General features: G+C 38.5%; 2 protein-coding genes across 12 annotated transcripts; one reads left to right on the plus strand and one right to left on the minus strand.

The window, feature by feature from the left end:
- Positions 1–290: 290 nt before the first annotated feature.
- LOC131693514 (somatomedin-B and thrombospondin type-1 domain-containing protein) lies at positions 291–169,820 on the plus strand. 9 transcript variants are annotated; one of them, XM_058981398.1, is made up of 6 exons: positions 295–382; positions 992–1,098; positions 88,470–89,184; positions 161,181–161,375; positions 168,062–168,182; positions 168,635–169,820. In XM_058981398.1, exons 3-6 carry the CDS (start codon positions 88,923–88,925, stop codon positions 169,002–169,004), a joined length of 948 nt encoding a protein of 315 aa, XP_058837381.1. In that variant the 5' UTR covers positions 295–382; positions 992–1,098; positions 88,470–88,922; the 3' UTR covers positions 169,005–169,820. The 9 variants fall into 9 exon arrangements, with proteins under 9 accessions (XP_058837386.1, XP_058837381.1, XP_058837384.1 ...); XM_058981400.1 differs by having other exon boundaries at positions 302–1,098; positions 168,635–169,042; positions 169,099–169,820; XM_058981399.1 differs by having other exon boundaries at positions 302–1,098; positions 88,470–88,724; positions 88,851–89,184.
- Positions 169,821–260,133: 90,313 nt separating this feature from the next.
- LOC131688933 (zinc finger CCCH domain-containing protein 18) lies at positions 260,134–267,371 on the minus strand. Of its 3 annotated transcripts, XM_058973567.1 has the most exons (8): positions 267,183–267,371; positions 266,516–266,919; positions 264,662–265,585; positions 263,894–264,600; positions 263,322–263,835; positions 261,129–261,226; positions 260,849–261,050; positions 260,134–260,779 (listed from the first exon to the last, which is right to left on the minus strand). In XM_058973567.1, exons 3-8 carry the CDS (start codon positions 265,575–265,577, stop codon positions 260,589–260,591), a joined length of 2,628 nt encoding a protein of 875 aa, XP_058829550.1. In that variant the 5' UTR covers positions 265,578–265,585; positions 266,516–266,919; positions 267,183–267,371; the 3' UTR covers positions 260,134–260,588. The 3 variants fall into 3 exon arrangements, with proteins under 3 accessions (XP_058829550.1, XP_058829548.1, XP_058829549.1); XM_058973565.1 differs by lacking the exon at positions 266,516–266,919; XM_058973566.1 differs by having other exon boundaries at positions 266,516–267,371.
- Between the last annotated feature and the right edge of the window lie 5,741 nt (positions 267,372–273,112).

The following is a 273,112-nucleotide window of genomic DNA, read 5'->3' on the forward strand; positions in this document are numbered from 1 at the left end:
CTATGTGAAAAACGGTGTGATCGAATATGGTGTAACGTCCAAACTCCCTACTTGTAGGAGTATACTGCAGTTTCCGCGCGAATCAGCCAACATAAGAGAATTTATGAACGAGAGAAAACGAGAGAAGCTGTCGTTTTATGCTCCAACTCCAAGCAGACCGGTTACCAGACAGGAGTCGATTCTCAAAGGTGAGCAGGAAACTTTTTTACTTTTTGGATGCTTCTCGCGTGGAACCTGTGCCGCACGAGATTATGATTCCTGTGGACTGGAAGGCTCGCCTCATTGTTTGTCTGTGCGTGGTGGCGTGCGGTCGTGTCTTGTCCCGCGAATAAATCGGAAGGTTCTGCTTCCTTTACGTTACTTTCCACGCACTTGTTGAGAGGTAACATTCCTTTCGGTTCTCGAATCTGACATATTTTCACCAAGTGCGAACAGGAGGTGGTTTAGGTTTTCTCCGAAGGCCTCCGAACGTCGTCGCGTGTCTTCATCTCATAAAAATTCCACACTCTTTGCTCATTACTGGTCTAGTATTGTGTGCAGTGAGTAAATCGCGGAATTCCTTCGATGTTCCGTTGCTGGAGAAGGATATAAGTTGATTTGCACAGCGACAGAGCTAACTAAGGCGAAAGAAACTTTTGTCTGGATGAGTGAGCAGTAAGGATTAAATAGCAAATTATCCGCTTCCAACGACGAGTGCAGGATTTTTTGCGGTCCTTGGTTGCAATACGCGTGTGGAAAGCTCTATTCCGTGTTATGGGTGGTGAAGTGGCGCTTTCGAAGCCAACAAGCGAAAATAAATAGAGGAAGTTAGCGCGGCTGGAAAATTAATACGTACAGTGTGTGAAAACGGTGAAAACCTCTCTCTCCAGTTGGAACCACATCGTTTGTGAAACGTGTTCGCGGGTAAAGAAACGAGTTGAATCGCCGTGTTGTTTGCTCTTGGTGAAAATATAAACAAATATTATTTTTAATATTTCACGCCGCCACTCAGCGAAGTTTATTTGGTTTTGACTTTCGGTGTGCTTAAATTGGCTGCTGTCGCTGGCACTTCGTAAGATTAACAGACGCCCGCTTCACCTTCCGGTCTGTGTCAACTGGGTGAGTTGTGTTTATGCTTATGCTTTATGGGTTATTTACAATGGATGCCCTCAGGGATTAAACACGCCTAGAAAGAGAGTATTAACCGACCAGTGAAAGGTGTCCGTACCGACTGATGTGGGGATTATTGTGACGAACATAATTTGGATTTGTGTGCACTCCGGCAGCTGTCGGCGCAGATTGGGGTCATGATTGATTGAAGATTTCTGCAGTCTAATATTGTTGACGCGTGGCAACCACTTAACTAGTGCACAGTTGAATCTGGTATTGTTGCCATAAATGGTATTCCTCAGGGGCGCGATCCGATCACTAAACGATATGAATTCAGAGTATTTGTGAATGACATAATTTGGACGTACTGCGAAGCATGAAGGGGTGGATTATTTGGCAATCGAATCAACTTAGTATGCAATCGAGGGAATGACCTACACACCAAAAAATAATGAAATATTGACGACATGGAAATCGATACGAATGTAAACATACAAAGCTTGAATAAAAAGTTTGATTGAAAATTAAGTTGAATTCGATGCAATGGAAGCATCAAAAAGCATATGATTTTACACTTTCGTTCGTGTAATATTACATGTCATTTATTTTACAGCAATATTGGATTAAAAATACATTAAAGTGCATTGGTATCCCGTTCAATGAAACTGTAGACTTCAATTAACGTGTAAAATTAAAATAAAGTTCGTTGAAGAAAGCACGACAAGTTTTGTGTATTTATGGTGGAACTTAATTTTACACTTATATTGATGCTCCAAATATGTGTATAAAAATAAATTTAAAATTACAAAATATTTTTTTCTGTGTAGGTACCAGATCATTTTATTCGGTCGGGCAAAACTCGAAAATTCGACACGAGTTTTGTGATTTCCAATAAAAACAGACACCAAAAGCTCTATCATAAGCAATGTGATACTTTATGTAGATATGTAATTGAGTGTTACCGCCGTCCTAAATCTCTATTGTTCAAAGAAGTTTGCCTACTTCTGACAAAAAGCGATATAAAGTTTAATGAAAGCCATAGGTCTTTCAACCTTCTACCTCCGCATTTATAAATTGTCTTCTGTTTTATAGATATGGATAACTGACGCAGATATCTCGCCAACTTACCCTGGTATGGAGTGAGTTAGCAGCAACGATTTTCAATCGAGTTTAAATTTTTCGGACATTCCTGAATAGCAGTACAAAAAAAAGTTACGAATAAGGTGTGAGCGGGTCATATTGACCCCGATTTCGAACTCAATTGTAAGTAATAGACATGAGTATTAGATATAAAAAAACTCTTAGGACCTCGAACATCGTTATTCGTTTGATAAGGTTCATGGTGATGTCTGAATAGAAAACGAAAACAGCGCTGAGGATCCCAAATAGTGTGCGTGATATAATTCGCAGAACACGATATCGAGAATCAGTCACATTTTTATGATGTTCATATTGATTCCGAATAAGAAAACCGATAGTAACCAAAAATAATAGATCACAATTAGGCGCAGAAAATTTAAGAATACCATGATAAAACTGCTGATATCATGAACATTAGTCATATTACTATTCATGGCAAATTTGGAAGTAAGTTTAAATATTACAATAACATGAACAGAAATTACGAAAATCATGACTAAGAATCACTCTACTTTTTTATTCAGTTCGTTTGTTTAATAAGCACAAATGCGTTAGCTTGGCGGTGCCAAATTCTCTTTTTAACATTTTGGATATCTTAAAACTAGGAGGTTACAATGTTGAAGTATGTTATTTATATAAAGAGGAAAAAATTTACAGCTATCTTATAACTAGAAATACAATTCAATGTACAAGAGTGGGAACAATAGTGTTTATAGGCAAATTTTCAACAATCTTAAAACTAAGAATTCAGTTTGATACTCAGGAGGGAGAACATAAGTTTTTTTTATGAAAAATTTTACAGCTGTCTTAGAATTAAGAATACAATTTGATATACAAGAAGGGGAACAAGTGTGTATGAGAAATTTTACAGCTATCTTAAAACTAGGAATACAGAATACAAATTTGATTTATTTACAACATCCGTGTAGCAGCAATTGTGTCAGGAACAGGACATGATGACAGAGAAAGAAGAACAAACTTTCAGACAAACGGGAGATCAGCGACATGACTTAGAGCCTCAGGCTACCATGATGTCAAGAACTGGGTTGATGGGTGAAATTCATCGGACCCACGGGGAATCGGATCACTCTCGCTACAAGTTCTTTTTATGCAGTCACATAACGGCGCTCTGGTGCTGGTCAGCTCCACAAGGCAGGGCAGGGATTTTCTAAAAATGAGAAATAAAAGAGAGGGGCTAAATTGAGATATTTTTCGTTTTAATGAAATTGTAAATAAGTGACATATAGGGAAAATCGCGATTTGCTAGCATATCCCGGAGCGGGACATTGGGTGGTCTACCTCGGGCCCGAAGGGAATCCTTTAACAGAGACCTGGCGTCACAATACTCGGCACAAACCCAGCCGTGATAACCCTCGTCACAAGCGCACAGACTACTCTCCTTAAGCCAAATACGCCGCAAATGTGCATCCAACGTGTAGTGGTTAGACATGAGCCGGGACATTACACGAATGAAGTCCCGACCCACATCCATCCCCCTGAACCATGGCTTCGTTGATACCTTGGAGATAATCGAATGTAACCATCGTCCAAGTTCCCCATTGCCCCACAAGGTTTGCCAACTGTTTAGTGTCCTCTGACGACAGATGCTGAAAAATTCGATGAAGCAAATTGGTCTTTCATAGATATCACCTTCTAATGCTCCCACCTTTGCTAAAGCGTCGGCCTTTTCATTCCCCGAGAGCTTATTCGCGATTCTTGTGATTTCAATGAGGGGTACCCAAACAAAGGTAATCTGGTAAGATTTTTTAGATAACGTATACAAGGACTCCCGTATCTTCCTCAGAAAATACGGGAATTGTTTTTCGGCTTCATCGCACGAAGAGCCTTGATAGAGCTGAGGCTGCCCGAGATGATGGAGTAGTGATATGTGGGCAGAGTGTCGATGAAAGAATCACTCTACTTATAACTAAAATATTACGATAATGTTAATATAAATTACAAAAATCTAAAGATCCTAAAATCATGAATTTTAATCCCATCTGACAGAAAAATGCTATAGTAAACTCATGAATAAGATAGCGTAATATCGTGATAAGAAATCACAAGAATCGCGAATAAGCTCTTAAAATCATGAACAACATTTGACTGTCGGTTGTATATTCCCAAATCATGAAATAGAATCACAACAAAAACTAAGCATGTCCAGGGAACAACAACAGCACCATTTATATATTCGGGGCGAACTAGTTTTTTGAATACACAAATAGTTTCATGAATTTGAGGTTTATTCTTCACAATTTCAGGACCTTGATCATGGTTTTCGTAAATCGTTCAGTTCACGAAATCATGACCTTCATGAATTTATGAAGGAATTTTTTCCGTGTGCGTTTCCATGGCTGGTTATGTTCAATATAATGGTGGAAATGTCCATTAAATATTCAGTACGATTCATACATACATACAATGGATCGACAGCCACGAACTTGAGAAGCTATGTGTCGAAGCTGAAACACTTGAACCCAGCAGCGGATCGGTTCAGAGGATCCGGGCACCGCCAAAAAATTTCAACTTGTTAACACATTTTAAATTAGTTTAAATTTTGAAGTAGTTTTCAAAGTCAAAATCATTTCAAACAAAATTTTTCGCTGGTTTTACAGACCCACTAGAGAAGTTTATTTTGGAGGAACTAGGAAATTTCCTGGGGGGGGGGGGAATTGATGTGGGTTTAGGGAAGGGTTGTATGTGATGGGGGAGGGGGTGGTAGCCCCGCAGGATCCTAACTACGCCTTTGTTGAAATACAGAAAACCTATATTAGCCAAAAAATAGACCGGGATTAGGTTGACGATGTTCAGAGTGATTGCATAACCTTTCTGTATGAGAAAGGCAAAAAAGATCAAGGCCAAGCCTTACAAGTTCCAAAAGATCTATTATCTCGAACCTAAGCAGCAGCAAGTTAGATTTGAGAGAGCGAAGAAGTGGTCAAACATCGTGTTAGACTGACGAAAAAAATATATTGACCAATTCGTAAACGCTCAAAACAATATGGTTTACTTGACCCACCATTCACATGAGAATTTAGGTCACCGGTTGGCCATTCCGGGTCAGGTTCCGATGAAGCCGTGACCGACCGTTCCAAGCTCGATTCGTTAGATGGTCCGTAACATACCCATAATATCTAACTTTGCGGAAATCGATTTTTTCTAGACGTCTTATAATTCCAGATCCAAAATATTCAAAACATCTAGTATTCTCTAAATTGGATAGAAATTGACACATTCATAAACATTTCTATTTTCAATTTTTTGGCGGCCTATCAAAGGTGTATATTTTTGGGTAAATATCGGTTTAATAAAATACATCATTCTTAGCAAGGCCATAGCAGCTCCGAGAATAAGTATTATTTTTAAAGTAGAAGCCCGAATACTCCTGCTTCCATTACATGTTCAAGATCCGGATGAAGTAAGGTCGTACAAAAAATGTTACCCTTCTTCATAAAACAAAAACTTTTCCTTTCACAATATTATACATTTGAACAACAAACACGTGTTCCAACGTCTTTGATATTTCGCCACGGGAAAATAACAACCAAACAAACCTTCCTGAGAAAATCTTTGCAAACATATCGAGGCGAAAGGCGCGAAACGGACACCATATGAAATAAAGCAAGAACGCAACCTGATTAGACTAACACATATTTTTTTATAACTGTTATTGATTTTAACCCTTAAATTATACTGTTGCCATTTGGCAACATACCGAATTCTGTGATATAAAGCCTCAACAAGAGGTAAATATTGTATCCATACCGAAAAATGAGTACCAAAGAAAAATGAGTTTCATGCATTTAAGGTTTAAACAGTGTTTATTCATCCAACTAATCGTTACGTGGCGTGATCGTGATGATCGTGATCGAATATATTCTGGAATCATTCATTTGATTGTGACTATACATCCTTGCTATTATAATTAAATAGGAATGGATGATTTTATCTCTTAATTTGCATATTGATTGATTGTAATTGAACTCAATCTGTACCCTTGTAAATCGAATCGAAAACCGGTTATTCATAATTGTCCGTCATACCCCATTACCCCTGAATGCAATGGATTATATACACACAAGCTTCGAATGAAAGCATATGAGGATTATCCGGTCTAGGCACTACGTCGCTCTTCGTTCTCGTACCCAAGGCAATGTTTATCTCCGCTGTTTCGATTCCACCCAGACCGACTCTCCGTACGTAATGCGGAGGACCCAAGCAACTCTCCTACGGTGCCATCCTCGTTAGCCGCTAAAGGTAACAGCTCAACACATTGTTCTTCAGGAGCCTCCATTATCCTGTAGGCTATTGTTTGTGTTCAACGTGACCGGAATTCTTATGATGTTCCATCCTTTCTCGATTTCTTTTGCTGTGCACTGTGTAAACTGGCGCCATCGGTTCAATTCATTGTGGCACTTTTATACTTGGAAGTAAACATTCATATACCATTCAAGTATTCGATAAACAATTTAATTTTGAAAAGAGCTCGCATTTCTTCCCTAACCTTCAGAGGAGATTATGCGATAAATTTGATTATCTTCTCACTCTGATCCGATTTCCACGGTAGCAGAACGAATGTCAAAAAAGATGTCGAATTGAAAAATAAACAAATTTGACCAATTATCTTGATCTAGAATTCACTTTTTCAGTTGTCTATATCGACTTCTTACCAAGCAAACAATGCGGTGTGGGCTCGTTTTGCCTTTGAAATTAACAGGATATTTTTGATCATATCTCTGCCAATTATAAAATGAGAAAGAAAGTTGTCTCGGACAATTGTAGTAGGTAATTTGTTTTTAAACTAATAACAATTTTTTTTATAATAATCTTGTTGATCGATGTAATATTTCGCCCTTAACATTTCAAATTGTTTGTTCCTATTGTGTCCACAAATCAAATTAATCGTATGTTTGTTTGTGAAAATCTGTAAGAATTGCAATGGAATTTACAAAAAATTGAAAGGTAGAAATTTATAGTCGCAAACCAAAGATTCGCCCACGAGCTCCTTCGTCCTTTTCATCTCGGGGGACTTCATTACACATCTACATCTAAGAGCACAATGAATGATTCACCACGAGATCGACCAACCGAAAAACATGCATCCGTCGCCTCAAAGCCCAGGAAAGTTGTAGTGTACAAAGAACAGATATTAACCAACTCCAGCACCATCGCCGAGGTCGGTGGACAAAAAGACGGAAAGCCATCATCCGACAACGACAACGACGAATGGCTATATCTAAATCACTTTTAAAAAGGGACCCGTTAAAGATAAAGATAGCAGTTAAAAATCATTGCTCCCCAGCCGCAGAACGTGCCGAAATTAATTAAAGACAGTCTCCATCTCCATTTGGTTTGGTTTTATAACGCCGAAAAGATGCTGTCGTATCGAAGCGGGATGTGCTCAACAGGCGAAAATGCGTTGATTTTTTTCTTCTTTTAATCCCGATTAAGTGGTGCTACTTTTTGCCTAATGACTGTATTATGTGCAGGCTGTAGAAGCAACGCGAGTGCACGGCTGAACTGTGTTGCGTAAAACAAACGTTGATTAATGTGAGTCAGGGTGAATTATTTTTACACAATATGTGACAGATTTATGTGCATAACTCTTTCGGAGAGCGACGGAAATTTTCACCTTTTTTGTATTGGCGGATGAGATGTAGCAAAACATTACTAGGTAATGACAAAACAATGTAGATGTTTTTTGTCAACCATTTCGTGTTTTATGATATTTCATAAACCAAACCGAAATCTAATTGATGAGTATCTATTACTTTACGACAAGATTTAATCTTTTACAATTTCATATATGTAAAAGTCTTCTACACCAATCGAATCAGCTTGATAATTTGGAACAACGTATATGTGTGTGTTTTTAGTAAGGTTTAAAAAGCTTCAACAGCCTGACCTGTAGTGTATTGGCAATTACTCATCCTTCTACATGAAATAAATATTTCTATATGCAAACTCGATCTTAGCTTTTTTGTTTTTACGAAATTCACAAATCTATTTGGTCTACGTCAACATATAGGTACAAATACAAGATGCATGAAACAAAATACATTCAAACTTTGCTCAGCTTATCCTCTGGAACCGACATGTCGCTCCTACAACGCCTACAGTAACTTCGGAAAGACTCCAGTTGTCGAAAACACAACATGAATATTTCTCGGAACCTCATCCAACCTTCTTCAACTCAACGGCCAGTGCGCGATATATGGTAGTTTTTCCACCATGAGTATCTACCAGATTGTGGTCCAGCGGAACTGCGTCATCGATGATGGTGGCTTGACGTCGACCCTTATCATAGAACAGTATCTGGGTATCTGGGCGGTTGTGGTGTATGAATTGGTCCGAAAGAACACTTGCAAAGTCAGAGTTGTGTTCGACGAATCTTGCGATCATACTTCGTTGAATGACCTTTTGCTCACAGGCCCCACAGTGCAACCCACCCTGTTCCATGGTTCTCAATTTTCAACTTCAACATCGGTATGTGATGATAGCAAATATCGAAAAATGTACCGACGGATACTTGTACACCCACTTCAGCAAATCCTCTGGCGCCAACATGAGTGGAAGCAAATTGAAATGTATCTTCTGAATAACGCCACGTACGGCACCTCTTCTGCACATTCTTTGCTACCGGGACTCGGAACCAACTTGTAGAAGACGACGGAAAGGATTTTCCGCTCGCGGCACTTGTCGTTAAAGATGTTTATTGACGGGATCCGACAATATAGGAACTCCGGTAGAAACAGGACATCAGTTAGTCAATCTGCTCAATCGACGCGGTTTCTCCCTCAGAAAGTTGAGCGCAAACCATCCAACCATTCTGGAACGCATCTCAGAGAAAGATCGTGAAACACTGGAACTTCACCAATCTCCTTCAAATAAAACTCTTAATCTTCTTGCTTTCCAACGGAGGATCTGTTCGGATTCAAGGTTTCTTAGTTTGAAACCCCTTGAAGCAGTGACAAAACGCATTGCCCTTTCTGATTTGTGTCAGCTTTTTGATCGTTTGGGTCTCGTGGGATCAGTAGCAGCTAGCGCTAAAATATTTGGACAGCATGTATGGTAAGAGAATTTGCGTTGGGATGACAAGCTTCCAGAAAACTGCAGTTATGGTGGCTGTCCTTTCGAGCATCAATTGACGTCCTATGAATTTTTCGTGTACCAAGATGGTTTATGGGTTCAACAACCGCCAATTATGAAATGCATTGCTTAACTGATGCTTCTGAAAATTGTATTTATGTCGTGTCTACTGATGGTAAATCCAAGTCCAGCCACCTACTTATCGGCAAGTCTCGAGTCGCTCCGATTTTTCTGGAAGAGTGGCGTTCTGGATTGATTCTACTATTGTCATTCATTAGATCATCTCACCACCTTCGACATGGAAAATGTTCGTGTCAAACCGCATCGCAGAAATCCAATGACTCACTAAAGGCTCTCAGTGACGACACGTCCCTACCATTGACAATCCAGCGGATCGTTTATCACGTGGAGAAGAACTCCTCCAGTTACTTTAGATAATATTTGGTGGAATGGGCCACATTTCTTGTTGGTGGCACCGGAAGATTGGCCAAACTGAATTGTCATATTGCCACCATCCATGGTCAAAGAGCAAGCGAATGAACGCAAACCAACAGTCGCACTTCATGCGTTTGTTCCTGATTGTTCCTTTCTACAGCGATTCGCAACTAACTGCAGATTATCAAAATCGAAACGCAACATAGAATTGCCAACGGTACAGGAATATGATGATGAACTGAAAACTTTTGTTCGCCTTTCTCAGCAGACAGCATTTCAAGCGGGAATTCAATATATGCAGGGCAGAGGAAAAGGTTCGCTTGAGTGATTTCAGCAGGGCCGTATTTCCAGATCCCCAGGAACATACCACAGCCGTTTCACGATGATATTGCCGGGAACTCATCATTTCTCTAAATTAATCGCTGAATCGATACATCACCAAACGCTCTATTCGGGACTAACGCAGCTTCTCGCCATAATGAAGCAGCGCTGCTGGCCAGTTCGTGGTAGGGATCTTGCTCGAATAACAGTCCGCCATTGTGTGACATGCTTCTATTGCCGTCCGAAAACAAGCGACCTGTACATGGCACCACTACTTCTTTGACAGCTAACGAAGTTCTCACATTCCATATTCGATACCGTTTACAGCATATATACCATTACAAGGCCACAAGCAGACGGCTATTAACCTGCAGTATCGTGAACGTTATTGGTGCGAAATCCTAACAACGCTGTTGTAGCGCTCGGTTTAGACTGCGATAGCCTGCAGACGGCAGCCTGCCATAATGTGGTCAATGGTCTCGTGCGGCGATTAACACATCCGGCAAATATCCTCGACGTCTTGGTCCCAAACATACTTTTTGTAATTCCTCGTTGACATTACCCGGTCCTGGATGGATATAATGTCGGCCTCGATCACTGAAGAGAGTTCACCTCGCTCGAGCCATAGTTTCGATGCAACCTTGTCGATGCATGGCTGCTGCAACTGGTTGGGGTGGGCTGCGGACACAACTTTCTGCTTCCACTCTGCAATCTTTTCCTCCTCAGTCTGCAGATTACAGTCCACTTGAGCTATAGTCCGCTGCACAAACTGCTTGATACTCTCCATGTCGGTTGACACTCTTCACATAGTATTCTCGCATGTCGTCGCATGTGCGCTACGCATAGTACCTGAATATCGATTGTCCCCCCCCCCTACGCCACGTGGCACTGTGAATTTCTACAGCGCCGACTCAGGAATTCACAGTTCTGAGTGTTTAAACACCTTCCTCAATTTCTCAAGATTGTTGATTGCTCTGACCAGGGATGCCAACGGTACCGATAAACTACATTTTTTTCGATATATTTACATTTGCACAAGCCGTACAGCCCGCTACAGCGACGCATCACTACAGCTCTTGCCAGAACAGTAGTCAAACCGAGTACATTTTGCCGTACAGCAGTAGAATACATTTTTGTTTTGCTGCTGTACTCCGACTGCTCGGTGAGAGTGTGGCGTAGTAAAGTTTGTTCTCTCGCTTTGTACATTTTTCTCTGCATAGTCAAAGGGAGAGTCCCGCACACGAAAGCGTTGATGCCGGCCGTGGCGTAAATGAGCCGCATTAATTGTAGTCATTTTTGAATAAAAATATCAAAAAGATTGAAAATATTAAAAAATGTAAAATAAGGAAAGCGAAGCTGTACCGCTCGCGTCTGGTGGCTGTACTGAGGACAGTAGTTTTCTGTCATGTTACTGCTTTACACACAGGCAGCCGTACAGCGCTGGGCGTCCTGCACTAGCGAATGACAGCAGCATCGAGAGAGAAATGAGAATGTAGGCAGAAATATTACAGCCGTGGAAAAGGTAGGCATTTTGCATCCTTGGCTCTGACCTTATTCTCCGCACTCAAGAAACCCAGTCGTACCCTCGAGTAAACATAGATCTTGAGATGGTCCATGTAGAAGGTATGGGCTACCTTTTCCGGTGAGCTTTCTTTATACCTTATCAGACAGCCGTGCCCGTTTAGACTGAGTGCCTCACTTAGAGGGTTCATAGCCAAACGAAACCAAAGCTGGCTGAAAGATTCGCCTAGGAATATCCTCCTCATTATGCGGAGCGTTATCGACCGCAACACGTCTTTCTCACTTCTAAGCTGCAGTGTGGTCGTCCAACTCTCCATCGCCTGCCGCAGGAATCTCACGACTACAGAATCAACTTTATACATCTCTAATACCATGATGAGGAACGAGTGCGGTGTGGAATCGTATGCTTTCTTGTAATCAATTTAAGCGATACTAAATTTCTGTTGGTTCTATACTGCTTGTCCAACACTAACTGCCATCGATGATGCCTTGATCTTTTTTATTTTTATTAAGCAGTAGAGCCTTGAATTCCACTGCGACCATTTAAAGGAATATTGTGGTATGGCAGCCATGTGTGTTTTTCGTGCATCTCGTTTGCTCCTCTGTCAGGACGCTAATCTGCTCACAATGGACCCATACATATGTGGTGATGATGATGCTAAGGAGCTTATACAGACTTGCTAGACAGCAAATTGATATGTACATCGATTAGTTGGAGGTGTTGTTGTGCTTGGGGAGGAGAATTGTGGTACCATGAATGATCAAATCCGGCAATAAGCGTGATTTACGTTACGCCCTGGTGAAACATACAGCCATAGTAGAATTTACTACGCTCAAGAAACCCAGTCGTTCCGTCGAGTAAACATAGATCATGAGATGGTCCATGTAGAGGGTATGGGCTACCTTTTCCGGCTAGCTTTCTCCATAACTTAGCCGTGCCCGTTTCGACTGAGTGCAAAAGTTTTACCAAAGGTTTTAGGTCCAGGTGCCGCCCAATTTCTAAGGTGACGTAATACCTCACGTACATCATTGGTTCTGACGTTAACAGCTGACATCTCGCAATTTCTTCGCCTGCCCATTCCTCCTCGCGGTTTAACCACGGTTGCCTGTTGCCATGTTGTACGGCGGTCTCCCAAACACCGACTTCAAAGCTGATGACATCGCCGATATCCAATAGACCTTCGCTGTAATCGGGCTTCTCGTGGCTGATTTGGTCATATATTCATTGGTTATCACTGCACATCTGATTGTATTGTCGTCGCTTTGCAGGGTCATTGTAGCGCCTTAGCCCTTTTGACACTCAATTGCTGTAGTGGTGTGTCGAGTTTCTCCGTCAGCTGATAAGCTCCCACAATGCAAAGCTCAATAGGTGTAATGGGCGCAGTCACTTGACGACATAATTTTGCCGATCTTTTGCCGTTTCCGTATGCTGTCAGTCTTCCAATAGCGGCACGTTTGTTCGAGATCCGACATTCCAATCTTCGCTGCCAAAGAGGTACTCGCCTCTCCCGGTGATGTTGGGTTGCCACTGCAGCACAGAATAAAATTTGCTGCAGATCTTCAAGGTTCTGCACTCTGATTTCGCTTTGCTATGAACACTCAATCGAAACGGGCCTGGCTATTAGTAAAATATTTATGTTTATGTTTAGTATGGATGATAGAAGACCCATACCTTCTACATGGATCTCTTCATACTCGACAGAATGACTAGGTGTAGCTACCAACTTATAAAAGGAATGAATCAATGGTGACAGTTAGGCCTGGAGAAAAGTTTTTCAGCAACTATCAGGGCAATTGATCGACACTCGTAGCTAGAAGGTCGATGGTAGTGAGATGATTTGTAACATAGTTCGTTATAAATCGGTAAAATGCCTCGAATTCTAGAAGTTCTCTGGAATTCCCAATACCGACATCCAGCTTGAGCTCCGAGAGTAGTTCTTCAGTCGGCTGAACTCACATTTGAATATTTTCTTGAACGCGGAGCATAAGGTCTTAGCAATCCACATGTTTACTGTACCCGTGTTGACCTATAGTTTCGGCGTCATCTAATGGAGCCAAACTAACCTGGAGGATCTTGACGGGCGGATTACAACCTTTATTGCTATCTGCAGACTATGGATGAGAAGATTGCAGAACCGAAGTAGAAAGCTGAACATGGCTCCCATCCCGAGTTGAAGCCGCCGTATGTCGACAAGGCTGTGACCGAAGCGAGGTTAACTTTCTTTTGTGACTGAGGTCTATGTGATAGTCACCCAGGGAAGGATATTGTAGACGAGGAAATTCATTGACGCATATCATGCCAAGTATTCTTCATCATTCGCACCCAGACGAAAAAAAATCTCGAGCGGGAATGCTCGCGAGAAATCGAAGCTTATATCTAGTATGGAGCGAAATTCCAGGAACGGAGTGCTCGTGTACTGTGTTACCTCGCAAGTGAGAAATACTCTGAGGCGCACATGCTAGTACCAATGCACGAAGAGCATAGGTTACTAAAAGAGATCTCGCGGTTTCGAGAAAGGATTTTTACATGCCAACGAATGAGAAGGAAATTACTGATATTTCATATTATATCGTGACAGGTTGTCGCGTACTGCAATTTAGGTATCCTGGGTACACTAGCTTAGGGATCCTGGGGCTCGAAATTGAATTCGTGTAGCAATACTGTGCAACCGCTTCAGTCATATTGAAGTCCATATTGCATAGTAGCTGCAGATCAAGACGTGGGCCTTCTGGCATTGGTGAGACTTCAACTATAGGTGCCTTCACCAGCGCTACGTGACAGGCTGCCGTGTACTAGCTAACACGGCCTACGCCGAGCTTCAAGGCTGCGTATCTAATAGCTAAGCCGGTGAAGTTTAAAAAAATAAAATGATTACACCCAGCTTTGAGTGAGTGTGGCATCGACTCGATCGGTATTGTGTACAATCAAAAACAAAAATGCCATGAGATTGCTCATTAGCAGTTGGCACTGCAACGTGGATGTACTAATTTGCGTTTAAGGGCACAAAACTTAATTTGGAGAAGTTAGATTTGAATGTTTTGTGTTCCACTCGTCAGTAACTGACACCAACTTGTAGCCACTTAGACGATATATCTAAACTAACACCAAATTGGCGCCAGTTATATATTAAATCCAAACAGTTCATACAACATGTGTAAACGCCGAAAGCAACTGCGTGGGACCGAGTGATGTCTCGGTTAGCCACGCTTAGATGCCCTGGGTCGCTGACGAGTATAGGGAACCGGGCAAAGAATGCGGGAGAAGCAGGTTACAGAGCACCGTTCCTGTAATGCTTTCGACGACGGCTGAAATCGTCGGGGAAGTTGCTGAAGGCACTGATATCCAGAAGTTGGTGATACTCATCGCCTGCGCCATTGTTCAAGAGTTTTTGGGATAGACCAGTAGTTCCTAAATAGTAACTGAGCAGAGTTTCAACATTTTATCTTTTATTTATATCGACATGCTACAGTAGCCCAAAAAATCTTCTTGAATACCGTAGAAACACATTTTGAATTTTCAGGTGTACAATCCCACACACGAAAATTTTGCAGATGTGGAGTTTGTTATACTCCCAAAACAAAACTGGTCTGAAAATGGTAAACTAGGCATATTTGAGTGCAACTAACACTCTAATCCAGCGGTTCTCAACCTTATTCGTACCACGGACCCCTTGGAAAGCACCCTGGGTTGTTGCGAACCCCCACGGCTAAACATTGATTTTGTATGTTATCAATATATCATTTGCAGTCTGTTAGGAAACAAGACTTGAAATTTCTATATCCACTCGGAAAAAAATATTTTTCTTCTCGGACCCCCAGCAACGACTTCATGGCTCCCTAGGGGTCCGCGGACCTCAGGTTGAAAACCGCTGCTCTAATCAATTACCTAATCACCATCGTATCACTTAAATTAACTCGTTCGACAAAGATGGCAAACGCTGCTCTAACTAACGGTCCCAAATGAGAAAGTGATAATATCAACACTAGGGGAGAGAGGGTAACAGTGGATCAGCAGGAACTATGAAACATTCGCAATAAAATCACAATGCATGATCGGAGTCGTCTAATTCCCTCATATTTCACAATTTCTAATTCTTTACACGTGTTGCTATATTTTGGAAGAGATCTGATAACTCTATCTCTTTTAATGGATATTTGTTTGTTTTGTGATAGCCAGAGTAAATTTGCAATGATAAACATTATTCCATCTTTATGAATTACCATTCATTGAATAAATGTTTAGTCTATTGCTATTTATTGCAAATTTTATGCTCAACATTTGCCGCGAACAAAGTTTTTTGGTAACTACTCATGGTTCTGTGTGATTTCACAATTTTCATGAATAGACCCATTGGGTAACTGTGAAACGATGGCGTATGGGGAACAGTGATTTTTGTTTGTTTTTGTGGTCTGTCTCAAAATGTCAATGGGTTCCGATTTTCCACACTAAATACTACTCATATAGTGCAAAATTAGTAAATTTGGCCTAATTTTGTAGAAATTGTCTCTATTTCAGGATTGCAGCTAATATGCATATATGGTGGTTCGATGTTACGCGATGATATAGTGGATTCTTTCGTAAACAAACGATTTTCGCCTCAATATAACTTTAATTCAAAGCGTTAGGATCATTCTTCGTCAAAACAAAAGAATAAAATTTATAAGTAGAATATTTCACTATAGACGACATCGTGTTTCATAGTTCCTACCCATGGGACACACTGATACATTTTACCACCAACTGTTTATTATCCAAAAAATGTTATTTCCCGTGAATTTTACCAGCTGGAAAAAATATATGTATTAGTTAACAACATAGTGGCACTATGTATCACTTTTGATTACACAAATAACATGTATTATCATCAAAATTAAATTGTAGAAAAAATGTGTTTCATTGTTACCCTCTCTCCCCTACTCATCACTTTATACTAATAACTGTTAGTACTCAAATGAAAAGTAATAGGCAATATGTAAACCCTGGTAATTAACCACACTTATTATTGTGAGCAAATCTCGTCGAAACCAAAAGTTAAAGCACAGATATTGAGGCTAGAACAAAATTTGTTGGAAAACCTGTGTAAAATTTCAAATTGACAAAACGTTGGAAATCGGTGTTTCAGTATCTCCATCACTCTATCAATGCGACTGTTTGATATACCTACATGTTTGACAGTTGCACTCGAACAGCATTGCATCTATCACTGCGCCATTTGCATACGTTTCAGACGTAAGCTTCCGTCGAAATTTTAGTTGCAGGTGTTTACCATATTTCGTATTCTAAACCTAAGTGTCTGTTATCTGTGATAAAAGTATTTAAAAATGTTTTTTTAAACTACATATGCATGAAGGACTTGGGAATGACTTGAGGAATAAGAATGAGAATGTGGGGTAAATTTAACCTGAACGAATATTTTCGTAAAACACTTTAAAAATCAGCATGTTTATCATAGGCTGGTTCGCACTAGAATTTAATACTTATTGTTCAAGCCAAACATTGTCTTCTTCAAACTGTACCTCAACCAGATGGAACACACAGAATGCATCAAAGCAAATATAACATCGGCACTGCCTAGAATGCTCCAACCAAGTAGAAACCGTTTGCCATATGACGGCACAAATCGTTTCGTTTGCCTGCTAAATAATCCAATTTGATCAGGCGTTCAAAAGGTGAAACTCGTAATTTACACTACTTGAGCTGAACACAAACCAACGGAGTGCCAACAGAGAAGAATAACATCAAACAAGTTGAGAAATTCCTCTAACTCCGAAGTCGAAATTTTTAAGGGAAGGAGAAAAAACATCCAAGAATCTCAACAACGCCCATTTAAACCTTGGAAACTAATTTTGCATGCCTGTCAGCCTGTTTCTTTGATTCCGGGAAATAAAAATAACTTTAACGAATCGAGAGCGACAGAGAGGGAACAAAAAGTTCGAAAAAAACCGTATCTGTCTGACACATAGTAAATCCAGACGATTGGGAATGGGATGCGATCCTCAAATCCGAACGTATTACATATCTCACCGATTCCACATTATCCTTTCCAGGAACTTACTTTGGCACGGACGCTTATGGTAAATCAGTCGTATGAAATTGAGAAAAAAAATCGAGTTACTGGTCGGTTAAATCCAAAAAAATCGAACCGAATCGTAAGGTATCAAAATTACTGCACCGCTGTAAATTCGATTTAATCTGACTTTAAACGTTTATTTCCCATTCCATGTATTTACTTTGGCTCGTCGATTCAATTTTTCCTTTTCTGTTTTGTGGTTTGTTTTATTTTTTATGCAAGCTGTCTGTTCAACCATTAAATCTTTTGACCGATAAAAGAGCTTGCAATAGGTTTTTTTCGAGCTCGTAACACGACGATGATGATCGGTAGTTTTCTCTCTACGGCTATTCATGAGTCGCCCTCGCCCTTTCTCGAACTATTCGTCTGTTTTGGATATGATTTATGTTCATTCTACTCTGCTTTCTTCATCGTGCTCTGTTACCGGCGCTAATTTATAGTTTACCTTAAATATCCGCCCACTTGAAGATTGATTAAGTAAACAGGATGCTGGGTCAATGTATAGACCTGTTGGCTGTGTTGTGGATAATCTAGGGCTTACGTAGAGTTGTTAATTGGGAAGGTATTCTAATTGATTGTTGATAGCACTGGTGCGATTGAATTCTTGCAGATATTGGATCTAGCGTTGTTTGGGGTAATACCTTTGTCGGCGAATTACGGCACCGTTAACAGGAAATGGTTCTGATCTTACATCACAGTGAGATGCACGTCTTGATCTTTCGCAATAACAACGATATTACGAAGTAGCATATTGGACCAGATTACCGACGATCAGTGTTCTAGTTTTCCTTCGGGGTTTTATAATTGAAGTAATTAATTAGTATTTACTCATTGGTGGATCTGAGTTTGACACCACGATTCGAAGATTTTTTTTGTATTTTTCGAGACATTCCTCACGATTTCGTTGATCTATACAGATTGGTGTAATTTTTGACTATTAGCTTTAGCAGACTCTACTGATTCCTTTTATGGCCTTTAGTAATTGTGCAAATTTTAGTACCGATCGGTTGTGTCTAAGGGCCCTCCAAAAATTTCAAAGTTTTTTATGGAGATTTGTATGGAAAATCGGTTAACATTGAAAATAAATTCTTGAAAAAATCACCACATCAATCAATTAATGCGAACACTATAGGGGGAGAGTGAAGACACTTGATCCTTGGGGATATTTGATTCCCTGGTCATATCTGATAATCTATACATCAAAATTTACCACAATACAAAAAGAAAATGAAATATTTGGTCGTTTATGAGGTTTAAAAAACAAATCTAACGTATATCATTTGGTTTGGAAAAGTTGTGCAATATTTTAGAAAATATCCATGATATCCATCTCTCTCTTCTTACAATTTTTTTAAACGGTTGTTTGATATCGGCGAACTAATTATATATGAATATTTTCAAGTACGATTACTTTCTAAGGACTTTTGTCTATAAAAAAAAGTTTTTCGAATAAAAAGTTTCACAACACATACAAAAAAAAATTTGTTCACCTCATACAATAGGTATCTTTGATCCCTGTAACACTGGGTACACTTGATCACTATCATTAGCTCTCTCAAACACTTTCGAAATGTGTAGATATAGAAAAACATCATTTTCATAAAGGCACTATTAATTGATCTAAAATGTTTTTTCCGTGAACAAATTATGGTATAAGCTACTGAAGGTTGGACAAGCCAGTTAAACTGCACTGATTTACCGCAAATGCTTGTCTTGACTTTCTACTGTGATTAAAGTTTGTCGTGCATCTAAAAAGATAGTCTAATTAATTAATTTGTCAGGACAAATGATTAGCTGAACATTCATGTCTATTAGTCATAGTGTGGTTTGTTTCTTTAGCCCTAGTAGGCAGGGGATCAAGTTGCCACATGTTTTTACAAAAACCTCGTTTTGACATGATTTTCAAAATTGTTTACATTACTGACAGGGCATAGTATTCGGATTTACATATTAGTCATAGCTCTTACAATTTAAATTGACTACAAAATGGCGAGTCTTTCAATTTAAATTTTATTTCATTGAAAAGTTATGAGAAAAAAACAAAAGTGGGATCAAGTGTACCCACTCTCCCCTATATTTTAAAGGTATTTTTCTACTGAACACATTCGTTGAACATTGTAAGTTTGTGAAAATTCAATGAGAAAAGTTATTAACTAAAGAAGCAGCATGGCTTTACAACAAGTGGATTTGATTATGTATTAATCATAGCAGCCCTGTTTGAATAGCTGCATCTGACATACGCGAGCGGTGGGTGGTAAGTCTAGTTTACACTTGTATAACGATGGAGGGCATGTAGCGTGTTGAATGGTATTAATATTGCATTGCGAAGATGATAATACTGAAAGTACGAATGTTCCGTAAGCTTAAGCCACATTTTCATCTTCAGAATGTATTCCACTTTACAAAAGCTCGGTCGAATTGAACCAAATTGTAAAATCGCTGCGTTGGTCCGAGTAGGATGGGTGCTCCTATAGTTGAGGTGTACCTATAGTTGCAGTAATGGGTTATACAGTAATGTTTCGATTATATCACTATGCGTTTATATCAATACTCGTTTATATCACCCTCGATTATATCACGGTTTTATCTCGATTATATCACGCTTTTTGAAAAACAGACAAGGCACACTACGTTTTGATCCAATTAAGCCACATGCTGTGTCCTGGCACTTTTAGGATTTTTTTTTGATTTGTTTTGCTTATTTACATGTAGGGTAATGAGCCTAATATTTGGTTTCGGACTATTTTGTTAAGGGTTTATATATGATGAAATCGGTCAAAAAGTTGAACTTTTTTATTCTTTTATCTTAAAGTATAGATCCTTAAAAATGTGTCTGAAATCTGAAGTAGTAGAAGCAAAGTTATAGCGCTGTTCATGTTGTTCATTTAGGTAAACGGAGGGAGTGTTGCGAAACTTTAAACGTGAATAATCTCGAAATAATGCTTTACCAAGACGTTGTTGCAATGACTAAAATTGCCGAAATAGCTTTCGGCCGATTCCAACTTTAATTCTAAATTCTTCGTAGCTTATTTGCCGTGTCCTTAAGGGACCGTCTGTGGTAACAGGTAAACAAATCGATTTCTATTTTAAATTGATAGTTATCCGCAGGATAATCTAACAAAATAATGAGATAAATAGATACGGTAGATATATGCATTTTCTCTTAAATCGATGTGAATACTTTTCTTTTGAAAGGACAACATCGACAATTGGAGATGTGACTATTTCTATGGATGTTGAAACAACGAAAACTTTAACGTGCCAGTTTACTTGGAGTTTAGTTTGGGTGGTTTAACATTTTTTAAAAAAACGGTACGGGATACGTGAAGTGATGCCATACCGTTTTATCCAAAGCGTTGAACAAAAATGGCAGACGCTGCTCTAACCAACGGTTAATCATGTTATTATAGAAACATGGCAAAAATAGGCTCATTACCCTACTATGATTTATTATTTTGATTAATTTTAACTTTTTATTACTTTTTATTTATAGAAATACATTGGTTAATGCATGAATGTAATTTTTTGTTTTGCTTTGAATATATCACGCTTCAAATATATTACGCTAAAATACAGACCGACCGTGATATAATCGAAACATTACTGTATTGCGAATCTTTTCTTAAATCCACATTGCGACTTTTCAGACATGCGCCACCGGGCCGTGCGTTGAGTTACGCGCCCATCTAGTTTGCATCAGGGCGAGTGAGAAAACGTTTTGACGTTTGTTTTTGTTTCGATCGCACTCGTGTGTATCCCATATAGCAAGAACTCGACGAAATGCTAGATTATCTCGAGATAGACAATACGCCTAATTAAGGTACCAACCATCAACAAATATTTTTTTTACCGATTCATCACACTAAAATTATGCGAAAATAAAACTGTTATCCTTGAAATTTGCTCAAATAACTATTGAAAAAATTGATTTTCTACGGATTTGGAGCTCCCTTGCACCTATAGTTGATCTAATGTACCTATAGTTGCAAGTCCCATAATAAATCGATGGGATTTACAACAATAGGAACCGAAATTAGCGATTGCACCACTATTGGTACATGTGTTCCCATAGTGGTACAAGCGGTTTTGAATACATAAATTAGTTATTAAACCATCTTTATATTTTTCCTATGAAGTAGGGATTGGAAGCTTTTGTTTAATGTGTTAACATTGCTCATAGGTCTATTCATCGATTTTTTAGCAAAAGTTTTTTTTAAGTATGCGACTATTGGTACATTCACCCTAAGGCTTCTTCGTCAACTTTAGTCATGTTGACAAGAACAATCCACTGTTTCCTTTGTTCTCGAGGCAATGCACATTATATCGAGAGACCTGCTGCTCACTTGGCGCGATTGTAGGTCTGACTCTGGCAAAAGTAGAAAATAGACGTATACTCGAAGAGTTGTTGGCTTCCTCCTACACAAGTATTTCATAGACCAAGGGAATATGGAAAAGAGTTCAAGAGGTATGAATGAATTCATAAACAACATTCTGAATTAGCGACATAGTTCTCGAGAAAATATTATAACATTTGTTTGTGTAGCCATGGCACACCTTGTTATAAGCGTATTTTTTGTTTGGTCCACCTGAAGGCATTGGACCTATGCTGGCCGAGGATAGAGACTTCCGGACGTTACCGATTCATGATCGCGCGAACACGGGCGTTTGTGGGTTCACTCTTGAGACCGCGTTAGTGAATTTATAGGTGCTGAAACGTTCACTTAGTCACCGGGGTGTTATTCTGTTCGCAAGATCGCGAACGTAGGTGTGCGTAGATGATCACGAAGGAATCGAGCGTTTGTATGTTAACGTTTTTGTCGCGTTTGTAAGAGTGTATGTAACTTCACGTGTATAAATTTTTCTCTATAACCGTGTGGCCATTCGCATGTTCTTGAATGATCGCGCGACCGTGAATCTGATGTTTAATTTTTTATTATATGGTTCAGATGCTAGAAGAGAATGTGTTCCCCCATTTCACTAGAATTTCCGGTCATGTCGCCATGGAACGTATTGTTTAGTGAATATGAGCGTCATTTTTTGATTGGTTTAACTGAAGGCATGAGACTAGTCTGCTAGGACCTAGGGTGACTATTGCATTCTGTTCGAATTTTTTCATGCTATACTGACCGGGAATGGATAATTGACGTGCGTCGGTAAATTATTCGTACTTTAATTTATCCAATCCGATAGTCCCGAATGAATCGAATCGAATGCACGAATTGAAATCTGTAAAAAGTGATCAACAAATCGTAGGAATGATTACACACTATTCTATCAAATACGCTAGCTCTGCATCCATTGTCTGACACAGCTGTCACAAATACTCAGACGAACACATACACAGCCAGACATACGACTAGCACATAACAGTTGTACACTAGTACTAAAAACTACAATTATTGTAACATAACCACTAATAGGCTTCTACTTATACATTTTTTTAATTAATTAATAAATTAGCCTGTCGACCGATAAATTGATACACAATGACCCCACTGCGAACCGTGTCCACAAACACTGCCATTATGCTGTTGAACAATATTTGAAAACACAGCCCACAGAAAAAGGCAATCCACGGTGACCCAACAGTCGGCAAGGCCAGTGTGCACAGGTTAGTTTGGACAGAGTAATAAAAAACACAAAACATAAAAAAGGCCCGTCAGCCCTCTTGGTCTCCTCGATGCACCACTATCGTGGCGTAAAGCAGTTGTCTGTCAGAGGTTCTTTAAAACTGATGCACAAAATATGCTTACTGAAGTTTACAATACCGTCAAACCCGCCAACCTAGGGGAGGGAGCACTTGTTGAGACGCGAAATTCGCAAAAATAAACGGAAAATAAACATTGAGTCTTTTGGTCGGACAAAATTTAAGCCCGTCTTAATATGGATGTACAAATCTTGTGATATATGTGACTGTTATGCAATTAATCTGGTTCTACAGATCGTTAAAAAAAAGTGGTTTATAACAGACAGCAGCATGTAAGTGGATACGTAAAACGTTTTTTTTTTCAGTTTGCCTCGAGAACCGAGTACTTTAAGTTCTCTCGCACCTAACAAACCCCATCACCAGCGCACACTTCAAATCTGTTTATTCAGCTCCGAAAAAGAGCGTTCTGCTCTTTCTGTGGTGTGTGCTCATTATATGCGCTGTGTATGCATGAAACTGGCACGCAAGTGCATCATTCGAATGAATTACTGTCAGTGCTTGGTGGCAGTCTCGGAATGAATGTGAGATGACATGAATCGCAGCAGCTGCTGCGACGTCATAACGCAAACTGACGAATATGCTTATATGTCAATTTTATACGAGTGTCGTTGTTCATTGGATGACAGAAAAGCAGTCCTTGCAAATTTAGTCATTGTTACAAATTGTAGTAATTGTTAGACACAAAATTCCAGATAACGCCAAAAACCTATTTCTATACTTTACAACAGCAGATATTTGCGTTCAAAAATTCTAATAAAATTCCGGCCGAAATTTTTTAAAACAGGACCCCTATATTGAAACGTTAGAAGCGATTATTCCAGAATTCGTTGCAATTTATTCAAGAAATTGGGACAATTTTTTCTGTGCGTGAGCATGAGCATGATGACCATACAATTCATACAATTCGTAGTTGCTACTCCTTGACTGACCAGAGCAAGCGAAATTGCACAGAGAATCATCGAATGGGGCTTGAGAGTAGCTATCCATCCTCAATGTACACATTTCGAGAGTTCTACACTTTGAAATGACATTAACGGCGTCGGCCACATCTATACAGTCATCCGGGGAGGGGAGGAATGTTAGTGAAAGAAACGTTGGTATGGAGTCCGTGTATACTTCTACATCTCCACGTTTGTTAATAGTTTGGGGTAAACAGTTACACGAATCTGGATTCACCTTGATAAGTGATACGATCTATGCAACTCTCAGAAATGTTATCATACGTTTATTGCTCTGGACAGCCGTCTGACGAGAATTTATGATTGATTTATCGTTTGTTGAATTAATTTTGAAAAGCTCGTTTTGTAAAAAACCGACTTCAGCTCCACATAACCGACAGTTGGGAGTGTTGCTTATGATTAATCGAATCAAACGGCAGGTGAACGATTATTCCTTGTTTCGTCGTTCCGGTGAAACAGGACATTCCGAAAACAATACAATATAATAAAAAGCGATTACTTTTAGTGTCTCTAGACAATTGTCGATATACCTATGTTAAGGTTTCGTAATACAAACATCATTTATCGCGTATAAACTTTGGTATTATTATTAATGACAATTATATCTTCCTCCGAAGACGATTGATTCTTATGTTATAATCATTCGCGGGCATTTTTATGCTATCTGAGGCACATTCTAAACGGTATAAAATAAGCACTAGGGGAGACCGGTGCTAGTTGGCGGTGTTTTCAGTTTTCATTTTTTACCGCTTTGATTTTAGTAGATCTTGCAAAATAGAACACGTTGCATGAAAGGGTAGACTGTTGGCAACATCTCTGAATTTTATTAAATTGTTTGATACGTTGTCTTCATTTCTAGAGACAAAAATACGTGACGCGGAAGAGCCGCCAACTTACCCCAACCTCGGGGTAAGTTGGCGGTATGTATGGCGTAAGTTGGCGGAGTGCCAGAAAATAACCAATCCAATGGAAATACAATTACATAAGTGGTCCATATGCAATGTGCCGATTGTCTTTTCAATAAAACTGTATAGTATTCGACACTTTTCATTATATTTCAGTCTCAATACCCCGCCATTTTGTTTTCGACGCGTACTCCACATTCAAAAGCAAATTTTCGAAATTCTTCAGGCGATTGACTAAAATAATTGTCCTCTGCGTTGACGAGAGACACAAGAAAAAGTTTCTCTTACTTTGGAGTGAATTCCAGAAATAAAATATATGATGATTTTTTTTGCTATTTTATAAAAAAGGATTTAAAAAATTACTTTTGGGTATGAATAGGTATAACATCTATACGGATGCTGAAAGCTCTTTTCACGCACTATCGAAAAGTGTAATCGTTCGGGGAATAGATTGAAAACCACCTTAAATAACACAAAATGTTTAAAATTAAGAAAATTTACAGAGTTTGCTCAAAATCACAATATCGCCCACAGCTTCTGCAAAACACAATGTTTCACAACAAAAACACATTGGATAATGCAAATCACATTACTTGAGGTACACAATGAGAGACAGCGCTAATAGAAACGAAGAAAAGGGGGTTCCGCCAATTTACCCCAACTGCCAACTAGCCCCAGGCTTCCCTACCGAAATAGCTGAAACGATTAACTTTCTATGTCGAATATACGATTGAGGACAATAAAAACGAAAAGAATATAACTTGGCACTTTTTACGTCAACAATCAAGCTATTTTTTATACTCATTAAGAAATATGGTTAACATGACAATAACATAGTGCATATACTAATTCAAAGCATATGCAATGAGAACAATTAATAGAAGTGATTAACGATTTAATGAACTAAAAGTAAACCATTGCATATGACAAAAAACATTTGTTCTTCGTGCTGATATGATTGCCGCAGCTTGGTAATTGGATTTGAAATGTTCTCACGAAATATTAATTCGCAACCCCCATACATAACTCAAGAGTCATCATTCACTCAGACAGAACCATGCGTATTCCCCACGCGCATTAAATACCCAGTGGATTAGTTCCTAGTTGGTCACTAAACAAACAAATAAATTAGTTTGCTCAGTCTAAAAAAATGTCAGTTAGATTGTGATCAATTGGCGGATACGTGTTCTCTTACAATGCCATCAAATCAAAGAATGTTTAAAATTGCATAGAGTGATGAGCCTATTTTCACCATACTAAGCAAGGTGCCCCACTAATTCGGTAATTTCTTGCCTTACAATCAATGGAATGCGTAAAAATTGACATCAACCGCTTTGCTTCGTTGTTAAGAACCAATATAATAACACAAATGCGTCGAAAACAGTAAAATTCTCGTGTTTGAGCACAATGAAAACTCGAATCGAGTGCCCCTATTGTTGCGCTTCCATTTGACTCAATGCGTTGAACAAAGATGGCAGACACTACTCTAACCAACGGCTTCAAATGGGTAGAGTGATAATAGAAACATGGCGCAAATAGGCTCATCACCCTACGACAAAATATAAAAAAATTTAACTGCTTTATTATTTGCATTAAAATAAGATCGGAAACAATCAGTTACAATATCGAGGGGGTTAATTTTCACAGACAGCACTATTGATGAATCACTTAATAAAAATAGGTTGTAAGGAACGCGGAAGAAAATAGCGGACCACCCGCTTTAGGACAATTTTTTCCGTGCCACCAAATAAAAAAGAATCGATCAGTAACTATATGCGTAGCTCTTTCGTAACTGTTGTAACAACGCAAATTGGTATATCTTCTCTGTACAAGTTCGCTTTTACTCATAAATTCGCAATGAATTATATGCTTTGGAAAGTTTCAAAACAAGGTGCCATCGATAGTAGAGTAAATACACAGTAGAATGTTTGAAACATTTTCATATGCCAGCACAAGTCGAACTTTTTGCCCGATTTTTTTATATATCGAAACATATGTTACTAGTTGTAGTCAAACGAAAACTTAGTTGACAAGGCGGAGAGTTGCACAACGTTCAATAAATGCGTTCGAAGTTGAGCTAAAGTATAGGTAAAATTCCAGAAAATAATCTTTCTTTATCTATCCCATTCCGAGGGCTAACTATGAAAAATAGTTTTTAATCGTCGGCATCAGGGATAACGAGAAACGAAATAATGCAGATAAATGAGTTCGCAACTGATAATTGTCACGCATCACTACGACTCATTTCAGTGCATCGATCAACCGACCGGGATTTTGTGATTGGATTTGCGAAATGAGTTCTACCGCAGACGAATGCACACTGCTATAAAGTTTCCTAATGATTACTCTCGATGTAACCTAATCTTTGATCGATCCGGGTAAAACCAATATGTGACCTCGTTCGCTATGTCAGTCCATTAGGATGTGTTGCGTCCTAGCCTAAAGCCGCACGGGCACAGTTGATTGGATGTTGTGTGGTGGCCAGAAGAAACCAAAAGATACGCCAGTCAATAATTCGCTATTCATTCTGCTTTGCCAGCTGATATGTTCGAAAACGTCAAGTAAAATATGAAACCGTCTCGTGCATCGTGCATTTCAGTCTTTTTGAAACGAGATTGCATCGAAATGACCACTGGACTGAAAGGCAATGCATGTTAGTGAGTTCGTCCAAAGTATCTCCCGTATTCATGTGTACCGTCGTTTGTTTCGTCTTGGCCAGTCAGTGGTGCGTAGGAGGATGAATAGCTGGCAAAAGGAATTCATAAAAGATGAGCTTCAGAAATCGAAACGACGCCGGCCTCTTCTAGCTATAACTAACTATCCATGGCATGGCCCACATTATGTAGTTCGACCCATCTTTGGATGGTGTCCAAGCCTCCGCCTCCGCCCTTGACATGTGACTCCGCATGCGAACGGAATTAATGAACGAAAGCTTGATTTGCTTTACCTCTACCTGCAGAGAGCAGTGCACTTAATGTGCGGTGGATAGCAGAACATTAATCAAGCTACCATCCAACGCCGCCGTGTGGGCTGTGAGCTGAGCTCGCCCTGTGGTTGACGGACTGAATGCTTTCTTTTTCCCATCACCACCATCTAGAAGTCAGCGAGCGTCTGGTGCCACAGCATCCAAATTAGATAGTTCACGTGAGGATGCAGCGGTGGAGGTTTGTTGGCTTTTCCGAATGATGCACGCCAGCAGCGGGATGTGATATATGATCTGTTCAAAATTCGACCCATTCCAGTTGCATACTCATTAGACTAAAGTTTCATGGATTGTCTGCGTGCACCAGAATTTGTTGGTTGGAATGAGCAGCGTTTAACCTTTTCGTCTGGAGGAAAGGTGCCGCTGTGGTTCGTTTGAAATTAGTGAATGAATCCAAACATAATTAGGTATTGTGGGCTCGATTATAATTGGTAGCAGAAACATCGTGGAGATCAAAGTGAAAACATCGATGGAATTAGTTTTTTTTTTAAATTTATTGTGAAAATATCGTATTACTGTACATGTAACGGGGCCGTCGACAGCCCTGTTGGGAATATAACAAACTTCACACCAGATTTTTTTTTGTGTTATTCCACACCTCAAAGTTCGATGTATTCCTTTTTAGTTACTATAGAGAAAAATTGTGAAAACTTTCACGCTGTTGAAAACATAAATATACAGTGTATTTCTTTTGTGTAAATATTTAAAGTGACTTTTGTTGTACCATCTTTCTTGACCCCTCCTATGTGACCGCTGGAAATTAATGACCAACACAAATAGTTTCGATTTTAACGAGCGAATAATATCATGCCTGTTCAATCCCATGTAGAGGTTATGATTGAAACATAATTTATTTTGCAGTATTTATGTGAAAGAGGGTGGCTTCAAATCCCACAATGATGATTCAATCAATAGACATTTCATAATTGCGGACCATTTTGTCCGCAATTATGTATTAAAGAGCTATATTATTGCCGATTTCTGTTTAAAAATTTTTCCCAGTTAGTGAATGATTTGCCATCAATTCTGGTACAATCACGTTTTTACGTTACGAGAATAGGACCGGTAACCAAAATTATGTGTTTTGTAATTGTGTTCAATTTTTCTGCTGTAACACCTGCATATCATCAAACGGGGTAACTTGCAATGCAACACCTCAACATGCTTCTGTTTAGATGAATTTGGCAACGCTAATGATACTGTATACAATTTAGCATCAATGCTGTGAAATGTTGGCCTATGAAATACATACAACATGTAACTGCTAATCATGTACTGTATGTCATTACTTTCTGCTCAACAGAGTAATTTTTTGTATTTCGGGCTTTTATCTATAGAAAAAAAGCTAGAATGTCTTGCTATACTTTCATAGTAAGAGTATATCTTTTGTGACTCTTAACACAATTGCTCATAGTTGACTACTACACCAAAACGAAAAGATAAAAATGTATGTACTTAATCAAAAACCAAGGATGAAAAGCAAAGCTGTATTACTTGTTATGTAAATCGTCTAGAAATGTAAAACAATATTCATCATTAAAAATGCACCTGCTTAAACAAATGTATCTTTTTACGTGCATACAGGTATACAATGGCAAATTTTACTGTTTGATGCATGTTTGTTTACCATCTTAAGTACACGTAAGGAAACATATATTGCTTCCTTAACCGACCGAAAGAGACGCTCCCATACTCCTCCCATGTGAGGAACCAAAGGGGGTTGAACGTCCACTTCGTTCTCGCGTTAGTCAGCTGATGCGCACAATCTTTTCCTATTTCTCGGACAACTCCCACCAGTTTCTTACTATCCCCTAGGAAGTTCGTCCCGTTATCAGACAGAAACTCCATCGGCCAAATTCGCCGACCAATGAACCGGTGAATCGCCATCAAGCATCACTGCGTACGTGACCCACCTCCAGGTGTACTTTACGGGTTACCATCTTTTCTCCGTTCGGCGTCCTATACTAACATCAAATGAGCCCAAATAATTCACACCTGTGTAATTAATTTGGCGAAGATTCGGTGTTAACCACTGCACTGGTAGCGGAGCCATTCGTGGAACTCGGGGCCGACTTCGATGGACCTCACACAGTACGCAATACGACGAGACTTTCTGGACTACTTTATCAAGCTGCGAAATGTAGAACAACTGCTACAACTGCTCCACTCGCTACCGCCTGTGGATAGCCGTGACCGCTCTTATCGTGGTAAGCAACTCTGCTTTCTCAGCTCTGCCCTCTATTCGAATCAGTCCGTTTTCATCAATCAACAGAGTAAGTTTATATAGCGAACTGGACTTCTCGATCGCCAACCATTGGGTCACCGGCCCATCCTTATTCCTGACCAGTACCTTCAACTCATCGATAAAAAACTACGCCTGTGCCATCTTTATCAGCCACAGTTCTGCCTTCTCGTATTCACTTTGCTGTAGCGCCACACGTACTGACGTAGCTGCTGTCGGTTGTAGTACTCTGCTCTGTCTGCTCGTTGCTCTTAGCGTCTCAATCGGCAGCCTTTTGCTCTTCCGTCTACAGTTCGAGGCGTACCGGATTACGCACGCCATCATCGTACGCTTATAAAAGCGGTTGGTGTCCACGATAGCCTGTGCAACTTTCATATCGTGCAGCATCAAGTGAACCCAAAGATTCTCCGTAGTGTTAGCTGAGGTAATTCTCTCTTCGGCCACTTTTCCACACTGTCGTACAAAAATTGTTGCCCACGTACCCACGGGCGGTTGGGGTATAACTCCAGACCTTTCCCATTTGGTTACCAGATCCGCCACATTTAATCTCGTCGGAACCCTTCGTCAATCTGTCAGCTTAGTCAAACTAAGAATTTCACCAATGCTAATCCGACCAAATCCAAGACAGCACAACTTCTACGTCGATACAGAAAACTCAATTCTCCTCGATCGTTCGTGCCAGTCTTGCTGCAAGAACCGCTGCCAGGAGTTCTATGTGCGGAATTGACAGCTGATTCAACGGTGCTCGACTCAGCACTAGAGAACACCCCACCATACCCCGCACGATTGCACGGAAATATGACATGTACGCGGTCTCGCTGGCATCAGCAAAGATGTGAAGTTGAACTTTTTCGACCTCGTCTGATCTCGCATTTCCGAAATAACTTCGAGGTAGCTTAAACACCGGCACATCTGCGAGACTAGTCCACTGTAACCACTTCCTAAACGACAGGTAATCGATCGCATCATGCCAGTCGCAGCCCGTCCACCTTGCTGGATCGCTTCTTCGATAGTATCGACGCTGTCGTAGTAGTTATCCACGTAATGACGCCTCACGATGGCTTCTACTACCTAAGGGTACTTCTCCGCGAAATCTGATGCATTTAAATTCTTCACGAATTGAACTGAGCAGGGCGAACACTTGGAACCAAAGGTGGCAACATCCATAACGTACACTTGCGGAGCATCTTCAGTGTTCGTTCGGAATAAAAACCGTTGCGCTTGCTTATCCTCAGGTCTGATCCGGATCTGATGATACATTTCTTGAGTGTCACTACCAAATGCTACTAGCCGTTCCCGGAAATTGCAGATTACTCTGGTAAGTAGAGCTAGCTTATCCGGATCTTTGAGTTAAGAGAGATAGTATTTGACTTGATAGTCATCGATCTGCTGGAACACGTTTTTCTTCAAGTCCGAATTCCTATCCAGCTTACAGTCCAGAGCCTTCATCCAGCGTACAGCCTTCGGATAGCTGTCAGGGAATTGTCATGCGCAGGGCCGCAGAGAGAAAATACGGGCCCGGGGGGTCCAACGTACGGGCCCCCACCACTGTGTACAGTACAAAAAAGTTAATGTTTGAAATTCATTACTGTGGGAGTTTTTTTTAAATACCTTTTCGACAGTTTTGGTGGCTTTGAAAAGCGTCATTTTTGTCAATAGTATTTATAAAAGTACGGAAACGGAAAGATTAAAAATGTAGTTATTACAAAAATTAAAAATATCTAAACGGCGATCAACGGCAAAAGATAAAAAAAAACAATAAGAAAACTAAATATTAAAAAATGTAAAAAAGAGCTACAAACAACAAAATCAACCAAATAAACAAATTAATGTCAATTGTCAAAAAATGTTTAATCTAGAAAAACCAAAATAAAACCTATCAAAATTTGATAAAAGAAAACAGGAAACTAGAAAAAAACATATTCGAACATTATTGAACAAATGTTGAAAATAATGAAAAATCGATAAGAAAGTAGAAAAAAATTTATGAATAAATAAAAATGAAAGAAAAACTACTAAAAAGTATACAAACATTAATATAAAAAATGCATAAAACTGAAAAATCGGGATATCGTTGTCTAGAGAAATTTTATCGCCGATGATTATTCCGTTGGAGTGGCAGCGAAATTGATTGCGAAAATGGGCATCGGTATAGAGGAAATACCGCTGCCGAGAAGTTCTCAGCACCAGCTAGCAGATAAGTAGGAATGAAACCAAGAAAGAAAGAAAGATAAGAAGCCAGGTGAAGGTGGTTGTACAGAGATGAAAATCCTTATGGTCGACACCTCCGGATCGGTTCATGTCTCAACAGGTGACGATATTTGCAGCAGACCTGAGCAGGTCAGATATATCGCGAAGGTTGGACAGCAAGTAAGGAAAAGTAGCTATGGATAAAAACATGACGATTAACACAAAACAAAATGAACAAAAACACAATCCCTACTAAAGCAGTACTTAACGGTTGCCCCGGATGGATGCGGATTGCGAGATACAAGAGGTTTATGTTACTCGGTTGGCCTAACAACTACTACAAACCAATCCGAATCCACCACGAGTCAGCAGGCAGTTCACAGTGGTCGGAAATGCGAAAAACGTGAACTTAATTCACTAGAGGCCAAACCATCGAATATATTCACAGGATGTCTTTGGAGGAATTGTTCGTATGAATATACCCCACAATCTGATAAAAATTAAATTAAGGGCCTGGCACTATGATTGAACTAGAAAAATGACTTTTTATACTGACAAGGTAGAAAGTTGGTGTCTTCGACAAAGTTTTAGAAATGCTCATAGTGACGAATTTTGCTGAACAACTTGAACTTGTAGGACTTAAGGTTATCGATTTATAAAGCGTTTTCAAAGGCAACCCCCTCAAATTTAGTTTTTTAATATAACTTTTTTCACTGTGACTTTTCGTGCAAATGATGTTCCAGACAAATGTTGAGGTATTGAAACCACATAATATTGTTGAAAACTACATGTAAAAATTAAATTATTGTTGAAGACTGCGTGTAAAAATATTGTTGGAGACTGCATGTAAAAAAATTACCTGAAATCGGCGGTGAGGCGCTCTTGAAAAATACTCATTCGTTTTAGAGTTATTGAAGAATTTTAAATTTTTTACACCAACTTCAACTGCGTATAAGAGTGCAAATTAAAATGGACGAGCAGGCTATGTATCCTATCCTATCCTATCCGTTCAGGCTAGAGCCTTGTTGTCTCTTGCTGTATTCAGAAGCCGTCTCCACTCCACTCGGTCTATTGCTGCTTGTCGCCAGCCTCGCAATCTTCGAAGGGTCCGCAGGTCGTCCTCTATCTGGTCGATCCACCGTGCTCACAGTGCGCCCCGTCTACTTGTTCCTGTAGGGTCGCCCTAAAGAACCATCTTCACTGGGTCGTCGTCCGACCTTCTCACGACGTGTCCAGCCCCACCGCAAACGTCCTCCACGAGTATATTCCAGGTCTCGTGGTTGTAGAGGAACACTGGTCTAATCAGCGTCTTGTAGATAATCAATTGAGAGTCTTGCAGGCGGTGCTAAGTAGTGTAATCGCGCGGTAGTTGCAGCAATCCAACTTGTCACCCTTTTTGTAGATTGGGCAAACGACACCCTCCATCCACTCCTGCGGAAGAATCTCCTCCTCCCTAATTTTGGCGATTACCCAGTGCAGCGCTCTAGCCAGTGTTTCACCGCTATATTTTAATAGGTCGCTGGGTAGTTGATCTACACCAGCAGCTTTGTTGTTTTTCAGCCGACCGATCTCCTCCTTGACATCTTGGAGATCCGGGGCCGGCAGCTTATCGTCTTTTGCGCGTGCTCCAAGATCCGTTGCCATACCGCCTTCGTCCTCTGCTGCTTCACCGTTGAGGTGCTCGTCATAGTACTGCTTCCGCCTCTCAATCACCTCACACTCGTTCGTAAGAAGGTTGCCGTCTAAGTCCCTACACATATCGGCTTGCGGAACGTAGCCTTTGCGCGAACTGTTCAGCTTCTCGTAGAACTTCCGTGTGTCGTTTACGCGGTACAGTTGTTCCATCGCTTCGCGACCTCGTTGCCCCCGTTGGCACTTCTTTCTCCGGAGGACCGAGGGTTGCCTGTTCCGTGCTTGTTTGTATCGCTCCACATTCTGTCCCGTTCCGTGCTGCAGCATCCTCGCCCGTGCTGCATTCTTCTCCTCTATTAATTGCTTACATTCGTCATCGAACCAGTCGTTTCCTCGACTCGGAATCGCTGTAGCTAGTGCCGCTGTAGCAGTACTTCCTATGGCGGAACGGATCTCCCTCCAGCCGTCTTCAAGAGTAGCTGCGCTCAGCTGTTCTTCCGTGGGTAGTGCTGCTTCCAGCCGCTGTGCGGTAACCCCGGCGTCCCGAAGTTGTGCGATGTTGGGCCTTGGCGTCCGACTACGACGTTGTACACGGTCGAGAGTTTTGAGCGCATGCATACTGCAACTAGGTAATGGTCCGAATCTATATTCGCACTGCGGTAGGTACGAACGTTGGTGATATCAGAAAAGAATCGCCCGTCGATTAGAACGTGATCGTTTTGGTTTTCGGTGCGTTGGTCAGGTGATCTCCAGGTGGCTTTGTGGATATCTTTGCGGGGGAAGAAGGTACTTCGGACTACCATGCCACGGGAGGCTGCGAAGTTCACGCATCGTTGGCCGTTGTCAGTCGATACGGTGTGCAAGCTGTTTGGCCCGATTACCGGTCTAAACATTACCTCACGTCCTACCTGAGCGTTCATATCACCGATGACGATTTTCACGTCCCGTTGCAAACAGCCGTCGTACACCTCCTCCAGCTTCGCGTAGAACGCTTCCTTTTCGTCGTCGGGTCTCCCATTGTGTGGGCAGTGTACGTTGATGATGCTATAGTTGAAGAAACGGCCTTTGATCCTCAACTTACACATCCTTGCGTTGATCGGAGTCTATGCAATCACGCGTTGACGCATCCTACCCAGCACTACAAAGCCGGTTCCCAGCTCGTTGGTGGTGCCACATCTCTGGTAGAAAGTAGTGACCTGCAGTTCCGTGTTCCGAGTTTCCAATCGTAGTCCTTATTTCGTCGCGTAGGTCTTTGCCGATTGTTCCGATTCGTAACGGTTAGTTTGCCAGGGCGGCTTGTTGGGCCTTCCCCAACCCCCTGTCTCACCGGAGGACCATCGTGTCAGCTCTGTTTAGAGTCACACGCTGACACGTGGACGATACATCAGCCGCACCTAAAATGAAGAACAGACGCTGTTTTTAACCGCCCCTAACATGGGGAACAGACGCTCGGATGGACTCACCCTCCGAAAAGAGGAGACCCCCTTCCCTGTCAGCATACGACCGTGGTCTCACCGGGGTTGGTTACCCAATCTTTCCTATGGTTGCTCGTACCCCAGCTGGTACCGCGGAAAGCAGGCACTATTTTCAATGTCCAGACTACGCATAATAATGGTAAGAAGGGTCGATGCGTGGCACTCTAGAAACCTATGAATAGGGTAAGCTCACTTTGTTTTTTTACTTTTTTCCATATAAAAATCTTCGAAAAAAAAATTTCGGTTCTTTTTCGTAAAATTTTGTAATTTGGTCAAAAATGTTAAAATATTCAATAACCTTGAAACGAATGAGTATTTTTACTTACAGTTTTCAGCAATATTATGTGGTTTTGATGCCTTCACATTTATTTGGAACATGGTTTGCATGAAAAGTCACAGTAGAAAAAACGCTTTATAAATCGATAACTTTAAGTCCTACAAGTTCAAGTTGTTCAATAAAATTCTTCATTACGAGCATTTCTAAAACTTTGGCGAAGACACCAACTTTTTACCTGGTCAGCATAAAAAGTTAGTCAGGTTGTGGGGAATATTTTATCAGGTTGTGGGGAATATTCTTACAAACAATTCGTCCAAAGATATATTCGATGGTTTGGCCTCTAGTGAATTAAGTTCGCGTTTTTGGGGTTTCTGACCACTATGCAGCGGTGTCTTTTGTTGACTCCTTCTCGATAACAAACTTTGACCCAATTTGTTGAGCTGAGTCGTTTGGTTCACAAAAGACCAAGTCCAGGGCTCTGAAAAAATCTTCAAAGTTTGAAGGTTTCTGTACGTTTCTTTTAAAATAAACGTTATAAAATCAAAACCCTCCTTGAGAATTTTCTGCGCACGGGCCTGTACTATAGAATAGGGTCATACATGAGCACCAGAGTCACTAGGATGCTATGCTCGAATGCAGGGTACATTTTTCTACGGGTTTTATTCCCGTGTCTGAAAGAAAATGAGAAAAAAATATTTGACTATATATAAGCGAGATGTGATGAAACAAAGAGAATTTGTTTGTTTGTTTAACAAAGAGCATAAATAATTCAAACATACTAGTTCATGCTGTGCTAGCTGTTAGAAATTATGAAACATTTTACTCCTTCAGACTGTCCAATCCCTTTGTTCGTTACCCTTGATCATTAAACGCTACGAACAAAAATTAAAATGCTCATCAGATTACCATATGTAGACAATGTGTTGCTAACTGTCTAGTAAACCGCACCCTCGCGATCTTAAGCTCGTTCAAAGTTTTTACTGATCGATCGTTCACACGAAATTCCTAACAAGAGAACAAACTATCTACATTAAAATCACTGTCGGAAACAAAAATCGAACTTCCATTTGAAAAACTTTGGAAATGCACAACATAGTTAAATTTGCACCCGAAAAGAAAATAATTATTCATTATCTAATTAGAGCGATACTCATGCACTAATTACAATATTCGCATCGCTCATCTATTTACATTCGATTGTTGGGCTGCAAATCAATGGCTTCCTATGCAAATGGAAAACAATGATTCATGTCGGTTCTGATGAGATATTTCCATGATGATATTAGCAGAAGGGGGTGTAATTAAAATTAGGCGACCATACCTCTTCCCCTGTGAGTGTGGCTTTTTCGCGCTCCAACACGACTAAAATGTGGCACCAACAGCCGAACTTGTTAGCTGATAGTTCAGTAAAGGGATATTAACGAAAACGACATTGGGCATACGATAGCGTGTGTTCAAAATGGATCATCTAATTTGGTAGAGACACGGTACAGATAGATAATAGGGTGAAGTGAATATTTTCAAAGTATGTCGCAAATATTTACCCAGTCTACAATTGATGAAATGTGGCTAAATTAGAATGCCTCTGATTTGTTAATTAATACAGGTAAATCGTGAGATTGGGCTAATTTATTGAAAAAAGATGGCTAACGCTACCAAGGGTGCCAAAAGGAACAGGGTGAGAATGGACTCAATACCGTACCTACTTTTCCCTACACAGATGGATTTCGAATTCGGTAAACTCTTCCACCCTGCTGATTTATATTCAACATAATGCGGATCAGGGCTAGTAGATATACGGCATATTTTTAGTTATACTCGGTAGATATCGTGTACAGGCAACGGTCCGGAAACAATTTGATAGTGATGCGGAAACAGATATTCTTCAGTAAGTATTATTTGTACTGAAAATTCCACACGTGCAATTTGGAATATACGGCTCAGTTCACACACACGAATTCAAAAACGAAATTTTGTAACACGCTCTCCAATAATTAAACATTATCAGGAGTTTTCATGTATCGGACACTTTTTGTGAAGCAAGTTTTAGCAATACAATCCCTTGTGGAACTTGGTCTGGACATATAAAACACTCAGCTTATCTCGGTAATGCTAGATCAGAGACTAGAGGAACTTTATTAGTATGATTTTCTTAAAAAAGACCGCGCATCCGTTGATATAATGAGGAAAAATGAGTGAACCAAGAATACTTCTTTATGGGACCAATAAATGGACAGGAATCAGTTGAATGTTTCTAGTGCATTCATCGAACTGATAGGCAACGAAACAAGACTGAAACCATCCATGAATAATTTCGCAATGACCTTATTTCGTGCACCTGGCGACGCAATTCTTCTTAGACATATCCCCGCACGCTACAAATCACGAAATCATGAATTTAAAAACATAAGAACATTCAAATGACTTGTGTAATGTACTGTACACTTTTGAAGTAGAATATTTTAATACTGGGGTCCCGCTTCAAAGATTTGTGCTGCATTCAATTTCGCAAAATGTACGACTACTATAAATAAAGCAAAAACGGCTTCTCAGAAAATCTTTCAAAAACGACAAGGAAAAGGCAAAATTTGCAAGTCTATTTCAGGCAGTGGTCAAAAGGGAACATCTAAGGCTTTCGTCACATACGGGAAGGTTATGTTGACTGTATTGTCTGGACGGCACAATAAGCAGTTGGCATTTGCACACACTCGCAACTCAATCATAATACAAATACAGATAATTTATGAATGAGAGAATCGCGTGTCCGTTTCAATCATTCGTCGCTCGCATTTTAAAGAGCAACATCATGAATATATAGTCCGGATGGTACAACAAGCGGTATACGCTATGGAATTTCGGTGGTGGTGGCAATTACCCACGCCAACTTAAACCGTGCACGTAGATTTTGGGTACCAGACTGGACGTTATAGTCATCATGTCGATTTTGTCAACATGAGATCTTGAGGTTCCGATGTCTGTCTAGAGTCATACCGAGTTAGGCCAATTCGTCGGACCACTGGATATCAAATTTTATAATTAACAGGCGGGACAAGTCTGTGCGATTTCAAATAAGGAAATAGGTGTCTTCGGAACATTGAGGACAATTTTCCAGCTCGTGAAATATTCAGTTAGAGAATCCAGATTTCTCTGCAATTTGTTCTTCAGAGCGTTGATGATACAACCCCTGTCCAGGTCGTATCATCAACGTCCTGATAGAGGTGGGATGACGGAAGTGAAGATGTTGCACAGAAGGGGGGGCCTAAGGATTCTCAAAACACATTTTGCAGAGAGACCTAGAATACTCTATTTGAAAGATAATTTTTAATGATCTTAATCAGATACATCGCAAAATTATATCTCTCCAGCTTAAACACTATGCCATCATGCTACACACTGAAGGGAAGTAGCTAAGCTCCCAGCACTGGTTCGGTTCTCTGGGACCGAACTATCAGATTGATCAATCCCGAAATATCAGATTGATCAATCTCAGCCACGTTTTCAGCCTTTCATGTGGACTAACTAGGCCAATCCTCAAATTTTGAGATCACACAAACAGCCTTTTGGACAGGTCTCATAAGAAGAGACCCATTATATACGGGACCAGCGGAGATACAGATTTCGGTTTTTTTCTTAAGAACCTTCGTCAGGGACAAGAATGGGTTTGATTGAGGAAATATTTCGCGAAGTTTTTTTTTCTGAAAATCCCTCTTCCGAAGGTCGAGAATTCTCGCATGGATAACCCTAGATAGAGAAACTCACATTAAAAAATTAAGTTATCTGATATTATATCCTATAAATATTCCGGAGACGGATAAGATTTTTTCGTGATATTGCCAATTTGGAGAGAGTTGACACCGACCAAACGCTAGTCAAGTAACGATCTAACAACACGTTCCGGAGTGGTTAAGTTTTGGATTCATACTTTTGACAGTTCTATAACATAAAACTGAAAATTTTTTAAAACTAGAACTTTCTTTTCTCAGCACCAGCTTGAGCCGGTGTACTGTTTTAGTTTATAATTCATGCCAGGTCATATCTTAAATGTTACTGTAAAATTATTTTGCCCCTGTTTATCCAGTGTCTATGATAGATTATTTTTCACGAAGTCAGTAATTTTAATCGAATAATGCCAAGAGATAATTGAATAATTGAAATAATCGATTAGTTTAAAAGTATAGCAAAGAGCATGGTTTTATATATGGTCTTAATTTTTTTTAATTCGCATATTGTAACATATGGGAGTAAGGCAGTAAGCTATAACGTGAGGTACCATGTTTTACAGAAAACTTTTCAGGGTTTTGGTAGATAAAAATTAATTCACGAATTTGATCGCACGCTCTTGAACAACGCTCCATTTTAAATGTTACCGTGGTCGTGTCCTGTACATAACCCATTAATTTTTTACTAATTGTCAATCTAAATTCCACAACAAGATTATAAATCGACCATCGTTAATATCACAATAATATCGTCCTAGAGAAAATGTCCATAGTGCTTGCATATTCCAGAACACTAAACGCGATGATATTCTTTCCGAATTTGAAGAAACATAATCCCAAACGAGTTGCTTGGTGATTCCGATGACAATTGACGGCAGAAGTTAGAAGGGAAAACTTGTGTATGAAAATGTATTCTACTTCATTGCGGTTATGTATCTGACATTACCCACCCATCTCCAGTAGCGGACTAATGAAATTTTCTGACATAGTGGACTTAATTTTCACAGCTTTCAATGTTACTGATCCTCTTAAAAGCCTTCTGATACGTTTTCTCCCTATAGTGCAAACATTTTTGAAGCAGTTGACTACTAAATGGCCCCTCCTTGCAGCGATCGTATCCTTCGATGGCTAAGTCATCGAACAAGGTCACCGATTCGATCACTGTTCTACAGTGGAACAGCAGAAGTATCCTCCCGAAAATCGATTCCTTTAAATTTTTACTAAATAGTTTAAAATGTGATGCTTTCGCATTATGTGAAACTTGGTTAACTTCCGATATAAATCTCAACTTCCACGACTTTAATATAATTCGTCTGGATCGAGAAAACCCCTATGGAGGAGTACTTTTGGGGATCAAAAAGTGCTATTCTTTCAACCGAATTAACCTCCCTTCGACACCAGGCATTGAAATTGTCGCTTGTCAAGTTTTAATCAAAGGTAAAGACCTTTGCATTGCTTCCATCTACATTCCTCCTAGAGCCTCGGTAGGGCACCGAACGCTTTGTAATATCACGGAATCCTTACCGGCACCGCGGCTAGTTCTGGGAGACTTTAACTCGCACGGTACGGTATGGGGCTGTCTTCATGATGATAATAGATCAACATTAATCCAAGATCTTTGCGATAATTTCAACATGACCATCTTAAACACGGGAGAAATGACGCGGATTCCTACACCACCAGCACGCGCAAGCGCGTTGGATTTATCTCTATGCTCGACTTCGCTACAGTTAGATTGCATGTGGAAGGTGATCCCTGATCCCCATGGTAGCGACCATTTGCCTATCGTGATTTCAATTGCTAACGGTTCAAGACCATCGGAAACAATCAATGTCTCATATGACCTCACACGGAACATTGATTGGAAGAGTTACGCGACCGCGATATCCGTTAAAATCGAATCCACTCAAGAACTTCCTCCGGAGGAAGAGTACAGGTTTTTGGCTGGCTTGATTCTCGACAGTGCGAATCAAGCTCAGACTAAACCAGTACCCAGCGCGAATACCCATGGACGGTCTCCCACCCTGTGGTGGGATAAAGAGTGCTCAGAGCTGTACGCGGAAAAGTCCACTGCATATAAGGCCTTCCGGGAAGACGGGTTACCCGCTAGCTATCTACAGTACGCGTCGTTAGAAAGGCGAATGAAGAGTCTAATGAAAGCCAAAAAACGTAGTTATTGGCGCCGGTTCGTCGACGGGTTAACGAGAGAAACAGCGATGAGCACTCTTTGGGGTACGGCTCGACGTATGCGTAACCGTAATAGTACCAACGAGAACGTGGAATATTCAAACCGTTGGATATTTGCTTTCGCCAAGAAGATCTGTCCGGACTCTGTCCCGGTACAGAAAACGTACCGCGCCGCGTCTCCTCACGATACCGCGAACGAAACACCGTTTTCGATGGTGGAGTTCTCACTTGCTCTCTTATCATGCAACAATAACGCCCCAGGGTTAGACAGAATCAAATTCAACTTGCTGAAGAATCTACCTGACACTGCAAAAAGGCGCTTGTTGAATTTATTTAACAAGTTTCTTGAGGGTAACATTGTCCCTCATGACTGGAGGCAAGTGAAGGTCATCGCCATCCAAAAACCAGGAAAACCAGCCTCCGACCACAACTCATATCGGCCGATTGCAATGCTGTCCTGTATTCGGAAGTTGTTCGAGAAAATGATCTTGTTTCGCCTCGACAATTGGGTTGAAGCAAATGGCTTACTGTCAGATACACAATTTGGCTTCCGCAAAGGCAAAGGGACGAACGATTGCCTTGCGTTGCTTTCTACAGAAATCCAAATGGCCTATGCTAACAAAGAGCAGATGGCATCAGTCTTCTTGGATATTAAGGGGGCTTTTGACTCAGTTTCTATCAACATTCTGTCAGAGAAGCTGCACCTGCATGGTCTTTCGCCAATTTTAAATAACTTTTTGCTAAACCTGTTGTCTGAAAAGCACATGCACTTTTCGCATGGCGATTTAACAACATCGCGATTTAGCTACATGGGTCTTCCCCAGGGCTCATGTCTAAGTCCCCTGCTCTACAATTTCTACGTGAATGACATTGACGATTGTCTTGCCAATTCATGCACGCTAAGGCAACTTGCAGACGACGGGGTGGTCTCTGTTACAGGGCCCAAAGCTGCCGACTTGCAAGGACCATTACAAAATACCTTGGACAATTTGTCTGCTTGGGCTCTTCAGCTGGGTATTGAGTTCTCCACGGAGAAAACTGAGTTGGTTGTTTTTTCTAGGAAGCGTGAGCCGGCGCAACTCCAGCTTCTATTAATGGGTGCAACGATCAACCAGGTTTTCACATTTAAATATCTCGGGGTCTGGTTCGACTCTAAAGGTACCTGGGGATGTCACATTAGGTATCTGAAACAGAAATGCCAACAAAGGATCAATTTTCTCCGAACAATAACTGGAACATGGTGGGGTGCTCACCCAGGAGACCTGATCAGGTTATACCAAACAACGATATTGTCGGTGATGGAGTACGGGTGTTTCTGTTTCCGCTCCGCTGCGAACATACACTTCATCAAACTGGAGAGAATCCAGTATCGTTGCTTGCGCATTGCCTTGGGTTGCATGCACTCGACCCATACGATGAGTCTCGAAGTGCTGGCGGGCGTTCTTCCGCTAAAAAATCGATTTTGGGAACTCTCATATCGATTGCTCATCCGATGCGACATTCTGAACCCGTTGGTGATTGAAAACTTCGAGAGGCTCGTCGAGCTTAATTCTCAAACCCGATTTATGGCCTTGTACTTCGACTACATGGCACAGAGCATTAATCCTTCTTCATATACTCCCAGCCGTGTTCGTTTCCTAGATACTTCTGATTCTACTGTATTCTTCGACACATCCATGAAGGAAGAGATTCGTGGAATCCCGGACCATATACGCCCGCTAGTGATCCCCAATATATTTTATAATAAATTCCGAGAAGTCGACTGTGACAAAATGTTCTACACTGACGGATCAAATCTCGATGGGTCCACTGGCTTCGGTATCTTCAACAATACTATCACCGCTTCATTCAAGCTCAATGATCCCGCTTCAGTTTACGTCGCAGAGTTAGCTGCAATTCAGTACACCCTTGGGATCATCGACACTCTGCCCACAGATCACTACTTCATCATTTCGGACAGCCTCAGCTCCATCGAGGCTCTTCGTGCGATGAAGCCCAAAAAGCAATTCCCATATTTCCTGGGGAAGATACGGGAGTCCTTGTGTACGTTATCTGAAAAATCTTATCAAATTACCTTTGTTTGGGTCCCCTCTCATTGCTCTATCCCGGGCAATGAAAAGGCCGACTCATTAGCAAAGGTGGGCGCATTAAATGGTGACATATACGAAAGACCAATCTGCTTCAACGAATTTTTTAGTATTTGTCGTCAGAGGACACTCAACAGTTGGCAAACCTCGTGGAGCAATGGTGAACTTGGACGATGGCTACATTCCATTATCCCAAAGGTATCAACGAAGCCTTGGTTCAGGGGGATGGATGTGAGTCGGGATTTTATTCGTGTAATGTCCCGACTTATGTCCAACCACTACACCTTGGATGCGCATCTGCGGCGCATTGGGCTTGCGGAGAGTAGTCTGTGCGCTTGTGACGAGGGCTATCACGACATCGAGCACGTTGTCTGGGTATGCGCCGGGTGCTTGGACGCCAGGTCTCAGTTAAAGGATTCCCTTCGGGCCCGAGGTAGACCACCCAATGTCCCAGTCCGAGATATACTGGCAAATCGTGATTTCCCCTATATGTCCCTTATTTATACTTTCATAAAAACGACAAATATCCCAATTTAGCCCCTCTCTTTTTATTTCTCGTTTTAGAAGCTTTCTCTTGCCTTGTGGGACCGATCGACTCCAGACTGCAACTATGTAACCGCCGTCGCACTTACCACTACGGAAACTGAAGCGAGAGCGACTCAAGGTCCGATGACTTTTGAAGGATTCCCCGCGGGTCCGAAGAATACCATCCGCCAATCCGACCTACTAGACTGAGGCGGTAATATTTCGCTGATCTCCCGTTTGAGCGAAAGTTGCAAGTTTTGCTCTTCTCTCCCGGTCACCATCTACGCTTTCTCTCCCCTGTCCTTGATACAACTGCTTCTACAGCCCCCCTCTGAATATCTTGACCAAGCATAAGTCTCCGCTAAAAAAGTTCAAATTTGTATTCTGTATTCGTAGTTTTAAGATAGTTGTAATTTTACCTCTTTGTTAAAACTATTGTCCCCCATCTTGTAAATAGAATTGTATCCCTAGTCTTAAAACACCTGCGAATTTTCTCATAAATATTTGTTCCCCCTTTTGTGTACCAAACTATATTGTTAGTTTTAAGATAACTGTAAATATTTCCTAAAAATTATTACTATTGAATTCCTTGTTTTAAATTTTTTTCATAAAAAAAATCTTTCGCCCCCTCTCTTGTATATAGAATCTTATTTCTAGTCTTAAGGTAGCTGTAAAATTTTTCTTTTTTAAAAAAATATTTCAACATTGTAACCTCCTAGTTTTAAAATATACAAAATGTAAAAACAAAAGAATTTGGCACCGCCAAGCTAACGCATTTGTGCCTATCAAATAAACGAAATGAATAAAAAAAAAAAAAAAATTACCCACCCATCTTTTTTAAACTTGGAAGCTTAATTGTTAAGGGGGGCTAATGTATTTTCGGCAAAAAAATATCGCACTATTAGTCAATTTCCATACAATAATCTAACATTCTCCTAAATTTTCATTGCAATCTATTCAAAATTGGACGATTAACAATGAATCGTGAATAGGTACCTCGAGAAAATGCAGTGTACACCATAACTCAAAATCTCCTAGACAAATTGTTTTGAAATTTTGCACATCGTTGCCCAGTTAACTAAGGGTGTGCGAATGTTGCTTTTTTACCAAATTAACCTTACCTTCCCCTTAATGCAACATTTTAAACAAACTAATGCTAATAATTGCAACTGTACGAGATTCTCCTTAATCCAATTTCGTCTGTCGCCAATCAGTACATAATGCATGCAAAATGCGCGAAAGTCTCAACAAAAACGATGACTTCACAACGGAACAAGCAAATGAATTTAATTCCACAAACAACTCAAAAGATACCGCATACAGTATATATACCGAAAATCAAATTAATCATGATTGACAGCATTTTTGACACTTTGCAATTCGCTTGTGATTCTCTCATTTACTGCGAACAACGAAGCGTGTGCGTCCAATCAAATATATCGTGATGAAAACAGATGGGTAACGCTGACTTTCACTTAACAGCTAACACCTCTCAGTTATCAAACCCTGACGTACGAACAAAACGCTCCGTCATCGACGCAGCATCAAAGCTCAGCATTGGATAATCGATCTATCCACGGTTAAGCTTTCCATTTCAATGTTTACCTAAACTGATCAACCGCAATCAATCTCGTTTGTTCCTATAAGCAGCAAGAGCTTGAATCACCAAGTGTCTACTTGCATATCATTGTCTATTCCGAAAATACCAAAATGAGTATCCGATTAGCATTAGAGTCCCAGTTTCGAGATAGCGCTTCCGGTCGTAAGGGAATAATCTATTTTCAAATAGCTAGCGGCGGTTAAGAAATTCAACCACGTCCATTTGAATTATTCTGCCAATCTGCAAAAAAAGATAAACTCAATGAAGACGATGATTCAAAGAGCCATCTAACGAACTTTTGATGTGAACTGTTGGGAAAAAATTGGAAATGTACCTGCCGAACCACAGTACAAAGATTCGCAGAACCGATCATCCCGGCGGTGCTTTTAGATATTAAAATCCAATCTCGTGAATCTCATACCGGGAAAGATATAACTCCATTTAGTAGGAATCCGTGCAATTTTGGAAACGATTAGCTATTTGGAACGAACATAGATTGTCAAAAACATTGATAAATTGTTTTCAACTTTCTCTAAAGCAAAATCGCATGCTTTAGTCCGAATCCGCAACTGAACAGTAGATTGTAATCAGCGTACGGGTAGAGGAACTGTGGGTAAAATGGACAAAGGGGTAAAATGATCAAATGACCTAATAGAGTCAACATTTGTTAAATTCAGAACAAACCTTACGGAAACTTGACCTGTCCAGCATTTAAAGGATATTGAAGCTATTTTTTTTTTTGAAAAAATAACTATCGAGTGTGCAATAAATATTTTAAGAACCAAAATCGATGTTTTTGTCTGTGGCTGATGTTAAATCCGGCATGTAGAATGTATGGTTTTTTGGGGTGAAATTTTAATTTAATTCTGCAATGGGTGCTTTTATAGTAATCGAACTTATTGCAGATATTACACCGAATTAAGTAGGTATCGTGACAAAATGGCTCAATCGGCACGGCTGTTTAAACATTTTGCCGTGAATTATTTTACCCACAAAATATCCTGTGGGTATGCATTGCTCATGTTCCGCTGGAACATTAGTATTGCTCAAAAAATGCATTTCAACGCTACGCATTGCATACATACAGGACATTTGTAGGTGAAAAACATAGTATATCAATCACTGATTAGTTAGAGAATAAAGACTTTGGTTAATGTGTTCGTCTTACCACCAATTCCCCTATGACTTTCTTTATGTTTTGCTAATTCCATCTTTCCCTTTGTGTCAGCCCCTGGCATTTTTTTTTGTTTTTAAGGCGTCATCAAGTTAACCTATAAAATAGCCTGTAATTATGCAACTTACAATTTACGGAACGTTACTGTGCACTTTGTTACGAGGGTGAAGATTAAATATTGAAAGAGAAAATACCCACTTTTATTCAAAGTAACACTGCTTTTCGTTCAAAAGACACCATAGGATCACGATTATCGAAGATTAACCCTGGATCATTGAAGTCGAGCGAAATCCGCTCAAAGCTTCAGGTGGTTGCTTTATAATGTAGAAGAGAGGACTGAGTTGAGAACCGGGATGGATTGTGAACCAGCAGCACTTTTTCTTTGATTGGCTAGTATCACAATGTGTATGTATAAGTTTGTATTTTATCATGAGCTAGTTTTTGTACTAACACGGAAGCGTACAGTAGTATTGTATCTGCCAGCTGTAGACGTCGCATGGACAATTGAGGAATCCCCCGAAGATATAATTCTAAGTATCATTTTAAATAAACCAAACAAAAATTTTCCAATATGCGACAATTTTCGAGATATTTGGAATTTTGCTCCAACAAAAAAAATTAATTTGTGTAGCTATGCCCTTTTTAAAAATTATTCTCGTTACCCCATCATAAAATGTGAACAATCTAATGTTTATCGTTTTGTTGACGTAAAAGAAACTTTTTCAGCGTATTTGGATTATAGAGAAGCTTTCAAAAAAAAGTTTTCCTAACAACAGCTTTCAACGTATTTTTATAATTCATATTATTTATAGTCAAAAATACAATTTTATTCTTGAATATGTTTTTTATGTTTTAATGACATTTAATTAGCAAGGGACTTGTGTGAAATATTTTTTCAATATTAAGAGCAATAGTACTCAAGGGAGAGCAAGCAGTTGTCGAAAGAAAGTTTAGAAAAGCGTAAGGTAGGGCCATATGAGCAAGCTTAGAGCTTATTTACTTTACGCTTGTCCAGGACATGCCGCAGGCTCCTCCCAATCTCTTGCTAATTAAATGTCGTTAAAACATAAAAAAAGAAAATTGACTCACTCTTAGTCGTTGAAAAAAAGAAATTTTTTGATTCTAAACGCCATTTCAGACCAAATAAAATTTTTCGAAAATGTAATAGATCTAGAAATATTTTAAATTTTGTTTTAACAACACAAATATTTTGTTTTATTATGACCGTTTCATATGTTATTCGCGTTTCTCCATCAACAACAATATGTTTTTCAAAAGACCCATAATATTTCCTGTAACGTTCTTTTTGACATCAAACGTTATTATGATTCAACTATAAAGGTTAATCATCAGACCCTATAACTCATTAAAAGGTCATAATAAACCAAATTAATGTTTTGCTAAAACCGCATCCTGACGTCCATCTTCCGGATACAATTCCAGACCCTGGTGCTCAACTGCTTCGTATCCTTGGCCCGTCAATTATTTTTGTACACTAGGGTACTGAGAGAGCCGAAAAATCCTCAATGGGACGGTACCGGGGTAAGTTGGTCATGCTTAAACTTATACTTTACTTCGGGGGATGTGGCCGACTTGTCGCTGGAATAGTAGCTGTCATTTCGTGGAATGTGGGTCTTCGAGAACGGAAAGCAACTTTCGTCGACCAGCATGAACGACGTCCCGCGGTAGCTGCTCGTCCGTGTACTCGGGTGACCGGGTCTTCTTCCGACAGATGATGTCCTCCATCTTGAGGGTTCGGTGAATCAAGGTGATATTTTCTGCCGGCGTCACGCAAACTCGTTCCGTCTTTGTTGTCGAACAACTTTTTTCAAAGCTTCCTTCTTCTTCTTCTTCTTTATCTTCGCCGGACGGCCGCTACCGGCCTTCCGCTCAACGCTCAGGGATGTCAGAATCCGGTAAACTGTACTCATGACCACGTTTTCGTCTCAAAAGTAGTCTACCGTAAATTTTTTTCCACGATGGCCATGCGTTCCGAAAAACCGTACAACGCGCTCGCGGAGTGCTTGCTGTTTCGACACCATCTTCGATTGAGCAGTACCCGAGCGAAAAGAAACATTCCACCCATTTCTAGGGAGTGGAAATTACAGAAAGGTATTGAAATCATTCTCATTTTTTATTGAACACCTGTTATCCCTGAAACTTTTGACCTAAAGCTTGAAACTAGTTTTTTTCCATTTCTTATGACAATAGTAAAAAAACTGGAAAATATAAAATAATCTACACAGCATTGTTTACTAAAAAGAATTAAGTAACAAAAAATAAGATTCTACGTACGACACTGGAGAACTAAATTTTAAATATACTGTGAAAATTTCCAACGATTAAAAATGATTTGTTCCAGTAACGTCTCCGGCCAATTCAAAAATGTATTTCCAATTAAAACGCTGTTAAAATTTTGTGAACGTTCGGGGTATACATGCACATTTAGCTATTATTGGCGCCTTTAATTTTTGGTATATTATTTTCAAGACTCGAAAGCAGAATTTTCAAAATAATTTAATACAATGCTTCTTTCCGAGTCACAAGCCGACCGGAATGACATATCCTGCGTTATTTGTTTACTATTTCTGCTCAACTGTTTGCAGATTTTCTAAAGAACAACTGATCAACAATAGTAAAGAAATAGCGCAGCAGTACAGTATTCATATTCTCGAAGATTGCCTATGTTTAATTTAAGTTTATCTACGAAAAACCATTTCCGTTCGAAGACTCAACAATGCATGGGATTATCTACAGAGAACAAAATATGATGAAAAGGCGACGCGTGGTTCCACCGTCAACCTGTTCAATTAGAGGCGTCGCGTCATTGAACTGGTAGGAACAATCAGTCGACCCAATTTAGAGTTAACATTGACAGCAGTAGCACGCAAGCTATTTTTAATGAAAGTAAAAATCTCCTAACTTTGAAATTCGGCAATTTGATCTGAACGATAAATCAATCTAGCGTCTCCAGCGAGTAGAATTCAGAAATTTTCTGATTTCCTATGACCGGTTCAACATGAAACATGCACGCATCTCGTACTCTGACCGCAGGTTGACGGTGGAACCATACGTCGCCTCTGTAGTTCATTATACCACAAAGACCCTTAAAACGTCACAATCATCTCTAATGCGATTCCGTGAGACGTTTCCGTTCAGTTAATTTTTTCGTCGTTGATTTCATCCAACATCAAATGAATAGAACCAATGAAAAATGTTCGTTGACAGAAAACTGTTCGCTGGAGCTAACCAAAACAAATTTGATGTCAAAACCCACCAGTGAATTGTCCAACAAACGTCTTGTAGAATGCTTAATTTACCGTAGAAAAAAGAACAAAAAATATATCACAAATTCGAGAAGGCTACCACTTAATTAGAATTGAAAAAGATTTCTTAACTGAAACATAAGCAATACAGCCATGTATAAAGGGATTGTTGAATACTTATATATCGCTGTATGATTTGAATTAACTTGCAATGTAGGATCTTATTTACTGTACACCGAGAGTTATTCGTCCTTCTGTTTAAGATAGATTGAAATATTTGTCAACCGGTTTAAACTCATACCTTAATTCTTTCAATTTTGATAGAAATTTGAATGCTCCACATGCAATTCATTAAACCCAAAAAACTTATTTTCCTCGTAAATTATCGTAGGAAACGTATCCACGCGTTCATGATTAGAACAACCCTTGATTTGAGTTTGTCTGTTTTACACTTTCAGTAGACATATTTTTAGTATGTAAATACAAAGAACAAACGATTTCTTTGACACAAAAGTAGACAGTTCATTATTATCGTTGAACTAACCAAATACACACGCGTTTGTAACTAGTATATCCCAAGGGCAGAAACATCTTGTTAGGCTACCCAAGAAAAAAGGCGTTCAACCAACAGCTATGAACGTACGGCGCAAGATGTTCGAAAATTATAAAGCGCTCTCGTTTTGCACATAGCTATATGTACATCGCAGCAATGCACGCTGGTTCAATATTCGATTTGAACCGGTGCAAAAAATAATAGAAAGAGCCTCGCCCATGACACTCACGCTGCTTTTCCAGCCGTCGCTCATGCAGCTGCCCCATCCAAAGCATGTGGTCAGAGTACGAGATGCGTGCATGTTTCTGGTTGAACAGGTCATAGGAAAGCAGAAAATTTCTGAATTCTACTCTCTGGAAACGCTAGGATGATTTATCGGTCAGATCAAATTGTTGAACTTCAAAGTTTGGAGATTATTACTTTAATTAATAATAGTTTGCATGCCACTGCTGTTAATGTGTACTCAAAATTGGTTTTCAGTTGTCTGACTGTCAATGAACAGGTTGAACGTACCGACGCGTCGCCTCATGATGATATTCAGTATATCACTGATCGAAAATCTACAACCTTGTGATCATTAATAATCATTAATAATATATATATATATATATATATATATATATATATATATATATATATATATATATATATATATATATATATATATATATATATATATATATATATATATATATATATATATATATATATATATATATATATATATATATATATATATATATATATATATATATATATATATATATATATATATATATATATATATATATATATATATATATATATATATACGTTTTAACGACATTCAATTAGCTAGAGATTACTGGGTAGGGAAAGTTATGAAACTTAGAGCCATAGTACTCAAGTGAGAGCAAGGATGTGAAGTAAACAGATCGGAAAACTAGAAGTGGCAGGGTCATTAGAACAGGCTTAATATCGTGCGGGCTTAATTTTTGCCTTCTGATAATGAGGGTCGAGCTTAGGCAGAATAACTACGAATCACCCGAGTTCACTATCATGTGTCCTTGATAAAGGTAGACGTATCTATCTTTACCGTGACAACCGGCAACGGTTGTCACGGTAAAGATAGATACGTCTACCTTTATCAAGGACACATGATAGGGAACTCGGGTGATTCGTAGTTATTCTGCCTAAGCTCGACCCTCATTATCAGAAGGCAAAAATTAAGCCCGCACGATATTAAGCCTGTTCTAATGACCCTGCCACTTCTAGTTTTCCGATCTGTTTACTTCACATCCTTGCTCTCACTTGAGTACTATGGCTCTAAGTTTCATAACTTTCCCTACCCAGTAATCTCTAGCTAATTGAATGTCGTTAAAACGTAAAAAAAGAAAATGTGACTAACATAGTCGAAATAAAAAAGGAATATATATATATATATATATATATATATATATATATATATATATATATATATATATATATATATATATATATATATATATATATATATATATATATATATATATATATATATATATATATATATATATATATATATATATATATATATATATATATATATATATATATATATATATATATATATATATATATATATATATATATATATATATATATATATATATATATATATATATATATATATATATATATATATATATATATATATATATATATATATATATATATATATATATATATATATATATATATAAGCTAAGCCGTAATGCCGAGACTTTATATAAAAAAACTTTTATTCGAAAAACTAATCTAGATTCTACACTGTCACCTTGTAAACTAAATATAATAAACTCGTCAATCGCCTTTTATTGGTTGAACCCTCCGGGTGGCGTGATTCCGTCGTTCCCACGTCGGGTGAAACTTGCGTAGCTCATCGCTTATCCTCGCGCGTGCACTGGGCTTGGCCTGGATACCTGTTGTTGCTATGGGCTCTGGTGGATGTGTTGATGTTGGCAGGTGGCGGGAACCGTCGTAACGTCTCCCCCCTAAGTGTCAGGCGTCCTCGGTTGACTTTGTTGATCCGTCGATGAACGTGAATTTGGTTGGGAAAAATGATTTTGCCAAACTAGGTGATTTTTCCTTCTGCTCGTTAACTATTGTTTCCCTTAGATGCTCATCTGTTGGCTCCGGGTTACTTCTTGAGGTGTGTAGAGTGACTGTGTCCTCCTCCTTGGCTGGGTGAGGTTGTTTCTTGTTTTGGTTTTTGTATCTACGAATGCAGAAGATGATTAGTGGTAACGACACAAGAGAGGCCATAAATATTCCTCCAAGTGTCTGGGAGCTGGTCATGTGGATTTTAAGGTTTTTGATTTCCTCCAAATTGTTGATATTCATCTGGTGCAACTCTTCCGCGTCCGTCCTTTGCTTGGTTACTATTATCTCTTTGCCGAAGATTGGTGTAAGAATTTCGTACTGTTCGGTCTGTCTGGGGTTACTTTTAAATGTAAAGTTCTGCACTGTAATTGTGCAGTTACCTGTTTCGATTATTGTTGGTGTTGCTATGATGCGTGAGTCGCCGCATGAGTCCTCGATGTAAACTGTCTTGTCTGTGTCGACAAGTATGGTTCCGAGACTAATTTCCTTGATGATTGGTTGGTCTGGCTGATTGTACGTTGAACATCTGGCCTTCTGGTTGGTGAGTATGTTGAAGACGCATTCATCGTTCAGTGGATAGCTATTGTCACAGATAAAACACCTTTCCTTTTGCTCGTAAAACGTGTGTTGATGCTGGGCCACATAGCGAATATTCGTATCGATTCTAGTTCCGTTTGTGTTGATAGGTTCCAGCTGCATCAGTCTGTACTGCTTCTGCTCGATTATAGGAATTTTGATGATTATGATGATGTGGTTATTTTGCAAAGAGGCGATTGACTGAACGAATTTATAGATTTCATCCTCAAATTTAATATTAATTTGTTGATTTTCTAAAACTTTCCAAATATACTCTCTGTCATTTAGGCTCAAAATGTTTCTGTTTAAATGATTCGATTTCGAAAAAACTATCTGTTCTTCTAGGTCTTCTAATGTTTTAATCAATATATCTAGGTTCAAAATGAGGTTAATCTGTTCGAGATCTTTTGTAAGTTTTAAATTGTCTTGATCGATTTGTATTTTGATTGATCTCAATGTTTTCGAAACTTTGTTGACCGTGGATTGAAGTAAATTATTGATTTTGATCTGTTTTGACTGGTTTTCTATAATTTTATTGCTGGTATGTTCCAGTATTTCAAAATTTTGATTAATTAACTCTAGATCTTCCTGATCTGGGTTACCTGCTACAAATTTAATAGCTTTCCCTAAAGCATTTACGAGTCCTCTTTTAAGTCTTCTAGGATAGAAGCCGGTCAGCTTTTCGTGCGCTTTTCTAATTTTAAACTGAAGGGTTTGTTCTAAATGGTCTGTGATATTAAGTTTCGTTGCTAGGGTCTCTATGTAGTTGATGTTTTGCCTGATATCGTCGAGATCAATTTTATGGATAAGTCTCTCGTAACCTACTCTTATCCTAACTGTATCTAGTTTGATTGTAAGTAGCCCATTTTTTGTTGATACGTCATGATAAGTCGTTGCAGTAATCAGTCGTACAAGTCTGAAAAGAGGCCAAGAAAATTACTTCTTAATTCTTTTTTTGTGAATTTTTACTCCAAACGAATCTTTGAAAGTTAGCTCGTTATTTTCTTGTACTCTAGAGATTTTGTAAGGTTCTTTGTCTTTTGTAATTCGTTGAGTGACTTTAACGTATACGTCTTTGCCCTGGTCTAGCTGTTTTGGTAATGATTTCCTCTTGTTCTCCTCTTCTACTTGTTTTTTTTCTTTTCTCCATCATTACTAAAATAGCCGATTGGATCTTTTGATATTTTTGATATATGTCGTCAGCGTTCGTTTTGTTCTGGTAATTGAAGATTACCTGACGGGGTTTAAAACCTGTAGCAGAATGTATCGTGTTATTGTACAAGTCGACCAAAATGTTTATTCTGTCATTGAGTTCCAAGTCAGTGTGTTTGTGATTCATGGTCCTGAATAATTCGATTAGCGTCGAGTGGAAACGTTCCACTATTCCGTTAGAGTTACTAGAACTCGCGTGGTGTAATTCAATGTTTAGGTCCTGGAGAAAACCGATAAAATCTATTGAAGTGAAACCAGGCTCTTGATCGCAAACTATTACTTCCGGTCTGCCAAAAACTCGAATGTGCTCCGTGATTGTTCTTTTAAGATCAATGATTGTTCTTGTTTCAAGAGGTATCACGTTTGCAAATTTTGAAAACGCGTCGACTACCGTTAGCATTTTTCTGCCTTTGATGAAAAAAATGTCGATATGAATCTTTTGGAAAGGATGATTTGTGTCATTTGTTTTTTGTATTAAATTTGGAGGTTTCCTGTCGTATTTGCATTTCTTGCAGATAAGACAGTTGTTAATGAAAATTTTTAACTTTTTGTCAATTTCCGGGAAAAAATAATCCGAAAGGATTTGTTGTTTATTTTCTTTCGTTCCTCTGTGTGCGTACTCGTGCACCTTCCGCACGATTTCGTCTTGTTCCTCTGGTAACCTGACGTCCTGTAAGAGTTCCTGTGAAATAAAGATCTTGAAGATTTTAGCATGAGAAAAGTGTTTTCTGTACGTTTCTTGGATTAGTTGGGTTAGTGATATGGGGCAATAGATGCAATTAACGCCTTTTGGGTTGAGCTTTCCTTTAAGAATTTTGACAAGAGATTCTTCATTATAGTCCGGTTTACAGATGGTGAATCTGTGATATTTAGGGAAGACTTCTTCGTGAGCTTCGATGTCGCTTCGTGAAATTTTGAAAATTAGTTGGGTTTTGAACATGTTAATCGGTTTATCAGTTGTCCAGATATAATGGTTGTCGCTAGTGTCTGCTGAGTGCACTGTCTCTCCATCGCTCTCGTTTACATCTTCGTTCTCGTTGTCCTCCACGTTGTTTTGACTATTAGCATTTATATCGGTCGGTTTAAGTCTGGAGAGGGCATCTGCAACGACGTTCTCTCTGCCACCTCTGTGAAGTTGGCCGGAAAATTCGCGGAAATTCGATAAACTAAATTTTAATCGTTTGGTGGTCGTTTGGTGGTGATTGGTAGTCGGTTTTTAACGTTTGGTGGTGGGCGGGTAATTAATAAAAAAATATTAAAAAAATTAACGTGAAGTTGGCCGGAATAAAATGAAACATCATTATTTCACTACCAAATCTATTCAGATCGATAGGAAATCGTTTGGTGGTCACGAATATGCAATTTTTTTGGTTTGGTGGTGAATAGTTAGTTAGTTATTCGCAAAAACAACAAATCGAAACTAACAACCAAGCATCTCCATTAAAATTCTTATTGGAGGAAGCGCATGGTGTTTCGTATTTTCAAAGCTTTACAACACGTGCTTTCACAAACTGTTTGTAATGCTAAATTTTCTTTATATTCAAAAGCATATATACCACCGTTGTTTGCATATTCATCCCGTTCCAATATCACAGAATATGTGTCAATTATGCGTTTCGTAAATTGACTGTCTACGCGAGGGTCAAAGGACTGAGTCGTGTTATTGCATCCGCGGTTATAACGTCCGAATGGAGTGCGTCGCAACGTATGGGACATTATGACGCACAGGCATGTATTATAATATCCGAAAGTAAGAATGTGTCAAAAGATCCGAAATCGTTCTTGTTCCAAGTCCGAAACGATACTGCGTCAGTATGTCTGGGATCCTATAATGCATATAAATGTTATGATGTAAAGTTATTGTGTTGCAAGGTCTGGGAATAAATGGCAAACTCATAGTTTCGAATGTAATGTTACATAAGAACTGCGTAATAACACGGGGATGTTTCATAAAGTCTGTGACGTTATGAAAACGAATATGCGTCATGAAGTGCTGGACTGTATGGCACATATGATTTAAGGATCGTATTTCGTTATCAAAATCCTGGACACTGTATCGTACTTTTACACAGCAATAAATATGAATTTTATGTTAGACGTCATTCCAAACTTGATACAAATTACCAAACCATTATTCACAAAATGACGAGACTTGCATGCGCAGTTGCATAAAATTCCAATTATTTTCATTTAAAGTAAAACTGCGAGATTTTAGAAATAAAGCGATATGGTAAATCAAATCAATCGTTAAACTATATCATTTTTTATGATCGTATATATCAGGGTTACACTGAGCGACTATATTCGTAAATCTGGCACATATAGGTTTCGTTCAAACACAAATATAAGCAATTCTCCAGGTAAAGTTTCTATTTTAATTGCGAGTATTTTATAAATACCACGAAACGACTTTGGGAGGCTTAGTACGAATCGGGCTTATTAATCGAACGATTTTTTTGATGGAATATTTGAGAAAGTTTCTAATATTGTGCTAGAGAGCGCCATTTTGAAACAAATGTATTCCAAATAATTAGATTTTTGTTAGTAATAACACTTAATTAAAACAAGTAAATTATCATTTTTATGGATCCGCTGTATAGTATCTTTCATCATATATCTTTCTTTAAGTGAGACTATCAACGATGTTTGCTTAATCGGTGTCTGAATTGTAAAATATGCGTTGGTCAAATTCGGACCTGATACGAGATCGCAAAAAAACCGTTTGAGGGGATAGTGTGCGAAATCGGTCAAGCTTTCAAGAAAACATTAGTTATTGCAAATCGATTGACAGATTTCAATGTTACACTTCAAAAAATTATGAATCTTATCGTTCACGTAATTTCAAACATGACACAATTTAGCAAAACGTAATTCACGAAGTGACGAAATATAACCGTGTTCCATTTAATCTTACATGAAAGCTGTATTTTTCATGCGCAGTGCTATAAAATTAAACTTGTCAACATTTAAAACAATCACCGTATGTGGAGTAAGATTTCGTGATTTAGGAAAGTCATCATCATGTAAAATGAAAATCGAACATAAAACTATGTCATTTTTATTCTCGAATATGTCAGGGTCAGGTGATGAAAATACACACGATTTTTTTAGGTATGTAGCTCGTAACTCCATTTTTAGATGATTTGGGTCAGCTCCTACTTTTATTGTATATTTACTATAAAGTTTCACATATCGAAGAGAACTTTTCATTTCCGGACCAATTGATCAGACTTTCGCAAAAAAAACAAATATATTAAAATCTGTTGACATGGTCGAATCACTCAGTCCCCCTACAAATTGTTTGTATGTATTCAGATGAAATTGTTATTTAAATTAATTGATTGTTAATTCAAATCTACTTAATAAATAATTAGATTGTTTGATGAAATGCACGAAAAACTTCGTTATATCTATCGTTCGTAATATACACGAGAAATGTTTGGGTATTTTATCAAAGAATTCGTACAATTAACGAAATCGATTCATTATCGACCAACGAAATTTTTGTTGTACTATTTACGAGCTACTACTACTAAACTAACTTCAAAACTCAATTTTGATAAATTTTACGATAGAGTTTTCGTGAACATTACGAATAACATTCACACTATTAGCGCAAAAGATTCGGAGTCGACCCATTTTTTCTTCAAATGATCTTATTGCAAACCATGGAAATAGTTTTAACAATAATTATTAACTGTCCCATTCTAGTACCAAAAAAATAGTAAGCATTTTCCGATACAATCTATTTTTGCTATTCTCATATAGAAAGGCTATGCAATTGCATAATTTATTGAACTAAATTTTAATCGATTGCTGGTTGTTTGGTGGTGATTGGTAGTCTGTTTTTAACGTTTAGTAGTCAGCGGTTAATTAATAAAAAATATTAAAAAATTAACGTGAAGTTGGCCGGAATAAAATGAAACATCATTATTTCACTACCAAATCTATTCAGATCGATATGAAATCGTTTGGTGGTCACGAATATGCATTTTTTTTGGTTTGGTGGTGAATAGTTAGTTAGTTATTCGCAAAAACAACAAAGCGAAACTAACAACCAAGCATCTCCATTGAAATCCTTATCGGTGGAAGCGCATGGTGTTTCGTATTTTCAAAGTTTTACAACACGTGCTTTCACAAACTGTTTGTAATGTTAAATTTTCTTTATATTCAAAAGCATATATACCGGCGTTGTTTGTATATTCGTCCCATCCCAATATCACAGAATATGTGCCAATTATGCGTTCCGTAAATTGACTGTCTATGCGAGGGAAAGGACTGAGTCGTGTCATTTCATCCGCGGTCATAACGTCCGAATGGAGTGCGTCGCAACGTACGGGACATTATGACGCACAAGTATGTATTATAATATCCGAAAGTAAGAATGCGTCAAAAGATCCGAAATCGTTCTTGTTGCAAGTTCGATACGATACTGAGTCAGTATGTCCGGGACCCTTAATGCATATGAATAATTGGATGTTATGATGTAAAGTTATTGTGTTATAAGGTCTGGGAATAAATAACGCACTTACAGTTTCGAATTTTATGTTGCATAGGAACTGCGTAATAACATAAGAATGTTTCATAAAGTCTGTGACGAAACGATTTCTCATGACACAAATGTAATTGCTAAACGGTCGTCTATATGTCAAATAAGAATCAAACTCAATTTTTTCCATCAATTCCCCCAAAAAAATTACAGTGATTCTATTTTTTTTTGTATAAATGCCACCACTGATTGATTGTGAAATTTAATTATCGTGATATTTTCAATTCAATTTTATTACCCTCTGGAAGTCGCTGATGTTCGAAGACGATTTTGCTAGAGTTTCTGAACATGGTGTATTCAGTGAAATAGTATGTACGTATGGCTGCTGATGGGATAGTAAGGGAAAGTTAGTTCGATTTATTTTTTAACACTCTGCACTCATTAGCACCGAAACATCTGGTTGTTGAAAATTTACTTTATATTAGCTCTGTCATGGCTAAAAATAATGGTGTGGATATTAGAAAAAAATTAGCTATAATCAAACATTTGTGGCTGATCGGGAGTCTATCGTTGCATCTCTAGAGAAGATAACACTTGGGCTCGCGTAAATGCTGTTGCTTTTCACAAGCCATTTTTTCTCAATAACTAATGCGTACATTGTTTATTGCGTAAACATCCAACTCTGCGAATAAGACATTTTGTGTAGTATTATAAAGAGATGATCATTTTTACGAACAGTTTTGCAGTTTAATCCAATTTCAAATTGATTAATATACAATGTTTACAAACTGTCAAAAATATGCTGGATTTATAATTTTGTTTTAAGTTGGAGTGGACTCATAAATAACTTTAAGTAAACATTGTATTTCGATCATAGATTTGCATTTTATGTGAACTTTGTACAACAGAATATAATTTTTGCTTGCACTATTTGTAATTTTGATTTAGTCTGTCATTATTTGTAATTTATTTTTTTTACGGCGCCGGTGGTTGAGTGGTTAGAGTGACCGCCACTCATTCCAGTTGTCCTGGATTCAATTCCAGCCGCAGTCGTTGACATTTTTCTGAGGTGAAAAAATATGTGGTCACGACTTCCTTCGGAAGGTAAGTAAAGCCGTTGGTCCCCGGTCCATGAGTTGATGGATCGATATCTAGTCCAGATAGTGAAGTCACCTCTCTGGTGTCGGTGTAGAAGAACTAGAATCCAACTTCTATCCTTACTAACAGAGTATCCTCCTCCCGTGATACTTATGGAGTGCGCAGTAGTATATACGGCCTCTAGCAAAAGCAAGTATCGGACTAACCATTCCTTCCCTTTCCTTCTGCGATCTACGTTCGGGCCTGGCCGGCACCGGTATTGATCAATACCGCAAATGTTAGGATAACCAGGAGTTGCACATTGAAAGATGTTTTCGCTACTCCCAAACATAATTATCTACTGATTCTCTGTGCAACTTCAGCTAGTCCAGATCGATAACGGAGAAGCAGCCAGGGGTGATCGCACAAGCTCAAGCTTATTATTTGTAATTTATTTTAAGCAATATGAAATACGATTGCTGGTTTGCTGAGATATCGCGAATTATTTCTGGTTCATTCTAGTACTACAAACAAGGTCTTTTTTCTTTTTTTTTATTTCGACTATGTTAGTCACATTTTCTTTTTTACGTTTCAACGACATTCAATTAGCTAGAGATTACTGGGTAGGGAAAGTTATGAAACTTAGAGCCATAGTACTCAAGTGAGAGCAAGGATGTGAAGTGAACAGATCGGAAAACTAGAAGTGGCAGGGTCATTAGAACAGGCTTATTATCGTAAGAGCTTAATTTTTGCTTTCTGTTAATGAGGGTCGAGCTTAGGCAGAATAACTACGAATCACCCAAGTTCACTAACATGTGTCCTGATAAAGGTAGACTGTCTATCTTTACCGTGACAACCTTGCTCTCAATTGAGTACTATTGCTCTAAGTTTCATAACTTTCCCTACCCAGTAATCTCTAGCTAATTGAATGTCGTTAAAACGTAACAAACAAGGTCTGCATTTTTAAACAAAATCGATTTTTGTCATTCTCATATAGAAAGGTTATATAATTGCAAAATAAATTGAATTAAATTTTAATCGATTCATGGTCGATTGGTCGTGATTGGTAGTCGATTTTTAACGTTTGGTGGTCAGTGGGTAGTTAAAAAAAATATTTAAAAATTAACGTGAAGTTGGCCGGAATAAAAACGAAACATCATTTTCTTACTACAAAATCTATTTAGATCGACAGGAAATCGTTTGGTGGTCACGAATGTGACATTTTTTTGGTTTGGTGGCGAATAGGTAGTTAATTATTCGCGAAAACAACAACGCGAAACAAACAACCAAGCATCTCCATTGAAGTCCTCCTTGGAGGAGGCGCATGGTGTTCTATATTGTTCTAAGTTTCACAATACGCGCTTTCACATACTGTTTAGATTCGTTACACTTATATAAAATTTAGTCACTTATTCGTCGACACCTCCTCTATACTCAATACAGTTTGCCAATTTATTCTACATAGTCTAAGTTTAACTTCTTCAAAGTCGGTTTTATGGTATTCTGGCACTTCCTCATACTCGTCGTCCGGGGAAGAGTTTTGATGAAAGAAACTTGAACATTCGATTGTTGTATGAAATACTTTTTTTCCATAATGGAGTTAAAGATGTATTAACACAGAAGTGAGTAAGAGGCCTAAATATGAATTTTGTTTATTTTTTACATGGTTCATTTGGTGCAAGCAAAATTCTGATATTTTGTCAAATAAGTGAAGTGTTTCATTTTCGCCTACGACTGGGAGTATCATATATTCGTTTCAATGTCTACGATGAAGTTAATGTTAGGTTGATTAAAGTCGCTCTTAATATGCAGTTTTACTTCAGGTTTCATGTTTGACATGACAGTTTTTACAGTTTTACAAAACAGCTCGAATAATTTTTAGGTGGAAAATACACAGAGGCGAGTATGTGTACTTCTCCTGATATTACTGCTTTTGCCCATATATGTTCAAATTCTATGTGTTTCGTGGTTTCTATTTCTTTTGAAGAAAAATCTGCATTTATGGCTATGAGGACTCCTCCTCCAGACTTTTTCTGACAAAGAGACAAATTACGGTCATGCCGAAATACATTAAATTGATTTCCAAAATTTTCTTCGCTTCTTACGCTTTCATCCCAGCTATTTTCCGTTCCAAGAATTATATTAAAAGAGGAAGAAATTATTTTTTGATGGATTTCTTTAATTTTCGCTGGGTTTTTCATTCGATTAAAATTTCAGCAATAGACTAAAATTTTAATAGAAGTCTGTTGGGGATGCGAAGAAGTTTTGGGAATATATAAATTACTTACATTTATGTTTTCTTCCTCTATAGCAGGCGTCGTTACTTGCGAAAATCGACATTCTACATTTATGCGTAGCTTCGCGGAGTTGTTGAAGGCGGCGAGTTCTTTCGCTTGACAAAATTTTTCCATAGGAGTCATTGTCTGTTGCTGCTTCGTCTGAATTCAGCTCATATTCCTGATAGACTTCGATGAATATGCGCCGGAGATGGTCAGGAGCGGTCTGTAGTCCTTCGGACGCGAGCGTCATTTTGATACTGGTCGGCGTCATTCCTCCCACGCAAATACAGGCGTACAATGTTCATTATTTTTGGTTCGCAAAGTCTGGCCTTTAAGAAGCGTTTCCATATTTTTTTGGTTCCAATGAAGCGCCAGCCAGATGTAATTTCAGAGTCGATTTCCGCCACTGATTGTGGTTGTTGCGGTAAGGCGTCTAGCTCTTCAACGAGACTAGCATGGAATTCTGACATTTGTTTTCTTTCAATGAAGGTTTCGGTTGGCAAGGTCTTCATCCGCCTAAAAAGTCTTACGCTGCGATGCTACATGGTGATTTGCTATTTCGTATTTCTTCTATATGTGATTCCATGATGTCAATTTTGGACTCTATATAAGTAAAGGCCTTTTCGAAGCGTTGTTTGACGCTTTGTTGATGTCAGCCAGAAGAGAGTCATTGTCATGCTCATGTAGAAGTGATGACATACGATTGATAATTTTAGTAGCGGAATTGCAGGTCGTAATGTTGGAGTATTTTATGTCAGACAATCTACACGTTTAGTAATTGTTTCGCTTCCCGAGTAGCTGATCTTACAGGAGATTTCCAAATCAATATCAACACAATTCGTCTGCAGTCGTTTTTACCGTGTATCTATAGCGGAACGATTTTTTGGTTCTACTCTGGGCGAGATGAGAAGGTAGACTGACCTTAACTAACTGTTGAATAAAATGGTTAATTTTTATATTTTTGTATTGTTATAGCACGTACTAGTATTTTCCCTCTAAAAATGCATTGTGTTGAGATAGAACGGTGATTTTGGGTCTCACCAAAGATGCGTGTGATGTCTATAAGAACCCAATTATAATGTGCGAAATAAAGAAATCAAATCAGTTCAGCTCATGCGACAGCAGCAGTGCTCAATTGCCTACTGTACTCACAGTTATGTTATTTGCGTCTGATTACTGTGTTCTGTGTTTATATTGTTGTCACGTCCCACATATTCTCACAGTTTACTTATGTAAATAGAAAATCTTTTTGATTTGATAATTTTAAACGAGAATTTTGAGCTGCATCTGCTACCTTCTCATTTTGCTTACAACAAAAGCCAAAAACTGCTCCACCGCCACCAGCAAGTAAATCAATCCATGTGTTGCTTTGTCTGCACAGTAGAAGCAAAATATTATATTCCAAGCTACTGTGTCGAAAAAAAGAGTGACGATTACAAGCAGAAAGTGGCTTATTGCGGTCAAAATATATTCATATTTACTTTTTGAGACGTTCCTTAAGATCTATTGTTAAAAGTACAAATGGAGCTGAAGATGGCCAATGTTTACGCCATACAATTTCACCATGTTAGACATAGCGTGCTGATTATGTTCCAGATCATCAATGAAAGCGTTTGTTTCGCGAAACGAAATATATCCGCTCACTGTTTGAATACAAATTCTAAATCCCTCCGTGGGTTGGAAGCATTATTCCTGCTATTGTAGCACCTGCAGATCCTTTTTTCCTTACCCCTAACCTTACCACTTCCCCAATCCTTCCCATCAGGGAAATGATGAAAAAACGATTCATGGCAAGGCACAGATCTCCGATCTACATGGGGAATGTGCCATTTGAGCCAGACGCTGCTGATTCCTGAATACCGACAAATTTAAAAACTTATAACTATGGCAATTTTACCCTATTTTGATATCGCGGAATAAGAAGCTGTCGAAATTCGCCGGTCTGGCACGCTATCTGTAGATGTGGCAATATGAGTCAACCGGAGTCTAATAGAAACCACGGACTCACGAGTTTCCCATGGCTGAAGAGATACTAACTCATATTACACTAGAGGACTTAGGTTTAAAAGGGCCCGGCAGTAATACAAGCCTTGGGGCCTGACGCGGCTCTCGACGGCCTTGGCAACGAATCAAACGATTCAAAGTAGTTCACGTCACAATGCAAGCGACGGTTGTTGTTTCATATGCTTTATCGACATTTGAAAACATTTTCTTAGATAATTAGTACGATATTCAACTGAATGAATAACATGGATATTTGAATGAATATTTTTTCTATTCACTGCTAGTCGCATCAGGTTCATTTACAGCCGTCAAAAAAGAGCTTCGATTATTTTTAATTCTGATTAGTAATATAATTGTAGATGAATAAAAAGAATTATCTTACATCTCCAGTATTATAATTCGTCTAAGGATAAACTCACAATATCATAATAGGGTAGTAAGGGACACTATACACGAAATGTGGAGAGTGCGGCATCGCGGCTGACGCTGGAACTCTCATATTCATGTTCTAAAAATTTATAACACTGTTTGCTATACTCCGGTCTTCCATAGAGCTGAAAGGGTTATTAGGGTTTATTAAAATCAATCCTGCATCAATATTCAATATTTGATGAAATCATTTTTATCAATTACGACAAGTTTCGAAAATACTGTGAAATGGTTTTTGTCAAGAAAAAAACTACAGGGGCGAGCTGTAGACGAAGGACTATACTACTTAATGTAAAATATTTATTTTCTTAGAACATTTATAGTAATAATAAATCAAACATATTTCTTACGTATGGTTTAATCACAACCAATCAACATCGAATATTAGATATTGAACCAAACCTTCTTGGTTATCAGGTCATTTCATTTGTAGTAGGTGATCGAATCCGATTAAACTTATTTAAGAAGATCTGAAGAAAGAAGACAGAAAACTGTGACCGAACTAATATCTGGAACTAAATCTTTATAGCATAAGATTAGCTTGTAAAAACTTTTCCATTGTGTGTGGTAAAAAACCCGGACCAGTGAAGAAAAATCAAATTTTAGACAATATAATCACATTTCATGTATAGACCAAGCATTCAAATTATATTTTGTCATTATTGTAACTTTCCTAAAGTACGCATACAAATATAGCGAATGCAGTCGTCTTAACAGTTATGTGTCCAACAAAAACAACACCTTTAACAGGCCAACGAGGGTACCCGGGTACCCACAAATTGAAATGCTCATAACTATGGCTTCCCTCAACCGATTTGGACACTTTTAGATATTTTGCATTCAGGAACTCGTCCACTTTTTGATTCTGTACAATAGAACCGGAATAATGGATCTGGTTTTTGGTAATCCGAATTTCCTGGAGTATTGTTCCAGTACTAGGATATGATTTGTAAATTTGATTAATGTACTAGCAATATGTGTATCAAAACTCTTCAAATTGTCTCGGAAGTCTGTTTTTTTTGTTACGGGACCCTATGGCAATTTGAAAAATGGAAATGGAATGGAATGGCCACTCACGGCCCCGCGGGAACCTGCTCCGGAATGTCCGTTCCGGGGACAAATCACCAAATGGTTACAAAATCACGAGATACAGCCTACTGATGCAATTCCAAGAATTTTGATACCATTATTGCTAGTATTCCAAATTGCAAATAATACCTCAGCACTGGAACCTGCTTCCGGAAACCCAGGTTCCCGGGAATCGAATGAAGTAACCCGATTCATTTTTACCAAGGCCAAAAGTGGATGAGTTCCTGAATCCAAAACGGCCAAAAGTATCGAAATCGGTTGGATATTACGTTAGTTACGGGCATTTAGTTTTTTAGTTTAGTGTTACGTAGTAAAAAATGCAGGAGCTCCTTCTCACTTCCACCCTTACTATATCAACAATATTATTAACCCAAAAGCTTGACTTAGTGAAGTTCTAAGATGTCACAAAGTTTAAATTTCCAGCTATGGATAAAACATAAAAATTTAATTAATTGAAACTTACAAAGGTACCCGGGTACCGCATCGGACACACAACGGTTAATTATATATCGAAACTATAATTATACAAAAATCGAAAACAATTTTATATATGGACAAGATGCGTTTTTGCAACGTTTTGCCTTTCTCAATAGAAAGGTATTGCAATTGCTCTGAAAACCGACTTTTTAACGGAGGCCCAGTGGGCCAAGTGACACATACTATTCGATTCAGTTCGTCGAGTTCGGCAAATGTCTGTGCGTGTGTATGTATGTGTGCATGTATGTATGTGTGTGTATGTGCGTCTGTGTGTATGTGACCAAAAATGTCACTCATTTTTCTCAGAGATGGCTGAACCGATTTTGACAAACTTAGTCTCAAATGAAAGGTGCAACGTTCCCATAGGCTGCTATTGAATTTCTAATGGACCCGACTTCCGGTTCCGGAATTACAGGGTGATGAGTACGAACACGCAGAAAATGTCGATTTTAATAAATTCTGTAATGAATGTATAAAGGTGAAAAAATTTCCAAAATATGACCACAACAGCTTCGATTTGTAGAATTAGGTCACTAATATCCATTCAAAGTCTATTTTGCCACATTGGTCACCATCATCGGTTCCGGAAGCCCCGGCGAAAGTATCTAAATTCAGAATAACAGTCACATCAATTTCTCGGAGATGGCTGGACCGATTCAACTAAACTATCTCTCAAATAAAAGGTATTGCGTCCCCGTAAATAGCTGTTTAATTTCATCCTGATCCGACTTCCGGTTCCGGAGTTACAGGTTGTGGCGTGCGATCACATAGCAAATTGTGATTCAAACCGATACTCCGATGAAAGCAAAAAAGGTAAAAATTTCGCTAAAATGTCTCTCAAACAACTTAAATTTGCTGTTCTAGGTCATCGACGGCCAACCAAACTTTCGTTGACTACATTGACCACCATAGACGGTTCCGGAAGTGCCCGGGAAAAGCGGCCATCTTTCAAAATTTACGAACTCACATCAGTTTCCCAGGAATGGTTTGGCCGATTTTCACAAACTTAGTCCCAAATGGTAGCTGTAATATCCCCACAGATATCTGTAAAATTTCGTACGGATCGCTTATATGGGTCCGGAAATATAGACTAAACCGTCCGGTCACATATGAAATTACCATATAAGCCGGAACTCAAATTTTTTTTTCAAGGGGGGGACCTCATGAAATTTCAGAAATCGAATTCGAATTCGTATTTTTGATGCCAAACATCTTTAAAATGCGTGAATCGTCGAGATTTTATGTTATCTCGAAAAAATTTTTTTTTTATAAAGATAGAATTTTTGGGACTGCCGATTTCGCACCTTTTTTCAGTTCAATATTACCGTGGCTGTTTTTTCTTTTTCAAAATTTTACAACTCGAATAATGATTTTCTTTCCTGTATATAGTTGTCATGTGATGTATAATAATAAAATGTAATATATGCATTTAAAAACTTTTAATGAATATAAACAACGCACACATTCTCGTGATTCATGATTGAGAAAGGCACAATTGCACCGCTAGGTGGATTAAAATAGGTTTTTTCAGTTCAATATTGTGTTTTTGGAAAAAAAAATCGCGAATGGCGCAAAACAAACTACAGTAAGATTCCGTTTTTGGCACGTTCCGTTTTTGGCATGCTCCCTTTTTGGCAAACTCCGATTTTGGCAACAAATGGGTTCCGTTTTTGGCAACATTTTTGTTGGTCATAACAAGTCTTTTAGAAATGCGCAAAAGATATTTTTTGTATCAATTTATATCACATTTGACTTCATTTCCAAACATGGGAGTCATATTAACCCTCAAAGGAGCAAATCAATTTTTTTTAATATTGTGAAAATTGTCTCATAGCTTCAATACATTACTGTGATAATTTTGAGATGTTTTTCGTAATGTTGTTGTAAAACAGTGTTATGTATTTAAGGGTTACCTATATTTTACACTATACGTGTTTTATTTAATCATTACAATAAGTGTAGAGATTCATTATTTATGTAGGGGAATGTGTTCGGTTGTCGGAAAACTTCTGTTTTTGGCTCACAACATTACTCCAATTAAACAATATATGGGAATAAGCATACCAATAGAAAGCTAGAGGCCTTATCTAATAACTTATCGAAAAATTTAATTTCATTTGTCAACTTAAAAAAAGTTATTAACAATTTAGTAAAATGATAACTGTTTATTATATTGAAAAATGTGGTCGGTTGTAGGCACCCTAAAAAAATTACTAAAAATGGAAAAATATGAATGATGATCATCACGATTCAAAGGTAAAAGGAAATTTATTCAGTTCAATACCCATCAAAGGCATTATGAACATCATTCTTCATCAGAACCACAATATGTGTATGTGTAAAACTAGGGCGAATATTACGCACTGCTAAGGCACTGATGGATCGCATTCACTGCCATTGAGTTAGTTTCAGGCACTCCAGTTGTTTACCAAGGCTTCAGACAGATCAGATAGAAGTCAGTCAAAACGGGAGGGGAACTACAGGGTAACCCCGACCCCCGCCAAATTATCTGTTCGTGACAATCTGGTATATACGGTGCTACCTAGCAGTGAAAACACGACCAGGTGGGCTTTCTTCATGTAAATGTAAAACGCTAAACCGGAAGTCGCCTTCCTGGTTTTCAGAATGGTGCCAAAGACCGATCTCTGGTGTCTATTCGTAAAGCCCGTTCCAAAATATGATTAGGTTATTGATACCATTTGCCACAAAAAATTGGGTGCCAACAACCGACCATGTTTAGGTAATGTTTGGGGATTTTAGTAACCTTTTTGAAAACTGATCAAAAGAAAACTTGTGGCGAATATTTCGGTGCTATTCAATGTTGAATCACAAAATAGAATAAATTCACATCGTAAATATTCAATGCTCATACTTTTTCGATCGATTTACTTCTTTCTGTAACACTAAGCAAATCATCAAAAAAAATTTGAGTAGAGTTTCACTTGTTCAAAAAATATATTGGTTGTAGAACAGAACATTCGAGTCTGCTTCAGCAATCGGCACAAAAAGATCGCGCTAATATATAACACAAATAATGTATTTCAGAATGTCCATATCTGGTTTCTGTCAAAAGCTACATAGAGGTGCCGGCAACCGACGACTTTTCCCTATAATATGGACAAGTTGCAAGTGATTTTTACAACAAAAATGGTTTTCTTCAAACCTAAATATCTTCAAGCATTGCAGTTCGATTTTCAATCTATCAATTCCATTTGAAAGATCAACTATGGGTTAGTTATGGAGAAGCAATAAATTTAGTAATTTTTTAAAAGAACTGTGTTTTTTAAACAAAATTGTTCAATAAGAAAGAAGACATAACAGCCCCAGGAGCGAAATCAACACTACCATTCAGTGAATTGTTCAAGTTCTGACGTTCAGTGGGCCGAAGAAAAGCGATTCGAATTAAATGCTATTTTACATATTCGTAATGAGGGGAATTGCACTCGAGAAGTGAGCGAAGATTGTGAGAATTCTACAGGACGGTACAGTGGGCAGAATGCTACTTTCGACGTTCAAATCCTCTAGCGCCCTGGGTGTGTATCCTGAGGGATTTATGTCTTCGGAGAGGTGTCTTGGATGAAAATGAGCATTACTTTGACAACTGACTGATAAACGTTTGCTTGCCTTATGACTGAACTACAATTCGGAAAACTGCAGAAAGGACTAGACACAGCAGTGATTTAAATTAGATTACTTTATAAATTACTTGATAAATTTATTCTCAGTTCTAAATATTATATTTGAATTCGAAAACAAGAAAATATTTGCATATATTTTAGTTTACTCAAAAATTCTCTAGCGAAGTAGGAACTATTTAACTTAATTATATTTTTTCCTCATTTCATTTGTCTGCAAAAGGCCCACCTTGCCCCACTTTTTCTCTTCGTGGTTATAAAGTTAAAGGTTTTTACTAGTCACAAACAAAATTCCACCAAATTGCCGCCATCTTCCGCTTCGTGGATTATTAAAAATTTTGTGGAACATATTTTTTTAATATTTTTGATGAAAACAACCTTAAAATGTCATTATAACATTTATCACTCAGCATTTTTATTATTGTATATTTTCGAAGATTTAGGAATAAACATTTATTTCTATATTATATTTTTCATAAACAAATGTTAAAATTCATTTTCTCGAGTATTTTTTTAAATGTCATGTAGCACCATCTACATAGGTTATAAAGTATAAATATCTTCAGTACATGTGTTAGAAATATCAAAACAAACAACTTTGCCGAAGAAAGTTTTTTGATAGAACACCTCTATCAAAAGATAGAACTGATCTAGATCTGTTTCTACTTATCTAGATTAAAACCAAAGTTGTCAAAATAATGATCATTTCCATCTAAGATGTTTTGCTAAAGACACTGATCCTCCAGGATATATACCCAGGGCGGTAGAGGTTTTGAGCGTCGAAAGCTTGTCCCACTGTACGACGTCTGAATTTGATAAAATCATGAATAAAATTGAATTTGCATATTTTTTCTTTCATCCCATTTCATTTCTCATGATTAAAAATCCTTGCAACATTTTTGAAGTCGTAAATTGAAAATCCAAACTATAAAAATAAGGTTCCATTTTTGGCACGGTTCCGGTTTTGGCAACTGAAAAAAATGAAATTGTTGCCAAAAACGGAATCCTACTGTATAAACATATCAAAAAACTATTTCCATGGTTGCAATAAAACCATTTGAAGAAAAAATGAGTTGAAAGCTGTAGAAGTGAATTCGAAGTTATACCTATTTGTTTTAAACTTAATTTCAAATCGCAAAATGAAAAGTTCTCTTCGATATGTGGAACTTTATAGTGAATATACAATAAAAAGTAAGAGCTGGCCCAAATCACCTTAAAATGGAATTATGAACTAAGCGAAAACAGTTGTTGGTCTTATCCAAAGAAAGATATATGATGGAAGATATTATCCAGCAGATCTATAAACAATTGGAATTAAGTTAAACATAAAATTTCTATTCTTTCTGATTATAAGTACGTTACAGTGTCCAGAATGTCGATTGCGAAATGCGATCCAAAAATTCTTGTGCGTCATACAATTCAGTACCTCTTGACGTACAATTCAGTACCTCTTGACGTATATTATTTATATTCGTTTTCATAATGTTACAAACTTTATGAAGCATCCTCGATTGACACGCTTTGATCTGGGGCGTTATGACGCAGTTCCGATGCATCAATTTATTCGAAACAATGAGTGTTCCATTTATTCCCGGACTTTACGACGCAATAAGTTTGTATCATAACATCTAATTATTTATAGGGGAACCCGGAGCTATTAAGATCGTGGGGGTAGCCTCGATTTCTCAGAAAATCGTATGACTTTCTTAAAAAATTGACGGTCTGAATTGCCCCGTAGGGAGGTCCGAATTACCCCTACAATGTAAAAGGATGGAAAAATGTAGAGTTTTGCAAATCGTCGCCTAGCGCTGCCGTGAAGGAATGAAAATGAACTTTAATAGCATAAAAATGTAGCTGAGGTTTCAAACTAACATTTAGGACCTGGGACCGATAAATTTTTTCACGTCTATCCACCTAAAAGGGTGATTAGCTTAGGTAGGTCCGAATAGCCCCGGGTTCCCCAATGCATTGTAGCTACCTGAACACTATGATGCAATATCATTTCGAACACATTCTTACTTTCGGATATTATAATACACTTTTGTGCGTCATAATGTCCTGGACGTTGTGACGCACTCCATTTGGACGTTATGATCGCGGATGTTATGGCACGACTCAGTCCTTTGACCCTCACGTAGACAGTCGATTTACGGAATGCATAATTGCCACATGTTCTGTGGTATTCCTTATATACATGGGACGAATATGCAAACAACGCCGGTACACATGGTTTTGCATGTATATATAAACATAGGGTGCTTACAGAGTGGCTGCGAGAAACTGATGCTGGTACGAGAAGCAGGTACTGGTACTGACAGTATGATGCGAGATGCGAGACACCTGCTTGCATTATATCAAATGGAGCCTGTCAGAGTAAAAGCAGGCAGTCGGCGCAGATCCGCTCGGCTTTCACTCTGCATTATTCCTTTGGTATGCAGCAAGCAGGTTTCTCGCATCTCGCCTCTTAATGTCAGCTTCAGCACCAGCTCAGCTCCTCACCACCACTCTGTAAGCAGCCTTAAGCATTGTATTCTGGTTGCAGTTGAAAACTGTCAAATCAAACCAACGACAATCGTATTTTATCTAGTTCTAAACAGTGGAATCCCGGCGGAAGTCGTGCGCTGTATTCGAATAATGATGCACTGTACAGCGCACTACTTCCGACATCATGGATTAGCACTGAAGTAGAGAAAAAACGATTATCGCTGGTTGCATTTTCCAGATTTCAACCGTAACGATCATAAACCGTGTTTCGTTTTTATTCCGGCCAACTTCACGTTAATTTTTAAATATTTTTTTTAACTACCCACTGACCACCAAACGTTAAAAATCGACTACCAATCACGATCAAACGACCATGAGCAAAAATGGCTTGTGAAAAGCAACAGCATTTACGCGAGCCCAAGTGTTATCTTCTCTAGAGATGCAACGATAGACTCCCGATCAGCCACAAATGTTTGATTATTGCTAATTTTTTTCTAATATCCACACCATTATTTTTAGCCATGACAGAGCTAATATAAAGTAAATTTTCAACAACCAGATGTTTCGGTGCTAATGAGTGCAGAGTGTTAAAAAATAAATCGAACTAACTTTCCCTTATTATCCCATCAGCAGCCATACGTACAAACTATTTCACTGAATACACCATGTTCAGAAACTCTAGCAAAATCGTCTTCGAACATCAGCGACTTCCAGAGGGTAATAAAATTGAATTGAAAATATCACGATAATTAAATTTCACAATCAATCAGTGGTGGCATTTATACAAAAAAAAATAGAATCACTGTAATTTTTTTGGGGGAATTGATGGAAAAAATTGAGTTTGATTCTTATTTGACATATAGACGACCGTTTAGCAATTACATTTGTGTCATGAGAAATCGTTTCGTCACAGACTTTATGAAACATTCTTATGTTATTACGCAGTTCCTATGCAACATAAAATTCGAAACTGTAAGTGCGTTATTTATTCCCAGACCTTATAACACAATAACTTTACATCATAACATCCAATTATTCATATGCATTAAGGGTCCCGGACATACTGACTCAGTATCGTATCGAACTTGCAACAAGAACGATTTCGGATCTTTTGACGCATTCTTACTTTCAGATATTATAATACATGCTTGTGCGTCATAATGTCCCGTACGTTGCGACGCACTCCATTCGGACGTTATGACCGCGGATGAAATGACACGACTCAGTCCTTTCCCTCGCATAGACAGTCAATTTACGGAACGCATAATTGGCACATATTCTGTGATATTGGGATGGGACGAATATACAAACAACGCCGGTATATATGCTTTTGAATATAAAGAAAATTTAACATTACAAACAGTTTGTGAAAGCACGTGTTGTAAAACTTTGAAAATACGAAACACCATGCGCTTCCACCGATAAGGATTTCAATGGAGATGCTTGGTTGTTAGTTTCGCTTTGTTGTTTTTGCGAATAACTAACTAACTATTCACCACCAAACCAAAAAAATTGCATATTCGTGACCACCAAACGATTTCATATCGATCTGAATAGATTTGGTAGTGAAATAATGATGTTTCATTTTATTCCGGCCAACTTCACGTTAATTTTTTAATATTTTTTATTAATTAACCGCTGACTACTAAACGTTAAAAACAGACTACCAATCACCACCAAACAACCAGCAATCGATTAAAATTTAGTTCAATAAATTATGCAATTGCATAGCCTTTCTATATGAGAATAGCAAAAATAGATTGTATCGGAAAATGCTTACTATTTTTTTGGTACTAGAATGGGCCAGTTAATAATTATTGTTAAAACTATTTCCATGGTTTGCAATAAGATCATTTGAAGAAAAAATGGGTCGACTCCGAATCTTTTGCGCTAATAGTGTGAATGTTATTCGTAATGTTCACGAAAACTCTATCGTAAAATTTATCAAAATTGAGTTTTGAAGTTAGTTTAGTAGTAGTAGCTCGTAAATAGTACAACAAAAATTTCGTTGGTCGATAATGAATCGATTTCGTTAATTGTACGAATTCTTTGATAAAATACCCAAACATTTCTCGTGTATATTACGAACGATAGATATAACGAAGTTTTTCGTGCATTTCATCAAACAATCTAATTATTTATTAAGTAGATTTGAATTAACAATCAATTAATTTAAATAACAATTTCATCTGAATACATACAAACAATTTGTAGGGGGACTGAGTGATTCGACCATGTCAACGGATTTTAATATATTTGTTTTTTTTTGCGAAAGTCTGATCAATTGGTCCGGAAATGAAAAGTTCTCTTCGATATGTGAAACTTTATAGTAAATATACAATAAAAGTAGGAGCTGACCCAAATCATCTAAAAATGGAGTTACGAGCTACATACCTAAAAAAATCGTGTGTATTTTCATCACCTGACCCTGACATATTCGAGAATAAAAATGACATAGTTTTATGTTCGATTTTCATTTTACATGATGATGACTTTCCTAAATCACGAAATCTTACTCCACATACGGTGATTGTTTTAAATGTTGACAAGTTTAATTTTATAGCACTGCGCATGAAAAATACAGCTTTCATGTAAGATTAAATGGAACACGGTTATATTTCGTCACTTCGTGAATTACGTTTTGCTAAATTGTGTCATGTTTGAAATTACGTCAACGATAAGATTCATAATTTTTTGAAGTGTAACATTGAAATCTGTCAATCGATTTGCAATAACTAATGTTTTCTTGAAAGCTTGACCGATTTCGCACACTATCCCTTCAAACGGTTTTTTTGCGATCTCGTATCAGGTCCGAATTAGACCAACGCATATTCTACAATTCAGACACCGATTAAGCAAACATAGTTGATAGTCTCACTTAAAGAAAGATATATGATGAAAGATACTATACAGCGGATGAATAATGATAAAATGATAATTTACTTGTTTTAATTAAGTGTTATTACTAACAAAAATCTAATTATTTGGAATACATTTGTTTCAAAATGGCGCTCTCTAGCACAATATTAGAAACTTTCTCAAATATTCCATCAAAAAAATCGTTCGATTAATAAGCCCGATTCGTACTAAGCCTCCCAAAGTCGTTTCGTGGTATTTATAAAATACTCGCAATTAAAATAGAAACTTTACCTGGAGAATTGCTTATATTTGTGTTTGAACGAAACCTATATGTGCCAGATTTACGAATATAGTCGCTCAGTGTAACCCTGATATATACGATCATAAAAAATGATATAGTTTAACGATTGATTTGATTTACCATATCGCTTTATTTCTAAAATCTCGCAGTTTTACTTTAAATGAAAATAATTGGAATTTTATGCAACTGCGCATGCAAGTCTCGTCATTTTGTGAATAATGGTTTGGTAATTTGTATCAAGTTTGGAATGACGTCTAACATAAAATTCATATTTATTGCTGTGTAAAAGTACGATACAGTGTCCAGGATTTTGATAACGAAATATGATCCTTAAATCATATGTGCCATACAGTCCAGCACTTCATGACGCATATTCGTTTTCATAACGTCACAGACTTTATGAAACATCCCCGTGTTATTACGCAGTTCTTATGTAACATTACATTCGAAACTATGAGTTTGCCATTTATTCCCAGACCTTGCAACACAATAACTTTACATCATAACATTCATATGCATTGTAGGATACCAGACATACTGACGCAGTATCGTTTCGGACTTGCAACAAGAACGATTTCGGATCTTTTGACACATTCTTACTTTCGGATATTATAATACATGCCTGTGCGTCATAATGTCCCATACGTTGCGACGCACTCCATTCGGACGTTATAACCGCGGATGCAATAACACGACTCAGTCCTTTGACCCTCGCGTAGACAGTCAATTTACGGAACGCATAATTGACACATATTCTGTGATATTGGAACGGGATGAATATGCAAACAACGGTGGTATATATGCTTTTGAATATAAAGAAAATTTAGCATTACAAGCAGTTTGTGAAAGCACGTGTTGTAAAGCTTTGAAAATACGAAACACCATGCGCTTCCTCCAATAAGAATTTTAATGGAGATGCTTGGTTGTTAGTTTCGATTTGTTGTTTTTGCGAATAACTAACTAACTATTCACCACCAAACCAAAAAAATTGCATATTCGTGACCACCAAACGATTTCATATCGATCTGAATAGATTTGGTAGTGAAATAATGATGTTTCATTTTATTCCGGCCAACTTCACGTTAATTTTTTAATATTTTTTTTATTAATTACCCGCCCACCACCAAACGTTAAAAACCGACTACCAATCACCACCAAACGACCCCCAAACGATTAAAATTTAGTTTATCGAATTTCCGCGAATTTTCCGGCCAACTTCACAGAGGTCTCTCTGCCTGGTTTATAAATGATTTCGAAATCGAATTCACTTAAGTCTAATTTCCACCGTATAATTTTGGGGTTCGCGCAGGTCATGGAATAAATGAGAGGCTGGTGATCTGTGATTAGTTTAAAACGTCTCCCGTAGAGATAGGGGCGGAAATGTTTCACTGGCCATATGATGGCTAAGAGTTCTTTTTCCGTGGTACAGTAATTTTCTTCGGCTTTACTAAGTGTCCTAGATGCGTAGGCGATAGGGCGGTCTTTGCCAATTTGTCCCTGTGATAGGACTGCTCCAATCGCGAAGTCGCTCGCATCTGTTGTAAGGATGAATTCTTTTTCGAAGTCAGGGTAGGCCAAAATGGGGTCCATGGTTAAAAGGGATTTGCATTTTTCGAAGCATTGAATTATTTCTGGGGTGAATGTGAAGTCGGTATCACTTCGCAGTAGTTGTGTAAGAGGTTTTACCATTTCAGCAAAGTTTTTAATAAAGCGGCGGTAGTAGCCGATAGTTCCCAGAAATTGTTTGAGCTCTTTTTCGTTCTTCGGGATAGGCCAATTTTTAATCACTTCGATTTTGTCGCTATTTGGTTTGACTCCATTTTCGGTAACGGTGTGTCCTAAGAATTGAACTTCCCGTCTAAAAAAATAACATTTATCCAACTGTATTTTTAGGCACGCTTCTTTCAGCTTTTGAAGTACTCTCTTAATATCTTTAACATGTTCTTCGAATGAGCTAGAAAAGATTATTATGTCGTCCATGTATACCAGACAACATATTCCAATGAATTCCCGAAGAACGGCGTCCATAACCCTTTGAAATGTCGCAGGGGCGTTCTTAAGGCCAAACGGCATTCTAGTGAATTCGTACTTTCCAGAACTCGCAGAGAAAGCCGTTTTCTCAAAATCATTTTTATCTAGTTGGATTTGGTGAAATCCGGAGACCAAGTCGATGGTAGAGAAATAGGTTGCTCTACCGAGTTTGTCTAATATTTCCGTGATATCCGGTATTGGATATCTGTCGGAAATGGTTTTCTCATTAAGTTTGCGATAGTCGATGACCAATCGAAACTTTTTTTCTCCAGGTGCGTCGACCTTTTTGGGTACTACCCATACGGGTGACGTATAAGGCGATATGGATTCTCTAATGATCCCGTCCTTAAGCATCTTTTGTATTTGTTTTTGCACCTCGCTTTCGAATATTTGCGGGTAGCGATATGATTTCGTGTGAATGGGGATATTATCTACCGTTCTGATTTTATGTTTAATCCGATGAGTGAATGACAATTTCTCTTCTTCGAAATATAAGGTTTCGGAATTATCGGAGATTATTTTTTCTAAAGCTTCCTTTTCCAATTTGTTTAAAGAATCGTCTTGTATTTTAAATTTGTTTTTCGCGCAAAATTTTGGTCCTTGAGTTTCTAGGAATTCATCATTTGCAAAACTGGTTTCATTGACGTTGATTTCCAGATTAGATTTACTGTGATTTTCCACAGCTACGAAAGCGGAGTTATTTTTACTGTTATAGATACCAGGCAGGATAGAAAAGTCTCCCATGTTTCTCTCTTCCCCTATAATAAAATCTCCTTCGTTCACTGTTTTAATCTTGATGAACTGTACTTTCTGTTCATTGAGATTAATTTTCTGTGTTTCAGGAAATCGTTTCTTCAATTCAATAGTTTTCCTGCCAATTTTTAATTTATTTTTTCCGGTGTCTAGTTGAGCGTTCAGATCGCGCAGCGATTCATACCCAATCAGTCCGTCAAAGAACTGGTGGAATTTAAAAACATAAAATTTTAATTTTTTCTTTATTGAAAACGGATCAAACGATACGGACTGTTTGATCTCGAAGGTGCCGTTGATGTTGGTTACCTTGAGGCCTTTTTCTTTTTTCGCGTTTTCTAAATTAACATGTTCGGGTGATATGTAATTTTTGTTAGCGCCTGTGTCTATCAAAAATTTCATTTCGCCCTTTGTAGTCGAAATGGTTATGTAAGGAATGAAGTTGTTTATCTCTTTGCCTTTTCGGATCCGGCTATTTGAAAATTTATCTCATCCCCTACGAAATACTCGTCTTCGTCGGACTCAAATTTACATTCAACGGTTGGGTTTTCTTCTGGTTCTTCGTCTGATTCTTCCGGATATTTGTTCCTTTTCCCTTCATTATTGTTAATTTGCATTTTCGAAATGTGAGTTTTCATAGAAACGTCTTCGTCATTGGTCTTTTTGAACTTGCCAGAACTGGTTTTTTGTTGTCCTGAGTTGAAATTTTGGTTTTTGGTGTTATCATTTTTGTTTTGAAATTTTGGGTTTGGTCCGAAAGAGCTAGAAGAAGATTGCCGATTTTCCATTTTTTGCCGAAAAGAGGCGTTTGAATGGGCAATTGTTATGTCGTGAGCTTCCTCCAAGGACTTTGGTCGGTAACTCCTGACGTACATTGCTAAATTTTCACCGTTCAGCCCATCGATGTACCTGGTGAGGGTCATCAAGCTTATAAGTTTGTTTACAGCTTCGGTGGATTTTTTACAGTCCTCCATCTGCGCGGCAGTTGTTTTAATAGCCGTGTCAATTGCTTTGACTTTTTGGAAATATTCCTGGAGAGTTTTCTTACCCTGTCGTATATAGAACAATGATTGGATATGGGACGTTATATCCCGTTTATCCCCGAAAGCATTAAGTAAGATCTCTTTTATTTCGATCCACTCCGATGGATTCCCAGAAGCTATAAGCACTTCCCTTGCTTCGCCAACTATTTTTGATTTTATGACTCTAATGATATGTTTGTATTCGGGTTCGAGTTCGTATTCCTCGAACTGGTCAATTGCCTCTTGTGTGTCCTCTATCCAGGCTAGGGCTTCCTTCCGGTTCCCGTTAAATTGTGGGATGATCTTGATTTGGTCGGGAATTTGGAATTTTGTGAATGGGTTATTTGCTCTTTCTCGCAACTCGTTAATTGTTGCGATTAAGCTTGATTGCGTGCTAGTCAGCTGAGCAACCTGTTGTATCAGCTGCTCGGGTGTGATTTCCATTACTTGGAATTGCGCGGATGGCTTGGCCATGGCGTGTTTTGTTTCCTTTGCTTTGCACGCGGGTGGTGGAAATAAAATTATTTGTTTGCACTTTCTGGTGCCGTAGGCGATGCGCGCGTTTAGTTTGATTGATTCGCACTTGTTCGTGGGTTACTTTTTTGTTTCTCCCGCGCACTGATATGCTATGTTCGTTTAATTTGTGCACTTTGGATTAATTACGGGAGAATAATTTTTGAGTTTGATATCCCCTCTCACTCTGAATAATCTCACTGATAAATCACTTTAGCACTAAAAAAATGTGGGTGTGTTTACTTACAGTAGGACAAGCAGCATCCTTCTGGAGTTTCTAAGGTGGTGTAGCAATCCTTCTGGGAGGGGTGGTCCTGTCTGTGGGTCCTTCTTCGCTCTGGATGCACGCAACTCGGATGATATCTTGTCACCGATGGTTTCCCGGTACACCAGTTGTTCGCCCTGAACTTTGCTCGGTTGGGTTTTGTTGTTTCTGAAGCACTTTCCGATACACTACTTCCACAGACTACCTTGACTGCGCCTGCTAAGCCGTAATGCCGAGACTTTATATAAAAAAACTTTTATTCGAAAAACTAATCTAGATTCTACACTGTCACCTTATAAACTAAATATAATAAACTCGTCAATCGCCTTTTATTGGTTGAACCTGCTGAATCGGCGTTCCTCCGGGTGGCGTGATTCCGTCGTTCCCACGTCGGGTGAAACTTGCGTAGCTCATCGCTTATCCTCGCGCGTGCACTGGGCTTGGCCTGGATACCTGTTGTTGCTATGGGCTCTGGTGGATGTGTTGATGTTGGCAGGTGGCGGGAACCGTCGTAACGTGTATATATATATATATATATATATATATATATATATATATATATATATATATATATATATATATATATATATATATATATATATATATATATATATATATATATATATATATATATATATATATATATATATATATATATATATATATATATATATATATATAAACAGACCTCCTCAAAACAAACCTTCCTTGCTAACACAAACTGCTATTCCTTGAAACGTCTATGAAGGTAGTATGGGTTCCCTGCACTTTGGCAAGTAGATGTTGAACTAACATTCTTTCCCTTCCCCAGCGATTGTAAGTACGTGGCCATGTGTAAACTGTGATGCCTGTTCCGCAACGAAGAAAAGCGTTAATCCCAAACGTTATTATCTTCTCTTGCGTAATTCTACAGTGTTTTCTTGTAACAATATTAACTTATCATTGTGCAGCCACCCACGATTTGTGCAATCGGATATGCTATGCTATCCTATTATTTTCAAGACCCGGAAGCACATTTTAGATCAATACGAAAATTCGAATTTTGAAAACTACCAGCGGTGTAATTCCTTCAGTGAAATTATGTTACATTTTCAAACATATTCATTCAAAGTCTTTTCAAAATCAACAAGTTGTTTGTACTACATCCAAATGATCGAACGAGTGTGCATCATGATACCTATCGACAGTTTATATCGCTACGGCAAGCTTTTCGCAATACACCGTGTATCAAAATATCTTTCGCCTGAGCCAGCTTCAACGCCGTATCATTGTGCCTTTATTATGTTTTAATGCATTCATTTTCATTATGATTCCGTTACCGCAATACAACGGAAAACTAACTTATTAACTTTTACAGGTTTGCTAATGCGCGTACCACACTGAGACTAGCATGCTTTGGTTTTGCTAGTTTTAGATCTATATTTCAAGCATAATTGTCCCACGACAGAATTTGAAAGTTAAAAAAGATTTCCACCATGACAAAAAGTGCCTTTAATGGTTAATGATCAGAAGTAAGTCTTATTGACGGAAATGCACAAACGGGATGCTGATAGTATAGTTTTGTCTTAGACAAAAGAACATGTTTAAACCTACATCGCGTTTTCCTCAGCTGGATGATTTGAAGCATGAAACTGATATGATTGGAACGGCAGTATTACGAAAAATAGAACTGAAAATCTCATGGCTCGGAAAAAACAAATCACAAATAGAACTGATAGGCTACCACGGACAATACAGCACAGCAAAATCAAAAAACAGCTATAAATAGGAATAGACATTCACTGAAACATCCCACATATCACCTATAAAATATACAGTATTGAATCGTATCGGCTGGCGTGGCAGTATTTAATCCCGAGGAATTTGGATCCTACAGGAATCGGCAAGCGGAAACCACCCAGAAAGGAGGATTGAGAAAAGTGATTTTTCCGTCAGATTCGACATGGCAGAGGAGATATGAATTGGGCTACCATTTCATTTCCGGACTTTTGAATCCGACCCCAAAAAAACACATTCCAACGTTGTTTCGGTGTGTGAGCTTTACGGAGAATAGGGTAGGCAAAGCATCTACATGCCGCTGCCACTCATGGTTACCACCGGAAGATATGATAGATTGACGTTTTTGGGATGGTCCGATTTCTCTCATTCACCCAAATCACGCACTCGTGTATGACTGTCGCTAGACTGGAAAGATATTATGCCGACGCAGGAATCACTACGGTGGGCAATTTCAATTTCGAATCAGGTATTGTTCCGAACGATTGAAGTTTGTGATATTGATTGTGCCTAGAAATTTGAATGTACCCGGTGAACCCCACAGTGTAGCTAGTGTACCATGCTTCAATTCACTCTCACAGTCAATCCTACCCGGAATTTCGTTTGTAATTCTGGATGGTGTTCGCTGGAATTTCGGATAGTGTCCGCCGGAAGTCCGGCTCAAATGAAACCATCGATTCTGAATCAATTGTACGTTGGAGCCGGAATACTGGCTAGTTCCTGACTGGAATCAAATTCCGTCAGGTTTGACTGTAATTTAGTCTGTGAAAGGTGCAGTGGAGTAGAAAGGGGCAAGCAGCCAAGGCGACACATTCCATTTGAAAGGACATCATCAAGTGCATAGTGTCACTGAAAAATTACGTTTTTTTGGCTACATAATCATCACTTAGCACTTTTACGCTGTTCGCACACAGTAATTTACACAATTGACCTTCTAGGACGCGATGTTTTGTTCATCTATAAAAACGTAGAATGAGGCTGTCAGCTATGGCGTACAACGTACATATCCTAAAGTTTGAGGTGGTCTATGCAAACAAAAAAAGTAAAATGAAACATTTTATGGATATTTTTTAATAGTAATAACATAGAGAATAAACATCCACGTTTGAACAAATAAGCTTACAGGAGTTATGTAAACAGATGATTGTATATATGTGGAAACACTAATGTCGTCATTCTAGTACACCCCAACTAAAGATAAATTTGGTGATATCCCTATTAGGGGAAGGATGGATAAGAAAGCCCGGTTTGAGTAACACGAGCCTGAGCCTATTATATATGAAATATTCAAATTTCCTGCAAAAAGTGTGAACATACTACATTTAAGTTATGTTTTCGACGTTTTTTAGCAGATTGTAACTCTTAACCCATTATAAGTCAGGGTTTTTTAAAGTGTGCCAAATGAAGTGATATTTTCAATTCCTTCAAAATATGTATCAAAGAGTATGGGAAACACAAAATCACCGCTTAATAAAATGGTTTCGAAAATGAAAATATCTCATGTAGACAGTTTCGTACGTTCATGGGAAAATAACAATTTTTATGTTGTTTCACATATGTTCTTGGATTTGCTGATAGACAACACCTATGGCAACGTTTTCCCCTACAATAAAATTATTAGCAATAAGTCCAACAATAAAATTTAATTAAGTAAGTTGTTTACTTTTCAGCATACATTCACACTAAGTCAGACAAAAGTTGTTCAGTAATTTCTTTCGACGACCTGCACAGTAAAGTGTTATTTTTACGGAGCTGTCAGCAAATTGTTTAAAAAATTGCGGTAAGGTTTTAATTTGTTAGCAATTTACAGTAGTTTTTCGAATATTTTGCTGAAATCCGCAATATGTTTCACTGAATGTATCAGCACTTCTGCTTTTTTTCGGTACATGAACATTATCCAGTAAAATACTGACTGATTGTTCGGCAAAACTGTACCAACATTACCGAAGCTCGTCAAAAAGTTACAAAACAGGTACAGTAAATCATCTGTCAAGTCGCCATTTTCAGAAGAAACTGCTGACTGACCAGTATTTTTGGACGTTTGGATAGAACGTATTGCGGAGAGTTCGGTAACCGAATTGATTTACTGAACTGATTATCGAACGGTTTGCTGTTCAAAACCCCAGTAAAATTGTACTGTACCCAGTAATTCAAATTAAGTGTGTTTACTCTTACTATACACGAATCAAAACAATTGACAAAATCGATAGTTCTATAACAGACTTAAAGACATAACACACGAAAACAATGCTTCGCCCGCTTTAACGGTCATTTTAAATATATTCTTAATTAGGCTGTGGTCACATTTACGAAGATACATACTGACATAGCTAGCATTTTGCATATTTCCGTAATTTGCGATGTGAAAATTCGAATGGCCCACTCTTGTTGGCAACCCAATTCTGTCTACAGCACTCTAGCATATAATATAAGAGTTTCAAAGTGGAATTGGAACGGAGAAATAGTCACATCCCCAGCAGATCGTTTTTATTTTTCTTTCAAACAGTTTTGTTCCGAACTCTAAAACTGGTATACTCTGCTGTTCTTAAAACTGTGTTTTGAATATATATAAAGAGTATTCAGCTTACACTCTGGATCGATAGATTGTGGAAAATAATTTCAAGTCAAGTAACGATTTGTGTCACTTCTGGAGTGGTTCAGTTTCAGATTGATAATTTTGACAGTTCTATAACATAAAACTGGAAACTTTAAAACTAGTACTTACTCTCCCCAGCAGTAGCTTTAGCGGTTGTTCTTTTTAGTTTAAAATATTAGAGGAACCCATACCTATTCGGACCTACTTAAGCAAATCGCCCCTTTAGATGTGTAATAGTTACCGGTCAAAAGTCCTAATTGTTAGTTTGAAGCCTCAGCTATATTTTGGTACCATAAAAAGTTCATTTGCACCACTCAATGGCAGCGCTAGGCGACGATTTGCAAACCTCTACGTTTTTCCATCATTTTAAAATGTAGGGGTAATTCGGACCTCCCAACGGGGCAATTCAATTTACAATGGAATTATGTTTACCTATGAATTAGTTACAAGAGACACTCCTTAAGAAGCAAAAAAATAAATTTCTTTACAAAAACTTAATCTAAAGCTGTAGATTGGCGGCCCATGTATTTTATTTGCTGTGGCATGTGCAATGGTGTGCGCAGCCGCAAGTCGCTGAACGGTGGTTGACGGAGTAAGGGGTCTGAATAGCCCCGTACGCTCATATCGCACAAAAGTGGTGAGTGTCTCGAAAATATCTGTTTTCACCCAAACAAAAATCATTCCATAAAATAGGAGCGTCAAGCTTTCCAAAACACTTACATTTTATTTTTTGACTTTTATTTGTTGCTTTAATCACGATTTTTCCATTATAATGATTTTTGTTTTGAGAATGGCAAAACAACGAAAAACGTTGTATCTCCTTTCTACAAAGCACAAAGAATCATCTTCCGCTCTCAAAATTAATTTTTCAGAATAGCGGTTTCACGAGTATGTACGATAGTCAGAAAGTCTTTCTATTTTCTGAGAAATCGAGGGGGTCCGAATTACCCCCACTGTCTTAATATCCCCGGGTTCTTCTATATTGCCATTCCTCGCAAGGAAATCTAAACGGAGAAAATAAACCGGGAAACTAGGAACTAGGAATCTTTCATCTCATTTTGAAAAACTAGCAGTGCTCCCAAAAATGTTGGTTTAGTCGGTTAGTTCAATAATTTGACAGTTTCAATATGGCTCTTCGCATCTTTTTCTATGAAGATAACTAGTGTACAAGGGGGTGGGCGTAGCGTAGTTGATAAATCGATTGCCTTGTACGCAGCGCTCCTGGGTTCGAGTCCCGACCCCGCACATAGGGTTAGAAATTTCTCATAAGAGATTTTTCTAACCCGAAGAGGTGAATGACCTTAAGGTTAAAACCTCTATAATCGAAATAATAAAAAAAAACTAGTGTACACGCCCGAATGAATTTTTCGTAAACTGTCATAAACTTTGCTGTACGAAGAATTTCCCTTCAAAAATATTTTGGGAGCATGAAATCATTAATAAATAGACGTTTCCCACTGGGCGAATTTGATGAATGTCCTCTAACTGAACTCTTTTGCTTTTTGATACCTGCCGAATGTCACACAAACTTGAAGGGTTGGATCGGATAAATTATACATCCAATATTGTTTAATTCATATGTGGGTATTTTTACTATTCTACAAATAATCAAAGCTATCATTGAATTGCTATACAGTAATGTTTCGATTATATCACGCCTAGTTATATATATATATATATATGTATATATATATATATATATATATATATATATATATATATATATATATATATATATATATATATATATATATATATATATATATATATATATATATATATATATATATATATATATATATATATATATATATATATATATATATATATATATATATATATATATATATATATAGGGATGAAAGTATATATGTTGAAAACAATATATAAGTAAATGTATATATACTCATTTAAGTACATACATATCGATTTACATATGCATACTACGATACGTACATATACATGTGTATTAGGGTGGGGCAAAATGATCGTTTTTTCAGCACAGCACTTTTTTGGTTCCTTTCGGGGTCCCAAACAACTCTGCAAAATTTGGGGTCGATTGGTGTTGACCCGGCGTAGCGCATTGCGTTTGAAATTTGTATGGAGATTAGTATGGGAAAACCTACATTTTTGAATTTTTAATTCTACAGACTACAATTCTTCCTTGAGTATGCAAACAAATAGATAGAAGTATAGTCCAGGATATGGCCGGCAAGGCCTTACATAGCATGCATCAAAACGACAATTGCCTCTGTTTTATAGGCTGTCTCTGATCACTACCACTAGCAGTTTTGACGAATGCTAGGACCTTGTTCAGAAGGACTTTGCATGGCCGTTCAAAAAATTAATCATGGTATCAAAAAAAATTGGGCAAAATTTGAGCGTGCCCCAAAGCGATTGAAGTTTCATTCGGGAATTACCTGTATCTTTTCATACGACTTATATAAAAATACATAACTTTTTTCGAATTGATCGAAATATTTTGAAACTACATGGTGCTCGAGCTCATGATACAAGGTTTCAAACGGATAGTTGTGGATTCGTTAAAAAAAGTTTTTGTATTACAAAAAGGCTCACATTTCGGGTTTTCTTTAAAAAAAATTTCTTTCGTTCAGATAATTTTTTGTGGTTTTAATAGTGTGCTCAAACTCTATTAAGCGTAAAAAATTTTGCGGTCGCTTTAAGAAACGTATGAAAAAATACATGTAATTCCCATATAACACTTCAATTGCACGTGGTAATATGGTCCAATTTCACTCAAATATTGCCAAAAAATTTTTTGGTGCTTTGATTCATTCACCGTAAAATAACTGCCACCCTAATATATATTCATTATAAAATTATTCGTAAATATTTCAGTAATTCGAATATTTTCAAAATATTTGGATTGAAGTATTTTTTCTGTTTAAGATTTATTATTCTCACCAAAACAACTCCATATTTCATTTCTTATAGTGAATCAGACAATTAATCACCGGTGCAAACGAAACTTACATTTCGCAGCATATGGACACGTGTATTTCCCTTCAGAGCCTACTCTTTGCCTGCTACTCGGTGTTCAGGGTTGGGTAACATAGGGCAATTTTTTTGTATGTAGCAAATTTCATGCAAAGTTCGTATGAGAAGTGGAGACTCGGTCCCTCGGGGGCTCCGTACCTACAGGCAGGCAGGTAGGAGCGACCGTGTTTTCTTTTTCAACCAACGTACCCAGAATCGTCACCTTCACGCGACGGACCAGGAGTGAGAACATAAAAACATGTCACATATTTCATTCGTACCATATAATAAAATACGTTGAATTTCATTCGTGCGTTTTTATTGCTTTTCATTTCAGATTTAATGAAATTGGCGCACAGCTGCGGTTCTACACTCGAACGAGGAAATTTCATGATTCATGCTAACAAAATTCCAGCTTGCTAAACAGAAGGCAGAAAAACGACATACGTACATACATTTGGTAGCATGAGAACATGAGTTCGCCGTTCTAGTCTAGAATTCAACGCAAGAACAGACCCCAACAACCGGCCAAACCGAGCGAGACGGGCAAAAATTCCGCGCCTCAAATGTGTTGTTTGCGTTTTTGGTGAAGGTTTAATTTTGTTTCAAAGCTATCGACACGGATTCCCAAAGAAGTGTTAAATACGACGGAAGCCATTCTGACCGAAATTATTGCCACTCCTACTGTATCTACATCTTGCATAAAATATTTTTTCAGTGTTCGTGTTTTTAGTTTTTATTTTGCAAAAAGTAATCGTGCTCGACAGTGTTGTGAAAGGTGTAATAAAAAATGAAATCATTCAAAATGTGCCCGGATTGCTGGGGACCGGTGGTCGCTTTACTGCTGCTGGTGGTGATATGCGTGTCGAGCACCCATGGAGGATCTTGTCGGGAGGCGTCGCTTTGTTGTAACGGCCGTGATTCGTCCTGCGTAGTGCAGAAAGCTCCGCTGAATGCGATTATCGAGGATTTAAACGATAAGCCGTGTTATTGCGATCATGCGTGTCTGCGGCTCGGGGATTGCTGCGATGATTTCAAGGCACACTGTGGCGGTAAGTACCTATAGCGGTTTTTAAATGGCAATTGGACGGTTGCCGGATTGCAATTGCTATATTTCGTATTTGTGCATACTGTTTTGCGTGAGTATTGCATTTTGATGCTAACATTCAGACCAGCGATTTACATCTCGTTGCACTCGAGCTAATCTGTATCGCCAATAAAACCAAGTGTAATGTAAATGTAACAAAATAAAACGTTCTAGTCTGAATAATGCTTGGTCTGATTTTATTAGAAACTTTAATTATTGCCGATTAGGCATTCAAAATACGATTAATGATTTAGAATGTTCCGAAAAAGTACATTGTTGTTAATCCATGTTGTCAAATTATAGAACAGATGTGGTCGAATTAATTCTCTTGCTAATTAGCTACTGGCTTAGTGGTGAACAGGTTCATTTTAGATAACAAGGCGCTTCTTCTGCATTCGTCCTCCACCAGTCGCACAGTGCAATAATTGCATCACGTTAATTAACTCTAGCGTAATTGTTTTATTCCAACATGAGATCGCCTAAAAGTTGACACTAACGCGTCATGACGTGTCTATCAGAGAGTCAACAAATCCCCCATATACGATTTGCATATGTGACACACATTCATATGGAGTTTCCGTATGACTTTTTGATAAAGTTGGGTTTCTTATCAAAATCACCCTTTCAATGCTTAAATTGAACAAGGAGATAAAAAATGGTTCGTCAGTTTCTGGGTGTAACTACCAGTCGGGCCACTGTCTCTTTAGGAAGTGTTTCCTTCGCCAATTAGATAGGTAATACCGGTTGAAATATTGCTCCCAATTGTAGCTTTCCATCTTCGCTTCAGCCTATGGTCGAGCTCTTGACAGCCGTGTTTTCTGATTGCCTCCCACGTGCAATGTCTTGACTTTTCCTTTATCGCCACTTCCGCTCACAAGAGAAACCACTCTCGACTTTAGGCTATTCAACGGAAAAATGTGGGTGGCTGTTCCACCTAATCCATTGTTGGGAAATACATTAATCAACAAGCCAAAGACGCCAATTCGGGTATTATCCCTTTATTTGCCTGCTTGAGAATGCCCATCAAAGGATTTACCCTCGTTTGCTCCCCAACGCTCGTTATCTAAAAGGCATTCGAAAACGCAACAAAAGCAAACGACAACGAGTTATTTATTCCCGAGAGAGGGTTTCCCTTTCCAAAAATGTCATGAATATTTCGAGCCAGTGAGTTGAATTATTACCAGATTGAGTCATTAGTAGAGGGAAATCGGTTAACGGCTGCAGCGATGTCCAAGCGACAAGCATACAAATTGAACAATGAGAACATTTTGAAGCCATTCTTTAAATTTAAAAACAAACTTAGTTTTATGTATTTCTTTTATGTAATCTGCATCTGAAAATGTACCGCAAGTGAGTATGCAGGGACCGAATATCTATAAATGTAAATTTTAGGAGTATACACCAAGATAATACATTCGTATTTTGAAAAACAAGCACTCGTTGGAAAGGTTATACATCTGGCAACGTTTTGGCAATAATGGCTTTGTGCCTGACTAAATACTTTTCAACTTATATCCAATAAGGCGAAGGTCCCCTTTTTTCAAAATCTAGGGGTACGATAGGTCAAATTATTATATTTATTCGAGGTTAAATTACACAATGTACTCACCGGTTCAACTTTCATTTGAAGAGCATTAATACTGCAGATTATTTAAAAATTAAGTTGGCGTCAATCACGTAATAAAATGAGAAGTGGTAAATGATGTGAAAAATCATAAAACCGCGAAAGGAAATGTTGAAAAAACATGTTTTTTCGGCAGCTGTGCCTTGCTTTGTATTTGCGAATGACTTGCTCGGTGTCCTCGTCGTCGCCAGAGTGTCTAATTGAAGTTGTTAATTCCGGCTCACGTGGTTGCTTAGCTGTGAGACGATCAGTAGTGACCTATAGTGCCCCCAAACGGCTGACCTATCGTGCTCCAAGCATATGTTTTATGTTGACGATGGTATTTTTTTCAAAAATAAAAATATCGAATAACAAACACAAAACTCGTGTTTAGCATTAATTTTTATGTGAGAAAAAACACACTTGACATTTTTTTTACATTGATTAAATATACTGTACTGAGAACGAAAGACAATGTGTTTTCGAAGAACAACACGCAAATACTTAAACGACGCCGTTACTAATACAGTTGATCGACGGTAACAGCCGAAATGTTTACCGTCAACGATGTTCTCTACCGTGTATCTAGTTCACACAAGATGAGCGACCTCTGCAATAACATATACCTATTGTACTCCATACCTATTTGACCCCATTCTACTCTACACTAAGTATGGAAACCCATGCTCAACAGAAAAATATACAGACTTCAGGACGTGAACAAAACGCAAGAGAAGACGGACCGAATGACCCCCAAGGTGTGGCAGACAGCGCACCTAATGTCCCACCATCTAGGAAGAGGATCTCAACACGCAGCAGCAAGCTACGTCAACAAGACCCTAAGGAGAGTTGAAAGTTTATTTTAATTTCTACATAATGTAAAAATTTTAAAGGACTAACGGCTCAGTTATGCTAACCCATTGAGTAGCGTCACTTAAACAAACAAAAAAGATATACAGACTTCAATACCCAAAGTTAAACCTCAAATTGCTTAAAGAGTGGCGATAGTCCAATGATCAATGACTACACCCAGTACCTCTGTAGCAACAACCATAACAGCCGAAACAAGAAGGGACGCTAAACAGTCGTATTTGTATCAAAGAATCATATCAAAACAACCTACCGTGATCTTCAAGACAGCAGTAGTGATGACGAAAGCTACAATCAGGGAAGCGGACCAAACGATTCCCAGGCGTTGTTCGTTGACGCCTAAAATGATCCGCCGACGTGGAATAAAATCTCGACAAACATTCACTTTGAATGAAAATTCCGGACAAACGGTCACTCGCCAATCACAGACGTTAGTAGTAAACAAAAGAGAAAAGTTTTCTCTTGCATTTAGTGCTGTGAATTGTATTCGGGCAGTAACGGTTTGTTCGGAATTTCCCTTTAAAGAGAATTTTGACAGTTGGCTTTTACGCCGTAATCATATGTTTGTCGAGAAATCAATACACGCAGTAGTGTATGTTAGGCTTCAAGAACCTTATCCCTTCGGAGGTTAGGGAGTAGATGACCACGATTTAGACTCACTCCAAAAGTATTTGCTGTAAGTTTATCGACCTAGATCTCCTGTGTGTTTGTCGAGATGTTTCAAAAGCAACATATCGTTTGTTCTGATCTTCTGCAAATGTTAAATTTCGATATCCGTCGTCGTACCCCTCGATATAATACTTTCTTCCGCATTCTTTTCGCCAGAACCAATAACGGCTATAATGAGCCATTCGCCTGTGAGTGTCATCTATTCAATCGTTGTTCTGATGTTTTTGACATTAGCTTGTCCCGTAGCGTTACCAAGCGATTGTTCATTAATTCTTTGTCTAGTTAACTTTAATATCAGTGTTAGTTATATTTTAGCAATCGCATAATGTTACTATTAATTGTAGAAATAAGCGCTGGGATGTATCATTTGGATGTTTGTAATCTTTTGATGCAAAAGATGACGAGGTTTTATGCCTGCTGGAGAAAAAGTTTGAATAAATGAAATACAACTCCAGCGAGCATTTCCCTGCTCCTAGAATAAATAAATAAATAAATAAATAAATAAATAAATAAATAAATAAATAAATAAATAAATAAATAAATAAATAAATAAATAAATAAATAAATAAATAAATAAATAAATAAATAAATAAATAAATAAATAAATAAATAAATAAATGAATAAATAAATAAATAAATAAATAAATAATCATTTAACACGTTCCCCGCGCGTGATGTCATACGGCATCACCAAACAAATCGTGTGCAATTATATCGTAATAGTTTGCTGGAACATATTCGAACTGGTGCTTGTATTTAATGAACAAAACATTGATTTAGATTTTTTTTTTATAAAACATTACTATTTAGGGAATGGGCATAGAGTAGTTGGTAAATTCGAAGACTTGCACTCATCTCACCTAGGTTCGATCCCCTGATGACTTAATGAGAAATTTTCTATCAGTTTCAATTTTAAATTTAAAATTAAAATTAAAAATCATTTCCAACCAAAATTTACACTGATTTTCATTAAATGTGGCTAATTTGTATAAAGTTTGTGGTCACCTTCTTTCAAAGCTGGAATTTATTTCTAGGGATTCTTAAGGGCCTTAGAAAAAATCCTGGATGGGTTAGAATATAACTTGATTCATCCAACCACTTTCGCGAAATTTTCATTTGTTAAGAGTGTGAATCTATGCTTGATTTCTTTTTGTAGAGCCTGATAGATAAACTTCATAGCAGGATCACGAGAACGTTGATATTAATATATTCGAACATTCTTCAAGCGAATCAGTAGTTGAAGATTGTCGTCTATAATAGGAGTATTGAAATTATTCTGCGGTGTCGGTACTGATGAATTCCTAGCATCAACTATAGGACACATAAATGGTGTAATGCTGTATCATTGTCAGTTTTATTTTCTAAATCATGATCATGATAAAATTATTTTCGATTTAATCTTTGTAGCTTTCCCAATTTTCGTTGTGATAATTAAGCACTGAGCTGATGGGATTGGTAACTGCTTTTTGAGAAAGCGAGAGTTCCTGAAAGGTGATCAAAATCAAAGTCAGCATGTGTATTGATTACGCTATAAATGTGACTGTCAAAACTGTCTGTCTGTCAAAACCGAATCAATTATTGATGGTTTTCTTACAAATGAACTGCACGTAGGTCCATTTGGGAACAAAACTGAATAATAACCAGCAGATCAATCATTAAAAATTAATTTGCCGTTGGAATTACTTTGGACATTATTCTAGGGTCGGTGTTAGTGTCTTATAAATAATTTTCGCCGATTTCTTGTAAGTTTTTTTAAGAATCCATTCAAAAAATTAGTTAGCTTCCCAGTCAGTGCATTGAAAAGGCACGCTGCAGCAATAAAAATCATACTAAGATTGGATTCAACTTCGATACCCTGACATCCGATCACTTTGGTGCCAAAAGAAAGCAAACAGCGATGTTTAATTCTACGATTAATCGCTATTACGATTCCTCCGCCTAATCAAACAATTCGGTCAATTCGATGAAACACAAAACACTTCAATTCTATACTTGGATTTAAAAAAGTTTCAGTCGCAACGACAATATGCACACTATATACTCCCAAGAAGTTGAAAAATTCGAGCGTTCCAATTTTAAACAAATAAATGATTATTTGAAATCATCATTAAACTTTAAATTCATGTCAATTTTATTTGCAACTACCCACCCAGTATGAAAAGTTTCAAACATGGAGGTAGAAATTAGCATTGCAATAATCAATCGAAACAATAATTGCTGCAAAAAATTCAAATGATCATCCGTGATGCTACCTAGATCGGTGGAACAAAGGAAGCGTTGTGTGTAGATGAAATTGGAGGCGTGGTAGTTATCGTTTTATTTGCCGTGTTACCTGCCACTGAAACACAAGATGACGCACCATTGTAGGATGGTACGACGGAGATACCTTGTAATGGTGGAGAAGTTGTATTTCTATTTTGAAGTGGATTAACATGCTTAAACATGGGTTGTTGAAGGGTACCTGAAGTAGTAGGTAAATTTTTATACGCTGTTGTTGGCGCTTTGTGCAAAAATTTATATTTTTTCTTGAGTAGGGCATGCCCAGAAATTCGATTTATGGTTTCCGCGACAATTAGCGCAATTTTTTGAGGTTTCTTTCACCCGATAAACGTCTTTTGTATGCGAATCATTACGACAAATAATTCATTTGGAATCTAAATGGCAATGTAGTGCTCAAAAGCTTGACGTCGACGACACTGTCAGATTTTGAATACTGCCCCATGTCCCTCTTTACCCGCACGTGGAACATAAAAGTTTTCTAATGCTTTCAAATTATTAACCTCATTACGGTTAAAATGAATTAAGTAAAGCTCCCAGGTAATTACAGAGCGCGGCCAGAATTGTGTGGATAAAAACGATATAAAGCGTTACTGTTCAAAACAATATCGATTGATTTGGCGATTCGTACTTCTAGCCCTTCTAATGGACATACAATACCCCATTTTACTACTCTACCATTCCTAAGCGTAACTACTACTATAAGACTTTATAGGTTCATTTCTAAGTTCCAACACAACGTTAAAGTTAGGTGGTCGTTGTGCCCCAGGTTGTCTATTCACATTAAGAGGTAAATAGGGTTGCCACCTCTGGAGAGGCTTTGACCCGGAGATTTTCACTGACCTGGGGGTGGTGGATTTTGAGTGGAACTAGACGGAAAGCGATTGCTCGGCATTTTAGAGCACTTTAATCGCTATTTATTACTACGTTAAAGTAAAGCTGTAAATTTCAACGTTTAAGAACGGTTTTATCGGTTTAATCTGGGTAGCATTTCACTTTCCCGACTGAGTGTTAAGAATACAAAAGCACCAGCTACTCTTGCTGTGCAGGATAAGTCGACGAGAATTGCTCTACAACAGGAAAAGGAGAGCAAATTAGGCAGGGCTGCGGCATCACATGGGAAGCACTATGTGGTGTCGGTTATTCATCACCAGATGTCTCAACAAAGGGGCAAAACTTACCTCCCTAGCCAACAGTTAAGGGTCGCTGCAGGAGTAGCAACAACACCGGAAGAACTCGTTTGCTGTTAAGCTAGTCAGTTGGATTTGAACAAAGCTGCCATATCTTGGTGTAACAGTGAAGTAATTTGGTAAAATTGCAGCAAAATAACTTTTTACACCATTTTGAGCGACTTAGTGAGATGCAACATTTCAATTGTAACATAAAGCGAAATATTACTTTTCTTAATTGATAGTAAATTTGATTTGTTTTTCATTTTCATTGCCTTGTGAAAGAAGTTAGCAATATTTGGTGAACTCATCTTTGCCACCTTAAAACCAAGGGTTAGTCAGGCAAAATACATCTGAACCAGAATAATAGTTACCTTAGACTTTTCAAATATTTTGTAAAGAATCAGTTAGTTCCATAAAAAATGAAATTATGCCTCTTCCCACCAAACCCGGAGAAATTGATGTAAAATCCGGAGGCCCGGAGATTACTCCCGAAAACCGGAGTCTCCGGGTCAAACCCGGAGGGGTGGCAACCCTAGGTATACATGTTGCCTTGGGTCCCCAGAGCAAAATATTGATTTTTCTATCAACTATTGCATTTATCAAAAACCTGCTCTATCTCAAACTTTAGAACATCTACTTGTTCTAGAAATTTGATCATAGAGTTAGAGGATAACACCAGGGTGAACACAAACGGCAGTAGATGAAGTGTTATCCTCTAACACCACTGAAGTGTGTGTATGTGTGTGTGTGTGTTGAAATTCAAACAAAGCGATGTATAGTATTATAGTACCTCTAAACCAGTAAATAGCTATAAATAGTCATCCCGACTTGAACCATTGTTCGATGCTTTCACGAAATTTGATAGCTTCTGGTTTACCTAAAGTTTTTCAACTTCACGACTACCTGTAATTTGTGTTCTTCATTAGTCTTTTTCAAGAAAACATATATTTGTCGACAATAAATCTTTCTCAAGACTACCTATATTTTCTACTCAAAATGGCCTTTTTCAAGACTCAATCACTTTTGAAATATAATTCAGCCTAGAGAAATATTCAATTCATTCAACATGGTTGGGTCTTCCCAGAAAGACCGTGCGCCAAATGTTAAAATGAAACAAAAAGGGTAACTTTTCCACACGAAAATCCAATTGCTTGTAGCTGCTCGTTTGTCCTAGAATCAGTAGTTCAGATACATTCATCTAGTCATTTAAGGTTTAAAAGCTTATTTGTTCTTGTTATCAGTAGCCCAAAATTCATAGGAAAATCGAAGCAAGATTCAAAGAAAAAGATTTTGTTATTATGAACCTCAGAACCCAAAAACAAATAGATGCATACAACAGTAATATTGACAGTTTATTTGGAACCAGTTCCGTTTAAATTATTTTATAAGAAAGGCATAACGTGAAATGCGAATAAATCAAACAAACAAAAACATTTCACTGCATAACCTCCGCCAGTCAAATTGCATGTTTCAGTAGCAAACCATGCTTCCCGTTGCATAAAAGAAAACAACATGGTAAAATAAAAAACTAGGAGTGGGTAATGTCCGGGACGTAACCGCGGTGTTGACGTAGGACTAAACTTGGGCATATCATATGACATTCATGGATAATTTGAGCCAATGCACTTTTTGAATGAATGTTTACTGGAAATTTCATGTCGAATGAGATTGCCACATTCACTGATTTTCTAGGACTTGCAAAAACCTTCGGGTTTGTAGATTAATTTGATAAACATTTGCTTATATGAATCACTGGTAAATGTATACAAGAATTGACAGGCGCAAACTCAATTCAAGTTATTAAATGGAACTTTCTAATTCAATTCTTTCTCCATTATGTTTTCATCCTAAAAAGAACGGTTTGTAGATAACTATGTTTGGTGATACCAGACGAGAATCCTTGCTAACGATTCGAACCTTGCCCGAATTCGCTTCTGCTGCGTACATACACGAGCATTCCCCTTTCGCAGCTCACATCGAATGAGCATTGTATATCGGAATGCGATCTCTTTTATAAACTTCTTAGTGCAGATGGTAGTCCATCCCTTTGTGCGACAAATGAAAATATTTTCATCATTCTTTTTGGCGTGGCATTCGCTTAGTAGCAGGGTTTCCACATTCACTAATGTTCTAGAAAGATTTGCAAAAACCTACGGGTTTGTAGATTAATTCGATAAACATTGGTTTATGTTTCACTGCTAAAGTACAGCAGACTTGACAGGCGCACACTCAATGCAAGTTATTAAATGGAACTTTCTAATTCAATTCTTTCTCCATTATGTTTTCATCCTAATAAGAACGGTTTGCAGATAACTATTTTTGGTGATACCAGACGATTACATACACCAGATGCGTACATACACGAACATTCCCCTTTCGCAGCTCACATCGAATGAGCATTGTATGTCGGAATGCGATCTCTTTTATAAACTTCTTAGTGCAGATGGTAGTCCATCCCTTTGTGCGACAAATGAAAATATTTTCATCATTCGTTTTGGCGTGGCATTCGCTTAGTAGCAGGGTTGCCACATTCACTAATGTTCTAGAAAGATTTGCATTGTAGATTAATTCGATAAACATTGGTTTATATGTGTCATTGATAAAATACAGCAGACTTGACAGGCGCAAACTCAATCCAAGTTATTAAAAGGAGCTTTCTAAATAAATTCTTTCTCCATTATATTTTCATCCTAATAAGAACGGTTTGCAGATAACTATTTTTGGTGATACCAGACGATTACATACACCAGATGCGTACATACACGAACATTCCCCTTTCGCAGCTCACATCGAATGAGCATTGTATGTCGGAATGCGATCTCTTTTATAAACTTCTTAGTGCAGATGGTAGTCCATCCCTTTGTGCGACAAATGAAAATATTTTCATCATTCTTTTTGGCGTGGCATTCGCTCAGTAGCAGGGTTTCCACATTCACTAATGTTCTAGAAAGATTTGCAAAAACCACCATTCAAAGCACGGCTAATTAATGCTTTTACAAAATCATTTCTATCAAAATTTACGGTAAAATCTACGGAATCTACTACACAATTGTTTTAATTATTTCCCAACAAATCGCGCAAAAATCTGTTCCGTACAGCACAGCGCAAATAATTGACGTTGGAAAACAAATCGGCAACTTCAGCTGCCAAACACTTAGAAACGATCGAAGCATTTTTCCGTTAATATCACTTTTCTGACTCAAATTGTTGTAGGTATTTTATTGCTTCCGTCCAATTGGTCAGTTTATTGGTTTTATCGCACATTTTTCGGATATTATTATAGAAAATAACTAACCCGATAAGAGGGAAGTTATTTTCCAAAGCACGAAATGGAAATTTCAATTGTAATTCTTCTGAGAACGATTTTGTGGTCCTAATAAGGACCGTTTGTTGTGAATGTTATTTCGCCGTTTCCCGCTCGGCATGATGATTATTCGCTTGGCATGGATAGCGCACAGATTGGTATTTTCCAACAAACTAACCAGGCAGGCCTCGCTGGCTTCTTAAAGGGCCATTACGGCTGAGCTCCGGAAGAGTAGGTTTTGAAATTCTGTGCAATCTCACGGACCAGACACTGGAAGAGCAGCTTGCGAATTAGTAACTCTGTCCACTTCTGAGAGCAATGAATTTCACGCAGGGCGACGACTGTTCTTGGTTGGCAGCGATAAGGCAGTAGCTATGATTTGGTTGGTGGTCAAAATGCAGCTTCTCGTTGAGCAGCACACGTACGTGTGTTCTGCTCTGTGGCTTACACACGTCTGGCTTTAAGAAAAACTGTGACACCCATATTTATAGGTTTTAGCATTAATGTTGATTCGCATTAAAAGTAGTTTTTGAACTTTTTAAACAAGTTTTACATAGCAAACAAGGTATCAATAGCAAGCGTTGAACGTTTTCCTTTCGATTTATGAAACAAAATTAGTAATTCCTTTAGTAGGAGAAAAGTTATTAGAGTTCAAAGTGTACGTAACGCATCCGTTTTGAAAATTTTGAAATGACACCCAGTATAGTAAAGAAAGACGTAAGTCCTACGTCAAAAAAAAAGAAAATCACAGTTTGATTAAATTTGCATCGCCTGGAGCGAACGGGGAATGGATTTACTTTGTTTGTGAATGCACTGCATTAAATTGGAAATAAATGTAAGTGTACTTCGCTGTGGTGGGGGCAAACGAGTTTCAGAACTTGCTGTTAAATCCGAATCAATTTGACAAACGGTAAAGGATGTTTAATTAAAAAGCGATCCCAGTAAGCGTGATAATTTCAGGTTAATTATATTACTAATGGAACCAAGTATTTCCGATGTTGGTTATAACTTCGAAGGATATATTCTGTTTTTAAAAAGCGGTAGAAATCGATAAGGTAAACTGAGCTGATATATTTTTTCCCGGAAAACGCTATGTATCAATCCAATTGGAATTCAATTTCCTGAACCAGGATAACAAAACATTCACCGACTGTGAAAATAGATGTTTTACATGAGCACCTGCCCGCTTGTAGCAGTTCCATATTCATCTCTCGTTCGTAATTCTTTGCTGTTTCGCCAATGTTATTGATCAAAAGGAAATTGCTATCTTGCGAAAAACTCCATACTTTCCTCAGCATTGCAAGGTTGATTTCGAACCGCCTTGTTGCGACCTTCAGGCAAAAAAGTCACATAAATTCCCGCTTTTGTGAAGAGTGACAGGTTTCAGTCGAATCGAAATACCTACGTTTCTGTTTTTTCTCTGCAAAATATTCGAAGTAGGAAAAAAAAACCACAATCGAGTACATTCCAGCGAGGATATGTGCGTGCCACAGTAACTGGCTATAAATACAATAACAATGTAATTCGGATTCCATCAAGCGGGTTTCAATTTTTATTGGCAGCTGACAAATTGCATCACTCGAACCACTTCCTACTGGAGTGGAACAGTTCGAACAACTCAATAGCATTCACCGGCGGTGAAGAGTTAAGTGATCTTGTTTCAGCGGGTTGAACTTTGCTATTATGGCGGCTGTGGTACATAAACATGTTCATGGAAATAGAGAACCAAAAATTGATATGCGAAATTCGATTCGAAACACTTTTTAGTAGGCCAATATGAAGCTAGGCATGAATTTAAGTTGATGATTGATAATCTGATCATTGATTAGTCGTTGATGGTTGTTGCAATGCTAGGTCATTCACACCATCTACTTTACCTTCGACTTGGAGTTCATGAGAATATATTGAATTAACAAAATGTTGAATAACGATTTTTGTTTAAATCCCAAAACAGAAAACATTAATTAAATTAGGAAGATTATTGAGAGTTATTGTCAACCAGATAATAATACGAGGATATGCCAAGGAACCACAGAAGCATATTTCAACAGCATAGATTTGTTACAAAGAAAGCAAAATACTGTTTCAGTTTCCCCATTTGGTTAGACTAAAATGCATCAGAGAGGAGAGAGGGGGGCTAATCACTGTATTAGATTCTCACGTTCAAACTGCACGTCTGTCGAACGCTGGGGTGCAACTCTACGGGCAGTTATTGTCTCAGCTCGTCGTACTAGAACTGGGGGTAAACCCTGACACCTTAAGCGTAATCATTTTTTCTAAAATTCAACAAAGTTGCTGAATTTATAAATTCTTTACATAATCCTTATATAGATGGTTCTTAATAAGACATATTTTTTTACTGTTTCAAAAACGTAGTTTTATTTAAATTATTGGTCGCCAAAAATTAAGAAAACATATATTTTCCAAATTTTCTTTCTGTTTACCCATTTTCATTAAAAATATGTGGTGTGTGATAAAGTGTTATTATGTGTGTGATGCTAATATATGCTTCCTGTAGTTTCATAGCGTATCGCGAGGAAGAGCATTCTAGTGCAGAGTGTTACGAATAAATAATATATAACGTTTGATTTATATCATGTTAGGTTAGCAGTAGAGAGGACCGTGGGATTGCTCTAAGCCCTCGACCTACTGGTCAAGCCACGGTAGGTCACGTGGAACTGTGTCATACAACTACCTCTTAACTGCTCTAGCGCGAGCTGGAGATTCTTTATCTCAGGGTCGGCTTTATTCAACTTGGTTATCTATTCAGGGACTCAAGGATATGTATTGTGTAAAAGAAAGAGAGTGATACAATTGTTTTACAATTTATTGCCTGTGCTTGTGTATGTATGTGGGTGTGAATATTACTGGTTGGTTACTGCAACGGAACGCTTGAAGTAGAGGCCACTACCAAAACCCCATAGTACAGGTAGACGATAGGTATTTTCGGCAGTTGCACCACCACCTCGTCCACAGTTAAACAGTGTAAAACTTGTACAAGTTCCCCTGCGGTGCGCAGTCTATCGTGCACTCCCCAGTTCTTACTCCACCGGGCGAACCGAAACCATTAATGAATGCAGACGATTCTTCCATCCGGACGATATAGCCATGGTGCAGCTCGTTTAACATTCGAGCGACGAATGTTTAAAAAAGACACTAAAGTTGCCGCAATGAAATCCATGTTTTAGACAAAAAAAATCCCACCATCTGTTATACTTACAACAGAGAAAAATCTGTGAGTGACTGTGTGAAATTTCTCAAAAATCTGTTGAAAATTGGAATATTTCCAAAAAATCTGTGAAATTTTCACAAAAATGCCAAAAAATCGACTAATACAAAATGAACACGCGTGATCTGTATAAATAACTTTCTCGTATGTGATGAAACACTTAGATGCTCCTTTTTACGGCTTTACTTAAAATATGCTTGCAAATTTCGCATTTTCTCTGTCGTTTTCGAAGGGTTTTCTAAAAACCCATTTTCTTTATTAATTGTAGTCGTACATTTTGCGATATTGAATACAAAACACGTGCACGTATTTCCTATCAGATAGTGCAGAAATACTGCGATTTTGTTCAATAGAACGAAATGTTTTCGAATTTAAAAACTGGGAAAATTTCTCAGCAAAAAGTTTTGAAACGTTCGAAGTGTTCTACTACAAAACACTACTCCATTTTTATGACTTACCATTCATCGAATGAGTGTATAGTGTATTGCTATTTATAGCAAATTCTGTGCTCAACAAAACTTTAATTAGAATCGTTAGGATCTTTGTTCGAAATGTTCATAGCATACAATTTACAAGTAAAATATTCCACTATAGACAACGTCGTGTTTCATAGTCCCTACCCATGTAGCACACTAGTACATGTTAGCACCGACTGTTTGTTAACCCCAAAAAGTTATTTCTCGTGAATTTTACCAACTGGAAAAAGTATATGTATTAGTTAACAACAGTGTGGAAATATGTATCTCTTTAGGCCAGTGATTCTCAACCTGGCGTCCGCGGATCCCTAGGGGGCCGCGTAGTCGTTGCAGGGGGTCCGTGAAGAAAAAATATATTTTCTGAGTGCAGATCGAAATTTCAAGTCTTATTTCCTAACAAACTAAAAACAACATATTGATAGCATACAAAATTGATGTTTATCCTTGGGGGTTCGCAGCAATCCAGGGCGATTTCAGGGGTCCGTGGAATGAAAAAGGTTGAGAACCGCTGCTCTAGGCTACACAAATAATATGTAGGGTAGACGGTAGAACATCAGGAACTATGAAACATTCACAATAAAATCATAATGCATGAACAGAATAGTCTCATTCTCATTGTTCTTCGAATTATTTTCACTTGTATGTTGCTATATTTTAGAAGACTTCCTATAACTTTATATCTTTTAATGAATATTTTGTTGTTTTGTATTAGCTAGAGTAAATTTACAGTGGAGATTGCATATATTTCATTTTAATGAGTTACTGTTATTCGAGTAAATGTTTAGTCTATTGCTATTTTTTGCAAATATTATACTCACCGAACAAAGTTTTTAGTAACTTGTGATGGTTCTGTGTAATTTCAAAACTTTCATAAATAGATTGGGTAATTGTGAAACAATGACGTACGGGTAGGGTTACCAACCGTCCTTATTTTAAAGGACATGTCCTTAATTTCGATGATTTGGGAAAGCGTCCTTAATTTTACTTCAAATGTCCTTAGTTTTAATCTCAATCCATGTTATATTTGAAATCAATTAGATTAAATTCACTCAAGCGAATGAAACATTTTTCTCACCATTTTAGTTGTTCACTTCATTATAGTCTTTTGATTTGTTATGTTCAGATTAATGATTCAAAAACATTAATTTTATTGCTTGAAGAAAAGTTACAAACTTAACTTTTCATGTTTTTCATCTTGTTGAGCGCTGACAGAAAAAAAAACGATTTGTCCTCTATTTAGAACCATCGAATTTTAAACAGCTATCACTTTCTAGCACAGTCGGCAAATTTCTTAGTTACTTCATGGACTTTAATCAATAGTTTCTTAGGACCCCAGAAGAACAAAAAAGCGCTGTTCTAAAGAAATCTTTTCTTAACACCGTTCAACCAAACACATTTTAGTCAAAGATGATTAAAATTTTTTAGTCTCTGTCAAAATTCGAGATGTCCTTATTTCGCTTTCAGCCCATTTGGTAACCCTACGTACGGGGATCAGTGAAAATTTCTTGTTTCTGTGATCTATCTTAAAATATGACTGGGTTCCGATTTTCCACAGTTAAAACTACTCACAAAACACAAAATTTGGTCAAGTTTTGTAGAAATTATCAATTCTTTCAGGATTGCTGTTTATATGCATATTAGGGTGGGACAAAATGATCGTTTTTCAGCACAGCACTTTTTTGGTTCCATTTGGGGTCCCAAACAACTGTGCAAAATTTGGGGTCGATTGGTTTGTTTGGAAATTAGTATGGGAAAACCTTCTTTTTTGCATTTTCAATTTTACAGACTACAGACGGCGCCGGTGGTTGAGTGGTAAGCGTGACCGCCACTCACTCCTGTTGTCCTGGGTTCAATTCCAGCCGAGGTCGTTGAGATTTTTCTGAGATCAAAAAATCTGTGGGCACGTCTTCCTTCGGAAGGGAAATAAAGCCGTTGTTCTCCGGTCCATGAGTTGATGGATCGATATCTAGACCAGATAGTGGAGTCACCTCTCTGGCGTCGGCAAAGAAGAAGTAGAATCCAACTTCTATACTTACTAACAAATATCCTCCTCCCATGATACTTGTGGAGTGCGCAGTAGTTTATACGGCCTCTAGCAAAAGCAAGTGTCGGACTAACCATTCCTTCCCTTTCCTTCCGCGATCTACGTTCGGGCCTGGCCGGCGCCGGTATTGATCAATAAACACTTTAGGATTACTAGGAGTTGCACATTGAAAGATGTTGCGCTACTGCTAAGCATAATCATCTACTTATTCCCTGTGCATCTTCAGCTAATACAGATCGATAACGGAGTGGCAGCCAAGCGGAGTGGCAAGCTCAATTTTACAGACTACAATTCATCCTGCAGTATACCAACAATTAAATAGAAGTGCAGTCCTGGATATGCTGAATAACTATGCCGAAAGATGCTAGAGGGTGCTAGAATGTCTCTACAACAAGTTATAGTTGTTCAAATTGCGATAGATCGAATTAATTGCCAAAAATCTTTTTTTTTCAACACTGCGTGTGTACCAATGATACTTCATATAGCATACCAAAATAACATCATATACTTTAGATTTAGGGGAACGCGGGGCAAGTCCGACACCTTAAGCGCAATAATTTTTCTAAAATTCCACAAAGTTCCTAAAATTGTATATTCTGTGCATAATCCTTGTTTAGGTGGTTCTTAACAAAATATATTTTTTTCAGCGTTTCAAAAAATTGAATTTATTAAAAATTATTGGTTGCCAAAAAATGGAGAAAAATGTCATTTTAAAAACGCTGCGGGAAAGACCGACACCCCAAAGGGGCAAGAGCGACCTCCTTTTGAACTTTCTTTTTGTCCAATTTTTTCCATTAAAAATGTATTGTGTATGTGTGATAAAGTGCAATTATGTGTATATGAGTATGTGTGATGCAAACGCATACTTTCTGTAGTTTCATCGCGTAGCAAGAGGAAGAGCATTCGAATGCGTGGTGTTATGAATAAATAATGTTTAACGCATGGTTTATATTATGGTACGGGTTTTCTCAAGTAATTCTTTCGAGCTTTATTGCCACTTGTATAGCCATTCTAACGAGGAAGAGCTGTTCTGCAAGCAGATTATATACGCTGTTACTAGGACTCATTCACTTAGAAGTGACGCACGCTTCGTAGTGAGCTATCCGGTTCGTGTTGTGATTTTTCGGAACACTGTTGATCAACAATCCGACGGTCAATGAAATTTTTTCATCAATATCATTTCAAAATCTCATATTAAATGATATTTTTCGTTTCTTTTTGTAATATTATTATGAATCACGTTCAATTAATTTTTAATTTTTTTGGTCGGCTTCAGACAATACTGATAAATAAATGCAAAAAACATAGTTTCCGTGTATTTCAATTATTAACATGACGTAATTATAGTATAATTGAACACAACAAATATACCCAGTCGTTTGTATCGAATCAAAAACGAACCCAATTATCTAACACCCTGTCGGTCTTACCCCACCCAAAACTGTCGGTCTTACCCCAACAGCGCCCATTTTTGTTAATTGCTCAATTAACAGTATTGAAATACTCAAACTTATCTTCAATACATACAAACAACGATATGGAGAGTAGAATAGAATGTGTGACAAAAAAACTGGTCATTTTCAAAGCTTTTGTGTTATTAAAACCTTAAAATGTATCAACTAAAAATAACATCCAAAAGCGCATTAACATTGCTTTCGCTTGTTTTGTTTATTTTGTTGACGTTTATGAACCCATATGGCATCGATATGTATCGAAATGCCAAAAATAATCGTACTAATAATATCCTGTCATTATTGTATGATTTAAAATTTGATATCTGGGAAAAGTCGTGGGGTGTCGGGCTTACCCAGGGTGTCGGGCTTCCCCCCAGTTCCCCTACCACATTGGTATGTTTGGATGAATTATTCAAAAGCTTTACTTCAATTTCATGGTCATAGGTAGTTTAGCAATAGGGCGTAGTGAGGGGAGAGGGGGGAACTGAAATAACTGAAATCTTGTCGAGTTGGAATGTTCAGATGAATTATTTTAAAACATTTGCACAATGTTCTATGCATAATAGTAACGATGAAACGAAACATACTGTATCCCTCTGCATTGACTTTATATCAATGGAAGTAATGTATTATCATCAAAATTAAATCGTAGAAAATATGTGTTTCACTGTTACTCCCTCTCCCCTATTATTAAAATTACCTGTTAAAATGTTAAATTAAAATTGTTTTAACTGTGAAAATAGAACCCCAAACAAAACTATATTTCAAAATTAAAATTTGAAATGTCGTTTTATTTTGCGAATTCACGTTTCATAATCAAAGCAAAATCCGCCTAATTTAGGTCAGCGGTGTCTTCAGTGGATTTTATGATACTAAATGTCTATTAATTCCACCTTAAAGTGTGATGTCCCGATCAGAAAAACATAAAAATATTTCAAAACTGTATCTCGCGTTGTTGCTTTTTATGAATTTCTGTTATTTCAACTACTAATGAGACCTTATTTATAACAGAATATGTTACGAAAATTGCATTCTGTTATAATATTGTTATTTCATTCTGATCGGGATTTTTAGATTCCAAAACTATCGTAAAAATTAAATTGCTATCTAGATTGTTCTATACACATGTAATGCTGTGGTTTAAATATTCGTTAAATTTAATAAAAAAAATGCCCCACGCTTTATATAAAAGATTTTATTTTGGAAACGCAATGTAAACTATGGAAGCTTTTCCGTTCTGCAGAAGGCGGGATAGATTTACAATTGCATCCCTCTTATGCTGGAGATTAATTTGTGCTACGCTAATCACATTAGGTCACTTCACTATATGTATACATTTCATCTCCAAGGCTCACTATACAATAGATACAGCAAACTCTGAAATGTTAATTAAGGCCATGACCATCATTCGAATCTCTCGATTTGCGAAGAAACAGACATCGACTATGCCCGGAATTCACTGGACACAGCCTGGCCCATTTATACTCCGTTCGCAGCTGACATATTTTAGTCCCTCCAGCCATTCAGTGTTCGACACGGATCTACACCTACACTTTGGGATATCTGTTTCTGTCGCCTTCTGGAAGGAATCCAGTGGGCCAATTATTGACCGATAAACTCCAACCCGTTGGATGCCACAAGGCCACTAGGCTGGTTCAGTTTGGAGAGAGATAATAAACTATATTATCAACCGCAGCAAGAGTATCCGAGTCGACTCCGAACTATTTGCATTATATTTATGACAGTAGCACCCGCACGTCACGCAATCCACGATGGACTCATTTTAAGCCGAATTAGAGTGAAGAACAGTCGCGTTTCACCACTAATGCATGTTTACGCATTTCACACAATCGTTCTGTATCGTCATGCGCGATTGTTTCGTAAAACAACAGGAGCAACATATTTGTGTAAGCTGATTAAAACCACCTCCGTAACGCCTGCAGCATTGCAGTACAAGTTTGTTATCATTGCATGCACGTCACGTCCAGGAAAATTCTGCATTGATGCTCCCAATTTGCATAAACACTTTATTTCAATTATATTTTATATGCAAAACTTACACAGAGTATCGGACAGGGATGGTAACGTCGAACTCTATCGACAACTCTTGTATCCGGCAATAGGAATTAATGTTCAGGCCCGCCAGTATTATGGTCCAAATGTATGTAAACAATCAAATTACGCTCACGGAGAACAGCTATATTGATAAAAATCGATTATTTTTATTTTTTTTTTGTTTAAGAAATTGCTTAAAATCTATTTATTATGCTATAGGAGCATTGAAGTGAAACCGATCAAACAATAAACATAGATTCCATCACGAGTTGTTCAAGAGTATTAATATTAATATTAAGGCACTCTTTCAAAGAACAGTTTCACCATGCCTCAGAACACATTCTCATCGAGTTTTCAGCACCCCAGTGCATCCGTAAGCAGCTCGATATCATTGTCGAAGCAACCACACAGTCAATTCTTGGCACGAGTTTTTTCTTACCGATACACGCAGGAATAATGGGGTCGAATTTTGGCCAAAATTGTCTCTTGCTGCTCTTAGTGTTATTATGATCTGATACAAACTGAAAATAGTGAGTTCTAGGTCCAATTTTTCATCTACTTTACGTACCAGTTCAAAGTCTAATGATTTTTTTCCTCCCGGATTGCCATAATTGATCTGTACATTTGTTTATATTGTGGTACAGTTTGTTAGGAAATAGTGAAAGAAAGGAGCTCGTATTATTTTTTAACAATTTAGAGAAAAAATCGTATTTTGGAAACTACTTACTTGACATGGTTTTCATACGTAGAGAGTGGCGAATGATTGAATTCTTTCAAAATGTTTGTTATGTGTTTCACAGAGTTTGTTTGTTTTTGAACAAATAGTGCGTAATTTTGTTGTGTCTTCCATTTTGGTGACACCGGTCATAATGCGATGGATAATCTCAACTATGCGTGACGATACACAATTAGGCAGCGTTTTAGGTAGTCAGAGTGTTGGCCGTGCAATCGTGTTGCAGTAACTAAAAAAATCCAAATTTTAACTTTACATTTTGCAATGCGACACCAGTTAATGAATTTTATCTAGAACCCGTTCAGACGAAATCAATCGATTGCAGTGTACAACGTAAACCAGTTTATATCTAACAAACAATATCGACAATGCAGCATCCTCGGAAAACAGCATAAATGGTAATGTTCCCATATTACTTCCTTGTGGAACTCATTTGTTGGTAAATTTTGCGGGAACTGGGAGCTTGAGCACCAAGACAGCGTTAAAGGTACGAACGTTTACGAACAAAGAGGGAGAACACAGGCTGAATGGCCTGCAAATAGCATTAGGCAATGCACCAATGATTTAAGAATCAGCAAGCGCAGTGGCGAAAGGCGTGTTCTGAATCCAACGGACACGTATCAATTTTTGTTTCCCACTGGTCAATTTAGTTTTATATTTAGTTCTATGCTATACAGCGAAAACCTGTTTTTATCAGGCCCTTTGGTGTATTTTAGGTTGACTATTTATTCCTTGATAAAATGGAAACAATGACAAAACATATTTATTTATTTCTTATAATATACCGAAGCTGTAAAAATATTCTTCTTTAGTTCGTAGACAGAGTCTCATAACCCTGGCTGGCTGACAAAATTGGTTTAAAAAGCTAACAAAATTGGGGGCTGATAAAATCGGGTCTTCACTGTATTACTTTTACTTCCAAAGTTCGTTTTACCTTAAACATTTTATATGACTTGCGATTCGATTTTAATAGATGTGTTTATTATACGAGAATTGACGAACGCATTGTCATCTTGAAATGTGTCAGTAACTTGGCCGGATCTAGCCAAATAAAAGAATTTTTTAAAGTTGCATGAACAAATATTATTTTCGACTAGTTTTCAAAGTTGCCCGAGTTTGATGAAAAATATACCTTAGGATAGTTATGGGATTATAAATTCGTATTTAAAGTTTTTTTTAATAAATTATGCTATGCCAAGTACGGTGATTAAATGTTTATTAAAAAATTAAATATCTTAACCCATGAAACGAACAAAGAAGTTAAAATAATTTTCAAGAGCCCACATGTTTTTAAAATTTTTGATAATTAGATAATGAATTCATGATAAATACAATGATGTGCATCTTTTCGAACGGTTCCACTGCTTAATCTAACGAACAGTATAAACTCAATGAATAACCGAATGAAACATTGAGTTATTTTAAACGAACTCATCACCTTCGAGCAGCAGAAAAAATCTTCCTCATCATTTCATATTTCATAAATCTCTGCTTAACTTTCTTTCAAAAATGTTCAATTATGAAAACCCCAAAATATAACTTCTGTTTTGTCCAGCTCGGTGTCATAGTGCAGCAACAGCGTCGACACGACCGGTAGCAAGGAAATAGAAATTGATGGTAGAAATTCTCATTCCTTCGCGTTGTGGTCGCCACTTTCTGTGGTAAGACAGACTTTGCCTGCGGCTGGCTATATACAGGATCGTCTTCAGTGGATCTACCACCTACTGGAAGGCGGAAAAGCACTCTGGGAAATGGTAGAGGCAACAGGAAAAGGAGAAACAGAATGAGTGCAGAATATTTAATCGTCTTTTTTCATTGAGTGGCACCGTGAGAGCAAGGAAGAAATACTTTCATTTATTAATTATCGATGGTGGTAAAGGAAAAATGGAAACGGGATCTTCTGTGAATTGCATTAGACTGCATTTAAATTTTAATGAGCTGTAAAGTTGTTGAACGAGAATCGTCTGTTAATAGAACAGATATGTTGCACCAGTTCTGGCTATCCTACTGTTATTGGGGAAGTTGCACGAATAAATGTAGCAGCTCTGATTTTCGTTCAAATCGAAAATATGATCAGAATTGCAAAGATTTCGGTTAAGTATTACATTGATTTTCGTCGATTAAATCTGTAAATCATTGAATATTTTTGCAACAATATATATTTACATATTTTTTTAATTTGTCGTTAGGGTGCCACTGGTCCCAACAAATGGTGATTTTTTTTAAAAATCATAACTTAAGAACCGCTGATCCGATTTTTATTGCTAATTGCTCAAATAAAAGGGTTTGTAATTGTAATTGTTTATTTAGGGTTTTAACCTGACGGTCATTCACCCGTAAAATGTAACTTTAATAAAATAGGAAACTTTCAAAGATATTATTTTTTTGATTTAAAAATGCGTATTAATTGTTTTTTCTTGATTTTCACTGTGATGGTCCATGGAAATTCCATACTTCTATATTTTAAATTGAAAGATCATTTAATTGTACATAACTGGCCAAAAAGTAGGCTGGTAGCTCCAGAAGTTTCGGAGAAACAATTTTTTAAATATAAAAAAATATTGCATCTCCGTATATACACCCCACATGCATGAAGATGGCAAAGACACATGGTAGTCAGGCCCGTAGCCAGGATTTTTTTTCGGGAGGGGCTTAAAAAAATTGCATAAAGCTTTTAATTCTGACAATTTGATATAGTCACTAGAAACTAAATTAAATTTTGAAAAGCTCATTATGAAATCAATTCCAAATCTAAGACAATCCTAAAAATATTTTCATTGTCACAAGAAAGGTTATAGTACTTACTCTCGTCACAACAAAGTATATTCTAGAGTTCACAGTATTTATGCGCTAACCGAATATGACAATGCTTGACGGTGGTGGAAAACAGTAGGTGTTCCAAGCTACACCTTTAAAAGGCGTAGAAGATACTAAACCGAAATGAGTAGAAAAATATCCATAAAATGTTCGAACGAAGAGAATGTCGAAATTCGCACAAAATCTTCTGATTTAGCAAGCGATTTGTAGATGCGCAGAGACGGTTCAACTTCTATTTTCTTTGACTTGCGTTCAGCGAGTATTACCAGTTCTAAGGCATCATGCTAACAGAATTTTTTGATATATTCTATTTAAATGAAGCTATTTTCAAGACTAGCCTTGGTCTGGTAGATTAGAGCCCCAGTTAGGAAGGATTTTTGGTGATCAATAGGTAGTTTTCAACTAGCAATAATCGATTACTGATTACTAATATCTTCTAATTTTCCTTCAAGTCGCCAGTCGCCGTGCATGTTTCGTTCACCGTGCAGTTCCAAAATCACGAAATTTAAAGAACTAGCTTCCTGAATCCATCGGAGAGATCCAGATCCCAAGTCCTCTCGTTTCATCGTTTTATTGAAACATTCCAACTAAAGTTGAATCAAAATTTTAAATACACGGTAAGTTGATCATATAACGTGCACTGGTGCCAAACAAATGTCCTCAACTACTTATTCTCGTTTTGTTGCTAATAGTTTTATATTATTTCTAAATTGTGACATATTTAGATAAGTATTTTTACGGTGACTATGAGAGCGGTTTTCATTTTGATAAAAAAACACGGTTTGAAGTCACGTCAAATCCACGTAAACGCACGGTAACTGGTGACTTGACGTGAAATTTGTTAAATGTAATACCAAAAGAACTAGAAGGTCTATCTTCTGACGTCGCAAAAAGCAGAAGCAAAAAAATCGCTACGCTATAGCAGGCTATAGGCACCAGTGAATCAAGCTAGCTATTGTTCTATATCAGTGCACATACAAATTGTATCGTTGCCCCCGGCTGCGGAGTGAAATGAGTTTGCCAAATGAAGCAAAAGTGCCTGTGCTACGGGATAACACGAACAGTTCAGAAAGTGGAACAATTAGTTAAAGTGAAAATGGAACTAAATCTCACAGAAGTTACCTACATTCAGCTACATCACGTAAAAACTGTGTTTTGATCACGTTTAGAAGCTTAGCACAGGCCGAAAACTTCATTGCAAAGAACAACATGCAACACGAGGTCGAATTTAGTAACACCAGAATCAAGATCCCCGTGCATATGGAAAACGACATGGTGGACGTATCCATGATTTGGCCCCGCGCACGAAGGAAGATTTCATCAAACGAATCATATCGCAAATGAAGAAGTAGAATCTATTACGAATGACACCTAGATAATTTTTTTCACCGGCATTCCCAACGGCGTTCGTATTGTGAGAATGCGAGTGACTAAACCAACACCTTCTTACATGACTATCGAATGCAAATCGCCGAAGGATGGCGTGACCTATAAGCAAACAACGCTAATCACATATCCCGGGTGGGGTCTGCCAATTCTGTAACTATACAGCCTACTACGGAAAAACATGCGCGGAAGCAACTAGTCAAAACTCATCTACTACAGCCAACTCTAACAAGCAGCCACCGATACCTTCAGATAAACCTAAAACAACGATCCAATTACCCAATAATGCAGGTACAACGACCACGACAACCGCTCACAAACCAACAACTAGCATCGCCAATAAAGAAGCAAATACCGATGAAGACGGATATACAACAGCGACCCATAAGAACAAGAAACAAATAAGAACCTCTGATCGTGAACAGCAAGAAAGCAGTACCGATGACGACATGGACGGGAACGATAACGCGAGAGAAGGCAGGCTAAATGACCCCCAAGCGGCCAAGCCAAGGAAAAAGATCTCAAACTGCGTCAACAAGATCTGGCAGACCGACATTCTTAGAATTTTTTTTTATTTTTACTTAATATAAAAAAAAATTAAAAGACCCACGGTTCAGTTGTGCTAACGCATTGAGCCGTTTCAAATAAAACTTTAGATTGAAAAAAAAAAAAGAACTAGATATTATAAATATGAACAAGCTCAATAATTTCAGCATCTCTTTATTCCGACACATGGACGGGTATACATCGCACTTACTTCACCTCTGCCGAAGAGTAACGTAGGTGTAAGACCAACTTTCTTTGATGATTTCTGTTGTTCTGTAGTTGAGTGCCTAGAAAATATAGAACAGCTGCTCTAGGATCGATTTCAATTTATTTATTATTTTTTCGTGATCTCTGCTCATCTCTCTCATTTTATTCCATAACGAACTCAAATAAAACGAAAACATGAAATCGAAACATTAATCCCAACTTATTGACTGTAGACTCAACTAGTTGCAACAGTTTAGTCGCTCTCCGTGATAGGCTACTGATGTTTGTTCACTGTATCGTCACGTCGTTTTTAGACTTACATGGAAATGCTGCTGTTTATTATGATTGATTGACTAATATGTGGTTTAGCATCAATTGACATCCGTTGAAAAGTAAGGATAAAATCACAACAGATAGTCCTACCGCTACTATGTACATTTCTGTATGTCAACAACATTAGTAATATACGACGGTATACAATTCGTGGGTTGATGAACACCTCAGAAAAACTGCTGTTTTACCACTTTTTGGCTTGTTTATTTTTTGGCATTTTTCTTGCTTATTGTTCGATTGCTTAAAATATCACTACTTTGCGGACTAATAATGTTTAAATACGGAACGCATTCTCCGCATAAAATGGAATTGAGTGTCAACAGAAATACTATTGCATTAAAATGACGCGAAAACAAAAACTGTCTTCTCGACTATACTGCCGTGATACGCATAACAGTCCCATTTGCTATGGATTTCCTATGCAAGTGGGACTGTTATGCTTATCACGGCAGTATATTGTCATCAACTAACGGAAATGTTTTTGTCTAGCACGCTTGAGTGAGATGCCTGATGTTTCTACTAAGCGTGCAGTGCACTAACCTATTACAGAAATTCAATTTGCTTATGCTTTAACTAACTTTATTCTGGCTAATATATAACACAATATCTGAGTTTTGTTAGACACAACCACTAGCGATAAAGTTCTCATTTTGGGACAGTTTTTGAGCTCACTTTTCTATAAAACTTCTGCATTTTATTATATATTTCGTTTATTTTATTCGGTTCAATGCATTAGCTAAATGAAGCCTTGTGTCTTCAATATATTTCCATGATGTGAACAATGAAAGTGATAAAACGTAAATGGTTGTCCTACAGATCTCGTGCGAACAACTAGCAATTGCGTGTGAAGAACTATTTACTAGGCTGGGAAATATTTTTCCTAACCAACAGTGTCGCGGTGGTTGTTCATTTCTATTTCGTACACTTCCTTATCATCATAGTGGTTACTGCCATGTCCATGTTCGCGAATTTCTGACGGGTCACGAGTGTCGACTTCCTCAATGATGGTGCCGACCGTTGATTTTGAGATACTAGACGCAGTTTTTGCCGTCAATATTATCCGAACGGCAGCCAAAATTTGGCAAATGTTTGTTTTTCAGGAAATGGTTTTGGAGACTATGTATATGCAAAGATATAATGTGTAAAATAATACTATCGCATTCAGTTTTTACGTGCAGGGTCAGGTTGGAGGAAATATGTCTGTTCACCTAGATTTTCACCACAAAAACACCATTTAATATATAGGGAATTACTTCCTAGATGTGTCCTTTATAATGAATACCATTTTTTCCAAAAGTGACAGGAATCTTTTAATAGCCACGGTGCAAGTAAGTGGTATCAGATCTTGTAGCCGAGCATGGATTTTCTCATCGTCCATACATATGAGGATCAACCTCATGTTACAAGTTGTTATGCAAAATGACTGGTTTCGCCTGGGCTAATTTGTTAAATGGCATCTGCACTGAACGCCTGACATGGTTAAACTCGTTAAAGGCGATGTTCGCATATTCACCTTCAGCAAATATTTCACATCATGAATGTTGCTCCAACCAAATACGGAGGCTATTGACTTCAGGTCTTTTCGGATAAGATCGATCTTATGCGAAAAGACCGGAAGTCAATAGCCTCCGTATTTGGCTGGAGCACTACTTCTTGCTTCTGCGAGTCAATCATTCGACAGATCCCCACAGCAAGAATTAAAGTAACAGTTTCTTTTGTTCTTCCGACGAGTCACACTATATGAAGGGAACTGTTTTATCACACTCAGAATACTGAGTAGATATCCTGACCGCTGTCTTCGGTAGTTCGAAATAGCAATCTTCCTCACAATTCTCGCATTAATTTGTTGAAACCAAACAAGATACAATTTTTTTTAAGAGTCACCGAAAAACATGTTTCTTAAATTTATTTTTGAAAATTTTCGGGGGGGGCTTTAGCCCCCTAGCCCCCCCTCTGGCTACGTGCCTGAATGGTAGTTCATTATACATCTCCATCGAGTCATAGCAGCTGTGACTAATGAAATCTATGAGTTACTTACAAGCTGGGTACAACATTCGTTTCATCCCGGGGGCCATCCAAACCCCACGTAAAAACATTTTCTGGCATTGCAGATACTCCCCTTGTGTTCAAAATATTTTTACCGAGCATCAACTTTGGCTAGATAAAATATAAATAATAATAAGTCCATAAAAGTTTATTGGATTTAAAACAGGCCATATTTTAGTAGGTGTAATATATTTCGGTATCAAATTCCAGAAGAAGCACTTGAATGTTCCAAAAAAATCTATTTTTCTCCACTAAGGAGAAACATAGTGTAGTGTTTATCACGATTGACCTAACTGTTCAGGGATGTTAACAATTCTGCCATCCTCTTTCGAATGAGAGCAAACATTAGGAAACCTAGTTGTAAATTATTAAAACAAACCTAACCAAAACACGTCATAACAAAATTCGAGCCAAACACTAATGCTAATTTTTTTTTGTCCGAGTCGTTCTGGGGTCGCTAAAAACTGTCATTTTGGTTTTGTAAACATTAGAGCGAACCAAGGGCAACTCAAAACCTAAAACGAAATCAGCATAACACTAATTACACCAACTGGTGACAAATCACCTTATCCAGTTTTCTGACGAATAGCAAATTATCAGGCGAATCCAGGCAACGACTGCTAAGCAACGAACACAATTCACATATTAGCCGCTGTTAGTTTACATATTTTGATTGAAACATGCATGGATTTGTATTCAGCACGATGTTTTTGTGTTTCTGCTTGGCACTAATGCAACGCCATAAATCGGGTCAAATTCGAATTCCTGCCTGTTCTCGATACGTTCCAAACAGTGATATTCCCAGCCAAGCGACGGCCGCTTCTGCTGGGAAATGGTGTGAAGGCATGAATATTTTATTCCGCCTTCTCGAGGATCAACCACTCGCACTGCGCCTGATGTTCGCACGAGCCCCCGTTGAAAGCACGAGTGGCCATTGAGGGCGATTGTACGCCTCCGTGATTGTGAAAAGGCTTTGAAAATTTTGCCTGTGATGGACGCCGAATGGTAGTTGGAAGAAATTACGTAATCATTCCGCGGAGGGTACTTCAGCTGCAATGAAAATCTGCTGTATAGTTGAATAGATGATGGCATTTGCGATTTTGGCTCTCACTGCAAAGTGCCTTTAAAACGAGTTGAGCCATTTGTCACAATTCGTCACGGTTACCTGTAATTGGGTTCGAGTTCATTCAATGGAGCTCATATCACAAATTTTCCGAAGAATTGTTACTGGTGTATAGCGATTTGGTTTCACTGGGTGATGGAATGTATCATAAAGCAATAGTTCAAATCCCACTATTGTGTCAATCATTCATATAGTACAGTGATTTTCAGCGGAATTTCAGGACATTATACAGTGTATACAGACTGGTTCAACTTTTGACTTTTAGCTCCACCAGGCACTACTGATTCCTTTTATGGCCCTTAGTAATTGTGCTAATTTTGGTACCGATCGGTTGTGTCTACGGACCCTCCAAAAATTTCAAGGTTTATATGGATATTAGTATGTAAAATCAGTTAACATTGAAAATAAATTCTTAAAAATCACCTCATCAAGCAATTGATGAGACCACTACATATTTCTGAAGGTATCCTTCTACTGAACACATTCGGGAAACATATTAAGCATGTGAAAATTCGCTGAAAAAAGTTATTAATTAAAGTAGCAGCAAGACTTCAAAACAAGTGGATTTTATTAATTATAATAGCAGCTCTGTTTGAATAACTGCATCTGGCACACGCGAGCGGGGAGTAGCAAGTCTAGTTAACACTTGTATAGCGATGGAGCTATTCAAACAGGGCTGCTATGATTAATAAGAAAATCCACTTGTTTTGAAGTCATGCTGCTTTTTTAGTTAATAACTTTTCTCAGCGAATTTTCACAAGCTTACAATATTCCACGAATGTGTTCAATAGAAGAATATCTTTAGAGAAATATGTAGTGTTCTCATTAATTGATCGATGAGGTGATTGTTTCAGAATGTCGGATTTTCGACATCGGAATTCCGACGCATAATTTCCGATATAGGATTTCCATCGTCGGAATTCCGACATAGGATTTCCGACGTCGGATTTCCGACAACGGAATTCTAAAGTCGGATTTCCGACGTCGGATCTCCGTCGTAAAATTCCGAAGTCGGATTTCCGACATAAGAATTCCAAAGTTGGATTTCCGACGTCGGAATTTCGACACCGGATTCACAACATCGGAATTCTAACGTCAGATTTCGATATCGGAATTGCGCCGTCGTAAATTCGACGTTGAATTTCCGACATCGGAATTCCGACGTCGGATTCCCGACATCGGAATTCCTACATCGGAAATCCGACCACGTATTTCCGACATTGGATTTCCGACATCGGAATTTCGACATCAGAATTCTGACGTCGGACTTCCGACATCAAAATTTCAACGTCGGATTTCCGACATCGGAATACAGACGTCGGATTTCCGATATCGGAATTTCGACGTCGGATCTCCGACATCGGAATTTAGACGTCGGATTGTAAGCATCGGAATACCGAAGTCGGACTTCCGACATCAAAATTTCAAAGTCGGATTTCCGACATCGGAATACAGACGTCGGATTTCCGATGTCGGAATTTCGACGTCGGATCTCCGACTTCGGAATTTAGACGTCGGATTGTAAGCATCGGAATACCGAAGTCAGATTTCCGAAGTCAGACTTCCAACATCGGATTTCCCATATCGGAATGCCGACATCGGATTTCCAGCGTCTGAATTCTTTCATCCGACATCGGAATTCCGACGTCGCATTTCCGACAGCAGAATTTCGGCGTCGGAATTCTGGCATCGCCATCGGAATTCCAAAGTTGTATTTCTGACATCGAAATATCAAAATCGGCGCCAGACGTCAGAAATCCGCCCCCTTGTAGATATTCCAATGTTGGAAATTCCGATGTCGGAATCCGACGTCGAAATTCCAATGTCGCAAGTCTGACGTCGGAATTCCGATGTAAGAAATTCGACGTCGTAATTCCGACGTCGGAAATCCAATGCCGGAAACACGACATCAGAAATCCGACATCGGAATTTCGACGTCGGAAATCCGACGTTAGTATTCCGATGTCGGAAATCCGACGTCGAAATTCCGATGTCGGAGGTCTGACGTCGGAATTCCGACGTAGGAAATGCAATGTCAGAAATTCGACATGAAGAAAATGCGACGTCGGAATACATACGTCGATGTGGGAAATGCGACATCGAATTACATACGTCAGAAACCCGATATCAGAAATCCGACGTCGAAATTTCGATGTTGGATATCCGACGTCGGTATTTCGATGTTGGAAATCCGGCGTCTGAGTTCCGACGTCGGATTTTCGACATTGGGTTTTGTAACGGTTCGCGTACGAGAGATTAGAGGAATCTCAAACTCGGTGGTTTATGCGCCACTCTCGCGGTTAACGAGAGACCACCAGTCGTGTTAGCTTGCCCGACTATGCTACTAAAGCATGAAATCGTTCCTCAGGGTATTCGCTCGAACGGTCCAATTTAGCTACACCAAAATATCAGAACCAACTGTCTTATGTTCACCGTGTTACCTTCGCCATCGACTAAATTCGCAATTTAAATTTCACACTCTTCCACAACCTGAAAACCGTCGAATCAAGAACAAAATTTCGGAAAATCAAAGTGGAGAAAACGAAACGGAAATAAGAGTGAGTTCCTTAAAGGATTCTGTTTAATACGTAACGGAAACTCAAAAAACGAACATACCTGCGCAGGTTTTTTGTGGTGGGAACGATGACGACGAATTAGCGATGGTCGCCGCCGAACGGATGTGGATCCACTGCACTGACTCAAAGTCGACGAAGTGTGGTCGACTACGGCGACTCGTGTGCGTCTGGCCGAATTAAAGGTGCGGAGTGTGGTTCGGCTGGACGGAAGACTTCCGGTTTGGTCGACGAGAGCAGAAACCTCCGCAACAGACAACGTACCCTGGAAGGACCTCACGTACTAAGATTCCGTACCGATCCCCCACGATGTAATGAACTGCTACTTCGGATTGTTGGCTCTCGGACAACTTCGCAAACGTGATAACGAAAACCACCAACTCCGTTTGACTACCGAGACGGCGGGCCTTAGCGCGGCACATGAGCACAAAATACCAGCAAAATCCAGCCCGTACAAAACGCTCGTTGGACGAACGCTGCTGTCCAACGCGAACGCAAATTAATTAAATGTTCAAAAACTAAAATATCCAAAAATTACCTTTGTACTCAAATCTTTCCGAAACACCAGAACAGAATTCACTTTAGAAGTGTTTTAGTAACACCGAAAATTTAAATCTATATGGACAAATTTAAATTACTTTGTTACAACTCACTCTCCTTTAACTTAAAATTCAAAAATTACCTTGAACTTATTTTAATTCAAACACCATCACTTGAAATTACTTAAGGAAACTTTTAGCGAACTTCTGTTCTCCAGCCGATTCTTTTGCGAAATGGACGAGTGTGAAATGGTTTCAAACCACGGAACCTCGGTCTATTGTACCGATTTGGCGGTTTAATTCGGAACATGTCCGCGCCCATGCGAAGGCGGTAAAGTTCTTTGGTATGGTGGCTATATACTTCGATACCTTTTGTGTATGTTCACCCGCCACCATGCGGTGACTGGCTGAACTTCATGTTCATACCACACCTAAACAATTATATAAAGCTCAAGTTGCTCAACATTTCCTCAATTCTAAAATACGTTACAGTTTCCGACATCGACGTCAGACCTCCGACATCAGAATTTCGACGTCAGATTTCTGACATCGGAATACCGACGTCGGATTTCCAACATCGGGATTTCTACGTCGAATTTCCGACGTCTGAATTCTGATGTTGCATTTCCAATATCGGATTTCCGACGACGGAATTCCGATGTCGGAAATCCGTTGTCGAAAATCTGACGTCGGAATTCCGATGTCGAAAATTCAGTGTCGAAAATCCGATGTAGTAAATCCGACGTCGGAATTTCAACGTCGGATTTACGACGGCGGAATTGCTATGTCGAAAATCTGACGTCGGAATTCCGATGTCGGAAATCTGGCGTCGATATTCTGATGTCGGAAATCCGACTTCGGTATTGCGATGTCGATGTCAGAATTCCGACATCGAAATTCCGTTGTCGGAAATCCGATGTCGGAATTCTGATATTGGAAAACCAATGTCGGCAGTCTGACGTTGGAAATCTGACATCGAAAGTCCGATGTCCGAAATCCGACGTCGAAAGTCCTATTTCGGAAATCCTGTCGAAAATTCGAATTCCTACGTCGGAATTCCGATTTCGGATAACCGAATTCCGACGTCGGAGATCCGATGTGGAAATTCGATGTCGGAAATCCGACGTCGAAATTCCGATGTCGGAAATCCGACATCTTTAATTCGATGTCGGAAATCCGACGTCAAAATTCCGATGTCGGAGGTCTGACGTCAGAATTCCGATGTAAGAAATTCGACGTCGGAATTCCGACGTCTGAGATCCAATGTCGGAAATACGACTTGAAAAAAATGCGACGTCGGGAATCCGATGCTGGAAATGTGACATCGGAATTCATACGTCAGAAACCCGATATCGGAAATTCGACGTCGAAATTTCGATTTTCAACATCGGATTTCCGACATCGGACTTTCGACGTCGGATAACCGATATCGGAATGCCGACTTTTGAATTGCAATGTCCGATTTCCGACATCGGAATTTTGACGTCAGACTTCCTACAACGGAATTTCGACATCAGATTTTCGACATCGGAATGCCGACGTCCGATTTCCGCCATCGGAATTCTTGCATCTGATTTCCATTATTGGGACTCCGACATCGCAATTGTCGGATTTTCGGCATCAGACTTTCAACGTCGGATCTCCGACATAGGAATTTTGATGCCGATTTTCGTCGTTGGATTTCAGACATCGGATTTCCGATATCAGAATTTCGACGTTGGATTTTCGAGAACGGAATACCGACGTCAGACTTCCTACATCGGAATTCCGACAACAGATTTCCAACATCGGAATGCCGACGTCGGATTTCCGACATTGGAATTCTTGCATCTGAATTCCGTCATCGGGACTCCATTTTTTGGCAGGCAATAATTTTTAATGAATCCAATTTTGTGAAACGCCGAAAAATTTATATCTTGTTAAGAACCATCATGAATAGGAAGTTTTTTTTTATATTTTGGTTATAGAAGTTTTAACCTTAGTGTCTCTCGCTTGTTTTTGGGTTAGAGAAATCTCTCTTTGGAAAAATCTCTAACCCTATGTGCGGGGTTGGGAATCGAACACAGGTGAGCTGCGTTCAAGGCAATCGATTTACCAAGTACGCTGTGCTCGTTCCCAGCAATACGAATACGAAGTTTATTATTCATAATTTCAGAAACTTGGTCCCGATACATCTTTCCGTAAGGCAAGAGTTTTCCATCTCTTTGTTATAAATAAAGATGTTTTAGTATTCGCACATAAATTATTCAAATTTCAAACATTACTTGCATTTGTAACAATAATCTGGAATCAGTTAAAACGAAACATGATCCAACCAACGACGTCCAACATGTTGCAGATGGGTGATTATGGAAAAAGCAAGCTTTTTCATTGAGCAGGCTTTCGTATTCATTGTAGGTAGTTCGTTTTCCAACAATCCTAACTGAAATGAAGTAAAGGAGGCGAAGTGTCGCATAAATTATTCAGTATTCAATTTTTTTTTCGCGCGCATCCAATGCGAGCGTCAAGTGGCAAATTGCCATGCCGATTTTTGTTTGGATAGACTGCGAATAAATTTTCAACAGATTTGTTTTTATAGAACAATTCTTTTTGCAGGTTTGAGAGGAAGAGACTGGGGACATTGGCATGAACAATTCATGCGGGTTGCTTTCACCAATTGTTTATTGTTCAACTGTGGAGAACACAGCTCACTCATTCACATTGCTTTTTTGTGAATCTATGACACACGTTCGCTTGTTTGTTCTTAAACATGCCGTACCAATCGAACTATCGGCATCCCTTTTCCGAGCACGTAGCGGGGAATAAAAAATAGCAAACGAATTGCAACCAACCCAACAGCAGTGATCCCCGTAATAATGTATGATTGTTAAATATTTGAACCAGCAGACAATGCGCAAACTGAGTAAGTTTTGCCTCAGAAAAAAGAGCGACTAAACTTCCCTGTCCTGTTGTAGACCCAATTGGAGTAACGACATGCGAGCAGTGTGGAATCTTTTGCAAATATGCATGCTTGGTGTGTTTACCGCTATTACACCTATCAGAGGATTATGAGAAGATGGTAAGACAACATTGTTGGACAAAGTCCGGTAGCTGATGGTAAATGATGAAAACGTTTCACCTTGTGCTAATATTCATTCTGAGCAATACCGAAACATTCTCTCTGCCAGAAGTAAACAATGATGATCTACAAAACTTTACCTAACTACATGCATCGAAAAAGTTTTTGGAAGGAAGTAGTTTCGCTGCCTTGCAACACTGTGACATCCGTTTCAGCAAACTATTCCGGGTATGCTACAGAATTAACAAAGTATAACTACATCCGTAAATTCAGTTAGAAGAAGTTGCTCTTCTCTTGAACACACACGCGTTCCATAACAATTGTTGTGGGAAACTTCCCGCAAGTATGTAGCCAGTTAGTGAATTCTAGCAGATTATCAGCAAGGATAAAAACACCCTAGTTTCACCGTGGCCCATGAGTAGCGGTAGGGGAATTGTGGGAAAAACCGACACTGTGGGTAAAACCGACACCCCACAACATTTCCTAGAAATCAAATTTTTATTGATTTCATAATGATACATTATTATTAGTACGTTTATTTAGAGCATTTGAAGAAAAATTGGATTTATGTTGGTACGCGGAATGTAATAAAAATAAACAAAACATACGACAGCAGCGTTCATACTCGTCTGGATGTTAAATTTCGTTGGTTGATTTTAAGGTTTTAACCGAACAAAAGCTTTTCAAATCACCACATTTTTCACTACCTTTTATTATCGGCCTGTCCTATGATCAACTAGGTGCATTGAAGACGAGTTTGACAAATTCAATATTTTTAATCGCTTTTATAAAAAAATGTGCGCTGTTGGGGTAAAACCGACACCCTATGGTTAGGGTAAAACCGACACGCTGTTAAGATGGTTGTGTATATTTGCGATTCATTTCAAAATACTGGGGATCTTTGTGACACTTCAATTAGCCTATTAGAACACTATAGTATCAACAGAAATGCACAGAAATACTCTTATTGTGTTTATTTCTTGTAAGTCTCTTTAAAAATCGAAAATTGGAATTTTTGCTTATCTGATTCTATCGAAGCTGTTGCTATTTCTGCAAAAAGCTCATCAAACCGAATTTCTAGTGTTCTCTTGGTTTGTCATAGACGAACTTTATCACAATGAGACAGTGATCTTATGTGTACCCCAATAGATCGTTGATGATCAGAGTCCGAAAAATCAAATCTGAAAAAGATAGTTTTACTAAGAAGTGTGTGTGTCACTTATAAGTGAATGAATCCAATTAGCAGAACGTAGAACGCTTGCAAATCTCTTACGAAATAATATGAAACTGGAGGTTGCAACGATGTGCGCAAGGATTATTTGGAAATACTCATCAATAAATAATCCTATAGCATAAAATACTCTTATTTATAGTACTACGCTTTCGAACTTTCTTCCCCTCACTACACGATGAAGCAATAAAAAGCACATATTAGCATCATACATACTCACACTTTATTATTCACGCATATATCTCATGTTTAATAAACATAAAGATTTTAATAAAGTGGAGAGAAAATAAATTAAAGGGGGTGTCGATCTTACCCCTATAGGGTGTCGGTTTTACCCGCAGTGCCTACAAAAAGTCACTTTGTTTTCCAAGTTTTACAACCAATAATTTTTAATGAAATTAATTTTTTGAAGCGCTGAAAAAATTAAGTCTTGTTAAGAATTTTCTGAAGAAGAATTCTGCATAAAAACTATAATTTTATTGGTTTGGTGGCAACTTAGAAAAATTGTTAAGCTTTAGGTGTCGGTTTTAACCATAATTCCCCTACAACTGTTCCAAAACAACGATGCAACGTGTACTACCAGGGTAAATATTTTCATAGACTTGCTTCCCTAACTCGTTCCGGCTAGAGAGTGTCTGCCCAAGCCAAACAGGTTTTAAATGGAAAAGGTGGTTTAACCGCAAGCTTCTTATGCTAGTATATGGACGTGGAAAATGGACTGCATTAATATAAGCGATGAAGTAGTTCATTTTAAAAATGTTTCACAGATCCGCAGATCTCGTTCTGAAAAGGTTCCCTAGATTTTGTTAGGGGAATATTCAGGATAAAACGTAGAAAACCCACAGAAGAGATCAAAAATCAATCCTGTTTACTAAGGGTTTTCAGCACAACCGCAGCTGTATTTGGTCTCGCATCTGCACTTTCAGTGGAATCCTTGCTCATCCGCTAATGTTGACCACCGTATAGTAGCGATGTCGGATCCTGAATCCTGACACAACAACCGCACCGAATACAATTTTAGCCCGAAAGGTGGTTTGAGCTAACGTGCTCGATAGTTGTTTTATTGCTCAATCGCGGTTCAGATTTATATCACACGTTAGGAGCACACTGTTCATTTCAGACCGGCACCGGCTTTCAGTGCCCTGAGCTGCTGATGCCGGTTGATTCATACGTTTAACGCGCAAACATGGACTCACTTGGCTTCTGCTTTTCGGTACCTATTATGAACTTTCCCAAATGACTAGTTTACCTCTGAGTTTATTAATGGCTAGGACGTGCCATTCGTACATTTTCCATTCGAGACCATAGTATCCTTCTCTGTTATTACGAACAATGTGTGAGTGTTTTGTTCTTTCTGAATCCGCCAGACTGGCTGTCGTCGTTTCTGTGGGTTTGTTTGTTTCACCACTAGCACTTACCCCGGAAGTGGTTTCAGGACTTTTTGTCTATCGGTGCTGTGATTTACGATTTCGATAACACCTTCCGACTCACTGGTACCGTTCTGCACTAGTTACTACTACCTGTAGCTGCCATTGGCAAGCAGCAGACAACTGGCTGCGTTTTATTCACATTCCGTGCCGCTTTTCAACTATTCCGCTCCCGCAAGAAGTCAGATAGTCTACAACTCATACGGGAAATCAGCTGTCGAATAATAACAGCTAGACACATATTTTCTGCTGTGAATATGTTCAGGAATTACTTTCGAAAAGAGAAATTCAAGATGAGATTTCCATGATTACGTCGAGGGTCTAATGCCGTTTCAACGCATGGTCAGGAGCAGGGATCTTAACCCTCTCATGCCCAGCTTTTTTCTAGTGCATGTAGGGTTTCAAAACTATTTTTCATTGAGAACGGTAGCCTCAAGAAGCACGAAAAACCTTTTTTTTGTAAAGATAGGTGCTTCCCTCACAATGCTAGAAGCTGCTCACTGTTCACCTTCCAAAGTTCAATAAAATTCTACTAGCATATTTACAATAGTCCACTTGCGAGGAAAACGTCGTCGCAGACAGTCGAAATTGTGCAAAAAATAGTTTTTTTTTTCGTGCAGGAGGGTACAATACCTAACTTAAAATTAGTTTTTAGCATTTCGGATTCTCCTCATCAGTAACTAGCACCTGTCTTTGGGCTAGTTAGACGATAAATCTAAACTAGCACCAAAGCTGGCACTAGCTAGACGCTCAATTCTTAACTAGTGCCAGCTTTGGTGCTAGTTTAGATTTATCGTCTAACTAGCCCAAAGACTGGTGCTAGTTACTGATGAGGAGAACCCGAAGCGCTAAAAATTAATTTTTGGTTTCATTAGTTTCTAATAATATTGCAAAATAACGAAGATAAGTGAAAATTTCCTTTTGCGTCGTCAACGTAAACTGTCCCTGGCAGCACTGGTCCATCGGAATCCAATCAGACTAAATGCAATAACTTCAGTTCTAGAGCTGATGCATGTAACGGTTAGTACTCAAATGAAAGGTAATTGGCCTTGCTTGTTTTTGTGAGCAAATCTTACCTAAATTAAGAGTTATAGCAATTTCAAAATGTTGTTGTTTATTAACAACATGGGCATGAAGGGGTTAATGCGATGAATCAAACGTTATCGCTTCACCTCGATATCGTTGAATAGTATATTTTTCTGTTGAATCCAACGGCGTTTATGTTTATTACCTTCACCAACAGGCCCCTTGGCTCCAGTGGTGGTTTTCTTAAACTAATTACATTTTAAAATTGCCAACATTTTCGCTTTTATCGCATTCCGCGTCCGGTTGAAGTCAAAGGCCGTCGCCACACTGTTAAAAATTCGCTGGAGTCCGGTAACAGCGCTCTGGAAACCATAGTTGGTTCCCCTGAACGGAACTCGCAGAAGAGAGTTATTACGTAGAGCTCGAACGCGGGCTTGAAAATCCGCGTCCGAGGATTGTAGGGCAATCCACTCTGGCAGAGAGTAAGTCCGAGACGAACAAGGCTCGAGAGCAGTCCCTCCGAATGCTGAGTGTATCGAAGTGTATTAGCTGGCAACGGTATTCATAGCTCGGCAGCTGAAATCTGTTTCGCCATGGGAGATGCCGAAGGGCGAAGCGTATGAACCTGCGTTGAACAGCCTCGATTCTGTCAATCCCGTTCTGGTAGTACGGATTCCAAACAGCCGAACAATATTCTAACGTTGAGCGGACCAACGCACAGTAAAGCGATTTAAGACAATATACGTCCCTGAAGTTTGTCGCTATTCGGAAGATGCACCCAAGCTGTCGTGATGCCTTATCCACGATGTATGAAGTATGTGGTTTGAATGTTAGTGCCGAATCCATGATGACTTCGATCTCTTTGATTTGAGAGTGTCTTGGAATACTCGAGCCGAAGAAATGGTAGTTAAACTGAGTCGGATGGCGCTTCCGCGTGAATTGTGATTGCTTACGTTTAGTGCCGTTTGTCGTTACGTGTACAGGCAAGATTTTGACCACTATAGCGTAGATCTAACCACTTTCGGTCTCTAAATGAGCAATTGGTAAATTAGCATTGATATCAATATGCAATATAAATATAAATTTCACCTTTACTTTTAAGATAGCAATAGTTCACTCTCTCCTCGTACTTTTAGGTTAACAATAGTTGTAAGTTTATCTTTAAGTTAATTTTAGTTAATATTAAGTATAAATTGCATGTAATAATTACAAAGCTTAGATTTAAGCACAATAATAATATTAATTTAGTTAATAAATCGAATATAAATTTTAATGATCTTCATGGAGCAGAAAAGCGTGCTTCCAAAACTAAAGGGTTTACCTCACTACTCTATTGTTCTGATTTTACTTGTCTTCGCTGTGTATGTCCGTTTATCGTCGTTATTGACCTAACGGGTAGACTTTCCGGCTGAGCTGACAGCGTTATCACTTATCAGTGACGAGGGGCTCGATGACACTCCCCCCCCAGTTCGGCAACTCCGTCTCTAGGTTGGCTAACTCTTCCTTGGACTTTACATCGAGCACCGCTTCTTTGATTGCCGGTCTCTCGTAGACACCTCTATTCGTCTGGATCGTCACTCTGCGTACCTGACCGTCCCGGTTGACGGTTCCAATCACGCGCCGCTTTGGCCAGCAGTTCCTCGGAAGATCTGAATCTGCAATCAACACGATGTCGCCTTCCCTTATCGGTTTGACTCTTTGATGCCATTTGGAACGGCCAGTGATTTCTGGAAGGTAGTCCTGAAGCCATCTACGCCAGAATCTGTTGGCCAACATCTGCGACACGTGCCAACCGCGCCTAAATGCTACCGAATTATCGTTTAACAATGTTAGCGGCTTGGAACCATTGGAAGTACCTAACAGCCAGTGATTAGGGGTCAGCGCGGGGGCTGCTTCATCTTCTATCGGCACGTGGGTTAGGGGCCGTGCATTGATGATGCCCTCGACCTCAATTAGCGCGTTCCTCAACTCCTCGTCTGTCGGTCGTCGAGACAAATTAAATTCCGACAGGGTCCGTTTGACGGTTTAAATCAATCGTTCCCAGCTTCCCCCCATATGAGGAGAAGCGGGGGGGTTGAAGCACCAGGATGTACTTGAGGATACCATCTCCTGCATCATCGCATCTTGATCAACCTCCCGGAGAGCTACCTTTAACTCACGTTTCGCGCCGATAAAATTGGTTCCTCTGTCATTGTAGAAGACAGCTGGAGTACCCCGTCGTGACATAAAGTTGTGTACACGAGGCGGTATTCAAAGAGCTTGCTACTTCTATGTGAATGGCGCGTACAGTAAGCCATGTCAAGAAAACTCCCCATCTCTTCTCTAGCCGTCGTCCCACAGCCACTTCCATTGGTCCGAAATAGTCCACACCAGTGTGGGTGAACGGGCGAGTGAATGCGGCTAGCCTGCATCTGGGAAGGTCCGCCATAGCTGGTGGACGTGGTAGAGCCGTCCGTATTTTGCACCGTTGGCAGTCAGTTCTGACCTTAGAATATACTCTGCGCAAGTGATAAATACTGAACCTTTGTCTTATCTCGTTAATGACAGTCTCGTTGTTTCGATGGTGAAACTTCTGGTGGTAACTCTCGACGACCAGCTTGGTGACCGCATGATCTCGTGGAAGAATTATGGGACATTTCACTTCCATTGGTACATACTCGCAATTTATTGTTCTACCGCGCATTCTCAGGATTCCATCCGCATCGACGAAAGGATTCAACTTATAGATTGGGCTTCGTTTCGAAATAGCGTTTTTTTGGTCTTTAGCTGTCAGGATCGCAAGATCATCACGGTAGCTGTCGTGCTGTGCTGTGCGATAGTGAAATTGTTCAGCTCGGCGAAGTTCTTTGCTAGTGAGAACTCCGACCGTTCGCGTGCCACGTATGTCAGCAAAATGAAGAACATACGCAGTAACGCGAACCAAATGTCTCCAATTTGAGTAGTTGTTCGCTGGTAGTACTGCGTTGGAACTTTCAAAGTGTACATGAACAGTGGCACGGAGCTCTTCAGCTGTACTCGCCAATTTGAAAGGCATTTTTGGCCAATCAGTTTCAGATGTCCATAAGAACCCGAGTCCCTTGTACCACCTGCTGTCGTTAGTTAAGGTGGGCTGGTGTTGCCAATTAGTGCCTTTGTCGGCGATGTTCCACTTCGTTGGAACCCATCTCCACTCGGAAGCGTCTGTCAACTCTAGTATCTCACTGGCTCGTGCTCCCACGAATGGGCTGTACCTACGATGTTCAGAGCGCAGCCAGGATAACACGTTTCGTGAGTCTGACCAGAAGACACGTCGGTTTATTTTGATGGACAAACCACGGACGACAGAATCTGCGAGTCTTGCTCCGATGAGAGCTGCTTGAAGCTCCAGTCTAGGGATTGATAAGTACTTGAGCGGTGCCACCCGCGTTTTGGCAGCAACCAGCGTACATTCGACCGTTGTTCCGTCGACGTAACGGAGATACACTACTGCTGCCATACCATTTTCTCCAGCATCGACGAAGGTGTGAAGTTGGATTTCTGTTCCAGTATCGGCTGAGGTAGTTTGTCTGTAACATCTAGATATACTCAAGTCTTCGATTTGAGGGAGTAGCTTTATCCACATTTGCCATTTTTCAAAGCATTGTTGGTTAATCTGCTCGTCCCAACCTACGGCCGTTCGCCAGATCTCCTGTAGCAGCACCTTGAGGAACATGAGATAGTGTGCGATGAGTCCCAGTGGATCGTAGATACACATTAGAGTACGTAGAACCTCCCGTTTAGTAGGGCAACGTTTCCCTTCCAGCAGGTCCTGCCCTAGTCTGATCCGATTCAACTTGAAGGTGAAACAGTCGCTATTGGTGTTCCACCACATCCCAAGCACCTTTTCTATGGCTAAATTCGACGAAAAGTCAAGACTTTTTTCCTCTCTTCCGGTGCCGCAAATTGCTGAGAGAACTGCTGGAGAGTTGGTCATCCAATTGCGGATTTCGAATCCACCTTGTTCTTGAACGAAGCAAACCGATTTCACCAGGTCTATCGCTTCCTTTTCAGTTTCTAAGCTGCATAACATGTCATCTACGTACGTGTTTTTTATTATTGCAGTAGTAGCCATTGGAAACTGTCCACTGAAATCGCATTAAGGTTCTTCGTGAATTGTGCGCTTGCCGGGGAGCAACAAGCGCCGAAGGTCATGACTTCCATCACGTAGGCGCTAGGTTCCTTTTGGCCAACGTGGTCTCTCCACAAGAACCTCTGGCTATGCTGGTCTTCACTGCGAATGCGTACTTGGTGAAATATTTCGCATATGTCACCAGGTAATGCAAACCGGAACTCTCGAAATTTGTACTGGACCGATGTTAATGGAGTAAGCAGATCTGGCCCTGCCAATAAGGCAGAATTCAGTGAGATTCCATTCGACGAGGCAGCGGCGTCCCACACTAATCTTATTTTGCCAGGCTTATTGGGGTTAGTGACTGGGAACACTGGCAAGTACCAGGAACGTTCATGACTTTTCATCAGTTCATCCTTTGTGAGTTTCCGTACATAGCCCTTTGACAGATATTCTGCCATCTTATCCTTCAGAATGCGTCGGGGTCTTTCTTCATGCGACTTTCCAAACTGTAGAAGCGTTTTAGAGCCATTTGTTTATTGTCTGGGAGTGTGATATCGTCTCGTTTCCAGAGTAATCCGGTTTCGTACCTTTGTCCGTCGAAGAGTGTAAGTTCTCGTAGCAGTTTCAGAGCTCGTTCATCGTCAAGGGAACCGATTTCCTTTCCAGGTCCCATAATGCCTAAACTATCGATATTGAAGTATTCCTTCATAGACTGTTGTAAGGTATCATCAATTTCGTGGTCACACTGGCAAACGTGATACGTGTAATGTAGCATATTCATTGTCTGTTCTGCTGTAGCTCCACCGTAAACTGTCCAACCAAGATTAGTCTTTACAGCTTGACCATATTCCCCTTCACGACTCTTTCTAACAAGGGTAGCATTCGCGTGTTTTACACCAATTAGTAGTCGTGGTCTAACGTTTTGGTACGACTCTAGAGAAATATTCTGAACATACCGATAATCAGTTTAAAGCTGCTCAACATCGAGCGATTGTGACGGTAGCTGAAGGTCCTTCACTGTCCGGACGTCATTCAGTGAAAACCGCCTTCCTTTTTCACCGGAGATGTCGAAGTTTACACTGCTTGAATTTATTTCGAAGCGGTGTGTGCCCCCGGTCCATTTTAGACATAGCGGACGGGGCTCCCCAGAAATATTGAGTTCATCTGCAAGGTCTTGATTTACAAGGGTTAGCGACGATCCATCGTCTAAAAAGGCATAACAGTGAACCGAGATACCATTTCCGTAAACTACTACCGGAATGTAGCGAAACAGGACTGAACTTGATCCACCTCGGTGAGTATTGCATGATTGCTCATCACGTCGTGAACCAAGCGCTATTGACGAATTCACTTGCAGTTCCTTGTGTAGCAATGGGTGGTGTTTAAAGGTACACTGATTCACACCACAATCTTTGGACACGCATCCTCCTTTGTGTCTTCTCAAACATTTACGGCATGTCCTTGCTTCACGGATTACAGCCCACCTCGCATCGTACGAGAGATCCAAGAAACGCTTACATTTTGCAAGGAATGCGCAAGTGCCTTTGCATGCGGCACACGGCATTGATATGAGATTCTGCGTCGCGGCTGACGTAACTGCACGATGGTCGCTTTTCGCTAAACCAGGCGGGTTCATTCTGCTCGTTTGTGATTCACCGTGAGTGTTTACAAAATCCTTTGTACCTCTTCGTGTTTCCTTACTCGCGAAGTGTTCCTGCATTGTAGGCGGATCAGCTACGATGCTAGCATCTTCCGCCATATCGAAAATCTAATCACTAAAACTTAATATGTTTACCTTTCGAAGGCGTTTGCTATGCCTGGCCCAATCCAACTTCATCGGCACAGGGAGTTTTTCCACCAGGCCATCCACCATCGACATATCCTGTGTGTATTCCTCTGTACCACACGCGCTGATCGTTACTGCAAGGTTTTGAACAGAAAAGGCAAAGTCGATCATTTTATTAATGGAGTCAGCTCTCAGCGGTGGTAGTGACATGATCTTATTTTTCAGCACTCGAATGATATATCGTGGATGTCCAAAACGCAGCTTCAGGGCCTTCATCGCCTTGTCGACTGTCGACGGGTGAAGCAAGAAATTTTGTACCGCGGCAAGCGCATCTCCACGCAGACAGTTTCCTAAACGAAGCATGTTTTCGTCGTCAGTTAGTCCGCACATTCGCGTCGTGCTCTCGTAGGTAGCAAAAAACATCGGCCAATGCTCAGGATTCCCATTAAACATTGGCAGTTCCTTTGGGACAACCTGGCGGGCGGCAATCTGATTGCGGGACAGGTTACAGGTATACTGGTTACTGGTTATTCGCCGTTTTTCAGTCTTCGGGGTTGATCGCTTCCTCGGGTTGAAACTATTGTCGACGTGAGCTCCTACTTCTTTATCCGATGGCAAAGATTCATCACTATCGTGATCTGATTGCTGTTCGCCGTCAAACTCTTCACCTGTGGGACAGCTTTCCGAATTGCCTGCTTTTGAATTCTTATCCTGTAGCCATTCTTCCACTTGGGCATTGGCGTCGACGTTCTCGCCATCGATTTTTTCCTCATCGTTCATCTCCGGATCATCGAGGCCGGCTAGCTCCTCTAAAATTTGGAAACGTTTGATCATTAACGCCTTTTTCTCGTCCAATAATCTTCGTTCCGCTTCTATTTTTGTAAACGCAGTTGTAAACGAGCCTTTGAAGATTTTGTCGACACTGATGACATCGCTGATGCAGGTTCCGAAGGATCGTACGCTGATTTAGAAGATTTCATCGATATCGATGACGTCACCGCGGCGGGCTTCAACGGTTTTTGAACTACCTCAGGGTGTGTCTTCATCACAGTTGGTGCAAGCTTCAATTGTAGGGCTGTAGCCTGTGTATCTACTTGCTGACCTTTTGTAGATATAGGTTCCTTCGGCTTTTTAATAACGTTCTAATTTTTCTCGTTGGGCACCTTGGTCTTTTTAACAACTTTCTCGGGGCGCACATTGTTCAGCTTTTCGGTGTTTGTCTTTTTAGTGTGCCTTTTTTCTTTTTCTTCGCCTCACATTTTCCACAACGCCAATCTTCTTTATATATCTCCTGTGACACACCCACGCAATCGAAATGGTGCCAGACATCACAGTCGTCACATTGCACCATTTGGCTGGTGTCGATTGCATTGCACGTTTGACAGCTACATCCGATCCCATCGTTACTGACCTTCATCTCGGTAGAAAACTGATTATTTTTACCACCCATGACCGGTGCACTTTTTTTGCGACAGTGCCTTTCTAACGATTTGTTTCGTTTCGAGATTGAGAAGATCTTGTTTATAAGCACTCGTAGATGGGGGATCATGAAGGGGATCAACTATGATAGCGCAGTTCGATTCAGCAGATGAGCTTTGTGTGGCTACGGTGCGTGCGGGGAGATCATTCTTATCGCTAACTCGGTCCGACATCTTGCATGTAATAAACGAAATTAAAGATTTGGTACCCCAGGTAACAAGAGTCTAAGAGCGGTATTTCCGAAATTGTAGTAGGGGGCCTTATTTGTTCGTTCGAAGCATTAAACGGAGGATTCACTCGTTTCACGCCAAACTTTAATTTCCTGATAATAAACATAATTATAAATTCATTTACATTTTAGGTTAGAATTGTGATTGCTTACGTTTAGTGCCCTTTGTCGTTACGTGTACAGGCAAGATTTTGACCACTATAGCGTAGATCTAACCACTTTCGGTCTCTAAATGAGCAATTGGTAAATTAGCGTTGATATCAATATGCAATATAAATATAAATTTCACCTTTACTTTTAAGATAGCAATAGTTCACTCTCTCCTCGTACTTTTAGGTTAACAATAGTTGTAAGTTCATCTTTAAGTTAATTTTAGTTAATATTAAGTATATATTGCATGTAATAATTACAAACCTTAGATTTAAGCACAATAATAATATTAATTTAGTTAATAAATCCAATATAAATTTTAATGATCTTCATGGAGCAGAAAAGCGTGCTTCCAAAACTAAAGGGTTTACCTCACTACTCTATTGTTCTGATTTTACTTGTCTTCGCTGTGTATGTCCGTTTATCGTCGTTATTGACCTAACGGGTAGACTTTACGGCTGAGCTGGCAGCGTTATCACTTATCAGTGACGAGGGGCTCGATGACACGCAGATTTTTCGATATCCAATCGTAGAAAACCATTCTAGAGAAAATTTTCAATAGGACGTAAGTAACAATGAGAGATTCTCTTTGGGGTCTTTCTCTTCTGTTCATTACTCGGCCATTTCAACATTTACTACTCTACTCTTTGCATAATATTCTAGTAAAAACCGTCGGCTTTCGATATGTACTGGAAAATTAGTGCAAAGTGTTGTAATGACGTCGTAATAAACGAAAGAGAAAGTAAACAAAGAGAGGCTCTCAATGTTATATTTTTACCAGTTTTTTCGGCATTTAATTAGCAAGGGACTGGAAGGTGAAGTATATTTTTCAATATTTAGAGCCATAGTACTCAAGGGAGAGCAAGGTGTTGAAAGGAGAAAGTTTAGAAAAGCGTGGAAGGATCATATATGCAAGCTTAGAGCTCACCGGCGACTTAACCTTTTGTCTGCTACCGTAGGAGTCAGGGTCTTTTGGCATTAGAAATGCGAATCACCTGAGTCTACGGCATGTCCGAACAAGCGTAAAGTAACTTGTTACTTCATGCTGTCGGAACCGACAAAAAGTTAAGTCACGGTAAACTTCCACACTAAGCATTTGCGACGTTGAAACTCATTGAATGAGCCAGTTTTGTTTGTTCCCTCACCAATTGCCTGCCTGAGTGATTTTATTTTATCGACTATTGTGACTGTCTCAGCGTCTGTGACAATATGGTCACATGTGTTGCTGATTTGCACGGTGTCGGCAGCTTTCACCCAACGCTGCAACGATGAATCCCCATCACGGTAAGTTCTATTTTTACCATTTTTTTGTTTACCATTTTTGTTAACGACCTATTGAGTCAATTTGTCAACAGTTTTTTCGGCATTTAATTAGCAAGGGACTGGAAGGTGAAGTATATTTTTCAATATTTAGAGCCATAGTACTCAAGGGAGAGCAAGGTGTTGAAAGGAGAAAGTTTAGAAAAGCGTGGAAGGATCATATATGCAAGCTTAGAGCTCACCGGCGACTTAACCTTTTGTCTGCTATCGTAGGAGTCAGGGTCTTTTGGCATTAGAAATGCGAATCACCTGAGTCTACGGCATGTCCGAACAAGCGTAAAGTAACTTGTTACTTCATGCTGTCGGAACCGAAAAAAGTTAAGTCACGGTAAACTTCCACACTAAGCATTTGCGACGTTGAAACTCATTGAATGAGCCAGTTTTGTTTGTTCCCTCACCAATTGCCTGCCTGAGTGATTTTATTTTATCGACTATTGTGACTGTCTCAGCGTCTGTGACAATATGGTCACATGTGTTGCTGATTTGCACGGTGTCGGCAGCTTTCACCCAACGCTGCAACGATGAATCCCCATCACGGTAAGTTCTATTTTTACCATTTTTTTGTTTACCATTTTTGTTAACGACCTATTGAGTCAATTTGTCAACAGTTTTTTCGGCATTTAATTAGCAAGGGACTGGAAGGTGAAGTATATTTTTCAATATTTAGAGCCATAGTACTCAAGGGAGAGCAAGGTGTTGAAAGGAGAAAGTTTAGAAAAGCGTGGAAGGATCATATATGCAAGCTTAGAGCTCACCGGCGACTTAACCTTTTGTCTGCTATCGTAGGAGTCAGGGTCTTTTGGCATTAGAAATGCGAATCACCTGAGTCTACGGCATGTCCGAACAAGCGTAAAGTAACTTGTTACTTCATGCTGTCGGAACCGAAAAAAGTTAAGTCACGGTAAACTTCCACACTAAGCATTTGCGACGTTGAAACTCATTGAATGAGCCAGTTTTGTTTGTTCCCTCACCAATTGCCTGCCTGAGTGATTTTATTTTATCGACTATTGTGACTGTCTCAGCGTCTGTGACAATATGGTCACATGTGCTAATAAAATAATGCTTCAATGTTACTTACGTCCTATTGAAAATTTTCTCTAGCATTACTTGCCTGGCACCACGACAAGTCAGGTAAGTTGAAGTCGCCCAGTATAACAATATCATCAGACGGGGCGGCGATCGATAAGATTATCGATTTTTTTTGCGTTCATTGTTGTTGTAGTGCGAGCGGTTGCGTTACAGATTCTTCAAAAATAATGCTGATTTGATTATTACAGTTTATGTACAAGTTTTAACGCAAGAGAACACTGGGCCACCGGGCCCCGCACCGCAGGTTACCCGAAAAAAGCAGGTCTAGAGTGTCGCTTCTGTCTGACATTTCTTCTAAATCAGAAACAAAATGAGTTCTGCAATAGTTACGGAACGAAACGAAGTTATCTAAATCAACATTTTAACAGCAATAAATTAATTAATCGAATGTCGGTTCTCATGGTAAGGAGGATTAAGTCTGTCTTTGCTGTGAGACATGTTGGTAGACTTGAGCGATTCGTAGTAACTATGTCTATGCTCAACTCCTGCCAGCAAAAGAAAACGTATTAGTCCGTAAGGTTTGAAGCATGTTTCTAATGACCCTGCCACTTCTAGTTTTCCGATCTGCATATTTAACATCCTCCTCATTTGAGTACAATGGCTCTAAATTTTCATCATTTTTCCTTCTTAGTAACCATTTTCTGATTGAAGGTCGTTAAAAAGTAGAAATTAAATATGTGACTAGTTCAAATAAAACACTGAATAAAAGTTTGTCAGATATTTTGAAATTGGGCCTCTATATTTAAACTTTGAAAGTTCCCACTGAAATATGTTTACGAGAATTTTTAAATTATGAGGAATTTATCATGAATAACGCTCTTGTGTGGCGAAATCAAGCGAATTAAAAATAGTATCCAATTGACCCATATCCAATTCATCATCTCCAATTACGGACAAACGACAATCGTTAAGGCAAATTATGAGCCTTAAAGGGTGTCTCACATCGAATTGCATCACGGAAATACACTGCAGAAAATTACCTAGTGGACCAATCCTTTCCAAACTTTCAGATTATAAAATATGAAGAAACCCTTAGTGAGCTTTTGGCATATTGATTTCATTCATTCAACTTCAATACCATTACTGTACGCTCACACCTTACGATTATCTCCAGACTGTAGCCTCTTCTGTACGGAAACCCACTTTTTCATCATGTCTTCCTCAGATTTGATCTCCTTGGCATGCTTCCGTAGTGCCTGCTTCATAATTGCCCAGTATTTTTCTATGGGCCTTAGTTTCAGTGCGTGTGGGGAGGTTCATGTCCTTGGGTACGATAGTGGCCCTGTTGGCAAGAATCTAAATGCGGCCAGAAGACCGTAGGGCACTCACGTTGCTTCAACGGAGGAAGCAGACGCTTCTATAGACATTACTTAAGGTAGAGCTCCCTGTTTACAGTCCCGGTAGTCACGAACGACGCACTCCGTTAGTATTTATTGGCAAACTTTGAAAGTTTCTATTGCCTTACTTCCTTCGGAACATTAAACAGTAGCCCCGGAAGCTGCCGGAAGTCCGCCTTGACATAAGTCTCATTATCCAGAATGAGACATTGAGGCTTCTTTAGCATCTGGGTGTACCTGTACAGTTTCCGGGCCCGTGACTTTCCCACTGTATTTTGCCGTTCGTCACGAGCTTTCTGCACTTTGTACGTATGCAGTATCTCCCGGTCCTTGGCCACATCCCGATCAGAAAGAAATAACAAAATTATTACAAACTGTGTTACTTTGTTATGACAACAAGCTGTGTTATAACTCTACCTCATAACGAGTCATCTCCTTCTGATGATTTCAAGAGCGTTGTATCATATTGTAGCAGAAATGGGCTTCCGTTCATTAGCGGCAGTGATGCGAATGCTCATCACATCATTTGGGGCAGCTCAGACATCAATCTGAAAGGCTCTGAACTCATGGAGTACATAAGTAGCACAAATCTCCATATTCTGAATGTGGGAAACCGACCAACTTTTGCAAGGTCTGGGAGGGAGGAGGTGTTAGACATAACGCTCTACTTTTGTAGAATTTTGCATGAGCTGAGGAATTGGCAGGTTCCAAATGAAACAAAACCGATCATAAATATACATTTTTCGATCATTTTGATGTCACCTTCAATGTAACATGTCGTAATCCTAAATCTACAAACTGGGACCTTGGGAAACTTGGCGACTAAATTTCATGGACATTTTCCAACAATTAGTCAACTAGACGACTTAGATGACGTCATGGATACGACAAACTCGTTCATAGTAGCATCCTACGAAGAAGCTTGTGTACTTCGTACTGTTAAAACGACTAGGGGAACCCATCGATGGAGGGCTGAGCTCGAAAGAATGAAGAGGGATATGAGAAGAGCTTGGAACCGGCGTCAGCGTGATGATTCCAGGGCTTTCAGGTCATAGTGCATATAAGAAATGACTTAGATCTGCAGAGCGAGCTGGCAAAACCTATACACTAATGTCTCTACTTTGAACGAGGCTAGCAGGTTAAATAAAATTTTCTCGAAATCGAAAAATTTTCAGATGAACTCCTTAAAAACCGGAGATGGTATTTATGTGACGGACGAAAAAGATGTTCTTAATTGTCTCTCCGACGCACACTTTCGAGGTTGTATCGATCCGGAGCTGAACAATGTTCACAGATCTTATTCTGGTGATTCGGACTCGTGGGCGTTAGCACGCACATTGGATACCACTGTATCGGTCAAGTGGGCAGTTGACAGCTTTGCTCCATTCAAATCACCCGGAAAAGATGGAATACTTCCCGAGCTACTGCAAAAGGGATTTGATATTCTCAAACATGTCTTGAAAAAGATTATGCTTTCTAGTCTTGCTACCTGGTATATCCCGAAAGCATGCCGTACAATACCTAGATTTATTCCCAAAGGGGGCATTCAAGCTATTGAGAAAGCCTTCTCGGTCAAGCAATCTAGCTTCCTAGATATTGAGGGTGCTTTTGATAATGTGTCCTTCTAGTCTAATCTGGATATCTGCATATATCTCGGGTTGGATAAACGCAATGCTTAATAACCGCATTCTTTGCTCGTCACTGCGACAGTCTGAGATACGGAAGTTGAGTATTTGCGGTTGTCCTCAGGGTAGAGTTCTGTCACCTTTGTTATGGAACTTGGCTGCCGATGGCTTGTTGAATAAACTCAGTGAGCTTGGATTTTAACCTACGGGTTTGTTGACGATTACCAAATACAAATTACTGGATTTTGCATCGGAACAATCTTTGACTTAATGCAACGAGCTTTAAGGGCTGTCGAACAGTGGTGTTGATAAGTTAAATTATCAGTTAACCCAAGCAAAACTTCAATGGTTCTTTTCACAAAGAAGCGAATAACAACCGCGGTTCGCCCCTTACAGTTCTTTGATTCAGAGCTACTGTGTGCTGAACAAGTCAAATACGTTAGAGTTATATTGGATTCTAAACTGAATCGGTCTGCTCTCATTGATTTCAGAGTCAAGAAAGCGTGCATGGCCTTCGGGCAGTGCAGACGAACTTTTGGAAAGACCTGGGGTCTCAAGCCTAAATACATCTATTGGATTTACACGACAATTGTACGTCCAATACTGTCATACGGATGCCTCGTGTGGTGGCAGAGGGGAGAGGTGATGACAGGCCAGTCAAAGCTAAACCATCTGCAAAGAATGGCGCTCATGGCGTTAACTGGTGCTTTCAACACAACTCCGACCGCTGCTCCTGAGGCACTTCTAATTATCAAACTATTACACATACACCTCAAACAAGAAGCACTATCATGTGCACACAGACTGCAGGTTACTGGGCTTCGGAACAGTAACAATGTTGATCTTGCTACTAGTCATACGCGATTATGGTCACATATGGTTACATGGGGTGAAGATATTCTTGCTCCCAGCGATATTACACTCACTTGTAGTTTTCCTTATAGGACATTCCATGTGAAGATTCCCTCTCGAGAGAAATGGTTGTCTGGATGTATGGAAAGACAACAACAAACGCAAGTGATCTGTTACACTGACGGTTCTCTGAAGGAGGGACGTGCTGGTGCTGGTGTCTACTGTCGTGAAATAAGATTAGAACAATCTCACTCACTAGGTAGATACTGTACTGTATTCCAAGCAGAAATCTTCGCGATTATGCGCGGGGTGCAATCGGCCCTTCAACTGAGTTTGTCCGGCAATGTTATAAACTTCTGCTCCGATAGTCAGGTAGGTTCAGCGATTGACGTCGTTGGTCCTGAGCCCGCCGTTCCAATTTCGACAAGTTAGATAAGGGAAAAATATGGTCCTGGGCTTCGTACGAGCGCCGTAATTTTTGGAGAAATCTAAAAACGTGTCGCCAAACAAAGGCGTTTCTAGAACAACCGTGCCCAGTGATTTCGAAAAATCTCCTACATTTTTCGAAGCTCCACTGCGACATGCTGACCGGTCACTGTAAACAATTATCACATTAGAACTATTCAGCGCGCTGAGTATTTCTCATGTGATATTTGTGAATCCGACTACGGATCCTCATATCATCTGATATGCAACTGTACAGCAGTAGCGTAACTACGATTTCGAGTTTTCGGCCATCCTTAAGTAGACGACACCATGTTTGGACGACTGAAACTCAGAGACATACTAAAGTTTGTTATCCAATGTGGTAAAGAGCTTTAGGCTTACTCGCAGGCGAGTTGACCTACTTGTGAGATTAACTTACCTGCAGTTTGTTTCTGCTTTTGTGCTGTTATTTTCCCCACCCTTCCAATTCTACTTCCCCACACCTCCTTCTCCCACAAATCCCGGCTACATCCGGGGAACGTGCCATTTAATCCAATATATCCTGATTCCTAAACTAGACAGGCTTGGATACAGCGGCCCTTTTTTGATTTGGCTTCCCTTCTTTATGTCTGGACGAGACCTCTCCATTTGCTGTCAGCTCTGGGGTTCCTCAGGGTAGTATTCTTGGACTTTTCATATTCTTGCTCTACCTCAACGACTTGAATTCCTCGATAAAATGTATGAAATTATCATTAGCCGACGACTTTAAATTATTAAAACATCCACCGATGCTGAATTCTTACAGTCTCAGTTAGATAAATCGGTGTCACTGAATGCATCTAAATGCTTTCACCCGAAAATATTTCATGATCAAATTCGACTACAATATTTCTCACAGTGTTCTTGAAAGTGAATCGTCCGTGTAGAACTTGGGAGTTCTGCTACATTGAAAACTGAATTTTAAAGAACCCATAGGATACACCATTTCCATAATGAGAAATTCGCATTTCCACAATGAGAAATTCGCCAGTATTCAACTCTTTATTCAACCGATGTTCCCAAGCTTTTGACTTTCATCTTTCCTGGAGTCAAGGACTATTTTGTTACTGTAATACCTAATTGGCGGAGAAAGTGCAGTACCTAATTCTGGCTGAAATTAATGAAACAACAAAGATTTGATTAACTGTAGCTTTTTTCCGCGGTTTTCTAAAAAATTATATATTTTTTGGTAGGAATTTTTGTTCTTGACGTGCCACAGAAATGGTTAAAATCGGTTTTCTTGTTAATTTTTTTTATTATAATCCTTAAAAGGCTACAAGGCAGATTGTTGTGATATTCTTCGACATATCTATCGATATAACTGAAAAAACTCGATTGTTGGATAGGGCAGATCCAGAGAAAAAATTCAGGAGAGGTTCGACATTTCGATTTTAAAATGAACATTGTGCAATACGTAATATGTAAAACCCTCATTTAGTAAAACTCAGGATTGGTGGCCAAATTTGATATAAAAATATCAAAAAAGTCGATACAAAATTGCCCATTTAGGAAAATCCTGCAAACGTCACTGAAGAAAGCAATTTTGAATACACTGTGAACATTTCAGAACGATAGAAAATCATCGTTGAGAAACTCAGTCAGGTTCTAACTCCATCAGCTGTTTTAACTCTTCCATGTGAGAGTAATACTCTTCCAAAAGAGCATAATGATCGATCGTGGTGACTGGCGTGTCTTAGTGAGTTTTTCTGCAAGAGTGCTTAGATCGTCTTTAAAGGGAACGCTTTCGATTCCTAGGACCCTTGATCATATGGACTCTGTCATAATAGGAATAATAATTTTTCAGCCTTATCAATGCAAGTCATCCTCACGATTCTCGGTACAACAGCCGAACAGGCAGACGATTCTTATCGAAGAAGACGTAATTAAACACCAAAGCTCACCCGATACCAGTTGGAAGGGACACACAATTTTGTCCCATCCAGTGCGATTTCCATTTAAAAATCTTTGCTCAATGAAGCAAAGGTACCTTGAAACAGCCAACTCCGTGCTTCAGTAGATCCACGCACAATTTCGAATCGATGACCCCACCGTCGATCTCAACTTTGTAAGCGGACATTTAGACGCGATAGTCCTTCATACAAGCCTTGTCGTCACTAACGTCATTTGCTTACTTTAAAGTAAATATCACAATTCTGAACTTATCTGGACGACCTTTCAGGATATCTGTCACTGTTGAATATGTCTGCGTTAGTTCTTTCAAAACCTTTACAATACTTGGCTGATTATCTTTGGTCCAAAAAAGCTCAAATATGGTCCATCCGAGCTCAATCAATGTTTTTAAACGGGTAGTCTGGGTCTTTTCAGGAGAGTTTATTTATGCCCAGGCCTAAAGCCTGGCGCAAACTAAAAACTTAAAGAGGGCACAGACATAAATTACGGAAGATATAATAAAATGAAAGACAAGCCTGCAAACATGTGGTAAGTCTGGGGGTCCGCAAGGGATGACATTCCCAACGGTTTTTAACCGAAACTGTTTTATCAAGTCACAAAACTTTTTACGTGATTACCTATAATAAATGAGGAAACATCCGACTGCATTGTAATATTACTTTGACCCTCCAAATTCACGAAAGAATTTGGTGTTTTCGAACTGAAACACCTGCTCCTCGAGTTTGTGTCAGTGAAATGTTATACAACGTATGTTGTATTCACATGTTTTTTATAAAATTCTTTAGACCTTTACATCTGAAGTCTTTCGTCGGGGGGATTCATGTCCCATATACATACACGCAGATTTTTTTATGCATAGATAGCATACTTTTCTATCTGCCTCTCGTTTCTTCTGCTGTATTGGGTATATTCGGCCTATCCACTCATTGAATGCTTACTAGAAGTATATGCTATAAAATGCATAAAAATCATAGCAGAATAAAAGAGACGGAAATATAAAGTATGCTAACTATGCGCATTTTTGTTTTTCAGTGTACGAAATCATTGCTTGAAAACCGAACTAAAAAGAATAACAAATTTAACACCAAAGGGGCGCAAAACAGAGACTTCGCCAAGGGCACCAGAAGGTCACGCTACGGCTCTGTCCAACGGTATCCGAAATATGCTCACTGCAAGGTCACTTTTAGAATAGTCGACCATGAAACCTTGAAGAAACGCTTTGAGGGATATGTACTTCAAATATACTGCCCATAAAATTGAAAAACAGCAAACCGAGAAAAACGCTGTTCAAGATTTTCTATTTCAATTGAGTCTTATGGATGGGACAAACATGTTTTTGGTATTTTTTTCGATATCTTCTAAACAAATCTCGTAATTTTACTTGTGCATTGTGATACAGAATACAGTCCAACAGATAATTCATTTTCGACACAAATCCATATGGGACTCTTATGCTTTTATCGGCAGTATACGCAATATATTTTTTTTAATTTTTTGGCCTATATATAGCTTTAGCTATAGCACAACATATATCGTCCCTCAAGTGAATTTATTTTTTTCCATAAATAATGCATTGAATGAAGAACTTCAATATTTTGTTCACAAAAGTAATGTCTATTGTCCGCCCATGTCGAGGGCATTTTTTTTACTTTACCTTTGATATAAATTGACTTTCGAAATTTCTGGCAATTATGTTGTCTCCTGCTAAGTTGATCGATATAATATCCGAAGAGGGAGTTCTAAGAGTTATAAGAAATGGCTTATCACACTGTTAGGTGTATATAAAGCGTTTTATATACACAAGTAGTTAATAGATGAAATTGCAGACGTCCTTTGTTATTTCCCCTCAAATATACTGAAAAAAATCATTAAAAATAAAACCAAGATTCGTCACCATAAAATCACTCTTGCATAAAAAAAACAGCAAATTCGCTTCTAATTTGCTGATAAAAGCTTGTCAAATATTTGTAAATCCCCCAACACTCACTATTTAGTGGTAAATATTGAAGCAGTGAAGTCCCCACATCAGAGGCCTCATCAGAGATTCTCTTCTTGATGCCAATGTATCGTCGATCATGTAGTCTCTTGTCCCAAAAAGCAATGTCCGAGAGTATCCTATGAAATTTCACAAAGCCAACACGTTACGAATAAACCAAAACACCAATCAAACGACGGTCTATGGTAGCTCACCGATGACTATGTTCATTGAGCTAATTTCCTGTTTTCCTAACAAACAATACCTACTAATCAAAACGTTTGTCACTTTGCCAGCATCCCTCGGCCGAATTGCCTGCCGAAACAAGAGCTGGCAGTCAGTTGGCTTACGTGTAGTAGGCGGTATCTGAGGGTACGTTGCATTGTCTACCTTCTGCGATGGATGCCTGCTCCACTCGTTCAGTGAGAACACCTGCAGCACACAGTGCCATTATCCGTACGCATTGAATGCAGGGTCATTGATGACACACTCATTCAATCCAATACCAATAATTCTAATCCAACCTTTGGGAAAGATTTTGCCATAGACTCAATAGGGGCAATTCCGGTTAATGTATGGTTGAACTTGTAAATTTATGTGTGGTCGAATAAATGCCCAATGCGAGCAAATATGGTTTCTTTCAGCTGACTCGGGATAATGTTTGGTTCTGAATGGCTCCAGCATACATATAATGATTTGTTCATGCATTATTCATTTATGTAACACACTCGGCAATCAATTACCGCAACGGGTCGTTTGTTTATTATATAGTAAAATGCACAGTATTTTTGCGAATATTTATGGGAGGGCAACGGATTTTTTCAAGATAGAATATTTTGTTAATCAAAATCAGCTTTTATTTAGAAATACAATACGATTTTTTCTATTGTTCTAACTCCAATTAAATATGGTATAGTTCTACATAACATTTAATATGTAATTACTTACCCATAAATCAGCTTTAATATGACCCACGTCTCTTGAGATCTGAAATTCCAATAATTTTGATTGAAGTGTCTTGTAATTGGTGGTTTGGTAGTAAATATACATGACCAAATAGACACTGGTTGGAAATTTAACAAAGAACTACCAGAAGACTTTATTGTATTGACTTCCTATACTCTGAGTACCGGAAATAATTTTGAGTGGCGTTCAATTTGGTACCGATGGCCTAAATATATTCCCGCCGAAGGCGCCCAAGTTTCGCGATCCCGAGCACACATTTGCATAGCTCACATTTACCGCAGTCACACATGAGTCTTAAAGTCTGGGAAATAATCCATTTAATTTGTGCTAATGGTTCTAGATGGGTGTGCCATGGCAGTTTATTGTGTACCGTTCTCATCCTGTCGGCTCGCTCTATTTGAGCCACATTTTGTACATTTCATGCAGGTTAGCACAGCCCTAGCGCAGTACCATCGACTTAATGAAATTCCTTGTATTGAAATTCATACGCATATCATGTCTTTCAACCTGAATGTAAAGCTCGCCGAAAGCATAATCATGCAATCAGCCGTGACTGAGCGCAAAATGAGTAGTCTAGAATAAAGCCTTATTCCCATCCACATGCAAAGTAGCGAAAGCGATAATGGCTAATGTATGAAAGGGGGAAAGACCGATAAAAAGCCTACATACTATATGTACACCAATCCTCCTATTCTAGCTGAGCCAGAAAGAAATAAGCTCCAACAATAACAATATTTCATGCCTCATTTATGGTTCATCGGTTTCCCCACCCACGCCCGTCTTGGGCCGTGTCTGAACCTTCGGCATTTAGCACAAACTTTGCACCTAGTGTGATTTGTGTCGGAACGTTGGCGTTTTCGGAGCAATAATAGGGGGTTTCGTTTTTTTATTGCCTACTATATTTTACCAGTTTATTCATTTATTATCTGTTTTATTACTATATTTTGACTGATTTTACATTCTATGAAATGAGCAAACAAGCAGGCGTTATTGCTGAAAAGATACGTTTTTATTTCACAAAAATAGGACTGTAAACAAAAATCATATGTTCAGCCTGTTCCCGTGAGTCTTTATGGCGCACGTGTTTTTCTCGGTTCGTAAAGGAAGATCAAGAATTCTTTCTCATGGTTCTTTAATTTTCCGTTTTTATGTTAATTTATATTGAACTATTTAGTAATTTATTTATTCGACTTTATATTTTACACAATTCAGTACTGGGTTAGTTAATTCTGTCTTGTTCTAGATTTCATGGTGTCAAAATAAACATTATTGAATAGATACGTTGTTTAAATGCTTTAATTGCCGCTTAGAATTCTACTGTATCTTTGATAATTATAGATACTTTATGAAAAGTAATTGAAAACCCTCGACTCCTTTGACTGAATCCTCTTTATTATTTTTTATTACTTTATTTTGCACGGCTCAAAGCGCTAGCTTAACTGAGCAGTAGATTCTTTTACGATAAGCAAAATAAAAAATGTGAGTCTGTCGGGTCTTGTTAGAATTGTCCACCACAGTTTAGGAGCCTGCCTTCCCTCGCGAGATCGTCCACGTCCATATCGTCAACGATACTGCTTTATTGGTGTTCACGATCAAATGTTCATGTTCTTGTTTTAAAACGCTGCTGTTGGGAAGACCGGGGTGCCGGGTCATGTCGGCTTACTTCAGCATCTACTATATAAACAAAATGAATAAAAAAACATCTACTATATATGCTGGGATTTTGTATAAAACATCATTCGATTTGACGACGTGTTTCAAGTTGTTCAGCGAATAATGGTTTATAATATAATTAGTACCGCATGGTGATAGGTAGTGAAATTGCACTATCGTAACTACTAGCTTTGTAATGTCATTCATTTTTGTGCATGTAACACATAGTTTGCTTCAGCAAGTAGACAAAACGACGCATGGGTAGATTTGTCTGCTCCCCTGCTTTAGTTGCAGGGCGATTTTTAGCTTCTGAACTAAGCAAGATGAGAAGCCAGGGTAAATTCTCTTTTGGAAATACAGAGTATACTACATCTACGCTGATTGTTAACCTTCTTTATGTGTTAACTTTTTGTAACGAATATCCGAGCCCGGATGACCTGGAACATAACTAGCCATTTTTACGAGTGTTCCGGATGTACCGCCGGAATTGGCATCGGAATCGTAATCCGGGACATCCAAGATCGGTCATATCATGTCCAAATTTAATATATACATTCTCATTTTTGTTTTGTTTGTGTTGATAATTAGTATTCTGTCAATAAACCTGTGATTTATGATGACGGTTCTGCATACATCTATGGATGCCAAACATGACCTCATTCGGCACCGATTACCACTGACCAACCAGGTCAAAAACGGTAATATTTACCAGAAACTGAAAATTTAAACTCCAACAAACAATTTAAGTACCAGTTCATATAGATTTGGTTGAAAATGTGTCTTAAAACTGAGTTCGAAATCAGAGTCAATATGACCCGCTAACACCTTATTCGTAACTTTTATTTGTACAGCCCTCCAGAAATGAGCTAAAATTATAAACTCTATTGAAAATCGTTGCTCTTCGTATGAATTTCAATACAAGGAATTTCATTAAAGATTCTAAACAATTACAAACTTCTAGGTGCAAAGCTTATAAAGTTATCACATATTGAAAGTTCATTTGGGATCATATTGACCCCAACACCTAAAGAAGGTTAATGAAGGGAAATTTATTGCATGCCCAAGTGTTAGAGAAGGTATAGGCGCTTCTGTATTGATCATATTCTGAGAAATTCCTTAGATTGGTAGAGTCTTCCTGAGAATTAGCTACATTTGCAGCAGAGTATTGATCCTTTTATAGGTATCATAGGACAACCAATCATAGGACATATTACAAATTTCACTTTCACAAATTTCACTTCATGGGCTTCAATAACAAAACCATTTCAACGTTTTTATTGTCATGATTTCATTCATTCAATTTTTTCTTGACTCTCAAACTACTACTTGTGCACAAAATAATTTCAAATACTAAATACCACGTGGTTTGACCAGGGATTCATGAAGCACAGCACAAGAGCCTAACACGAGCTGAGCGGCCGTTTTAAACGAACAAAATGCACTGGTACCGCTTCACAGTGGTCGGACAAATATTGATATATTTTATTTTTCCTCGGTTTTTTATCTGTTGAATAACATATTCTCCAAATTTTGTGACTCACGAATGAGGATTAGGTTTTTGATGCACTTTAAGCTTCGCTGTCTCAGGCAATTCTAATGATTTTAATTTTTGAAATCGTAATATTTATCTTAACTTCAAAAACATGTTGCTCTTTCAATTTTGATCCGATTTGAGCACAACTAGTTTCTTTTTAAAGGGGATTTAAAGAACTTTGTTTATCATTTTGAAATATTCGCCAAATTTGATTCGAACTATGATTTATCTTTGCAAATATATTTTAGCTGGCCTGATAGCGAATTGGAAGCGAAGAACTTTACAATCGGATGAAATAGTTCGGAACGGTCACTTATAATACATTTTATTGGAAATCATCTCTACTTTTCGAATTTCAAGGTCTTGTTTTACCACGTTTTGTCCGAAGGGGTTACAAATCGACATTTTTAAATGATTGCTGATATGGAGGCGCATTATTCCTAGCGCAAAATAACAACTGAATAAAACGTAAACATATACTTTATGTAGAGAATTAAAGTAGTTTTGTCCGATTATTACGTTTTTATTGATATAACTAATCAGTAAAACAAGATCCACCATGAAAATGGTATTATGCTAATAAGAAAGGTTCGATAACACTGAATCAAAAATATTATATCATTTTTTATAACTTTTGACAATTAAAATGAACTCCAAAATTACTCTAACATGTGATTTTCAGCCAGATTAGGCTATATTGTTGGTTTTGTCCGGCCCGCCACTGTGCTCTCGTGCTAGGTAACCTTCATGCTCGTGCTGTAGGATTTGAAGAGCTAGTACGAGTTAGCACGATGAGCGAGCACCATGAGCTAGCTCGGTGAGCTAACACCTAGAGCTAGCACGATAAGCTGGCACGAGTTAGCTCATAGAGGTAAGCTTGAAGCTAGTTGCTACCGCCACACGGTATTATCCTTGATTTTAGACCTGAGTTTAGTCCGGTCTAAGACGTGATACTCTCTTGCGTGTTAACCGCGGTGTGTGGGGCTCACCCACTCGCGAAGATTCACAGGGTCGTTTTACCGCTACGCAGACCGAATCACACACTCACCCACAAAGGTACTCCGAGAGAGAGCAGGCCCGATAGAGAAAGTTCGTACCAACTCCGACAATGCTTTCACTCTTCAGATTGCCAAAATTTTCTCGCTACCGAGGGGTGCTCAAAAGCTCCTATAGTCGATCGTCACTGTTGTTCCTGATGTTGAATGCTGTTGTAAGGGGCACAATACCCATCCGGAGCTCCGGATGATTCAAGTTTGAACGCTGTACTAGACGACTGCTGACGGTAGTGTACCTTCTGCAACGGTTCTGCAATGGCGGTTATTCGCGTCAGCACGCTGTTTTTCTGGTGGAATACCGCTTTCCAACGCCGAAATATTGCTGCAATGGCGGCTATTCGCTTCAGCGCGCGGTTTTTCTGGTGGAATACCGCTTTCCAACGCCGAAATATTGCTGCAATGGCGGCTATTCGCTTTAACCCGTGATTTCTTCTGTCGATCCGTGCTTACTCGATCCCCACCTGGCGGGTGACGATCGAGGTTTTATTGGTTGTCGAGTCTGTGGATGATACTTTGGAACACTGTTCCAAATGAACAAAAAGAAAAAGGCCCAGGCTGGACCTTTTTCTTGGACGTATCCTGAACACTTGATGCGCGTATTTTAGTTATATCTATTAAATTTTAACGTGTTTGTATCTATCGTTAAAATTTTTTTTTTTTAAGAACAATCCTGTTTAGAACGTTTCAATTGTACTAAGAGTCAGCTACTCCTCCCTAAAATTAAACAATAATTACTGACTCTCATTATCACAATCCACACCACGTTTTTAGCCACACTTTGCTAACCTAATTAAACGAATTTAATCACCATCGCGCACTACGAAACTGGTAATAAGCCACGGAACGAAAGAGATCGATTTCAGCCGAGCCAAGCTATTTATGTGCGTAGAAATTGCGAGAAAGACCGAACACATCCGAATATCTACGACAAATGTAGATTTGGCAGGTCCATTCAGTTTGGCAACCATGACGCTAGTGGCTCCATCGGTGGAGTGACGAGAACACCTCAGTTGTCACACTGCTATAATCGAGCACATTCTGTAGCGCGAGAACGCACCGGTCTGAATAGAGGATACGACACTGCTCTTATCCAATACACCCGGCACTCACAAGATGCTGTCAGTTCGCTCATTTATATCTTATGAGAGCGAGAGACCGCAAGAGCATAAAAAGAGAGGGAACCTTGCAACCGAGTACGATAGGGTACATCGGGGTTTGTGTTGACTTGTGGTGGAGCACACAAGTTGTAAATTGGAACCTATCGGTTACATTACCCCACCGTCCGAGTTCAAAATGATTGTAAGTTCAAGCATTTTGAAGGACGAGGAGACCTTTAAAATTATATTCAAAAACTGGGATTTCTTAACATCAGGTTAATTTTGACTTATTTCAAAACTACCTGAGTTGCAGCCCTCCATTCAACTCAGTTTCCACGATACTCGTTCACTCATGAGTGAAAGACAGATAAGGTCGCTCGTAATCCCATATTACTCTGACGTTTATCGACTGTCCATGTTTGTTTACCTATGATATTAGTTCCCTCAACAGGTCCTTTTTCCGAAAGTTTCCGAAGAAAAGTGCGCACTTTTGAGCAAACTCCTTATTCCACTAATAGGTTTTGTTTGAATAATCGGTTGCATTGGAATTTGCAGGAAAAAATTCAAAAAAATCGAGCCGTTTTGGGTTAACGGAAAGGAGGTAAGTACATATCGATATCGGTAATAGTTTTGGAGTGTTTGGTTGCACGACTCATTTGACTTGTGTTTACCGCTATTTTTCCTAGTATAACTTCGGCCGCAGCTATACCAAGGCTACCCTGAGATAAGATTCTGATTTCATACATCTACTATGCTTATTTTATGTATTCAGCTATTCTGATTTCTCTCTTGTTCATTTTAGGATACGTCGGGTTTCATATCAGCTGCTGAGAACACCCCGAGTAATTTTCCGGTTTTGTCAGCCAGCTCGTAGGAACTCGTTCCAATACGGGCTCGTACTGTGCATGGCGTATACAATGGACCTAGCTTGGCATTGTAATTTTGAGGAACAGATGATTGGCGGAAGTTCCTTTTTAGAACATTTTGACCAACCGTATACGATGGAGCTTTGACTTTGCTCCGTAAATTATAATAATTCTTATTTTTCTCATAATGCTTTCGCAGATTTTTGTATACAATGTCATAAATAGATTTATCAATTTCCTTTTTTCTTCCTAACCTATCTTCCTCTGACACCTCCTCCTCATCCCTATCCATTTTGTGTTCATCACCCTTTTGAACAATTTCATGTCCGAAAAGAACCCTGTACGGACTAAACCCCGTGACACTATGCGGTGAATTGTTCAGAACGTGCTCTATTTCCGACACGCGAGTGTCCCACAATTTTTGGTCGTTACGAACGTAAGTCCTTATGCAGGCATTAATAGTCCGATTCAGACGCTCGACTGGATTTGATTGAGAGTGATGGCGAGAATTGGTCCAATGCTGGGTACGGTATCTTTCTAATAGACTTTTGAACTGGTGCGAAAGAAAGGTAGTAGCATTATCAGTAATAATGTACTCTGGAGTGGAATATCTACGAAACCAGTTCTCTTCCACTATTTGGCAAACTTGGGGAGCGAAAATCCGACGAAGAGGGAATAATAGACAATATTTGGAAAATAGGTCCATTATTACGAGCAAATGTGAATTGCCATGTTTGCTTCTGGGGAGGGATTGGATGAAATCTAACGCTATTATTTGGAATGGCTTGTTCGTTATTCTTTGCAAACCCATTTCGGGATGTTGCGAGTGATTTGAGGGTTTATTTTGTTTGCAGATGGAACATTTCTGAATGTAAGTGCGGACATCCTCCGACATTCTGGGCCAGTAATATTTTTTTCTCATGCGAGACAGCGTTTTATCTACCCCTAAATGCAAGGTATCATCAAGCTCTTCTTTCAGAAGTGTTTCAATGACGTCCGAAGGAATGCACGCCTTCCACTCGAATCGGTAATCTACCGTATCTTCTTTGGTAGATACCAGTTTGCGGGGGTCTTCTTGAACGCGTGTAAACATACTGTGGTACCAGTCGGGGTTATTTGCGTCGAGTGTCAGGACTTCTACGGCCCGGGATAAGGCATCTGGTATTACATTGTCGATTCCTCGACGATGTTTGATGACCATATCATGTCTTTGGAGTTCTATGCTCCACCGACACAGTCTCGAAGAAGTACGCCAGCTGCTCCGCAGAATATACGTAAGGGCAGAGGCATCTGTATAAACCGTGAACGCAGTACCTTCTAAGTAGCCCCGAAATTTTTCGATTGAGTTAAGGACAGCTAATGCTTCTTTTTCAGTCGCAAAGTAGCGCTGTTGTGCCCCGCTCAATTTTTGCGAATAATATGCAATCGGTTTGTCTACCCCCTCGTAGTTTTGCGTTAATACAGCTGCGATAGCGGTATCGCTCGCATCGCAGTGAATATCAAACGGCTTGCTGAATTCAGGGTTCGTTAATATTGGGGCAGTAATTAATCGTTCCTTAATGTTAATAAAGGCTTTTTCCGCAAGCTCATTCCAGCGCACCTGCTTGGGTTTATCTTTCAGTAGGTCTGTAAGAGGGAGGACGGCTTGGCTGTAGTTGGATATGAACCTACGATAATAATTGCACATCCCCAGAAATCTACGTACGGCTCGAAGAGTGCGGGGACGTTCAAAGTTCACAATCGCTTCTACGCGGTCAGGGTTCGGTCGTATCCCACTACGGGACAAGATATATCCCAAATAGGGAACTTCCTGAACACAAAATTTAGATTTTTGTAAATTAATGGATAGGTTTGCCCTGCGGAGTCGTGAGGCCACCTCGCGCAATAACATGAGGTGTTCCTCGAACGTATCACTTACGATGATTATATCATCAAGATATACAAAAACTTTGGGTTCCAGCTCACCTGCGCCCAACACTCGATCCATCAGCCTGGACAATGTTGCCGGGCTGTTTACCAAGCCGAAGGGCATTCGGGTGAACTGGAATAATCCCCTGCTTAACACAGAAAATGCAGTGTACTTTTTCGACTTAGGATGAAGTGGAATTTGAAGGAACGCCTTCGACAAATCAATTGTCGAAATGTACTTGCACGGACCGAGTCGACTCAGTATACGATCGGCGTGGGGCAATGGATAAGAATCCCGGATCGTTCGCTCGTTTAATTTGCGCGCATCTAAGCACAAGCGGACGGTATCATCAGGTTTATCGACTGGGACCAAACGCAGAGTCCAATCGCTATACGATCTCTCAATAATGCCTGCTTCTAGCATCTTATCGAGTTCTTTATTAATTTGTTCCTGACGTTTGGGTGATGTTGGAAAGGGGTTTATGCGTACTGGTGGGTTCTTTCTGGCTTCGTCTGTCAGTTCGATGCGATGAGTAATAAGAGGCGTCGTATCCAATTGCCCTTCCTCCGCTGCTTTGAATTGTTGCTTCACTTGGTCGAGTTTGTGTAACTGAGATTCAGTAAGCTCGTCGAACTCCGAAGCAAGCTCTATTTCGTCTACATACTCCGATCGAATGGAAGGCACTATGTGGAATGATTTCCAAAAATCCGTGCCCAAAATCAAGCGTCTCTTAAGTTCGGGAACTACTAAAGTCGATATTAACTTGGTCGTCCCATTAAAGGTCATTGGCAGATCTACACATCCTGCCGTGTGTAAGTTTTGTCCACTGGCTGTAACTAATTCTACATCCGAAGGGTTAATTTTTAATTTGCATTGTTTTATTAAGTTTTTGGCCCCGACTCCCAATATGCTGCGATGTGCCCCACTGTCCAATAAACCAATCACGGGGATGTCATAAATAGTTACTTTTGCAAAAGGGCGTTCATCTTCATTGAGATGAATGAATAATTCTTCTAGCTGCGTTTGAGATAATTGGAAATATTCAGCATCATTGAACTGACGGTAGCCATATTGAGACAAAACAAAGGTTTGAGGTTTTTGTAAATCGTTAGGACAGACTTGCCCCTTCAAGCTGTCTCTCGTGAGTTTTTTTCACACCACGGGCAGGTTTTTGTATCAACATCATGAAACCCACACCTATAGCAAAACTTGTGTTTAGGTATCCTGCATTCTGATTGATGATGACCTTTCAGACGACAATTAAAGCATATACCGTCCTTCGGGGGGGCATAATTCTCCAGCAAGACCTTCATCCCTCTCGAATCTTCATTTTTTTTACTATTCTGGTTCGCGATATTAGATGGTTCGCCCTGCGATTTCTTAACTGACGGCTCCTCGTCAGACGCTTCTGTTTTCTGAGATCGATAAAAGTTTCTCGACTTGAAAGCTTTCTTCTCGTCGACCGCGAGGGGTTTTTGCTTGTGTTTGCTACCGACGGCTACCTCGTTAACTTGCGATCGATTCCGCGTGGGGTTTGGCTCGTTTGTATTACCCGAGTATTTATACCAAAAGGTCGCATCGAGTTGCCGACCAAACTTTTTGAGATCCGCGAGGTTATCAATATTAGACGCGACCGCATGTCCTTTGTAATCGGACCGTAAGTTACGATACACTATCTCGAATTTCTTACTCTCTGAAATGGGCTTAGTTAATGAATTGAAAATCTTTTGAATTTCCGATAAATAGTCTTGAAATCGCTCTTTGGGGCCTTGCTTGCGCGAGATTGCGCGGATTTCATTGACGTGGTCATGATCAGGACTAAGGAATTCTCGTTTCAATTCGTGTACGAGTTCCTTCCAATTCATGAAGTCTTCATTTTCGACCCCTGCCATGTACCAGGACTTGGCTTGGTCTTTAAAAAGGTAAATCGCGGAACGGAAAAGTTCTTTATCGGGGACTTTTTCTGATTTCGCGAAGAATTCGATTTCTTTAATAAATTTCATGAGCCCTTGACCGTTATCTTTTCCATCGTATTTTAGATTCCATTCGGAAACCGGTCTTCTTCTTTGATAATGATGGCGACGCGCTCTAGAATGTTTTCTTTCTACCGATCGACCCGATTCTGACTCTGATGTGCTAAGTTCTTCATTCGTAACTGTGTCCGACGATTCGTTTTGCGGTATAGGCTTACCACCTTTCTTCGATTCTAATGAAAATTTCCTAATGAATTTTTCTTCGCATTGATCGTTCGCGGTAGGGTATTGTGGATTCCAGCCGTACGGAACCGGAGGAAATGGACACGCGTAAGGATACCAATTCGCGAATGGATGATTGTAGCGTTTACTTTCAAAATTACGATCGCGCACCGATTTTAGTTTTCTCCGCCCCGAAGCTTCTGAAGATCTTGCCTGTTGTTCATCCCCTTCTGACTCTACCGGCTCATCATCGGGTTCAACATTTTCTGAACGAGAATGCTGACCAGTAGTGTTTTTCGTAATATTCGACCTCGAATGGGAAGGAGAGGTAACGTTCAGATTCGATAAAGTCTTCGCAATTTGCTGAACCACTTCATCGCGAATAGAGTTTACTGGAGAAAATGGTGAAAAATAAATATTCATCATTTTCCGAGTGATTCCCAGTATTTTGTCTAAGTCCAATAACTCTTCTTCTCGCTCTGCAACTTCCTGAGCTCGTCTACCCCTGGAAAAGTAGTGGACTAACCGAGTTTTCAAACTGTCCTTTATACCTTCATACCGAACCCTACCCTCCAAGTAGTTTCTAATCGACTCCAACTGCTCATCGATAATTTTAATTTCATCATCTACGCTTCTGTCACACCTCCAAAACTCAATATCTACTACCTGTTTTTCCCTTTCTTCTCTTAGCCGATCCCTCAACCTCCTCTGCAAAGCCGATCGACTGTCTGTCTGCTCACATTGCACAGCCCGTATGCAAAGTTCATACTCCATTTCTGGTCGTTCCAAATGGTGCACCAGAAGGTTTTTGTATAGTAAATTAAATTCCAAATCCATTTCCTGTAACCCTGCCTAGGATTAACTTTATCAAAACTCGTTCGTTAGGAGAACGATGATTAATTTACAAAATCGGAAAAGATTTTTCTTCCCCCTACTGGGAGCGGAAGAAAATTTCAAACTCGGTTGCGCAAGCACTTTAGTTGGGCGCCAATTGATACTCTCTTGCGTGTTAACCGCGGTGTGTGGGGCTCACCCACTCGCGAAGATTCACAGGGTCGTTTTACCGCTACGCAGACCGAATCACACACTCACCCACAAAGGTACTCCGAGAGAGAGCAGGCCCGATAGAGAAAGTTCGTACCAACTCCGACAATGCTTTCACTCTTCAGATTGCCAAAATTTTCTCGCTACCGAGGGGTGCTCAAAAGCTCCTAAAGTCGATCGATTTACAGCGGACTAATACCAGCTGAGGGGTGAATGCTCTTTATAGCAGGAATCGAAAAAGCAACGTTAACATTGTGTGGATTCTGAATTTATTCCCTGAAACTACCATCTATCTCTGTAATTATACTCATATAAACCTATCCTAATTTTATGGCTTGTATCTATTACTATTACCTATTTGTACTTTTCTATCCCTATACTCTATATTTACAATTGTATACACACCATAATTTCTCCGTGACGTTACACAGGTACCTGTTTAATCCGGCAATGCTGTTGTCCGTTTGTTTCCCGGTCAACCGGGCAAATCTCTTTCCTTCGGCGAACAGTCACTGTTGTTCCTGATGTTGAATGCTGTTGTAAGGGGCACAATACCCATCCGGAGCTCCGGATGATGCAAGTTTGAACGCTGTACTAGACGACTGCTGACGGTAGTGTACCTTCTGCAACGGTTCTGCAATGGCGGTTATTCGCGTCAGCACGCTGTTTTTCTGGTGGAATACCGCTTTCCAACGCCGAAATATTGCTGCAATGGCGGCTATTCGCTTCAGCGCGCGGTTTTTCTGGTGGAATACCGCTTTCCAACGCCGAAATATTGCTGCAATGGCGGCTATTCGCTTTAACCCGTGATTTCTTCTGTCGATCCGTGCTTACTCGATCCCCACCTGGCGGGTGACGATCGAGGTTTTATTGGTTGTCGAGTCTGTGGATGATACTTTGGAACACTGTTCCAAATGAACAAAAAGAAAAAGGCCCAGGCTGGACCTTTTTCTTGGACGTATCCTGAACACTTGATGCGCGTATTTTAGTTATATCTATTAAATTTTAACGTGTTTGTATCTATCGTTAAAGTTTTTTTTTTTAAGAACAATCCTGTTTAGAACGTTTCAATTGTACTAAGAGTCAGCTACTCCTCCCTAAAATTAAACAATAATTACTGACTCTCATTATCACAATCCACACCACGTTTTTAGCCACACTTTGCTAACCTAATTAAACGAATTTAATCACCATCGCGCACTACGAAACTGGTAATAAGCCACGGAACGAAAGAGATCGATTTCAGCCGAGCCAAGCTATTTATGTGCGTAGAAATTGCGAGAAAGACCGAACACATCCGAATATCTACGACAAATGTAGATTTGGCAGGTCCATTCAGTTTGGCAACCATGACGCTAGTGGCTCCATCGGTGGAGTGACGAGAACACCTCAGTTGTCACACTGTTATAATCGAGCACATTCTGTAGCGCGAGAACGCACCGGTCTGAATAGAGGATACGACACTGCTCTTATCCAATACACCCGGCACTCACAAGATGCTGTCAGTTCGCTCATTTATATCTTATGAGAGCGAGAGACCGCAAGAGCATAAAAAGAGAGGGAACCTTGCAACCGAGTACGATAGGGTACATCGGGGTTTGTGTTGACTTGTGGTGGAGCACACAAGTTGTAAATTGGAACCTATCGGTTACAGACGTTAGTTAGCCGCCATGTACCTCCTACATGCATCTCAATAATTTGAATCAATTTTCGACTTTTATATTCAATATTATGGCCCATGTTGCACACAAACCATATGAGGATAAGTAAGCAAGTGTTATTCCGTTCGAAAAAACAGGTGCAATTGAGTTTTAAACGCCATTTTTGGATAGTTTTTATCGTCCTATCTAGAAAGTGCTACACGCTCATTTCAAAATGCCATATCGAAAAGTTAAATTGCAGGTTAGCAGAAGTCGAATCATTTTGAAACAAACCGTAGAATGAAATCTTATAATTGGACGTAGAGCTGCATAAAATTGTTTTCTTTAGTTAGTTTAGGCTCTCTTTTGTAGATTGAAAAAAAGTCCTCGCTTCAGTTCATGTTTTGTTGTTGTGTGGTTATCATATGAACCAACTCATTTTTGGTTGGGTGGTAAGCGTTGGTCTGGGTTCAATCCCAGTCGAGGTCGTTGAGATTTTTCAGAGGTGAGAAAAATCTGAGGTCACGCCTTCCTTCGGAAGGGAAGTAAAGCCGTTGGTCCCTGGTCCATGAGTTGATGGGTCGATACCTAGTCCAGATATCACCTATATCCAGTCGTCACCTCTCTGGCGTCGGTGTTTGGCCTCGTAGAGGAAATAGGCCGACGAAAAATATCCAAAACTAGAAGTAGAAGAAACCAACTCATTTAACATTGGAGTGTGTAATCTGTAATGGAGGATTTGAGAGCACAATAATAAATGCATTATTGTTAGATCCCTAACGGTACTGTTCCGCTAGGGATCATCCATAAATGACGTAGCATTATATGGGGGAGGGGGGAGTTTTGTATTTTGTAATGATGTGTGACGACAGGGGGTAGAGGGTCATGTCATGCTACGTATCTTTTTTAAAGGGGAATAGAATTGAATTTTTAACAAAAATTTACGGGGACAAGGGGGGCAGAGTTACCGTCAATCTACGTAATTACCAGGGGGGTATTTAGAAGTTTGTGACGAAATGCTACGAGGGGGGAGGGGGTTTTTAAAAATCACTCAAAAATGCTACGTCATTTATGGATCATCCCCTAGTAATTGAAACTCAACTCTGTTTGAACTCACCTCGGTTTCGCTTATTCATGATAAATAATTTTTAACTGAATACCGTGCAATATTTTCGTAATTAACGTAAGAACTTTTACGAGATATTTAACCTTCATTCAAGCGGTATACAATTCACACACCAACTCAATTAATATGAAAATCAAAAACAAACTTTCCCTAGCTGATCTTGAAAAATTTAGTATTCATCGGATAAATTAAATAATGTTCTGTCCAATAAAACAAACATCCACCCCAAGCTCCCCGAACACCATCAGTATTCTCTTATATTATAGGTGTTTCCGATTAGCCGATGCCCGTTTCGTGGATACATAATAATTTTATATCCTTTCTGATGGTTATTTTTCCTCTGTTCTTCTCTTCCTCTCTCCCACCACAGTGATAGACTGCGTCGTCAGCGAATGGGGACCGTGGAGTGACTGCGATACTGCTTGTGGAACCGGCATGATGTCACGAACCAGGATAATTGAACATAAACCGCAAAACGGTGGCAAGCACTGCCCATCGCTGCTACAGAAACGAGGCTGCCAAGGATTGAAGTGCCACAATCACCACGACCGGAAGGTATTGAGAGGTGAGTGTGCTGGCGGAATAGGCGCGCCATTGATTGACATTGTCCATTCACGCGGCGGATTGTGACTACAGTTTCCCGAGTTGAATTTTATATACATACTACCTACCATCTAAATTGTGCTTTAAGTGGTCAATATAGGAAACTGGAATTGATAAGTTAATTGAAGTCGATTGTAGCTTCCGAAACAAAGATTGCAAATTGTATCAGTTCAAATAATTTTGGGGGCAAAGAGAAATCCATTATTCTGCTTACAAGCTTTCTAAAGAAGCGAAGTTGCTTATGAATGATTCCTCGAGTTCAATAATATAATTTTAAAGAAATTCCATACATTTCTGTGACGATTCAGTAATACTACTAGTTTTAAATGATTCCAGTGTGTACTGTGTAAAATACATACTGAAGATACTGTGTCCACCATGTCAAAATTACATTGTTCCAATACCAATAATCCTACTTCTTGCATTTGGAATGTTGTACAATCTGTGCCAAAGGGATTTTTCGATTTTTCTACTGACTTATTATGCTTTTCTGATTAACAATCCCTATCTGCATCCTTACCTGATTTGGACAAAATAACAAACCGAGAATGATGCCGCGAGTGTGCCGAGTCAATCAGGTTTGGCCAGTGTCTTGTCATGACGGCGCGACGACTCGGTGTCATCATTCATCCTTTTCAGAGAATCCTCCTTCCTCCCTAATGCCTCGTCAGGCATCGCATAATCAGCAGTCTTTTCATAACAATCAGGACAGGTTTATGAATCATCAACATTCTTTTCTATTCAGACCCCGACTTTTTTATGTTGATTTTTAATGTAGCCCCGGTTCTTGTGAAGCGCAGGATTATGCATTTTTAACATTCCTTTTCCGATTCATTTTTTACTGTCCTATTTGTTCTCCTGCAGCGAAGAGGTATTCATTTTTAACCCTTGTAGTTTTTTTTATTTCTACCGCTCGGTTTGCATAGGAAAAGATTTATTGCGCGGTTCATTCCGTTTTCGATTTCGAGGATTTTTGCTGGAAATTTTTGCTATTTGAGCTAGTTACGAACACTGTTTATATTACAAAATGTAAAATGTGGAAATTACAATTATCGTTCAAATTGTGCAATTAAGATTTCCCGGGCTGGCGTCGAATGGATAAGAAGTCGATAACATCAATTAACGATCATATAGAAATAAAACTATGTTGCCCTAGTTTTCCTAAACGCCACTCATAGCGCTGGCACCAATCACTGGGCAGTAGAATACAATCTGATGTTTATGTTTTTTTTGTGCATAGTACAAATAAATTCACATAGCAAGGGCGTTCGTACAAACCCATGATTCACTCGTGCCTTAAATCGATCATTAAGGTTCAACTGAGAACGCCTTAATAAGCAGCCAAAACGAAAAAAATCAGTTTTTTCTCACACCATTGGGAAAATCTTCATGGAAATGAATCAATGTATTCGGAGCATTGGTAGAATATTACTGATTCATTTTCATGGAGTTTTTTCCAAAGGTGTGAGAAAAAACTACTTCTTTCGTTTTCCAAGCTTCCTCAGTTGAACCTTATAATTATGTTTTATTCGCACTGTAATGATGTTAATGCAGAGTATGCATACAAATCAACTAATTTTACATATACAGCGAATTAGGAGCGTTTGTTGTCGAGCCAAAAGAACTTTTTCGGTTTCAGTAACATTTTAGAGATGAGAAGACAACTAATCTGTTCTGTCAAATTTCATTGCATTTCCTTTGAGATAGGCACCTCAATTTTTCATAAGACGGAACTACCATCTCTGCTCAAATAAAGGATTCCATGAGAAAGTGGTCAACCACAAAATAATAACATTATATTTTTTATTTTTTTCTTGCAGCGTTCATTAGAGATGTGCAAACCGATTCAGCTTGGAGAGTGAATCGTATCCGACTCGCTAAAATTAATCGACTCTTTTGTCCGATTCAGTGACTCATTTCAGTACTTTGAAAAATGATTGTTTGAGTTATAACGAGACAAAATCCAGGGCTTTAAGAAACGCTTTCGTGTTACACTAGGGTTGCCACCCCTGTTGAGGTTTTCTCCCGGACCTTCATACTGACCTGAGATAGGCTTTTATAGAAACATGAGTATACGTTGAAACCAGACCTACCTGCTGAGTTTACATGAGACAAGTATAAACGCTTTCATGCTTTTTGTAACTCGTCGAGGTATCAATTACTAAAATTGACTCACATATACCGTTTAGTGCTTTGTTTTGGCAAAGCATAATGTACACAACTGCCGTGAACTTTCCTCATTAGTCTATACATTGTTCGCCTTTGTAAACCGTTTTTTCGATTTAGTTAAGTGTATAATTTCATTTCCATGGCTAACGACAAGAATCCAAAAGCACCGGTCATTCTTGCTGTGGAAGATAAGCCGATGAAGCATTGCTTACTGCCACAGCTTACAGGAGAAGTAGGGTGAAGCAGTCAAGAAAGCGGCAACGTCTGGGAAGCACACTACAGTGTCTTCCGGAATTTTTCGCTGTGTGCAAAAAATTTGTCATCACAGTCACTTGGGAGGTTTCAATAATTCTCATCAGCTTAATCAAAACTCTTTTGTTTGCTCAGAAACTCAATAGGTGTTTTTATTTTTGCATCAATTCGACGCAAATTTAGTCCATGTCGGATTCTGATGAGAGGAACTCAAAACGCCCCTCTAATAACTAATTCACAAGGGTGGTTCCAACAAAGGAACAAAGGTTTTCTCCCTGGCCAGCAGTTTAGTAGCGCTACATGAGCAACCAATATTAACACCGAAAAAACTCGTTTGAAACAAATTCAGTTAAAATTTTCTGACCCGGAGAAATTGATAGAAAACCCGGAGGCCTGAAGATCGTCTTCAAAAACCAGAGTCTCCAGGTCAAACCCGGAGGGATGGCAACCCTAGAAGTAATTTTCTATCATAGTTCCATTTTCAATAATGGACACAATTAATTTTATGTTTCTCGAATACTATTAGAGAGAAGGTTAACGTTGAAGGTACGTATAAGCGTTTCAGCAGAATTTTAAAAAGAGTAGAGCAAACAAATTTTCTTTTCTTCCATCAAATAGTTGCATCACATGTGAGTGTGAGAAGAGGTTCTGCTATTATTTGACAATCTCAAATTTAACTGCGACCGTTGGATTTTGCGAGACTTCCCATCTAGACACGATGCTGTCAAAATCTTTTCAAATGCTCCATCTAGCAGTAGCTGTGCTAATTTGGAAACCATGAGAGGGCTTTCCTTCACCTTCGGTTGATTGAAGCAAACATTTGACCATTATATCGAATATAACAGCTGTTTTGTATATGTTTTATTTCGTTTAGACAAACCGTGTTCAATGTATGTCATTTATTTTGTATCATTCGCTCTAATGATTCATCATCAGGGCAAACTGTCAAATCGACTCATTCGGATATTTTTGGATCTCATTGGGCTCATAATAATTAGTCACCTTTTCAGTGAATCACAGCTCTTTAAAAAATCGCGGTTTATTCATTCTTTTTGGAGAGTCGATTCTTTTGATCGATTCGTGATTCATTCGCCCATCTCTAGTTCTAATAGTTCTCAATATCGCAACAGCTACAGGAAATTTTATGACAACTTTTACGAAATTTGAACGGTACAGAAACTGGTGAAGCTGCTAAACCCAGGTATGTCATCAGGCAATCCCGCCTCGTATAGACATATATCTCTACTGGATATACTCAAAAAAATCGGAAAACTAATCGACTACCAGCTGAGCTTCAACAACCATGTAGACTATGCCTGCGAAAGGTCGGTGAAGGCTACGAACGGGATAGTGAGGATCATGCCAAACATCGGCGGTTCGAGAAGCATCACAAGACGTCTGCTAGCTAGTTTTTCATTATCGATACTGGGCCTCAGGTGGGGGTATAGCTCTGAAAACCTAACGAAACCGCGAAAAGCGGCACAGGACGTTCCGGTCGTACGAGTCGTGAGCGCGTGCAGAACAACATCGTCGGAGGCAGTATGCTTTATCACCAGGATGATCTTCATCTGCATCACCCTGGCGGAGGATATCGAGTGCTACAATCATAGAATTCCAGAAACGTGAGGAAGATGGTGAGGATCAATTTGATGGCGAGGTGGCTGCAGGAATGGGACATATCGGAAAAAGAAAGATGGATCTACCTGCTCATCCTAAACCTGTTGACGCGCTTCAACAGAAAACACGTAGAGGTGAACTTCCATCTGATACAACCCCTGTTGGATCACGGTTGCATCAGGAAGTATCTTCGTGGGTTTAGGTACGCAACGTTACCGTTTTGCCCGGAGTGTAAAAACATCGAGGAGATATCGGAGCACGTGGTCTTCGAATGTCCGAGGTCGTTTCGAACAGAGGAGATGCTTGAAACGGATGAACCGGATATCAACCCGGATAATGCCGTCCACAAAATGGTAAGCGACCGAATCACGTGGAACGAGGCCTTACAGCGGAAATGACGTGATGAACAGTGAACAACGGTTTCGGGAGAGCAATCACCTATGAGCTATGAAGCAACTATGTATTAAATTGTAAGATTGGAGTGTGTGCTATGCACATAAAAAACCCTCTCCGAAGTAATATCGTAAGGTAGTGCCGGAAAAGAATCAGGTTCCGTGCAAGAGTATTTGTTTTAGCGGGTCGGGCTGCCCAAATATGTTCCCTGAGTTGTTGGTTTTTGTAAAAATCATATATTGCATTCATATACACAAAATATACATATCTCCTTGCGAAAAATTTTCTTACTACGCCGATGATAGTGTTCAATCAGTAATTCAAAGAGGAATCTGTTGTTGATAGAATTTAGTTCTGGGCTGACAGCCCGCGTGCCGTTTCCGATTGTGGTCGCATGTCGAACTCCAATCGAAGGTCGCAGTACTAATTAAATAAGTACGGACTAACAAATTGGCTAGCACATGCGCTGCAATAGACTTCATATGTCCACAACCAGTATTACCATTGGATAAAACACAAGATTAGCTTATGAGCTACATCCGAACATGCTAACTATTAATAAAAATTACCAACTTGCGCCCAAATTAAAGCATATTCGCAGGATGTGAATGCGAAAATATCAATTTCCAGCCCCATTTGTAGCATGCTAGATATACACTAGCTGCACATTACAAACTCAATTATCACATGGCTACTATTCAGCGTGCTGAATATAATTCGTGCGATCTTTGTGAATTACGTTACGGAACATCATTTCATCTGATATGTAAATGATCTACAGTAATCTTTGGTTCCCCATGAAAGTTATGGTTATTCTGTTATTTCAAGCCCAATGTGTTAGAGGTTTCTATAACATGTAGGGGGAGTGGGGATACATGAGCCACTTTTTTGTCACTTGCAATAATTCGTAGGTCTTTTGATATGCAATATTCTCGTTGCATGAATTTGAAATGCTTTACAATATGTAATACCACTGAAAATGAAAAGTAAGATGTGATCATAATTATTAGTATTTTACAAATGTGTGTCAAATGGTTCATGTATCCCCATGGATGGATGGGGATACCATACTTCCGACAAATATAAAAACATGCAGGCATATACGAAAAATGATCGTTTATCCTTTTGTCGTTTGTTCTGAATGTGCAAAATATCATTTAATTTCTATGCTGTGGTATAACATCCAAAATGAATTTTTTTCATAGTAGTTCATCGAACCCTTGGTTCACCTAACCCCACTTAAGCTATAAAAAACTTTGATTATTTTTAAAGGCGTCAACAAACGTTTGACGCGATCGCAAATACTTGTGAGTTTAGGTTTCCAAAAAAGCTAACCACATTCCCCTATTCCCTAGGAAGGGAAGAATCCAAACTATTTACTGTTTGTGTTATGATTGTATTGTGTTGTCAAATTCATATCCGTTTAGACTCTCTTTACCTTTTCTTTGCTATCATGAAAATGAAGAGACCCTGGTAAGATACAAATCTCCAAATTACATGGGGAACGTGCTGAAATGGCCTGATTCCTGATTCCTCAAACATCAATCGTAATCGATATCCAAATGCAGATCCTTTAGATCAGTTTTCCAGTGTCATTCACATAATATATACCATGTCATACAGTATTTCTCTTCCAACACGTGTGTCTACACATTTCTACAAGCAACTAAGAAAATTTCAAGTAAAATAAATGTAGCCGATTCTATGGGAACTCATTTTGTAGTAAGGAATAGCAAATAGAAATTATAAATGATCAGAAATTATATTTTCCATCCAAATTAAAAATAACTTACCTATTTCATCACCCAGTATGTTACAATATTGAGCCAATGTTTTATATGATTTTGCAGAATAATTAAACAGAAGAAGTTTGCAGAAAATAATTAAAGTGAACTAAAGGAAAAACTTCATTTAGGAGTTTTACACAAATAATTTTGCGGTACATTTGTTCGGTACGTTATTTTATAAAGCTTTGCGAAGATACCGATTCTAAATATTACTTTCATGAGAATATGGAAATCAGATATACTACTATATGGATTCATCATGAATATGTTAATGTCTAAAACCAGGGCTTTTCTTGTTTAAATTCAGCAAATGCATTAGCAAATTACTTTTGACTAGGTATTTGTAAATACATTCAGCAAATGCATTGTCAATCAATGAGCAACCCAGGTACACTACTAATTGTCCCTCTCAATTATATCTTCTTTCTAGAAACTGCACTACTGCTCCCGGCTATTTTATCGAAAAGTAGACATGAAAACGACACCAGCGACATCCGGCGGAACCTACGGCTGCGCTACAAGAACGCATTCAAGCACAACCGAGGCAACGAGTAAGTGCAAAATTGTATTAAATAGTTTTTCTACCAGCTTATTCTTCGCCTTTTATCCCGTTCGACATAATCACTTTCATTAAACAATTTTCTTCATTTAGTTTAACTCGATTTTTCAGACGCCAGCTTTTCATCGCAAACTTTTCATTTACACTAGACCTCATTTTTTCTCATTCTTCCGTTGCTGCAGAATGCATCATACCAACTTTTTATTAATTTCTCCATAGTTAAATCGCTGCATGGTAACAAAAACGAAGAAGAGAACATTTCTAAAGATATTCTGGTAGCATAAAATCTCGATGAACTCTAACCCGTAGTGAATTCCGCAAAACCACATGTCCTTTTTTAGTCCCCTTCTCCGCTGGATCCGGAGCATTTTAATTAACTGACTGCTGGATGCGAATTTGCAAATCTAGTCCGTTTCATTTTTCGTACTTGTTTGCTTTTTTCAGGTACTGCATAGAGTTCGAAGTAATTAAGGCGACGAAGGCATGCCATAAGGATAAAACTTACAGTGCACTTGCCGAGGGTGACCGAGTGACTGTCCGTTGTGACCTGGAAGCACTACACGAGGAAAAGTCAGTTACATTGGAGCCAGAGATTTCCAACAACTCGATTCAGGAGGAAGACGACAACGATGGTGGCAGCCGGCAGACTGTGGATAAGAAGCCAAAATTTCGTTGTCGGGGTGAGGGCACAACCGGACGGAGCACCCAGTTTACCAGCTTGGCGCTGCCCTCGTGTCGGGGTAAATGGATGCGAGTGACATCTAAGCAGGTGAAAAAATGCTCCGCCGCCGATGCTGAATTTATTTTCGTCTAGAAGTATCATTCTTGAAGTTCCACCTTTCCAATTCGATGGTAAAAGAGTGGCATGTAACTTGCAACAGTATCATGAGCATAAAAATCTTCTTTAGGTGAATACGAAAGACGATTCAGCATGTGAATGACATCAAATATGTATATCATCGACAATATTAAGCAGTGATGATGTAACGAAAATATTTTGACGAAAAATCGAGAAGAAGAAACAATGGGAAATTCCTCGCCGCGTGGAAAATGACATCAGCATGCTTTTCCATTATAGCACAGCTGACAATGACATCGACTGTCGCTATTTTTTAAATTTTCCATAGTAGAGGAAAACAGTTGAGGAAATGACAAACTTACGAGAGATTTTGTACATTAAGGTAGTGAAATAGTGAAATTAAGATAGGAAGAGAGAGATCGGCAAGTAAGAATGAACATAAAATCGATTAAGTCAGCTGAGATTATATCAATCACTATTTAACTTTCACTCAGCATCAGCATCACAGCCGCGAAAATTGTCTGCAAGATGAAGTGTAATGAGATTTATTATCTGAGCAATGTCTTATCTAAGTTTCAGAAAACACATTGGTTTAATTATACCCTCTAATAGCTTCCACTAAAATTGAAGAAATCTGTTAAGAAAAGTGCCATATCAAAACTATTGTCTTCAAAACAAATAGAAACGGTAAAGAAACAACCAACCAGTATAAGTATGTAAAAACCAAAATTTGAAGCAACGTATAAAATATAATGAATATCAGAACGTAATATCACTAGATCTAATTTTCCTTTTTTCAGTTGAATATGTAAAATAGTGTTAAAAATAAAACATGGAAATCTGATCGACTTTTTTATTTCCTGCAACGGCAATCCGACATGTACTGCGACATGGAAAAATGGACGAAATGTAATCCAAAATTGAAGAAATGACCAGGTATCGTGAAAATGTTTTGCTTACTTAGATACATCGAAGTGATAACCACCCAAAACTGGCAATGAGCCATATACCATATGAACAAATTCGTTTAAAGGAGCAAACCATTTTTTCAAATTTTCTGAAAATTGTCTCCCAGCTTTACTACGATACTACGATAACTCCGAGGCACGGAGAGCCGAGTCTCATATACCAATCGGATCAGCTTGACAAATTGTGACAATGCCTGTATGTGTGTGTCTCTATGTATGTACACTAATGTCGTGTAATTATCTTAGCAATGGCTGAACCAATCATAACGAAACTAGTTTCAAACGAAAAGCCTTATGTAACCATTAGACGCTATTATTTTTGTTTTTGGATATGTTATTTACTTTCTGTCAAAACACGACATGTTTTAGGCAAATAACTTTCAAACAGAGCAATTAGGTCATGTTATTGTGCATTGAATTAGAAACAGTGTTTCAAATAAACCACACATTTCATACCAAGGAGCCTGTTTCCAAAGGAGCGGTGGAAACCAATCATTGTTATGCACGTTTCTGGGAGTGAGTAAAAAAATCAAAGCAATCCAAGTGGGTTTTGACTCTTTGGTTTTCACTCCTGGTTTTGGCTCCTCCTGTCCACTCCGGTTTGTGATTCTTGTTCTGTCGCCGCTTATAGACCGAATTTAATTTCAAACTTTTGCTAACAGGTCTTCAAGATTTGTATGTTTAATTTCTCAATTATCCCAGCAGAAGGTACAGGGTGCGCCAGCTGGATGTATCCTTTTACAACATTGAACAACTCCGCCATTTTTTAGCCGTTTTCAGAAGTAAACAAGTTTTTTAAGATATTTTATGCCATTTATTATAAACCAGGTTTATTATTCAACGTCGATTAAATAACCACCCCCATTTGATACACAAAAAGCAGTTCTTTTGCGGGCTTTTTGTATGACATTAGACAGCATTACGGGCTTAATTGCAGCAATTTCAGCTCGTATATTAGCTTTGAATTCGTCAAGGTACTTAGGATTGCTAGAATACACTTTACTTTTCAAGTAACCCCACAGAAAAAAGTCTGGCACCGTATCCGGAGAACGAAGATGCCATTCCATATTACCATTTTTTGAGACAACGCGTCCTGGGAATTTGCTCTGCAAGTACTTGATTGCGGTGTGGCAAGGTGCCCCGTCTTGTTGAAAATAGAAGCTTTCAGACCTTTTTTCTGCATTTGTGGACAGACAAAGTGCGCTAAAATCCAACGGTAGCGTGCGTTGTCGATGGTCTCTCCCTCTTTGAAAAAATAAGGACAGATAATTGTTTTGGAGCACACTCCGGCCAAAACAGTTACTTTCTGGTCGTGCAGTGGTGTTTGATGTATAACGTAAGGATTCTGTGTCCCCAAAATTCGACAATTTTGTTTATTTACTCCGCCGGAAAGGGTGAAGTTTTCACTATTGAACGATCGTTTTCAATGTAAAGCGCTACGATTTCAGCGCGTTCTTTTGATGTAAATCGATTTATAGCTAAAATAGCACTAAATGACCTTCGAGGTCTATCGAAAAGAAGCTTTCGCCATGATCCGTTTTGCTTTTGTGTTTGATAAAATGAAAATTGAAAATCTAAATTGAGCTCGGGCTTTTAAACTGTATGCTGGAATTATAATCTAGCAACCTGTTTTCACTCCTTGGCGGTTTTCACTCCTCAGGAGCCAAAAAAACCACGAGTGATGAAATCATGGATTTTAATGATTTGTCAAACTATGGTTTTTTCAACGCATACTGATTGGAGTGATTTTTGAAACACTGATTAGAAAGCGTATAAAATACCTTTCTAACAAACTAAAGATTGGCAAAATCCGTCCTTGAACGGCGGTGATATCAAACATTTTATATTTTTTTCCTACGTGCCAATTTTCAATACCTAGGAATGAGACCGTTACATAAAGGGTATTGCTTTACTGGTGTTTTATAGGCAAAAGTAAACCGATGTATAACATCGTATGAAAACACATCTACATAGTTCAAGAAATACGATTCGGAATTTTGTGAATTTACTCAAAAATGAAGAAGCTAATTGCCAAAAATGAATATCTCAGAAAAATTTGACTAAACTGGGTAATATGGATGTTTGAAGAAGAAAATTTTGTAAAGAGTTATTCCACGTGCACTTTTTTAAACTCATCATATCTCTATTTAATTTTGAATGAAACATGTGTTCAGATATGTCATTTGGCAACTAAGAATGCATGTTTTGTGATAATAATATTAAAAATGCATAAATTTAGTATTGTTATATTATCGGAAATGCATATTAATTGCATTGGTATTCACTTTTATAAACAATACGGGATCGAAGTCCAAAAATATTCACAAATTAGATTCGGGAAAAAAGTCATCAAAGACTCCCTGAACCCTCGATGAGGTATGCTAGTAAAATGATTCTTCTAACTTATTGCGAATATTTCAGTTATCAATATATGGTCAATGCTGAGAAAACTTCAACTGAAGTTTCAATAGCAGTCACAATTAGTAGAGAGGCGGTGGATAAATCAGTATCCGTTTCTTTTGTGTGCTCCGTTTTTTAGAAGTAAATTGGGGAGGATTACAATCAGAATTTATGCACTGTGCATATAGTTGGTCCGACTACATTTTTTCCATGCACATTACCATGTAGTAACAAATGAGTTGTACTGAAAACACCAAGGTACCCGTACCGGTCAATGGTACCAAAGACATATGTATTTATTTGCCAACAATTAAGACTTGTAATTTCAAGAATGTTTATGTCGCAGAAACAGAATTTATGTCCAAAGACCGTTTTTTGGGCCACCTGCTTTTCCAAGACTCTGAATACTTATTCTATAGTTTGAACCATTTTTTTCGTGGTATTGGTATATGTGGGTCTCAGCGTTCCATATCTCCGGGAAAAAAAATCTAAGCGATACAATTCGCAGGCTATAAGTATAACTGGAAAGAGATTGTAATCGAATGAATGGGCGGTGTTCGTGCTATTGACAATAATATATTTGCCAATAATATATTATCTACCTGTCTCATTCACGAAGTATCTACCTGTCTCATTCACGAATTGCGTTCTCTATCTGTCGCTCTCTGTTTAAGACTTTATATCAGTTTACTATTTGCAATTACGCGTAAAAATACCGGGCCAGTAAATTCTATTCTGTACACAAGTCCTAAACATACGTGTTTACTAATTCTATCAATCTCTTTATGAGTGTCTTACATTATCATCAATTGAAGCGAACTTTTTACGCAGGAATATGAGACAAAATATTTGTAGTTACTTCTTTATATCAAAACGTCCCAAGTCCTAAACATACGTGTTTACTAATTCTATCAATCTCTTTATGAGTGTCTTACATTATCATCAATTGAAGCGAACTTTTTACGCAGGAATATGAGACAAAATATTTGTAGTTACTTCTTTATATCAAAACGGCACTATGGGACGTTTTGATATAAAGAAGTAACTACAAATATTTTGTCTCATATTCCCTCACTTGAAGCAAAATTCAGATATCTGTGACCAAAATGGCATCTTTGAATTCCAAACAAGATGTACGATACAGTTCACTGATCACTAATTAAGGTCTATCAATAAAGCAAAAAAACCAAGATAACCTTAAATGACACCATCAAGAAAAAAAAAGAACGGAAACGAAAAGCTGAAATACAAAAAACAATGGGAACACTAGAAAGTGCATTGAATATTAATCCATTTTTCAAATAATAGGATTTTTACCAAAGTTCCAGAATTTTGGTTGGGTTCTCAAATTTGCACAATTCGATTTATTCATTTACTTTATATATTCCTTTTTAAATTTTGATCCATATACTTATTTTTTCAGTAGATGCATTTCATAGATTTTATACACTTTGCTTATTTTATTCATTTAGAATATTTGATTTGAATATTTGATTTTATATACATGATCATCTTGTTTTATTGATTTATATCATTTAGCATTCCTTTTATGCATTTTCCACATTTGAGTTCATTTAATCTATTTCATTCGTTTCATTATTTGGACTTCTGATAAATATATTTATTTGATGCATTGTATTCATATCACTCATTTAACTTATTCTATTAACTGAATTTTACTCAGTTTTTCAGTTCATACATTTTATTTGGTTCTTATATTGTAAAAATTGGGACTAATTTTTTAGTATTTTATCCAAGTTATGAATTTGGCACAATTTATTTCATGCTAATTATTTTATAACATACTTAATACTGCTTTTTCATTTCAATCATTGAAGTCACGTAATTCTGTTTACATTTCTTCTTTTTACACATTTTAACAATTCTGTTCATTTTGTTTATTTTTTTTTTTTTCATTTTATTGATTTTTAAAATTTCACCTGTGCGATGGTTATATGCAGATGCCTTGGTCCAGGATTCAACAACACCAACACTTGATGCAACACCAGTGATATCGTCTTATCGTTTCCGTCGAAATATGTAATGTTTGGAAGTTACCTAATGAGAGGTCGACTGTACTTGACAGCGAATGAGATGCGGGCAGGCAGTTTTACTATGGTGCGAAGAAGCTAAATAAACTAAAACAACAAAATAATTTTATTAATAGATGACCTTTAGAATATAGATGTATAATAGTAAAATTTAATGAACCGAATTATTTACGGAACACATTCAATTCGGCTCAGCAATTTCCCAACAGCCGCGTAGTCAGCAAATTTGAAAACTGATATCTCAGTTAAGTGAGATTTGTTTGGTGATTTTCGGAAAAATATTTTCCGAGTATCAGCTATGAAACGTCACTTTAACTAAGATCTTAGCTAAAAAATTATTTAATGAGATCTCAGCTGTTGAAATTTCGGCAAAAGATGAGAAAAAAGCTGAGAAACGGTAGAAAAAAATAACTGTGCAATAAATAAATGTATGTGTACAAATGCACGGAAAATGATTACGATGTGCTGTTTTAAGGTTGCACAGAGAATGCGCAAAATTCGCAAACGAAAAAAGCAGTTTTTTCCACACCGTATGTCAGATCTTCATAAAAATCAATCAGCAGTACTGTAACAACATTCTACATACGCTGATTGATTTTTATGAAGATCTGACATACGGTGTGAAAAAACTGCTTTTTTCGTTTGCGAATTTTGCGCATTCTCTGTGCAACCTTAATGTGCCTGGCTAGTGAGTTTATCACTAACTTTTTGAACACGGCAAAGAACAACTACAGGCAAAGGTGGTAATTTTATTCTGCATCCCGTCAAGAGATCCTGATAATCTGGGCTACCGACATCATCCATATTATCCCTTTTATTTAATTTGTTTATTTCATTTTTTTTTATATTGTAAAAACAATATAAATTGCCGAAACGTGGGATAACATAAATACACATTGCATTGCATGACTAAAATCACCAAAAATCTATTGGAAAAAAAATCGATAGCTTAACCATTTATTTGTTTTATTCATTTCATTTATTTATTGTTTTAATCATTTAATTCATTTTATTCATAGTTTTCATTTCATTCATTTTAATACTTTATCAATTCTGTTTAGTCGTTCCTTTTTGATATTGTCTTATTTTTCAGCTGATCTAATTTGATTTATGTATTTTATTGATTTTATTTATATTGATCATTCCACTTTTCTGTGTGAATATTTCATTTTTTTAATCATTTGTTTTCTATATTGATTATTTAATTTCATTAGTTTTGTTGATTTTCTATAGATTAATCAGTTTATCCAAGGTTTTATTCGAGTAGGACTCCAAACTGTGTTCACTTCGAGTTGAATGCCTATTTCGCATAAATTCTGCAAACTCATTAATAAAAAGTGTGAGTGTAACTGTGTAAGAAATGCTTCATCTCACTGCTGGGTGGATGAAGTCGGTTTCTATGACTAAAGCATCTGACAACATAACAGATAAGATAACGCACTGATTGTTTTTATAAGAGGTTTCCATTATTATTTTATATCGATCGAATTCCTTAGTGAGTGTTCAGTAGCCTAGTATTTTATGTGGGAATTTCAAAGTGGAATTTCATCTGTGAAACATTCCCAATCCCAGCAGAGCTTTTTGATTTATTATTTCGAACAATTAAGGGGCCATACATAAATGCGTTGCATTTTGGGGGGTGGTGGGGTATACCAAATTTGTGACGAAGTGTTACGAGGGGGAGGATGGGGTCAGAAGCTGTGCGACGTAGCATTAAGTTGATTTTCTTTGACAGACTTAAAAACCCATTGATTAGAGACAACAATTTAAATACACACAAGTTACTTTTCACGCGGTTTTGAAGATGGAAAAGATTTTGAATGCAGATTTTATTTGCTACATTAGTTTGCTAATCCTTATAATTAGTAGACTTAGTTTGTTAGCTGAAGTAAATTTTCTCTTCGCTTTCGGAATCAATAAAACAAAATTTAGTAGTAAATTGGCAGCTGCAGGATTGTGAACAGAGCGAACTTCTTTTCATACTCTATGACATGTAAAATTCAAAACAACACTGAAATGGGCTTGAAATGTACGCTAAAATTTTGTACTTAAAGGAATTGTAAACATATTGATATTTTTCATTCCCGGTCGTGTTGTGGGATTTAGAAATGCTACGTTATTTACAAGGGTGAGGTTAGAATTTTGTGACGAAATGCTACGAGGGGGAGGGAGGAGTCGAAAATCACTGAAAAAAGCTACGTCATTTGTGTACGGCCCCTAACTGGTATACACTGACATTCTCTTTGTTGCTTCATTTTAAATACGTGTTAAAGTGTTTTAAAATCATGTTCGATAAATTTAGAAAAATAAGTCAAGTAAGGACCTAAGGACAGGTTCGGGAGTGGTTCAGTTCTAGATTCATAATTTTGACAGTTCTATAATATAAAACTGAAAATGTTAAAACTAGAACTTACTCTCACAGCAGCAGTTTGAGTGGGTGTTCTTTTTAGTTTAAGATTTATGCCATTAAGCGTAACCGAACCGAAAAATTATATTTCCCTTAATTTATCCACTCTGAATATCTGTTCTACTCTATGTATTTAAAACACAGTACTAAACGTGTTTTAAATTAAGAAACAAACAGAACGATGGTGGTGTATACCAATTTAAATGTTAAAACAAAACTGTTTAGAATTATAAAACAAACCGTTATATTTCTAGTTCCACATTGAAGCACCTTTACAAAATAAAACGCTGCAGAACATGCACTAAGTTGATTATTTTAGTTTTAAACTGGAACCGTAAACCGGTACACAGTAATTTATTACATAATTTCATTTGTTTGGCCGTTTGTCGCTCGCGACAGATAAATTTCTCTCCAACAGTTGTAAACAATTTGGCGCGCTCTTTCTGAAACAAACCATCTCCTGGAAAGCTTGACAAGCATCGCGAGATACGTTATTCAATCTGTTAGATCATATTGTTGGAAGAAGACTCTTTAATTCCCGCGGATACTGAGTAGGTAAAATTGCCTACGGGCCCTTTATACAGCGGTATATTGAATTCAGAATGGTAACGAAATTGGAGCGTACTGTTAAGTGGAGCCGCATGCAGAGCAGGACTCAAGCTAGGATGGTGGCTACCTACATCCATACATACATTTCGTTTGTTTGGCCGTTAATCGAATAGAAAATACTAAAGATTGTTTAGCTAAATTCCTTAGTGCATCATTGAAATTTTAATAGGAAAATGAAATTTTATATTTCGTGGTTGAGCTGAATATATCCTTTGGCGAGTGTGGCCTTCCTCATTACAGTCCCCAACATGAAGCTACTATTTTTGAAAATATTTTCTAGATAGACCATTTTTGGTGGATAGATCAGCTAAATAATGCCAATCAGCTAGTGAGATCACAAATCTTGATAGCTTCTGGTTTTCCTAGAGTTTTTCAAGAGTTTTCTGAAAACTTTCTATATTTTTTGCTTAAGCAGTCGTTCTCAAGACTATCTATATTTTTTCGACAATCAGTAAAAAAACGACAAAAACAAGACAAAAACGTTTTTCAATAAAAATTCAGCTATTCTACGAATAATTATATCTTTCGATTGTGCGTGAAACAAGCTCTTGGTTTCTGTACTGATATTACACCGATCCATAAACAAATGTTATACTTTTTCATAAAATATGCCGTTGGGGTAAGTTGGCTGTGACGCACGCGGGGTAATTTAACGGTACTATTTACAGTACAAAAGTATCCATCAAATATTCACTCCAAAGTAAGAGTATATTTTTCTTGTGTATCTCGCCAATGCAGGGGATACTTACTTTGGCAAATCGCTTGAAGAATTTCGAAAATTTGTTTTTTAATATGAAGTACGCATCAAAATCATTTCCATTCGATTACTTATATATGTATTACTAATATCCCATACATATCGTAAGTTGGCAGGTTTTCTGCGTGACATATATTTGTCAGCCCGGTGACAACTTGACAGATAGTGCTTGTTTCATATATGTACCACTAATTTGATGGTGGCGCTAGTATGCCTTCTCCGTACGAGTACCACGAACAACGAAACGAAATAGTTACAAGAGAAAAGCGTGTTTCGTTACGTGTGTTATGAACGCCGTCAATGTAGCAAGAACAACATTTAGAAAATGCGTATTCCAAAATGTGGATAAAGAAAACAATTATTAGAGAATAAATTTATCCCTAACTGGAAACTGTCAGCAAGGTACATAAATCTTATTATAAATTTAACTGGAAGTCGTTGGTTTTTTTTTATTGTTGTGTTAAGTGTGTAATCGGTAAATCATTTTTGTTTTTTGTCAGAGAAATGTGACCAATGAAAGTAAATCACCAAGCGTAACAATTTGTGAACATATGACATCTTGTTTCAAATTGATTAAGAACGTCAAGAATTCTAGAATTTTGTTTGGGAATATAAACGAAATATGTGATAATATCATATCTACACAGTTAGCAAAATTTGTTTTGGATAGAATTTGTGAGCTTCTACCAGAATTCTGGCAGCAAACCGGTAGTGCCCGGTTTTAGCAAGAATGCTGCCAGGAGTATACAATTATGTTCGACTCTTGCCAGAGTTTTGTTCGACTTTTTCAATAATTCTGTCCAAAAGATTTTGCGATGGTTTTGGTACGGATTCCTTCAGAATTCATTTCGCATACTACTCAGCTCCAGCCCGACAGAAAACTAATTAAACGGTGTCTAGCGGAGGATTTAATGTTGGTTCGATCCCGAAGATTTTCGGAAATTTCATTATAAGTGGAAGTGACTCGATTTTGAAAGCCATCTTTCTATTTTTCTTGGATTTTTTAGATCCAAAATGGAATCTATGTTTCTGTTAATGACTGTTATGGACAGTTTCTAATTTGAGCAGCGAAATAAATTTGGTGATAGAAATGTTTAAATTGTTCATTTTTACAGATATAGAAAATAATAGATGGAATGCGCCTTTTTTAAATTTTGTTCCATTCGAGCCGCCATGACATCACCAAATCACCACAAAATTTGCTTATAAGTTCAATATATGGGAGCTGTCAAGTTGTCCCCGGGCTGATATTTGTCTATAGAAACGAAGACAATGCAACAAACACTTTGATATAACAATAACAAACAATAAAGAACAAATTGGAATATTTCCAATCATTGTCAGCGATAATCCAATAGCGCAGTTTATATTCGTTATTTGTTGCTTCCGCGTATATTGACAATCTGAAATTTGCAACAATCTGTTATTTGTTTAAATTTATCCTTCCGAAACAATACAATAATGTGCTGCTACTTAAAGTAGATTTCCAGGTTGAAATTAACGAAAATCTGTGATTTATTAAAAATCTCGACAAACAGATGATTACGGCCTAAAAGCCAACTGTCAAAATCCACTTTGAATGGAAATTCTGGACAAACCGTTACACGCCAATCACAAATATTGGCAGTAAACGAAAAAGAAAAGTTTTCTCTTTCATAAACTGTTGTGAACTGTGTTCGACTAGTAACGGTTTGTCCGGAATTTCCATTCAAAGTGGATTTTGACAGTTGGCTTTTAGGCCGTAATCATATGTTTGTCGAGAAATAGTCTTTTGGAAACATAATCCAAAATTCTGCAATGTTTCAGAAAATTGGAGGATGTGGCAAAACGGCCAGCCAGCGAAAGCCGTACCAAAAAGAATCCGCAAATATTTTTTCGTTATTCTGCATGAAGGCAGTCCTTCCATCATCAGTGCGAAAGTGATAAAAGCCGATGTCACGTTTCAAGCTATCAGTATTTCATATTAGATGCTGAAGGGAAAGGTTGTATCTTTTCATTTCGAAATATTCATCTGATGTAAGAAACGTGCGGCTGGAAGAAATGGCAAACCTTTTTTGCAGCTGACTAGCTGACAGCTGAGCCCTTAGTTATTTTAGTACTTTTCATTCCATAGCACGTGTGTTTGTGGATCCCACAAATAGTCCATTTCTGGATTCCACCAATGATCCTTTTCAGGACCCCACATACAAAATTGTTAATTTGAATGATTCCCTTAAAATGGTTCCTTTTAGGACCCCAAATATAGAACATTTCAGAGTTAATGTTAATTAAACCACCGATTATATAAAGGCACATATGTTGAACTTTACGAATAATTTGATTTATGACCAATTATTTTGTTATCGCGCTTGCAAACATTTGATTTGATAGCAGGTATTTAAAGATAGATGTAAGGTTTTGTTTGTGAGCATCATTAATTGAAGTTCCCATTTCATGGATTTGAATAAAACTTTTTTAAAACTTGAATTTATCACACTATAGGTTATCGATTTTAATTTAAAAATTCAACAATTATCTCTAGTGAAGAATAGCATGCCTGTGTGTAGTTCTGAAACAGTCGATGGCATTAACGGGTTTTAATTTGGCCACGGATAATATTGCTTGCTCATAAAACTGGCTGCATTTTTAATGTCATCGTGGTCGTGTCTTGCACACAACACTTATTTTTTTAGAGTTGAATAAATGGATTGGCGATGGGGTGGTTTGGTGCGAGAACCGCGCTCTCTTGTTCTTTAAATTATATGTGGCGTCAGGTGCTTGTACAGATAAATTCACCACGGCGTTCCAGTGTACACAGTGGTGAATTTGTCTGTGTGTTTGTTTCCTCCGGCAAGCCGTAATGCGTACTGGTTGTTTCGTTGTGTAAAGGAGATGGTGTTGGCTTATTGGATACTGATAATACGATTTTTTGTTCATGATTTGATACGAGTTACTTCGGAAAGTTTATTTACGAGTTTATAGAGCATTTTTGCACTACCAGGGGAAATTATAAATACTTGGTCCTCGGAGCAAACTGAGAAAAAGTTTTACGTATCACCATATTATAAACTCAGCTAAATAACGGTCCGAAAAACAGATTAATTGTATCCACATTAAGCCCGGCTTATTTTGTGTGCGGCTAAATGACGCAATGTGCTTTTTACTTATTTTGTTTGCGAATATCGCGGCTACACAAATGAAAAGCTCCATTATTGTGAAAACTCCACTCTAAGTTACCTGCTTGGTTAAGGTTCGAGCATATTATTATTTATGAAAACATGGGGTAAAAATCGCCTCCTAAGGAAATATGATCATAGTAGCTATAGAACATTAATTGGGAGAATTTAATAAATATCAGTCAACCAACATTTCCCTCTGTAATCACAATCATAACGCTTTGAAAAATGTTCAAAATTTTAATGATTCACAACAATAACGGGACAGAAAGCTCGTTGGACTAACACGTAATTTTGTTTTCTGTTGAGATTACACAAAAGTGTAGCTTTAAATCCTAACACGATTTATTAGGTTTTCAAAATAATTGTTCTGTTTTAGATTAGAAAGATGGGTAGGTAATGTCAACGACATTACCGAAATGAAGTAGCATACATTTTAAGTTGTTAATACGAATGCTGCAATTTTTACTAATTTCTGAAAGGTTTTATTAAAATAAGTTATTTCGATATTTCTAATGGAAATAGCGAAATAACGGTACAAGTATATACGATTCTCTACAGTTGCCAAATAAACTGATTCACTCTCATTTAATGCTCTTTTCAGGGTTACCATATGAGGATAACTATGTTGGAATATTTTAGGTTTCGATGTACATGTACCGATATTTCGGTATTTCCATTAGAAATAACGAAATGGTTGGTTTTAATATAACCTATCAGAATATAGTCAAAATTGTAGCATTCGCATTAACAGCCTAAAGTGTATTCTACTTCACTCCGGTTATGTCTCTGACATTACCCACCCATTTTTTTTACAGATTTTTTGAAAATTTATCACAGATTTTCACAGATTTTTTTCCTGTTTTGGTCATCACAGATGGTAAAAAGATTTTTTTGACCGAAACACAGATACCTGTACCTAGCGCGCTACGCTTCTATGAGTGACGTCATCATCGACTATTTAAAGAACGGATTTGGCCGGACAAGCTCAGTTGCCTGTTCAACGGCAGGCGGAGCAGATCACTGCGCTGTGTTTGCACAGCCAGTGTAGCTGAGTTAGAAGTCCGTTGCACTGGCTGTGGAGGTACGCTACCCAGTTACGTCCAACACGCGACTGAGCTTGTCCGTTCAAACACTTTTATGTACAACCACAGGTTAACATCGTGTCGTGGTACTAGTTGTCTCTTTCGCTCTACCCATCATCATCAGCGTTGACCCATCAGTCTCTACGCATCGCTCGATCGAGATAGAAGTGTTTTGTTTTCGGTCTGTTGGAAAAAGAACAGTGCAGTAATCCGCGTTCAAGGTTATTTTACCATTCTCTGCCTCTTCGAGGTTTGGACTTTTATTTTCTTTTGTGCGTGTGTTAACCGTTAGGCCACATTCCTCAACCTTTTGTTCGTAAAGCGAGGATTGAACAATAACCAGCTATTTAAGCTGGACTGGTGCGTCGTGGGAAACGAGTATACAGATAAGTGAAATCTACCTTTTTGATACATTTACGACTTTTTCCCGTCTGCGCGGGTGCTGACCCCGTGCGTTGACGGTGTCGATGGCTTCCTCCCCGGATGGCCAAATGGAGATCGAGTCGACTCCTAAGGCTCTCCCCCGACCCAAACAATATCCAGAGCTCTCGACCGGTCCCTTTGTGGTCTTCTTTCGGCCCAAAACAAAATCGCTGAATCTATTACAGATTTCAAAAGACCTGACGGAACGGTTCTCGGCTGTGATCGAAATAAAAAAGGTCCGCTCAGACAGGCTGAGGGTCGTGCTGACTAACTCAAAGCAGGCAAACGATATTGTTTGCTGCGAGCACTTTACGAAGGACTATCACGTGTATATTCCAGCTGTGAAAGTACAGTCTGAAGGCGTTGTCACCGATGACAGTTTGACATGCGAGGATCTGCTGCAGTACGGGGTTGGCCGTTTCAGAGACCGCTTACTTCAGCCAGTGAAAATACTCGAGTGCAAGCGTTTGCACTCAGTAGTAGTTGCGGGGGATGGTTCAAAAACGTACCCCCAATCAAACTCTTATCGGTTGACCTTCGCTGGTACCGCTTTGCCAAATTACGTCCTCTTGCACAAGGTTCGTCTGCCTGTGCGTCTGTTTGTGCCGCGGGTCATGAATTGCACAAAGTGTAAACAATTGGGTCACACAGCCACCCATTGTAGCAATAAGGCCCGCTGTGGAAAATGCGGGGAGAATCATCTAGATGATTCGTGCAGTAGGAATGCTGAGAAGTGTCCTTACTGTGCAGAGAATCTGCATGATATCTCGGCATGTCCCGCGTACAAACTACGCGGGGATAAACTAAAACGTTCCCTTGCTGGACGATCCGAACGTTCTTTTGCAGAAATGCTAAAGAAAGCTACACCACCAACCTCAACAAACATCTATGCTCACTTGCCTCCTAACGAGGGCGAGGCTGATGACCCACAAGAGGGAACATCTACTAGGGCGCCTAGAAGTTATAGGAAGAGGAGGAACATTTCCTCTCCTAAAGTTCGTTGTAAAGGCCAGAAGGTATCCCTTGACGGGACTCAGAAAGTCACATCTATTGGAAGTGTTGCAACCAAACCGAAGCAATTAGCTCCTGGTCTCGGAGGATTAAACTCAGAGAAGGAGTTCCCAGCACTTCCCGGAACATCAAAAATCCCAAGTGTTCCTCTGTTTCAGTTCGAGAATAATCGCGGCACTGGAATTATCAAACTCTCGGACATTGTGGACTGGATAATAAAAACTTTCAATATAACTGATCCTATTAAAAGTCTGTTGTTAGCTTTTCTCCCTGCAGTAAGAACATTTTTGAAGCAGTTGACTGCTAAATGGCCCCTCCTTTCAGCGATTGTATCCTTCGATGGCTAACTCATCGAACGAGGTCACGGATTTGATCACTGTTCTACAGTGGAATTGCAGAAGTATCATCCCGAAAATCGATTCCTTCAAAATTTTAATAAATAATTTGAGTTGCGATGCATTTGCATTATGTGAAACTTGGTTAACTTCCGACATAGATCTCAACTTCCACGACTTTAATATTATTCGCCTGGATCGAGACACCCCCTATGGAGGAGTGCTTTTGGGGATCAAAAAGCGCTATTCCTTCTACAGAATTAACCTTCCCTCGATAACAGGTATTGAAGTTGTCGCTTGTCAAGTAACAATCAAAGGCAAAGATCTTTGCGTAGCTTCTATATATATTCCCCCCAACACCGCGATTGGGCATCGCCGGCTACATGACATCATAGAATCCCTGCCTGCACCGCGACTAGTTTTAGGCGACTTTAACTCTCACGGTACGGAATGGGGTTGCCTTTATGATGATAACCGTTCCTCTTTAATTCACAATATTTGCGACAACTTCAACATGTCAATTCTAAACACGGGTGAAATGACACGGATTCCTCCCCCACCAGCGCGCCCAAGCGCATTAGATTTATCCCTTTGCTCGACCTCGCTAAAGTTAGAATGCGCGTGGAAGGTAATCCCTGATCCCCACGGTAGCGACCATCTGCCGATCGTAGTCTCAATCAATAACGGCTCAAGGCCATTGGAAACAATCAATATTTCGTATGACCTCACACGAAATATCGATTGGAAGAGCTATGCTGCCGCGATATCCGACAACATCGAATCTACTCAAGAACTTCCTCCGGAGGAAGAGTACAGCTTTTTGGCTGGCTTGATTCTCGACAGCGCGAATCAAGCTCAGACTAAGCCAGTACCCGGCGCGAACATACAAAAACGTTCTCCCAATCCCTGGTGGGATAAAGAGTGCTCAGACGTGTACGCAGAGAAGGCCGCCGCGTTTAAGACCTTCCGGAACGACGGGTTACCCGCTAGTTTTCGACAGTACGCGACGTTAGACAAGCGAATGAAGAGTTTGATGAAAGCCAAAAAACGCGGTTATTGGCGCCGGTTCGTAGACGGATTAACGAGAGAAACATCGATGAGCACTCTTTGGGGAACAGCCCGACGTATGCGAAATCGAAACAGTACTAATGAGAGCGTGGAATATTCAAACCGTTGGATATTCGATTTCGCCAAGAAGGTTTGTCCGGATTCCGCCCCGGCACAGAAGATCTACCGCGCCGCGTCCCGTCACGATAACGCGAACGAAACACCTTTTTCGATGGTGGAGTTCTCACTTGCTCTCTTGTCGTGTAACAATAAAGCTCCAGGGCCAGACAGAATCAAATTCAACTTGTTGAAGAATCTGCCAGACTCTGCCAAGAGACGCTTATTGAACTTATTTAATAAGTTTCTTGAGGCTAACATTGTCCCACACGATTGGAGGCAAGTGAAGGTCATCGCCATCCAAAAACCAGGAAAACCAGCCTCCGACCACAATTCGTATCGACCGATCGCAATGCTATCTTGTATCCGGAAGTTGTTCGAGAAAATGATCCTATCCCGCCTCGACAATTGGGTCGAAGCAAATGGCTTACTGTCAGATACACAATTTGGCTTTCGCAACTCTCAACCGAAATTCAAATGGCCTATGCTAGTAAAGAGCAGATGGCATCAGTGTTCCTAGATATAAAGGGGGCTTTTGATTCAGTTTCTATCAACATTCTTTCAGAGAAGCTGCACCAGCATGGTCTTTCAGCGACTTTAAACAACTTTTTACTAAACTTGTTGTCGGAAAAGCACATGCATTTTTCGCATGGTGACTTATCGACATCACGATTTAGCTACATGGGCCTTCCCCAGGGCTCATGTCTAAGCCCCCTGTTATACAATTTCTACGTCAACGACATTGATGAATGTCTTGACAAATCCTGCACGTTAAGACAACTTGCAGACGATGGCGTGGTGTCTGTTACGGGACCCAAAGCTGTCGATCTACAAGGACCATTACAGAATACCTTGGACAATTTGTCTGCATGGGCTATTAAGCTGGGTATCGAATTCTCCACGGAGAAAACTGAGCTAGTTGTATTTTCTAGGAAGCGTGAACCAGCACAACTACAGCTTCTATTAATGGGTCAAACTATAGCTCAGGTCTTCACAGTAAAATATCTAGGGGTCTGGTTCGACTCGAAAGGTACTTGGGGATGCCATATTCGGTATCTGAAACAGAAATGCCAGCAAAGGATCAACTTTCTTCGTACAATAACCGGAACGTGGTGGGGTGCCCACCCAGGAGACCTAATTAGGTTGTATCAAACAACGATACTGTCGGTACTGGAATACGGATGCTTCTGCTTTCGATCCGCCGCGAACATACATTTCATCAAACTCGAAAGAATTCAGTATCGTTGTTTGCGTATCGCCTTAGGGTGCATGCAGTCGACCCATACGATGAGTCTCGAAGTCCTGTCTGGCGTTCTCCCGCTGAAAAATCGATTTTGGGAACTCTCATATCGATTGCTTATTCGATGCGATATCTTGAACCCGTTGGTGATTGAAAATTTCGAAAGGCTTGTTGAGCTCAATTCTCAGACCCGTTTTATGTCCCTGTACTTTGACTACATGGCGCAAAATATTAATCCTTCTTCTTACAATCCCAACCGTGTGCATTTCATGAATACTTCTGAATCTACTGTTTTCTTCGACACATCCATGAAAGATGAGATTATTGGAATTCCGGACCATATACGCCCACAAGTGGTTCCAAATATTTTTTATAATAAATTCCGAGAAGTCGACTGTTCTAAGATGTTTTATACTGACGGATCAAACCTCGAAGGGTACACTGGCTTCGGTATTTTCAATCAAAAGTTCACCGCCTCCTACAAACTCAGTGACCCTGCTTCAGTTTACGCCGCAGAACTAGCTGCTATTCAGTATACCCTTGGAGTCATTGACACATTACCCGCAGACCATTACTTCATCGTCTCGGATAGTCTGAGTTCTATTGACGCTATTCGCTCGATGAAACATGGAAAGCATTCCTCGTATTTTTTGGGGAAAATACGGGAGCTACTGAGTGCTTTATCTGACAAATCTTTCCAGATTACCTTGGTGTGGGTCCCTTCTCATTGCTCCATTCCGGGCAATGAGAAGGCGGACTCCTTAGCTAAGGTGGGTGCCATTGAAGGTGACGTTTTTGAAAGACCAATTTGCTTCCACGAATTTTTCAGTATTACTCATCAGAGAACCCTCGAAAGTTGGCAAACCTCGTGGAGCAATGGGGAGCTAGGAAGGTGGCTACATTCGATAGTCCCTAAGGTATCGACGAAACCTTGGTTCAAGGGGATGGATGTGGGTCGTGACTTCATTCGTGTGATGTCCCGACTCATGGCGAACCATTACACGCTGGATGCACATCTCCGACGTATTGGGCTCGTGGAGAGTGGTATCTGCGCTTGTGGCGACGGTTATCACGATATAGAGCACATAGTCTGGGCGTGCACCGAGTACAGTTCCGCCAGGTCTCGGCTTATGGACACCCTCCGGGCCCGAGGAAGACCACCCAACGTCCCGGTTCGAGATGTGTTGGCAAGCCGCGATGTCCTCTATATGTCCCTTATATACACCTTCATAAAAACCATCAATATCCAACTTTAACTGTTCCTTTTTCCTTATCATTCTCAGAAGCGCTCTCTTCCACCTGTACCATACACCCACGATGGTTTGATGCGACTCCAAGGCGACACAAAACATCCCTGTCGAATGAGCCAACAAACACGGGACCTAAAGCACGAACATCACACGCACAACTCGAAATGTAGCCGATCAACATCTGAGTCGCACTACGAAATCGTCTGGAGAAACCCCTGCCATCTCGAGAACGACCACCCGGCGTCCCAGTACATGATTCTTCCTGATGAAGACCACCCTGATTCTGTAATCCATCCGTTGATCTCCCGAAGTCTGAAACTGAAATAATGTTCTCCCCCTGCCATGTTTGTCCACCCTACTTCCCCTGACTCTTATACACAGAAGTAACACCCCTTCCCCCCCCCCCCCCCCAAATATCTTCATGAAGCATTTAGCTCTTCTTGCCTTTTCTAGTTTTAACTATTATATTATATGATCTCGTTGAAAATGCCCAACTCTACTACCACATAAAATAACTCTAATTAATGTCTCCGATTCTTTACAAAATTTAATCACGCCCTCTAATTATTTCTACTTTTAAGATAGTCGTAAAAATTTTCCCCCTTAGTTAAACATTATTTGCTCCAATAATCTCATTGCTAAAAATGTCAAACCATATTGCCATAAAAACTAAATGACCCTCTAATCTTACGAAAATTATACTACCCCCTTGTGTATATGTATAGCTATAAATTAGCCTTAGTTTAATTTCAAAAATCAATATGTAATCCCCTAGTTTTAAGCAATTTAAAATGTAAAACAAAACAAAATTGGCACCTTTAAGCTAACGCAAACCTGCCTTATCAAATAAACGAATTGAAAAAAAACAAAAAATCAGCGTTGACTCTTGTTGCTTTGTGCGCTTGGGTTCAATGTTTGAGGCGAATGTAAGTATATCTAATTTGTTACTAACAAATTGTTAGCGGTTGCATGCGTAACCTGTATGATAACAATCTGTACTTTCATTGAGCAAAGACGAAAACTTTCTTAGCAACAAATTTACGCGGATGGATGGACAGCACAATGAGAGTTTATTATTTACGTTCGATCAATTCATTGATTCATTTCCACTATCCTATTTTGATTCTGCTAATAGGTACATACTACAAAGCCTATTTATGAATGAATACACTGCCACCCGAAAAACTGTCGCAAAAACGCAGTCCATATATAAAATTGTTTTCGATTCTTGTATATTTATAGTTTCGATAGGGTGAAGTGCCCATTTTCACCATACTAAGGAGGGCGCCTCACTGATTCATTTTAATTACTCGGCCTACATACAATGGAATGCGTACAAATTGGCATCAACAGCTTTGCTTCGTTGTTAAGTACCAAGATAATAACATACATGCGCTGAAAACAGTGAAATTCGCGTGTTTGAGCGCAACGAAAACACAAATCGAGCGTCCTATTGTTGCGCTACCATTTGACTCAATGCGTTAAACAAAGATGCCAGACACTGCTCTAACCAACGGCTTCAAATGGGTAGCGTGATAATAGAAACATAGCGATAATAGGCTCATCACCCTATATGATTAAGACCACTGCATTCGCTACATTTGTACGCGTACTTTAGGAAAGCTACAATAATGCAAAATATATGTAGAAAGTTTGGTCTATACATGAAATGTATTGTCTATATTGGCTAAAATTTGATTTTTCTTCACCGGTCCGGGTTTTAAAAGCTGATCTTGTTCTATAAAGATTTAGTTCCAGATATTAGTTTGGCCACGATTTTTTGTCTTCTTTTTTCAGATTTTCTAAAATAAGTTTAATCGGATTCGATCACCTACTACAAATGAAATGACCTGATAACCCAGAAATAAATATTTTACATTAAGTAGTATAATTCTACGTCTACAGTTCGTGCAACCCCATAGGGCTGCCCTTCGTAGTTTTTACAATAGATTTTCGCTCGTCATGAGAATTTCTGAAGATAATATCTCGATCTGCACATTTCTGATGTCGATAGCTACGGTGAATAGTACGCTGTCAACTATAGTTTAAAGATTAATTGTTTTTATCTTGAAACTAAGTACAATTTTAGCAATTTATAGTTTCAATATCATGCAGGGACCAGCTTTTAAAGCCTACATTTCATGAAAATAATGAAGCATTACATTACAGATATCTACGATTTCAAAAATCAGTAACTCAACAGATAACAAAACATTATAAGACTAGCTTCGCCGACAAAAAGTATAGCAAGTATCGCATCATTTGCTTCACACTAGGTGGAAAATATATGAAAAAAATTATTTATTGTCGAAATCTTTCGTATGTATTGTTAGATTTGGTATTATTGTTAATAATTCTAGAATATGAGCAGTGTTTACAGCATTCCGTATGTGATAAAACTAAACACAGTTGACATCTTATTTACGAATTTTTACATTTTCTCTTTCAATAACTATTCCTCTTCGCCAACAGACGACCTACATTAACTGTCGTCATTGCAAACAATTAGACCTACTACCTATTGTAGAAACAAGATACGATGTGGAACATGTGAAGGGAATCATGAAAAGTGTTCTTACTGTGCAGAGACTCTGCATGATCTCTCGACATATCCCGCATATAAATTCTGCGGGGGAAAATTGAAACTTTTTTTAAGAAACGCTCTGAAAAGAAATGCCAAAGTGGGCTACGCCATCAACCACGCTAATTTCAACACTCTCTTGTTTACTAAAGAGCAAGAGAACTGGGAACATCTTCTAATGTGCCTATAAAATTTCTAATTCAAACCATTTTCCCTCCTAAGCTTCCTCGTAAAGGCAAGAAAGCGTCTCTTGAAGGGTGCTGTTAGAAAAACCGAAGTGAGTGGTTCCTGGTCTCGGAAATCTTAGAAACTAACAGGAATTTGCATATGGGACCAAACATCCAAAGTGGCCCTATACTTCAGCCCCAATCTTTTCCCAAGCTATGCATACGCTGTAAAACCTGGTTAACTTCCGACGTAGATCTTCCACAATTTTAACATTATTCACCAGGGAATCAAAGGCAAACACTTGACATTGTTTCCAAATACATTGTACCTCAGCTAGTTCTATAAGACTTCAACTCCCACGGTATGCCATGTCTTCACGATGATGATCTATCTATATTACTGCACGATATTTGTGACAATTTCAATATGATCGTCTTGATTTCGGTGCAAATGACACGAATTCCACCAGTGTGGCTAAAGGCGTTAGATTTATCAACGTACGCGACCTCGCCACAATTAGTGCGACCATTGATTGAAACAGCTAGGCGTCCATTGTATTCTGGACAATCGAATCAAAATGAAAATTTCCTCCGGTGAAAGCGTACAAGCTTTTGGCTGGCTTGATTCTCGACACTGTGACTAAAGGTCAGACGAAACGAGTACCCAGCGCGAACAACCGTGGACGGTATCCCACTCCGTAGTGAACAGATTGCTCAGAAATGCACGCGAAGAGATCCTTTTGTACGCGAAGACGAACTTTTGGAAACTCGGATATCTGAATTTTTCCGAAAATGCGACGACGTTGGAAACGCAAATGAAAAACTTGATGAAAGCTAAAAACGCGGTTAATGGCACCGTTTCATCGACGGATTACCGATATTTCGTCTGGTGGCTAGGCCCTACGTTGATGTTTCACGACAATAAGATCACACTTAATGTGCTCTTTTAGCACACAAATTTATCTGGGATCAGAATATATTGTACGATGTGGCTCATCATGTTATTCCCAAGCATGTTGTTCCAATGAACATTTTGCAACCTAATTTGGTTCTGGTCAATAACGTAGTAGCAACTACGGGCGATCTCTTATGCTCTTATGCGTATGCTTATGCTTTTAGCACACAAATTTATGTAGCAGCAAAGATGCTCGTGCTAAGCATTGTAGTGCGCATATCACCGTAATGTTCGCCAATCGATGACAGCTATGCATTGCTTTTATGCTAATTATTATGGCAGCAGTGATGAGGGTATCATAAAAGAGGCTTTGCTGCAAAGATCTTCCCCACAAAACTGATGGTTTTGTTTTTTCCTAGCAACGACCATGCTCACATCCTTACAGTTCCAAGGAGGCTCTCTGTTTGATGGAACATGGAAAGCACTCCTTGCATTTCCTGGGGAACACATGGAAGTTCCTGAAAAATAATTATAGATTAGTTATATTTTGAGTTCTTTCGCATTGTTCCATTCCGGGTAATGGAAAGGTGGACACTTAAATTTAAATGGTAATGAAAAGGCGGACACATAGACATTAGAAGGGAATGTTTATGATTGATCGTTTTAGTTGCAACGAATTTTTCAGTATTTCTTGTCATGGGACGCTCATAAATTGGCGAATTTCGTGGAATAATGGAAGTTTGGGAATCCCAAAGGTATCAACAAACCTTGGTTCAAAGGGATGTATGGAAGTCGTCACTTCATTCGGGTTATATCTCGGATTATGTCCAATCATTATACGCTTGTGGTAACGGTACTCTACGCTTGTGGTAACGGTTATCGCGGCATTAAACATGTTGTCTGGTCGTGCGTCTAGTGCTCTAGTGCCAGATTTTTATGTAACGATTCTCTTCGGCCTCGTTCCAGTCCGAGATGGGCTGGCTATCCTCGATCTCTACTATATATCTATTATATACATATTTGTAATCACGATAAATATCCAAATTTAGCGATCTCTTCTTTTTAATGAATATGCTAACAGCTACCTGGAAATCTGGTTCCAAAAAAGTTCCCAGCGGTTCATGATCCCCTGGTTGTTTGTTGTATTGTATTGTGTGTTTCGCCGGTCCTGGTTGTTTATTGTATTGTATCTTCTGGTACGAATAATTGTTGCGTTCTTTGTTATAGATTACACATTATTTGTTTTTTACACTTGTTAATTTTGAAGCCTAACAATTTTTTATTACAATTATACCACCAACCCAGTTTGTTTGCTAACAGTCCCAATTTGCTTTGCTTTGCAATTACTTTCCACTGCTTTAATGTGCCTTACCACACGATGCAAACAAACACCCTGGAGCAGCTGAATCATTCCACCTAAGATTTTGTATGAAGAAATGCGTTTCACCACGAATTACAATTTTGTGTAGTAACTGAAGTAACTCCTCGTAATTACCACTACTTCTAAAATAAACCAAGAAAAACCATCCAAATGAAGTAGGCATTGTACGAACTGATCAGCAAGTTATCAACGTACATATTTTACAAAAGAAAAAATCTGAACATCTTGAAACTACACTAAATTCTGACTAAGATTCATAATAAGTAAACCATGGTAGGCCATCTCAAAAATTGTAAGCCGTTTAAATGAAAACTGCTGTTATTACATAGAATTTTTCAATTGCTTGTCCTTGATGCATAACAAACGTAAGTTATTTTTGCTCGAATCTATAGCTTCTGGAGCTATCGCCATTTTAAGTTCGAAGGTATTAAAACTTCGTGCGTGAATTGAATTGAATTGAACTGAAATTCTCGCCATTACTTGATTCAACGACATGTTAAAAATTGATTTTTCGTCCGATTATCGTAAAATGTTGGTATAAATTAATTCAAACTTAGAGTACAAAGCAAAGAGAAAATAAGAAAGAAATTCTTATTCTTCTCGATTCCATGGCCCATTATGTTCAATACAATGGTGGAAATGTATCTTACATATTCAGTACGATTTGCACATAGTACATACAATGGATCGACAGCCACGATTTTGTAATACTATGAGTCGACACTGAAACATCGCTTGAAACCAGCGGCGAATCAAGATCCGTTAAGAAATTTTAAACTAGCAACCCCTTACTGCATACTCCTACCTAAGCCTATACAAGCCAAAAAAAATTTGGCCCTCCGGCCGGGATTAGATTGAAGATTTTTAGAGCGATTGCATAACCTTTCTATGTGAGAAAAGCAAGAATGTGCCAAAGTCACAGTGAGTAAATTTTCGTCAAATTTTTTTTTCGAGTTTACATCAAATCTCAACATTTCATGCATTTTAAAGTCATTTGGCATCCAAAACACAAATTCGATTTTGCAATTTTTCCTTACTCCCCCCTTTGAGAATTTTTCATTTCACTTTATATGGGAATTTGCTGTGTGGTCCCACTCTTCAACCCGTAAATCCAGAACCAGAAGTTCAATTAACAAAAAAATAGCAGCCGATGGGAAGGTTTTACCTTTCATTTGATACTAAGTTTGTACAAATCGGTCCAGCCCAGGGCCTAAAATTCTCATACCCATTCAATGAACGATGAAATTCACTGAATTCACCTTCTTCTTTTCGCTGCCTCCTTCGTTACTAAATTCACACAAAGCGAAACAATAAAGAAAACGCCCCTTCTCCTCTCGATTCTATGGATGCGAGTAGCAGAAGTAGTGACTTTCGTTTTCCTATGACAATACGAAAATTCCATCTCGTTTTAATTTCAAATCAGTAATTTTGATTTTTATTTTAATTTTCATTAAATGAAATTATAGCAATGTGCATCATAAAATGCAACTAGAACGAGTCAAACACAGGAAATACGCACACCACTGCCCCTTCAGTCGTCCAATATCATCGCTAGCTTGTTATTCTCCCAAATCGAACAACGACAAATAAATATCGTTACTAGTTTCTTTTCGTTTGGCCAGCGCTATGTGCAAAATCGAAGAGACTAATGTCGTTCTCAATTTCGAAGCGAAAACGAATGTGTGGAGGAAATAATGAAATTGAATTTACCCGCATGCTTTGTCGTAGGCCGTTGTCTCATTTTCGGTTTCGTAATGTTCTAGTGGTTTAGAAAGTAGCATCGCTCGCTCGTCATTTTCGACGGATTTTGGTAAACGAAAAAAACATTTTTCGACTTCCAGCCCCCTCTGAGAAACAGAGGTGACATTTTTTCCACATGCACACATACACACACATACATACACACACAGACATTTTCCGACCTCGACGAACTGAGTCGAATGGCATATGACATTCGGCCCTCCCGGCCGGGATTAGGTTGACGATTTTTAGAACGATTGCATAACCTTTCTATATGAGAAAGGTAAAAAGAATTACATGACATTGGTTTTGTCACACGTCGCGCAACTGTGCGCCAGGTTCATAATAAAACCAGGACAACAAACAATTAGATGATTGGCGTGAGCTGCTCTTGATCACATAAAGAAGGCTGTACTATCGGCGCACAGTGGGGCAGAATGCCATTTTCGACGCTCAAAACCTCTAGCGCCCTGGGTATGCATCCTAGAGGATTAGTGTCTTCAGTAAAGTATCTTGGGTATAAATTAGGATTATTTTGACAACTTTGATTTTGATCTAGATAAGCAGAAACTGATCTAGATCAGTTCTATTTTTTTACAGGAGCGTCCTATCAAAAAACTTTCTTCGGTAAAGTTGTTTGTTTTGATCTTTTAAACATATATACCAAAGACACTTATACTCTATATCCTATGTAGATGGCGGAAGCCATGAATTTTTCTCTCAGCATCACTTTTGAGCATTTCAAATATGGCTTTTCTGTTTGTGCGGAACATTTCACCAGTACTCACGATACACCAAATCAGTACAACAGACAAATCATTAGAAACTGACAGAAATAGTTCCGTACACACTCGTTAGAAATTCCTATAAAATGAGTTTTTATCACGCAAATTTACATATTCCTTCTAATGTCAAAAAATCAGCAACTCTGTTTAGAATATATGAACTCGTCCTTACTATTGCCATGTATCTTATAGTTTGATTCACATAACCTTAAGCTAGCTTTTAACGCTTACAAAGATTAGAGTTTCAGCAGGCCACACACATAATTTCAGCTGCCGTCGCACATTGAGTAATGATGGCGAATTTCGAAAACTGGCTATTTATTGTAAAAATTCATTATTTTCACCTGACCTAAAGGTCGTGTAGATAAAAAGCCCCACCTTGCCGCCATCTGCCGCTTCGCTTAAAATTTTGTGGGACATATTTTTTCAATATTTATGAAGAAAACTCCCCTTAAAGGTCATGATAACATTTATCACTCTTTACAACCTTTCTATTATTGTATATTTAAGAGAATTAAGAATAGAAAATAAAAAAAATCCAGAGTTTTTTCATTAAAAAATGCAAAAATTCATTTTTTCGAGTATTTTTTTTGAAAGTCATGTAGCGCCATCTACATAGAATATAGAGTATAAGTGTCTTTGGTATATATGTTTAAAAGATCAAAACAAATAAATTTACCGAAAAAATATTTTTGATAGGACGCTCCTGTAAAAAGATAGAACTGATCTAGATCAGTTTCTGCTTATCTAGATCAAAACCAAAGTTGTCAAAATAATTCTAATTTATACCCAAGATACTTTGCTGAAGACACTAATCCTCTAGGATGTATACCCAGGGCGCTAGAGGTTTTGAGTGTCGAAAATGGCATTCTGCCCCACTGTGCGGCGAAATTGAAATAAGTCCGTATGCATGTGTATTGGTCGCATCAAGTCAGCAAAAATATTTTTTAGTTCCCTTTAGTGTTACAAAAAACTGTGCCAGACTGGTCGATTGGTTTTAAATTGGTCAGCGTAGCACATTGCACTTGAAATTTATATGGGAATTCTTATGGGAAAACATGCTTCTTTGCAGTATTGCAAAACTTTGTGCTGAAAAACCGATCATTTTGCTCCACCCTAATGTATAAGTTTGAAGGTGTCCTTTGCATGTGTATTAGTGCAGGGTTATTTTAGTATCAATGCTCTGATAACGTTGAATTCATCGATACATTTCGAACTGTGGAATTCAGTGCATTTCTGCGGTGTAATAGCACGTTTGATTCGGATATATGTTATATGGATTATAGCAGTTATAATGTATAATATACATTGTACATATTGCATTAGAATCCTGTTTATTTACATGTAAATCGTACGGGTCGCGCTTTGGGTATAAGAGTGCAGTCTTCTCCATCGTATTCATCAAAAGTGATAAATTAACTACATCGGATATCTTGTCAAAACACCATTTGATTCTATCTGTATTTAATAGTAAGTAACGAAAATAATTATACCGTTTTTCTCTAATGCTTGGAGAATTTAAAACGTTATCACTGGGTGCTTTAACTAAGAATGAGATTTAATTAATGGTGGTTAAGATTATGTAAATTACCAGAAAACAAATCCCCGCTCGTCTAGCTGAGTTGGAATGAGAATACAACGAAACCATTTTTTAAATTAACATTTTCGTACAAGGCCAAATAGGAAAAAGTCAACAGCAAGCTGTTTGCATGAGGCAAGTAAAACTGTATGCTTTATGAAGTGTCTGCTGCAACTTTTTCAGAACTTAATTTTTGCCTCCACTTCACCATCGGTACTTTGCTGGTATAACGAAAAGATTCTTGAAGGGTGAGGGAGGGGAAACTGCGACCGAACCAAAGATCCTCCGAACAAGAGCTCGGAAAAAGTGTTCGTCGCGGTGTGCAGCTTGATTGAAAAGGGCGAAGGCAAAGATCCCGTTGCCACTTCCATAGTACTAGCCTGTTATACACCCAGCAAAAGTATCATCCGAGCATGGAGCAAATGGATAAGCTAGAAAAATGAAAAGAAGTTGCAAGTCGCTCTCGAACAAGACCAAACTGAGCAGAGGAAAATCTAACAATTTTCATAAGTTTTCCGCAGCTGGCCAACAACCATCAACGGCAGAAAGCAGTAGGATGATGAAACTGTACCGTCGCGAACGAGAAGTATCTTCCATACATCATCATAGCATTTTGTTACAGCAAACGACTTTTCGCTTTCTTATTAGCGAAAGAATATAAACTCAACTCAACCTAGCGCTGCAAGTCGGCAATGTTTTTCATCTGAGTTTTGCTCTCGCTTATATTTTGCACATGAACCACTCCACTCTAGCTTTATACCTACTCCGGAATAATAAATTCACGTCCGGGAAATTGGTTGCGGGACAATCTCAAATGAAATTGGTGATGGATATTTCCTGGTACAGAAGCGAGGTAGAAAAAAATGGGGAAATGAAAAATTATGAAGCAATTTCAACTTTGCGGAAAATGATGCACTACTTGGTGGAATTTCGGTAGTTGATTATTATTAGGTTTTTTGCTACCTATAGCTGTGCAGTTGTTGGCGAGAGATCACGTTGAATGTTTGATAATTGGTTACACAACCATAGACTTCATGTCGTAAAGGTGAACAGTAATGAAAGCCACCTAGCTATAATTAAAAGAAGAGAGTGTAAGAGATTTCAGATTATCCGAAACTGTCAAATTGTAAACATACGAGGGAAGAGGCACATTCCTATGTGAAGGATGGTACTATCGTGGTTAATGCATCGCAATTTTATTCGCATCAAAAGCAGACACCGTATTTGCAAGTAATTGCTTTTCTGTTCAATGTAATACGTTCGTATAGCGCTCAGAATGTAGTGATGGTGGAGGGAGACATTAAAATGTAAAAACCGAATTAATCCACCTAAGAGTAAGAGGTGTTATTTGGCACTTCCATAAGAAGCAACCTGAACAAACTGAAGTGGTAACCAAAAGCCTATTTTAATGTGTTGTGACTATAAATAAATAAATAAATAAATAAATAAATAAATAAATAAATAAATAAATAAATAAATAAATAAATAAATAAATAAATAAATAAATAAATAAATAAATAAATAAATAAATAAATAAATAAATAAATAAATAAATAAATAAATAAATAAATAAATAAATAAATAAATAAATAAATAAATAAATAAATAAATAAATAAATAAATAAATAAATAAATAAATAAATAAATAAATAAATAAATGAATAAATAAATAAATAATTCAATAATCAAATAAACAAATATAGGAAATTCGTCTAAATTCTCATTATTTAATGCTCTATAACTATAAGAAGCCTTTGAAGCATGAATAGCTTGATTCTTATCGAGAAGCAATCATGCACTTCTTACAATTGCTGTTGAGAGTTTACGAAGAGTTTGTTTTTTGCAAATAATTTATTTGACACAGCACAGAGAGTCGGGAGTAGTGGCAAAAAATCAACTTTTTTTATCCGCTTAATTGTTAGTATTGAACCTCTAGAATAGTGTTCCGACATCTCGGTGGCCACGCAGAACTTCTTTTGTTTTAACCAACCATGCCTTCCTCGCGCGTTTTTGCTATAACACACGCAGATTTCAATCTATCAGCAACAATTTTCGAAAAACTGACAACGATAAAAGTACAGCGTATACAATACACTCTAAACTACTTCAACCCAAATTTTCAAGAGAAAATACCCAATGGATTATTTTCTACTGCGTTTTTTTTTTCCGTAATGCAATTTGATAGCGTTTTTGTCGAAACCGCGTTTTTCAAATTGGCGAATGTGATAACTCAAAAACTAATCAACGAATTCACTTGATTTTTATGAGAATGCACAATATGTGTAGCCTGTCGATGAACCACAGAAAACCGAATAAAAGATTTCTCCCTATTATTTTGAAGAAAAAAGAGCAAATTTTTCAGTAATATATGAGATATTTTGGTTTTCATGAGGCCATTTTCCGAAACTCGATTTTTTTTTTCTTTTTTTTTGTTCATCGAGCAACTACTAGTCTAAGCTTCACAAATCCTATTGAATTTCATCAGACAATTTTATCAAGAGTTTTATCGGCTCCTCGATGTAGAAATGGTTGGACGTCTACTCTTGGAACGCTTGTATGGGATCATCCATAAATGACGTAGCATTATATGGGGGAGGGAGGAGTTTTGTATTTTGGGATGATGTGTGACGACAGAGGGGTAGGGGGTCATGTCATGCTATGCTAACTAACATCGTTTTTTTAATTTTACGGAGACAAGGTGGGGAGAATTACCGTCAAGCTACGTAATTACCAGGGGGTATTTAGAGGTTTGTGACGAAATGCTACGATGGGGGAGGGGGTGTTTAAAATCACTCAAAAAATGCTACGTCATTTATGGATCTCCCTATGTGTGGAACCGCGTGACTGAAAATATTTTTTTCGTGCACAATGAATGTATAAATGGATTTTGATATTACACAAAAGATCCATTGTTACCTTGCCTTAAAAATTGTACAAAAATAAAATTTTGGTTTGAGCACTTTACACTTTGCGATCCCCTTAAAGGAGCAAAAACTCGGACTAATTGAACAAAATTTTCAATTCAACGACCGTGGGTCGGAGTAGAGCCTTTTCGTCGACTTTGCTCGTGATGACATTAATAATCCAATATTTCCTAAGTTCTCGAGACAATGCACACTGGATCGAGAGCCCTGTTGTTCAATTGACTCGATTGCAGACCTGACTCTGGCAGAAGTAGAAAGAAGACTGACGAAAACCATTTATTCATAACTTTATCCAATATTTAACGTCCTTTGAATTTTGTGTTCTTCATTGTATTAAAACTGTTTTTTTCGGAACAAAATGAATTCCTATATGTTGAATTTTTTGATAATTTTGGGGTACTTTAAATAACCGAGTTAAATAACTCAGTTTTTCCAAAAAGCGTTTGTGTGGTGTGGATGTGGGTGAAAAAAATATTCTTTCCTACCAGAAAACACCCGGTCCTAAAATTACATAAAACACGCCATTCGCCAATCGAAGATAGATTCCTGCATATCAGTACTATATACAGACGGCACACTATGGAAAACCTTGCACAGAAGATGCTGGAGAGAATGCCTTGCAATCGGTTACCCTCTCAGCCACGCTGAACCAACCCAAAACACAGTCCTAAATACAATTATCTGAACAAGAATCGTTTGCCACATTTGTGGCCGCTATTCAGGCTACAATGACAAATACCGAAACAAAGTCCAGCACCCTCAAATCAACAGCCATCAGCGGAGAAGATAATATCATTGGCGGTATTGTTTACGCTCGCCAACAGTAAGTGCATGAGTCAAGGAATGGTACTTACAATGACCATAATGAATAAATTGTATTCAAACTGCTCAGTGGTTCATAACATAAATTTAGCAGGAATTTTAACTTTTTGCTAAAGCTAAATAACTTAGCCTTTTAGGAGATTTTTGGTACCTTGCAAGGCCATTCTTTTCGTTAGTAGCTGGGGTGGCTCTAATTTTAGCAAGATCTAAAACTGAACTTTTTAACAGTTCGAAATAGAACTTCACTGTTTTCAATGAAGTTGTAAAACAACACGTTTTAGACAAATTTGCTGAAAACATGCAAGCTAAATCTTTCATATTTTCCCTTACACGAGAAATCCAAATTTAAGCTAGGTGATTCTTAAAGCACCTGTTTTAATCCACCTAGCGGTGCAATTGTGCCTTTCTCAATCATGAACACGAGAATTTTTGCGTTATGTATATTTATTAAAAGCTTTCAAATTACATTTACATTTTTATTATACATGACATGACAACTATATACAAATAAAAGAAACCATTATTCGAGTTCTATAATTTTGTAAAAGAAAAAACAGCCACGATATTGCGAATTTTACCCCTAGATAGACTCACAGCAAAATAATTTTGGCACATGAAAATATGCTCACACCGCATCTGCGGTGACTAACAGAAGCAATGCTGAACGCACTCTCTAGGATTGGGCATATGCTATTCGGATTGTTTATTTACTGTCTCCCGTGCAGTTTGATGTGAGGATATTTATTTAGCAGCTTCAAAAATTTGCATGAATGTCTATCTACAGACGAAACGGACAATAATATTAAATTGAAAAAAGGTGTGAAATCGGCAGTCATAAAAAAAATTCGAGATAACATAAAATCTCGACGTTTCGTGCATTTTAAAGATGTTTGGCATCAAAAATACGAATTCGATTTCTGAAATTTCATGCCCCCCCCCCCCTTGAAAAAAAAATTGAGCTCCGGCTTATATGGGAATTTCATATGTGACAGGATGGTTTAGTCTATATTTCCGGAACCATATAAGCGATCCGTACGAAATTTTATAGACATCTGTGGATATTATAGCTATCATTTGGGACTAAGTTTGTGAAAATCGGCCTAACCATTTCCGGGAAACTGATGCGAGTTCGTTAATTTTGAAAGATGGTCGCTTTTCCCGGACACTTCCGGAACCGTTTGTGGTGGTCAATGTAGGCAACGAAAGTTTGGCTGGCCGTCGGTGACCTAGAACTGCAAATTTAAGTTGTTTGAGAGACATTTTAGCGAAATTTTTACCACAACCCGTAACTCCGGAACCGGAGTCGGATCGGGATAAAATTTAATAGCCATTTACGGGAATGAAACATCTTTCATTTGAGACTAAGATTGGTTGATTCGGTCTAGCCATCTCCGAGAAACCGATGTGACTGTTATACTGAATTTGGATACTTCCGCCGGGGCTTCCGGAACCGATGATGGTGGCCAATGTGACCAAAGAGACTTTGAATGGCTGTTAGTGACCTAGTACTACAAATCGAATAATAATCGAATAATGTGTAATATTAGCATGACTGAGCCTTTTAGTCTTTTACAATATCTAAAAATAATGCATATTATAATATTTTTATTTATTTGTAGCATCTTATTGACGCAGCTTGCTGCTGCGTGTTGAGATTCCTTTCCTTTTCCGTTATCGTACTCGTCCTTGTCCTCATCTGTGCTACTTTCATGCGGCTCACAGTCAGTTGTTCTAGTTTGTGCCATACTCTTATGGGTCGCTATTGTGTGTCCGCTTTCTTCAGCATTCGCATTGACGATTGATTGATTGGATTGATGCTTGCAATCGTTGTTGATTGAATATTTGGCACTGCTTGATCAGTCGATGTTGGTTTTAAACCTGTTTGTGGATTTGCGTAAGATGGTTGTGTGTTGGTTTTACATAGTTGGATTGGTTGATTTTTTCTTAACAAGGTTTTTCGAGGTGTATCGTCTTCGTGCAGAACTGGCACGTAGGAATTTGCTCAAGATGCGTGACCAGTGTTGTCTGATTATTGGGAACATCATCGTGTGATAACACTGTGATGGTTATGTATGAGGGAATTGGCTTGGCCACACGCATTTTCCTCCATGTATCGTTTGTAACGGAATCTACTTCTCGCGGAGCTAGATCATGTACGCGAACTTCTATAGTGTCATTTTCGATGTATACCATTGATGCTCTATTTAACATTGCCGCATTCGGCAGTCTACTGCATGTTGTTCCTCGAAACGAAAGCTTGGCTGATAAGTTTGATTATAATCAGCACGCAATGTTTGATATGAGGCATTAGCAGGGTTCTCGCTTCTGCCAGATTGAGTTCCATCTGCAGTTTTAGTAACTGTTCCATTTCCTGGAGGGTCTTACGGGACATTTCGAAAAATCAACAGCAAAACAGTTCGACCGTAGCGGGGCTGCTTTTTGCTGGGTACCAACACTCATCACTATCACACAGTAGGTAGGGCACGACATATAACAGTGAAGACATAATTTTATCAGCACCCGATTTTATCAGCCCCCGCTTTTTTCTACCCCCGATTTTATCAGCTGCTCGACCCTATTTTATCAGCTTCATATGAAAATTGATAGTTGGTAGTTTGATGGGCTCTAACAGACGAACCAAATTGAATTCGAATAAATCCTTTCTTGAGCATATTTTACTTATCTTAGAGATCCGGAAAATGCAAAAAAAAATTTTTTTGAAGGGAATGAAGGGAAGTTTAAGCTAAATAATCAGGAAAGGTTTATAACTTTTGCAGTTTTCTTTCAGCACCAACATATTCTTTGGATGTTTTTTAAAAAAAATGTTAAGGCGAACATTTTCTTGTATTTTCGAAAAGATATAAATACTTATAATATCAACAATTGATTTTTTGAAATCAATTTTGAGAAATTGAAAAGAAAAATCGTGATAGCCTTTTTAGCTTATACCGTTTTTACCTCGATTACCTCGATCAAGATCGTATATGTTATTGAAAGAGTGTTATCTTTCGTTTCGTCTAATCATTGATTCAAAAAACTCATTTTGGTGAAAAATCGCTCAAAACATTTCAATGATAATAGTTATATATGCGGTGACATGAAACAAATTGTTCGCCCTAAAACAGTCTTGTAGTTATCAGAAAACCTCTTTATTTTTAAATCAATACCCAAATAATTATATGAACAAAACAATTTTTCTAGGAAACGCTAATTAACACCCCAAACCTCGATTTTAAATTTCTTGTATAACGAAAAGTATGAGAGATAGAGCTTACCTGCTTTCAGCAAACTTTTCCGAAACTTGTCGTTCTACAACTTCACTGAGAGTAGAACAACTCTGTCTAGAATTTTTTTATTTATTTTATTTCATCTAGCATGTGTAGATTATATAGAATGTATTGCAATATTTACTTATATACTAAACATTATTTTTACGTTTAATTTAATTTGTTTTCTAGACACGGAAAAGTCAATTAATTCACAAGTTTCATTATAACAATGCATCATGCTATTGGCGAGGATATTTTAGCATGGTTTGCCTTGATTGTTCTTGGAATAAATTACAAGTTCTTAGATGACGGCTAGGTACATAAAATTTCATTTGTGAAATTAATGATGCGGATTGTACACGTGAGAACTAATGTCGTTGATATAGCAAAGCATGGAAAATTCGCGACGTTCTTTGAGTATTTGTATGTTACGAACATGCAACGTGCTTTCACGGTGTCTAAGTCGAACAACTTTATTTAAAAAAAAATCAGCATGCGCAATATTTCAGGATACGAAAGAATGGACTTTTCCCCTTCATTTGCAACCGATCGCAAAATAATCGGTCGGAGGGTATAGAACAACTTTTCATTTTCTAGATTTTTGTTTAAAAAATTTTAAAAACTAGGTTTTACAAGGATACTAGTTCACATTTTTGCTACCAGGTGGTACTATACACATTCAAATAATACTAAAATTGAGAATTTGATGAAAAAATTCAATATCTACAACTTTCTAGAAAAATATAAACTGATATAAAATCATCCAAAAAAGTTATAACCATTTCATCAATTTCTAGATTTGCACGGGGTCTGCAGGTTGAAAAATCGATTTGAAAGGACTCAAAAAAATTATTGGGTTTAGTTGAATAGTGCATTCAGATGAATTTAAGTATTTACATTTAAACATTTTAAACGGAAAACTATGCTTTTAGATTCCGTAGGTATATTCTATATCTATTGTGCTCCCTATTTTTGTATAGACAAAACTATTGCGATTTCTGTTCTGCGTAGTGATTCCGGAATTTCTTCTCAAAGAGAATTATGATAGTAGTCTTTCACACTTTTTTCCAGGTTATGTGAAATTTGTTCCTTTTGAAACCAAAGTGTGACTGGAGTACAAGAAAAGCCTTGTACGTGTATCGTTCAATTAACGAAAGTACTCCAATTTTCCCAAAAAGTTAACAAACTTGAACCGAAATGTTAAAGAATAATATTTTTATCCATCATTTTTATACTCATTTTGAAACGGTCAATCAGCGAATCTCCATAATGAGGGAAGAAATTAAAAAGAAAAAAACGAATATATTTTTGACAGAAGAAACTGTTCTTTTCTACTATATTACCCAGCATCTTTGAAAAGAGTACTAATGTCATACAAATTTTATCTACTCTTCTCTATATCTCCTTGGTCATTGGTGTGCAAGAGTCAGTGGAATTTGGAATTTTTTTTCACTTTAAGGTGGGACTTTGTTAGCACTCAGATTCCTCGGAATACACTTTCAATGAAAGCAAGCTCTTTTTCACAAATTAAAATATTTTTTGAAATTGGCTTATTAACCAGTAGGCCCCGTGCGAATCTAAAAATGTGATAAAAGCTTAATAACTTTCCTGGGTGATTTTAAATCGATTCGTAGTTTCCTACATAGTTGTTGGCAATATAATTCCCCATCTGATTTTTGATTGTAGTAATATTTGTATGTCTAAAGCAATACCTAGTGGCAAAAATGTAAAACCAGTTTTATTGCATAATCTATGTTTTAAAATTTTTAAAATAAAAAGTTGTTCTTGAGCCGCCGACCGATTATTTTACTTCTAATTGCAAATGAAAGAGAAAAGTCAATTCACATGCTGAAGTTTTAGAGATACCGTTTTTTTCGAATAAACTTGTTCTACCAAACACATCGTAACTTTATACGATGAAAAAAGGAATGTCGTCCAGTTTAGTGTACGAAGTGCATTAATGATTAAATAGTTAATTTTTTGAATTTGTTATCACCCTAACTGTCATTTCAACAAACAGAAGGGGTCAAAAACAATGAAAACTTTCCCGAAAAAAATTAAATTCTTGCTAAATTTGCATTATGGACCACTGTTCGCTGTTTTAATCTTTACTGGAACAATACTTGAATAATAAAAAAAATCTAGCAAATCTAGTGATATTTCTGTAAAATCAGTTACTATTTAATTGACAATTAAGAAATCATTGAACGGAATGGTTTCAATGATTGCTCTATGCTGATTGACGAAATAAATAAATATCGGCTCCAAAAAAAAAGATGAAGAGGGAAGCGAGCATTTATCCGATGCGTTACTTCAGAGAATCAACCAAATCTCAATCGGCATTTGTCGTATTCCTATACACTATGCAGTAACGATTGGAAATTATGGCCATAACTTTGTTACACACTAGTATAATTTTTCGAATTTATGCACTTATCGACTTGATATAAAACTTGTCTTTAGTTTGGAAGTGATTGCAAAGCCATTTATTTCACGAGGAAAACAAAAAGGTAATATTTGGCTTGAAATTTTCATCTACTTATTGTTGCCATTTTCTGCGGTTAGTGCCATAAATACTAGAGATAATTGGTAACGCGTCTGCAATACACCTTCCTCAGTGCCCCACCGGAGTGAGGATAGTACAACTGTTTCTAGTGAAATTGCGAAGTTGGTAGCGAAATGGAATTTTATTGCAAGAGCTCCACAAACCCAACCACTGCTCCCGCGTCGCATCGTTTAGCATATCCATACACACGGAACCAAAAAATCGCCCTTATCTTGGATTTTGTTTTTAAATAATGCAAATTATATCATTACTTTGACTGATTAAATATTGCAATATGAACGTTAAGAGTAGTTTCAAGATGAGATAATAACGCCACCTTATTTCTTTTTTGTAAAGCAGGGATGGATGACTAAATTTAGGTTTAACAAGCATCCGTCATCGAAAACAAACTGGCCTCCAGTGCTGGTTCACAGCACGAACTTTTAGTTCAGTAGAACCACCATTTATCTAGTTTATATTTGGATGAAATCACGAGCATGAGCCCCGAAGGGACCGCGGGGCAACATTTCGAACAATTTACTGCAGTCAGGGGCAATTGCCTGCACTGCATGACGCGTGCTTGTATGAATACAAACATACATACCTACTTGAAATATAGTCAGAAGAAAAAGTTAGAACGAAAATTATGCTTTTTTCGATGTGATGTGAACGCTCGACATTCGTTACTGACGGTATTAAGAACTTTGAATGATGGCTATGTGAGAACGATTCTCGTCCCCAGGAGAATGCAATTATCTCAAACATTAATTTATTATCAAATAACAAATTTTGACGTTGTGATTTAAATTAAGGCGTGGAAGCAAATTTGTAGATGGGAATTTAAAATTAGATTTGCAGTAGATTTAATATTTCATGGCGCCTTAACCACGATCGATTCCACAATTTAAAATGCGTGTCTGGAAATACTGTTTTCACATTTCTAATTGTCTATGAAAATCTATAAAAACCATTTCTAATATATTTTAAATAACACGGAATCGATTGAATAACTGCTTATAATCTGCGTTTGAATGTTTATAATAAACAGGGACGTAATAGGGAGCAGGAGAGTTTAGGGGAAGGGCTCTATAAGGTTAATTCGGTAAAAGCGATACATTTTTTAAAAATCTGTTGTGGCGATACAGAGTGTATTAGTATATTCATTCAATTTCCATATAACAATGCCACAATTAAACTACATTTTCTCAAATTTTCATTGCAAAATACTGAGAATTGAACGAGTGACAGTACAGCTCCGGAAGCGCCTCATCGAAAACTTGTTTTACGGTGTTCGCCATAACTCAAAATCTAATGGACCAACCGTTTTGAAATTTTGCTCAGTCCTTTTTCACATCATACATCAGATAACTACAGGGATTTTTATTTTATACTCTAGTTTTGTATTGTCTTAGCACATTGTAGCCAAAAACTCTGACTTTCGCTAAAAAATCAGTTATTATGATATTATAGCCTCAGATTAAGGTTGCACAGAGAATGCGCAAAATTCGCAAACGAAAAAAGCAGTTTTTTCCACACCGTATGTCAGATCTTAATAAAAACCAATCAGTGTATGTAGAATGTTGTTACAGTACTGCTGATTGATTTTTATGAAGATCTGACATACGGTATGGAAAAAAACTGCTTTTTTCGTTTGCGAATTTTGCGCATTCTCTGTGCAACCTTAATAGAGGCTCTCGGTTCGGTGAATACTACACTAAAGCAAAACACATAGCGAAATTCATAAGATTCATCTTATGATGACTAGAAAAGTAGTAAAACTATGTTTTCATAAGATTAATATGAAAAACATACGACTTGTATGATTACCTTAATATTTTATAAGTTATTGCATATGGCAGTCGTTCAAATTTCATGCGAGCATCTTATGATTCTCATAAACATAAGAGAAATGTATAATATTGTCTTATGATAATTCAAAGATGCCTTATGGAACATGAAATCATAGCAAACCGATTTGATCAAATAAATGCCGTTTTATAAGATAATCTCATGATTTACATACGTGCTACTTGTGGCTATAAATTATACGATATTCCTATGAAATTCTCTGTATTTTTTGCCTGAGTGTTGAAAGAACATTCCGTATTTTCTGGGGAAAATATGGGAGAACCTGCGTGCTTTATCTGTAAGATCGTACAAGAGTACCATAGTTTGGGTCCCCTTACATTGCTCCATCCCGGGTAATGAAAAAGTGGACTCTTTAGCCAAAATGGGAACTTTAGAAGGTGACATCAATGAACGACCAATTTGCTTCAATGATTTTTTTAATATCTCTCGTCAGAGGAGCCTAGAAAGTTGACAGACATCATAGAGCAATGGAGGGTTAGAACTGTGGCTACATTATATTATCCTGTAGGTATCAACGAAACCCTGGTTTAGAGGATTGGATGTGGGTCGGGATTTCATTCGTGTGATCAGGGCCGGCGGAATACTTTTTTCCCAAGTGGGTAGTATTCGGAGTACTTTCAACTCATATTGATGAAAGTTTAGACATGGCGTGTGTAAGTGAAAATGAAAACTCCCTGATAATAGCTTGTATTCATTTGGAATCACCATTTATTAACGGGCTGTATGACTGACGGCTTAGCGAAAATGTGATTTTTGATAACTGATACTACATAGATTTGTACAGTTAAGTACCAATCACTCCATTCTTTTCAATTTCGTTGCATTCCCTGTGATAGAACCTTCTTTGGTGGATACTGAAGCCCGCATGATAATATTGACTAATGGGGAGGCCTATTCGACGACCAAAAGAGAACGATTTGAATATTTCTCCGATGGCAAAAATAATGCCGATAAATCTCCTTTTCAATACAAACCATATCCATCTAATACAACCCGCCCCTGGGCGGTCTACATCCATTAAGCCATTTAACGTCATCCATATATCGCGTGATCTATCTAAACAACACACGGGCGTGTACGAATAAGGGTTTGTATACGTACCCACCCGGGAAGTAGAGATTGATGGTATAGTCTCCGGGAGGGGCCTTAACTAAGAAATATGGCAAGAACCCTTCGCTTCAGTCAGTGAAAATTCTGGTATGCTAGCAATTGCGTTAAGCAATAATCGAGAAGTATAAGAAAACAACTTATTTTCCATTGGCCTTATTTCGAGCCTTTCGCCGGATCTGTTCTATTGAACAGGGCTCGTCTAGTTGTCCGCCTTTTTTGCATTAACTACCGACGTTGCAAGCAATAGGGTTATATAGTTACCCATTGTAGAAACAAGGTACGGAGCGGAAAATACGGAGAGAATCTCGTGAACAGTTTTCCTTCTGTGGAGAGACTCCGCATGAACTGTCGACATATCCCATGTATGTATAAATTAGGCGAGGAAGCATTGAAGCATTCTTTTGAGGTCTACTCTGAGAAGAAATGCTAAAGAGGGCTACGCCACCGATCACGACTAAATTCTACGCTCACCCAAGAGCGAGATTCTGACAATCCTATTGAGGGAACATCTTGTAATGTGCCTATAAATTTTCGAAACAGGAGAATCATTACCTCCCTGAGCTTCCTCGTAAACGCCTGAAAGTGTCGCTTGATGGGTGCAGTTACAAAACTGAAGTAAGTGCGTCATTCTTGCTGTTTTCCTAAGTTTTACACAATGCATTTGCGTTATAGAAAACCTGGTTAACTTTCGACGTAGATCTTCCACAATTTTTGTCAATCAAATTCTTGCAGATTTTCAAGACCTTGTACGGTTCAAAAAAAATGTAGCACTTATATTTTTCAATAGATTGACTCAAAAATTTGGCGAATACAGCTTTAGGTAATGTACATTTAGAAAAAAATATAAAAGGTGTGAAAATCGACAATAAATTTTGGAGGTTTTGACCGGCCCAGCCCCATTGTGGAGTGAGACGGAAAACGACCATAGATCCATTCAGGATCACATGGTTCAATACTTCCCCGATCTGTACGCAACTGTAACATCACGACGACTGAAGTTTTGACGGATAACGTACTAACCAACTCGCAAAAGTGCTCAAATTCCAAAAAGAATATCTTTCAGGCCACCTTGACTCTGAAAGATAGAATTGCTCAACTCGAAGCATTCAAGCGAAAAGGCAAACTAATGTCGTTCGATCTCGATCACGCATTCGATAGAGTGATCCATCAGTTTCCCTTCCGCACTATGCGTACGCTTGGATTCACCACGGCACTGGTAGAATTGCTTTTCCGTATGGGAGGAGCATCTTCATCTCGGCTGCTAATAAATGGACATTTGCGTTTTAGAAAACCTGGTTAACTTTCGACGTAGATCTTCCACAATTTAAACATTATTCGTCAAAGCCGCAAAACACTATGATGGAGCGTTTTAGGGATCAAAATGTGCTACTATTTCAATCGGATTAGCCTTTGTTCGGTACCAGGTATTGAAGTTGTCGCTTGTCAAATCCGAATCAAAGGCAAAGACTTATTGATATTGTTTCCATACTCATCGCACCTCAACTGGTTCTAGGTGACTTCAACTTCCACGGTACACACTTAATTTTTTCTGCCGAATCTCAGCATTCTTTGCAACTTTTGCCAAGATTTGAACAGCCGAGCACTCGGCAAAGCCGTTTTCACTGAGATCTCAGTAAAAGCTACAATTGTTTGCTGAAATTCGGGAAATATTTCTCTGAAAATCAGCAAACGAAAAGGACTTTGCCGAGCTATCAGTATAAACATTTACTGATTACTCGACTGTGTGGGAAATTGCCGAGCTCAACTAAGTGTGTATGCCATGATAACCGATCTATCTTAATGTATGTTATTCGCGACAATTTCAATATGACCATCTTGATTACGAAGGAAATGACACGAACGCCAACTCCGCCAGCTCGGCGCAGCGCGGTGAATTTATCATTTTACTCGACCTCGATACATTTAGTGTGCCCATAGATTCAAAGAGTTACGCATCCACTATATCCGAAACAATCGAATCAAAACAAGAACTTCCTCCGGTGGAAGCGTACAACGTTTTGACTGGCTTGATTCAGACTAAACGAAAAATCGTACCAGATTACCAGATACAAATATTAGTTTCAGTTCTTTCACATTGCTTCATTCCGGGTAATGAGAAGGCGGACACTTAGGCATTAGAAGGAGATTTTTATAAAAGATCGCGTAGCTTCAACGAATTTTTCAGTATCTCTTGTCAGAGGACGCTTGAAAATTTCGTGGGGCAATGGAACCCTAGTAACAACTGAGGTTTTATGGTAGTTTTATAGCCAATGACAAAACTTAGATTGCACTTCTAGCGTGCTATACAACTTCAAATGTTACTTGGGAAGTTTAGGAATTCGAAAGGTATCAGCAAACCTTGGTTAAAGAGGATGGATGAAGGTCGTGAATTCGTTTGGGTTATATATCGGGTCATACCCAATCATGATGCGTTGAATGTGAATTTGCGGAGTATTGTGGTCTGGGAGAACGGTCTCTGCGCTTGTGGTGACGGTTATCGCAACATTAAACATGTTGTCTGGTCGTGCGCCTAGTGTTCTAGCGCCAGTTATCCGATCCTGTATGTCTCTTATACACATATTTTTAAACCCCTGATAGATATCCGAATTTAGTTATCTCTTCTCTTTTGGTTGCCATGCTCACAGCTACCTGGAAATCTAATCCCAAGGGTTCCCAGCGGATCCAAGGCGCTTCATAATGTCCGAACAGTGATTTACTGTTTGTCAAAAAACTGCAAGTTTAATAAGAAATTGTTGTACATCGAGAATTTCACACGCATGCATCTTGTGTGCTTAATTTCAGGTTGTGGTTTGTTCCAAACTTTCGAGTGGGTAATTCCCCTCTCGGTAATTTTCGAGTTGATTGTACTACCCACGTGGTCCGCCGACCCCGGTTAAAATAATAGAAATTTATAACAAGTAACAATGCGAGATATAGTTTTGAAATATTTCTGTTATGTGTTTCTGATCGGGATAGATCAACGAACCTCTCTCGACGTACCAGCTAGCATGGACGAATGACCTATAGGTAAAAGCCCCAATTAACAATAATAATAATGATAATAAGTACCAGCTAGGGGAACGAGTACACAGTGGATCCACTCCATACAAAAGCTGGAAAAAAACCTCAAAAGTAGTTTAAAATGTCTGAAAATATCATCTAAGGGTAATTTTGGTGCACTGAACTCGATTCTAAACGGTTCTAAACGTTTTTTTAAATTTTGCAAAAGTGAATTTTATTAACCTCTTAAAACAGATACATCGTAAGTGAATTGAAACATTTTGATTTCCTAGGGTAGTCCTTAGTAACGAGTTAGCTAGGCTGGTTCCAATTTATCGAAATCTGATGAATAAAAAATGATGTAATTTTAAGCATTTTTTGTAGATCTTCAGTCCGATCTGAATACCGTCGTAGAAAAAATCATCCCTTCATAGCTCTTTAAGATATAATCCTCATGTACTAATTTATGAACGTATGCGTTTAGAATAGTTATAAAAGATAGCATATCTTAAGGTGTTTGATAGAATGCCTTAGATTATTGTTTATTGTTTGTTTATTTATTGTCTTGTTTATTTATTTATAGCTATCGTCAATGCTATTAAAAGATGACAGGTTTTTTTTTATTTTGATGAAGAGCTCAAATCATGCCCTATTATGCTCTAGACACAGATGATCATACGATGCATACTGCAGCTAAGCCGCTCGATACTTTTCCATTGATTTTCAATTCCAATGATGATATGAATATCTCTCCTTATGGGTCTGACTTGGTTTTTCGTGCAAAAATATCCTGAGCATACTTTGCACTGTTTGTGTATGCTTTGAAATAGAGGCGTGGGCGTTTTTGCATGAAACTCTCGTCAATTTGGAAGTGAATTATTGAGGGAGGTTTTGAATTTGATTGTTGTTTGTGATAGATTCAATAGGGAGTTTGCACTTGAAAATAAATGTTACATCACTGGCCAATATCTAAAAATCGGGTTGAAAAGAATACTTCACACACTCACTGTGGAAATGTAGAAACACGAGTCGTAGTTGCAAGGTTAAGGTATACTTATATTTGTATCAAGGAAATCGCCCCAAACCCTGAATTAACAAGCAGCGTTCAGAAAAAGAAATCCACCGGTGAATAATAATGCAAAACTTCATAAAATCAAAAATACCAGGCGTCTCCAAGAAAAAACTAATTTTACAAATGTCCAAATATCAACCTTCGGCGCAAGATGGCACTATGATTTTTGAAAATTAGATAAAATTCTACGTCAGTTGTACTAGATGAGATCCTTCAACACGCTTTTACCGATAAAGAGATGACACTCTGAATGTAAATAAGTCCGCGTTAAACAACATAGTTATATTAATTTTATTGGTAACATTTTAAACATTCATTATTTCTCAAATCGATATACACCATTGAATTCCTGTGACGATTTTCTATTAGAAACGCCTTTATATGTTGTAAAATTAACATTGTAGTACCTATTAAAGCGAGATGATTTTCAAGACCTTGCACGGTTCAAAAAATTGTAGCACTTATATTTTACAATCGATTGACTCAAAAATTTGGCAAATACAGCTTTAGGTAATGTACATTTAGAAAAATAAAAGGTGTGAAAATCGACAATAAATTTTGGAGGTTTTGACCGGCCCAGCCCCACTGTGAAGTGAGACGGAAAACGACCATCCATTCAGGATCACATGGTTCAATACTTCACCGATCTGTACGCACGTGGCAAAGTAGAAGAAGCGAATGAAGTCATCATGAACAACATCACGACGACTGAAGTTCTGACGCATAACGTACTAACCAACTCGCAAAAGTGCTCAAATTCCAAAATGAATATCTTTCAGGCCACTTTGACTCTGAAAGATAGAATTGCTCAACTCAAAGCATTCAAGCGAAAAGGCAAACTAATGTCGTTCGATCTCGATCACGCATTCGATAGAGTGATCCATTAGTTTCCCTTCCGCACTATGCGTACGCTTGGATTCACCACGGCACTGGTAGAATTGCTTTTCCGTATGGGAGGAGCATCTTCATCACGGCTGCTAGTAAATGGACATCTCTCTGCACCCTTCCCCATAAAGCGATCGGCGCGCCAAGGCGATCCTTTGGTTATGCACCTGTTCATTATTCATCTGCTCCCGCTATTGAACCGATTGGAACAGGTGTGTAGAGCAGACCTGATCGTTGAATAAGTAGACGACATCAGTGCAATCGTTAGCAAACCTGACCGGCTAAATTAGGTTTATGGTAGCATTCTTAAGATACATTTAGCTTCAACAAGAATGTCATCAAACTATCTTTAGGTTTTAAGAGTGTTGTAAAACAATGTCTTAAGAAAGGGCTGAGGAATCTCTTGAAGCTGCTCATAAGATTAATTACTCTTATGAAATATATAGTTTTATGGATATTTCTTCAAGAGTTCTCGAAGAACTCTTAAATCCCGTCAAGCTTATAAAACTTAATTCCCTTTTCATAAGCAATGCTAAAACCTTTTTTCACTCAGTAATGCCTTGATAAAACTACCATTAAAACTTACTTAACTTAAAACTACCATAAAACCAATTAGCATTTGGTTTGTTACTTGGGCAGAGAACAGATAATAGTATTTCGACCACGACGTATAGTCTTATGCAGTGATCATATCAGTCTAAAACTGGAGACTAATATGAACACTGTAGAAGATTATATGTTGTAGTCGCAATAGTAGTATGTGTAGTTTGATGGTGAAATGCAACTGCATTCATTATTATTATAGTGGAATTGAACAGAGAACATCTGTCTTAAGAGGGCTATTTGTGGCATTCCGCTAAGTCGCTCAAAAGCTTCGATTTTTTTTTAAATTGATTCAAATCGCACATTAAATTATAATCATTTTGTTGGAAATGGTTATACTTTCAGATCACTTGTAGTGCATGATACTTGAAAATTAGTGCACTTTCCGGAAATTAATCTCACGTTTTGCCACTTTTTGTCCCGAGGTTTGAAAAAATGTGATTTATGACGCATGGTAGTGTTTGATTAAATAATAAAATAAATAATAATAAAAGCCGCAGTTGGCCCATGTAAAATATTATTTGGTTTGTTTATTGATACATTTACACATTATGCTTCGTCCCTAAAAAGTAATACAATGAAAAATCTGCCCAGGAAAATGTAAAATACTCGCGTTTAAGCGAAGTGTAAAAGTCAAGTACAACGCACCCCTATTCATCTTAATCTTCATCTTAAATGCTAAGCTAATGCGTTCAACGAAGATAGCAGACACTGCTCTACCAAATGTGTTTAAATGTGTGGGATGAATAGAGGCGCTAAGATAAATTAGGGAACTGTTACCCTACAATTGTGTTGTATTATTATCTTTATGTTCTCTTTCAACTAATTTTTCCTACAACATTTTAACGCTATTACAGATCCACAAATGTATCGAGATTGGTTGGCCTATTCTCTTTTCCGTAACTCGTTCAGCTAACCGTATTCGATGCTCTGTGAATGCATAAGCGCAGGAGATCGACGAGCCATTCTGTCCACATACCTATCCGTAGCACACAAAATATAAATTCATCGCACACTGCTGGCTGCTTTGATTTCCGTTGAGCTGTCGTACAAAGAAAAACAGAAAGCTCGCCACGTCCACCGTAACGTACAGTAACCACATAGCAAAGCGTGGTTAAAGGCGCAATTTGACGCCGTATGCTATTTATCTGAGAGGACTTTGAAGGTGATTTCAGGTTTATGAAGTTATACCAATGTTCACATAAGGTAAATAACTGATGTTAATCCTCTACTGCTTCAATATTAGCTCAACTTGAACATATAAGTGTAGATTGTGTTTGGATTGAGAAAACTGAAAAAACATATAGACAGTTCTGAAAGTTACTAATTTTACATTCAAACCCTAAGGCTAGCATCCGCCAAATGGCAGGGTTTGGCAGATATGATGGAAAAAATTGTAATCTTTAAAAAAGCAATATGCTATTTTCCTTAACACGATCGTGACAAATTTTTCGTGGGATGGATATCTGACTTCAGTCCGGTTTGCATCTATTACTTTTCCCACTGGACAAAGACAGCAATCCTAGAAAGTTGTCTTATTCCGTATCTAGTATCAAAAAGTTGCAGATACGCTCGTATCGTAATGGGTGGGAATCTATCTCATCTAATCACATGTCTATATTCTCCAACAAATACTGGTTCGAAGAACTTTATTCCAGAATTGCCAGAACAAGTCGAAGTCTGTGCACATGTATTTGTTTGGTTGTAATTTGATGTCGCATGGTTATAATATTCACATGAAAATATGATATAAAGAATCCGATTCCGTGATATCCGGACCAGGTTGCCAATGGTTCACATGTGTTCAGATTACTTGAAATGCCCTTCGTTCACTAACTAACGATTCAGTGCTACTTAACAGGTATATTCAGGAACAAAGTGTCATACAAAAAAAAGTTATATCACCACCATACACAAAATTTTAACAATCAGTAAATTCAAACCTTGCTGATCTTGACAAATTAAAAACTTTTTGTCATTCCAATATATAAAGGGCTAGGCCCAATTTTTCTTATACAAACCGATACTTTTCCGCGTCTATCGGTGCAAGCTGCTATGCACTAGCAACACAATTCTGAGTGTATTTCCAGATATCAAATTTCAAGTAGTTTTGCGTCGTATTTCAATGCAGTACCATCAAAAATGTCTTTTCTGTTTCATGTTCCGACACGGTGTTATTGAAATAAGAATAATCTACACCAAGAAAGGCGTTCAACAGGTTGGGTCAAGAAATCTGTTTCGGACTTAGATCCATAAAATAATACTGGAGCCAAAATATGGTGGGTTTTAATTATAGTCTAGTGATTTCACAAACCCCTTCTTTCTTGGCTGAAACCAGGACGCTTTTCACATATAGGTCTCAAAAAGTAGAAAAAAAATGTTTTCAATCAATGATCCCCGATTGTAGGATTTCAAAAGTGGTATTGGTTGCAGAAATCAATGGGTTCCTTGGTTTTCAATTACCTAAATACGAACGGCTGGCGTCCAAAAGGGGCCAACGTAAATTTTTCCCGAAATCGACCCGTGCTTCAGTAGAGCCATGCTTGAAAAACTCGAATTGGTCACCCTCGCTCTCAACTTTGTGGGCGGGTATGCATACGCCTTTTCGTCAGAAATGTCATTTACTTGCTTTAGATTAGATATCACAGTTCTGCACTTATCTTGGTGACCTTTTGAGAAATCTACTACTCGCTAGATTATCTTTGATCCAAACTAACACAGTACATCAGATGTAATCCATATGAGTTTAATGTGTATGATTGTAAGCGAGAAGTCGTATTTAAAATTTCACAAAACATTAGTGGTTTGTTGGTGCTTCTAATTGATAGGCTAGGCAATTTCAGTTTTCCGCGTCGTATTCGAAAGATCTTCTGAAAATGAGGTTCCGCATATCTCTAAATTAAAAACTACAAGGGGCAGCCCTATGGGGTTGCACGAACTGTAGACGTAGGACTATACTACTTAATGTAAAATATTTATTTTCTTAGTACTTAGTGTGTGGGAAAAAACACCCGGACCGGTGAAGAAAAATCAAATTTTAGACAATATAATAACATCTCATGTATAAAACAAGTTTTCTAGTTGCTCTCAAACAGATCCTAAAAGTTCAAACACCCATGGATAACCCCAAGTTTGTAGATGTGTTTCGATGCCACAGGATTGTAAAATGGTTAATATTACGTCACGAAAATTCAATTCTTCCGTGACAATTGTTTTTGCCTGCAAAATGCCCTGTGTGTATGCAAAGCTCATGATTTGTTGGGATATTAGCATTGATCGGAAAATGCTTTCCAACGCTGCGCATTGCATACATACAGGACATTTTGCAGGTCACCAGAAGCTCTGTTCATTTTACCACCGCCACATGTTCATTTTACCCACTCGCTATAAACATGTCCCATTTTTGGACATGTTTAGAAATCAACAATCATGTTTGAAAAAATGTGTTTATGACGAAGTATTTTTACCAGATATGTACAAAACATGTCTAACAAGAAACATAAGGTGATTGTAATATCTCATTCACTTCTTAGTAAGAAAATAATGACTTTGCTTAACGTGTTCATTTTACCGCCAGTTCCCCTACCTACCAACACATTCGCACCAAACATTGAACCCAAGCGTACAATGCAAAATGAGTCAACGGTAATGATGATGGGTAGAGCGAAAGAGACAACTAATACCACCACGACACTATTAGCGCGTTTCACCAAAATTCCACGTGGCCTTTCCCGATTGAAAGGAACGGCCGCGCTTAGCCCATCTGTCATAATATCGTGATTTTGCATAGCGAAGGGCTGAATGATTTTGTTCCAAAAAACAGCTCTGCGTTATGCAACACTTTGTGCAGGTTGATTATACCAGTTGCAAGTGGGGCCAAATTCACCAAGTTCCGTAAAATTCCTTTTAAATTACAGAATTGCTAAAATTGCTTAGATGAGCTAAACTAATTAATCAAATCCTGTTTTAAAAACTGTCCTTGCGTTTAAACCAAAATGGGAAGCTTATTACTACCACTACATTACTTAATTTCAAGCGCAAATAGCAAATACATGTGCTAGTTAAACCAAAAATTTACTGGCAACATTACAGCGGCATTTAGGAAGCAGTTGGAGCGGTCGCCTGTTGGACGACACATGGTAGCGTCCCTCCACAGCCAGTGTAACGGACTTCTAGCTCAGCTACACTGGCTGTAAAAAACACAGCGCAGTGATCTGCTTCGCCAGCCGTTCAACAGGGAACTGAGCGTGTCTGGCCAAGTCCGTTCTTTAAATAGTCGATTATGACGTCATTCATAGAAGCGTTGCGCGCTAGGTACACCAATCCGTCGTACAGGGCTTGGGAAGCGCTATCTTCTGTGTGTTAATGCTCGATATTTTGACAAGGTTGTATATTATTTAATTTTTTAATGCTATTATATCAAAAATCTTTGGGTTTATCTATTGGAATCTATTCTTAGAAGTATTTCGGGGCGATTTGTGCAAAAAATTTGAAAATTTATCGTGAGATGGCTGAATTATATGCGTTTAAAATTGGTCCACTTTTCGTTACATACCATTTTTGTAGAATTTGCAGAGTGCACCCCCATATCGAAAACAAAGACGTAGTCCTACGTCAAAACTGGTTGAAATTTCGCCATCTGACGTGTTGATGCTGTTCGGGTTATTTCGTCGACTGTACGCATTGTCTGAGAAAATAATAAACTTGGGATCTGCAAGGAACGTCAATCCCAACGGGTTAAAATATAAACTGCCTGCAAAATTTCTTTTTAATATCTGATTAAACTTCTTCTGATTTCCTATATACGAGGAAGCAGAAAGCTGCATTGTATTGAACAACTCATGTTAAATTACGGAGATGGAGTCTAGGTTAGAGAAGATTCTTGGAAGAGATTTTCCCGGGTGTTCCCAACGGTGTTCGTGTCATGAGAATGCTTCCCTACGAGACCAGTTTCCTTCTACCTGACTTTTCGAATTAAATCCAATGGTGTTCAAGATATTAAAAAATAGTTACGTTGCAGGTTACGTATCCGAGGCAAAACCCTACTTACCAATTCTGTTGCCAAACGCGACAAAACGAAAAACAATGCGCTGATGTTAAAGTATTTTCGGAGAAAAAAATATCTTCCTCAAGAAATTTTTGACGGTACAGTGAGTGTTAGTCTATTCAGTCAATTCCCATACAACAATTCAACATTTGACCAACATTCAAATGCTGAATTGTTGTAAATTTTAACTTTTGACCTCAAAGTGATACGAAACATGAAAAAATTGAGCAAAACATGAAAGCTCTGTTGGTTATCTGGGGAATAATGTGTAAACAAGCCAAATTTCAAAATGGATGGTCAAGTAGATTTTAATTTATGATGTACACCGTAGAGTGTAGCGTTGTACATACATATAATATTTAAGAATTAAAATAAGCATTACCATGAAGAACCAAAAATATTATAGAATAGCCCCTCGGCCATTCAGGCAGTACAACATAAAATACTTCCCTTTTCTCTCGTTCTCTTCCAGAGAGTGAGTGGGGTGAACCTAGAAGCTGGGGCTCTGCGCTTCGAGAGCTCATGCGTGCACGCGCCTAGCAATCTCGTCGGCGGTTGGAATCTCATTTAGCGGGTGGTTGCGACGTCGGCGCCGCGCCCTTTGGTTCGAGTTCGCACAGTGTATGTACATTGCAAGTACTTTGTCGCGGGGAACAAAAAGAGACAGCGAACTGAGGGCAAAGGTTTTTTCTGACTTCGGGAAAAAGACAACCCGATTTGACCTGAACTTCTGAGGTTGAAAGTCAATGCCCTAGAAATGGTTTAAGGAGGTTTTGTATCGGTAATGAAAGGATGACTTCGGCACAAAATTTGTGGTGGGAAACTATTTCACTTCGCGAAATAGTTAACCATTTCCGGTAACGAAGTTTCGAATAAAAGCTTATTCTGAGAAAATCACAATTTGTTGCGTTCACTTTGTTCTGGATCGTGGAAGAGGCAGGAGTTGTTCAAATAGTTGTGCCGCGGTAGTTTTTTAAAACAGCGTGAGATTCTTTTAATTAGTTTCACTAAGAAATTTCCCTTTTCCAGTGCAGAATTAGCTAGGTCGAAAAGTGAGTGCGCAAGTTCATTCGCACGGTTTCGGAGTGCTAAAAGTAGATCGACGAATGAAGGTAAATTCCCGTATTTTTGGCTTTTTGTGTGCAAGTGCGTATTCTCATACCAACCTAATGTTGGCATTATTTTCACATATAGGCAGTTTGTGACCAAGAACCCGCCACACCGCATTCGTAGCGAGAGACGCTTCTGACCCAACCATCCAGCTTCAAAGAACCCGGTAGTACGATCCACGTGCCATAAGAGCAGCGAGGCTGCTAGGCAGGGAAGCCATCAACGAGCCGTCAGCAATACAACGACGGGAGGAAAGCCAACTGAAGCATCGCCATCTTCGGTTCCAAATCGCCAACCGACCGTGAGCATCGCTTACGTTTCGCAGAGTATCGTCAGCATTCTGCTGAGCATCGTCAACGTTCCGGCCAGCATCAGTTCCGGTCCCGGAAACCGCCAACCACCACGCCTCGCGTAAATCGATGTTGTAAGTACGTTCCATATTTTTATTACATGCGCATGTTAGGGAACAGTACACAACACACGCTAAGACCCTAGGGCCATGAATTGTGAAAAGGGAAATCGCACACCAAAGCCACTCATAAATGACCACGGTAGCGATTAGCTGCACAGAGTAGAGCACTGAATGAAAGCGACGAACCGAGCAGGAAATTAGCCGAGACCGCAAAGGCGGTGATGAGAGTTAGCTAGGTTGAGAGAGTATGGGTTCGAATCCGGATATAGAAAGTTTTTGAATTATTTTTTTTTGTTGGAATAAACTTTGAAGTGAGATGAAGTCGATTTGAATATCCTAGCAAAGGTGTATTTTTTTAGTGGTTCTGGTGAAGGTTTTCTCACGCTGTTCGGGTCGATAGTTATTCCTTTTTTGCGGGTTGGGTTGACCCTTATGTTTCAGCCTCCTCTCCCACCTCTGAAGCGAACAGCGCGAAGGATACACATATAATTGTGCCCGTGATGATAATTTAGCGTAATGCTCTTCTTGCCGACCGATGTTGTCTTTAAATTCTGGGTATGAAGTTTCTGGCAACTTTTTTGAATGTATTGAATGTAATGCCTTCCGAAGTTGTTTGGGGAAAGTCGGATTGTTTTGGAACCGTTTCAGAAACAACCAAAACCCGCCTTTGGATAGGGTCTCTATCTGGGCAAGCCACCAAGGTGAATGGTCTCCTAAGGGAGTGGCACGAAAATCATTCACTATTTAAATGAAGGTTCCGGTCCCGACTCCCCCAGATTACAAGAGTTTAAGTTATGATGTACACATGTTTTCGATTCGCTCAATTCTCAGAATATTGTAATGAAATTGTGCGAAAATATTGTTCAATTGTGGTACAGCGGAGACCCGTTTATATCAGCCCCTTTGTTTATTTTAGGCAAGTTTGTGTAAATCGGTTCAGCCATCTCTGAGAAAATTGAGTGACATTATTTGACACACACATACATACATACACACAGACATTTTGCGATCTCGACGAACTGAATCGAATGGGATATGACACTCGGCCCTCCGCGCCTCGGTTTGAAAATCGATTTTTGGAGTGATGCATAGCCTTTCTTTATGTGATAAAGGCAAAAATATTTTTTTTATTTTTGCATATTTCGCATCCTTAGGACAAAAAAGTATGCGCCAGAAAGAGTTTGCTCAAATTTGATGCATACTGCACCACCTTAGCCGTCGAAAGCGAGCTAGTGCGACTTTTTGGTGGTATCCAACGGGGAAAACAGATCAAAATGGTGAGTTAAACGAAAGCAATTAAGTGAAAAAATTCCGCCCAGAGGCAGGATTCGAATGTCCCAAGAAGAACACATGATTATCGCATTGGCGACAGTGTTTGTACCCATCGTCTGTTTGATCTATTTGATTTCCCAGTAATTCCCAATTCCTGTTTAGGAAAAAGAATTGTAATGCGAGCCGTTTTGATACATAAAATGTCGCTCTAGGAACAAGTCGTTAAGGTATGACGGGAGCGAATCCGCCGTTCGAATGAAACAATTTTTTTTCTTTTGGTTTTTTGACGTATGTGTTATTTTATGACATGTTTGGTGGTATTCCAGAGGGGTTTCTCCAAGTAAATTGTCGAAAAAATCCATTAAAAACTTGAATCACCTTGGTCCGGTAGTTAGATTGGTCCGATTTGGTTGAAATTTGGAGCAGATTACTCACTTTTACGTTGCCACCCTGTACAGGAAAAGCATGAATGTCATTAATGATAATTCGCTCATTGCGACATTACTCGGTATTGATGCTCTGGACTATATTATTCCACCTGAGAAATAAGCTACCGCTAGTCTAGGGTATGTTCGAGCTTGCAATTCTAGCAACTGAGCGTTCCACCGTAAATCACAATCATCCAATCGTGCATGACCTGTGAATTCAAATAATATCCCTCTATGTCGCCAGCGCTCAGATCAATGATTGTGTTTCGATTTAATTATTAGCGCTTGTTGTCGTGGAACGTTTCAACTAGGGTTTGCAGTACCGACCCTTTTTGGCGAGAACCGGTACTACGGTACTGAAGCCCTCAGTACCGGTAGTACCGGTGAAGTACCGGTACTCGAATATTTTTTTTAAATTTTCGAAATAAGCTTCAAAGTGAAATTGAATGCTCAAATTGATGACCTTATTCTCAGATGATTGATTTGTGCTGATCAAAAAAGTATGTTTATTGTTTTCAATTGATTCGGAACTATTAACAACAGTAAATCAAAGCGAGAATGGCAGTAAATCCGAGCAGGTTATTCGCAGTTCCTCTCTTGATTTTCTGTAAATTTTTTTCGACCTACATACCAAGGCTTCTTGCTTTCCTGTAAACTATGGAGTTTTGTTGAATTTCCCGATCACCAATAATTACAAATCGCTCCATTTGGAGTAGTTCACCAATTCTAAAATTGTTAGCTACTAAATCGCTGTTCGTTATTTTATACATAAAGGTTAAAGAGCAAACCAAAGACATGACTTAGACCATAGTCTTATTACGCGCCACCCAGTGAATAATGAAACCTATCAGAATGTGGCTAATAAAAAAATTCAAGGCAAATTTTTACGTCTCTTACGCTAGATGTGAATATATTGAAATTTAGTACAAAATCACTTGAATTTAATTTCAACAAAATAAAGCAGGAATTTAAACATACCGTTCAGTACAACGGAAACTAGTAATGTTTAACTTATAGAAGGTAATTAATATATTTAAAAGTTATCTTGTAGACCGATATTTTGAAACAGGTCCCCCTAGAGAGTCCACATATTTTTCATAAAAAAATTGTATGGTACCGCAAATACCGGTGCTGGCTTTTGTTCAGTACCGGTATTACGGTACCGAAAATGGGTCGGAATTCCCGGGATTTTCGGTACCGGTATTACCGGTACCACAACCCTAGTTTCAACCCTTTTGTACGTAGGTAACACCTGAAAATAATTTACTAACTGATATCATGCTAACACATACAACGTACGGGCGTTAGTGCTCATGAGATATCCACCGACTAATCTAAAGCACCAAGGCGAAACGTTCAGAATTGTGAATGAGACAATCGCAGCCATAATCGAGTTCCCATAGGATCCAGTGTCGATTAAACACAAAGGAGAAAACCTCAAGGGACACATCTGTGGGGGAGCGTTTGCATGCCATCAAGCGCTGAATCCTGACGGCAACCTACTGCATACTGTAAGAAAATCCACCGTCCGCTAGCGACGGTAAAGAAATTAATTTAGTTCAATTCAATAACTTTAACAGTATTTTCCTTGCATGGGGCTCCGGCGGGGAAACTAGAGAAACCGTAATTATTCGTACCGTGCCAACGCATCACGATAAGGGTGGTACGTTACTAAAGGTCACAGAACTCGTCGCACATCCACACTTTGATCCCGGCATCCGCAGAGACTACAATTACGGGTTAATTAGATTGTCGAACACTTTTAATCGTTGCTATCCTAGCGCTGCTGAAAAACGATGCAAAATGGTTCCAAACCGGTAAGTTGGATACGATTGTGGGATGGGAAATGGGAACGGATCATTCGAGTTTAAGCAGACGAATTATGAAACTGACGGTACCGATTACGAAGAGGAGTGTCTGCGAGGAGGCACACCGAAAGTCTGAACATATTACAACCCAAATGTGTAATGTTGGATAGGGAGAGGGCGGACGGGCAACTTGTGAAATAGGTCCGTGTCAGCAACAGACAGTTCAAAGAATTTTTCAAAGCAAAATTTTCATACATTATGTTATACAGCCAGAGTGATTCCGGTGGACCGCTCATGTGCCAGGGTATGTTGACGGGAATTACTTCCTCGGTGACAGGATGTGCGGAATCGAGCTTCTAAAGGGTGTACAGCAACATTATGATAGATCGAGCCTAAATACAAGAGCATACTGGCGTCGGAACCTGGAAACAAAAATAAATTAATGAGATGAGGTTTACTTTATGGTTTGTTTCCTCAATTTATGTTGTGCCAATAGAAATTAAATACTGTCAGCATCATGAAACCCAGCTGAGCATTCTCAAATATTAACGGATGTAAAAATTTATTCAATTCGTGAGTGCACGTCCTTATATTCCAGATTATTATTGGGAGAGTTTAACTTTTTATGAAAATACCTCTTAGTCATTTATTACAGCCGGCCAAAGTAGAAATATCTTGCGAAAAAACGATACTTTATTTTCAAGGGGCCGCCATTTTGTTTCTATATCGATTTTTTTCATGTTTTTAGGTTGGGGCGCCTCTACGGAATGTAATATTCAAGATCGTTTTGGTTTGCTGATTGTAGACGACGAATCGCGACCTTTATCGTGTCCGCAGATTAGATCGGTTTTGAAAACACCATTGCTGGAGCCGCCATTTTGGACACCATTTTTGACACCTTGCGCTCGAAATTTTTTAGTGTGTAGATGAAACCTTAATAAACATTTTTCAGAATAGTGCACATGTCTAAGTCATTTTACTTCTTCAAAAAAAATCAAACATTAGGTACTCTTTGCACAATTATATAAGTGGAACCCCTTAACGTCGCAGAAGTTGCTGCTATTCAGTATACCCTTGGGGTTATTACTATAGTATACTTTGCTCACCGATCACTAGTTTATTTTCTCGGATAGCCTCAACTCAATAGAAGCTCTCCGATTAAAGAAATCTAGAAACCACATTGTATATTTACTGGGGAAAATATGGCAGCTCCTGCGTGCTTTGTCTGTATGATCCTACAAGATTACCTTAATTTGGGTCCCTTCGCATTACTCCATCCCAGGAAATTAAGAAGCGGACTCGTTAGCTAATGCGAGCGCTTTAGAGGGTGACATCTACGAAAGACTAATCCATTTTAATGATTATTTCAATTCATCTCGTCAGTGAACGCTACAAAGTTGGCAGACATCGTGGAGCAATGGAGAGTTGAGACGGTGGCTACATTTTATCATCCCGAAGGTATCTACGAAACCTTGATCAGAGAAAAAGATGTGGGTCGGAATTTCATTCGCGTGATGTCTCGGCTCAGGTCCAATCTCTACACGTTAGACGTTCATCTCCGACGTGGGCTCTGCGCTTGTGGCGACGGTTACCACGATATCGAACATATTGTTTGGACATGCGCTGAGTATTGTTCTGCCAGATCTCAACTATTGGATTCCCTTCTGGCCCGAGAAAGATCACCCAATGTTCCGGTTCAAGATTTACTGGCAAGCCGCGATCTCCTCTTTTTGTCCTTTATGTCCCCCTTATACACCTTTCTAAAAACTATCAATATGCAGATTTAACTGCCCTTTTTATTTTTCTTATCATTCTCATTCTTTCGCTAGTACCGTCCATCCGAGCCTGTAATCCTTACCGTTGATTACCCGATACCTTAAATTGAAAGTTAAAATCTTTCTCCACGACCCCTCTATCAGATCTTTCCACCCTACCTCCTCTGTCTCTGGTACCTAGATGCCCCCCTTGTCTTTTCTAGCTTTAGCTGTTCAATATATAATCTTGATAAGAAAGGCTCAAAATTACTACTACTCATAACTACCCCCCCCCCTCCCCATCACTACTAAAATTGAATCAATCCCTCTAGTTATTCCTAGTTTTAATATGGTTGTAAAATGTTCCGCTTAGCTAATAATTAACTGTTCTAATTATCTGCCTGTTAAAAGTCCTAATGTGCATTACTATATAAAACACACACTAAATAACACCCCCACCAATTTTACGAATATTACATTAACCCTCTCTTGTATATGTATAAGTTAGCTGTAAAATTTCTTTACTTTCGTTATAAAAATAATAATGATAATCAAATGTGTAATTCCCCAGTTTTAAGAAATTCAAATTGCAAAGATAAAAATTGCACCTTTAAGATAACGCAAACATACCTTATCAAATAAACAAATTGAATAAAAAAGTGAATATCTCTGCTGTATGGATCAGATGACCGCGCTCTTCATCGAATTTGATAGGCATACTGATCAAGTTAGTAACAAATATCCCTAATGACGACGTTTGGGCACCATTCATTAATTACTTTACGCAAAAATGGCCCAAAATAGACTCCTCGCATATACCAAATTGTCACAAGAAATCTTTATCCCCCTAGTACGTAAAGATTTTTTTACAAATATATATTTTTGCCTTTCTCAACAGAAAGGTATTGCAATTGCTCTGAAACCCGAATTTTTAACGGAGGCCCCGAGGGCCGAGTGACATACACCATTCGATTCAGCTCGTCGAGTTCGGCAAATGTCTGTGTGTATGTATGTGTGTGTACGCGAACACAATCTCACTCACTTTTCTCAGAGATGGCTGAACCAATTTTCACAAACTTAGTCCCAAATGAAATGTGCAACGTTCCCATAGGCTACTATTGAATTTCTAATGGATCCGACTTCCGGTTCCGGAATCACAGGGTGATGAGTACGATCACGTAGAAAATGTCGATTTTAATAAATTCTGCAATGAATGTATAATGGTGAAAAATTTTCCAAAATGTGACCACAACTAACAGCTATTCAAAGTCTTTTTGGTCACATTGGCCACCTTCATCGGTTCCGGAAGCCCCGGCGGAAGTATCCAAATTCAGAATAACAGTCACATCGGTTTCTGGGAGATGGCTAGACCGAATCAACCAAACTTAGTCTCAAATGAAAGATGTTGCGTCATGGCTATTAAATTATATCCCGATCCGACTTCCGGTTCCGGAGTTACAAATTGTGATTCAAACGAATACTCCGATGAAATCAAAAAAGGTAAAAATTTCGCTAAAATGTCTCTCAAACAACTTAAATTTGCAGTTTTAGGTCACCGACGGACATGGATGCCCGGGAAAAGCGGCCATCTTTCAAAACTAGCAAACTCATATCAGTTTCTCGGAAATGGTTGGGCCGGTTTTCACAAACCTAGTCCCAAATGATAGCTATATTATCCCCACAGATGTCTATAAAATTTCGCACGGATCGCTTATATGGTTCCGGAAATATAGACTGAACCATCCGGTCACATATGAAATTCCCATATAAGCCGGAACTGAAAATTTTTTTTCAAATGCGAAAAATGAAATTTCAGAAATCGAATTCGTATTTTTGATGCCAAACATCTTTAAAATGCATGAAACTTAGAGATTTTAGGTTATCTCGAAAAAAGATTTTTTTTGTAAAAATTGACTTTTCGGGACTTTGCTGATTTTGCACCTTTTTCAATGCAATATTACCGTGGCCGTTTTTTCTTTTACAAAATTTTAGAACTCAAATAATGATTTATTTAATAATGATGAGTTGTTATGTCATGTATAATAATAAAATGTAATATATGCATTTGAAAGCTTTTAATGAATATAAACAACGCAAACATTCTCGTGTTCATGATTGAGAAAGGCACAATTGTACTAGGTGCTAGGTGGATTAAAGCAGGTTTTAGTAAAACATATTACGTAACATTATAGCTTACTCCTCCTGCCTATATGTCACAGCATGTAACATTTTGTCATACCCCCTCCCCCTAAAAGTGTTTCATTAATTATTGTTTTTACAATAAATCCCCAAAATGAAGAGTGATTCAAATAAAAGCAAGATACTTCGAATAATAATGTAATGCATACATTGATTTGCAGGTTTAGATCACTAAAGATTCAAAGTAGCTTTGACCACATTGGCCACCGACGGTTCATAATGCCCCCGAAGAACTCGCCAAGTTCCTAAGCTAATATCACACCTATTTCCCAGCGAAATTTTAAAGAGTCAAGAGACAGATTTTTATAAACTTGATTTCAAATGAAAGATACAATAACCCCATTTACTGCTGATAAATTTCATTCGGTTCTGGATTCTGGTTCCGGAGTTACAGGTTGGTTAGTAAGGTCACACTGTAATTTCCCGTATAAACCATTACAATCGCAATACCTCAGAGACTAAAAACTATTGAAATTGTTACCAAATTACTTCGATTCGCAGATCTAGATCTCTGATTGCCAATGAAACATTCTTTGAATATATTGTCCATTACCGACGTTTCCGGAAGTCCCGGATTTCGGGCATATTCGACAATTAAATTCACATTTCTTGAGCGTTTTTTCAAAACGTCATATCTGCAATGAGTTACTCTCTTTGTTTACTTTCTCTTCTGTTAATAATTCGGGCACTTTAACATTTATCCCTCAGCTCTTTGCATAATATGCTAGTTAAAACCACCATCTTTCGATCTGTACTGTAAAATAAGTGAAAAATGTTATAGTGACGCCGTAAAAATCGAAAGAGAAAGTAAACAAAGAGAGTAACTCATTGCAGATATGACGTTTTGAAAAAACGCTCAAGATTTGTTCTTCGATGATGACTAACCCGATTTTCACAAATCAAGTCTCAAAAGGAAGGCATAGTATGCGGTTGAATATTGCTTCGCCTTCCTCCTTACTTCATCACATTCACCCCCACCCCTGGAGCACCCTCATACCCGCATTTTCTTCATCCATATCGCATACCGAAATAAAATGAAATATTTCTGACGCATCCTCCATTCTTATTACGCTAACCCTCCCCCACTCCCTTTCCAAAGCCATTCTCCAAGCATCTCAAATTATGATCACATAAAGAAAACATTAAACTCATGCTGATTAAGCAAATTAGGGTAATGAGCCTATTTTCGTAATCATCCTACTCATTTGAAGCCGTTGGTTAGAGCAGCGTCTGCCATCTTTGTTCAACTCATTGAGTCAAGTTTTAGGGCAACAATATGGGCACTCGATTCGAGTTTTCGTTGCGATCAAACACGAACATTTCACCGCTTTCAGGGCATTTGTGTTATCATCTTGGTTCTTAAAAACTAGGAGTGGGTAATGTCCGGGACATAACCGCAGTGTTGACGTAGGACTAAACTTGGGCATATCATATGACATTCATGGATAATTTGAGCCAATGCACTTTTTGAATGAATGTTTACTCGAAATTTCATGTCGAATGAGATTGCCACATTCACTGATTTTCTAGGACTTGCAAAAACCTTCGGGTTTGTAGATAAATTTGATAAACATTTGCTTCTATGAATCACTGGTACATGTACAGCAGAATTGACAGGCGCAAACTCAATCCAATTTATTAAATGAAACTTTCTAATTCAATTATTTCTCCATTATGTTTTCATCCTAAAAAGAACGGTTTGCAGATAACTATTTTTGGTGATACCAGACGAGAATCCTTTCTAACAACTCGAATCTTGCCCGAATTCGCTTCTGCTGCGTACACACACGAACATTCCCCTTTCGCAGCTCACATCGAATAAGCATTGTATATCGCAATGCGATCTCTTTTATAAACTTCTTAGTGCAGATGGAAGTCCATCCTTTTGTGCGACAAATGGAAATATTTTCATCATTCTTTTTGGTGTGACTTTCGCTTAGTAGCAGGGTTGCCACATTCACTAATGTTCTTGAAAGATTTGTAAAAACCACCAATCAAAGCACGGCTAATTATTGCTTTTACAAAATCATTTCTGTCAAAATTTACGGTAAAATCAACGGAATCTACTACACAATTGTTTTTATTATCTCCCAACAAATCGCGCAAAAATCTGTTTGTTCTGTACAGCACAGCGCAAATAATTGACGTTGGAAAACAAATCGGCAACTTCAGCTGCCAAACACTTAGAAACGATCGAAGCATTTTTCCGTCAATGTCACTTTTCTTACTCAAATTTTTGTATGTATTTTCTTGCTTCCGTCCAATTGGTTTTGTCGTACATTTTTCGGATATTATTATAGAAAATAACAAACCCGATAAGAGGGAAGTTATTTTCCAAAGCACGAAATGGAAATTTCAATTGTAATTCTTCTGAGAACGATTTTGTGTTCCTAATAAGGACCGTTTGTTGTGAATATTATTTCGCCGTTTCTCGCTCGGCATGATGATTATTCGCTTGGTATGGATAGCGCACAGATTGGTATCTTCCAACAAACTAACCAGGTAGGCCTCGCTGGCTTCTTAGAGGGTCATTACGGCTGAGCTCCGGAAGGGTAGATCGGTTTTGAAATGCTGTGCAATCTCACGGACCAGGCACTGGAAGAGCAGCTTGCGGACTAGTAACTCTGTCCACTTCTGAGAGCGATGAATTTCACGCAGGGCGACGACAGTTCTTGGTTGGCAGCGATAAGGCAGTAGCTATGATTTGGTTGGTGGTCCAAATGCAGCTTCTCGTTGAGCAGCACACATACGTGTGTTCGGCTCTGTGGCTTAGACACGTCTGGCTTTAAGGAAAACTGTGACACCCATATTTATAGGTTCTAGCATTAATGCTGATTCGCATTAAAAGTAGTTTTTGAACTTTTTAAACAAGTTTTACATAGCAAACAAGGTATCAATAGCAAGCGTTAAACGTTTTCCTTTCGATTTATGAAACAAAATTAGTAATTCCTTTAGTAGAAGAAAAGTTATTAAGGTTCAAAGTGTACGTAACGCATCCGTTTTGAAAATTTTGAAATGACACCCAATATAGTAAAGAAAGACGTAAGTCCTACGTCAAAACGAAGCAAAGCTATTGATACCAATTTGTACGCATTCCATAGATTACAGGCCGAGTAATTAATGAATTAGTGTGGCACCCTCCCAAATAGGATGAAAACAGGCACTTTATCCTAATTATTACACTTTTTGTTTAAAGTAAGTCAGCGTCGACTTTCGTGATAGTCATGACATACGTCCTAAGTATATTAAGAATTTCATAGACATTTCCAATATTATATTGAACATAACCAGCTATTGAATCATAGTTTGGATAAATGAGAAAGGCACAATTTCACAACTAGGTGGATTAAAACAGGTTTTTTTAACTTTTCGACCACAATGTACCATTTTTCTCTTAATCCCTTATTGCTCGGTCAACTTTCAATCCAACTAAAAACAGTATGTTATCGAGTTCACCGATATGTGAGCTACAACATAAAATTTACTGATTGCGAATCGATAGACTACTTTTTCTTGAAACCGGAAAACGAACGAGAAAACTTGATTTTCCATAAGACTCAATGTGGGGTTAGCCCCTTTTGGACGCCAGCTAGTACTGGGGTTACCTCCATAGTCAACTTTGATTGCTAATAGCAAAAAATCTAAAAATTATTTCTAAATTTCTTAAATAACAGTACACGTGGATTGTTTAGAACTATCAAAAAATACAAAAATGACGATTTCGGAAATAATGTGGGTAAGCCCCTTTTGGACGCCAGCCATTCATATATCGTTCAGCTCTACATGAAGCTTTCGAAATCACCGCAAGTTCATATATGGAATTATTTACGACTCAAGATTTTCTTTATTTCAAGTTTATTCCTAATTTGCCTTATTTGAGCGATTACCTGGTACTAGTGCCTCGAGAATGGAATTCAAGAAAGGAATTCTGTGACAACTTGATCGCTGAACATCAAGTCAAACGCAAACATAACACCTCAGAAACTGTTTCAATATACTGCAAGGTTTTGCATTGAACAAAATTAAAGCCATTCAAGTAAGCTCAAGTTTGGCACCTCGGCTATGGTTACTCCTTTATTCTTGTCTTCAACCCAAACCAAAGCGCGTGCTCTTCGCGAGAGCGCGACCTTGAAGATGACGAACAAAAATAAAATAAACACATCAAGCCGGTAGGGTAAACCGACATATTGATTCCAGTAATTGAACGAACGCAACACCGTAGAAACCAATCGGTCAATCTACCCTCATATGCTGCATATAAGAACTGCGAGGTGAATGGTGTGCATATAGTGTGGTAAAGCAAGAGTGAAGATTGAACTTCTTGCTGTGCGGTTTCTGCTGTTAAAAAGTAGCTGAGAATATTAGGCAATGATCGCATGTTCAAAAACAAGTACTCGCTTCAAAGTACATATCGAGATACCATACCTCGTTCCGTTGAGGTCGAAATTTAATTTCTGAGAGTGACGTCGCGGCGGCGGATACAAGAGAGATCAAAATGCAGCGAAGCGTTGAACCCTCAACCGCATTGCCTTTGCAGTGGAGAACCGCGCAAATGCTCCAAGAAAAAAAAAACGACAGTCATATACCTACCACCAAACTGAAGGCACAAGGCTTAGCCTAGTCCGAGGCGGTCTCAGTTCAGTCAACATTTTGAAGCGGCTCAGCACGGTCTGCAACCTCAGAATGCCGTTGCTCAAAAGAAAGATCACTGAAACTAGTTTTATCATCAGTATTGAAAGTGGTGTCGAGGAGATCCGGGAAAACGAGGTATTAATAGTGATACTGGCAGAATATTCTTAGCGATTGACACATCGGCACACCTGTTGGATCATATTAAGTGTTTAAGTTGAAACAACATCTGAGTCCCATTATGCAATGCTGCTCGAAAGCATCGACCCGTTCAGATTGGAATCAAGTTCTTGTAGAGTAGACCGTAAGCGCTTCTATCCGCAGTGAGTCAAGTCGGCGCATTTAGCAAGCTGTTCTGGTAGAGCTGATTGCTCAAGGAAAAATAGTGAAATCGTGCTTGTCGTGGATCACATCACGGACTTACACCACTAGTAGGCTGTTCTTTCAAGGTGTTTCGAATGAGCCTGCGATCTGTTGCATGGCAAACGTGTTTTTTTTTTTCATTCTGAATCTACCGGACATTCAGTCACTAGAAGTGAGGCTGTATTTATGCATACTTATGAGCGTATTGATGTTTAGCATTGCACTGCCTAGGCGACATTTTTAGGAGTCACCGTGCAGTGTTGTCTAAAGTAGTGTATAATGGCCTCGTTAAAAAATGTTATTTTTATTAGTTTTCCTCAATTTACCAAATTTAAGTGAAAAACAGAAAACGTAAAAGAAAGAACAAAGTTTGAATCGGCATGGTGAGAAACTTTTTGTCAAATACTTATTACTTTTAGTTTAGGCCGGTAAAAAGGCCGGTTCTCAAATGGTCTTTCCGATTAAAAGAATCCAGTTTTACATGCGAATGACAAAACGCTCACATATAATCGAAGCACCGTAGTTTCATCGCTTAAAATACCGTTGGTGCTTGGTGCTCGCATCGTTGACATCGCAATAGCTATGGCACATTTCGCACAGCCGAACTCGCTAATTTCGGATAATTGCTGCAAGGATAAAATTTTTAGTATATGCGATTATTCTGGAACAATGGAAAGGACTGATTTTTTTTCATCGTAATGTATTATGGTTATGTTGTATACCATTACCGTTTCCGTTTTTTTTTCATTACTAGTTGAATGGATGGCGTCTAAAAGGGGCTACATTTACCTACATTTTCCCTAAATTCACATTTTTGCATTTTTTGATAGTTCTAAGTAATCCATCAAGTTCATGTGAGAAATTTGAAAATAATTTTTAGGTTTTTTGCTGTTAGCAGTCAAAGTTGACCATGGAGGTAACGCCAGTACTAGCTTGCGTTCAAAAGGGCGAAAACACGTGTAATCATACTAACTTTAAACTAATTTACTGCCTATGCTTTTCCTTATCTTTCGTTTTTGAGTTATGGTGTCTTTGACAAAGTTGTTGCACGGCATCTAGCACTTTATTTGAACATTTCATATTAGTTCGGAATTCAGTCGCTAGGGCGGCGCTGTTATAAACTTTTTAATAAAGCTAGATAGAAATGTGGTGTCTTCGAGAAAGTTGTAGGTGCTATCATTTTAAATATATATTCTGAAGATGCAAACTATGTAGGCACTGCATGTTTCGAAATATTGGTTTAAAATTTTACTTATGTTGGTTAAACATTTTACTTATAGATTATGTTTTCAAAAATGCGCCATATTTCAAAACTTGTAGGACCTACAAAGCTAATATCTTCAGAAGATATACTTATAATTACCTGACATACAACTTTGTCATAGACGCTATCTTTCTATCTCGTTCCATTAAAAAGTTGATAACAGCGCCGCCCTAGCGACTGAATTCCGAACTAATATGAAATGTTCAAATAAAGTGCTAGATGCCGTGCAACAACTTTGTCAAAGACACCATAACTCAAAAACGAAAGATAAGGAAAGAACGTGTGAATTATGGATTACCCCCTTTTGGACGCTAGGTTCCCCGGTGATACCCCCTCGAACTACAAAAATGCTTGTAAATTGAAAGTTAGCTCATGTAATGATCTTATTTTTTCTAGACAACATGGGTCAATTAAATACCAATAAAATCATGTATTTTAATAATAAAAACAATATTAATCAGGAAATGCGGAAACTTTTTCCATTTCCTGTGAAAAAATGCAAAATTTGGGTTAGCTCCTTTTGGACGCCAGCCATTCAGTTAACCCTAGAACGTAAACGGTAAAAAATTGACCCCACTCCATCTCTGGAGCCGGGTGAAAACAAGAGTTTGGCATTTACCGACCTGGGACAAGCCAATTTATGTATCATTGATTCAATAATTTCCGTACTTTCAACTACACAACTGTTTTGGCAATTAAAAAAGAAAAAAACGATATATCATACATTTCTTTTGTTTGCAGTTTTACTTGCGAAAATTGCTATCAAACGCGTGGAGTACGTCTGTATCCTGTGGTAGAAAAAGTAAGTGTAACGTTCTAGGGTTTTCATTACCATTTCAATGGTTTAAATTGTTTGTCTACAAAAGCTGCCTAATTTGTTCTTTGGCGCGATGCACTTATATTTTTTATTTTTAATGAAATACTAGGTAAATTTCACAGAGAAACATGTCCTAGTATCTTTTATTCAATTAAATGGATTAAGTATTCCTTCAGAAGTAAACTACCCATGATAGTATATTTGTCTCATTTTCTATGGGTTTTCCAATCTTCATGGGACTGATTAGCGATTATATGCAGTAAATTAGTTGAAAGTTAGTATGATTACACGTGTTTTCGTCAATTTTATTAAGAATGTAAAGAGTAAATATCACCACTATTATAATAAAAAAAAATGCATCTTTGCAAGTTCTACAACTCCTTATTTGACTCCATATTACTATCTCTTTTAGTTTAGACGCAAAATTATTTTAAGCACATCATTCTCGAATTAGCGCCATCTGTATTTGTGGTGACGTGTTTAGTATTAAATTACAGCGGAATAAAAGAACATAGGGATAAAGTGACGCAGAATAAGTTGTAGAGAATGCAAAGGGGCGTCAAATGTATGGTATGTTCATAATTTATTATTTTGGAACAACAGCATTGATTACATGTCACCCTCGAAAAATATACCTAGATTATTTCATGGTTATAAAGATTACTTGGAATCAAAGCGAGTTCCTGTTGAAAATACTACAGATTCTACGATTATTTTGCGGAGAAACTGCTCAAGCTTAGTAAATTTATCTCTATTTTGAGCTTGAGCTTGAGCTTGTGCGACCACCCCTGGCTGCTACTCCGTTATCGATCGGGACTAGCTGAAGTTGCACAGGGGAATCAGTAGATAATTATGCTTGGGATTTAGCGAAACATCTTTCAATGTGCAAACTCCTGGTAATCCTAAAGTGTTTCTGATCAATTCCGGCGCCGGCCAGGGCCGAACGTAGATCGCGGAAGGAAACGGAAGGAATTATTAGTCCGATACTTGCTTTTGCTAGAGGCCGTATATACTACTGCGCACTCCACAAGTATCACGGGAGAAGGAGATATTTTTTTTGTTAGTAGAGTATAGAAGTTGGATATACTTCTTCTTTACCGACGCCAGAGAGGTGATTCCACTACCTGGACTAGAGATATCGGATCCACCAATTTCATGGACCGGGGACCAACGGCTTTACTTCCCTTCCGAAGGAAGACGCGACCACAGATTTTTTCACCTCAGAAAAATCTCAAGGACCTCGGCTGGAATTGAACCCAGGCCAACTGGAATGAGTGGCGGTCACGCTTACCACTCAACCACCGGCGCCGTCTTAGTAAATTTATCTCTATTTTGTTAGATAAACCGTTCATACATTCTAATTTTGCTGGATTGTTTTGACTATAAGAAGCATAACGCATGTGAAATGACAAAAATTCAAAGCGACGATTCGGATAGGAGGGGTTGTTTTCTTGTTTTAAATATCATTTCTTATACAGAAACTTTAACAATTTTTAAAACATCAAAAAAAGACAAGCACACAAAAGATTGTTTTGGGTCACTTGCAACAGAATTTCCAATGACCTACGTTTGCAAAGCACAGTATTTTAAAACGGCGTTTACGTGCTCCAAATTAATAGCGTCTAAATCGTTAACTTTAGGAATATAGTTTCTTCGAAAAACTTCTTGCCTTCATGATTGCGTATCTACAAGAATGTATTGTTCAGTGATTAATTCACAAATATGTGATATTTGAAACTTATTTCGTCGACTAATTAAGATAGAAATTTTATGTCTTCCGCAAAATTGTAGAAAGTATTTCTACAAAAGAAATGCTTGAAAACGCTTCTATTTTCGATTTTTGGAGCATGTTGTTATTATGTAATTTACCATGAGAAGATGAAGGTGTTTTATTTTATACACCTGCCATGGCATTTTGTTTTGAACATAATACTCGGGGAGAATCGAGTCGGCCAACAAATCACCCTAGTAGTTTCAGAATCTTATGAAGTTGTTTGCTCCTTTTTGCTCCTTAAAGAGTTATTTAAGGTAGAAGTTACCCTAAAAATATCGCTAAATTAGGAATATCTTTTTAAATATAACATAAGAAATTACTTTATTCTGCAAAAAATGTGATTCGACACCGGAAACAAGTTTGTGGAAGATTTCAAGAATGTGGGAGAATAACTAAAAAAGGTGTCATGAAAAAACTAATTTCAAGAGGTTTTCCATGGAATATGTTCCATAACTCGAAAAGTATATATGTTAGATATATGATGTTTTCAGCTATTTCTTTTGTAATATTTTCTTTAACTTTATCGAAGATACAACGCTAATATTTTAATTAGGTCAGGAGATAAATTTTGTATATCACTTATAGGCAAATTGTTTAGCGATACAATATATTCCTGTAGATGCGCAATCATGAAGGCAAAAACTTCTCCGAACAAACTATACTCCCAAAAACCTGTTTTAATCCACCTAGCGGTGAAATTGTGCCTTTCTCAATCATTTTTGCGTTGTTCATATTCATTAAAATCATTCAAATGTATATATTACATTTTTATTATACACGACATCACAACTATATACAAGAAAAGAAATCATTATTCGAGTTCTAAAATTATGCAACAGAAATGACAGTCACGGTAATATTAAATGGAAAAACCTGTTTTAATCCACCTAGCTGTGCAATTGTGGCTTTCTCAATCATGAACACGAGAATGTTTGCGTTGTTTATATTCATTAAAAGCTTTCAAATGCATATATTACATTTTATTATTATACATGACATGACAAATATACAAGAAAAGAAATCATTATTCGAGTTCTAAAATTTTGCAGAAGAAAAAACGGCCACGGTAATATTGAACTGAAAAAAGGTGCGAAATCGGCAAAGTCCCAAAAAGTCGATTTTTATAAATAATTTTTGTTTTCGTGATAACATAAAATCTCGACGTTTCATGCATTTTAAAGATGTTTGGCATCAAAAATACGAATTCGATTTCTGAAATTTCATGAGGTCCCCACTTTGAAAAAAAATTTGAGTTTCGGCTTATATAAGAATTTCATATGTGACCGGACGGTTTAGTCTATATTTCCGGAACCATATAAGCGATCCGTGCGAAATTGTGTAGACATCTGTAATATATCTGTAAATGGATAATATAGCTATCATTTGGGACTACGTTTGTGAAAATCGGCCCAACCATTTCCGAGAAACTGATATAAGTTTGCTAGTTTTGAAAGATAACCGCTTTTCCCGGGCTCTTCCGGAACCGTCTATGGTGGTAAATGTAGTCAACGAAAGTTTGATTGGCCGTCAGTGACCTTGAACTGCAAATTTAAGTTGTTTAAGAGACATTTTAGCGAAATTTTTACCTCTTTTGCTTTCATCGGAGTATCGGTTTGAATCACAATTTGCTATGTGATTGCACGCCACAACCCGTAGCTCCGGAACCGGAAATCGGTTTGGGATAAAATTTAATAGCCATTTACGGGGACGCAACAGCTTTCATTTGAGACTAAGTTTGGTTGATTCGGTCTAGCCATCTCCGAGAAACCGATGTAACTGTTATTCTGAATTTGGATACTTCCGCCGGGGCTTCCGGAACCGATGATGGTGGCCAATGTGGCCAAAGAGATTTTGAATGGGTGTTAGTGACCTAATACTACAAATCGAAGCAGTTGTGGTCACATTTTGGAAAAAAAAAATCAGCTTTATACATTCATTGCAGAATTTATTAAAATCGACATTTTCTGGGGGATCGTGCTTATCACCCTGTAATTCCGGAACCGCAAGTCGGATCCATTACAAATTCAATTGCAGCCTATGGAAACGTTGTACCTTTCATTTGAGACTAAAATCGTCAAAATCGGTTCAGCCGTCTCTGAGAAAAATGAGTGACACTTTTGGTCACATACACACACAGACGCACATGCACACATACATACATACACAGATATTTGCCGAACTCGACGAACCTTGTGTCATTTAGCTGGCACTTCAAACATTTTCACAGACTACAGGCAAAAGGGGAAACATCTTATTCTGATAGATTATTCTATATTACAAGTTTTTTGTAAGCACAATACAGTATCACGAAACCAGAATTTAAATCAACTGTGACTGCATTTTTTTATTTTTATTATAGAGGTTTTAACCTTAAGGTTATTCGCCTCTTCGGGTAAGACAAATCTCTTATGAAAATTTTCTAACCCTATGTGCGAGGTCGGGACTCGAACCCAGGTGCGTTTGCGTACAAGGCAATCGATTTACCAACTACGCTACGCCACCCCTGTGACTGCATTGTATTTTACCAAATTCAACGAGAAAAATTGAACACAAAATAAAAAAATTTAATTTAATTTAACCGAACGACCTCAAATAAGATGGTTTTTAGGGTACTGTTATAAACCAGATTTCGCCAGGCATTTGTTTTTCATCAGATATTCTTCTAAAAGTAGTGGTAAACTTATTCACTGGTTTCAACAACTACAGTCGAGTTTCTTTTCTTGCGGGACATCACGCTTGACTAGTTGTTTGCCAGAAACATATGTTGTGTTTCAGCTTTTGGGTTTAGTGTAAATTCGACGCTATTCCGGCTCTCGGATTCTGATGACACGATGTCGAAGTGCATTTCCATAGCTAAGTTAATTATAAATAAGTTTTACTCTACCTTAAGGGGAAATATCCAATTTTATTCTCCTTAAAGAGAAAGAAGTAATTATGTCAATGGAAGTTTGTGACAAAACGATGGGGTAGGTGGGTGTTTGAAATCATCCAAAACGGCAACTAAGATTTTCACTAATTCATTTACAATTATTTTTTTTGTAATTTTAGCAATGTTTTATTTAAAATATCCCAAATTTTGAACAAATGTTATATCTATTCACAAGTTAATGCAACAAATTATTAAAATTTCATCATAATCACTTGAAAAAATCTATAATTGATTCTTTAATAAATCTCCAATTTTCTGCTTGTATATAGGGTTACTGTACCCTAATTCTTCTTAGCACCTCTATTCATCCCACCATTTGAACTCATTAGTTAGGATGGTAGGATGAATAAGGGTGCGTTGTACTCTACTTTTCGCTTCGCTTTAACGCGGAAATTTTACATTTTCCAAGCCAGATTTTTTATTATTCAGCTTCTTAAGAACGAAGCAAAGATGTTGATACCTATTTAAGCGCAATCCAACAAGTGTAAGCAGAGTTATCAGCGAAATAGTATGACATCGTGAATAATGAGATGAATAAGGGAACGTCTACCCTAAATCGAAATACTCAGGTTTTTTTACGCGGATTTTTGAATTTACACGGTTTTTATTTACGCGTATTCTTAAATTAACGCGGCTTTCATTTACGCGGTTTTTGAATTTACGCGGATTTTTGAATTTACGCGGATTTTTGAATTTAGACGGTATCCATTAACAAGGTTTCCATCAACGTGGATTCTTAAATTTACGCGGTCTTCATTTACGCGGATTTTGAAATTTACGCGGTTTTCATTTACACGTCCCCCGCGTAAAAAACCTGAGTGTGTTGTGATAGTTGTAAATTTTTTAGAAGTGAAGAAACGCCGAAGGGACCATCCATAAATGACGTAGCATTTTTTGAGCGATTTTCAACCCCCCTCCCCCATCGTAGCATTTCGTTACAAACTTCTAAGTACCCCCTGGTAATTACCTAGCTTGACTGTAACTCTACCCCCTCCCCCTTGTCACCACAAAATTAAAAAAAATGCACGATGATAGTTATTCCCCTTTAAAAAAGTTACGTAGCATAACATGACCCCCTACCCCCCTGTCGTCACACATCATCACAAAATACAAAACTCCCCCTCCCCCATATAATGCTACGTCATTTATGGATGGTCCCGAAAAAGTCAGCAAAACGACGACATGCGTATATGGACCGTTCAATAAGTTCCACCTGGTGTAATTAAAAGAAATCTTTCAGCAGCGCACAGAGGAGTAACTAGAACAAATTCTTGGCCAATAACCAAAGTTTTTTTCGATTTTTGGTTTCGTTATATTTTTTTACATACCTAGAAGCCTGCTGTATAACGTGGAAAAATTAGGTTGTCAAAAATTGTTAAAAATTTTTTGCATGGATGCAAAATGGTGATATTTTAAGGGATTTTTAATCATTTTCATTATATATTCAGCAATTTCGCTTTCTAGTGATGATGACTGTATTAAATGAGACAATATTATTACAAATGTAGTTGAACACAACCATTTGTATAACTTCAGCCTAAAACTAACTCAAAATAGTAGCGTTGCTAGGCATTGCATCAACTTTAAAAATGCGTTTTTAAACGTTTCATTTCAAACTTGAATGATAAAAAAGTTATATTAAACGGCGAGATCCGACAAAGTTGCTGAAGCAGTATTACAAAACAAGATACCAGCTATCCGAAAAAAATGAACACTTCCAAGCGATTTGAAAATGTTGAAATTTTTACTAATTTGTGGTACACCGAAATGCTGTAGGGCTAAATGATATGTTTGGAAAAACGTATCTCTATGAATAAGTGCACAGGCGTCTCTTCCTTTTCCACTGAGCATCAGTTTATGCAACTAGAAAAACAAATGTAGTCACAACGATTTCCTCACGATTACTAGTATTTGAAAGGATATAGAAAATTTACCTCTACTCTGGTGGATGGATTTACGCCAAATTGTTCCAAAAATTAGTTATTGTCTATTTTTCATATTAAGGCATAATAACAGCAATATCAGCATTAAATAATTTTGGGCAGGATTCGACCCCAGTTACTCCTCTGTGTATCGGTCCGATTCGGTGCCTTTCGAACATTGAACGCGTGTTGCCCGAAACGTTCCATTGTTTTTCGAACAGAACAAATTGAATATTTCGTTATTTTGCTTCATCCCGATTCGAAATGCTGGGCAGACGCTGGAATTGGTTCAACACCATTCTGGTCTTCTTCAGATCTACTGTGCCGCGTTTCTTCCTGCCGCTCTCATCGTTCCACTTGGTTGTCTGATGGTCGTTTAACGCCTTGATAAAATTAGATATGGTTAATGCATGATTTCTTTTCTATGTTCCAACACAATCACAGTCTTGACAATGACACAATGACAGCCATGAAGCATTTCATCTGTGGATTGCTAAGAAATTTAGAATCGCAAATATTTGTCCTGTGAATAGAATCTTCCAGAAGCGTCTCATTATCATAACAACGAAAGTGGTTGTAAAAGTGGTTCGATTGATGTTGTATGACCAAGATACTAATGGAATAGATCGCAAGCGACTTCCGCCAAGTCTCTGTCATAGGCATAGGGCGGGCACACGATCGCAATCACAGTCTCTCCAGCCCGATAAAAAAACGATTTTTTTATTCGTAAGCCAAATAGTCAAACGTGAGTCCGCACTTTTTTAAGGTTTGCCAAAATTGTTTGAAGCATGATGTGGTAGGAAAAAACCTCATGGAATAAAAATTCTTTGAATCCTTCAATCTCGCTCTCCAGACAGCATAAAAGCTCCTCATCTTTTTAACCAACACTTTGTACATTTCTTAATGATACATTTAATTGACTAATACTATACAATCAACAACTTGTTCGACCCCAATCCTAATTATTGTAATCAACACCAAGCATTGCAAACCTAATCACGCCAATTACAGTGCAAAAACGGATTCTCCTACTTCACAATACTATAAATTGACCGTAAATTTTCGGACTGTCATTGTGGCTTCTATGAAAGATGATCCACTGACACATTTTGTTGCGGTCAGCATTTAAATGTGATGAAAATGATTAGAGTTTTTGAATGAAATTTCTAATCAGAAACATTCAACTGGTCGGGTCGGCACTGATTCAATGAACCTTGAAGCGGTTCGATAGAAACCGAAAAAATATTACCCCGGAAGCGAACTGGCTCAGTCATGCGACAAGGTTGCAATTCTAATCATCAAATCAAAATGCATTAAAATTTCTATTCCACCGCGACAAACGACAAAACTCGTTCGGAAGGTCGTCATGGTGCGGTGGTGGAACGATTCGGACCGACACAGCACAAAAAGTTAATTCCGGTGGTTGATTTGTTTTAGCAGAAAAGGAAAAAAACTACTGCGGAACAGGTGAACCAAAGCGTGTTGGACCAACATTCTAACGAGTGCTTTTTTCCGTTCTCTTTCGTTATAAAATCGACAGAAAATAATCGAATTCATTTTCCTATTATTTGCAGCTCGCGACGACCACTAACGAAGACTGCGATTTTCTGGTGAATTTCATCACCGGTGAAGAATCACTTTCAGCCCGGTTCTGCTGCAAGCTGTTCTACGCTCTGCTCCGGATCTGCTTCGTAGGCGAAGGAGGCGGATGGGGATGGGCGGCTATCAAAAAACGATCCACCTATCAAACAATTTGAGCATCCCTCAGTTAGTGTATGTGTGTTTGTGTATCTGTATGAATACCCTCGGCGAGGCTGCGCTGAATTGGAATAGTCGTCTGACCGGGTGGACCAATGCCACGTGAGGTATTGTCTTGCTTTCCGAAATGCAAAACAAAAAAGCAATAATCACAATATGCCACAGGAGATGAACGCGAAGAGAAATGAACTCATTATCGGGTGGATGTTGAATGATGATCTTGTGATCGTGACTTGTTTCGATCATTCCTTCTCCATCAAGATGTTGTAAAGAGATTAACCTTTATCTATCGATACCAGTCAAAAACAATCACTACCAGTTAAGTGTACGTAATGTTTAAGTAATTGTTTTACAATCGTTACCGAAAGCGCTAGAGAAGTTGCTTTCAAAATTATGAATTGATGCAGTGAATAAATTGCTTTACAGTTCCGAATGATCTCTTGTGTATGTGTGTTTTATTAGTCCGTGAAGCACGTAGCTGTTTGTCGACTTGCGCCCGAAAGAAATGGACAGACCAGACCTTCTTAGCTTGAGTGCGCGCTAAACAGTTTATTTACTTACACGAGGTTGCGGCTCGCAGTGCGAAGTATGTATGAACAACGGCGGATGGAGGGGTAATAATGATCTTTCGTACTGTGTAATGAAGAGTTGTCCTTGATCTCTCTGGTAGGTACTCGGCAAAAAAACCATGGCACGGTGCTACTTAGCGTAAAAAGTATATGCGAACGCGAAATTAAAGTGAACCAAAAGACGTAATTCTATTTTTTAGGACGTATCATGTACATAGAATACTGCAATTGCGTTCTCATATTTAAGCGTTGTTCGCCAAACAATTGCTTACCGTAAAAAAGACAACCGTTTTACTTCGCCGTAGATCGAAATATTTCGATAATCTAAGCGACGAACCCGATGCTAGTCCATCTGTCACTCATTCTTTTGATTTCCATTATCATTTGTCCTTTACTCCTAGATTCGAAAATTGATTATTCATGCAAGTTTTACTGTTTCCCCTCTAAAGCCGCTAGTATATGTCGTGAATTTTTCTAGTTCGCTGCGAGCTCTCCATTTTTATCACGTCCTATCGCGGTAAATGTGGTCGAGTGAATGCTGAACAACGCTCGATTTTATTCGCTCGTCTAGCTGTACACATTATTCACTCTCACATGCACACATTCTCTCGTATATCGTTCCCCTCCGAACTTCGGGTCCTTTCAATAGGTCTCGCTCATCATAATATCGCTCTCGCTCCAGCTCGTTTTTGATTAAGTCGTGTGCGTTATACTAGCACGATTTCAATAGACACGAATACTCAGTGTCTACTCATACTAATATTCCACCAGATCCGGTTTATGCATGCTTCACACAAACTAACGTAATTCCCAAATACTAGTCCACGATTGATTTATCGATGCTCACGTTTATTTTGCCGTGTTTGGAGACCAGATGATTAATCTAGACGCTATTGGGCGCGAGATTGGGCGTATAATTCACGGCAAAGCATTTTGTGGGCCAATTTCGCGTTGAATGTAGAGCAAACAATAATTGACAACGTGTCAAATAAGATCAAAGTAAACATACGAAACCCAATTCTAGTCGACAGCGCAATAAACGTTGGCGTTGTGAAATGTGCATGAATCAAACCAGAACGATTTTAGTTTTATTATTATTTTATATATAATTTTGCAATGATTGCCTGTCGTGCACGTTTGTTCATTTTGCATCACAGGTAGATATTAGATAGTGTTTTTACAGCACTCTTTTATTGACTCTGACAAGTCCGTTCTTGTTTAGTCGGGTCTCTTGCTTTGGGCAATGAATATACGGAATATACAGATGCAATTTCTTTTACACGTCTAGAAAGGTGGGAACACTTGTTCTTTTGAGTGTGTCGGTGTCTTGTTTGCGAAATGAATAATGACGATCGGGTCCGTTGAATCTCATACATATTAACAAAACCAACCCATCGAAACGAAAGCGCATAATTAAAATAACTACGGCCTACGTATGCTTGATTTCTCTTTCACATCCTCCTATTCGAGATAAAAGTTAAACGTACACACTTAGACAAATGTGAACACCTTTCATATCAAGTACCCCGCAAGATTAAGCGTTGGAAGCAAACGCTTCACTGTTTGGATTTGACCCGATCTTGTTTATTGGTATAATTGAATGGACGTACTACTACAAGTATAGTCTATTTCATGTCAGAGTTTTGTTGTTTTTTTTTTTCTTTTAACGTCAGCGTAATTAAATTATCTCCCTGGTAAGTATCATTTCAAATAAAATTTATTAACCTTTTTATCGTTCTAGGATTATCTCCTACATTCTTCTCCTTCTCCACTCCTAACGAAATACCGTGTATATAAACTCATCATTGAATCTATTCGGTTTTTTTAAGTTACTACGTTTACGTAAACCTCTTGCTTCCAAGTCGCTACCGGAGAACGATTCTGTAACGAAATCTTTTGTATTTCCGGTGCTTTCAGTTAGAACAGGCGCACTTTTTTCAATTGTTGAATGCAGTTTGCATGTTTGTTCTTCCGAATTATGAGCCTGGTACGAATCCGATTCAAAACCGCTGCGGATCAATGGAGCTTTTCTGACATCATGAACGTTTCGGGAAAATTGAATCCCTCCTTCGCCAACCAAAACAACCTTTGCTCCTTCTCTCGCAACGACAGTGTAGCGATCAGATGAAAATGTTGGATCCAACTTAGACTTTTTATGCTGAGACATAAGAACAATGTCGCCAATATCGATATTTGATTTTTTAGCCCCACGTGCTGAATCTGCATAATGTTTGCTTACGAGTTTTGCTTCACAATCGCGTTCTCGTATATCTATACGATCCAACTTGTTGGATGTTGTGTCGCTCCAAAGACAAGGAAATGTCCCGCGGTATTTCCAGCCAACTAAGAGCTCGAATGGCGTTATACCTAATCGGGAATGATAGATGATTGTGTTATGGTTGTGCACATAACGCTGAAGGGCTTCTCTCCAGTTCTCGCCATCAATTTTTGCGGCAGCTACAGCCTTCGTTATGCCCTGGTTCTGTCTTTCGACAGCTCCGTTTGTTTGTGGGCAAAGCGGAATTGATTTTCGGACTTTGACACCTTTGCTCTCCCAAAACGACACAAATGTAGAACTCTGGAACGGAGGCCCGTTATCGCTCTGGATGATAACAGGACAACCCCATGTCTGGAATACCTGGCATAACGCTTTGTTGGTACTGTTTGCATCGGTGTGGTTCATTTCCACTAAAGTCAGGTATCGGGAATATGTGTCTACGACTACTAATAGTGTACCAGCTCCAGTTATGGGGATAGAGAGGAAGTCAATTTGTACTATCTCCCAAGGACCTTCAGGTAGCACTCTGCTAGACAGAGGAAGTGGGGGATTTTTCCGAGCTAAAACAGCGCACGTCTGGCAGTTCTTGACGAAGTGGACTACATCCGTCGACATATTCGGCCACCAAAAAAACTCACGCATTATCCGTTTCATTGATGCCTCTCCTATATGCCCACCGTGAGCGGATGTCATGGCCCTTACCCGAAGAGCTCTTGGAAGAACAGTTTTGTCTCCTTTGAATACTAGGTGTCCCAACAAATGAAGATTCTTTTTTTGTGCTTCAAACTTTCGCAATGTCTCTGGCCACTGATTCGAATCAATTGCCTCTCGAACTCCTAGGAGCTCGTCGTCAGTCTCTGATGCACCTTCAATTTCGTTCCAGGTGATCTCCATGCACCCCGAATCCAATACGTAGAGGAAGTTATTGGAATCCTCTTCTTCAAACGGGAGTGCGTTTTGCGTTTCGCAAACCAGCCGAGACAGTGCATCTGCTACGTTTTGTTCCCCCGGTACTCTCTTGATTGTGAAATCATAAGGCTGCAGTCTTAAGGCCCATGATTCAGCCCGTGACACGGCTCTTTTGCCCAGACGATGGTTGGTGCTAAAAATGAATTCATTAGCTTCTGAGTCGGTACGGATCACAAATGAGCGACCTAGGAGATAATATGAAAACCGCTCCACCGCCCAGACAACTGCCAAAGCTTCTCTCTGAGTTTGTGGGTAGCGCTGTTCGGTGATTGTTAATGCTTTAGACGCACAAGCAATTATTCGTGGGACAGCCTTCATATTGTATTGTACTACCACAGCACCTAATCCAGTTGGGGATGCATCTACGAATAACTCAACTATATCTGTCGTACTGTAGTAACCCAATTTACTTATTGCCTTCAATGCATCGTTTCGTAAGAAGTTGAATTCATTTTCTTCGTGGCTAGTCCAGTAGAATTTTTCCGAATTTACCAACGCTCGGAGATGTTTTGTTTTATCCGCCCGATTCATAATAAATTTGTCGGTAAAGGTTACTAGGCCCAAAAAACTTTTCACCTCTGAGCAGCTGCTTGGTCTTCTGAAATTCTTTATCGCGCTTATCTTGTCGTTTTCCACCATCCAACCGTCCGCCGTTAAAACAAAACCAACGAATTTGACCGATTGACTACCGTAAATGCATTTAGATTCGTTGAGTTTGACATTGTGATCACGAAGACGAGATAGAACTACCGCAAGGTTTGCGTCGTGTTCTTCTTTGGATTTTCCGTGGACTAGAATGTCGTCCAAATAGTTCGACACTCCTTTACAACCACCCAAGATATTCCTTTCCAATGTTTCCTGGAATATATCCGGAGCGTTGCATAGTCCAAACGGAAGCCTTACACACCTGAACACTCCAAACTCTGTATAGAAGTTTGTCAAATGTCTCGATTCAACGTCCAGCTCAATGTGATAGAACGCGTTGGTCAAATCTATTGTCGAAAACCAGCAGGCACCGTCTAAATCAGCAAGAATCTTTTCTAAGGATGGCATAATGAAAGGGGTCCTATATATGTACTGGTTTGGTCCTCTCAAATCAATCACCAATCTGAAATCGTCTTTACCCTTTGGAATAACGAGCATTGACGAGCAGAATGAAACATCCATTTCCTCGGATACTGGCTCTATAATTTCTGCCGATATTAACTGGTTGAGGCGTTTTTGAACCAAGGGTTTTATGGCAAGAGGGATGTTTGTGAAAATGTTTCTACATGGTGCAATATCCTTGTTGTAGCTTATCTTCACCGGGGGGACATTAAATTTGGGAAAGGGTACATTTTCGTTGACTGTGGCGATTTCGGCAGTTTGTAACCCCGAATCTCCTGTGACATAGCTCTTCGATACCGGTACTTTCAATCCCAGCATCAATACGCTGTATCTGGTAGCTGTCGGTCTGCTTAGTAATGATCTTGACTCGTTTACTACGTAAAACTTTTCCAGTAACACAGGCCTATCTACAGCAATGAACAGATATGCTTCAAATGTTGCTATTACCGGGATTTCTCCGGTCGAGGCATAGGCCTTGAGAGATCTGTCTGCTTGGTCTTGAATATTGAAAACGGCTTCACTATAATATGAATCGCTCATCAGTACACGGAATAACTCATCGGTAAAGGTGTTGACCTGAGCACCCGAATCAATCATAAATTCGCACGCCAATCCAGCGACTGTTGCCGCAATAATTTCTTCATTTAATTTCTCCGTCGATAACATCATATTGATTTCAACTTTCTCAGTGGGCTTTGTATTCACTTCCAGTTTTTCAACAGCAGCGATATTTTTGGTTTTCTTTTCCGGGGTATCTACCTGACGATCCTGAACCGGTGCTGGTTGAGGTGCAAAGCGACAAACTCTTTGAAAATGGCCTACCTGGCCACAGTTTCGGCAGGGTCTGTCGATAGCCGGACAATCCGAGGAAGAGTGGTAAAAGTTACCACATCTAAAACATTTTTCTCCGCGCGGTCGGTTGTAGCTCATCCCGCGGCGCCCCGTTGCACCACGGTAAGTGTTTCGCCATCCCGAAAATTCGGTATACCGTGTGCCTTTAGATGGCTGAAGACCAGATGAAGTTTGTTGGGCTATTTGGCTATGCTGATATGGGTGGAAACGATGACGAACAGCCTGATTCCGTGGATAATCTGCTCTCACCGGAGCAATAACCGCTTGCTCTGAACGAATGTTCTTCTGTCTATAGTATTCCTCATTGATCTGAATAGTTTCAATCTCTCGTATCTTATCGACCAAATCCGTAACTGTACCGCTTCTGTTCAGCATTCTCAACGCTGCTGTGCGCACTTCACGGCTGCGTGCTTGTCCGGCTATGGTACCGACGATTTCCTCGAACATTTTATTATCGCCAAATTCGCACATTCTAGCCGTTGCAGCTACTCTATTGACAAATTGCAGATCAGATTCATCTATTTTCTGTGTCATTAAGGCAAGTTTTCGTCTCTGCAACATAATGTCAGATCCCGATCCGAAGTATGACTTCAAGCGATGTAGCGCGTTGGAAAACGGGTTGACATCTGCATCAGGTGCTCCTTCACTGGACCTTGTGTTCTTATAAATTCCAAGTAAACGGGCCCCAGCTTTGATTTTAAAAAGAATAAACTGTGTGGGCTCGTCCTTAACACCCGCCAATGCCATCGAATCGATCAGAAGATCTTTCCACATTTCAAAAGAGTGCCGACTTATCTCGTCGTCGTCTGCTAGTGGCAAGCATTCCGGTACATTCAATGAAGACACCGATAGCTGATTCACGGATGACATGAATCGAGTTTCTTCAATATTGCTTGTTGGTTCGGTGCGTCGTGTACTAGAAGGGAGGGGTGATACCTCAAAATTGATGCTGTCGTTCAGTGCACTATTAGTGACATTCAAAGCATCTACACTAGCCTTTAAAGCTTCTTTTTCGGAACGTTCTTTTTCTAGCGCTTCCTCTAGGAAAGCAGCACGAGTAACTGCATCGTGTAGTTCTTTTGTCAAAGTCATTACTGTCTTGGACTTTTGAGCCTTTGCCGATTTGGCCTTCTTTTTCTTTGGCGATTTGCCGCTGTGAACGAGAAATTAAATACAACCATTGTATTTTGTTTTGATTATAATAGTTCTCATTTTGCAAATAGCTATAAAGATTGATAATATGTATTTTATTTCCACTGTTAAACCGCCTTTTCGTCGGCAAGCATTTATTTTTTTTTTTTTTTTTGAATGCTTAACCGCCCTTCCGTCGGCAAGCATATTTTTCAAAGCTAAACCCCCCTTCCGTCGGCAAGCATTTATTTTTTTTTTTTGAAAGCCAACCGCCCTTCCGTCGGCAAGCATTTGATTTTTTTTTTGAAAGCTGCACCGCCCTTCCGTCGGCAAGCATATTTACCAAAGCTAAACCGCCCTTCCGTCGGCAAGCATTTATTTATTTTTCGGAAGCTAAACCGCCCTTCCGTCGGCAAGCATGTTTTTTTTTTTGAATGCTATACCGCCCTTCCGTCGGCAAGCATATTTACCAAAGCTAAACCGCCCTTCCGTCGGCAAGCATTTATTTATTTTTTCGGAAGCTAAACCGCCCTTCCGTCGGCAAGCATGTTATTTTCATTTTTTCTTTTTTTAAAGCTATACCGCCCTTCCGTCGGCAAGCATATTTATTATAGCTAAACCGCCCTTCCGTCGGCTAGCGATTTTTTTTATTTTTTTTTTTTTTCAATTCTCGACCGAAAGTCTGTAAGCTTTTATTTCACTTTTAATTATTCTGAGCCTCTCGCCCTTCCGTCGGGGAGATTTGATACCACTTCATACTCCTTTTGAATTACAAATGGCCGCCAATAATCGTTTGTTTGCAACGATTATTATTTTGACGATTTTCGAAGTTAAACACTAACTTTTCTTCTATTATTTTGCAGTGTTCTAAACCGCAGATATTATTTCTTGATAATAAAAGGGGTTTCTTACCTCATGGGAGCGTTGTCTGCGCCATTGTCGTGAATTTTTCTAGTTCGCTGCGAGCTCTCCATTTTTATCACGTCCTATCGCGGTAAATGTGGTCGAGTGAATGCTGAACAACGCTCGATTTTATTCGCTCGTCTAGCTGTACACATTATTCACTCTCACATGCACACATTCTCTCGTATATCGTTCCCCTCCGAACTTCGGGTCCTTTCAATAGGTCTCGCTCATCATAATATCGCTCTCGCTCCAGCTCGTTTTTGATTAAGTCGTGTGCGTTATACTAGCACGATTTCAATAGACACGAATACTCAGTGTCTACTCATACTAATATTCCACCAGATCCGGTTTATGCATGCTTCACACAAACTAACGTAATTCCCAAATACTAGTCCACGATTGATTTATCGATGCTCACGTTTATTTTGCCGTGTTTGGAGACCAGATGATTAATCTAGACGCTATTGGGCGCGAGATTGGGCGTATAATTCACGGCAAAGCATTTTGTGGGCCAATTTCGCGTTGAATGTAGAGCAAACAATAATTGACAACGTGTCAAATAAGATCAAAGTAAACATACGAAACCCAATTCTAGTCGACAGCGCAATAAACGTTGGCGTTGTGAAATGTGCATGAATCAAACCAGAACGATTTTAGTTTTATTATTATTTTATATATAATTTTGCAATGATTGCCTGTCGTGCACGTTTGTTCATTTTGCATCACAGGTAGATATTAGATAGTGTTTTTACAGCACTCTTTTATTGACTCTGACAAGTCCGTTCTTGTTTAGTCGGGTCTCTTGCTTTGGGCAATGAATATACGGAATATACAGATGCAATTTCTTTTACACGTCTAGAAAGGTGGGAACACTTGTTCTTTTGAGTGTGTCGGTGTCTTGTTTGCGAAATGAATAATGACGATCGGGTCCGTTGAATCTCATACATATTAACAAAACCAACCCATCGAAACGAAAGCGCATAATTAAAATAACTACGGCCTACGTATGCTTGATTTCTCTTTCACATCCTCCTATTCGAGATAAAAGTTAAACGTACACACTTAGACAAATGTGAACACCTTTCATATCAAGTACCCCGCAAGATTAAGCGTTGGAAGCAAACGCTTCACTGTTTGGATTTGACCCGATCTTGTTTATTGGTATAATTGAATGGACGTACTACTACAAGTATAGTCTATTTCATGTCAGAGTTTTGTTGTTTTTTTTTTTTCTTTTAACGTCAGCGTAATTAAATTATCTCCCTGGTAAGTATCATTTCAAATAAAATTTATTAACCTTTTTATCGTTCTAGGATTATCTCCTACAGTATAGTTCGTCAAATATTTGAGAAATAATGAACATTTGTCGAGCGAGTTTCTATAGAGATAGGCTAAACAGAAATAGATTCCAAAGACTGCGAACAAACAGACAAACCGTGAACTAGCGGCTTAAGGCTTACAAGAGGCATATGCAATATTGCAATTCCACAAGAAATCCAAGTATCTCTTCTATGATACAATTTCATTATTCTTCAGACCATTCCGTACGTGCAATTTACTAAATTTAATAAACATACACGGGTACCGTTTGCCTTTGTTACATAGAATATCATTATATTGTTTTTTTAATTTAACTTTTATTTGATTATATATTTTAGTTTACATAACATTTCTAATAAGATATATTAAATGGAACGAAATCAAACAAGAAAACTCTTCGCCGAAATCTAATTTATCCAGGGAATAAAATAAAGCATATTATTAAACATTTTCCATGTTTGTTTTGTGTAATTTCATAATCATATTAAAATGCACCAACCTTGCAATTTATACTGTTTAAAACATCTTGTACAACGTTTTCGCCAAATTATTTTTATGTGAAAATTCATTTTTCCTTAGACCTCAGAAGTGGAAGTTGACGGTATTGGAGGCATTCTTTCAAGTTCCGGTTGTCACAAACGGGATGCTCCACATTCCACACGAGCAAATTGCCTTCCAAATCGTGTATTTTTTGATAAACTAAACAAAGCCTACTTACGACAAGCGGGCGCCCGCTGATTATGGTATGCTGGAACTGTGATAAAGAAGACCATCGCTTCATGGACTGCAGCAAGCAACAAGCTGTAATGTTCTGCTACAGATGCGGACGGAAGGAGTTTTCCTTGCGCAGCAGTCCAGCCAGCTTTGGTCCAGCCCACAGTGGCTTAGAGCAAAAGGTGGACTAAAGTTTAAACTTTGTCGTATCAGTTCCAGTAGGACGGTTTTTTGTAATTTTGGTACGTATAATTCGTTTTTGATATCAAAATACATAAAAAATAGACATTTCTGTTCATTAGGGAGACTCAAAAATAGTTTTTTGACGAAACGGTTCATAAATAATTTTGAAAGTATTCGTTGGGCACTAGATTCGTTTTGGATATTAAAACATGTAAAAAAAGAAATCCTCAATCATTAGGGTGGCTCGAAAATAATTATTTTGATGTTTTCATTCGTTCATAAAATTGTTGAATTGTAACGATCGTGCACTGAAAAAATTCCTTCTCATCAGGGTGGCTCAAAAATAATTATTTTTTCGCATCATTTAATAATTTTTTAGTAGTTATATTTTTTTACACAGCATTTCTTTTTCGATATTAAAACATATTAGAAAAAAAAACCACTTGTTAGGGAGGTTGAAAATAATTATCTTGTCGTTAAGGCTCTTAACTTTTATGTTAATTTTGGTACGCCGCAATTGTGTTTGATATTCAAAAGAGATCAGTGGCGTAGCCAAGGGGGTGGGGGTGGTGTTGGGGGTTAAAACCCCCCAAGCCAAAATATTTGGATTGAAAGAAAAACTTAAAGCTGACTAATTTAATTAAATATGGCACAATGCAAATTTTGGAAGGATATTGTCTGATCACTACATTATGAATCTATCGTTTTAAGCATCATGGGGACTTTTGGAAAACAGTGGGAATTGGATCATGTAACTGAACTCTTAGCCGAGGTCATATAGTTGTCAAATTATCATGAGTTCTTTTTGAAGGGATGTTCCGAAATATGGATTAGGGACAATGCTTCGAATGGGAAGCGAAGTTTGATTGTCTTTAAAACAAACTTCATCGCCGAAAAATTGGATAACTTAAATTTTTTGCTAAAATGTATTTTTTGGTAATACGTAGAGTTGAGATAAAACCTCAATGTGATTTACAACGATAACAATATTGTGAAAAATAGAAGGAAAATGATGAAAAATTATATTTTCCGTTTGGTCAGGATCGGTTTTATGAGCAGTTGATTTTTGTTGTGTAATCAATTATTTAAATAGGCTTTAAGCAGTATTGGAAATAATAAAATTTCAAAATATTTCAAATTAGTGGCTATCAATGGTGTATATTTGAGTGTTCAATTGGATGATGTAATAAAATGTTGTGTACGGTGGCTCGTTTTGGATTTGTGAGCATTAATAGTGAAGAAAAGTAAAATTACTACTAGAAAAAAAATTGTTTACGGTCACGATCACATTATTTCGGAACTTTCAACTTTTGATGTTTAGTATCTTTGAAGTATATTACAACGTAAAGCAGCACGTCTTCTAATAAAATAATTTTGTAGGTTAATCCTCCTAGAAGTAATTATGAAGTATATTTTCTTCAAACAAATTTAGTTCGAGAGTTAATGCCTTCAGCAAAAGTTTCGAGAATGCTATTTCAAACAACTTTGTCGAATGGAGCGGGCAAAGCGTAGTTGGTAAGTCGATTGCCTTGTACGCATTTCACCTAGATTCGATTCCCAATCCCCGCACATAATGTTAGAAATTTTTCTAACTTGAAAAAGCGCAAAAAGACCCTATGGTTAACGCCTCTATAATCAAAATGAAAAGAAAAACTTTGTTGAAAACATTCCATAACTAAGTTTGAAGAAGACCGTGTGTTCAGAATATTGAAATATATTCTTAGACTATATGGTTGGTGTTAAGTCAGACCGGACTAAGTGACATTGTATTGATTTCGAGAAAAACGAGTTTGAATCGCAGCATCGTTTACATTATAATTTGAAATTAGTTTTTGCTATAATTCTTGCTCATTGTAACATATTTCAAATTAGCTAAAAGCCGAATGTAGCTGAAGAAATTATTTATCCAGCGTTATGATTATCTCTTGTTAAGGTTTTGCGACTCAGCCCGGTCTGACTTAACACCCACCATATGTGATACAAACTAGGGCCAGATCACTTGAGTAATGTATAACAAATTTGCATCAAATTAATAAAAATGCATTTAATTTCCATTTTTGCATCCACTTTGCACTCCCTTACAGAAAAGTTTGTTCAACAAACGTCCTACGCTGATCCACTTTGTGCGATGTTTTGTTGAATGTAGGGCTAAATTTTTGTAGGGTTGTGACGCCTTACACGCAGCGCAAAATACTTTACATGCATTTAATTTCGCTGATTTTTAAAAATACATCAGAAGTGATCTGCCCCTAGGATACAAAACTTTTAAAACGAGTTATTCTGATCTTACTGTAATTGATAAATCTCTTCTGCTGTGTATAAGTATTGAAATTCATATTCTATTCAAGGTAGTCTCTAAAGTTTTATTAAAAAAACTGGCTTTAAGAAAATTTCCTGAATATTGTTTTGTATATCGATATATTGAATTTATGTAGCCTTCATATTTTCATAAATCTACATAATCACTTCTAGGAGTTTTCATCGCCAAAATTATTATATCAAAATATGAGCTTTTTATGTTGGAAAGCTTTTTCGAATTTGTTAAACCTTCAAAGTTGATGATTTCGAAATTATGTAATCTTGACCGTTAGAAAAGTTTTTGAACTTTTAAAATTACACCTTGTATTTGTATATGTCAATAGAATATTACAAAAAATATATAAAATGCATCTGTTAGACTAATTTTGTTTCTGAACTTTCACTAATTTATCCAACTTCCATTAAATTTTACCGTTTTCAGAAAAACAACGATTTTCATCAACCCCCCTCCCCTCCAAACCAAATTTCTGGCTACGCCACTGAAAGAGTTAATTTTCATCTCATTAGGGTGCTTTAAAATGATTGTTATATCTGAATGATTCAAGTAAGATGATTTTGAGTAACTTTGGAACGTTCAATTTATTTTTGACATGAATTGGTAAGTAAAAATAACTTCACGAATAGTTTGGTTCACGCATAATTTTGTTTTCGTCATGGTTCGAGTTTTTTTGCCCATGTGAATGCTTCAAACAAATTTTTTTGGCTACAGGAATTAAGTGAATGTTTCATAATAAAGTATTTCGGGGCTACCGTAAATCTACTCGCATCCACTAGAGAAGTATTGAAAAGATTATGGCTTAATATCACATCACATGTGATTTATTCAAACAGATTTTATTTTACTTGGGTTATGTTGGGATACTGAACCAATTTATCTGCAAAAGTTTGAGCAAACGATAATTTAAACAGATACAGTTTGATTTAATGTCGGTAAATATTCTTATATTTATTCATATATTTAAAAATGTAAGCATAATTTATTTAATCTCCGTCCGATTCTGATGATGGTTCATCCGATATTTTCTGCTTCATGGATACTATCGACATCTCAGTAACTACTCTTTCCGCTCGGTTCCCCTCATTTGTGCACTTGTATAAGCTTCGTGGATCATCCAATCAATATTGTTTGAAAGCTGTGCATGTCTTCATGTCATTATTCTAGCTTTAAAATAATTATTAAAATAATTACCGCGCGTCTCCATTTGCAGTTTTTCTAAATTTTGATTGCTTACCACTGTGCAGTCTAGAAGCCGGGAAACAACTTAGCAGGGATTGGATACTCAGGCATTCCAAACACAAGCCATGCAAACTCGAACATAATAAATTGGACAAAGAATTCAAAGCACTGCTGGACAGTGCTTCAAAATGTTTGTGAATGTATAAAAAGCGCCATCTCTTGACAACATTATTTTTCGTTGAAATTGATCGTAGTAGGCTACAGAAAATTTATCTTTTGAACCAAAAGAGATAGCTCTTTGCTGTCTTCTACGAAGTTATAGAGGAGAGTATTATTATAAACTTTGCTGAAGACATGTTACCTCTATCACTCACTAAAGCGGACCAAACTGAAGTTGTACATCACCTGTTAGAAAATCATTCAAAATCGATATTAACCTTGCAGCAGACGTGCTAGTACACAGATTGCGCGCCACTCGGAAAGTCAAGCGAAAGCGTCTTTCAACACCAGCGTCAACTCGTTCAGTGAGCCATTCACGTGACTTTGGGAGTGTCGGACATAATTCTCCACAGTATACAACTTCTGAATGGGTGCGTAAGGACAAACGGTTTAACCTTTGTTTTGTAGGTGAAACCCAGTCCTATGAGAATAATTTATAACATACATATCTGCAAATTTATATACGACTGCAGCGCACGTAGCTAAGCTGACTGCTACTATGCCCTTATATCCCTTCCGTGGTGCACGCGCAACGGTCCCGATGCTGCAACTGGCACGCAACAGAGACGATGGTAGTTTAAAACTGTAACTACTGGCGATGAAGTGATGCTACTAATCAATCGCCATTTACGTGAGATTGAATTGTTTCCCTATTACTTCCCATGTTTAAAAGTTATCCTAGAAAATATAGCCACATTCCCATTTCAAATCCGCACACACCCTTCCGCCGATATCATTCACCGCTTGAATATTGAACTCACAGACCGAACCAGGAGTTGCTAATCCAGCAGCAAATTGGCCACGGATATGGACAAATTTATCGTCTCGAAAATTGCTACCTGAACAACACAGTGCTTTGTACATGTGGGCAAAACAAACAGCTTTGCACCGGCGACTGTTGCACACAATGAGACGAACGGACGGAAAAAATTGTACACACTGTGACGAACAAATCAAAACTATTCGACTCATAATCTTCAAATGTCGTAAAATGATCTGATGCAGTGATCATGTCGGGTTCTAGATCCGTTTTAAAATTTATCAACAAGGCAATGAATGAAAATGACCGAGACGAAGTAACATGGATCCCTATTCTCACAGTCACGTCACCTAGTGATTAGAAGGAAATTTTCTTCTAGTCACTAGGTGGCGTGACTGTGAGAATAGGCCCTCGGGATTCTATGCGCGGCGAATAGAACACGAAAACAACGTTATAATGGATTCCTGGCCTTGTCGATATCCGCAGTAACGATATAGCTGATAGTCTGGTGAAGGATGCGCTGAACAAAAACTAAAACGCTAACTGAAAACAAGATTTTGATACATTGCGTTCAATTACTTTAAAGAATTGTCCGAGCAAAGTACACAACAGTGGTACGTAAACTATATGCCGGAACTCGGAAAAGGATGATTTCCTTTTGCTTTACAAACTCGATACGAAATTAACATTGGTACCTATCTAGAATTCAAGTTGATCGAAGAAATACGCACACTCATCAGAATTTTGCTGGACACGATTTCTCCAAATATACTTTGTACAGAATGAGATTAGAGGACACTGTGTTTGCGACGTCTGTGACGAGATAGAAGACGCTAATCATCGAATACTGTTCTGCGTTTAATACCTCAAAACACGAGCGAATTATGATCTTGATAAATTCAGTAGTATCCAAGAGACATGGCGCTTGGAAAAATGAGTAACTAACGAAATAGGACCGCCCTTCTGCCTAATAGAGCTAAAATACTCATTACGCTTTGTTTACTGCAATTTATATAATAGGAAAAAAGCTTTAATGGCTCTGAACCATTATGGGAATCAAATAATAACACGCTTTTGGGTGACATTCAAACGTTTATTGTTCTCTACTTACAGTCAGTATCGCTCAAGTACAGAATAACAGGCATAGCTGATGCCACACAAACATGTATGTAGTTGGGATCAGGAGATTGGTGTGCTATGTGAGTGCTCCTAACTATTTTTATGTCGCACTCTACAATTAAACAGTTCACATATTCTATCGGATCATTTCTACAACTAATTTTGTTGCGGAAAATAGACGTAGACTCTATCTTACAATTCAGTATATAATAAGAATAGATGCTTCTCCAGATGACTGTCAAATGGGTAAAGTAATTACTACGCGCTCACTTAAAAAAATGTTGAAAAACAAGCCCTCGTGCTACGAAGGTTTGTATTTATTTCACAGTTTCGGTTCTTTCTTCCGGTAGGTTTAAGATCGCGGTGAATTGTTTAAAAACATGATGAAGCCAGATGCGCCGATAAAATTTAAGCGATTTTGGTTCGTTTCCGTGCGATCGCTTCCTCTACAGCTCGCAGCTGTTTGAGAAGTTCCTCCCGTCGAGAAGATTTCTTCGACGCATTGGCACTAGCCGCCGCCTTCTCCAAAGCAGCACTGGAGGGAGGAATGACTTGAGCGTTCGGTTTTGAATCGCTGACTGATTTTTTCTGGTCGTTCACTGAAATAGTAAACCAAACGATTAGTAAGATTGCTGAGCAATGTGAATCATATGCAACAATAAAGTTACCTTTCTTAGATATCTGGACCGTCTTTGATGACTTTTCGGGTACTTTGGACTTCTTGGTTGTGCTCTTTCCCCTAGACGAAGTAGATGAACTGGAAGAGTACGAACTTTCCGAACCCGAATCACTCGAGTCTGATGACCCAGAGCCAGACGAACTGGACCGCTTCCGTCTCTTCTCGGTGGACACTTTGCGTACAGGTGACAACTGCGAAACAAAAACATGTAATACCTATTAATAGGCAAAATAATAAAAAAAAAAAAACAGCTGTATCGCTTGCATTACCTTCTTTCTCTTGGCTATCACTGTTTTCTCGATGATTCGCTTTTCTGGAATTGGAGATGGGTTACGCTTCTTGGACACTACCGGCGATGCTTTACGAACTGAAAAAGATAAACGTGTTATGATTATTATTATAATACGTATATACTGTACAAAGCAAGTTAATAGTTTGTGTCGTAGCTTATCAATTTAGCTCCACCAGGGGGTGGTCAAATATCCTTTGCTCTATTGCCAATATCAATGTTGTATTATGACCTAGCACCAGTGATGTACCGCTTGGAAAAATGCCATCTTCCCGGGTTTTTATTTTTAACCGGGCTTTTCCCAAGTGATTTTAACCCGATCGAAACATGGGTTTTTTTCGCTTTATCAATTTTATGAGGTTCATCATTTAACGTTTTTAAAAATCTAGCATTTATTTTCGAACGACCGAAAATAAAGATCGCAAAGATGCTTTGCAAAACTCATCAAAATATCTTAAAATGTAAAAATCGAATATAAAAATTAAGCGTCAAAATCGGACAGGGGTCATTCAGCATAAGGAAAAGTTCTCACCAGTAGGCAAGGATGAACCTCCAGTATAATTCTCTTGCAGGAAAATCCATATAAAGTTACCTTCGAGATTAAAAGTCGAATAAAGCAAAGTCCTTTGTAAGAATCGGATATATTTTTTAGGGTTTTTATACTGAAGGTTTTTTTAATCGACTCTTATATCGAAGAGCTCCGTCCGATTTTTACGCTTGAAGTTTATATCGTATTTTTTCGGTGCCTTATTTAGTCCGCAGCTAAATATTTTTCTTCGCTTTAAATAATATAGATAAATTTTATATAGCAAACAATAGTCATAGTTACTCTGACTAGTGAAAATCAAAATAATAGTGCCCAAGCCATTTTTATTGTACTTGTTTCTCATTTTAGAGGCTACCCCACTTTTAACGAAATTAGGTAGGTATTCACTGAAAATACCTACCTTCACAGTACGAAACGCAATGGACTTAGCTTGAAAAATGTTGAAAGCTAACATATCGCTTATTTAACTGCAAAATTTGTAAATAAATGGGGGATCAGCGATTAGACAACGATATCATAGCATAGCATGGCATATACGATTGCACAAATCGTGGGTGGCTGTACAATGATCAGCTAACAAGATATTTACCATACCAGTCGCAAGAAAAAACATTTGGGATTGACGCTTTCTTTATAGGGGAAGAGCATCACAGTGTACACCAGGCCACATCCTTACAATCGTCGAGGAAGGAAAGGAACGTTAGTTCAACATCTACTTGCGAAAGTGCAGGGAACCCATACTACTTTCATAGATGCTTCAGGAATAGGAGTTTGGGTTAGTAGGACAGGTTATTTATGAGGAGCTTATTCAACAACATTTCAGTGCACAATGAGTGTAACTTACCTTGTTTAACCCGTATTTACAGTAAGAAAATTATTTGGATACAAAATATAAACATTGAAAAAATAACCTAAAACGATTTCACCTGCTCGCAATTAATTGGTGTGTAAGAATTCTCTTCCATCATCAGTGAAATCGTTACATCAACTAGTCATTTATAGATGGCGCTACGCGGAACGAGCGGGTGTATTTTTGGCGGCTAGATTCACGCGCCTGCATTGCAAAGTTATCAGAATGTGATGAAAAATCACTACGCACAATCTTTCTATTCTCACGATATGCACACCTATATCAGCGATTAGCCAACGATTACATTGACCAAAACATATAAGAATTTTTAGATTTAAGCAAAACTTAGTGACAATTATGCTTGGAAATGTTTGGAAAACATTGTTCAGTTGTTAAAATATCAAAAAATGCAAAAACCCAATTTTGGCATGAAAAAAAAACCGTTTTAACCGATTCTTCCCCAAAATTATAAAAATCCGATTTGGCACATCACTACCTAGCACACAATCCAATGCCCAAGAGGACAGTCAGGTAAATCACCTCACATACATATTAAGTATACCTATTATATGATTGCCGGAAAAGGAAATAAGACCCCCTCCCCTCCCACGTTACCTTGTGCATATTTCATTGAATAAATTAAATTTCGAAGTCCAAACACCCTATTTCAAGTGTTAATGTTTAAAAACTCACGGATTGATGAAAATATTTGAGACAAAAATTAAACAATGATTATTTCAAGCCAATGTTAAATGTAGTACAGTAGCTGTAATTACCTGGTGAGTATTTTGAACGCTTCGGGCTAACACTAGGCGACCGGGTACGAATAACTTTCCGAACATGAGTAGTGTGGCGTTCACTTTCTTTTGACCGGTGACTGTCGTATCGATTGCGCCTCGTACTGGGCGATGGCGACCGGCTCGAATCTGAACTGGAACCAGATCGGGAGCTGCTGCTGGAGCTACTGTATGATGAACTGTTGCTGTAGCTTCGACGCTCGCGTCGCACCGTACGTTTCTCTCGACCAGGTGACTTGGAACGCATCCATGGATCGCTCCACTCATCGGCCCGTTGGAGTATAACTTCACGAGTAGAACGATTACGCCTTTTGGTGGGGTCCTCGTCCTCGTATTGAGGCATTCGATGTGACGGTAGCTCACGGTATCGTTGAGTTCTTCCAAATTGATCTTCCTCGAACGTTGGTCCACCGCGAGTGAATTTGGCCGTGACAGGAGCGTTAAATTCGTATGCATTTCCAGCACCAGCAGGGCGACCTGCATAAGGGGGCGACTGCAAAATAAATAAGATTTTTAAATAAGTATGTAATTCTAAAATAAGGACATCTTACAGCATCTGGCGATCCTCTTGTGTAATAGTTGTCCTTTTCTAGATCATCCTGCGTCGAAAGATTCATTTTTTTGTCTTCAAAATCGATATCCTGCTCCTTGCGTTTGCTGGCTTTACGCATCATTTCCTTTGCAGTTCGCAAACCTCGCTCCCAGGCGCTCTCAGTTACAGGTTCGGGTGCTCGGACCTGTGGAGGCAATCCACCAGCACCACCACCATACGGAACAGCATGATGCGGTGGAATATGATGCATTGGTGGACGTTCAATGCGATAATCTGTAGGATACATGACGGGATGAGCTGCATATGGCGGCGGCTGATGCGGGATCGGAACTGGGCGCACCATGTCGAACATGGTATAGTTGCCTTTGTCGGTCACACCCGGATGTAGGAATCGGCAACTCATTCCCCATGTACATTGCCCACGAGTGTAGAATCTACAGATCGGTTTGGGTTCGGTTTCCTCCGGCCTCTTCTCATCCTCATCGGATACTTCCCCTTCCTCTAACTCTTCACCTTCTTCCAACTCGACTTCGGAACTTTTCCTTTTTTTACTCTCAGCTTCCGGTGCTTGCACTGGAATTTTGCCAGTCTCAGTTTTCTCCGCCTCCTTCGGCGGATCACATTCTCCTTCTTCTGCCTCAAAGTCCAATGCATCTTCGTCATTTTTAGCGTCAATGAGGGGGGCCTCCAGAAGATTGTCATGCCCTACAAAGAATAATATAAATAAGTTTTATTTCATAAACTACGATATCTACAATTTTCTTACCTCTCGATGACCCATTCACTGGTTGTTTTTCCTCCATGTTCCGCAGTTGGTTCTTCTTTTCCTCTAACTTTTGTCGTAAATCAGTTATTTTTAATTTCTCAATTTCTCGCGGCTCGGGCTCTTCTTCAGGCTCTGGCTCCGGTATAACCGGAGGCTCTTCTCGATCGTCTTCGTCACATTCGCCCTTATCACTCTCCTGATCACTTTCCTTTTCTTCTTCTTCCGGTTCATTTTCGCTCTCCAAACTAACATCGCTCAGGTCTTCATGACTCATATCGAGCGTATCCTTAACGCCACTTACCGCCGAAGGCATATCGCTGTCTTCGAGTTTACTATTGGCATCGTTGGATTTATCTTTATCCTCACGTTCCGATTCCATTTCACAATCTGAGATTTCCTCACCCTTCAGCTTCTCGCTGAGATTTGAGGCACTGGAATGACGGGACAGACGACGATGCCTGTTGGGTGAACAGTCCGACCGGTTGGATTCCTTTGAAGCTGATCGCGAACGATTATAACGATCCTCCGGCGTGTTACTGCGGCTTCGTGGTGATTTCTGAGGCATTGAATGCCTAGAATTCTCCGCACTCCGAAACGAAGGTGTATTGGATCCCGAAGGGGCATCATCGTAGTTTTTTGGGCTCGAAGGTGGACTCTCTTTTTTCATGCCCAAGGGACTCAACGTTGGGGTATTAGATCGTGAGCGGGATCCCGTTCGTGACCGGGACCGTGAACCGGACCGCGATCCTGAAGGCGACCTTGATCGCGACCTGGATCGCGAACGTGAACGGGAACTGCGAATATTAGGAGTATCTTCCTGCATTTTTGGTTCATCAATTGCACCCGGACTGGACGGATTATCCGAGTCGGAGCTGTTGGATGCTGACGAACCTGGTCTGGAATCGTCACTGTCCATTTTGATGACTGGAACGAAAGTTTAGGTTATCAGAACACATCAAACAAATTATATCTAAAATGATCATAATTTTAGGTTAATATTAGTGCGTTGTTTTTGTTGGGCGATTGAAGTTAAATGTTTCATATTTCTGAGAAAATGTGTCAAACTATGAAGCTGCCATTGCTTTTTTCCTGATTTAGAACAAAAATTAGAAATACTTTTCGAGGTAAAAATATTACCTTTATAATCATTTATTTAAAAAATTTGTTATGGTATTCAAACGTTGCCACCTTACCAAACTCTGGATTTCAAGTAGCGAATTCTATCACATTCTTTACTACCAACTACACATTATAAAATTATGTTGAATCTTCAAGAAAATTAGTATGATTTATCCTCTATATTTTACAGAACAACGCACAAAAAATTACATAGCATACCCTGTTCTTTTAAATCGATGTAGGTCAATTTTCTTTAAATTATCCGATCAAAAACTATTTACAATCAATTATTAACCAGGATCATCAAAACCATAGTGCTAGGTTTGTTTTATGCAGTTCTATCTTTTCATATTGTAAACTGAGTTTATGTAACTGCGTTCTGCTGATAAATAAATAAATTATAAATTACTGACGATAGTTCATTTAGAAATTTGGTCGACCCCAATAATCTATATAACGTCGGATATGTGATTTTCTTCGGAGAGTGACTACAATTTTCGAATCTAGGAAAGTCTACTTGTGAACTTTGATTATAGCGTTCTGATCAGGTCACTCAGGCACTTTCCCCAATTCGTCATCGAGTGATTATAGTATTTATCTTACCGAACTGCACCTTCATACAGAATTCTTACTTATAATTACTTCAAGTTTCATCACACTCTTGATTCGGTCAGGACTTTTGATCTCACAAATGAGCTGATCTTTTTTTCTTTTCTCCAATAAATCACATCTTACCTTCACACACACATCGAGCAAGAGCCCACGAAGAACCGGGGACACTTTTCTCCTGCCCATTTTGAGGACTTTTAGATAGGCACCAATTTTCAAACTACTTTTTTGATTGAACTTTACTAGTGTTTTTATAACTTATGCACTTTGTTTTAAACTGACGATCGCTTCTTAAAGCTTTCAGTTGCTAGATTAAATCATTCCCAGATCGTCTCACCAGTCGATGATACGACCGGAACCGACACTAAACCAGCTAGGGATAGTAGCTCAGAAGAAATGCGTCTATTGATTTTAAACAGAAACAAACTTTGTCTATGAAAACTTATGCACAGGTCCAGTACGTCCCATTTTTGGAGATACATTCGGTGAGTTGTAAACTGAACACCATTTTGACTACGATAGTTCTTGAACTAAACGAAACGAAAAAAAAAACAAACTTCACAACTTTCGTGTCCATTTTTTCTTCTCGATTTTCTCCCGGCGAAAACTTTCGGGAACTTGCAAAACTTTTTATAAACTTTACTTCACTACATTACATAAAATTCTGCGACATAGTTCTTTACGGGAAAGAATGTTTTCAATTTTAATCGATCCGTTTCAGCGCTAGTGGATTCACAATGGTGGAAGGATTTTTACTGTTTTCATATTGCTTTGGCTGCCCTCGGATTCTTACCTTTGCCGGGGGTTACTGAAGTTTAATTTGCACGCACAAATATCCTGAAATCGTTGCCTATTAATGAGCGATGGTCTTAGTCCGTTTCGAGCAAAATTTATCAGCGAAATTCTGTAAAAAAAATTCTCCGACCACGCCACGAAAAGGTACCGCTTGCTGCTAAACGGAATAAAGGAGAAAAAAATCTCGAACAAAAATGGCTCCATTGCAGTGCAGGCAGATTTTCTAGTTTTGAAATTATTTACCCAGTCAAAAAAAGGCGGACGAACATGGTCAGGCCAAAGGCCTTAGTATAAAGGTACGCAAAGAGTGTGCAGAGTTTGAAGCCAAAAAAAGTCTACCTATCGAGCAAAATTAGAATCCAGCTTTGCTGCAGAGGTATCAGAGATGAATTCCAATTGTGCTCGATAGGTAGACTTTTTTTTACTTCACTCTGCGCAACTGTTCTCTATAAACTGTGGGTCAGGCGTTTAAAACAGTTTGACTCAACTCGCCTGTGCTAATCCTACGCGCAAAAATAAAACAACCCCATAGAAAATTTGACAGTTGTGAAATTTCCCAGTCGCCCGACTAAATCGGGTGCTTCGAGGTCGACTGATAAGTTAACCGACTAAGTTGGGTTTATTTTTTACCATTTTTTTGTTAACCATTTTTGTTAACGACCTATTGAGTCTAGTATTGAGTCAATTTGTCAACAGTTTTTACGGCATTTAATTAGCAAGGGACTGGAAGGTGAAGTATATTTTTCAATATTCAGAGTCATAGTACTCAAGGGAGAGCAAGGTGTTGAAGGGAGAAAGTTCAGAAAAGCGTGGAAGGATCATATATGTAAGCTTAGAGCTCACCGGCGACTTAACTTTTTGTCTGCTACCGTAGGAGTCAGGGTCTTTTGGCATTAGAAATGCGAATCACCTGAGTCTACGGCATGTCCGAACAAGCGTAAAGTAACTTGTTACTTCATGCTGTCGGAACCGAGGGGGGGGGTTTCGTTGGTAAACAATATCCGTCGGCATATTTATCGCCAGATTTAATCTGTGTAAATCTGGTTCCAGTTTTAAACTACCAAGTAATCGACCGATTTAGTAGGTTGAAATGGACCGATTTCAACAGATTCCGTCAGTCATACTTAATAGGTTGTCGCGTCGGCAGACTCTCATGTTAAAATCACACAAGGGTCGGTGCAACAATTGACCAATCAATTGGTGGTATAGTCGGCCGATTGTTCCGACGCAAGCCGATTTAGTCAGTGGGAAAATCGGGAGGATTGTCTGTGGGGAACCCACAGAATAAGTTATTTTAACTTAAATTTAGGGACTTTTGAGTTTTTTCAAATACAAATATCCCCATACAAAAATTTGACAGTTCATAAATTTCCCAGTCGACCGACGAAATCGAGTGCTTCGAGATCGACAGATTAATTAACCGACTAAGTTGGGTTTCGTCGGTGAACAAGTTTCATCACAATATTAATCGCCAGATTTATTCTGTGTGAATCTGGTTCCAGTTTTAAACTACCAACTAATCGAAAAAACTGTTGAAATAGACCGATTTCAACAGATTTCGTCGGTCATATTTAATCGGTTGTCGTGTCGGCAGACGTCCATGTTAAACCCCCATAAGATTCAGTGCAACAATCAACCGATTAATCGGTGGCATAGTCGACCGATTGTGCCGACACAAGCCGATTTAGTCGGTGGGAAAATCGGGAGGATTTTCTATGGCGATGTTTGTATTTGGTTGTGCGTCGCTTTCGCACTTATTAGTGTTGTCAAAAACAAAACGAGAGATTCGACTCAGTCGAGGTCTTTCGTGCAGTAAAGTACTTTTGAGTTGTTTAGGGTATACTTAAAATTGGGTAAATTCAACTTAAATTTAAGTAAATTGAACTCAAGGTTGAGTTATGATTCTTGCCGTAGTTAAATGGAAACCAAATACAAATTAAATACGCCAAGGACTATTTTTACCATTTTTTTGTTAACCATTTTTGTTAACGACCTATTGAGTTAATTTGTCAACAGTTTTTTCGGCATTTAATTAGCAAGGGACTGGAAGGTGAAGTATATTTTTCAATATTTAGAGCCATAGTACTCAAGGGAGAGCAAGGTGTTGAAAGGAGAAAGTTTAGAAAAGCGTGGAAGGATCATATATGCAAGCTTAGAGCTCACCGGCGACTTAACCCTTTGTCTGCTACCGTAGTGGTCAGGGTCTTTTGGCATTAGAAATGCGAATCACCTGAGTCTACGGCATGTCCGAACAAGCGTAAAGTAACTTGTTACTTCATGCTGTCGGAACCGATCGGTTCCGACAGCATGAAGTAACAAGTTACTTTACGCTTGTTCGGACATGTGATTCGCATTTCTAATGCCAAAAGACCCTGATCACTACGGTAGCAGACAAAGGGTTAAGTCGCCGGTGAGCTCTAAGCTTGCATATATGATCCTTCCACGCTTTTCTAAACTTTCTCCTTTCAACACCTTGCTCTCCCTTGAGTACTATGGCTCTAAATATTGAAAAATATACTTCACCTTCCAGTCCCTTGCTAATTAAATGCCGAAAAAACTGTTGACGCCAAGGACCCATACAAACGGGTCGTCATTTTTTGGCTCATTGAACAAACCAATAATGCTATCCAATTGCTCTGATTCGTCTTGACAGCTTACATACGTCAAAAAACAATTAAATTGGCAACGCCAGCCGATCGAAGCATGCTGGTGACTTTGGTTTATTTTCATTTAGCATTTCTAAAGCAGAAAAGCCAGCAGATTAATAACAACGACACGACTAGACACTTGCATTCCAAAAGTGTATCGGAAATATGACTACCCCTCAGTGACTCTGGTAACTGGTAGTGTCAAATATGACATGTGGTTAGAAAATGCATAAAATCGGTAACACTGAATCTGTTATTTTTTCAAATAGCCTGTTGTTACCGTTGCAACGGTTACAACCCCTAGTTACACAAGAAAAAATAACAACAACAAAACAAATCGATAGCATAAGTTCCCGGAAGTTATTGTACAAAATCGTTTTCGGATTTTATACTCTGGTTCTTTTGAACCTCCTTTCCGAAGCTATGTCGTGATGTTATCATTCATTCCAACAAGCACCGTGAATTTTACGAAACAGATCAAAGTGACTAAATACTCTAATTTATTTTTCAGAATGTTTTCAATGCACTTGTGAGATATGTTTGACTCATTGCAGTATAAAGCTCGTGATTTGAGAAAAGTTATAGGACTATATTCCGGATTAACCGAAATTGAACTTCTTCAAGTTGCTGCGGTTTGTTAAACGTCATTCTTTGGATCCATAATCCGGATTCACAGTTCGCGTAACTCCGTGGTCTTAAAATATTTCGTTTTGGATGTACATAGTTATTTACAAATTGTAGTGATTTCGTCATTTCAGGTCATGTAATGCATGCATTGAACATTCATTGTTGGCATTTTCTGACCAGTTCCAGGGTCCATAGGGAAGATTGGCCAAATCTCGAATTACTCTATAAATTTAACAATAAGCTGAGCTGAACCCCATAGAAAATATCAATTTTATTAATCAAATACCGTCTGAACAGCAGAACTGAAGTACCCAAAAACATTAGGTGTAACTGAGTTTTTTTTAACTAGGATGGTACCGATCTCGCTACTATGAATTCGGAGCATATCCCGAACTTTTGACGCAAAAATGTCCAAATGAGTATTGATAGTTACGAAATTGTGTGAAAGATTTCGAATTCTGGTTTGCATCTGATGTTAAGTCAAACACACTTAATCGATCTCAATTTCTGAAAATTCCAACTTCAACATTCAACTTGTGTAAAAATCCCTAATGTTTTAGAAGGTAGTTGGGATATCTAAACCAGGTGCGCTACTGTCGTCATGTTTTAGTGGCTGGGTTCGACTGAATTGATAGCGGTTATACTTCTACCCAGTCAAACCATTCCGAAACCGGTTCGGAATTCCGAGTGGATTCAGTATGGATTGCAGCTCAAATGCATCCACCGATTGAGTCGAAATCGGTTGTTTCCTTAGAGCCAGAATCCATACTGAATCCATTCAGGATTTCGAACCGGTTCCGGAATGAATTTGACGGATAATTGGTGTGGCGGAGCTTGTGTTTATCGTATATAAATTCAAATGTTTACACACGTTGACAAACTAATGTTTTTGGAAGATAATTCATATTTAAAGCATGACTAACATTTAAGCAATGTAATGTCCGTCTCCTCCTGCTGTATAAGTAGTTGTACAAAGAGGTTGAAAGAACAAAAGACATACTGCCGTGATCCGCATAACAGTCATTTGCTATGGGTTTCTTATGCAGATGGGACAGTTATGCGTATCACGGAAGTATATGTCACTGGAAGTTATAAAGACATTATAAGAAATGGGCCTATTAGTCAAAGCAACATAATAGCACGGCAATGTCATAGGTGTACCAGAGGAACCACTACCAATGTACCGAAAGAAAGTCCCAGGAAAACTACCACGATTTGTAAGGTCCTTGTTCGAGTATTTATTTCCAGTTACTTTGCTTTTGAATGGTGATTGATAAACACCCTTATTCTTGTTTACGACGAATGCGAGATTCGTTCGAAAGCGATTCGAACGAATAGTATGCCCATTTGATGTTGCTGTCGTAAACGGGAATACAAACCACTTTCGACTGAATCTTGCATTCGTCGTAAACAAGAAAAAGGGTGAGAATTCGTTGTACACCTAGCTAAGCTCATTGGTCAGGTTATTAAAGTTGGGACTTCTAAGAAACGGAATCAATTATCCATCGGCAGAATTGTGACTATCACATCGCCAGGTAGCGCACGTTGGCAGCCATACTAAGACAAAGGCAGCTTCTGAAAAAAAAGATGAAGGATATTATCCGGCTACCGTCCAGTAGCAGCACCAGCATTACTCCCTTGTATGCCAATGTTTGACAGTTGCATTGATCTCCTTGCAGAAGCTTGCATACAATCGGTCATATATATAATAGACCTCGAGCAAACTATTCGGCTAGCGAAGCACATTAATCTCAAGTGATTAAACGGATGTTTTTCTTTGTCTTGCACATAATTGAACGTTAAACCTCCGATTTTCTACGGATTCCTAAAACTAGCCGGCAATCTCCGTTGTTTCCGACTGCTTGAAGCTTAACTGAAGCTGCCGTTGAATTCCTTATCAAAGCAACGGGAATTACTGAACTGCAATCACAATAACTTTATAACAACACCTGTACTACAAATAAGCACACTATCAAAACCATTTAGACTCTCAAAACTTCTGAAATGGATTCAACGTCTGGAGAATTTTTCCGATCATAAAAGTGTAAACATAATGTGGTTGCTATAGGTTGCTATACAGCAACAGAAAATCGAATAAACAAGAAAGTGTTGCTGGAGAAGTTATTTTTTGTTCTTATCGAGGGGTTATTCAATGTGCTGGTAACTTGCGGTGCATAACTCGGACACTTTTTTCACGCGATATTTCATTAAGTGGCTGGTCGTGTCGTTGTTAATAACATGGAGGAATATTTAAATAATCCCGTTATATTGGGGCTATTGCGCAAATATAGACTCAGTGACACGTGCAGCTCAGAAATAACCTATTGATTCGGTACCTAACATCAAAGAAATGTGTGAACAGGTGCGTTCGTTTGAAGAGTTTTTACGTACATATTAGACTGGTTCAATTTTTGACTTTTAGCTCCACCAGGCTTTTCTGATTCTTTTTATGGCCCTTAGTAATCGTGCAAATTTTGGTACCGATCGGTTGTGTCTACGGACCCTCCAAAAATTCCAAAGTGTATATGGAAATTAGTATGGAAAATCGGTTAAAATTAAAAATAAATTCTTAAAAAATCACCTCATCAATCAATTCATGAGAACACTATATATTTCTAAAGGTATTCTTCTACTGAACACATTCGTGGTACAT

Source organism: Topomyia yanbarensis, chromosome 3 (genome assembly GCF_030247195.1).
Source record: "Topomyia yanbarensis strain Yona2022 chromosome 3, ASM3024719v1, whole genome shotgun sequence".
In the NCBI taxonomy this organism is placed as follows: domain Eukaryota; kingdom Metazoa; phylum Arthropoda; class Insecta; order Diptera; family Culicidae; genus Topomyia; species Topomyia yanbarensis.

What these genes read in the sequence shown, in the direction of transcription:
- LOC131693514 (XM_058981403.1), top strand. Translation starts at nt 88,923, where the DNA reads ATGAAATCATTCAAAATGTGCCCGGATTGCTGGGGACCGGTGGTCGCT. An exon ending in CGACCGGAAGGTATTGAGAG is followed by an intron (nt 161,376 to 168,061) that starts GTGAGTGTGCTG and finishes TCTTCTTTCTAG; the next exon opens with AAACTGCACTACTGCTCCCG. An exon ending in AAGCACAACCGAGGCAACGA is followed by an intron (nt 168,183 to 168,634) that starts GTAAGTGCAAAA and finishes TGCTTTTTTCAG; the next exon opens with GTACTGCATAGAGTTCGAAG.
- LOC131688933 (XM_058973565.1), bottom strand. Translation starts at nt 265,577, where the DNA reads ATGGACAGTGACGATTCCAGACCAGGTTCGTCAGCATCCAACAGCTCC. An exon ending in AGTGAATGGGTCATCGAGAG is followed by an intron (nt 264,601 to 264,661) that starts GTAAGAAAATTG and finishes TATTCTTTGTAG; the next exon opens with GGCATGACAATCTTCTGGAG. An exon ending in CAAGAGGATCGCCAGATGCT is followed by an intron (nt 263,836 to 263,893) that starts GTAAGATGTCCT and finishes TTTATTTTGCAG; the next exon opens with TCGCCCCCTTATGCAGGTCG.